The sequence below is a fragment of the Python bivittatus genome, unplaced genomic scaffold, assembly GCF_059951505.1.
Source record: "Python bivittatus isolate LINGU-HERP-01145 unplaced genomic scaffold, Pbiv_v1 ctg000220_np1212, whole genome shotgun sequence".
Taxonomy (NCBI): domain Eukaryota; kingdom Metazoa; phylum Chordata; class Lepidosauria; order Squamata; family Pythonidae; genus Python; species Python bivittatus.
The window spans coordinates 39,733,672-39,984,618 of NW_028277048.1; the positions used below are offsets into that span (position 1 = coordinate 39,733,672).

Genomic DNA, 250,947 nt, shown 5'->3' on the forward strand with positions numbered 1-250,947 from the left:
AAGTCAACTGATTAAACAAATAGATAACACAGGAAATAAATAAATAACTTACTATCTTTTTGTCACACCCATGTGTCTTTCAAAAGGCTAGTACACTTAAACAAACCAATATCTTGAACTGGGATAACTGGGATATCAGACCTTGCAACATGCCTGTAAGATGCAATTTATGCCCCCTAGGAGTAGGCCTCACCGATATATCTCTGAATCGACATGTACACAATTCAGAATATATTTCCAGTGTATCAAGGGAAAAGAAAGATTAAAAAAAAATGATGCTCACCAGACGTTGGACATCAAGTACAGTCAGCTCCAGGTAGTGGCAAGGAACTGTGAAGATGGTGTTGCAAATGTGAAGGAACTGTGAAGATGAAGTTGCAACAGCAACAGCTTGCTTATCTCTGTGTATAATGTAGCAGATATAGCTGTATCTGACAAGTTCTCTCTTAACTTGAGTAAAATGAACAAAGTTACCTTAGGGTTCTGTCTCTGGATTTACACATTGCATTAAGCCATAATGCACTTGTTTTTTTCCTTCGTATATGTGTGAATCTACCCATTATGATTTAGGATTAAGTGTAAAGATGCCATTATGGTCTGTTCAACAATCCATGGTTTAAATTACATGTGAATGCAAATATTAGTCTTAAAGAAGCAGTATGGAATATTTTTTTTGGCCTGAGGACAGGATTATCTCCAATGAAATTTCCCAGAGATCATCTGCAAGCAGGGGCACATCATCATGCACACCTAATTTATAGTGAGCTTGTTCTCAGCTGATCCCTGCAGTTCAGCTGAGAATGGGAGAATTTTCATCCACATTCTCCCCACCTCCAAATGCCATGAGGGATGAACATCCTTGCCCAGTAAAGAAATCCCCTGTTAACCGCTAGTTGGAAATTTTACTTCATGTGGTGTTGAGAAAGTGAGCTTTTCTGAGATGAGCTCTTTTCTCTTGTCAACTGCTGATCAGAGGAGCTTTCTTAGCATTGTCTCGGAAGCAAGGGCTGAGGAAAGGAGGAAAACATTGGGGAGAAGGGTCAAACGGAGAAACTCTGCAGTCACATTTCACCAGTAATTTTCTCTGATAGAACCTGAATGTTCTTCAGAAGATTCACCTTCTGAAAATAACTGCAACATTCCTTCCAACAATTAAGAATTGAAAATTAGCTGAATTCCTAGATTAACAGAGAGCCTTTTATCTTTGTAAGCCAGAAAGCAAGCAATCCAACTGGTCTTTTTATTTAGGACAGAAGAACAGTACAATGGAAAAAGCAAAATTTGAATATAAAATTGACTCACTTCTTTTTAACCCCACAGCTACCCTGTCCATCTCTCATCTTTCTCTTTCCAGTTTATTATACACTGACCTACTGTCAGGAAATAACATTCCAGTTATTTTCACATCTATATTTTGAAAATGTTCAGCTTTACTTTTCTTCAGCCTGATTCTGTGCAGTTAGTTTTTCCAGTTTCTGAGTGATTACCTGGGTAACCCTGTGCAACGTCTTGAGATAATGAGGATACTCCTGCTCAATCTGATGGAGAATGGTGTTAACAGCATGCAGTCTCTCCTCCACTTTATGATGTTCAACACGGGCCATTATCTCAGAACGACATACTAGGCTGTACTTCCCTTCCTTCACAGCCTGCATGTGCTTCACACGTTTCTGACTGGACACAATATCTGAAAAGTTCTTACAAAAGCAACATTGAATTTGTTATTAGAGACAAAAGGCTGCAGGCCAGGCAACAACGACTAATCCCCTCTGCTGCATCTTGAGACTGAAGCAATTGACGAGCAAAAATCTAGGTGATCTGATACTCATACAAGACTAAACATTTTATTTTACTAGACAGGATCCCAGAAAAAAAAACTGCATTATGGGAACTGCCAGTGGAATCCAAAAATAAAATTAAACACTAGTGTACTTGCAGATTTGTACGGACCAGTAGATTACTATCATTTTAATCCCTGTCTGTTCAGACACATAGCCCACCAAGATAGCTCAGAGAAGTTGCGGTCAATTAAGTAACCCATTCTGCAAGTTGCTGCAAGGATAAGAATTATCAAAATATATTGTATGTTGCTAAATGGTAAGTAAAAAGTTTAGCTGTGTTTTCTGCCATAGCAAAAATTCACCTCTAGCACTGTACTGATGTTCTGAGGTTTCAGGGCACTAAAGACAATGGAAGCTCAGCAGGTCTATATTCTATATTTTGAGTTTTAACACACTGCCTCCAAGAGGTAAAAGTGATCAGATGAATACTGGAAGCAGCATTTTGCTCTGACACACGTGAACCACAGAAATATATGTAACTTAACTGAAAGAAAGAAACCTTTGGAATGTAACAAACAAAAGCATAAAATAAGAAAAATGTGATGGAAGAATAGTAATATGGAGATGCATAGTACTAAGGGCCAATTTCATTATTTACAATACCACTGACAAAAAATGTCAAATCTTATTTGGCCTCACACTGTTTGCAAGTCTAAATCTAATTCAGATATCTAGGAAAACACAGGAGGAGGATTATGATCCTGACCCCATCTGCATCTTATACTTAGCAGTCTGCCTGATTTTAATGCTTTATCAAAACAGATAATGGAAGAAATGCAAATAGGTTAGGCTTCTTGTTTCACTTCTATGTAAATTGTTCTTTCCTTCAGGTTGTTTTATAGATGTTATTTTTATGTAATTGTTGTCCTTTTAACTTTGTGAAGCCTCCCAGATTGATTTGCAGTTGGTCAGCCAAACAAACAAACAAACAAATAAATATTACTTACAATAAACTTAAATGGAAATGGATAGTGAAATTAACAAAATCTAATCTCCCCCCATGCTTTCCTAGGAACAGTTTTATTTGTGTGTGAACCTGATTTAAAATTGACAGTATGAAGAGAAGCACAAAGCCTTGCTGATTTTAAATAACGCCTGTTATTTATTCTAATAATTAAATTCTAATTTTCATCATAATGCCCTAAAGGCAGTGAATAAGATAAGTATGAAAAAATAACAAGGAATAAAAATAGCACAACAATATTTCTAAAACTAGCTCTCAACTGCTTATTAAAAACTATCAGCACTTAACAGGAGAGGAGTGTCTTTACCATTTACTGTTTGGCTCAAACTTAGATGTGAAGTAGATAATCCAGGAAGGAGAACTCGTAGCATTCCAGAAGTTGCTGAACTACAATTCCCAGAAGCTTCAAGCAGGACAGCCAATAGAAAAAGATGCTAAAGTTCAGTATCTTCTGGAGTGTCACAGGTTTCTTATCCCTAGTATCTCCATGTATAATCAACATGGGATTAAAAAACAAATCTCCAAATATTTGCAACACTGATGTTGCATGTCTAAACAAGAAGAGACTATAAAACTGAGCAAGATGCTTCAGTCACTACCTGAGTCTTCTGTTATTAGGAGTCCATCTAAGAATGGGTACATTTTTCTCAGCATTAAGCAACAACCCCAAAGTTGGGTTTAAAATGTTACCGCCATACAAATTAGAGAGATGGAACATGCACCACACAGGTGATCACTCTTGTTACCTGCCGTTTCTTTGCTTGTAACTGATCGATGTTTTGGTCAAGTTCTTCTGCTTCAAAATTCATAACAGAAAGTATTCTCTGCTTCTCCAGAATAGTTAAGTTGATGTTCTGCTGTGATTCTTCAAGCTGAGTTATGGTTTTGCTGCATTCTTCAGCATTCTAGAGAATATAAGTAGTGGAAAAAAATCAGTCCTCAGGACCAATAACTTGCCTGATGGTCCCGTGAGGGAGCTGCATAATTTCTCAGGGCAGCTTCATACATGATAATATCCTTAACAAGTGATTTCCTCCCTCCCTCCCCCCAAAATCCCAGCGATGTTCATGATGTAAGAAAATGCATAGACGTGGTCAACAGAAACATTTATTTTCTGCTTAGTATACAACTAATAGTAGTTGTGAATCCATGTTCCCTGCAGTAAGCTCACGGTATACTTCCTCAGTAATGGTTCAATAGTGCCTATGTTTCAGTCCAGCTCTGTTTTGAGGCTGGGCAGAAAAGTATCATCAGTCAAATGAGGGCTGGAAAATCTATCACAGTTTTCAACATCATGACATTAAAAAACACCCTATAGAAGTCTGAGTCATTCTTGCTTCTTTGTTTCTGCCTAGATGTGAGGGGCTTGACACCCCCCACCCCCCAATTTTATGCAAAGCAATAAAATACCTTTGGAGGTATTTCAAAAACAGGCCTCACCAGCATTGTCCAGAGGGCATTTGGCCGAACAAGATAGAGCAAGGTATAATAAAGGAAGCACAAAGTAAAACAAAGGCACCACAACTCAAATCATTTTCCATAAAACAAAATCCAAAATTCTAATCTGCATTTAGCTTCTTAATTTCCAGACTGCTGTATCTGTCCTGAATCTCCAGTCTCAATTCCTGGAAATTTGCTGTTCCCCTGGCCTGGAGTCAGCCTGTGAAGAAATGCTCTGTACCTCCCATGAGAGAAAAAAGGCAGAACAAAGACCAAAAAAAGCCCCCCCCCCTTTCTAAAAGATCATAGGAGAGGGGGAAATCTTCTCACTCCTGAATGATTGCTCACAGTTTAACTTTTCTAAGCAGAGATGGTCCCTGCTAGCAGTGTCTTCAGGGTGTGTTTGTCAAAATCTGCAAGATGGTGGGTGCAATTTCTTGATGCAAGCTGGGGCCCTTTTGTATGTGTGTCACATACAAAAGGGGCAGGTCTTGTACTGCAATGTTGCATCTACCATCTTGCAAATTTTGATTGCTGTCTGTGGATGCTGCTAGTCTTTGCCTACTATCCAAATTGATAAATTAAATTTAGTTGACTGACTGAGTTTAAACTTTCCTTTCATATCTGACGCTCTAGAGATGGGCTTTCTACACATTCACTACATCTGACTAGGAATGAATGTATGCATCCAAGTTTTTCAAGATGCTGCTGCGATCCTGAGGAAGTTGGCTGTTCCTGCTTACCAAAGACTCTTTTGGCTTTAGAAGATTCCTTATTACTGTTTTGACTTATAGCAGTATAAGACTGACATTTGCAGTTTTTACTGAATCTTGATAATTAAGATAAGCAGGAGCCAAAATATTATGTCCAGGGTGGCACAAGCAGCCCCACTAGAGATACAGTAGATACATAGGCCATAGTATTGGCCATGAATTAGGAATTTCTGCTAACTTTATTAGAAAGCTGGAAGTAGAGCATTCATTTACAAGAGAGAACAGCAGAAAGAGTTACCTACTCAGCTCTTCACACTATTTCAGGAAATGCTCTACAAAAAACAAGTTGGTCAGACACAGTCTTTGTGTGTGTCTGTGTGTGTGTGTGTAATTCTCTAATGTTCTGTACAGTAAAAATGATAAGAATATGAATTTTTACTTGCTGACCTTCTGACTCTCTTTGATCTTTTTTTTTAGCTCCAACTTCTTGTAGTGGAAATCACCCTTTGTCAACATTTGCTTATTCATTTTGCTCTGGCCTTCAGCACGAATCACAATTGTTTCCCGGCGGGAAACTGCTGCCTCCATATCTCTCATTAACTTCTCCTGCTGCTTCATCAGCTGTTGGTACCTTACCTATATTGTAGAAAGGAAGGAAACCAACTGAATATACTTGGCATCACACATGAGTTAGATGTTATTTTTCTACATCCTTGTAGCCATGGACACATAACCATCTATAGCCCAAAGCTTTGCATAGCTTGGTTCACCAAATCTGAAAACTAAGGTACCACACTGATCAGCAGAATCTACAAATCTTTGGAGCTGTTAGTGAACTCAACATATCTCACAGAATAGTTGAAACACCTTGCTGATGGCTGCAAAATATCATGTTATAGGGCCTAGTAAACAACATCTCTGAAATGATAATCCACATTTCTGATAAATAGCTGGTCTGCTGAGTTTCTCAGCAGTTCTTAGTGCCTCTGCTATCCCAATATTATCTATTGTCTAGATCAGCATGACTATTTTTTTTTAAATAGTAAATCAAAGTCAGAATTATAGTCACTTAATATATCTATATATATAGATTAATTTACATTTCATATTCTAGTTCATCTTCACAGCAGGTGGCAGCACCTAGCCACTCTTGGCTGAGACTGATAAAGGTGAGCAAAGAGCAGCTGACAGAGAAAGGCAAAAGAAATAATTACTTACAAGGTAATGGACTCTCACCCACTAAATATTTTCCAGCAGAATCTGGGCAGTTGCCTTTTAAGGACACTGCAGTCTGGATTCCCTGCATCTAGCAGGATTTGGACTGCATACTCTGCAAGGATTACTGGAATTTAGAAATCTCTTCCATGTAACATTCTGTATTACAAATTTCTCAGTGAGTGGCAGAAGCTAGTCATCTCGTCTGGGCTTATAAACTAAGCAGGATTGGGCCCGGTGAGTACTATATGTTTTATACTTGGCCATTAAAGTATTCTGTATCTGTATCTGTACTAGGATGGGAGATAACCAGAAAATCAGAGTTGCAGACTAGATTGGCACATTGAAAAAATATTCTGGAAAAAACAATGACAAACATTTCTGTGTTGCTGACAATAAACCTAGGTGGGCATGTCTATGAAGTCACTAAAAGTTGAGTTTGAGTCAAGAGAGGCTCTACCTTTTACAGTATCTAAAATACCTCTATTCTTACTACAAATTTTGGAACGAAATCTGCCAAAAATATTTCCCAGGCCCACTTGTTTATATATGCAAACTTCTCTTCAACATATAGGTACACCAAGAAAGGAAGAACAGCAAATTGGGTAGGTACAAATCACATATTGTTTGGGTTAAATGTATTTCTAATACAATACCTTAGACTAGTTCGATTGAAATCAGTGGTGCTTTTACCAATCTGAGTAACCAGCAGATTTGTCTACCCAGTACTTCCTATCTTACCTGCATCCTGTGAATCTCTGACTTCATGGCTCTGATCTCACCCTGCCCAGTTTCTGAGTCCACTGCAGCACGCATTTCTTTGGCCATTTGTATCTTCTTCTCCCATTGCATCATCTGACATCTGAAATACCAGAGGAGAGAAAAACAAGAAAGAAGCTTGCAGAAACCCTAGCAATAATAATGTATGGGAATAGGAGGTGCGTCATTTATCATAATTGATGTCACTATCTAATTGCACCTCAAGACACTCATGCAATTCACATTCTATTAAAAACAAAAGAATACAATCATGATTACTATCAACTTTTACGTACAAAGAATGCCAGGAATGTATTGCTAGAAAGGATTGTATTTTCCCACATTATGTCATGAAAATATTTTCACCTGTAGATTTCATTACAAAAACCAAGAAAACAATAAATTATGGCATTAAAATGTAATCTGGAAAGGTATTCACCTTGTGGAAAAGTCAGAAGTACAGAGCACAACAATGAGAAGGAACCATGTTTATTGCAATGATCTTGGGTGCCTACTTTACAAGAAAGAAGGACCCCAAATCATGGAAAAGCAAAGATTTTTTATAGAAGTTGAGGGCTACAAGGCAGGAAATCCTGGGCATCTGATTTGCTGGCAACCTTTGAGAAAACAAAGTAGGTCCTTACCAGTGTAACTGGATTATTTCTATTGTTGGGCAAAGAGGCCCTTTCAGGAGGGCAGGAGAGCTGGGGAAGTCCATTGTTAAGGAGGTGGAATGTTGTGATAACCAGGTTGATTAAAGATGGAAGTTGGGGTTTCTTACCTTGTTACTGTGTTGCAATTCCCTATTAGGGCTGCCCTTGGGCTATACTGCGAGTGGGTGAGGGAGGCTTCTACTCTTTGGTTTAGATGGGCTTTGTCTGGAAGCAGGGAGGGTCAGTCTGGGTCTGGTAGGATTAGGCAAAGAGAGGAGCTGGGTTTGACTCAGAGAAGACAGAGAAGAAAAGAGTGCAGCCTCCATTTTATGTGCTACATTTATTTTCTCCACCTGTGTTGTGATAATGGATGAATTACCTTTGATTATTTTGGGTGCAGAGGCTGCTCTCTGCTTATCTCTCAAACTGCAACAAGAAGGAAATCTGATTTACATTCCATCTGTCTATGCTCTGATATGTTGATGCCCCAGCCTAGAAAATGGACTCTCAAAAAATCATGCATATTTGCCAGCTGCACTATTTAAGCATTCAGACATGATATTATAAATCAGAACTCACTCTGCCTCAACCAGACTGTTGACGAGCCTCTCTTTTTCCTCATGGAGCTGGTCCAGTTTCTCTTGCATCTCAATTGATTCTCTCTCTGATATCTAGAGCAAGGAATATGTGCATTGTATCTTTTATTGACTTGAAATAAACAAATGATCCAGAACAAGGATAATACTGGGCAAGAGAACATAAGAAAAGTCCTGCTACATTTGCCAAAGGCCCACCTAGTTCAAGCTTCTATGTTGCACAACGGCCAGTTAGATGCTTCCAAGAAGCTCCCAGGTAGGACAGGATTGCAATGACCTTCTTTCAATATCTCTCTTTGCAAATATGATTGAAGTTGTGCTGCTTTTGATTCAGGAGGCAGGATACAGCCAATTCAATTCAGCTCTATCCCTGAATTAGCTCAGTTCTCTTTTAGAAAACATTTAAATTGATAGCCACTACTACATCTAATAGTGTAAAGAAGCATTTCCTTTTATTGGTCTTTAATTTCCTCACATATCATATAATTGCATGACAAGAAGATGTAATATTGTACGACAGGGAGAACAACTTCCCTTCTCTCTCTGTATTTCCATCCATTGCATGGTTTTGTCTTCCAGTACTTTTCTTAGTTTTTCCTTGAAAGTGAGTCATTTGAGTCCCCTAATCATTTGATTGCCTTTGTTTTACCTTTTTCAATTTTACAGTATTTATTTAAGGTGCAATGACTAACAGTGTGCACAGAATTTAATGCATGGCATCACATTGTAGATTTATATGTGGGCATTATATGTTGGCAATTTTATTTTGAATCCCTTTTTAAATGTTTCTCCACATAAACTTGAATTTATTTATTTATTTATTTATTTATTTATTTATTTATACCTTACATTTTCATAGTACTATCTGCTGCATCTCCAAAATCCTTTTCCTGATCAGTCATTGCCAGCGCCGGCCCCCTCCCCCCATCCCCCAGGCTAGCTGTGAAAGCCAGTTATCAGAAGATCACAAGCAAACAGCCTGAAACCAAAGTAGTCAGTCGTGGAATTAAGGGACAGGTGGAAACTGTCCCCAACAGAGAGTGCTTTCAAGACTGTTATACCACAGAGGTGGAATAAGAGGAATAAGAATTTGAACATTGATTTCACTATAATTAGAGCTCACATTTGATAAATAGCAGTCACTAGAATTTTTTCATAATGGCTTCATTAGATTCTTCACATAAATCCACTTATCAGAGCTTGTGTTAATGGAAGGCTACTCCTGATGTTTCTTCTAATCTAGCCTGTCAAAAGAAGCCTGACAGTAGCTTTGTGAAGTTTGGCTATTTTGCTTCAATATGTTTATCCTAATATTTATTTCCACTGAAGTGATGATTTGATGTCATCAGAAAACCAGTCCAGGTTATTGAGAAATAAGTTAAAAAAAATTTTTCTGAGTGTCTCCTTCCTGCATCCTTCTCAACAAAGTGAATGACCTAGACTATTGTCTATGTTATATAGTCTCTTCCAGTTAACAATTGTCCCCATTGCTTCCCTCTTCACAAAGGGATTGCATGCTGGTTAGCAAAAGTCATCTTTTTTTTAGCTTTAGCAATACTGAACAACAGGGTCAAACCCTGACTTTATGAGAAATAAATCTAGGCCAAGGGATACCTTAAGGGAGCGCACAAATTCATTTTCCATGATGGTGTTTCCTTGCTGTAACTCACTAGAATTCTCACTATTCTTGTTGATCAATAAATGTAGCTTCACCAGATCATTAGACATGTTCTTCATGTGTCGCTCAATGTCCTTAAGTTCATTTTTCTCCTGCTGAATATCATCTAAAAGAATAGGATGAACAGGTAACAATGCTCTAATGGTTACAATATAAAATGGTGCAAATAACATGGGAGATGGAAGGGTGGGACTAAAATGTGCAGTATATATGGGGAAGCCTATACTATCAGCAGGAATGGGGGGAATTCAGTCTGCAAACTCAAAACCTGCATAATGTACAGAAATAAATGTGCTTTTTAAAGTCACAGATTAAGAACTGGACAAAAATTGGACTGAATATATGTGAAAATAAGATGGCATTGAAATAGATTGATTTGTCCACACCTAAGTAACTGCATTGGATAGAAATATCCTCTCCATGAGTGAAGTACCCTTATATCCCTTATTTAAAATAACCAATGACCCTTTTATTTACTGTGACCAGCAAAATATGGGTTTTTTTGCCAAATGTTATTAAGCAAAGTAAAAGTTATTGATCAATGTTTGCAGCCAAGAATTTCAATTTCTTTCAGAATGCAAATCCAAATTTGGTAAATAGAAAACCAAACTTCTACATTTAGAAAGTTCAGGTGCATAACTTTGCTGTGATATGTGGCTACAGGAATTCAGCAAATAGTAGGCAATCATATATACAATCTGATGTGGCAACATTTATCTGAGAGTTTAACAAAAGATTGCTTAAGGAGATTTGTGTATATACCCAGTATTTCATTCATCATACATGACCTTTATAGAGAAGCATACAATTATTACAGTCTACTGAAATTACTTCAGATGTTTGCAAAGATCTTTGATAGATTTCATCACTAAGACACTGGCAAGTCTCTTTCTGTAATAAAATTCTTATTCAGCAGTCACTGATTCAATTACACTTCTTGTTTAGCATAAGCACTTTCAAACAGACTGCAAAATCACCCTAGCAATGTAATTACCTAATCATTCAATCAGATTTCAAGAGGGTTGCACTTACTCTCAATGCGTAGTTTCTTTTGCTCCTTGATTGTGATCTCTTTCTTTAGCATATCTAGGAAAGCCAGCTGCTTTTCTCGTTCTTGAGTAAGCTTCACTAACTCCCTCTGTTGCTTCATCCAGTGTCTTTGGAGCTTCACTACCTCCAAGTCCGCTTCATCTATTTGTTTGGTGAGTTTTTTAATTTCAATTTCCAAAGGCCCCAATTCCTGTCCCTTGAATCAGGAGTATATAAATTATTTAGATTTAGTTACCTGCATTCAGTACAGTTTGAAAAGCATGCTTTGGTGACTTATATATGTCCAGAATCTTTTTCTGTAACCTGAGACTTAATAAACATTATGTTCATTTAATACAAACATGGTGCATTCCAAACACCCCTGGCATATTTAGTTTACTTATGCCAGTGGTGATTTTAATAATCATTTGATGTTGAATATCAATTAATTGGCGGCAAAAAATATGAGGACAGGTCTGAAATCACCAGGAGTGTAGGAGTGATGATATATCTAATACCCCAGACCTCATTTGACTTTCCCATCTCTATAACACTTAAAAAGCAGTTAACAATACCTAAACTTCTACCTGTGAACATTTTTTTAAAATTTAGTATAAAGTATTTTGTCCTAGCGTGGGGAATCCTTCCTAAAAATAGAAAGGTGTCCTGAGTGCATTGGATATACTGTACATTTACCCAGGAACCTAGAATTAAAAACAAAGTAGGGAAGGGGAAAATTGCAAAGTCTTTTGGCTTCCAAAGTCACATGACTGGGAAGAGGCGGAAGGGGCTTAGAATGAAGTAGTCAGGAGCATTCTAAGTTGCTGCCCTATAGGGATTCACTGGGAGATTTTTTTTTTCTGAAATATTGCTCTCCACAGCCCAAGCTGAATCCATCCCATTTCTAACTTCTTTCTTTTGCCGGCAACATTTGGTCCAGTTCTCAGCTCTGTTTAGTTTTTGGAAAGTTATCCTGGTGATGGAAAGATAGATTCCCAACCCCTCTCATATAATTTATTTCCAACATTCCATTGGACCGGAAAGAATAATAAGGAAAATATGTTTACATAGTGCTCCACTTATATATTTTTTTAAATCAGGTTGCTGTATGTCCTGAATGCTACTTAAAAATAGAGAACAAATAACTATCTATATCTCATCACCGTTTCATCTATATTACCGTATTTTTCCGACAATAAGATGCCCCCATGTACAAGACGCCCCCCACTTTTCCAGCCCCAAATGAAAAAATAAATATTTTAAAGATAGTGCAGAACACATTTTTATTTAGTAATTAGTTAACATTGACCTGATACACTCGGTGGGAGGAGGTCCAAACCGTCTCTCTGCAGCTCTATTTCCAGGCTCTTTTGCTTAACTGATTACATTCAAGCACGAGTGAAACTGCAGATAGCTTGTCTCTGCAATCAGCCTTCCTCTAATTGGTTTGTTCAGCATCAGCTGACGTCAGTTACATCAGGCTCATGATTGGAGGAAGTCTGTTTGGGAGACAAGCTATTTCACTCATGATTGGAGGCTAGCAATAGGAGGAAGCCTCTCTGCAGAAACAAAGTATGGGCAGTTTGGAACCGCGCGATTCTCGGCTGACTTCCTTGAATAAGACGCCCTTCAGTTTTTAGGTTAAGGATTTTAGAAAAAAGTATCGTCTTATAGTCGGAAAAATACGGGTATCATCTGTGCAATTCATTATCCATCCTTAATACTATATGCACATTACTCATTCTAGAATATTAAAGCATAGAAATACATGTTGAGAGTCAGGCAGCATACAAGTTTATATCATCATCATCATCATCATCATCATCATCATATTATTATTATTATTATTATTATTATTATTATTATTATTATTATTATTTATATGACTATATGAAAAAGGTGGTTTGGATCTTAAATAATTGAGGCTACTTATGTATTTTTACATTTCTTATTGTCTTTATTTTATGATTAAGATTCTTCAGATAAAAGTCAGAATATGCTTAGTAGCTGGGTAGAATAAATGAATAGTTATGAATGAAAAGTTAATGTGTGATAGAGTGCAAGACTAAATGGGGTAATACCTTTAAAAATCCTTACTAATTCATGAATTTACTGGATGATATGGGCTAGATGCTATCTTTACGCTCAACAGAATTGTTGTGAAGATAAATGAGAGAGCAAGCCATGTATATTGCCTTGAGCTCCCAGAGAAAAAAGAGACATAAATAACAACACTGAATGTCTATACACTTCTAAAGTTTAAGATCTCAAGAGCAATAGAGCTAGCTCTATAAACTGTGTTTGTTTCTGAATTTGTTTCCCAGTCAGCAGCCTGTTACTCCCATGGTAAACCAAGTCTGAATCTTAAAAACTTCCTGAATGTAGCTCATCTTATGGAGACCAATTTTTAAAAAGTTAAAAATACTTAGGACAATCATGAGCGCTTGATCTCTTATAGCAGAACTCTCTGGATCTGACTCACTGAGGCACCACGGAAAAAAAAAAAATTGCCTCATGAGTATTTGTACACTACAGCTTAGTTTAGTGTTGGCCAAGCTATGGATTGGCTCAGACAAATGCTGGGATCGTTCACCTGGTGTTAAGAGCCAAAATCACACACAGGTCGGAAAAATTACAGCCTGTTTATTCTGTACAGCAATAAAGAAGCATCTTGGGACTCAAGTCACAAATCGAGAGCCCCAATACATAAATTAGCATAGCTTTTATATATTTGTGAAAACAAAAGCACATGATCATTTGTAAGCAATAGGCAATAAACAGTAAATTATTCACACCCTGGTTGGGCAGAGCTTCCCCAAGAGGTGGGCTCCTTGCTAAAATATTGCAGCCTCTTCCCTTCTATCTGTCCCTAGCTGATAAGGCTGGTAAATTTAGCTAATTTATCTACAACAAAAAAGGGAGTTGGCCTTGAGTCAATCCTAGGTCAGGATGGTACCAGTTCTTCGGTAATGGTAACCACATGTTCGTTCCAGGAATTTGCAGTAAAGGGGCCTGAAGGGGAGCAACCATGAACAAAGATGAACAAAATGGGATTTCTCTGACTCAAGCCAGCAGATGAATGCTATAGATCTAAAATTACAGCATTTGCTAAGCTAAACTAACTTTCTCACTTAGTGCTTAATGTATGTTTGATTGTTTTCTGAGAGCGTCTTGGAAACTAGAACATTTGCATCTCCTGACCAGCAGTTGGGACTGATAAAATATCAAATTGTTCACAATTTGCTTATCTGGTACAATTTGTTTATCGGGTACAGTTTCCGATGTAGAGATACCTCTATCAATAGAAGAGAATATGTGTAGCTCAGGGTTGAACTGTGGAGTCCTTGGGGTTCTCTGAGCTTGGTTGTTTTCTTGCAAACATTTCGTTACCTGGCTAGGTAATGTAGCTGGGTAATGAAATGTTTGCAAGAAAACAACCAAGCTCAGAGAACCCCAAGGACTCCACAGAGATACCTTCTGGTACATAAAAGAAGATGCAGGGACAATATGTTTATGGAAGCACTAGGATTTCTTTATAAGATCATTTTCTCCTCAGGAGCTCCCACTAAATCATGAAACCACTTTTAAACTTCCCCACTATTTAACAAAACAAAACAAAAATAAAACAAGTTTGTGATTCGGCACAAAGAACGCCTGACATAGTTAAAAGCCAATAAATTTGACTAAATGGGAGTCTACATTTTCAAGTTTCAGTGGCACAAATAAAATGGCAGATTCCAATGAGGCTTTGAGCCAGTGGGCTCAGATTTCAAATGATCATAAGGAACATACCCCAAGCTGAGAAATAATCATTTCCAATTTCTTGTTGTACAAATTGATGGCCCCCTGTTTGCGTCCAATCAGGAGATTACGCTTAGCAATCTCAGTCTCACTATGACTGATCTCGCTGTTTAGGTCATCCAGTTCCTTCTCCAGTTCCGAAAGATTCTTCTGAAGCATGTTCAGCTTATTATTTGTATTTGTTATGTCCAATGAGGTTTGAGCTATTTCATTTTCAAGTCTGGTAAGCTGTGTATCCTAGGGATAACAAGAAAAGGGAGATCAGAAAAGGACATTTCTGTAAGGATAGCTAAGCAAGTATTTCAGTACTGTTAACAAGTATCCATTACCAATGGGAGGCCTGGCTGTAGTCACAATATTACTCTTGACCATGGTTTGATCGTGGCAAGACCAACTCAAAAGGGGGGGGACACACAAAGCTAAAATAGTGAGATATAAACAACACCCTCTTCCTCTTTCCAATATATAACTGCACACACACTGGTTTCACTGGATACATTTTAACAATTGTTATGTGAGAGCCAATGATAAATAATAAATCATAATAATGTAATAATATTCATGTAAATAAATTTGTCACTAAATTAGGTTCACTTGTAGTTCAAAAATGCCAGGAGGGCCTGGAGTCCAACTTGGAAATGGCTGAGCTCATATCATAGCGGATGCTATCCACTTCCTCAAACTCCACAGACTCAAAAGAATCCCAGATGATATTGCAAGACACTATTATGTACATTATAAATCCAATTCAGAGCGAATCTGATCAATTTTACCTTCAAAGTGTCTCACAAATAAGTCATGGTGGCCTTGGGGAAGATCTTTTCAACCCACATTCCCCAAAAAAGTCTGGGTTACCTTAAACAAAGACTCTGGATGGCACTCTGCAGATGCAATAAGGGTGGAGAAGTAATTACACTTCACTATCTTATTGCCATAATGTGGGCCAAAACCTAGACTCATACCCCTGTCTGGTCATGTTCACACTTCTGGTGTGTCTTCTGCCACTTTATCTTCCAGAGTTCACCTATGAACCACAGGGCACATTTAGATTTACACACAGGGAGAGGATACTCAGGAGTGACTTCATCCAATGCCCTTGCCAATTCCCTTTTTCAGAGCTTGGTAAGAGGAATGGCAAAACTGGTTGCCTGATCATTCAAAAACTCCCCACACACCAGCTGGAAACTGATGGAGTCCATAAAATGTCAGGGAGAGACCAAATTAATTTGTCTTCCCTCCCTGCAAAGGTTGGTTATGGAGCAAGCTTCAGGATGACCAAAAAATGACAAAGGACTGTCCATGACAAAGGACTCAAAGAAATGACCCCGTATACAAATGATAAATCAACTGCTCCAAAATGAAAACTAGATCAAAGATATAACAACCTGTATGGGTTGGGCTAGATATTACCAGAGTTAAGCCCATGATTGTTATGGTTGCCATGAAATCCTGAGTCAGTTCCCCCTCATGGGGACTGAAATCCCCAAGGAACATAAGCACTGGGGACTCAACCACTAGCTCAGAGACCAGTTTGAGGAACTCAGGAAGGGATATTTCTTTTATTGATTATCTCCAATAATGGTGCTAGAGGTGAGGTTCAAGCTGTTTCTAGAACTTTTACCCACAGAAGATAGTATTATGTGAATCAGAAAGATCAGGGTCTTGATATTTATCTCAGAACTGATCAATCAAGAATCTTCATATTACTTGCAGAAATTGCATACACTTCTTCCTAAGTTGGAAAAGGGCCCTGAGATCACACATGCCCAGTAAATGTTAGAGTTGGGTTCCAGTCTCAAATCATAGGGTTTCTGACACAGGTGTCTAAATCCCCAAATGTAGATCTGTTTTCTTCATCAATACAGGTAGTCCTCACTTACTGACCACTCATTCAGAGACTGTTCAAAATTACATTGGTACTGAAAAAGACATGACAGGTCCTTGAAGTCGCGGCCATCGCAGCGTCTCCACAGTCACATGATTGTGATTTGGACGCTTGACAACTGGTGCACATTTATAATGGTCGCAGCATCCCACAGTCACATGATTGCCATTTGCAACCTTCACAGCCAGCTTCTGACAAGCAAAGTCAGTGGGGAAGCTGGCAGGAAGTTGCAAGTCAAGGTCACATGATGCTGTACTTAATGACCCGTGGTGATTCACTTAATGACCACAGCCAGAACTGACATTGTAAGTCAGCATGGTCACATGACATTTCACTTAACAACCTCACCGCTCAGTGACGGAGTTGCCAGTCTTAATTGCGGTCAGTAAGTGAGGACTACCTATAATTCTTTGTTAGTGGGAGAGTCTTAAGAAGAAGCAATTCTTATGGACCCTATGTCCAAGCACCTTCATCTGTATGTCCAAGAAGACAATAATTTAAACAGAGAAATAATTCAAGTAGGCAAAAATGTTATTCCGGCAATATTTTCTTTGCATCAATCACTTTCTATTCTACTAAACCTAAACTGCTTTGAAAGTCAGCTAAATGGGGAATTCCTGCTAAATATATTATTACTTATAGGTAAATGCAAATACTTTTCTTTGTATAATGAATAAATCTATATTTGTGCACAACAGGAAAAATAGGATCATAATCTATTATCGTTGTAGTCACTGCAACTTCCACTAAAGATACTTTTCCACCTTGTACAATTTTTTTTTTTGGTGAAAAAGGATGATGTTTTGAGGTGAATCAAACTTTGTTTTAATGTGTCAACTGAAGCTTTGTGTTCTTGAGCTTGAAAACCATCAGAGAGTAAATGTGAAACTAGAATGAACAGGAAAAATTTTTTTAATTGATTTAACAGGACTTCCAGTAGCAAAACAGGAAGTATTATGTTAAGAATATATCTTTATCTTTATTTGGTGGTAGGTGGAACCATACTTCAGTCTGAAAATACTATGAATTATGAATATAAGAAGAGAGAGAGAGAGAAGAGAATGTCACATACTTTAATAAAAATCTGGTTCCTGTCAGCCCCAAATATGGAGGTGCTATACGTACCAAAATCAATAGTGTATTCTGAAGTTTAGCTCCAAGTTGTAAAAAATATTTTGCTGCTTTATTTGATATCATCTGATCTTGCAACTTGGCCATGATCTCATTTTCCATATCCTGCTTGGTTTGTGATCCTTTCTCTATTTCTCTACGAAGAACTACCAATTCATTCGTGCGAGCTGCTCGATCCTGGTATGGGAAATAGGAACCTCTTAGAAAACACATGACTGTAAACAGAGCAGAGGGGAAGATGAATTATTAGGGCAAGGATGAGCCATATTTGGTGACCAGAGACCACACTTAATTATTATGGGTGGCTAGGAGACTACAGTAGGAGAAGCAATTATATAAAATGACCAGAAACATAGCATACAAATGTTCAGGGCCAAAATTTCAGCTTTCTCTCTTTGTTTATCTATTTTTAGGGGGTTTTATGAAAATACGTTGAGCCTGCTTGGAAGCTTATGTTAACATTTTCATGCACTTCTTGTTTAAAATGTCAGGAAACTGATGACCTAATTTTCAGCAATGATGTTTTGAAAGATCTTTGGGAGAAACATTTAGGTCCTGGTTTTCCAATCAAATACTACAAGTAAACAAGTAGCAAACTTTGATCTGAAAATCTCACCGCATTGGCCCTATTGAGGGCCTGCTCCGTCTCCTGAAGGGTACGGGTGTAGGTGCCAAATTCGACTTTCATGGCATCTTGTTTAGACAAGCTCTGTGCTATCAGTTTTCTGCTTGTGTTGGCATCATTCTCTGAACGGTTCAGGATAGAAGCCAACAATTCATTCCTTTCTTCCTCCTTGATGATAGACTTCTTATAGACTTCAATTTCAACCTCTAAAGACTTGAGTTTATGCCTGGAATCTCTGCAGGAGCAGAAAAAGAATAATTTGGAGCAAGATAATTACCATAAATGTCTCTGCTTTCAAATAAATTATTTTGGAAGTAATTAGAAGGACCACAGTGGTTCATTCAACACCAAGAGCAACCTGCCTTCTGTACTGTTAGAATTATAAGAACCTTCCTAGACCATGGCTTCTTTGAAGTTAGGCACACAGAGGCATTATTCCTTCTTTGACTTGTAATACATACAGTAATATAATAAAGTACAAAATAAAATCTAAATATTAAACTCTGGTGACTTCATAGACACATCCATACAGGGCTTTTTGGTAGAAAAATAATTTGCTGTTGCTTTCTTCTGGGATATTATTTTGACTCCCCAGTTTAGTCTACAACTCAGGTATTCTCTGATGGTCTTCATTCCAAATATTAATCAGACCCAACCTGCTTAGCTTCCAAGTCCAGACAAAGTCAGTCAGGTGCTGTCACATGCTGAGACTCTTACACTACAAGCATCTAATAGTGTATGCATTTCTAGATTCCAATAATTCTTGTGACCACATAGAACACATTCTGCTATATGCAGGAAATCAAAACTAGAATATCCCCATATAGCAACTGTCCAGACTTGGCTTCAAGATTTCCAATGAGGGAGAATCCATTCAATTTCCTTTGAGGAACTGCTTTCCCAGCCAGCCAAATCTATGCACACTGAACTGAAATCTACTTTTAAAATGTATAATGGATAATTTAAAGCCTTTATATCTAGTCCTACCTTATGGAATAATTTTTTTAAAGTCTGTGCCTTCTTTTAAGAAATATTTGAATAATACCATTCCAGTCTCATCAGCCTTGCTTTGTTCAGGTTAGAAATATCCATCTTGACTTGGTTGCCACAACTTTGGTGAATGTATTGGTTCTCTTCTGATTTTTTTTAAAATATAACATCCGGAGCTAGATACTGTAAGTATTCCAAATAAGGTCTGACTGGAGTTGAATAATATAAAACTACTAATTATCAGAACTTGGAAAGGGAGAAGGAAGCTTGGAAAGAAATCATCATCATCACAACAAAGCAACAACATTTCTGCTGGGTTTCCAACGAGCAACATTTTACTTACAAGGCAAGATTTATACTGATTGTGCTATTGCAATAGGCAGTGTTAAGATGGGTCAAAAAGCCCTTATAAACAAAGTACAGTAATAAAAAAAGGATTTTTATTCAACTTTCTATAAATAATATTTCAATTTAACTTTGTAGGTATAAATGCAACTGTGTGTGCATATGTATTTGTGTGTGTATATAACCTTGCCCTGAAGTTAGCCTCATGCTAAATTGAAGCACAGATGTCAAGGAAGCCTAACTCTAAACTTACCTTCTCCTTACTGGCAGTTGAAATTTTCTACCCTAAAAGTTACCATGACAAACAATCCCCATGTAGAATAAACTAAGACTACTACTAAATTTATCCTAAAGCTAACCTTCACAGCAAATTTAGCTACAGACCTCAAGGAAGCTGAATCCTAACCCTTCTTTTACCCTACTGCCAGTAGAAATTGTACACCATAAAAGCTACCCTGGAAGGCCATCCTCACGTAAAATAAATCTAAGACTAACACTCAACACAAAACTTTGCCCTAAAGCTAACCTTCAAAATCAATGTAACCACAGACCTCAAGGAACCCTAACCCTTCACTCTTCTGCCAATAGGTGTTGTTTACCCTAAAAATTAGTTTGATAATCTCCATATTGTGTCTCCCTCAAAGAGGCAGACATGAGAAACTAAAATCTAGCTTAAAAACATTTCCCACCCCTGCTTTGTGGAAAACAGTCCTTCTCCAATAACACATCATAGAAGAAAACCGTGTGAAAAGAACAGTTCTGTCAGTCCAGTTCATACTTTGAAGTGAAGTATATAACATGAATTCATTTAAAGGATGTAATAATGATGTGGCACCCAAATAACAGACTTCCTAAAAGAAAAAACAGAGCAGTTAATTTACTAAATAAAGCCATACGTTTGATGAATAGAGTCTGAAGGAACATCTCTTTTCTCATACTGTACTTTGTTCCCAGCAGTGCTTCTGATCTGCTGAGGATCTGCTTATTTGCTTTCCTCACGTACATTTCTCCAGCTGAGAAAAAGAGATGGCCAACAGCGATGCCTCTGTAGCTGTCCTGAGACTATTCTAAGTGCTTTTTAAAACTATGACGATTTCAATTTACAGATTCTAGTTCGATAGCAAAAATGACTTTAAGAGTTTTTTTCCTCTCTGGAAGGTAACTAACACCCCAAGAAACCGCTTATTAACATAACTACCTTAATGCTTCTTGCATGGCAGCATATGCCTCATCACGGCGCTTCATCCCAGTCAAACTGACAGTCCATTGGTGCAAGAGCTGCTTTTTCTCCAAGTTAATAGCTTGTATCTCTATACTTGCCTGCAAAGACAGTGTAATGAAACACTACAGTGCTGTATGGGAAAGTGCAATCACATTCTCTTTTTGCCGACCTCTGCCTCTTCTTTTTCTATATAGCTCAATGCCAGAGTTGTAAATTCTCATTCTTTGCATTTTTATATTTTAGATAAGATGAAATTAAACCAAAGCAGCAACAAGTACCAATTTATTTCTAAAAATTGGAGGAATTAAAAATGCCTGTTATCTTGCACAGTGCTGACTACTGCTACAAGTAGGAGGCTGGGGGCAATCATACGATGGGGAGGATTTAGCACCTCTGCCCGGTTTCTCTACTAATCAATCCACAGACTCTCAAACAGCCATCCATCAGGGCTCCTTATCTGCATAGCAAGATGTAGTTTACCGCAGAGGATTGTACACATACTTTCAACTTTTAATGGAAAGACAGATTATGAATGCAGTAGATTTTTAAAATATACTATATGTAGTTTGACAAATAGGTACCACTTGATGTTTCATTTGGACAGTTGCTAAAATGGAGGTCTCTACCTCACTCAATCCCTGACAGGGCAATCCTACTCAATATTACTGTAATCTCTACTGGGGCTAATGGGACTTACTCCCAGGTAAATGAACACAGGACTAGACGTATGCAGCTTATGTTTCTCTCAGAAACAAAGGATCTTAATGCACACAAGGTTAACGCATATCCTATTAAATGTTTAAATTTCAGAATAGGATTGTTAATGTTATAAATGTGATGTTTGCATATCCTTTATAGGCAGGTGGGTGGAAATTGGCCATTTCATTAAAAAAATTCTAGCCATATGAAAAAATGAGATCACTTCTTACCTCTCCCACTTCTTGCCGTGTCATCCTGGTATCTTCTGCCTGAGCCATGTGCTGTGCTTCATAAAGAGCAATCTGTTCCTCTAGTTCGTTAACTCTCCTTGTTAAACGGTCTACATGAAGGTCCTAGGAAATTAGACCATCTCATGATAATAGCATGAGCTTCCTTCCTGTGCGCTTAGTCTAGATTATGGGCAGGATAAGAGAAGCGGCTGCAGTCATGCTCTATATATGCACTATGGACTTCAGTGCATTTGGATAACTATCATGGTCTCAGTGGACTTTCTCAGTCTTCTTTATAGTTCTTTTGCTCAGTATTCGTTTTCATGAAGGAAGCTTTACAGACAAAAGGCTTTTTCAGTCTCATGCTCAATTATTTGCTGTCTGTGAACTGAGGGCCTAACACATCAGCCAGGGGCTAATGGAAAGAGGAGAGCTTAGAGAGATTCACAACTTTAAATCATGAGAAAAAGTCACATCAAAATAAGTAATCAAGGTCATAGGAGTTTCTAATAATGGGTATCACACTTTACATCTAGTTTGGCTAGTAGATCTTATAATTCCATGTGAACTAAGAGATGGAGAGAAAAGATTAAGTTCAAAAGTGAACTAAATACACACAGTCTTTTAGCAGCTTAGAAAGTCGCACTCTCTCAACTTTAGTTGCTCTGTAAAACAGGATTTTTCCCTGTTTCATATTTTTTTTATTGTAAACCACGCAGAGTCACTTCCTTATGAGATGGGTGGTGTCCAGATTTGAAAATAACTATCTATCTATCTATCTATCTATCTATCTATCTATCTATCTATCTATCTATCTATCTATCTATCTATCTATCTATCTAAAAATAGGTAAAATAAAGTCAGTAAACTACACAGGCCCATTAAAAGTGGTATGTAGATAATTAAAACTATAAAATGTATTAATTTCTGTTTAACAGCATGGGAGGCATAAAGCACCTACTGTAGATCTGCTAATACATGAAGTAGAGTCTTATCAGTACGGATGTTATCACTTCAAAAGAGAGATGTGTTGGAGAGCAGGATATCAGTCATAATTCTGAATGTAGCTTACATTTAAAATGCCCGCCTAACATGCTGTACTTCTTTGCAGGGGATACACCTGCAACTTGAAACAGTAGTATTTATTCTATCACCTCTGAACTCTAGTAATTCCTTCTGCACCATATGCAGGTTAATTTTGACTGAAGAAATACTATATAAATATATTTATATAAATAAATACTATAAATACAGTAGATGTTTCTCCTGTTCTTCCATATTATAAAAAAAAATAGTATAGATTGTGATAGCTCTCAGTAATGATCCTACAAAGACTACAGTTAAAGTGCAGCAAAGTGCAGCTTATGCAGGGGTACAAGGAGGGCAAATGACAGCATGTGCCTCATGTCGTTATCGTACAAACATACTTGTGTGAATCATTATAATGCAACTGATACAAATTATGTCATTACACAGTGATGTCATTTGCACAATGGCATCATTTGTACAATGATGTCATGATGTATATGTTAATATTCTGAAATTCTCATGGCTTGCAATAGATGCCAATTAAGTGAAGATGGCACAAAACCTGAATGGCACAAAACCTGAATGGTTCATTAAAGCTCACCAAAGAAAGTCCTGAGGTTAATTTCTATGGAACAGTAATGACAAACAAAACCAACCCTTAAGAACAGGGAGCACGAAAGCAAATGGACATGAGAAGTGGCCAGCAGGTTAAAGGGAGCAAAAAAGTAAGGTGCATAGAAAGAAGAGAGAGTTCTAAAACTGGACTACTGCTAAACACCTGCTTTTGCTTTTCCACTTCTGCACGCATCCTCTCCACTTCAGCCTTTTTTACAGTTCTCTTCATTACAGCAATATCATCACGAACATCTTGGTCCATATTCTGCATGTAGAAAAGGCGCAGGGAGAGATTTTCTATCTCCGATTGAACTGATGAAACTAAAGAAGCAAGTAAGAAATTATACACACACACATACACACACTTTTGCAGCTTGTATCAAACCACACCTAACGATGAAAGAACTGAGGAAAGCAGCATGCCATGCAAACTGGATAGCTTTTTTGTATAGTAAAAGGACATCGCTCCTACCTTTCAGCTTCAAAATTATATAAAAGACTGAAATACAGACTCAAGTGCATATAGTGTATATAACAAAAACAAAATATTAGATGATCTCCAAACATATAAAAGAGTTTGCATCCCAGATGAAGCAATTTTCTCTTACAAGATGTATACAGCTAACTTTTTAATTATAAGTACACTGCTGTGTTATACCAAATAAATCATATTATGGTTTGCTTTGAGACAGACACCACTGTTTAGGAATTTTATATATTCAGAGTGTGCTTCCATTTCACAGCAGATCATTCATCAATCCCTAAATTATTGAGCTAAAGCTTATTAAGCAATATCTAATGTATAATTAGACAACTTGGCAGCGGTGGAATTTATCACCTCTTTTGCGTTCATCCTGCGTGCCCTGGAATGTCTTCTTATATGTGCTCCTAAGGTCATGCAACTCCTCCTCTAGCTGCCGCCGTGCCATAGCAATCTGAGAATGGCAATTGTGGTTCTTTTCCAGTTCCATCTGCAGCTGGGCCAACTGCTGCTGAACACCATACAGGAGCACACCAAGTTCTTCCCTCTGCATTTTTCCATTCTTTACGGCCACTGCCTGCAGTCATGAGAAAGAGGAAATGAGCCAGCAAAAATGCCAAGATATGAGCAGAAATAAGTTCCAAGCAAAGATATTGTACCAACTCATGTAGTTCATCAGTAAGCTTTCCTTTTTGTTTGTTGAGATAGGTCTTCAAAGCAGACTGGAATCTTTTCATTAAGGGCTAAAGAAACAAGGAAGAACATATTAATATATTACCCAAGCAAAAGAATCTGACCAAATTAAAATTTTTTTTGACTCAAATGGAAATATCTATCTAGTAACAAACATTTTCTTCTGGACACTTTCTCAGTCTCAATCTCACGTGTGACAATAGTTTGCTTGCATGATGAAATAAAAACTAGACTGAATAGTTCAGGATCACACTGAACAACCAGCCTTTCCACCTTCAAATTTTCCCTTATGACAAACTGATAATATTTACATTACAGTAAAGAACTGCCCAAGCTAAAAATGTTTATTGCAAAAGATTACGACTGAAAGGAACAAATGATATCTAATGTGCTTTTAGGATAATTTTCCTTGCAAGATACAATGGTCCAAATAGCAGGAAGGGGAGGTTACAATAGAAAGTTGAAGAGGAAGAAGCAAGAATATCTGGTAAAACAGAACTGAAGTCATGGTACAGAGGCCATCATATTTTTACAACAAATTGCAAAATGTATAAATGATAACTTCGGTAAAGTAAATAAATTCGTAATGTAAAAATATGGTGGTCTCTGTACCAGTGATGACTAAGAATATGTTGTGGCAGTAGAAGCTGTCAGCAAGCATCCCTGCAGCCTATCTTGGTCTAGATCAGTGTTTCTCGACCTCAGCCACTTTGATGCGTGGACTTCAACTCCCAGAATTCCCCAGCCAGCATCTTACAGTTGCTTAAACACATCTTAAAGTGGCTGAGGTTGAGAAACACTGGTCTAGATGAAGGAACTTATGTGGTGTGCCACCAAAGACCATGTCATACCTCACTGATAGTCAGTGGTGTCACATGAAGCCCTTTAATTCCACCCCTGCCCCCTTGGGAGGGTAGTGATAGCACTATTCTCTATATGAATACTCTCTATATTAAATTTACTCTAATAAATGTATATGCTCTTTGCTTTCCAATTTGTAGCTGCTAGCACCATAGTAGTCTTAAACTTTAGAGTTTTTCTTACGTGATTTGGATCTAACACAACCAGCTGGACTTCTTCCTCTGCCTCTTCGATGCCTAATTCCTGCCCTTCAAAACGTGCCATAACTTCTGTATCATGCTGTTCTCTGGACCCAGCCCTACTGACTTCAGGAGGCATCCCCTGAACAGTAGAGTCAAAATAGGAAGGGAAAACGGCTGACTGAGTGACATCTGTATTGGAGAAAAGAGGGATGGTATCAGAGATAGCAAGTGCAAGTACTTTAGTTTACAAATGAAAATTCTCCAAAAGTGTTTTACTTCAAATAACACTCGTTTATGCAATGATTATGATATTACGGGGAATACAAAACATAATCAAAGTAGGCCATTAACATAGGGCAAATTAAAACAGATATAATTTATGTGCCACTCTCAGGACAAAACTCCATTTTTCTATGCTTCACTTTTCAGTGGAACCCTGTTGTGATGATCCAAGTTCCCATCTCATGATCCTAAACAGTGGTTAGACTGAACTGCTACAGATTTTTGGAATGCAGGATGACAAAACTAGGAATACTTTTATTTTGTGTAGAGGGTTTTTTGTTTGTTTCGCTGTTTGTTTCATTTTATATTAAACTGTTAGGCATTAACTAAATGTCAGCTGATTAATGGAATATGTAATTTCAGTGTAATACATAATGACATTTAGTGAGACTGCTCTGTTTTAGTTGCTGTGTTTTCAGGTGCTATGCAGAATGCTTCTATTTATTTTTATGATTACCATAATTCACTTTAAGCAAAGTAGATAGAATAGAGAGAAGTAAATTGAATTCAACAAACAAACAAAACAAAACCCTACCTATATCAAACAATCTATTCTTTTCTAATGATTCTTCTATACATGACTAAAGATGTTTCCCATGTTCCATTTTTACTGATTTTTTTCTGTATTCCTGTTTTTCTTATTCCATTTCTATTCACCTATCTTATTTTTATTAAATTATGTTGATTATGGATTATTTTTCAAACTTGATGTATACTGCTTTATGTAGCTGAGTGTGAGTGCTGTAAATACTGTACACACTAACATAAAGTAGTACCAATGCATACAGTATTCAGTTTCAGTTACACAAAATTCCTAGTTAAATTCCTGACCTCCCATATATTCAACATATAGTTAGATAAAAATATAATTGCTATTAATCCCTGTGCTTACTTTCCAAAATTATCAGGATTAATCAAAACACTTTCAAATACCAGATGCTGTCTTTTAATAAAATAAAATAAAATAGAATAAATAAAATTGAGAGTTTGACTTGGTGTTCTTATCAAGCAGAAATGGAGTAAGGATTTTTGAACTGTTTCTCAATGGCAAGGATTCAGTTGGATCTAAAAAATGCATTATGGGAAGTCATTCTGGCAAAGGTAGTGGCTAACCTGACGTCACACGGAGGTCCACATGCACTGGAAAATCAGATTTTTCACTGCTGAGTCCAGAAGATGGCAAAGAGATTGTTACATCACTGGAAAGAACGCTCTCCATACCTTTCTCTACAGAAACATCAGTAAGCTTTTCCAAAACAGAAAAAAACTGTTATCAGACGAGAACTGCCAAAAAGAGTGTTCATGCTAAGAAGGATTGATGCTATACAATTCTGTTTGAATCTGTCATAGAAGATGAGAATGAAGGTTACTTATGATTTCCCGAAGGCATGGGGGAATGGTTCAGAAAATGTAATTAATGTGGACAATAGAAGGCTTCTGATGCACTTTTTATTTTATTTTACACACTTGTATGCCATCTATGTACTTCCAAATGCTTCTGGGCAGCTCACAAAAATATTTATTTAATTAACAAATTTATAAACTGTTTTAGTTAACCGATTCTAAGTGATTTACAAAAGCAATAGCATATCTCAGCTACACCCACTGAACTAAAGAAAGCATTAAGATCCGTAGCCACCCACTGTACGGATAAAGACCTAGTCTTCAATTATCGAAAAAACTAAAATTATGGTCTTCTTCAAGGGACCACTTAGACACAAACATGGGTGGCAAGTGAATGGTAACATCATTGGACAAGTCCAGGCATTTAAGTACAGTACCTTGGAATTGTTTTCCATGCTACCGGTTTGCAGAGGGCCCAAATTCAATCCTTAAAAGGAAAGTCAAACCGAGTGTTGCTGCCATCCTAAGGCTTTTCCACACTAAAGGAGGTGATCATATATAGGATAGACTAAAGGTGTTTGAGGCCAAAGTAATAGTTTGGCTATCCTATGGCTTCCAAGTATGCCTGTATAAGGATATAGAATTGCTAGAAGCAGTCCAGTAAGTTTTTTAAAAGGACTTATTTCTGGTCCCACAATAACATATACAATAAATCAAATATAATAAATAATTAGTTAAGTTTACAATTAATTGTTTAAAAAATAATTATAACATTCCTGCTCTACAACACTCAAGTTTTTACAAGCTTCCAGGAGGCCATAAGAGTGAAAGCCCTCACAGAGAATGCTTTATAGACAATAACTAGCATCTTGTATTCCACTTGGAAACATTGGTAGCCAATGTAGTTCCCACAGCAATGTTGTTACATAGCATTAAATAGTGTCCAGTAAGCATCTAAGCCACAGAAGTGTATCAACTGAAGATTCTTGGTGGTCTTCAAGAGCAACCACATGCAAATTATAGTAATCCATATGGGAAATAAGGGCATGGGTGACCATCTTCTGTACCCCCTGCTCCAGGCCAAAATCTTCTGGCCATGGCCTCTACCTGCTGTTCCAGCAGGAGCCATAAGCTCACGAAGATCCCCAAACTGTGGGCCTGCACTCCACTGTGCAACCCATGGGAAAGCATAAACCTGTTGAGAGTTAAAAATAGTATAATTCCCAAATCAGTAGGATTCTGAATAAGTAGCCATTTGTTCTCGCTTGGGTTGAGTCTGAGTCTATTGCTCTGCATCCAGACCTTCACAACCTCCAAACACTGGGTCAGGGTTTTCATCACATGTGCGTGCACGCGCGCACGCGCACACTCCCCCCCCCCCCATTTGACCCCGGGTAGAGATATACAACTGTGTATCATTTGCATTATGATATCTCACGTCAAATTGGCAGATGACCAGATTCACATATATGTTAACAGGATAGGACAAAGAACTGAGCCTTGAGGCATCTCATAATGGAGCACCTTAGGGCCTGACTTCTCTCCTCTTGCAAAAATCAGCTGGACTGTTTCATTAAAGAAGGAGTGGAACTCCCTCTTAACTTTGTGTTTCCATTTTCCAATCCTCATAAGTGATCCAGAATGAAACTACAATTGTCAGTATCAAAAACTGCTGAGAGGTCTTAGCAAGATGAAGATGGTTACAATCTCTCCACCCAAATCCCACCACAAGTCATCCACGAGGGCAGTCAAAGCAGTTTCAGTCCCATATCCATGTTTGAATCCTGATTGCTATTGATCTAGATAATTTGTTTCTTCCAGGGCTCTCTGTAGCTACTGCCCCGCTACCTTTTCCACACAGAAGAGGTTGGATGTAGGAAAATAGCTGTCCAATATAAGCAGACCCAAGCCAAGCCTCCTGAGGATGGGTCAGACCAGAGTTGCTTTCAAGGCTGCCAGTATCATAACCTCCTGCAAAGAGGCATTGACCATTGATTCACCTCTCTCCCCATTCCCTGGCTGCTTTAACCAGAAAGACAGGGGTAAAATCCACAAGTGGCAGAGAAAGGGCTACAGAGAACTGTCCATTTCCTCACAATTCACAAGTTCAAAAATTTCCCAGGTAACATTGCAAAGTACAGTCTTTGCCATCTCATTGGATCCTGTCCACCCAGCTTCCAACATACAGCAGATATGAGTAGTTTTATCCACAAAATATCAGCCAGATCATCACAGCTTCACTGATTGGCTCTAAGGGATAATTTCTCCCAGAAAGGGAGTAGGTCATCTTAAACAGAAATTATAAGCTTGAGTTTCAGCTTGTATGTGTGTCTAGACATATTCATTTCCCAGCTACTGTCAACATTGCTCTAGATATTTCTTCATCTGTTTCATTTCTTAGAGCTCCCTCAGTGAATCAAGGACTTTCTGGAGCTGAATGATACAGAGGGGACCTCAAGAGCAGTCCACCTAACTTTTTGCTGGTCTCTGTATTCCAGAAGCCAACTGGATGTTCAACAGAAATGCCTTCCAGATAATACAGTATTTACTATAAATTTTAAAAGCTACACAGCAGCATTAAAAAAAAACTCTCTAAACTTGTAAAAGGCCCTATTAAAAAGATACAAGTGAAGTCATTCTTAGACAAATAAGAAGGGGCAAGCCTTCAGCTTTAATGCCAGATGCAATTCAGGAGTGGGAAAACTCACCCACATGGTCTGGAGTTGTCTTACATTTGCCATATTTTGGAAGGGAATTCATAAGACTGTCCACATGATCTAGAGTGATTTCTGCTCATCAAAAGTTGTTCTTTGCTATAGACCTAATATTTGGAATTTATCAAGGCATCAAAAGTATGGACTTTTGACATATAGGGATTATTATACACCACTGGAAAGATACAGGAACATGTAATTGTGAACAGCTATGTGTTTTCTGTTGATGCTTGAATTAAATTTTTCTTCAGCAGAGAGGCAAGGGACAGAATCTTCAAACAATCTAGTCAAATTTCCTTGAAAATTTTTCTTTGTTCATGATATACACAGAGAAGTGTTATTGTATATATTGTGTACACAGTTTATACTGTTAATCATTTATTCAGGTTATGTTGTTTGTACATATTGATGTAAGGTGGAAAAATGAATTTAATTTGTGTATCTTTTCCTTTACTGTTTGTATAATTAAAAAAGATTTGTTCCTTTTTGGAATATAATTTTAATATTATATACTCTACACAAGAGCTGTACAACTAGAAGAAAATATATCCAGGGTTGAATTGTGGAGTCCTTGGTGCTCTCTGAGTTTGGTTGTTTGCAGATGTTTCATTACCCGACTAGGTAACATCATCAGTTCTAGTGAATGTGGAGTTTACTCCCTGTTTATATACAGTAGCTTGCCCTGCCAGTGTTGGTGGGGGTGTGGTTTTCTCCTTGGTAATTCCTTGATTAGGATATTGTTTTCTGCTTGATTCTTTGTCTGGAATTAATCCCTGCTTATCTGGGTGTAGACTGCTGGAGAAGATCTGTTCTGGTCTTTTTGTTTCCTCTTAGCTTTCTTATTGTCTCTTTTGAATGGTGTGTAAATGTGGTTTATCTCTATGTGCCTATTGATGGCTGATATCTCTGAGTCCCAAGTTTCCAAGAATTCCCTAGCATTTTTGGATTTGGCTTGGTCTAGGATGGTCACAGTTTTGCAGTTGAAACTAAGGTTGAGTCTGTCCATGTGTTGTGAGATTAAGGAGTTTTCATCATGCCTTCTGACTGCTAATTGAAGTTCATGGATGCACTCTATTAGTCTTCTGCCTGTCTGTCCTACATAGTGGCTATCACAGTCCTTACATTGTATGTTGTAGATGACTCCTGTTTTTTCTTCTTGGGCTACTGGGTCTTTTGGTTTACTTAAGATGCTTTGGAGGGCCTTCGTTAGTTTGTGTGCTATAGTGATGCTGTGTGGTTGTAATAACCTGTTGGTTGTTTCTGAGATGTTTCTGATATATGGCAGTGTTATTCTTTTCATAGGTTGTGTTGGTTGTGCTGTAGTGGGTTGAGTGGTCAGGCACTTTTTGATAAAGTTGTGTGGGTATCCATTTTGTTGGGAGATGTTGTATAAACAATCTGTTTCCTTTTTCTGGTGTTCTGGGTTGCTGCAGTGTGTTTGGCCTCATCTGAATAATGTTCTTACACAACTTACATTCCTTTGAAGATGTTGTTGACTGTTTCATGTGTCTTCTCTAATTGTTCCTTTTTTATTATGATGAAGGTATCTACATACTGGATTCATACTTTTGGTTGTATGTGTGGGAGTGCTATAGTTTGTAGACGCTGCATTAAAGTCTGCTATGAGTCCTGAGACTGGGGTTCCCATGGGTGTTCCTCTGATTTGTTGGTATATTTGTCCATCAAACTGAAAGTAGGTGGTGGGGCAGAGGTTGATGAGGTCCATGATTCTGGGTATTTCGATCTTAGTTTATTTGGTTAAGTCGGGTGTATTCTATAGTAATGCTTCCATGGATTAGAAGGGCTTGGCAAATGGTATTTAAGTACCCATACTTCTCTAAAGCTTGAAGGGGTAAACTTTAGATTCACTATATCAGGGTAGAAAGACAGAGGAACCTGTCATTCCACCAGGAGAGGGTGACAACCAACAATGGACTATTGAATCTATAGAGAACTTAAGGTTTCTTTTTAAGAAGCAATAAATAGGAAGAGGCCCCCAATCTTCTTGCTTCACCCAACAAGATCCTTTTGGGCTGTACTAAAAATACAATTGGACAATATAGACAGGGCCTTGGTTTATATTAAAAAATGTTTTTTTCTGTGGCGTTTATTGTGTGTGAGCAAAGTCACCCTACAGGAGTGCTTAAACTTTGTATACAAGATTGAGAAATCAATAGGAAGTGCAGCAAAGCCAAAGTTCCTCACCAGAAGTGTAATCCGGCAATTACCAACTCTTTTGGGACTCCCCAGAGAGCCATTTAATTGTGTACCAAAACAGGACCTCAACTTTGAATCAGCCCTGGTAGTATCACAACATAGTTTATAAATTGGCAAAAGCATTGTTGGAGCCCTTGACAAATCAAACCAAAAACAAGGAGAAATTTAAACAGTAGTTTTGTAAAATAGACAAGCTTTAGATATGTTATTAGCTTTGGAGAATAGGGTGTGTGCTATGATTCATGCACATTGTTGTGTATATATTGGTGATTTTTAAATAGATATTAATGCAATTATCCACAAAATAGAAGTTTTGATAACTAAGAATCCAGCACATGGATTAGACAACCCATGGGACCCGTGGGGTTGGTTCGTTTCATAGTTACCAAATTTGGGGTGGTTGAAATCGCTGTTTGTTTTGTTTTATTAATAATGGGGATTTTAGTTTGTTGTTGCTTGAACTGTATGCCTTTGTATATATCAGCATTTAAGGGGGTCCTGCCTAAAAGGATGAGTACTAAGCTCATGGTCCTCGACTTATACATGGCCCAACATGATCCAAATTACTGCCTGTGTTTACATCAATTTCAAGGTGACACGTCAGTACCTCCATTTTACTGAGGTACAGAGTGTCAAAAGGGGGAAATGATGGGCTGATACAGCTGGCTTGAGCCAGAGAAACACCATTTTCTCTACCTTTGTTCTTGGTTGCTCCCCTTTGGACCCCTTTACCCTGTACTGCAAATTCCTGAAACGATCATGTGGTTGCTGTTTTCAAAGAGCTTGTACTATCTCAACCCAGAGCAACAGTAGATTCAAGGCCAACTCCCTTTTCTTCTTGTAGATAAATTAGCTAGATGTTTTACATATCAGTCTTATTAGCTGGAAAGGAAAGTTTGAAGGGAAGAGGCTGCAATATTTAGCAAGGAGCCCACCTCTTGAGCTCTGCCCAACTAGGGGTGTAAATAATTTACTGTTTATTGCCTATTGCTTAGTAATGATCACGTGCTTTTGTTTTCACAAATGTATAAAGGCTGTGCTAATTTATGTACTGGGGCTCTTGATTTGTGACTTTGGTCTTGAGAATGCCTCTTTATTGCTGTACAGAATAAACAGGTTGCAATTTCCCCACTTGTGTGTGATTTTTGGCTCTTCGCACCAGGTGAAACGATCCCAGCATTTGACTGGGCCAATCCATAGGTTGGCCAACAGATTCTTTCACTAGTTCTGAGCCTGTGGATATAAAGAGTGCTGCAACATTGAATGAAGCCATAAGTGCATCTTCTTCTATTTTTAGGTCTTTGATTTTCTGGAGGCACTGTAGTGGGGAGTTAATAGAATATTTGCTCCCCTTTGTGAGATGTCCAAGGTTTTTTGTAAGTTCTTTGGCTATGTTGTACGTTGGGATCCGTGGTAATGCTACAATTAGACGAAGAGGTATGTCAGACTTTTGTATTTTGGGGCACCCATAGAAGCCTGGGAGGGTAGGTCCATTGCTTTTCATCTGCCACTGTTCTTCTTTTGTGATTTGACCTTTCTTGGTTAGGTTGTTAAGAGTTTTCTTGATCAGGTTGCCTAGTTTCTGTACTGGGTTTGTGTTTAGTGGGATGTAGGTTTCTTTGTCCTCCAGTAAGTCTTTGGCTTTTTGTATGTATTGTGATCTGTCCATGATAACCGTGGTTTGGCCTTTATCTGCTGGGAGGATGATGATGGTTTGGTCCTTCTTTAAGTTTTTGAGGGCTGCTCTGTCCTCTGCTTTGAGTTGGTTCTGATTCTGTGTTGTTCTGATCTGTGGTATGATTGTTTGCCTTATGTTTTCTTGGGTCTTTGTGGTAAGTCCTGTGGTTTTAAATGCTGCTTCTAAGATTGCAAAGAATTATAACTGATTAGCATCGTCTACGTTATAGTTGGATACTGTGGAGAATACTCTGTTCTGCAGTGGATAGTGGAGGGCTGGACAAGTTGACTACCCATTTGGGTTCAAGTACCTCTTTGCTTCTGGGGTTTAGCTTGATTGAAATCAGCAGAGGAAATGACGGCAAATTAGAAACACAAGTCTATTGAAAAACAACCCACACTAACCAAATGCTCTATTACCAAAGTAACAACCCAACCTCCCACAAGAGGAGGTGTATAAGAACGTTATTCAGATGAGCCCAAACACACTGCGGCAATCCAGAACACCAGAAAAAGGAAACAGATTGCCTACACAACATCTTCCAACAAAATGGATACCCACACAACTTTATCAAAAAGTGCCGGACCACTCAACCCACTACAGCACAACGAACACAACCTATGAAAAGAATAACACTGCCATATATCAGAAACATCTCAGAAACAACCAGCAGGCTATTACAACCACACAGCATCACCATAGCACACAAACTAACTAAAGCCCTCCAAAACATCTTAAGTAAACCAAAAGACCTAGTGCCCAAGAAAAAAAACTAGGAGTTATCTACAACATACAATGTAAGTGACAGCCGCTGTGTAGGGCAGACAGGCAGAAGACTAGCAGAGCGCATTCATGAACTTCAACTAGCAGTTGAAGACATGATGAAAACTCCTTAATATCACAACACATGGACAGACTCAACCATAGTTTCAACTGGGAAACTGAGTATCCTAGACCCAGCCAAATCCAAAAATGCTAGGGAATTCTTGGAAACTTGGCACTCAGAAACATCAGCCATCAACAGGCACATAGAGATAAACCACATTTACACACCATTCAAAAGGGGCAATAAGAAAGCTAAGAAGAAACAAAAAGACCAGAACAGATCTTCTCCAGCAGTCTACACCCAGATAAGCAGGGACTAAAACCAGACAAACAATCAAGCAGAAAACAATACCCTAATCAAGGAATTACCAAGGAGAAAACCACACCCCCACCAATACTGGCAGGCCAAGCTACTGTATATAAACAAGGAGCAAACCCCATATTCACTACAACTGATAATACCAGGTAATTAAATGTCTACAATCAAACAACCAAGCTCAAACAGCACCAAGGAGTCCAGCTGTATAACTATTTTGTCTTGGCCAAAGGCTCCCAATGAGCAAAGTGGGCCAGGACAAAAACTAAAATGGATTCTATCACATTTAGTTTCATCTATAATTAAAATGTAAAAGAAATGTTTTTATGATTACTCTTCATTTATAATTAATAATTTCCCTCTTTTGTCATATGAAAAGTAACAAACTTTAGAGGTCTCTGGGGGCTGCTCAGTAGGCTGACAGAGTCTATACAGGGTGTAGCAAAAGTCAGATCCCATAGACAATTTATCATATAAATTGCATTAAATGTTCAAATTAGTTCCCATTTTCTTCTAAATACTTCCTGACTCATTTGACGTATGACTTTTGAACATTCCTAAATACAGTAACATTTTCTCTGAAAAATAAATAAATTAAAAAAAAATAAATTAAAAAACATATTGTGATTGGCCTATGGTGCCTGACCTTTGCTATACACTATATAAGTCTCTGGGATCTCAAGCTGTGCACCTTTATTATCAACTCACTGTAGTTGGCTACCATGTCTGGATTATCAATATGCATTTTGACATAGTTATATATTTCAGTCATCTAAATAGCTTTAAACATTATTTCTCTTAATGTTTATTTGTATTTTATTTTCTCCCTTGATTAAGCTGAGATCAAGATCCCTTTTTATTGTTTCAGGCAGGTTTCCTGACATACAGTAATGCTAAATTGTGAACCTAGTGAAACCTTAGGCTTTCTCATTGACTGCTTTAGTGTAGCTGCTTTGAGAAGACTGGACCAATCAAACTGGACCAATATACATGGAAATATTAAATCCCTACATTCCACAAGGAGCATCACTCACCTGGACAAGACATGCTCCTCTATGCTCTGAAATGCTTACCGTTGACATACTTGGCATATCCATTTGTCCTGACAGTCTCTCCTCCAAGGCTGCTGTAGGAGCACCCTCTGCCCCTTCTTCCATGGACAGCATAGAAGCGCCTCCTATCATTTCTTCTATGGTCACCATGGAAGCACCTTTTGCTCCTTCTTCCTTGGACACCATGGGAGCACTACCTGTCATTTCTTCTGTGATTACCACAGGAGCATCTTTTACTGCTTCCTCTTTGGTTGTCATGGAAGCACTTCCCTCTCCTTCCTCTGCAGCCTCCATGTCACTTCTTGTTCTTTCGTCCATAGCCACTGTTGGAGCAACTCCTCCTGCTTCTTCTGTGGTTATCAAGGGAGTACCAACTGCTCCTTCCTCTGTTGCATTTTTATCTTCTGGCTACAATACATGAAACAAATGAAAAGCTAGTTTTGTATTTTGTTCTGCTGACCTGTAACATCTTATTTCCCTTCATCTAAAATTGGGATCCCCCTCAAGTGCTGTTATGCTTTTTCACTGTGGCAGAGCAATGTTCCTGGGAGGGAACGGTGAAGAATGTTGGAAGTGAATACCAAGAGTATATATTTCCAGCAGAGTACGGTGTGAAGGTGTGAAGGTCATTCCAGCTGCCTAGCTAAAGCAAGCAGGCACCTATATTGGGCAGCAGCAATATAGGAACATGCTGGAGGTGGATTATCACTTTAGGGACAATGGAAAAGGCATAGTTTCATATTACATGGAAAAAGGTAATGATAAATCACTCCTGTATTTTTCCAAGAAAATGGCATGGATGGATTTTTCGAAGAAAACTGACAAAGTAATGCTAGATGATGGGCCCCTCAGGATGGATGGCACTCAGTATGCTACTGAGGAAGAGCTAAGGATCCTTCAGAGTACTAATGGTGTTTATAACATGGCTAAATAAAAGCCTTTGGGATATATAGTTGCTGATATTGCTAAGTAGGAAAAGAACATTCAAAACTGCAAAGACAGAATTACAGAGTGAACATGGAACATAAGAATCATGAACTGAGAAAGCTCAATGCAGTGAAAGATTAAATGAATCAACAACATATTGGCATCCTAGGCATCAGCATACTGAAATGGACTGGAATTGGACACTTTCAGTCAGAAGATTGTACTGTTTACTACTCAGGACATGAAAAACCAAGAAAGAATGGTGCTGCTTTCATAGTCAGGAAGGATAAGATAGTAAATGGGTACAATGCAGTCAATGACCCACCAAATAGTATCAATTAAGAGTTCGCGGACAACCTTTTAATATGTCGGTTATCCAAGTTTGTGCTGCAGCCACTGATGCAGAAGAAAAGAAAGTTAGCAAATTTTATGATCAAGTGGAAGCTTTTATGCTTTTTACTATATACAGCGATGTTATTTACCGCAGGTATTTACAACAGGTATATAGAACACCATACTGGTGTTCACCTGGTATCAAGTTTCCTCCGAAGTCTCCCTTCCAGAGACTATCCCCCTCTATCTTTCCTGCTTCCTCCCCCGCCCTCTGTTTCTGGGCTTGGCAAGAGAGAAAGTGAAAAGAAAGGAATGTGCTGGAATTTAGTGTAGTGTGCTCAGTGTGGCTTGACCTCCTCTTGGAACTGCTCAGCCGAACACCTACTGATTCTCCATTGGAGGAAGAACCTTCTCAGGGTCTTCTGCCTAATCCTTCCCCAGAGACCAGAAGATATTAGAATGTTAGAAGATATTCATGATTTACAAGAACTTTTAGTACTAAAAGAGAAAGTTAGATCATCATTCTGGTCATTATCAAATCAAAAGACTACAGGAATTAATAGAATATTTACAGAAATATGGCAAGCAAGAGAAGAATCTATAAAGGTTCTAGCCAAACCATGGAAGCAAATCTAGAGGACGACCAAGTGATCACACATATTGGAAGAAGCCAGTCTACATACTGATACCAAAGAAAGGATACTTAACAGAGTGTGCAGACTATAGTACTGTACAATATCCTTAATTTAATCATCCAATGCAGATCAGTGCCCTACTTGGAAAGAGAGATGACAGATGCTCAACCTGGCTTTAGAAAAGGTTGAGGTGCAAGAGACATTACTGTTGATGCCCACTGGATAATTGAGAATGCAAAAAAAAAAAAAAGTCACTGATTATAGAAAGGCCTTCAGTTGTGTTGACCATGTCAAGCTGTGGAATACCCTTAGGAAAATGGGAATCCCAGAACCATCTCATTGTCCTTACACAAAACCTATAGCCAGGACAGGAGATATACTGAGGGAGGCTGGATTGGATCAAGATGAGCATGGTTTTAAAATTAAAGGAAAAAACTCCAATAACCTGCACTATGCTGATGGCACTACTCTGATAGATGAACATGGAAATGATTTGCAAGGTCTAGTAATGAATGTCAAGGAGCACAGTGAAAAAAAATGGGACTAAGATTAATTATAAACAGACCAAACTAATAACTGGTGCTGCAGCCAGCCTTAGAAATGTGAATGAAGATACTGAAGTGGCGGATACTGTAGAGAATAAGAAAGACGACCTTGACCGAAATATGCCCGAATTGTTACCTAGGCAAAAGGGGATGAAACACGTTTTAAATCCAGAACAACGAGATAATAATTGGAAGTGACTCAGGCAGCTGCCTCCTTAATTCACTGAAGGATAAAAAGGAGGAGGAGGTACCACAGATTTGCAAGATTCTGCTGTTATAGCCAATCTCAATAAAAGTAGTTTTAGCATCCCTGTGGAACTGATTTTTGGTCTGGTCTACCTATAGGGCTGACAAATACCTTCTGCTTTTTAGGACTGACTATCAACTATCAGCAGTCAAGAAAAATGCCACAGATTAGCACTTGGTAAAGTAGCAATGAAGGCCTTAGAAAAGGTATACCTGCAAAGATCAGAACCATGCAGGCAATGACTTTCCTTGTGATGTATATGGAAGTACAAGTTCAATTTTGAAGAAGCAAGACAGAAAAGAAAGAGTGTTGATGCTTTTGAACTTTGGCGTTGAGGAGAAGACTCTTGACAATACCATGGATAGCTAAGAAAACAAACAAATGGATCATAGAACAAACCAATCAAGTTCTCATTTGAGGCAAAAATGACCAGGTTCAAACTATCATATTTTAGACACATTATATGGAAAACTAGCTCCCTTCAGAAGTGTATAACGCTGGGAATGGTGGAAGGAAAGAGAAGAGAATAACCAGCAGCAAGGTAGATGAACTTAATTATAGTGGTGATGAGTGTACAGTTGGAAAAGCTTAAGGGCCAGATTGGGGACAGAACACCCTGGGGAAAGTCTATCTAAATGGTCACCAAGAGTCAACAATGCCTCGACTCTTACAATCAATCAATAAAAAAGTGGGATGGAGATCCTATAGCCCACCATATGTTACTAAACTATAACCATTATGGTTTCCACAACTGGAAACTACAGTTCAGCAATGTCTGCTCTTAATCTAAAAAAGAGAGAGAGAAAGAGAAAATAAGCATTACATAGCGAAAAGATGCTGTGTTAGAAACAAAACATACAGGAAAATATTGACATGTGAGAATAAAATCAAAGTTATTTATTTATTAGTTGCTGTGAACTGGAAATTATTCTGTCAAACTTCTAAAAAGGCAGTGTATGAAGTGATGGAAGCAAGGATAGCTTGCAAGGAAGAAAAGCTATAGAAAAATACATTAAATAGAGTTGATACAAATATTCACTATATCCTTTTGTTTTGTTTTCTGGGAACAACAGCAGGGACAGCATCCAAACTTGGAGCAGCATTACTAGGAATAGCATGATGGGAATGTATGCCTGTATGCATGCATTAAATAAACATCTTTATTAATACAATTATTTGCAGATGTATCACATCACTAAGGGGTCAAAAACTGCCATTATAGTATCATTTTGATTAGTCGACTTCGTTTCTTCTGCTGCTGTTCCTTTACTAGTACACATCATTTTCCCCCACCTTCCAGGTATTGGACTACAGCTCCTAGAATCATGCTGTCTTGTAATTATGGGAACTGAAGTCCAACACATCTAGAAGTTACCTTTAAGGAAATCTGATGTTCATAGAAGAAACAAGTAACACACACTGAAGAAAATTCTGTAACTGAATACACACAATCCAGTAATTTCTTAAAGCTTTATGGGGTCATATTCCCATTACTTCAATATAATGCATAAGTAATATATAACTCTATTTGATTCTGGGGAATTACTGCTGAAAAGATTAAAAATCTTTTTGCTTTCAGGATGTAATATGCTAATAGAAAGGCTTATATTCTGTGATTCCATAATCTTCATTAGATTTTTTTCTTTGGAAAAAGGATTCTACCTTTGGAGAAGAACATTCCAAAGCAAAAACACCCTTTGCCTCACCAGCCTTCCGAGTCAGCCCTTTACAACAATCAGAAGATTAACAAGGAGATGTGTTAAAGTTCATAAGAGAGATGTCAGTACTGTTCACATCTATGTAGAATCAGCCTTGAAGTTGTCATAGATTCATATCTTCTTATTGTTTATGGTAGGAGGGAATTTGTTTGTTGGGAAGAGGAGGGAACAGCCAGGAAGAGGACAAATAGAACAAGAAAAAATGTTCCTTCCCAAATTGCATCCTGCTGACAGTGCTCAGCAGGGCCTGTATAACATTGCGCAGCAACATAGAAGCACTCTATAAGAACGTTATACTTGTAGCTTGAAAATGGAGGGTTGAGTTAAGAATAGAATGCCTCATTTGAAGTCTTGCTGGCTCACAAATGCCAAGGTGAAAGATCCAACTGAGTCTCTTTTTAACTCAGATTTTTAAAAATACCTTCCTACTTACCCTACCCTACCTCATGGCCCTTGAAATGCCAATCCTGTCTCATGTTATGAAGAGGGCATCCCCAAATTCTGTGATTCAATCTGTGAGGAAGCTTCAGTGAGGTCTAAACTCCTCAGTCAGTCCTCCTAGAGTGAGCACAAGAGTATCTCTTCTACCCAAAACAAGGCGAGGGTGATTCTTAGAAGGTATGTGACAAGCAGCGCACCTTGCTTTCCTCAATTCATTCTACCCATATAGTCTGCTTGCATGTTCCCCAGTTTAAATGTATGCAGTTTAAACATGTATGTGTTGAAAACATCTGGTTCAATCTGTATATGATATTCATTTTCTCAAAATTTTCACATTGATAACATTACCCCTTTATCTTCTGCAACTTCTTTATTATCTTCTTTATTTTCTTCTTCTGGAATTTGTCTACTCTCTGATTCAGCACTTAATTTAAATGTAAAGAAAAGAAATTATTTAATACCAATACAAGCATACATTTAGACTGCTTACATAGGAAAGAAAGATCATGTAAATGCCAATGTACAAAACATAAAATTAATATTATGAGCATAATTTCAAACTAAGAAGTGCAAAGAAGTGACTGATATAAATAACATACCTAACAAATGTGAAAGTTAGTTGATCAGAACAAACTGAAGGAATAAGGGAATGGAAAATGGGAATTGTAATAAAGTTATGGGATAAAACAATATAACTCCCTGAGATTTGAGAAGAGAGAATAATGGAGCATGTAGCAAGTTAAGAGAGAAAGTCTTGGGGTTTTAAGGAATAGGATAAAAGTTTTGTTTAAATAATCGAAGAGCCACAAATTAAAATAGGGTTAAAGCTGTTGGAAGAAAACTGGGGTGCCAAAAACACCCAAGGAAATATAGTACCAGGACAAATGATTTAAATAAATGGATTAAAATAAAAAGAGGGCATCTACATTTCTGTAGAAGGCAGCAGACATGATCATAGTCCTTTCTTAACCAAGACATTTTTGAGATTAGAGGAAGAACAGCTTGTCATGCTGAAAATGTTTTCATCTTGAATGAGTGCATGAAAGTTGACTGCTATGCACTGCAATCTTAAGCATTATTTAGTTTAATAAAACTCAATTTCTTTGCTACTTCTTTCCAAAATAGTGGATATAAATGCGCACTCCCCTAAATTTCAGATTTCCTGTATATAACAAGCCTTGTTCGCAGCAATCTGTCTAGCTAGAGGTTTAAAAATGCATGTGAAAAATGCTGCTCAGTACACCGGCATACGTTGCCAGATTTTCCTCTGCGTTGTACAATTTAAAACCCTGAGATTTGAAACCTTTATTTCAGAATGACAGCTGCTTCTTCCGGCCAACTATATTAACATATTTGAGTTAATGCCATTCCTCGATGGATAACCATATCGTTTTCTTTAGTTTATTCAACTTTTCCAGAAGAACCCTCTATCCCCAGTTTAAGGCCTTTTATTCGCATCCTCTTTAAAAAGAGCTTTTGGTTCCCTTTCTTTCTTTGCTCACCCGGCACTTGGCTCCATACTTTCTTCCGTTGCTAGGCGACGCTATCAACATTCCCCGGTCTTCCTCTCTCTCCTTGCCCCGCCCTGAGTTCTCGGATGATTCCAACTGCGGGAAGGGGTAGGTGCAAATCTTGGACAGAACCATTTCTCAACATTGCCTTTAATGCCGAAGTCGTGGCGTTCCAGCGTTTCCCAACCTTGGCCATTGCCAGGTGTGTGGACTTCAAATCCCAGAATTCCGCAGTCAGCATGGCTAGCGATGAGTGTTCTGGGAGCTGAAGTCCACGTACCTGGAAATCACCAAGGTGGGGAACACTGCTAACAAAGCGTAGAAGGGGAGGACTGAGGTTTCGTGAAACAAACATAGCGATAGGAAAAGTTAGACTGATTCACGGTCAGAAGAAGCAAAAGCTGTTACAGTACTGGCTTAAAATACTTTTATGTGACTCCGTTCTTTTTTTCCATGTTCAGAGAATAGATCTACTCCAGTCCAACTCTCGCGATATTACAGTAGGTCTCTTCGGAACCATCATTCTCTGCGTACTGTGAAAACTGGCGGGAAGGAGGCTGGCGCAATGATGGAGAAGCCTTGCTTACGGTCGCCGCCGGTGAAGGTCCTGGCTGCGCAGCTGAAGCGGTGTCGCCAGCTCCCCGGCGGTTCGTGGCTGTTGGACCGGGAAGAGTACGGACGTCCGGCGCTAGTTGTCTCTCTGGTATGGATGCAGGGCAAAGTGTTGACTGTAGAGCAGGATGGCTCGACTGTGCGGCTGCTGGACGAGAGCGGCTCTTTCGTGGTTTCCGGCGTGGAGGGAGTCCCTAAGGGAAAACCTTGCCTCAGCCCTGGAAATTATGTGATGGTGATGGGCTTGGTGCAGGGTTGCATCCCAGAACCTGTCCTTCAAGCCGTGAAGATGACGGACCTTTCGGGCAATCCCCTGCACAGGTGTATGTGGGAGTTGGAAGTGGAAGATTTGCAGAGAAGCCTTCTTTCGTAAATGAAGCTGGCATGGCAAAATGGGAGTCATTTGCTGCATGTCTCGCCTGCATGTCTCGCAGTGACAGAACAAGTGGGGTGGAAATGCCTGCACTTTTTAGAAGCCATGGATTATTTCCAACTGGATTAATTTGCACAAAATAATATTTTATAGTTAAGGGCTCATGTTTTGTTGCAGAGATAAAATATCCATATTGAATACTTCATTGCACCTTTGTGGAGTGCTCTTCTTTCTTCAGGCTGGACTTACATTGAAGGAGTGTTGTGCTACAGAGTTTACTACAGACATCTGACTTAAGACATTACTGTTCAACAGATATGCAAAGACTGCTGTTTTAAAATAGTGATTCTGTCCACCCAAGTGATTTACAATTCTAGGATAAAGCTGCTTTGATAGCCATGGATAATATTAATTTGAAGGCCTGTTTTTTAAGGCATAGTTTCATTTAATGTTTCAAGTCAAATTGAGTGGTGGATAGCCTCCCCCCCTCCCCATAATATAGCAATACTTCAGGGAGACAATTGAACGATAAACTACATTATAATAAAATCTGCATATATTACTGGAGTTTTCTGTTTTTAATGTTTTCTGACAGTGAATAATTGAACTCCTAGTGGCACGTTTAATGTAAACAATACTTCATGCTTTAATGCATTATTTTTAAAAAGCTTGCTTGGACTCTTCAATGGTGGAATTGTCCTGGAGTTTGAAAATAGCTACAGTACCTCAAACATTTCATATTCTTGCCTTCTAGGATGTCTCTTGTGATAATCTGAAAAGTGCAAAGAGCACCTGGCACTCCAGTATAGTACAAAAAAATGAAGTGTTCTGCTTTGGCCAAGTATTTGTCTAATACCCTTTTTTGCTAGTTAGAGTTATATTTAATCTTTTATTCCAAGATAATATAGATTTTGTGGAATTTCTTTCAGCTTCACTTGTTCAGAGTAACATAAACTCAGAAAATGTTTGCAGTTGTGTTCTAATCATTTAGGTATAAATGATTCACAAGGTGCCTGTTACATGATGGAACAGGGTTTATCCTCACATCCCACTAAGTGTGGCATGAAAATGCCTTGCTAACCATTTTTAAAGAACATATCTTCATGCTTCACGAAGCTGCCTCCAAGGTTCTCACCGCAGATTTTTAAAATTTGATTTGATTCATCTTAAATTCCAGTTTTAAAATAGTGTTTTCTGTCTTTTCCCAGCACAAGTCTTGCCAAACAATCTACAACATCTGGTTGATGAGGTTCCATTGGCCCTTTAAAGCAGATGCATACACACCCACATCCCTCTGGTCACTGGATACTGCCTTCCATAGCCATTTTGGCTTGGGTTGTAGGAGAGACTGTATGCATCTAAAAGCACCCTGGATGCTTCAGGCATTATGCAAGCTCCTTATATTCTTGGATTAGTGTTCTTTTGAAAAAGTACTAAACCTGTGTTTGAAAAATAGGATTTTAGCTTTCTGACAACGTTGCCAGTACTGTCCTACACAGAAGATCAATTTAAACTGGGGAAAAGCTGGGTTCTGCCAGCTGTTTGTGTTACATGTTATTTGGTCTTCTGCTGACAAGGGTTTTGCATGGCTGGACTTTATATTGTTTTTCTTCAGGCAAGGGGGGAAGTACCATTTTGTAGCTTGAAGTTCATCCATGCCTGTCATTTGAGCCATTTGAAATGTGGCCAAAGTTTTTATCTCAAGTGACCACCCACAGTTGCCAAGACCACCCTTGCTGATGTTAAGGACAGCAGTTGGTGGTTAGGTGGTAGGCAATGATAAGTGGGAGGGGATAACATTATAAAAACTAAGATGCCTTCATTTGTCAGCCTCGCTCCTGAATAGGGCTGTGATGTCGGCAGTGCAATTAATGCCTACATATTTTCCTGCCAAGTCAAGGACTGAAGGAATGCACATTGATGTGGCCTAAGTGAATACTGCCATTGTGGAGTTTAGTGGCAGAATAATATGTGAAGAATTGCAGTCCAATATATTTCAACAGGCTATTCTATTACTTTTGAGAGACTTATCAAAGAGTTAAGTTGAAATATGAACACTTGCACATTAATTGAAAGGGCTGTAGCTCAGTTGTAGACCATTTATTCAGTACTATATGTGTCAGTCCTAGTTCACTTCTTGGCATTTCAAAGTAGGCTTGTGAAAGACTCCTGATTAAAGCTAGCAGACTGAGCTTGATTGATGGATGTCTGAATCTTAATACTGTGTTGACACACGTTTAACTGATTCCTAAATTCATGTTTGGGGTTCATACAATATGTTGAGCCTTAAACTAACCAAACAAGTCGGATTCACACAAGTTATATTCACAAAAAACCCTGCTAAACAAAGTTACAGTATTATTATCCAAGCTTAGCATGTTGCATGAGTGCATCTGCTGAACACAGCCAGTACCGCATTAGGCAAATCCCTATCTTCCCATTTCCAAAGTAGGGATTAGATTCAAGCAAGATTTGCAACACATTAATAATTTATGAGCAATGCAGCTATTAATTCCAAATGTGCATGTTATTTGTTTTAGCAAAAGCTTGGAATGTGAATGACACTGGACAATATTTGAAATATTGTTGTATGCTGTTGGTAGAAAGAGAAAACAATAGCAAGGCTTCCTTATTTATTTCAATTCATGAAGCAGGTTTGCAGACATTTTGCATAAGTTCTTAAATGCTGTGAACTAAAATGAAATCTCATAATGTGAATATCTCTAATGTAATTTAGAGCATGTAATAATTAAGAACAGCCTTTTGTTAACACTTCTTAATCCGTTTTTCAGATCACCTTTAGTGCAATTAGTTAAGATGCATAATGGGTCAGTGCTGGGAATGAAAAAAGGCTCCAACGCCAGGGAATCATTTTGGCAGCGCAATTTTGGAAGGCGCCTGTTCTCCCTCCAAAGGCTGGGGAACAGCTGAGCAGAATGGGGCTTGCGTTGCGCAGTAAAAGCACGTTGTGAACAAGTGCAGTAAGAACGGCTCACGCCCGACTTACGTTCCCGCTTGCTCCACCTCCAAACCCTGAGCGGATCCGGCAAGAGTAGAATAAAGGCAGGGTTAAGCAGATCGAGTTGGGTGTGACCACGTTTGGCCTCGCCTACTCTCCCTGCAAATCCTCTCGCGCGGCACTGATCTAGGGGGAGGCAGTGGCGACTGCGGTGGCCTCTGGGTGAGAACTTGTCCCGCTGGGCGTCGGGGTGGGGTGGGCGAGGCTGCTCTCGGGGTGGGGGCATGGATGTGGGTATCTCCGTCCTTGGTGGCAAAGGCCAGGTGGAAAGTTCTGGCGTTTGGGGAGCAGGGTGGACCTTGGGGTGGGGTCTTCGCTGAGGCCCTGTGGCGCGGGAGAGGGCTGCTTAGCGTGGGCTGCGTGGAACGTGCTGCTGCGCGGGGGAGACGGGGCCCTCTGGGCTGCCTTGGGGGCAGGGCATTCTGGCGGAGTTCACCTGCTCGGGTCATACGGGGCAGTGCTGTGAAGGGGGAATGGATCGGAAGGGGTCTTGCGCTCTCGGTGGCTGTAGGATGTGGTCTGGCCCGGGGCACGGTTGACGATTGTGCGTGCGCGGTGGGGGGAATTGCTGCACCAGGGAATGAGGCAGGGGTAGCGGTGGGCAGGACAGGAGACTAAAGATTAACCCGAGGAACTCTGTTGCCGCGGGAGAACGGCACGGCTGCTCAGGTATTTGAAAGCTGCGGTCCTTTAGTGATTTTGGCTAACGTCTCACCCGGAGAAGAAAAAGATCATTGTTCTGTATATATCTGCATGATGATGGCTATATCGGGGCACGCTTTACTTCACTTCTTATACATACGTCCTTTGGTTCTTGGGTCTCTTTGAGGGGCATTTTGAAGATACCTCCTAACTATTGTAGTCAGCAAAAGGAATGAGTGAGAGTACTACACACTACATTTTCCCAGGTTAGCATCCTGGGCTGCATTCTTATTTGGAAAATGTCCTGAATGGATGAATAAAAATATTCCAGTTTATCAGGCATAATATATAAGACAAGCCATTTGATTAGAGAAAAACTGTTAATTGGAGAGGATTTTCTGCCTGCCCCCTCCCCCTGCTTGGATATAATGGTGAAAATGGAACTGTTCCCAGTTGTTTGGTAGGATATAGCTGATACCAGCTTGTAAAAAAGATGTATGGCTTGAGGCGAATAGCCTGTTTTTTTGTTTTGTTTTTACAACAGATGATTTCTGTGTTTCATGTTCTGCTTATTTTAAAATCTTTAATTGTTGACTCAGTGAAGGAAATGGAAAACCCTGATGAAAATAAAGAATCTGGAAGTGCAGTAGCAGCCCATTAATCTTGTGAGGTGTTGGGCGTGTCAGGGCCTCTTAATTGCATGCACGCTTAACTCTGCATAGGATCAAGTTGTTAAGGAGCAGTGTGCTCTGTTCACTTCTTAATTTATAGAGATGCTGCCAGCAGTGAAAGAGGTTGCATGTTTCCCATCCTCCATCTCCCCCACCCGAAACCAATGAATAATTCATATTGGCTCAGTGGTGGTCATAAAGTATGGATCTCATATCATATATGGTCTGTCCTTTGAATTCCTGCCAAAATGCAGTTCATCCTTAGTCTCAGAATATACCTGTTTATTGTGTTTACATTTTATTAAACTCCCATTCTTTTTGTCTCAATTTTTTTCCTTTCAGTTATTCTACACAGTTTCTTCATACTCCTAAACTATTCTGTTTAAATGGACAAATAACCGAAGCATGTCATTGCATTGTTTCAGACTTCGTTATTCTTGTGCCAGTGATGTGTGTCTGATGGGGAAAAATGGCACTTTCACCATGTGCATTTTCTCTTCAAAGGCATTTCCTTTAGAAAAAGGAATCTCCCAAGGGGATGGATTTAGTACATATCAGGAGGAACATGGCACTTGGAATCATAGTCTGTCTGCATAAAGTAATAGCTTTCTAAGAAGCTATTACTTTAGCGAATTACAAAGCTTGTTAATGTAGAGGGCCAGAGAGACTTTCAGTGGTGGGACTAGAGTAGAACACATTGACTGGATTCAATATGGGGCAGTGTTTTTACTGTTCTAACAATGTCTCAGGTAGCTGGCCAGTCTTGTCTGGATTTGGAAGCTGAGCAGGTTTAGGTCTGGTTATTAGTTAGATGGAAGACCACCCTGGAATTACAGAGTAAAGGCTTTACTTATTTTATTGGTGGGTTATAATGAAAGTATATAATGCACTGCAATATAATATACTGAATTCACATATGGCACTAAGATTCAAACCAAGGAAGCCATGTTATGGCTTAGCACAATATGTGAACCAGCCTATCACAGGTGTCTCACAGAAGCCATTATGACTTAATGTGCACCATGATGATATAGCCCAAATGACATAAATCATGTAATATGTGTCAGTTATTTGATGTGTCTGATGCAAATGACTCTCCCCTCTCCCCAGACACCTATGTAGTTACTAACCCGTCATAAGATTAAGTTGTTAACTAAGTGCTTTGGGACAATTTTAGGAAGCTCTTTAAAACAGGTGATATGTTCTCTAAAGTTACAGAAAAAGAAAGAAGTCCTGGAGCAGAAGGATATTCAAAACAAGTGTGGCAAGTTATACTTGAAGGGAATGTTTGAAATACTGGATCAAATCACTGTGGCTTGTGTGTCAGGAGAAAAAGGCAAACAGCATAGTTTTGGTTTAGGCAGTAATTTAAAAAATGCCTTCCAGTACGGAAATGTGCAAAATCAGGGGAAGTAAATTGTGGCTGCATGTTTGAAGCGGGCCTTTGCAGAGACCATGAATTTGGAACATGGGACAATCTGCCTCTGTTGAAATTTGGCTCTGGGACAGCACCTTCAAGGGCCAAGACTCAGTTAAGGCTGTAGTGCTGATTATTGCATGAGCTCCAGATTAAAGCAGCCTGTCTCAGTTTGCACCCCAGCCAGAGATCAAAGTGAGATGCTGCCTTAATGGATAGGATATAATAATAGCAACAAATCAACAGCAACAGCAGAAGAGAAGAGAAAGAACTGGAGAAAATCACAAAATACAAAGACCTGCAAATAGAAGTAGAACAACTGTGGCAAAAGAAAGCAAAGGTAGTACTGATAGTAATAGGTGCCTTGGGTGCAATCCCAAAACATCTGGAACACCACTTGAACACCATCAGCACTGACAAAATCACCATCAGTCAGTTGCAAAAGGCAGCTTTACTTGGAACAGCTTACATCCTGTGACCATACTTTTAAAAACATCAAACAACAACTTCTGTCTATCCCAGGTCCTTGGGAAAGACTCAATAGGTGATTAAAAATGCCAAATCCAGTCTAAACGTCTGGCTGACTGTGCGACCAACAATAATTTATTAAACTTGTAGCCGCCCAACTCTAAACAACTCTGGGAAGCTCACAACAATCAAATTACAATTAAAAAAATAAAGAAAAAAAGGTGGCAAGCGTGATGAAGTAAGGGGTCTTATTCTCTCTTGCCAAAGATGTGGGTGAAGAGCCGGGTCTTCACAGCTTTTCTAATCAACAGCAGAGGAGGGGGCTATCTTGTTCTCAGGGGAACCTCATTCCAAAGGGCAGGCTCTGCTACAGAGAGGGCATGCTTCCAGGGTCCCGATAGATGACATTTAATCAAAGGAACCCGGACTCGAAGGAACCTGGAGTGCACCAACCTTGCAGGATCAAATCAGCCAGGCAGATGTTATGGGAGACAGGTGGTCTCTCAAATAACAAGGCCCTATGCCTTTTAGTGCTTTATAGGTAACAACCAGCACCTTGAATCACACCCAGAAGCAAATTGACAACCAGTGTACCTTGCAAAGCAGTGGTGTTACTGCTTGCGCTGCTGTGTTCTGAACCAGTTGAAGTTTCTGGGTGGTCTTCAAGGGCATCCCCAGGTAGAAAGCATTGAGTAGTCAAGCCGCGAGGTGACTAGGATATGAGTGAGTGACTGAAGGGCTCCCCGATACAGGAAATGGTGCAACTGATGCACCAGATGGAGTTGTGCAAAGGCCTTCCTAGCCACAGCTGACACCTGCTCTTTGAGCAGGAACTGTGAGTCCAGGAAGACCCCCAGATTGCGTACCAACCTTGGAGGGGGAACTGCAGTCCCATCCAAGGTCAAAGATGGAATATCCATAGATCTGGCTAGTTCAAACAGCCACTTGGTCTTGGTAGGATTGAGTCAGTGATGGTTCCTCCCCATCCAAACGTACAGTTTCCAGGCACTGGGACAGAACCTTGAAAGCCTCATTTGGCTGGCCCAGGGTCAAAAGATACAGTTGGGTATCATCAGCATACTGATGATTCTGAACCCCAGACTGGGGAATGACCTCACCCAGCAGTTTTATGTAGATGTTGAAAAGGAGGGGGAGAGAGTAGAATCCTGCAGCACCCCACACAGGAGGGGGCTAGGGACTGATCTCTCCCCCCCCCCAACTAACACTGATTGGAACCAGCCCTGGAGAAAGGAAAAGAACTACTGTTAAACAGTGCCCCCAATCCCCAACTCACGAAACTGGCTCAGAAGGATACCGTGTTGACAGTATCGAAAGCTGCTGAGAGATCAGGGAACACAAGGAGTGATGTACCATAACCCTCCTGGCTCCTCCACAGGTCATCAACAAGCGTGACCAAGGCTGTCTCAGTACTGAATCATGGCCTGAAACCCCAACTGAAATGGGTCTAAATAATCTGTTTCCTCCAGGGTTCTCCTCAGCTACAGGCTGATCACTTTCTCAACAATCTTCCCCATAAAAGGAAGTTTGGAGACTAGTCGGTAGTTGTCAAAAAAAAATTGGGTCCAAGGACGATCTCTTGAGGAGGGGCACACCACCGCCTTTTGAAGGCATGAGATGAGCAGACTTATCAATTGGAGCTAAAAAAAAAAAGCACACCGGCAGTCCACAGTCTATTTTTAGGTAGAGGTTATGTGTCATTGGGGTCAAGGAGAGAAATTCAGACACTGAGAAACTGTCTAAGCCAAGGTTAGCTGCAGTTCTAGGAAGGGACCCAACAGATGTTTGTTTGTTTATTTGATTTTTCTCCCATCTTTATTTTTGGCCAACTCAAGGCAGCGTACATACCTAATGCTCCCTCCTATTTTTCTGACAGCAACAACCCTGGGAGAGAGTGACTGGCCTAGAGTCACCCATCTGGCTTTCATGCCTAGGGGAGAACTCACAGTCTCCCATTTCCTAGCCCAGCACCTTAGCCACTATACCAAGCTGACTCTTTCAGAGTTTCGAAGTCATGGGCATTTTCGGGGAGGAGGGGGCAAGTAGTATGAAACATGTCTTGATGTCATTGTGCAGATATTCAGATTACATAAGTCACAATACTTGTGCAATGACATCATGATGCACATGACATCATTGTGGCTTGTACTGGACACCTGTGTTCAAATACCTATATTCATATACTGTGCTAAGCTATAATATACGGGTAGTCCTCACTTAACAGTGGTAATTGGGACTGGAATTTCCATTGCTAAGGGATTTATTCTTTAAGTGAGGACCTCACATGACTGTGACTTGTGACTTCCTGCTGGCTTCCATCAAGCAAAGTCAATGGGGAAGCTGGCAGAAGTCACAAGTCCCGGGTAGCTCGCAAGCAGCTCGGCAGGTGGGTGAGTGCTATGGAGTATGGCTGGGTGGGGGAGGGTGCTGTGCATATGTGCATACTTGGGCTATGAACTGCAGGAGGGGGGTTGTTGTGGGCAGGTGTGTACCACAGCGTACGAGATCCCTGGGATCTCATACTCTGTAGCAGGCTCCGTGGGAGAAAAAGTGGGAGCAACTTGCAACCTTCCCTGCCAGCTACCCATTGACTTTGTTTGTAAGAATTCGGCAAGGAAGGTTGCAGATGGCAATCACATGACCACAGGACACTGCAACTGTCATAAGCGCAAGCCGGTTGCCAAGCACCTGAATTGTGATCACATGATTGCAGAGGTGCTGCAACAGCTGCAACTCTGAGGACCGGTCACAAATACCACTCATTCAATGCCATCGCAACTTCAAATGGTCGCTGAACAAGTAGTCATTAAACAAGGACTACCTGTAGTTTGATTTTGGCTTGGTGTGTTTTATGAATTACTGCTACTGTAGTTAGTCACTAGTGTAGGTTTTTCAATAAACTGGTTAAAACAAGTGATTCTTCACCCTGTGTGTAAAGCTAACCATTATATGCATAAGGTTTGGTTGTATATATCTATGATTCAGTAGGCTATCTTCAAACTGAGAATGGGTGGACTCAGAAAGACTCACAAATATTTAGACTGAAAAATAGATTGCATACATTCATACAGCCCTGCAGAAAAATGAAACTCTGGTTTATATCCCTGTGAGTTTTATCCCACCTGAACTCTATAGCTCAAAGAAATCTTTCCAAATCACACATCTTGCTAAGACAATAATTTTAATTATACTTTATTGAACCAGCAGTTGTCTTCTAATTCACATGTAAAGGTGTACAGCTGTAAAGGTGGATTTGCACATCATGCTAAGTTAAACCAAATACTTCTCATTCCACGAGGAGATCCCTGTTAGTTCGTGGTAGCCAAAAATCAAGAGGAGTCTGGTAGCACTTTTTCAGCTAACAAATTTTATGAAAATATATAAGTTTTTGGGAGCTACGGTTCCTTTCTCATTTGCATGCAATGGCTAAACTGATGTAGGATTTAAGCTAGGGTTGGGGGGAAAGGTTGATTATGCAGGTTACTGGTGAGACAGATTACCTTATCAAGTAACAATGGTAATGTGTTAAAAACCTATTAGGTTTGATTCCTGAGATAGGTTAAAACCCTTTGATGTATGTGAGTTCAATATTTTGTTCAATTGTGCCAGTCAAGTTTTTTTTTTCCTAAAACGGCTACTGTACTGTATTTTGAAATCTATAATGGAGCATCCTGGGAGGTTAAGTGCTCTGATATTACTTTGTCCTTGTTTTGAATCCTGTTGTCATCTTGTGTCTATTATTTTTTTGCATGAAATTTGGTCTGACCCTGTTTGCCTTACATGGAATCCAGAGGCACGTTGCTGGCAGATAATGGCATATATTGCATTAGAGGAAGAGCAGATGAAGGCACCTCTAATTCTTGCAGGAGGTTGTTTGGCTTGTGATTGTGCTGTTGACATAGATGTGGGGACCTTTAAGATGGGAACCAGATCCTACAACAACCCTAGATGTTGCTCTGCTCCACAATGGCTTCCTAACACATTACAGTTGTTAATTAATAAGGTACTTGTAATCTTTCTCACACATAACCTGCACCAGCATACCTGTTCTAATTTATTAGTTTAAAAAGTTGCTACCACGCTCCTCCTGATTTCAGCTAAACCAGGTGAACCATAATATGGTTTAGCATTATGTGTGAACCAGGCCATTCTGTCAGTTGGGGAAACCTCCAAGAAAGTCCTGTGTATGAGAGGAGAATATGTCCCATAGGGTACACTTGTGGCCTGTGATAGTAACTAGATGTTTGGGCCATGTTGCTCCCCTGCTCCCCCCAAATATGCGATTCAGAATGTACCCCAGAAGCCTTACAACTGCACATAATAATGGTGGCTTCTCACCTTCTCCTGGAACCGTTTGAAAACCACTGTGTTAAGGAATGCAGTAGGTTTCTCAAGCAGTGCATACATTGTGATGGCATTTTCTGGGCCAAATAACAAAAGCTTAGAGTTGGAGAGAAATGCAGTTCCTGCATAAGAGGAGAAGTCTGCCCATAGCAGGAAGTTTGCTTTGCAGAGCAAATATTGATAAGCTCTTCTTAAGTAACAGCTGCATAGACTTCAGTGAAATTGTTTGCAAGAACTTAGTTTCTTCCTTGAAAGTTTCATTATTATTTTTAATATTATTTGGAGTATAAGATTCTCAGTTATGAAGTGCTCAGGCTTGTCAGAATAATTATCATTCCTTGTATGCCTGGTTGATAGTATACATCTTCTGTAGATCTCTTTCCAAGAAGCAGAATCCTCTTATGGAAGTACTGTTAAACTTATGGTGTACTTGTGTCACATGACAGCTGCTAAATCTGGAGTGTAGTTATCTGGCTTTGGGAAAACTTCAGAGGACTGTCTAGTATCTTCAAAGCACTCATTGATATCTGCTATAAAGAAAGCATCTTCGGATGACAGGTTCAAACTTTTTCCTTTTGTTAGAATTCTGGCAGGTATAATTTGGTTTTCCTTCTGTAATTTTACTTGTTGCCTACTCCATTGTGGCTCATTCTCTATAGCCTTTGTAGAAAATTACATTGACTTCCATGTGGTCACCTCGAGGGAGCCTTTACTTTTTTAGTTGCTGTTTTATATTATACAGTATAGATTTTGTGGCTTAAATGGCAGCTACAAGAAATCTTTAAGGCCTTATTTTGATAAGATGCATTTTAAATAAAGTAAGATTATCGATAGTAGTCCTTGAATGTTTAAGGGTTTTTTTTTTAGTATGGAAGTGCTAAAGTGCTAGTGGTTGGCTGTTTAGGTTGCTGCAATTATACCAGAAGTTGAACAGTTTTTTAATGAATGAAGCCCATTGACTTAAGTTCATAAAGCTTGCTAAGCCTAAACCAAACAAATCCCATTATGACTCAAAGTGATGTGTGAACTCAAAAATCCCACATACTTGCTAGGGCTGGCTGCTTGATCCATATTTATTGCTGAGCATTATCACTGTTACAGTTCTTAGATAGTCAAGCTCAATCAAATCCGTTTCCCTCCTGGGAATATGTTCTTAGGACTTCTGCCCTGCTATGGCAGTTCCCATTGAATAGCTCTAATGATACAGCCTAAACCCCTGCTTTGTCTCTCAGCCCAGTTTAACTCACAAAGTGGTGAAGAAAAATGGAGGAAGAAATGCTGCATTCTCTGCCTTGAGATCCTGGAGATAAGGTGGCCTATAAATCTAACAAATAGAGTTGTTCAAGAAAACTGCAAAATCAGTTTATGTATTAAAATTTGGTATAAGCTGCTATCCAATGTTTTATTCCTCCTACCTTTCTGTTATCCCGTTTTTAACATTTTAATTCCTGCTGTTTCTTTATTTGAGAGTATGGTTCTAGGAAAGAGTTTTGCATATTTTCTCAAGAGCATTTGTAATTCTTTTGCCTCTTGGGCCCCGCATCTTTTATACCTTTCACCAAGTTATGCAAATATTTAGTGCTTTTCTGTAAAGAGCTGGTTTCTGCCTTTCATGGCTATTGTTGGGTCCTCATAGCTGTGCCAAGCCTTCAGTCAGAAATCATGCTTTCAGCCAAGCCATTATCAAAAAGCATTCCTCCATAGTTTCCACTGATAAGGAGAAATGGTGCAATTGGAGCAAGTGAAGATTGGTGGCAGAAAACTTGCCAATAGGATGTTGCCCTGTGGCCTTTTGTTCTAGAGGGAAGGGCTTCTTGAAAATAATGTGCTGTCTAAAGTACTTCTGTATTAATGAGAACGTGATCAGGTCAGCTGGCAACTAACTTCTCTTGGGCTGTGTGCTGAGAAGTCTTGGGTTTGGTCCATGAAATAGCTAATGGCTGGATTAGCTGCTGGCTGTGGTTGAGCTGTTCAGGGACAGCAGTTGCCATGTGGAAGAAAATGAATAAGGTGTGCATAATATTTGTTAAAGTAGCAGCTGGAATGTTTTGAATCAGATATCCTTATATGTAGAAGGAGTGTTGGAAGGACCATGTGGGTTAATGTGCAGGATGAGCTGCTTCTATTTTGGAGGATCTGGATTCCAAATCTAGAACGTTAGAAATATATAATTTAGATTATGAGCTTGAAGTAGGTTTTCCTCAATGTTCCTTAAAGGAATCTTCTGTTTCTACCTTGTAACTATGTTTACTTAAATAATTCCCATGGATTCAGAGAAGTGTGCATACAATTGCACTTATTGCCTGGACTCTATAATATTGGGACTGCTTTACTCATTGCCTAAAGTAGGGTGTTCTTCTACAAGATTCAGGCATAGCACATGTTTTCATTGCTGTCAAGATATATGTCCCCCCAAACTTATGAATGCTGCTGCTATGCTACATACATAAGCAGCACATCTGAACCTTGAGGCTTGAAGGTTCACACATTATTGCCATGAGCACTCCAGTAGCCATAAGAAGAAACGTGCCATGGAAATATGCTGAAGAGACTGCCTAATGCAGAGTCGGACCCCTGGTTTATATCTTTACCTAGGTATTGCTTCTCTACTCTATCGAAGTAACCCTCAAGCTTCCAGATACCAGTCTTTCCCCAAGCCCACTTACAGTTATCAGAAATCAATGACGATATGGCCAGTCTTCTGTAGTTATGGTATATCTATGTCAATATTTTATCTTAAATTATTGTCTGAAGCAATGAGTATTTTTTTCTTTTGATTAAAGCTAAAATTTATTGTATGTTGCAGTACATAATCATACATAAAATCTATTGTATGTACAATATGTTAAAGCTAAAATCTATGTATATTATATGTTGTGTGTATGCTGCACAAATAACAAAAGATTACACAGTTTAACATGAGGACACAGTCCTTTCAGTGACAAATTTTTACATCAAGGTCTGTGAAGGAGCCCCTTGCCAAATCTGTCTGAAATACGCAATAGATGGTGAAGAGGAAAACAGAATTTTCCTTCTTGGACAACTGAAATGGCATGTTTCTATGTTCTTCCTTTAAACTTTTTCTAAGTCATTTGTTTACTTAGTAATTCCTGTCTTATATTCGACTAAAATTGAAGAACAGATAAGCTGAGAGAACATCCTTTTCCCATCTAAAGTGTAAAATATCCTTCTGTCAAGCATCTTCATCCATTTCTGAGATGAGCTACATAGATAACATGATGCCTCCAACTTCTGGAATATCTGTCCATTGCTTTTTACAAGGGACTATCAATTTCCTTCCAGGTCAGGATAGCTAAAGAATGAATAAAGTACGTAGAGGTTTAACATCCTATATTTTATTAGCCTTTCCTGTTTTTATTGATAAAGATGTCAGGCAAAAAATGTGAGGAATGTAGGCTGTTTCCTCCCAAGCTGTCTGGTAGCTTCTTTTTCTCAGAACACTTTTTTGTCTATAGTTTGGCCTGTGTAAAGCAACTGCTTTTTTTTTTTTTTTGCATGTATTATCAATTTAATTCAATAATATTTTCCTCTAACTAAAATTGTAATAGCTCTCTGTACCTTCCTTAGTCCTAGTATAAAACACCCAATTACTGTTAAGTCTTTTGTTGTAAGAGAGCCATTGAGCAATATCTTTTGTAGGTACAGTGACCAGCAAAAATCCCATGTGTGATCATACCATGGATTTATAATATATTGCAGGATTGTTTCAGCTTTGTTCTCTTCCTAATAATTTGTAGCATTTGCTTTACGACAAGAGGAACATTTAACTATCAATGCTCCAAGATCCTTTCCTGATTGCTCAGAACCAGCCCAGGTGTCATTTATTTAAATTCATATGAGAAACCTGAGTTTTATTGTTGATACTGTCCAGTTTGCCCTTATTTACACAACTACATTTGCCATTTTAAGGTTCATTTATCCAGTTTGGAGAGGTTTTTTGCTTTTTTTTTTTTTTTTGCTTTTACTACCTTGAAAAGCTTGGTGTCATTAGCAAACTACCCTTCTGACTTTCAGAAAGTCTGTGAAAACTTGGTTGTTCTATTGAGCCTTGGGGGCAAGGTTGCTTTTTTCCACAGCTGAATTAGAGTACAATGTCACCATCCTTGAGCTGGCAGAAAACTATATTGGTATGAAATTTGTGGTTGATCCTTGTTCTACCTCTATTGCTTCTGTTCATGGTCATCTGACCTTGCCTCTGGTGTAACATGTGGCAAAACATCACACATTTTACACATCTTGAGACTACTTTTGGATGCTGTTGTGATAAGAGGGAAAAACTACTTTAGGAGCAGCTAAGAGTGACTTAAACGTGTCTTACTTGTGTGCTGTGGATGAGATGAAGACAGTGTCATGGGGATCTAACAGAAACAAGATGTCAGGGCAAATTTTTGCAGTGCATGGTTAGTTACTAGTGAGGAATAGCCCATCATATCTCATGGTTTGTGAAGTTTGCTCAGGTGCTTTTGATGAGGATTTTTTCTTGAAAGTTTGAATATACAATGTTTGTTGGAGCCCCCATATTTACATGCTGGTTGACCTCTTAAAAAAAGAATCTAGAAAGACTTCTGCAGAAGTCATATTGAGTTACTTCTAATAAGGCCCCACCTTTTATATGTTCACTTCATTATTTCATTATATTTTCCAGAATGCACCTGTAATGGTTTTTAAGCTAATCAGCCTACAATTTCTTGGTCCTTAAAAAAAATGAATTACATTGTGTATTCCTAGTCCTGACAAACAATTGCGAAACTTAAGAACTAATTGCATACTTTCATTAATAATTTATTGTTGGAGTGACTTTATGAGTAGCAGTGGAACTGGTTTTCTATCTGAATGAATGGGATGTTATTTTCTTAAATGTCCTGGAGAAAAATCTCTTGATTTTCAAAAGCTTTATTTCTGAAGTCAGTAAGAGCTAAAGATACATGGGGAAAAAGAGATAGGTGGTTGCTGCTTTCTGCTCCTTAAAGAAATAGCTAGGAAACATAAATTCATGTCCAACTGTCCATTTTTTCCTCTCCACATCTTTCATCCAGAGTAATGTTTCCATTGCATTTCTTTGTGGATGCCTTAATTGTACTTCATCTTTGTCTGATGAGCCTCTCAGCAGAAGTATGAGTATCTCAGTATTGTCTGCCATGATAAAAACTGTATAGCTTAAAAAAAAATCAATCCTGGTGTGTTGATAATGTTTTAAAAGGTCTCGTGTAATTAGTTCATGTTTACTTGGATCAAACATAAAGAGATGTTCTTTTTTTCTACTATCTGTTCTTATTCTGTTTGATGAAAGTGCTAAACATTCATTCAAAGGAAAATACATTTTTAGATAAATTGTTCTGAGGGGAGTATGATATTCTTTCACTTTTTTTACTTGTGGCCAAGTAAAGGACATCTGAATGTCCTTTCTTTCAATAGACACACTTCAGTCTGCATCCTCTATTACACGTCAATTAAATCCCAGTGGAATAGAACAGGAGAAAACTCCTCTCCTTATACTCTTTTAATACTTGTGCTCCTATCCCAGCTAAAGTTCTGTTCTTCAGAAACTGTTCCACAGAATTAGAAGGGACTTTGGAGGTCTTCTAGTCCAGCGCCCTCCCCCCTGCCCCACGTGTGCCCAGGCAGGTTTCTTCATACCATCCCAGACAAATGGCTGTCCAACCTTTGCTTGGAACCTCCTGTGATGGAGCGCCATGACTCTAGAAGGCAGGCTGTTCCATTGCTTCCATTCAATTTCTTTGCCCATACATTCAATGGAGAATTTTGAAACTCATTTCAAATAACACTCTGGTTCTGACAACCAGAATGGCAAGTACTCTCTCTGTTACCTGAAATTTTAGGCTTGGTTATTAGCATTTTAAAAAGGCGATATTAGCATTTTTAACACAGCAGTCTCGGCCTCTTTTCTAACTTTAGGAAAATATGTTTTTCTTCTGGACCAAGATTATTTCTTTTGGTATAGGAGAACTTGCCTTTTCAGCAACTAAACAATAGAAAGCATATTCTGAAAAGTCCTTGAATATACTTGCAAGTTTTAAGGATACAAACCCGGCTAGGAAAGAGAGTGATGTAACTCATAACTTTGCCACTAGTGAAATGTTATCTGTAATCAGTGTTTTCTATTGTTCAATTCTCATGTGTAATTTATTATTTGATTACTTGCTTTCTGAAGTATCACATATACAGAATGTACGTATCATTTGTTTCTGCACCCTATAAAAAGACTTGACCCCCCCCCTTAATATATGCTTTTTGCTTTGCTTAATGATGCTAATTGGGACTGGAAACTGTCGTTAAGCAACACGTTTGTAACTCGAAAAAACACATGACTGCGCCACTTAGCGATGGCAGTTGCCATCATTAAGCAAGGATCGTGCATGTTGTTAAGCAAGGACTTCATGAGACTGCGACTAGCAACTTCTTTCCAGCTTCCCCACTGACTTTGCTTGCTGGAAGCTGGCAGGGAAGGTCGCAAATCGCAACTGTGGGGAAGCTGCAATGGCTGAAAGTACGAGGACCAGTTATAACTACCACTCATTCAGTCCCTTCATGAGTTCAAATGGTTGCTGAATGAGCGGTTGTTAAACAAGGACCACCACCTGCATTGCTTTGTTGATTTGAGGGGAGGTATTGCTGGCAGTGCCTCTCTCTTTGTCCACATGTACCGCCTTCCTTCACTCCTGCACAAAGTACAGGATATTCCTTGTAGCTGTTAGTCATAGCTCCGTTCTCTCGAGCTTGCTTTCCCATGAATTATTTAGAGGGACAGGCACACAATAAGGCTTAATTAAAGCCAGTATTTTTCTCTCTTTGTCCTTTTCTTGTATCTTCTGGTTGCCATGCTTAAAGCAAAAAACTTGCTGCTCTGGCCCTTACGGGAATGCCTTGACTGGTATGCCCAAATGTTACCATTGCTTTAAAGGCCATGGAAATTAGAAGAGGTTAGGCTGGCTCTTTCTTGAACAAACAAGGAATGCTGTGTGCCTGCAGGAGGCAACTTTTCCTTCCACTTGTTTTTCTGGTAGAGCAGGAGTCAATTCATACCTTCTGCGGGTGATGGCAGGCGTGTGCTATTTCAGCCCTCTGTTCAAGAGGAGTAATGCTTACAAAGCTTTGTTGCTATGCTACAGTAGTGACTGCAGAGTCCCAGGGTTGCATCCTTGTGCTGATCGTTAAAGGTACCCTGTCTATTTGACAGCACTTCCCCAACTTCATTCAATAAAGCACCAAAGCAGATAAATAACAGATGCACATGTGTTTACCGTCAGCATCTTTTTGAGCTAAAATTAACTCTTCATCAGGGCTATTTGTTTCAGACACAGCTCTGTTCCAGCATCTGAAGGCATTTCTTTTGCCTGCTTTTTTCTTTCTTATATGATTAGCTTGTGAGAGGATTTTATATATTTCCCAAATTAGTCTGGGTCTTTGCATCTCAGCTCAACTGCAGGATAAAGTAAGTCTAGTGTCAAAAGTAGCACTAAAAATCTGAGGTTAAAGCCATACATATAGAAGTGAACCAGTATTTTGTTTACCAATGCTTGAATGAGAAAAATGGGTTTTAATAGTGTACAGTCCAGAACAATGGCAGGTCTAATACCTTGTAGGAAGGTAAAACCTGTGGCAAATTCACAAAAGCTAATGAATTCAATGTGTCATAAACTTTGGCGAACATTTGTCAAGTATAAGAGGTCACCTAAAGTTGTAAATAGAAGTTGTATTTGTGTTATGAAGACTTGACTTTAATCTTGAGGGTTTTTTTACCAAGTTTTATTAGTGTTAGTGAGACCATAAAGATGAGACAGCTTCTTAGACCACCCCAACCAGGGTACTTCATTTGGATGAAGAGAGGAGCTATGTGTCTTTCTGTTGTTACCTGTTCATTGTATATGTTCTAATGTGTGTCTGTGTGGTTTTGTTTTTTTTTTCCCCTGGGCAGACCTTACTCTCTGAATTAGGCGCTTGACTGAAGCTGATAGAGAATGGAAACATTTCCTTGGCAATGTCTCTGGGAAGACTCCTCCGTCGTGCCTCTTCCAAAGCATCTGATCTCCTGACCTTAAATGCAAGCAGCAGCTGTGGTGGTTCGTCTTCCATCTTGGATGGAGAGATTATCTATTCCAAGAACAATGTTTGTGTCCACCCCCCTGAGATGCTGCAAGGTGTTGCGGAACATCACCCAGGTGAGGACAGGTGGCAAATGTCAGGAAGACTCTGTAGGATTGTGTGCACAGCAGAATCTCCGAAACCCTCTTCAGGCATCCAGCGCTTGTAAGTGTGGAGGGAACTGGGGACATGCACTTCAGTCTTGTCCTACTCCACCCTGACCTCCCTCTGTGATCAGCGACATTCAAGATGGATGTAACTGCATTAGACTACATACAGTAGCCGTTCTCCTGGGGATTGGAGTATTGTACCCATGTCAAGTTCAATATGGTTGCAACTCCTTTTTCAAGCTTTCCCTGTCAACATGGACTGTCAGGAATGGAGTGTTCACATCTCTCCCTCCATACTTACATTTTTTTTAAATGCTCAAAGACAGCTTCAGCTATTTGCTTACCTTTCCCTTACTACTTATTCCACCTCTCACCCTGTATACCTTCAGCTGGAAACTCCTTTGTTTATGGATCCAGTGGGAGTGACTAAATCTTGCTAGCCAGGTAGTGTAGCTCAGCTGTTACTTTGTCGTGGGCACCTCCTTGCAAACACCTTGTCTAAGTTTCCTAGTAAAATATCTCCTTCCCTTTGTATTTTTGTAACTTGAGTATGTGGTGGCATATGCCGTATTAGAACTTCTAAAACAAAAACCTCATTTTAGGATTAAATTACATTTGATTTGGAGGATCCAGAATTAGATTGTGCAATGTTTGTTTTGCTTTCATAAGCTTTAACACAAAGAAGAATCTTTTCAGGCAGCAAGCACCATTATGTGATTTTGCAAGCATCAGAAAAATATAAAGATAATGAATTTTTTATACATGTATAATACCCATTCTGCTATTCACTTTGCAGCATTATGCAAACTGAACAAAAAAAGCAAGGCTCTATTTTTTAATTAGATTAAAATTAAATTAAAATGGTCAACATCTAATTTGAAAACATTGATCTTATGACTTTAAGTATTTTAAGTTTTTTTTTTTTTTAATTTAAATTTGGAGTGGTCAGTGGGTGCCATTTAGTGGTATCATGGCTACTATGTGTCACTCCCTGTTGTATTTAACTAACAAGTTGTGAATTTTATCATCTTTTTCTGCACTGCCCTTTTAATCTACATGTTTCTTTTAGAAGCTGATTTTCTCTCCCCCCTTCCCTTAAATACATTTGGAACTTAAATTTGTCAATTCATTCTTGATAGTCTTTTCAGGCTGATTCTGAAAGCCAATATCACTGATTAACACTTATGGAGCTCTTGTTGCTAACTTAGATTTAAAAAGGATAAAGACCTTTTGGGGTTGGAAGGGTCAACCTGGATGATTTCTAGTTTTAAGCAATAAGCGCAGTATGTATTATGGCATTCAGTTTTCACCCAATTTGTTTCCAGGTCAGTGGCTGCCTTTTACAGTAGGCAGATAAATTCAAAGCATGATGACTGTTCCTATTGCACATTGTCTGCAGATTTATGCTACAGATCAGCAGCAGTAGAAGCATCTACTGTAATGTCTAATTTCATTCGTCAAAAGGCTTGTATTAGTAAAATGTAAGTTAGTGTTTTATATTGGTTCCCTGGTCACTTGTGTAGCATTTATGTAGCACTTGTGTAGCATTTGTAACAAATTCATATCTTTCATATATTCTTTTGAATATGATGTATTTCTTCTGTTTAGATTTTGATTGCCTTTATAGCATTTGGTTTTGCTATAATTTGGCAAATAGCTTTCTGTGTTCAGAGACCATTCTTTTTTTGTTTTTAAAGTCAGCTTCTGAGTGTTGCAGGGGACATGACAACATCATCAGTAGAAGCCACATTTTGGCCCTCTCAGGCATAGGCAGCTGCAAGGTGGGCAAATGATGAAATTTGGGTTGCAATGCAAACTCTGCCCTTGTCAGCCCAACCAGGAAGGCCAGACTAAGAAACCATTGCCATAAGTCAGGACTACTTTTTTTGTAACAGCTATAGTAATAGAATTGTGCAAGTCTGAATATGCTTCCCCCTCCCTCCCATTGTGTGAACTAGGGAGGGTCTCCTCTGAGATGTTTTCTCAGGTTATTTTCTTGGCCTGGGCTCAAGCCTCGCTTATCTGACCGTTGCCTTAGTAGCAGCTCTTTCTCCTATCCTTCAAGGCCATTTCCTATTCTCTCTACAGCCCTTTACATACTTACAAGTGATATCATGATGTAAGTATGAAATGGCACAGTTTACATTATAACATCAGAATGCACATTCCATTGGAATTCATTGTGGTTAAGTGCCCTATACTGTTGGGGTAGATTGCATTAAAAAAAAAAATTAAAGGTGTATGGAAGCTAAATACATTTATTTTGCTTCTTATTTTCTTTTTTAAAAATCCTGAAAAGAATCTCATAATTGATACATGCTAATTATCAGAAAGAAAGCTTAAAGATATTAGGTATATATCAATAAGAAAACTGGAAACAAGAAGTTGTTTTATATGGGCTAGGTACCTGGTGTGCTGGGGATTTCAAAGGAAAGACTCTTCTCTACCTCTGTGGAGCAAGAGGTCAGTCCTCAGTATGAGGATGAATGAGCCTTCAGAAATGGAACAGTTAGGAAAGGGGGTGAAGCAGCTCCATTGCAGCCACTGCACCAATTAGAACAATTTGGGAAAGCTTGCAGTGTCATCCTTATTCCCAACAATATCATCTACTTTCGTTGATTTTAAGTTTCAACAAGATTGCTGTGATTTTTCATCTTACGGTAGGAATATGCAGCTTGCTTGTTGACAGGGCTAACTTGCAGATAACTAGCAGAAGGGAGAAAATTCAGTAAAAGTTCTAGTGAGCTGTGAAGTAATGCATGGTGTTTGCATCCTTAATATCTAGGTTGCACTTGATCGCAAAGGAGTTGTTCAAAGTAGCCAAGAGTATAAAAAACATCAAGTTCACTAGAATCATGAAAAGATACGTACAACAATTTAAAGCAACAGCAGAGACAACAGTATCAAGTATCAAGACTAATAATTTCATACTGAACTCCAACTGGATTGCTCTGTGTATTATTTGGATAAGAAATACCTCATGAGAAATCTGTCAATTAAAATATTGATGCAGGACATCTTTAGGGATACTATTGTATGAGGAGGGAAAACCTGGAGCATTAAGGAGAGGGATGAAAAGAGCCCAGTCACTTGCTAGAAATTAAAGGAATTGCCATGTTTCCAGAACATGTAAAATCTAGTAAGCTGAGGGTCAGCTGTAAATCTAAGTCACTGTTTTCTTTTGCAGGCTACTTGTGCTTGTACATGGAGAAAGATGAGCTGCTTGGAACCACGCTTATCCTGGCCTGGGTCCCCAATTCCCGTATTCAGAGGCAGGATGAGGAGGCCCTCCGTTACATCACACCTGAGAGCTCCCCTGTCCGCAAGGCTCCCCGCAAGCGTAACCGACATACTCAGGGTTTTGGCATCCCTATGCAGGCTTCTTCTGTGGAGCAGAAGCAAGCTGTGACCCCAAAGGATGAGGAGGACATTTTGACTGTGTCACAGCTGGTGAGGGATGTGGCTCATGTCAGCCCCCCTTCAGAAGAAGGGGACAAATTGTCCCACAGCTGCTCGGCAACATGCAACATCCACAGCTCTGCTCAGCCTGCTCACAGTGACTCAGGAATTTTATCGACAATCAGTTCTCAGGATGAACAGAACCGATTAGAGGAGTCCGTAGAGGAAGGGCTGGAGGGCCATTTGGAGACAGGAGAAGATGAAGGCTCTTTGGAGTTGTCTGCTGATGATGTTAGCAAAGACAGCACCTTTGACTCAGACTCAGATGCCTTCTCTTCTCCATTCTGCCTCTCACCCATAAGTGAAGCTCTTGTAGAAAATGTTAGCTCCATGTTCCTGGTTAATGAAAACAGGTGAGTTGATGTTCCTGTGCTACTTAAACAACAACAAAACAGAATGGGGAAGACCCATAAATATAATCACCTGGTCCTAGAATAATTTGCTCTGAATTATATACAGAGAGGCATCAACATTAGCTTTCATTAGAGCAATCCTGTACATGTTTACTCAGAAGTAAATTCTGTTGCACTCATTGAGATTTACTTCCATGAAGGGATTATAAGATTGCTGTGGAAACTTGTCTTAAGGATTCTAAAGAGAAGTCAAAGGACGGAATCAACTTGCTATTCAATTTAGTGATTCCTTTAATGCAGTAGACAGAAGATCAAATGCTCTCAGCTGTGTTGTAGACCTCCTTGTTTTGAGGTATCTGTTTCAATGAAAATATAATTCCAGACATTAGCCTTCTTGTCTGAAGGTGTTCTGCTCAGTGCAACAATTTATTATTTAAATATGTATCTACATATATTTTCATAGCAAATACACCTCATTGGCAAATATGTTGTTTGGAAGAGCTGCGAAGACCTGACTCTTTGCTCAGGCTTTTGGCAAGGAAGAGTGAGATCTTCTCACTTCATCATGCTTGCCATCTTTTATCTTTTGTTGATTTTATTGTAATTTCTTTGATTGTTGTGATCCACCCAGAGTTGTTGAGAGTTGGGCAGCATACAAATTTAATAAATCATCATCATCATCATCATCATCATCATCACACAGAGAATAATTTCTATCTGGCTGTATGGATTCCTTTATGTTTATAAGCAATTGTTAATTCAGGTTGGAGAAATTTCAGTGTTATGGTACAGCATAACTTTTATTTCTCTGAAAAAATATGTAACCATTATATTTTACTGCCCTGCATATGTTTTTATGATTTAGGTTCACTATGCTGTTACCTGTTTAATTTCAAAGAGTTACACCACTTGGTCCGTGGAGCATTTGGCCTATTCTGAGGGCGTCCTTGTTTCTTCCCTGTTTGTTGCTTTTTGTAACATCTTGTCTAATGAAGTATTCTGAAGATCACTATCACTTGCACACTCTTCTGTACCATCTTGGTTATATAAATACTACCCAACAATGTAGTCTAGACAGCCAGGTTTATAAAAATGACTTAGCTGATTTCTCACTGCTTTCCTCAGTGCTGTGGCTTGGCATGTTATTGTTACAATGCTGTGATCTACATCTAATATAATTTGCCTGGGGTGAACTGAGCATCTGCTGTTCTAGGGTGAAGATGTATATTTTATCGGTAGAATGTGACCAAAACCACAATGCTCCAATTTAGTGCCGGGTCATACATTTGCCTGCTTGTGAGTTTATTCACGTTCAGTGTGAGAGGCGAGTGCCCTCATGCGGCCTCCCAGTTATATTGCAAAACGGCTAATTGGAGATGATTCTTTTGATGCAGGTTGTCGTTTTTCCCCCAAGCAGTTGCTCTAAGACCTTCTTGATATTTGTTTGGCAGCAGACTGCCTTGGTTTATATGCTAATGGCCTTTGAAATGCCAAGACGATCTGTTAGAGTCCAAAGCTTGCTTATTTGGAAAGAATGAAAATCCATATTAAGCCAAGAATATAGTTGATGAACAATCCATGTACTGTAGAGGATTCCCACAATATAAGACTATAACCTAGGCTAGACACAGCTTGGATACTAATTATCTTCTCTCCATCCAATCATCCCTTTTCTCCAAGGTCTTTTGTCACCAAATAAGTACTCTTGGACATCTTAAAAGCCTACATACTATTTTTAAACTTCAGTTGGGTGAATAAAGGAAGGTATTGTTGATATAGTCGTCGTTGTTGGACTGGGACTAGGGATACCCAGATTCTACTCCACATTCAACCCTGGAAGCTCACTTGGTGACTAGCTGATGGGACAGTCACTCTCTCAGCCCATCTTATCCCCCAGGGTTAAATTGTGGGGAAAAACAGAAGGAAGTGCTTTGCTGTATATGTTGCCTTGAGCTTATGAATGAAAGGTAGAATATAAATCTAATGCTATATGGAATTTTTCTCATGGCCAACATGGCTGCTTCTGCTTTCCTAAAAATAATGAAAATCAATTACCGTGCTCCCAAATAGGCAAGTTTTAAGAACAAAATACTTGGAAGTAACACTTGAGTCAGTGAAGTCTTGTTAACTAGGGGATTATTTTTCTAGTGCTTCTCCTAAGCATTCAAACTGCCTGAAGAATATAAAAAGATTTGTGTTGGATCAGACCAAAGGCCTACCAATATTCTTTGTAGTGTAAGGATTTTTTAAAAATCCCTATAAAGATAAATGAATTATTAAATGCATTACATGTATTAAATGATCCCATTCAAGGTTAGATTAATAAAGGCTGCACTGGGCATCACATGTAACCATAAACAGTCTAAGAGGCACACCCACTGCATTAGTGCCCTGAGACTGTCCACATGCTTCTCTGGCTTCGACCAAGAGGTGTGAGGCTTCCAAACCAGGCTTGTACACTGGCAGTGGTTAAGCATATCATCAAAATGCAAGATCCAAAATGCTACTCCTCTCCACAAACTGCAAGAGTGTAACCATGATTTAAGTTAGGGTTTGTTTAAATCAGCTGGAGGCAATAGTGGCCTGTTTCTAGAAGATGCACTTTATGATCACTTGTACATGGACAATTGGTTTTGAAGAGGTGCCTCTCTGTTTGCCAGAGGAGCCACTGGACGTAACACACCAGCTGAACATGTTCACCTTTTTTTCTATACTAGTTCCTATAATTTATTTTTAAATTTGTCATACATATGCTAGTTTGTGTTAGGGTGGGAGAGAGATAGATATTTAGAGAAAGTGTATATATGTGTGTACACTCATGTACCTGCATACTTCTGTCTGATTGCCACTTTTTACCTTTACGATTTTCCTTACACCCATATTTACTGCTTGAGAACATATTAAAAGTTCCCCTGTTGTAGGAATAAGTTATACCTACAAAATAATGCAAGTGTTAAGAAGTGTCATTAAGCCTAAATTTCTATAATTTTAAACTCAATAACTTAGTTTTTGTTTTGATATAGCACTATGTTTATTTTTCCCTCTCCTTAGGAGTTTTCTTTTATTGTAAGTTGTCCAGTTCCATTGGTTACTTATTCTTGTGGTGTTTGTCCAGCACAGCATTTGCATCATACAAGTTTTGGAAATATCTTGTTCAGTTTGTCACTCCCACCATCCCAAACCCACATGGTCTGTTTCATGAAGATGTGTTATATATCTCCCTCATTAATGTTGGTTTGTCTTGGCTCAAAGGGGAGTTGAAGGTGAGAGTTATTGTTTCTCCCAGTTCTCCCCCCACCTCTGTGTTTCTTTTTAGAGTCCCTAGAGTAGGCCAGTGCTCTATGAATAAGTCTTAATTTGAGTTTGTCCCTTTTCCGCCTTTTATTTTACAGCAAAACATGACCATGTTGCTGGCAGATTTCAAAAGCATTTCATGTCTAAAATGGTCATCGTCTCTTTGCTCAGCAGAACTATTATAATTGCACAGATAATAACAAACCATGAACTAGTTATCTCATTCTGATTATGATCTTTTAATTTGATAAGCCAAGATATTTTCTCCATGCATGTAGCTATTTTGCTCCTTTTTTCATGTGAGCCACAATTAAATCAGAACAGTCTAACCAGAGCTTCTGGGTTACAGATCTTAAGACCTGTATCAAATTATGTTTTAAGATAAATTATTCCAAAGCTAATTGTAATAATAGAGAACCAAGTGTATGGAGAAAGTGCTCCTATGTATTTTCATTTAAGTTGATTCATAGAATATTCAAATGTTACATTGAACCCCATTGTTGCCTACTAGTTCAACTGTTTATAAGTATCTAACCTAAGGGAGAAACTTCTTGCCTCTCTTCACATATGGACTGACAATGTGGAGCTAGTGCCAGAACTAGGTGGGGTGCTATTTGGATTTCTGGTTTTGAGGCTGCTCTCCTCAGTGTTGTTGACTTTAGCAATAGATCTCAGAGTTGGGAAAGACAGACTTAATTGGCCCTGTGCTTAGAAGTATAGTGTTTAGTTAAGCTGATGTCCCACAAGCCAGCCATAATGCTGTCTTGAAAGCTCTGTTAAGGTGAAAAGATCAGATTCAACACATCTAAGGAATGTGCCTATGAAAAGGAACAGTAGGAGTTTGCCCATACTGTTTGGCTTGTACTTCTTGGCAATACACTAGGTGAGGCCAAGTAAAGCAAATCTAGGGAAAATGAAAATATTAGCTATAAGAGATGTGTAGCATTTGCTCTGAACTGGAGAGGACTGTATTTCCATTAAGGATTAGATTCATAATCTGCAGATGCTCTTGGATTCATTGCTGTCTCTTGAAGTACAGATAGTCTCAATAGCTCAGACTGTCATAGCTTAGTCTATGATACAGTTTTCAAGTCAACTTGGATATATAATCTTGCAATTGATATCCCTGCTCTGGCAACCCCCTGTTTGGGATATTGCAGTTTATTATACCTGGAGCTGCCTTTGAAAATTGGCTTCCAGGAGCAACTCAGGGTCTGGTTTCACCTATAAAGTCCTGTATGACTTGACTTCTGATTATCTACAAGATCATCTGTTCCAAATGGAATCTGCCTGTCTGGTAAGAATCAATCTGAGAGGGATGTTATGGGTGCTTCCTCCTTGGGGGGGGGGTTGATGGAAGGGGCCCTAGGGCCTTTTCTTTTATGGCTCTCCTTCCCTTACATCAGCTTGCCATCAGAGACAAAGCTGGCTTTGTATCTTGGTATTTCAGAAGTTGGTTAAGACCTGGCTGTTCTCAGTGCCTTTGTGAATGGAACATGAGACATTAGTGGAAACTGTTCCTGTGTAAAGGTTGGACAGCACTAGGTTGAATATGGACAGTACTGAATTGTGGTTTTTCATTTTGGTAAGGTTTTCATTTAATTACTTTATAGAATGTTTTTAGCTGCATAGAATCTGTGGATTGAAGTGGCATATAAGCCCAATTAATTAAGAAGTCTGGAATTTTCAGTTGTTAAAATGGGGAAAGAAACTTAATTGGAAGTGATCAGTATAATTAAGCTTGTGCTTGGCATTCTACTTTGGATGCATCCAAGTTCAGTGCAAAGTATTGTATTTATCCTTCAAAGTAGGAGCAGGTCCCCCTAACACCTATTTACATTCCTGATCCTTGAAGCTCCCAAAGTTATGCTGATAAACTGGGCAGCAAGCTGTCAACTCAGTTGCATGTTTTCCTTTAAAAAAAAAAAAAAATCAAAATAGGTGCATTGAATCTCCACAGGGTTTAATGTATCTATTTTGCATGGGGGAGGAAGCAGGCTTGAAAAAAAATGGGCAGAAATTTCACTGACTTCGCTGTTGCTTCTTCTGTATCTGTCAGAGGCCTTTCCTTAGCAGTTTCCCCTCCCAGCTAGAAAAACGCTGCCTGCCTGTGCTTTAAAGCCACCCACAACTTGGAGTCAGGCTGCCTGAAGGGGTGTCTGCTGGCGTGCCTGCCTACTCAACCCTGAGGTTATGGGATGACCCATTCCAGCTGAAAACTTTTCATGCTAGCTGTGCTTTGTTTTTCTGCAATGCATTTTGTCAATTATCTTTTTTTAAAAATCTTTCTGATTTCTGATTGTTTATTAAGTTGAAGTTACCTGAAGAATCCAGGTTTTGGGCAGTCTAAAACCATGACAAATCAATCAGAATAATCATGGGAATTCTGGGGGGGGGGGAACAGCTCCTGATCCCCATGTACTGTGTACATGTATGTGCTTGCAGATGGCTCATATGGAAGTGGGCGGAGACCCACTATTTGCACCAAAGCTGATTAGTAAAAGGGGATGTAAATATGGGGTACTTTTCTTAGGTAGGGTTGTGACCACATCCTCTAATTTTAAAGTTTCCTTTTGGGGGATATAAAATCAGACAAAAGCAAATAGCAAGCTAAGTAGCTAAAGGGCCTTCTTCTGCAAGTAGGGCTGCTGTATGCAATCAACTTAGAGAAATTAGGCACTACTCAGCAAAAAAAGGGTGTTTTCAAGTAGTTTTTCAGCTGATAATTCTGCAGCTTGTTTCAAAATCACTTTGAAAGGAAATCTGGGTGGCAGGTGATACTTTGCAGTCGGCCAGAACACGTGCGTATGTCACCTAGAAGAAAGGCAGGCAGCTTTTTAAAAAGCATGCTAATGAGCTATTGTATATAGAGTCATAGGTATTCCGTTGATTGAACTGAAGCTTCTGTGACCAGCCAATGGCAACCCCACATTGGCTGTGATCAGCCAATGACAGCCGTACAGTAGTGCTACATGGGTGGTTTCTAGCAGAACCAGTGGCATCAATTCAGAGAGCAGCGCTTTGATGTGTGCCTAGGAAAGTGCTGTCCTCCAGAGGCAGCTCCTCTTGAGCTTGGCTTGATGCAACGCTTGCGTGTTCCTTGCCGTTTCTCTCTGCCGTCTTTCTCCTGGTTATTAAGTTGCATTCTTGTTCAGTGGCTGTATTGGGAAGGGAGTAGACAAGTGTCTGAGGGGTTCCGCTGGCTGCCTTCTTTGTAGCAAGAGGACTTGGGGCGTTGCGTCATGTTGTTGTGCTAATTCACTCGAGAGGCTGGCGTGGCTCAGCTCCCTGCAGAATAAGCAGGAGACAAAATTACTGGCAGAGCAATTGGGAACAAAGTGGCACGGACATCCCAATAATATGGTATTTACTCCACTATGTTTTGTTTAAAATTTGGGGCCTTGCTTTTCTTTATGAATTCCAACTGGCTTGCAGATGACCCAGCTAGACTGTTTTGCAGCCTTACATGTGGAGTTTTTGTGTTCTTACGTTGCATATAACCCAAGAGACATATGAAATGTGTTATCTACTCTGATGGCACCCTTCAGCCAACATATTGATTAAAACAAGTTTTTTTTTTACATATTTATTTATATCCCATTTTTCATTCAGGAACTTAAGGTATATAGCACTCCATCCTCCTGTTTTTGTTCACAGTAACAACCCTGTAAGATAGAATAGGTTGAGAGAGAGTGACTGGCTGAAAGACACCCAGGAAGCTTTCGTGGCGGAGGATGGACAAGAACCTGGGGCTCCCCACTCCTAGTCTAAAACTTTAATTGTTGTATCACGCTGGCTCTCAAACACTTCCAGGAATGTGTAGCAGAAACAGAATCCTGTCATATCTTCAACTTAGGTTTGTTTTCACTTCAAGCATGGGAAGTGTGTGTGTGTGTGTGTGTACGCATGTATAAGTTAGTGATTAGGTTTCAAAGTATCATGAACATTTTTTGTATTTTCACATATGTGATCTCAAACTCTGTGCCTTCCTTTATCCACTGGTCATCAAATGTTTGTTTTAGAATTGGAGTCTGGATTATATCATAGCACCACATGCTGGAAAACCAAAATGCCAAAGATTGGCCTGTTTGATTATAAACTCAGAGGATAATTCCTGCAGTATAATGAACCTGCATAGTTAGAAACATAAGAGAGAAACCAGCATCATGAGTCCTTGCAGAATATGGTGGTATAAAATAAATAGTTAAATAATGTTACGATACCTGCAGGACAAATAATAGATCCAGTAAGGAGAGCAAGCTAAGGGGTCTTTTGCTGAAAGGAATTACGTGCTGCTATCAGTAGTTCAATCAGCAAATGCATCTTCTCTAATCTTTCTATTTTTTATTGTACAAGTGTTATCCATCTCCAGCTCTTTATCCTCTACCCCAGCTCTATAGGTGAATCCATGAATTGCTGAGCCTTTGAGAAACATAACCTTGATTTTAAGCATCTGCCCGTCTTGATCCATGTTTTAAATATTGCCTCTTTTATGTGTTGAGCAGTTGCCTGTGGTGTTGCCAGTGCTGATATTTGTTTACTGGGGCAGAAGCCTATTGAAAAAAAAGTGTAGAAAAGAGTCACTGATGCCCTTAGCAACCATTTCAAGGAACTGGGATCAAAACCAGGAAATGTCAAAGGAATGTGATGCATAGGGTTGTATAAACATTTAAACAACAGGAGGATTAGTTTAGCTGGGCTCTTTTTCATATGAATTCTTCATATGAAGGGGTTTTTTTTTTCATATGAGTTCCCACAACAAGGAAGCAGTGATGGTTTTCAGTGGGTTGCTAGCATAAACTGCAGCATAGATGATAATGGTGAAGTGATTGCTTTCTCTTGTTTTAACCATTAAAAGTGAACCAGTATAAGAAGTGAATTTTAAATCAAGTCATGGAAGGTCACCAATGTGACCAGGATTTCTGGATCTGAATAGGACAGTGGAGGAGCTCTCTATTTTGTTCCATCTCTCCCTTCCCTCTCTGTTACCTTTGCTCTGTTGACTTTGTTCAGTCTTCTCCTATGGGGTCTTTTAACCCTGCTGACTGTAGATCAAGGTAGTTGCCTTCCAGATGTATTTATTTATTAAGTTCTTTAGCCCACTTAACAGCCAAAGCTCTTTCTGTGGTTTATAATAAAGCACACTAAAAAACAATTTGAATATGGATGACACCATTGTTCTTGCTTAACGAACTCCTGTTTGTAAACCCTTCCCATTCCCTGCCTATCCTCCTGCATAACCCAGCATAATTTACAGCCTCTCCTTAATAGACTCAATTTCCTACTAAATAATTAATAATTATGTAATAAGTGTATTTAATAAATAAATAATTTCCTACTAAAGAAAGGAAATGGGGACAAGAAGGAATGGACATCCGTATAGAAGGTACATTAAGCCAAGCCTTGCTTTATAAATCCATTATGGTAATATGTGAAAACTTCAGTCTATCATAAAATAAGGGATACTTATGTCTACTCTCTTTGGTTGCCATTACTTTTGCGCTATGGGTGGCGGGCAAATAATGTGGGACTCTCTGCAGAAATAACCTGAAGGGCTTGGTGGCAGCGTTCTCCTATCAGAATTAGAGAGATTTATCATAGCATCCACTGTCCTAATCTGGTATTCCCATGGTGCATAAATTGTTCGCCGCCCAGAGTCACTTAGACTGAGGTGGCCAGCTGTAGAAATTGCATAATACTTACTCTCTTTCGGGGCCTTGTGTGTGGCCCCCAACAGTCCCTCCAAGAATTGCCCCTGAACACGATAGGAGAATATTTGTCCAAATTGTTCTTAAATTTGGCTTTTTTTCTGGCTGTACCCTCTTTTGCAGTGTAATATTATGTAAACCTTTCATTGTCTAGATACATTACTTTTGCAGTGTATGTTCTGTGGGGTCATCTGAGGGTTGGAGTTTCTATCACAGTATAGATGCAACTTGTGCTGAAGGCACTGGTAGGCAAGCTGTGGCTGATGACAACATGCAGTACCCCATTTGTGGCCCCAGAGTCTCTCTGAATGGGCAAGGTGAATGGTTCCGGGCCTGATTTTGTGCAAGATTTTATTGGTTATATTTATAAACCTGCTGTAGTGGTTGCCTGAAGACTTTCAGAGGCTTAAGACTCTTATTTCACCTTTTAATAGCCTCCACCTACCAAATCAGACTGATTTTCTTATTCTAGAGAGTAACAAGGAGCAAAGTAGGTTCTTTAACAAGTCAAAATCTCCACAGAATAGTTGCCTCACCCACCCCAGTAACACCATGGCATCACTGGCTATGTCTTTTAGCACCCAAATGGGATGTAAAAACCAAGTATAGATGCCAGGTACAAAAAGTTATCTGTCCTTGACTTAGGAAATCCAGAAGACAAGAAAACAAGATAAAAACTACACTCTTTCACTCTTCAAAGCCATAAGAATTGCAGGTTTCCTTTACAGCCATGGTAAGAATAGGGAAATTAATTTGTCTAGGGTAATTACCAGTATCTCAAGAGAAAACAGAAGATAATTTTCAGAAAAAGGTCAAAAATAATATAATCAAAACAAGTTTATTTATATTTTCCTTTCATTGCAATTACTGATTTCAAATTGGATTTACAACTGATATAAATTCGGTGTTCTATGGCAGGCCTAAAGAACCTATAGCCCTCCAGATGTTGTACTTCACAATTGGCTAGGGTGGCTGGGGTTCTTGGGAATTGTGGTTCAGCGACATTTGTTGGGTTGTAAGTTTCCCATCTTGTCCAATGGCTAGCAAGTTTCAAAAAGATTAAATAATAAGCATTAATAATGCAGAACAAATTATTTCAGTTATCAATACACTACAGTACAGTACTTAAAACCCAACAGTTCCTTAGTCTAGAATAACTCCCCAGTCCAGGGGCTCCTTTTGCCATTCTAGCTGGGGATTATGGTAATTGATCCAACACATCTGGAGTGACTTCAAAGACACACCACACTCTTAACAGGATAGCAAGTCATAATTGGCCATATGGTGATCTTACTGGGCCTTCTTGCAGACAAGCATACAACGGTCTTCCCTAAGGTTCTTTATCAGTGTGGAAATTTCTTGAATCTGTTATTTTGGCCCCTGTAGGTTTGATTTGTTCTGAATTTTTCTATGCTCGTGACTTAGATCCATTATGAATTTGCATGATGTATATAATATATTTGAACAACTGTTCTCAGGCTTTATTTAGCCTCAGAATCTCCGCTGTCCTCAAAAGTAGTTCCTCAGAATATCTTTGTGTAGATCTGGAAATCATCCAGTTTTCTCAAAGTCCAAATGAAGGAGGTGACATGTAAAAAAAAAAAATTCTCTGGTGCATTATTGTTATTTTGCCACATAACCGTTTTTAGAGCTGTACATGAACTTATGTTGCTTTCCATGATTTCTCTTGGCCTCTTTATTAAAAGGTTGGTGTTCTTTCCCACCTTCTCACACATCATCTGGTAAGTTGATTTACCAGACTCTTGAAAGAGGTAATTTGCTCATCAATCCAGTAGATGGCATGCTTCTCTTAGCACAGCTATGATTAGCGAAAGAAGCCAGTGAAACGGCAAGAATCTGGGGGTTGTCCTAACCCTCTGCTTTGCTTGAGAAGAATCTAGAAGCTGTGTATCTGATAGACCGACAGACAGACAGACAATATCCTCCAAAGCTCAGTAATGCTCTCATCTGAACTAATGGCTAATCAAGGTATGGCATTCATGGTGCTTTTTCCAGTTTGGAACGTCCAGTTGCTGATGGCCATTCTTGCCCTCTCTGTGCACATCATTGTGTCTCTCATCATAAGTAGCCAGTCTCAATACCTGTACCTTCTATTTTCTGCAGAAAGATTGTGTAGATAAAGCTGGCTTTTGGTGCTTAAACAAATTTGCTGATCCAAGAGCCTTCTGCAGTGCTGTGGTTGGCTAACATATTCTTCTCTCGGGACATGGCCTCTGACCTCCTGTCCTAGGAGAGAGGATGATTGAGAGAGCTGGAGAGTGTCTATGCCTTCAAACAGAGGACAATGCAAAATCCCCTGGTTTCTTTTTCTCCCATAGGATACCATAGAAGCTGGGATAATAGATGGTCTAAACATGAAAGCTTTCAAAGCATGATGTATGTGCATTTTAATGGAGACTCATTGCAGGGGGTCTAGAAATTTGCATGTCATCAATTTGCACAGCACAAAATTGGATAGCTGCATCAGATTCCTATGCTGCTTTCACTGTTCATGCATCTAAAAGATACAAGTTTCTAGCCCTTAGGGTTGAGGCAATTATTTTATTTTAAAGTTAGTATGAAGTATTTGTAATTTCTGTGAGTGGATATGGGTCCTTGTTGGGGTTGCACGGCAGATCGTATGGTAACATTATTTTTGAGCTGGACTATTTTAGACTGGCAGGGTGCTGACCTTTTTAGAATTGTGCAGAAGGGTGTTGATAGCTTGATGTCATACAACTGAGTGGGGCTGATTTCTCCAAAGGGAGATCTATTTGAGATGAATGTTGCATATATGAAGGTTTAATATGCAATTTCCTTGGTTTCCTGAAGAAAATTGGTGGAAACTGTACCTCTGATTTGCAGCCACATTTCAGGAATGTGATTCTGAATGCAAATCACATGTGGCCTACAGGTTGACAACCCTTGATATAGTTGAGTGAGAGATAAGGCAATGTATGTAAGAGCACCCTGAATGCCTCCCTTGGCCAGGAATATCTGTGTGTAGAAAAAGGACATGCAAGCATTTAGCGGATAAAAACCCAGTTCATATAATTACTGATATCATTGGAAGGAAACTAATTCAGTACTTTGGGGATTAGGGACAGGGTGATTAAAGCTCCTTTCTCTGTGTTTGCTGCTGTCAGCAGTGCCATATTGTCTCATAGTCTGCCGTGGCTCTACTGTACAATCTTGTAGGAAAGTTATGGACATTTGCCTGAAGAACAAGAGAACGGTGTAGGCTTGTTCAGAGCAGTACAGTAGGGTCATACAAAATGATTTGAATTATTTAACAGAAGTGCTTGATGGTGCTACGGAAACTTCTTTTTTTGTCATTCAGTTATTTCTTCAGTTTATTACACTTGGCTTTGTAACAAAATCTAAATATGTCAGCTATCTTCCCTCCCTACCTGGCAATTCTGAGCCTCATTATTCTCTCTTTCAGAACAGCCAATTCATTGTTTGCCTATACAGTATTAGCTTTGATTTAGATTCTGTTAAATGCAGGCAACGCAATTGCAATTCTTATTTTAAAGAATATTCAAGGCATTTCTGCATAGGGCTTTTGGGATGATGGAATTAGACATGGTCATTCTGCTCTTTTGCTCCAAGTTATTACCTGCATGTCCCTGCCCCTTAACAATTGGAAACAGGTATTCATTGAGCCCAGTGGGAAACACTATCATCGATCCTGTTTCGCATTTATAGAAATCCACACACATACACATCACAATGAATGTGGGCACGAAGCTATATCCCAGACATTGGCATGCATTCAGCACATCATGTACTGGGTGTTCATTCAAATGGGGAAATAGCTATATTGGAGGACAAAAATTAGCTCAAGATTACAAATATTACACTCTTATTTTATCCCAGAAATTCTACAAAAGAAACAGCTATTTTGAAGGTATCCTTTGGGTTGCCTGGCTGGGTTGATGATTCAGAAGTCATGTTGGCATTGACATGTATCTGGAGTCCAGGCACACACCCTTTAATTTAACTCACAGAACCTATATGGAGTCAATTAGGCAACTGTCTTCCAGATTCTGGTCTGCCATCTGGGACTTTTTTCCTTGTACTCTTTGAACCTCTAGCTCTTAGTGCCTTTCTCAAAACAGGCCCTACCCCTTTGCTAAGTTGACAAGTGATGTCAACTCATTTTTTTTAAAAAATGCAAAGCATAAGCTACAATAGTAGAGAGAGCTGTCATGGCTGACTTGCTCTGGAGCAACAGTGAAGAACCTGTGTTGTTTGCTAATTTCCCAACTGATAGAGATCCTATATCTCGCATCTGCATCTTATCCCAAACTCTGGGAACCCTATGAGGTGTTGCAGTCTCTTCTGTGCCTCAGGGCAGGGCCAGTGGGGGTGGTTAATGGAGACAGCTGGCTTGGTTAGTGGTCATCTACATGTGCTGTGGTAAGAGACCACTTAAGAAACAGTTACCTGTGTATGTTACTGATCAGCCCAAGAAGTTCACTGAAGACTAAATAACCACATAAGTAAATAAGAAGTAGATTTTAAAGAGAAGACATGAGGGAAAAAAGCAAGGAAATGTGCTTGTTGACGTAATGAAATCATGTGTTAGATATTTGTGCCAGAGGCACGGATGCATGAGTGTATCTTTCCACAAGTTGCCCCTCTGTTTTGAGATCTGACACAATTTATGAAGGAGGCCTGTCATTGTGTCCATAGAAAGAATGAAGCTGCATGGTGACTCCCAGGGTGGCTTCAGTGACAGTGTTAGCAACTCTAGAATATCAGCCTGATTTTAGTACAACTGTCGTGATTGATGCACAACCTTTTAGGGGCTTGGCCTTTGAGTGACATACAGGGGAACAGGACAGAAACAAAATAAATTGCTATTAAAATTTAACAGTATCTTAAACCTTTAAGAATTACTGCTTAGCAGCAGGATTTGGAGCGGGTTAGGGGACAGGAAGTTTATTTATTTATCTATTAGATTTCTATTCCACCTTTCCTTCAGGAACTCAAGGCAGTGTATCTGCTCAGGGATCAAGTAACTCGATGTGTACTTCTGCTATGCTAGCACTAGCCCTGTTTACATCTGAACATCCCTTTTCCTTTCTACTCCTTGGTGAAGGCAGGAAGGTTCTTTTCCTTCTTTTCAAAAAGGTGTGTAGTTATTTTATATACACCAGACTGGAATCAGGAACACCACAATATATTATATTATTTTCTTTTAGATTAACTTTTAGAATAAAGGGGTGTGAAAAAGAGGTGGACAAGTCCTCTGGCTCCTGCAGCATCCCTGCCTTCTTCCTGGTGGGGTTTTTGGACTTGGTGGGACAACAGAGAAATTAAAGGTATTTCCTATTCCTTTCCCTGCTGGGCTGCAATTGACAGAGGAAATCAGTAAGAAGTCTATATAGAAGCAGCAGAGGATTCCACCTTAAGGATGGATGAAAGGGCAAATATAAACAGAAGTCTAGATTATGTACACATCAAGAAAGTCAGCTCCATGCCAGGTAAGGCAACAGCTTTAGAACAACTTACTATTGAAAAGACTGTGTGTGGTGGAAAATGTAAAATTGCTCTAAAGCTGCCATTTGTAAATTGGAATAACATTTAAAACAGGAATGTGGTGAAAATATCATCTGGGTTGTCATCAGGAATCTGCCGGGTGAAGAAACAGTCTCCATACTGGTTTAAACATCTAGTGTGGATGGAAGCATCTCTTCCTTGTCTCAGCTGCATGGCTTCCCAAACTCATTCAGTCAGTCTGCTCTCTCTGGATGATGTGATTCCCTCAAAATCTTGGAATTCCCCTTGTGTCCTTTCAGTGGCATATTTTGTTCTCCTTCTTCACCTTTGCTTCTGCTCATGAAAGTAATTACTGCAACTTTGTAATGGCTGAACTACCAACAACAGATTGTTGCCTCTTTTGGTTCCTTTGGTCTTCAGATTACTCTTCAGATTATTCCAGTGTTTCTCAACCTCAGCAATCTTAAAATGGGTGGACTTCAACTCCCAGAATTCCACACAGCTTAAAGTTGCCAAGGTTGAGAAACACTGGATTAATCTGACCTCGCAGAACAAAAAAGTTACTGGCCAACAGCAGTATTTATCAATGAGCTTGTCTTGTGTATCCCTGTAAATCATTTTGGCCCTTTCAGTTTACAAGTGTCCTGGCCGATCATCTGGAGTCAATTCTTATTTTCAGGAGGAATGGCTGTTTTGTGAACATTCAGTTGGATCATGTTCTCCTGTGCTATTTTAATTCCTTTTTTTTTTTTTTTAGTGCTTTCACAATGTAAAATCTACCTAATTATTTATTTCCTTCAATTTACATGCTGCCTTATTCCCAAAGGGATATGTGACTCAAAATCTCCATTCTTGCCCTATTGCCACAATATCTTTAGACAGAGTAAGCCATCCTCCAGATGTGATTAAGGATGATGGGAAATATAATCAGTACATATGGGGGACACTGCTCTAGGCAAGGCTGACCTAATCTGGGGTATTTGGAAAGCATCAGGCAGAGAATTACTGGTATTGTAGGAAGTATAATCCACATTCAGAGGTTAAGAAGAGAACCCCAGTCTTGTGGTGCTTGTAGTGAAAACTGGCTTGTTCCCTGAATCCAGCTTTTGAAATACCATCAGCATCCTGCATTCCTCATTTTTATCCCTCTTTCTAGTTGGGAAATACTGTGTGTCTTATTCTAATGGGCTTGAACAGGAATTCCAGTCTCTGGATGGCATTGGCTGAATAAGTGATGGAAGTCTCAGCAGAATTGGCCTTAGTGGGGTTGCTTTAATTTGCCAGGCAAAAGACCTTTTGAGAGACTCGCTGCTAAATGCCAAGCATCTCCAAACAAAATGGATCTTCAGGGATTTCCAGTGACTTGGGTTTTTGATGGCTTGATTGTAATTAGCATAATGAGCGTTGACTTTTAGTTTTGCATGGAGGGATGGGGAGAAGGGCAGCAGGGAAAGCATAGCAAAATGACCCATTGATTATTTTTAAAAAATAAAAATAAACACTGCTAAGAAAGTTCTCCTTTTCCAGACTGGTCCAGCTGGAAGGTAAACATTTGTCTTCATGCTGTGCTAAGAAATCACATTTTCCATCTCTAGGATTGGGGGGTGGGTTACATTTAAACTGATTGATTAGCAAACGTAAAGGACCACTTTTCTCTCCTGAACATAAAGACGTATCATTGGGCTTTTGCAAGACTTGCCTTGTTTTAAAAGGAAAGCCAGGTTCATGCCCATGCTCTTCTCTCAATGGTTAGCTGTGTTAAGCTGCTTAGGGCTGTGTGAGTGTGTTTATTCATAAGTATCAAACGACTGAACCTGTCACCATGAAGTAACTGTAACAACAAAAATGTTCAGAAAAATTCTTTCTGTGGATTTACCAAAACATGCCTTATATCAGGTAGTATTTTTATTTTAAATCAGAGAGATTGATTGTGTGTGTGTGTGTACGCACCCCTCCACTTACACAGAGGGGCACCTATATTTGTATATAGAGATGGGAATTGCATTTGACTGAGTAAAGCAGATTAAATGATTATTTGTCAACAGATTACTACTTCCTTGCATTCCCAAGTCTTAGCTTCTATCTTTGTAGCAAGCAGATGCTTTTAGTTGAGCAGATTACTGAATCTGTATATCAGGTTTAATGTGATTAAGGTTTAAGGTTTCTATATAGAAGACTTCTAAGCTGTTAAGAGTGACTAAAATATACGTCATATAGGATAAATTAAGCAAAGTAACTGCATTTCTGTCCATTTGAGTGAATGTTTCTGCTGGACCAGAAGAAGGCATCTTGAGGAAGTAGGGAAGGAAAATGTACAATGTCGCCCCAGGTTTTTGTTGTATTAGCAGAAGTTGCCCATGTTTTAAAAAGCACTACACTTTGTTTAGCAGTAAGATGATATATATTCCCATAGAAGCAGAGGCTGCATTCCATTTGCTTCCATATTGCAAATGAAGTGTCCTTAATTTGGTGATATCCAAATGTGTTGGGACTAGAGTGTCTTTCATATCAAACCAGCATCAGTAGGCTTTTTGACTGAGGATGATAGTCCAAAATCTTGGGAAGGGAGTAGTCAGGACAGAGAAGGTTCCTATATAGACTAACCATTGGAATGGCCCAATAGATGCAAAAAAAGTCAACCTTCACCCTAGTTGAGTGGGTCCCTGTAAAATTGCTCTCTCAAATCGTTTCACTCTCTCCTCTCATTTTTAATCTATTGAGAAATTAGGATTCCACAACAGCTGCTGCTGCTGCTGCTGCTGCTTCTCCCTCCCTCCCTTTCCTTTTTTTGCACAACTGTGTCATTATGCTTGACCAGAGCTGGAGAGGAGCTCTCCTTTAATGAAGTAAGAGAGAGATTCTAGACTCTCTGGTCTTTTTTTTTTTTTTCTGTCTGCATTATACAAAATGTAGAGCTGCAGTTATTGTGTGCATATGTGTGCTTGAAGAGAGAATCTTGAAAGGCTTAAACTTGGATCAGAATACCAACCATTATGCCACTTGTGTCTTTCCCAAAAGAAGAGCCTGCTTGTTCCATGTCTCTGTGTGTATGCATGCAGTTTTGGATTCTTGGACAGAGAGATTAAGGTTAGATGCAAAGTGCTTAATGTAGCACCTGGGAACCAAAAATGATTGCCCTTGCTTGAAGTATCAAAGTACTTTTATTTTCTATGTCCCTCCCTCCTCAATTTGATGAGGAGCAGATGCCAGCGCAGACAAAATATAAACAGTCTAGGCTTTGAACATCTTCGTCATCCATTTTAAAAAGAAAAATAAGTAAACGACTGAGAAATCCTTAGCTCTGATGGGCTATTGAAGCCACGTTGCAACATAATGTAGAAATTACTTGTAAGCATATTTTCTTTTTGCACTTTCTTTGTGCATAGCTAGGCAGATTTGTCCATCGCAAGCGTCTTCCTAATTTAGTCCCCAGCGACCTTTGTGGCCCATGATTGGCAGGCTGCTGTCAAGGTAGAAGTTGTGCCTGAGTGGTGGGAAGGAGCAGAACAAATGCCAGAGGACAGCTCCGGCTCCCTTGAGGGAGGGGGCTATAAAGGTGAAAGAAACGCAATTACAGAAGCTTTTCTAGCCCAGAAAGTTAATTAGCTACTTAAATAGTGTTTAGTGCCACTGGCTAGGGGGAAATGGACACTTTGTGTGTGCATGTGTGTATTTGTGCGTGAGGGAGGGGGCTAATCTGTTCTGGCCTTCTTGAGCTACAGTGCTTCTTCAGAAGAAAGGCATATATTTGGTTAGCATATATGAGAAGAGATGGGAATAGGCCATGCCTCTGTTCTCCTCTTGAGAGCAGATGCATCTGGGTTCATTTCTGAAAAGATGAGGACACCCTGAGTCATCTCTGGCTCCTGGAGACTACCTAGGCACAACCATATATTTTTCTTTCCAATCATATGGAAGTGGTTTTCCATTGCTCTCTTCTGGGATGTTTTTTTTCAACCTCCCAGTCCAGCCAAGTGCCCTGGGAAGCAAAATGCCCCTTACTGCATACAACCCAAATCACTCTTCTTCCTTACTTCCTGATCACTGCTTAAATTTCAGGTTATAAACCCTTCTGAGCAAAGACTTGAGTCTATTTTTCTCTTGGAAAGCAATATATACACATTTATTCAGCGGTGGTATTCTAAAAGTATGCCTTTTCTCTCTGAAGTTGAAATATTTGGTCAGCGACACCTAAATCAGAATAGATCTCTGGTACAATGGGCTGAAGTTACTAAGGTATACAGTTCCATTCAGTGATTTATATTGTTGTGAACCATGGACTTTATGACTCATTTTTAGCTTAAGTTCAGTAATGATTCTTAGTCCCTTAATGTGTGGGTGTGGGTGTGTGTATCTTCATAACTAATGTTATTTTAAAAAGCTATAACTTCCATGACATTTTAAAATTCCTGGTTTATTTATCTCTATTATATTATTTTACTCTTGTTTCATGTTTGGTCTTGTTTATATATTTTCTTCAAATTGTTCAATAATAAACCCCACCCCAAAAAAGAAATAGTTGGTCCGTGAACCACACATATTTGCATGTGGTTATATTTGTGTATCACTTTAAACCAGAATGTTTAGCATTAACCAGGAAAGATCACCATTCCTGGTCCTGTTTGCTTGATTGCAGGCAGGGGAGGATATGCCAACCACAGAAGCTCTCTCTGTTTGTTGTTTTTTGGCCTTATAAGCCAGAGTTGTAAGCTATGATTGGTTCATCCACTCCTCCTTGCAGGAAGAGACTGATTACGTTTTTAGGATTAGAGTGGTATGAGTTTGCAGCCTCGATATGCCTGGTTCACTTCTTTTTTCAGAGCTATCTGACTTCCCATTTCTAGATGATAACAAACTAACATGACAATCTGGATCTTCTTGAACCATATATAAACGTGGGGCATTAAAATTCAGGCATGTTTTCTCACATAGCTGCTCAGCTGATTGTCACAGAGAAGAAGGATGCACCAAAGATGTGGATGCTTTGATGAACTTACCATTTGATGTGACTGCTGATAGAAGGGGCCCTGAGGCAAGAGAGCACAAAAGGAGCCTTCTGGAATTGGTATAGTGTTACAAAGGGACACTGATACACCACACCCAATTACGCGTGATTCCACAGGGAGGTGTGCCATTGGCTGTATTTCAAGGAGGATTCCAGCCAATTCTGTTTTTAAATTAATATTTTTAATTACTGTATTTAAACTTGGAAATTGAAAGGAGGAGGGAAAAAAAACTTGTAATGAAATGATAACAAGAATTTGGCCCTGTACTGATATTGCTTCTTATAATTTTAACAGAGAGAAAAATAACACAGCATCTTGATCTTAGGAGCAACATCACAAATCTTTTTCTCCTGCTTCAGAAGCTAGTGAGATAGTAAGGAGGAGGAATGGTTCCTGCCTCCGGAAGCTGCCAAGACCTCTGCCTTTCCCTGTAATATTTTCAGCAGCTGTGATCCATAGAAAGTAGAAGAGGGCAAACAGTGATGTATGGATTTCTATCAGGGTGGCAGGGGTAGTATTTTTAGCTTCTTTTTTTCCTACTTTGGGAGGAGTTGGAATTTTTAAAACCCCCAAGACATGCATTAATTCTTTCAGATGCTAGGAGCATTTCTTTCCTTAAATTTCTTGGTGGAGGATGGCAGGAAACTATACAGTTTTTCAGAGACTGCAATCAAGTTTCAGGAGCCTGGTTTTAAGGAATTCCGGGTATAGGTCCAAAAAAGGGCCCAAGGGCTGAGATTGGCCCAGCTTGCCTCTAAAACATCACCTAGAAAGTTAGGGTGGTCTTCCTCAAATTTATGAAGTCTAAAGAATAATAATTCATGAGCAGGGTTAATTAGGGTAGCTTACTGAATTTTGTTTATTTGAGTGGTTCAAGTGAATAATGTTTGGAATCATTAAAATTCTAATTGCATTGGTGGTCTGGATAGGCATGCTGGCTCCTTTTACTAGAACAACTTAGGGACAGAACTTAACTGTTTTGGCTGAAGAATTACACTAAAACATCTCTGTTTAGTAGCCTCCCCTGGATATTATAATTGCTGATTTTTCCTCCTTTTTCATCTTCTTCCTTCCTCATTTCTTTGTTTGTGGCACTTTCAAAATCCCGGAAAGGGCAGCCCAACTGCATAGGATTTGCAGCCAATCATACTGTTTATTCTGGCTGAACAAATAGGCGGACTATATGAAAGTTGTGTACTCTTCTTTTAATGAGTTAGCAGCAGTAGGAGCATCATGACCTGGATTACAGTAGTAAATCCTTTTCATTGTCAAAAAGAGGGTTGTATAGGAATGTCCTCCATGGACACCAGGTAGAATATAAATGCAGCACTTTATAGTGGAGTGTACTTAAAATTGGCTTCTGCTATCGTTTTCTGAATGTGTACCACAATATTAACAAGTTCTTGATTTTGTGATGGTATAAACAGTGCATTTGGTATCAATAAATGGGTCACGATGAGCTCTGCTGCTATTGATGGTGAGCGGGGGCGTGGGGGGACACGGTTATGTTTGGTGAGTTTGTCTGTTTTAATCTTATAAGATGCCCAGAGTCACTCATGTAAGATTTATTTATTTGTTTGTTTGAAATGTATTGGCTGCCAAACTCCAGTGGACTATAAGATGGGAAGCTGTAGTAATCAAATAAACAGATGCCTCCAGAGGGTCCTTAGCCAGTATGCAAGCTTCTGAATGACTCAAGACCCATTTTGAATATGAATTCTTTGTAAACTCTCTGAGAGAATTAACTTAATTGGGCTAGCAAGGTGAACAGTATATATTACGTTACTGTACTGTTCTTTTTCACATTTCCTGTACACCATAGGTCAGCAAGTTTTGCAGACAGAAGGCACCACATTTGATGTTGTTGCTGCTATTCAGTCATTCAGATGCTTCCAGCTCTTTGTGGCCCTAAGGTCATCCGTTTGCCAGGACTGTCTGCCAGTAATTGCTTTTTTGAGGTCTTGTAAGCTGGTTCTTGTGTCATCACTGATATTATCTAGCCCCCAGAAGGAACAGTAATGCAGTGCAAGTGAGCCTGTATTATTATAGGTGCCTACAAATTCAAAAAGTAATTTTAATTAATTTAAAATTAAGATTAATTAAATTAAAGTTAATTTAAAATTAATTTAAAATTAAAATGAATTTTACAATTTAATTTAAAAAGTAATATTAAGTAATTTAATTAAGTAATTTTAAATGTTTTTTTTTTAATTAATGATTGAAATTTTGCAAATCTCATACAAGAACACAAATCAGAGTTCATTCTTTTTTTGGAAAAGGTTTTCAAAGTAGTCCCCCCTTTAATCATATTTGGAAATTTTCCTTTTAATAGCACTTTCCTTGTGGATGAGGACTGTCAGAGATTGGTGACTGAGCCCTAAGCTTTTAAAAAAACTCTTGGAAATATAATATGTAGTTTTTTCTCTCCCACATGCTTACCCCTTTCCTGTACCATTTTGTCTTATGAAGACCCCTGATAGATCTCTCTCTCGTGGCTCACTGAAAGAACAGAGAGGTAGATTTTGACTTGCCCAGCCCGTGATTCCTACCCCGTACCTTCTTTCAGCCATTCTGCTGGACTTTTGGCAATGCCTTCTTTGCCCCTGACTTTGAAACACTTGCATGTCTCTGGCAAAGATAGCTCACCAGTTCTTCCGTGATTACCTAACCAAATTGGATGTAAAGGACATTTTGCTTTCTTGTTTTCCATTTCTGTTTATTCTAGTATTTGGCGTGGTCACCTTATAGCTCCTCCAGGGGGATAATGTTGCTTTACCAATGTTTAACACATTGATAAATGTTAACAGTGTAGTAGTGATGGTAAGCTGACATGCTAGAAGTGATTTAACTAAAACAATATGAGGATTTGCACCACATGCTTAATCTATTCACCAAATGTATTCATTTCCAGGTTCAGTACTCGAACCTTAAACCATCCAAATAGCCTGGGTTTATCTAGACACTGAACCACAAAAACTAGGCAAGGTTAAAACTAACCAAGATTTGCACATTTGCAGTTTTTAACTGATCTGCTTAAGAGTAACGAGGGAATGCAGACAGGGCGTTTGTTATCCCAGTGGGGTCCTTGATACGAAGACAACCTTTTTCCACAGCTTGGTCCGTAATAGCACTAAGTTGCTTCTTCCTCTTTGGACCACAGGGGATGAATATGCTGGCCTGCTTTTATGTAATACTGTCATTTTAAAGATTGTGCCAGCTACGGCAAAGAAGTGTTATGTCTCTTCCAAGTTCTAATTCTTGGCCATTTATTCCAGACTGGTTTGAGGAATATAAGGAGGGAATCAAATGCCGTACAACAATGTTTCTCACAAAACTTGAGCACAGAGTGATTTCATTCCTCCATAGCTCAAGAGGCAGAGCAAAAGTACTATTTAGACTAAACATAAATAGTAGAATTTAGCTATAGTGCAGTCATAATGCAGCACTATATGAACTTGAATTATGATGCTGGATTTATCTGTCATTTCTGCCTCTGTTCACTCAGTCATGTTGGTGTGAGGTACAGGTAGGTTTAGGATTAGAAGAAGCTCCTTATGTAGAAGAGAAGGACGTGAGTTCTGTCCTAGTTGTGGGAAAGGGGCAGCAACATCAGAGGCCCCTAAAACCAAGAGCCCGAAGTCTTCCAGAAATAAGAGCATTTCACGTAAGGTCCAAATTAGCTTGGTTTTAGCTTAAAGAGCTAGCATGTATTTAACATTTTGGGACATTGGGCTGTCAGTTTACTTTATAGTGGGACTGTCCTGTGGAGCTGTGTATTCAGAGTCTGGTTTCAGGGTGCAGTGGTAAACTTGGTCTTCTCCCAAGGGCCCTATGGACAATGCAGCCTTCCAGCTGACTCTCTGGGGAATGCCAGGACCCCATCCGCTGCGGAATGCTAAAAATAAGGCTCTTCCAGTGGCCTCAGGTGGCCCCAGCTCACGGAGCATTGTTGTCAGGTTAGGAAAGCCGATTGGGGGAGGGAGGTCCACACTGGCATGCTGAGTGTGTGATTTCTTCAGCATTCAGCATCTGCATTGTTCAATAAGCGGATTAGAAAACATTGCATAAAGTGGCCTTTCAGGGGGCTGCTTTTATATTTTCTCCTTCCCTTGTTTTGCAAACCATGATTTCACAGGAGAGCCCATTCAGATTGCTCAAATAGATTGGCCTTTTCCAGATCCTGGAGGTCACAGTTTCAGATTCACTTATTTCCCAGCACACTGCTGGTTTTCCTGCTTTTCTTCAAGAAGGGGATTGGCATTTTGCAGGGGAGGGGATGGACAGATTTCTGAAATCTGACCTCTTGAAGTAACAACAGCAGAATCTCCTGAGTTCATTTTCTTGATATTTCTCTTTGTTCATTCCCAGTCTCTTCTGTTTAGTCAACTGTAGCACCATTTCTTCTACCCCAAATATGATACAGGAGTCCCAAGAGAAAATGGCTGTCTGATATTTTAAATTGCTAGGACAAGGAATAGCCAAAATATTCCCTGGATTGCATTTGTCAGGGATATGGCGCATCCCAACTAACTAGAAGCTTTTCAGATTTTTAAAATGGCTTCTCCAAAAGACTTACATGTCCCAGATTTTCATAGTTCTTTGAGAGACGTTGAGAAGTAAATTGTTTTCATCTTCTTTTCTAAAACGCATAGAGGCACAGTGGAACATTTGCGAGTTGTAGTTGCTGTTCTTTCAGAAACCTTACAAAAATCAGTAGAGGCCACACATAAAGAAGGTTTCTATTCCTTGGTAAAAGCGAATGCAAATTCTCTGGCAGCTTAGCATCTGCTGACATAATTAAGACAATTGAACAATAATAGCTGTTTAGGGACTCTTTGTGTGCATCGCAAAGCTTTTGATAGGGAGACTATGTGCTAAGAAATGCTTAAATAAGCAAGTATACCATCCCTCAGCTCGGCTGTATTTTCCAAATACCTTACCTGACACTAAAATAGGAGAAAACACGATGTGACAAACTGGTGTGCGCATGTGTGTGGGAAAGTAACACAAGGACTGTTCAGCATAAATGAGTGAGAGATAGGAGGGGAGTCCCTTCGTAGGTTACCTCATAAAAGGCAGCTCAGTCCAGGTGACAAGAAACCTGGGAAGAAACGATTCAGAACATTCTGAGAGGCTCTACCTTAACTAAATGAGGATTGGAGATTCCAATTGCAATTCTAAGATGCTGTATCTGCCTCTAATACTGGCATTAAAGGTGCCTTCCTTCCTTATTCTTGCTTCCTTGATCTTGTCCAGCTCTGTGGGACTTGACTCTTTGGTCTAGAAAAGAAAAGTCTACAGTAACGTTCTACATGCTTTGTAGAAGTTTAGTTCCTGGTATCTTGGGTTACAAAATCTCTTGGTGAAGTGCTTAGGAGGGACCTCTGAGGGTTTGAAATACAGTATTGGGTTAAATAGGTCAGTGGTCTGATTTGGGTGACTTCCCACATTCACATCTTTCCTGCTATAGCAAGAACATGAGAAATTAACACTAGATAATAGCCTGTCTTATGTGTGAAGTACGTAGCAATATTCTTTGCACTCAGGAAAATCTTTTTTGAGAAGTCGCCACTTTTACAAAATGGGGCTGTGGCTATAACTGAGAAGCTTACCCAAGGCTGCCCAGTAACTCCTGGGCAGAAATGGAATAACCTGAGCTTCTCCCTGTCCATTCACAATTAGGAAATCACACTCTTTTTCACATCACTCACCTCCATCTTTGCAAAAGTTCTTGGCACATCCATTTTTTTCCCCATTTTGTCCTTGTAACATTGTGGCCCCTGGAGATAACTCTTATCTCAGTCTGAACTAGATTCTCATCTATTTGAAAAGATCTTTACCAAGCAGGGTGGTTGACTGATTTGAAATTGGAAAGAGAGTGGTGAGAAATAGATAAGAAAAGTTCATTTGTGGAATTAGGAGTGCTGGTGTGCAATACCAATTAACTAAGCTCTATAGCTTCTGTATGTACGCTTACTTTACAACTTGGAAGCTTTTACCTACTCACGTAAAATTTAATGATTCAGGTGTGGTTAGTTAATTATGCTTTCAAATTTCTAAGACCATTTATTCATGTATGTATGTATGTGTATGTGTATGTGTATGCATGTGCAGGAATGAGTTTAGGTTGAGGTTTCTTGCCAGGATAATAGAATCGACTTTGTAGTAAAATGGAGTCCAACCTGGATTTCCCCCATCAACCCTTCAGCAACTGTACCACTGCTTCTTGCAGTTAGTAATGTTCTGCCTCATACCACCTCCTTTCTTTATTTGTCCATTTCTACCTTTGGTGTAGAGATCCATGTGAAAGCCACATGACTCGCTCAACCAGTTCCAGTTCAAGCCTTGATCCCAGTTCCCAGTTCCAGGAGAATAATGGGCAGGTGCAGACCTCCAGATGGGATGAGCAACAGAAGGTGTTTGCCTTGGAACAGATCTGTGGGGTCTTCAGAGTTGACCTGGGACAGATGAGGTCTCTTCGCCTTTTTTTCAGGTAAGATTTGACAGTATTCGGACATGGCTGGCATTGCCCTGTTACCTAGATGTGTTTCATCACAGCAAAACCAGAATGAATTTTCATCCTTGACTTTCCTTTTGGAAAAGCTTGCCAAAAGATTTCATGCCGCCACATAGTTCCTCGGAATGATGATATCATCCATCTTCATCTGCTGGCTTTCAGACCACATTTACCCTGCGTACCTGTGTGTTTTGAATAAGTCACCAAGGAACACTCGTCTGGGTGGCAAAAGAATTTCACTGAGCTGACAAAAAAAGTGACTTGGAAGCAGGCCAGCTTCTGCGTATCCATATGTAAAGTGGCTCTTCTTACCTACATAAAAGTCAGCTTCTGGAGGTTGGGATTACACATGACCTCAGCAAATATGACGTTTCCAAGGTAGTACATAAAATGGTCCTGAGAATTTCTGCTGGTGCTTTCTTTTCCCCATCTAGGTCCTAATTATATTTATATTATGTCTAGGTCCTAATTATTATTATTTTTTAAGTTGAAAAGTGAAGGTTGCCTCAGTACTTGTCAGTACAGAATGGTATTACAGACGCTTACTAATTGAGAGAACAAGTTCCTGAGAATAATTTCCCTAAATAATATTTAGTCTGTGCTATTTTAAACATAGGATGTTTTTTGTCATGTTTTCATAACCTGCCCTCCCATTTGTCCTGAACAAAAGTTCCCAAAATTCTTCCAGGTACCAAGAGATAATTTTTGAAATTGTAGTTCAGTGCATCCAGAGGGTGCCAAATTGGGGCGACTGTTTTATATGGGCTAAGCGATAGTCCACATACGTAGCTGTTGTTTAATGAGTGCTCCTGAGAATTGGGATCAATACAATCCATTCTGTTTCCCAGCTGTGGGATTAGTTCCTTGCCTATCTCTCTATGACAGTGTTTCTCAACCTCCACATGCTTTAAGATGGGTGGACTTCAATTCCCAGACTTCCCCAGCCAGTATGCTGGCTGGGGAATTCTGGGAGTTGAAATCTACCCATCTTAAAGTTGCCCAGGTTGAGAAACACTGCTCTATGAGTTTTGGTGGTCTCTTTCCCCATGAACATTTCATATATATTTATAACTTTGTCCCTCATCCTTTCCCATCATCCTCTTTCCCTTTTGCTTTGATCTCTAGTGACTATGCAGTTGAGTAGGTAAGTTTGACATGGTCCAGTCAGGCCACATAAACAAAAAGGCAGATTATTATTTTCAGGTAATTAACAGAATTTGCTTGTATGTTTTATAAAACCAATATGAAGATGTTACATTTTCATTGCTGTTCTTAACCACATATCCACATAAAGTTCAGATTTGGAAAAATATAATTATGCAATTTGGAACTATCAAGCAAGCTAATTTTTGTCCCTCTCTTCCACTCCCTTGAACTCTGGCTTTTATTATTTAGTTGTGTTGTCACCAGCCCAAGTGATGACTTGTTAAAAGCTGGGATTCCTAAGAGTCACAGGAACCAGCGGTCCCACTGAACTGCCACAAGTCTTTCTTATCCACCATTAATGTTAGAAAGTTTAAGGTTAAAGGAGTAATTTTCTATCTAATCATCCTTCGGATCCACCTGTTATCTCGCTTGTAGGTCTGTCTAGCATGATAATTATTTACGCCTTGCCACAAGGAGTTTAAGGGAGAAGCAAACTGACCTTGGCAACTGGTTCCTCAATTCTTTTGCTCAAATCCATATTCTTAGGATTTGCCAAGCATACCAAGGCTCAGGTTGATTACCATAAACAATCTGGTAAGTACTACCAGATGGAGGCCAGGCACTTCACCGGGTACCAAGAAGTGTGTGGCGTGCCCTGATTCTTCAGGACCTCACAAGCTACAATTTGGCTATGCTGGTTCATAATTAGAGCCGTGTGTGCTCTGCAGGGGAGAAAATGAAAAGCAACATCTACCCCCAGGGGAGAAAATCAAAGTATGTGCTCAGAATATATTATGCAAAGTAAGGTCAGATTATTTCCATAATTCATTTTGATTGCGGTTTGGAGTTCTCAAGGAAATTTGCCATTTCAGTCCTCGCTGGCACATTCTACAGGGAAGTGATGGTAAAACAAGTGGGCAAGTGAGGAGAGGCCTTGGAAGAGATGTGGGGCAATAATGGGAATCACATCGGACACAGGCTTCTGACTGTGCTGGAAGGCTAGTAGTATCCATTTTCTTTCTCAAGCATTAGCTTGTGACAGCGGTTAACACAGTAAAGTCCTCTTAGTACAGTTGGCACACTGCAGAAATGGTAACATGCATGCAGTATTCCCAACGCAGCTTTACCATCCATCTCAGAGGCTCCCAGCATAAGGCATTCTAGCTAATAAATGTTGGTGACTCTGTATTCCTGCATCTCTGCACCTTTTCCTTCAGTGATGAGGCCTGCACCAGCGGGCAGCTGGTGGTCGCTAGCCGGGAGAGTCAGTATAAGATTTTTCACTTTCACCATGGTGGCCTGGATAAACTTTCCGAAGTGTTTCAGCAATGGAAGTATTGCACAGAGACCCATCTCAAAGACCAGGTAAGTTAGACTAGACAAGGGCAGGGGAGGGGGAGGAGGGAACCCATGTGTGCATGAAAACCACCAGTTCACCTGATGATGAAACACAGGGATTCAACTTCAGTAGCTTCCCTCCTTCTTCCCGACAGCCTCTGGACTTGCAAACTCAGAAAGGTGAGCTGGTTCTTTCTTATCCTGGAGAAGCAGGAGCGGCAGTACTTCCTGGCTTCATTTTAGATGTAGTGGAGGCATCCAAAATATTCATTTCTTCTAAAACTGGGATAAATAGCACATTACATAACCAGAAGTAGCTGGCAGGAATGTAGATATGTTCAAGAATAATGTCGGTGGTGGTGGGTGGCATAGAATGCTTTATTGGGCATTGAAGATTTGGGCCTAGTTTTGTTTTTTTCTGTTATTGATGCTTTCAGTGATTGTGCATGACAGGTTGGCTGTATATAAACATGGACACAGCAGTGGAAGCAGTCACTTGTCTTTTCCATTTTGCTTAGTGTGAGGAGAGATGAACATCATGCATCCTTGGAAGGGGAGGGATTTGAATTTCTGTCTAGGATGTATCAGCATCTTCACTGGCCACACCGTCTTTTTTTTTTTTTATAGTAAGTTTATTAAAGATTACCATTTATAAATCAATACAAAGAAAATAAAAGAATAAAAAGAAAAAATAGAAGGTGCAGAAGAGAGAAAAATAGAAAAATATAAGAATATAGTAAAGAAAAAGAAAAGAAATATATAAAAATGCCTTCCCCCTTCATCACAACAAGTATAAACAATTTTAATAATCACCTTCTCTTAAAATACAACCAATGGCCTCTTTTTCCCATATCCCATCTCTTATCTATTTTTTTTTTTTTTTAATCTGCGCTCAGTTGTTACCGACTCTGCAGTGACTGCTTGGACGAGTCCTTGAGGTTTTCAAGGCAATTGTTTCGGAAGTGGTTTGCCAGAGCCTCCTTCCTGAAGCAGAGCCCAGCTGGCGAGCGCAGGAGGCGGGGTTTCCGTTGCTTCGCGCCCTTTTCGGGCACACACGGTTTTTCGCGCTTACCGGCAACTGCTCCCGACTCCTTTTTTGCAAGGCGCCGCCAGCATTTTTCCTCCCACCGGAGTGAGAGTACCCATTTATCTACTCACGTGAGTTTTCAAACTGTTGGGTTTACAGGAACTGGGGAGGAAACAGGAGCTCACCCTGCTAACACGAAGGCTGGACTCGAACCACTGAAGCGTCGACCATTTCTGGCCGGCAACTTTCAGCGTCATTCCATAAAACCTTGTCATTTCAGTCCTGATGTCAGCAAAAGTCCATTAAGGGGTACCAGAGATAACAACATATCTGTTTTGTTTGAATCTTGATCAACAAAGGTACCAGAGATAACAACATATCTGTTTTATTTGAACCTTGATCAAATAAACCAACTTTATATTCCTTTTTACTTCTAACCATTTGATCTTTAGTTCCTTCAAATAATGTGGTAGAACTTAATTTCTTTTCATTTTTTCTTTGTCCCTTCTCACAAAATTATTCAGAGCTTTAACAAGTCTCTCTTGTAAATCCGATATAGGAAAATTATCCAGGTCACTCTTTTGGTTTCTTATTTGTATATCCTTTTTAATTATTAAGACATCAGCCAGTTTCTTTTGTATGTCCAGTGTAACATCTTTTTCCATGTCATTCTTCAAATCAGTCTCAATCATGTCAGGTAAAACTTGTTCCTCTTCCATAACATCTTTAAAACACAGTCTGTCTGTAGAGGCAGACACTCTTAAAATTAACTTCTGGGTCCGTTGTTCAAAAATATCCTTCAATATGTCTAATGTTAAAATGTTTTGCTTCATTCTGTAATTATAAGTCAAGTTTGAGTGTTCTTCTCCTTTAATTGTAATTTTAGTTCCCTCTAATGTCCAATTTTTAAAGTCATATCTTATTTTTCTTTTTTTAAAAATCAAAACAAAAGCATTTTCCCACAGGAAGGATTCTTTATAGTTAATTCCAAAGACTTATTTCAAATTTATCTGGACCCTTAGTCCATTTGTAACTTTATAAAATCAAAGTTTTAATCACCCTTTTGCTGTTTATTCCTTAACTTGTATTTAAAACTTCTTTCGCTAAGGATTGAAGGAAACTCACCCAGCACTGTAAAACTTGTCAATCCAAACATTCCTAATAGTTGAAAAGCAGTTAACAAGCAATTTCTGAAAGTGATTAGAAAAGCAAATATGCAAAATTAGTGTCTTTTTAAAGGTGCCAACTGCAGTTTGACAAAATGGCTATTCCCTCATCTCCCAGAGTTCTAAACCTGCTGGAGACTGTGTCTTGCAGTCTCCTCGTGAGAAGTAGCTGTCTGGAGTACTTGTGGGCGATCACAAGTCCTCTTCATTCGGCTACGGTCGTCAGCTCTGTTTTTCATGGAGCCAACTTCAGTCCACCATTTCTTTCCTGGAAGTCCCTCCACTCCCGCTGCCTACAGGATCTGGAACATTAGGTGTATGCTGATGCCAGTGGATGTACTCCATGAAAGCTTATGCTATAATAAATTAGTCATTAATGTGCTACAAAACCTGGTGGTGTTTTGTTGTTGAGGCAGAATGGCACAGCTGCCCCTTCGGGAAATTATTCCTTCCGTGGCATTTTACAGTCCATTCCAATCCTGTTTTGATAAGACCTGTTGCCAAATCTTCCTTTAATCGGCACAAAGACTTTGCAAAGGTCTTAATTACGTGTTTAAAGGTACTGGAGATGCTTGTTAGAAACAGTGGTTTCTAAACTCCCTTCCTCCCCCCACAATTCCTCCCCCCCACACACACACACATTTCTCCTGCTGCTTTCCTCTCATTACAATGCCACAGGGGCTTGCATTTGTGTGGAGCAACCTTTTGATTTTTAAATTAAATGTCAGCTGCAGTTTTTGCCCTGGAATGGCAAGCGTCCTCAGAGAGCCTGGCGCTGCTGCTTCTCTCTTCCCTAACACCAGTGCTTTTGTATGTGGCCAATCAGATGTAATTTATTACATGCATTCCTGGGCAGACTCGAGATATGGCTGCAAGCTGGGTGAACTGTGATATTGGACAGGGAGGGGTGGGAAAGGAAGCAAACAACAAAGCTGTTTTAGGGGATTCAGCACCTTAATTCCTCCACTTACATTCTCTGGCCCAGGCCAGCAGCTTTCCCCAATTTCCGGGTGGAGGGGACAGTCATTCTCCCATGATGGTGTCAAGGTGAGCTGGAGACCTGAGGCAGAGGCAGCCATGACAGGAGCCTTCTCTCGCCTCTTTTGTTTCCCATTAGCAGCTCACCGACATGAAGACCTGCATGCAGTTCTCCATTCGCCGGCCCAAGCTCCCCTCATCCGAGACCCACCCGGAGGAGAACACGTATAAGCGCTTGGATGTCTCTGCGTGGCTTCGTCATTTAAACAAGGCTGGACAAGTAGAAGAAGAGTACAAGCTGAGGAAGGTGAGAAGGAACTCACCGGTGGCATGTTTTGCTCTGCGGGTTTTAACAGGAGAGCCTCACTCTGGCAGACTCTGGCATTTGAGGATCTGGGTTCATTTTGTCAGGAATCTGTCCATTGTCCCTGAGGGCCTAATCCTTGCAAGAAGGGAAAAACTGAATTGCTCCCTCCTTCCCAAGTTTGATTGCTGCTAATGCATTGTATGCCACTGCTCTTTGAGAGGAGGATCTGCAGCTGTTGCCGGGGTGCTGGTGCTGCCCCTCAAGCCCCAAGAAAGTGCTCAAAACAGTCTGGCTTCGAGTAAATAAGGGGTGGAATATCTGTGCACGGCTGGGTCCAAGTGTACCATTTCCAAGATTGGGGATTAAGCTGTGACGTGAGAATGATGCGTTAATTGTATAGGCCCTCCAGGGGACTTATTGACATTGAAATTAGTTGATTTGTATCTCCCCTGGGAAATGGGAGGGCTCTGCTTTCCCTCCCAGCATATGCAGATTGTAGGCTCCTGAATCAAGGGAGCTCTTGTCAAGGAGAGTAAAAAGAGTTCCGTTTCAGAAACTATGACATTTTCTCTGAACTAGGTTCTCATTCTTCTTCCCTCCTTAGGCTATTTTCTTTGGTGGGATCGATGTCTCAATTCGTGGTGAAGTTTGGCCGTTCTTGTTACGCTACTATAGCTATGAATCCACTTCAGAAGAGAGAGAGTCTCTCCGTATTGCAAAGAAAGAGGAATATTTTGAGATCCAACAGAAAAGGTGGCTGGGAAGAGATGGCTAATGTGTCAAGATATTGTTGTAAAATTACCTTGCCCTGCCCTTACTCCATCCCCTTATCTCTATACCCAGTTCATCTTCTGGTAAACTTCCCAGGCAGCAGTGATCATCATCATCATCATCATCTTTTTAGATAGATAGATAGATAGATAGATAGATAGATAGATAGATAGATAGATAGATAGATAGATAGATATCAAGGTGGCGAACGTACCTAATACTCCTGCCTCCTATTTTCCCCACAATAACAACCCTGTGAGGTGGGTTGGGCTGAGAGAAGGTGATTGGCCCAAAGTCGCCCAGCCAGCTTTCATGCCTAAGGCAGGCCTAGAACTCACCGTCTCCTGGTTTCTAGGCCAGGACCTCAACCACCACATCAAAGTAACTCTCTCCTAACTAAGGACCAGTCCCTTGCTCAAAGCATCCATGTTGTTATAAACAGGAGTAGGGAGTACCCATTACCATTGTGGTAGATAGAGGGAGATTTGACTGGGAAAGAGTTCCAAGTGAAAGAAGTACATCAGAGACCTGATTCACGTGTCACATTAAGCCATGATTTCTTTAAATATGATTTGTTGAATAAATCACAGCTGGTTTCACACATATCAAATCATAAAATATAGTTTGCAAACATAATGGTTGGGTCTGTAGGGCTGACTGTGTTGACATATACCAACACCTGCTGGGAGAGGTCATCCAGAGTTTAGGGCTTGGTACCACCAATAATCTGATGACAGCCAGCCCTGTCCCTACTTTTTATCGAGTTCCAAGGAATCTGCACGCGTTTTTCAAGCGTGGTCGAAGAACCTGAAGCGTTCTGGTCAATCAGAAGGAAGAGCAGGAAATCAGGTTTCAAACTGTTAGTTGAGATCACACTCACCGTGAAAACTCAAGCTTTTCCATTTACGTATGGTGCATTCACCTCTGAACCTGACCAGGAATGTATTTGCACAATGAAAGCTAGTACTACGACTTGTACCCTTGACCTATTTGGGCTATAGTAGCCCACTATTCCTGGGTCTGCCTTTGAAAAGGGTTTGGAAATTTCAGCAAGCGCAGACCCCTACATTCAGGCTGTCGATGAGGGTGAGTTGTAGGAAGCACTTGCCTCCCTTGTTACATGCTCTGTATTTCAGGCTACTGGGACTTGGTTAGGTGAAAGGCTGCATTCTTCCGTTTAGAACTGCCTTCTAAATTTCAACATCTTCGACATCTTCAGGCAAGGTTCTTCCCTCAGTCCCACCATCATCAGAAGCACATTTAGTTGTGGAAAAGGCGGCTGTATTGGGTGCTTTTGATTTTTGTGACCTCCTGCCAAGGGGAGCTAGGTTAGTGCACATTCTACTGCCAACAATCAGATGAGTCTAATTTTTGGGGTGGTCTTTGAGGATTTTAAGTTGATGCAGAACTAAGCTTTATAACTGCTTTTTTAAAAAAAAGCAGTATTCTACTTGTCATTTTGTGTGTTGTGTATAGTTTACTCCTGTGTGCCCTATCTGGAGTGCAAAAGTAGTTCATGTTAGGGCTGTGCGGTGCTTTGCACTGGGAAGAGAGGCTTCAGAATGCCTTGGAATCCAAACAGAGCACCTGTCTGCAGCTCGTTCAAGAAGTTTCTAGGATCACGCAACTGCATTGGAAGCCCTTTGCAGCAGCCAAAAAAAAAGACACAGTTGCTTTAATGAGTAGCAGCAGGTGCGGGATATGCACTCCCACGCATTCCAGAGCATCTCTTTCCAACTGAATCTGACACACTGCAAAGCTCTAGCATATGTGTGCAATAACTAATGTGTTCCTCAGGCTCTCCCTAGCACCAGATGAGCAGAAGGCATTCTGGAGGAACGTGCAGTTCACTGTTGATAAAGACGTGGTGAGGACTGACCGCAGTAACCAGTTTTTCCGAGGAGAGAACAACCCCAATGTGGAGACTATGAGGTGATAATTTTGCCCAGTTGGTACCAAACAGTACACTGAGTGCACCTAATTGGAAAATCCAAATTCATTCCCACTTGGACAAAATCTTCCAGAGGACTTCCAGGCAATCCTGAGAAAGTCACAGGCCCTTTCACCTGAAGTGGCTAATAATACAAGTGCAAAGCAGTTTCAAAGGCTTCCCATGCCTTGTCTCTTTAAGCAGCCTTTCCCGTTCTGGGGCCCTGGATGTGGCCTGCGTGTCTCAGAATTCCTAGCCAGGAGGTTCCAAACATATCTTGGCTGGGAATTGAGAGAGCTGTAGGCCAATTAACTGAAGGGCACTAGGGTAGGAAAGGCTGCTGGACCACAACCCAGGAAGATGTGAGTTTTATGCCCAATATTGCAGGTGGGAGATTAAAGCAGAGAGAAAATGCTTTGCCTCAGGCCTCTAAGGAGCACGGGTGGTCCCTGTTCTCCTGCAAGTCATGTATTTTCTGTGTCGTGGTTGTCCTTTTCTCCCCATTTTCCTTTACTTTAAAAGAAGCTTCTGGCCAGTGATTCCTTGGCAGGGGAAGCACAGAGGTCTTTCTGACTTCCATCATCCTAACCTCACTTTCTGTGTGTGTTTGTTTGTTTTACTGTCCCCTTAGGCGGATCTTGCTAAACTATGCAGTGTACAACCCAGCCATTGGCTATTCCCAGGGCATGTCTGATCTCGTGGCCCCCATCCTCGCTGAGGTTCTGGATGAATCGGATACTTTCTGGTGCTTTGTTGGTTTGATGCAGAACACGATCTTTATCAGTTCCCCCCGGGATGAGGACATGGAGAAGCAACTGGTGAGGCTTGGAGCTGAGGGCCTTCTTCTTTTCCTCTCTGGTCCCCTCCCCATCGTTGCCAAAGAAATCCAAAACGTGGTATCTGCATGTGGGGCTGCTAGCGACCCCGTGTATCCCATGGGAGAAGTGGAAGTGTGTGAGCAATCAGAGTTCTGTCAGAGAAGCAGATACGGGAAAGTTGTGCTCACAGGAGGCCCTGGCAATGCAGAAATGCCCACTTCCCGGCAGCTCCCAGTGCTTCTTGCCCAGACCCAGCATTCTTGTTTGCATGTTATTTTTTGAATTGGTTGGTAGATCAACCAATGCAGCCAGCTTCGGGAGGCGTGCGAGCTTCTACTGATCCAGGAGGGTATCAGGAGGGAATATAGGAAAACGAAAAGGAGTAATTGTGGCTGTCACTTTCTGCTCATCCCCTTCCCCTGCTGAGTAGGCTGTGGCGGCGCTGAGTGCCATTTTCTCCTTGCAGATGTACCTTCGAGAACTGCTGAGGCTGATGCACGTACGCTTTTACCAGCACCTGGCCTCCCTTGGGGAGGACGGCCTTCAGATGCTTTTTTGTCACCGCTGGATCCTCCTCTGCTTTAAGCGAGAGTTTCCGGACGCTGAAGCTCTGCGCATGTGGGAAGCCTGCTGGGCTCACTACCAGGTGAGGCCTGAGGGCACCTTCGTCCGGGCCCTGTGCTGCCCTGGCAGGAACTGCCGCCCATTGTGGCCCCTGCTTTCCAGCTCCCTGTGCTAGCCTGGATGGGGGTGAGCTGAACACGCACCCTGCTCTCATCTGAGCGACCAGCTGGCCTTCTCCTCAGTGTCCCCCGCCCCGTTGGTTTCCTCTGACAGTACACAAACCGATGTAAATTTCGCTCTGACGGTTCATTGCGGAGCTTCTGGGCCGCTCTTGTTGCCGTCGCCACCCATCAGCCTGAAATGCCTTCCGCCCGCCGTGCGGTTGCGTCTGCAGTCCGGCCACCTTGCTCTCTCCTGAGCTGTAAAGGTTGATGCCTGCTCTGTGCAAGCTCTCTCCAGAGAGAGATGGACACGCACAGACTGACTTCCCCAGCTTCTCTGTGAGGCTAGCCCCAGGTCCCAGCAGCAGGAACAAGCGTATGGTTTGTGTCGGACCTGTAAGCGGAGGCTGCCACCAGACCATGCGAGCCATATGCTGCTGACTCTCACGTCTCTCTGCCAAAGAGTTGCTCTCTGGTGGTGGTCCAGGGAGGAGGTGCAGGGGGGAGAAAATGCCTGGGCAAGCTTGCCTCAAATTAGCACGAAGTGGCCGCCAGGAGGGTTGCTCGTCTTCGCTCCCACTTTGGCTTCGCTGCCTCTTAGCTGGATGATCCAGGCTTCTGTGGGAATAACATCTGAGGCGTTACAGAAGGCGAACTGAATTCTGCAGCCAAACTTAACTCAGAAGGGAAAGCATTGGTTCCCTGATTATACATTAATAAGGCATATCAAGTTAAATGCCAAAGTGCTAAATTTGAAATATGGGGGAAGCATTAAGACTCCATTTAAAAATAAAGCTGGCAGTTACGTGGACAGAATCCTGCATGGATTTCATGGGCTTCAGCTGTAAATATTTTAACTTGTGCACACACATGCGTTCTGTTCAGGTACATCAATATGTATTTTTTATCCTGTTTTGGGCACCTGGATTTATAGCTTGACCTACCAGTTCTGGCTTCCTTTTTTCTTAGCCCTCCCTCAAGTAAGATTTGTGACACTTTTGATAGTGCTCTCTAAAAATCTGTGTGGAAGCTCTTTCCAGTTGCTTTGCTATTGTGAAATGGTTGTGTTGCCTCTGGAAGTAACTGGCTTTGACTCCTTCAGCTGACAGCAGGGGGCAGCATCACAACCTCCATGTTTCCTACTAACTGTGGCTGAAGAAATATTTCAGAGAAGCCGCAGTCAGGGCAGGATGGACACGTATAACGTCTAGTCGTTGTTAGCAGTGTGACAAAATGGCAGTCTTCAGTTTCTCTTGGTCATTGCTGACTGTCTTTCAGGTGCTCCTCTGATCTTTCCTAATGCAATCTCCAGCACAACTGGATGCATGCCTTCTCAGTTGAAGATGCCACTGAATTCAGTGGGGCTCAGGTTAGTGCATGAGCAGCCTTGCTCCACCTGGTGTCCTTCACCTGGTCGGACACTGTCTCCCTTGATCCCCAGGCAGCTGGAGGGCAGCAGCTCCAGGAAAGCCAGTGTGCAAGATTGTGGCCTTGCTTCACACTGTCCCAAGATCTCAGCTAAGGCTTTACTCATCCCTTTGCCTCTGGGTGTCCTAGAAGTTAAAAGCTCTTGGACTATATAGCAGCCAGTCACTGCTGCATATCCCTGGTGGAAGCAGTGCCAATCTGCCAATGGTGCCTGTGCTGGAGATTGCAGACTCCAAAACCAGTTTTCCAAAACTTTTCTTTTCCTGTGTTTTTTTCCTGTGTTTTCCTGCATTTCCTTCAAGAAGATAGTCTGCTGTCTGCATTGGACAGGATAACATATCTGAAATGCAAATGAGAGCTCTGCATTAATCTGTTCCTGGTCTGAAACTCAAGCCATAACATCCCACAAGTTTTGCATTACATGGAGTGCTTTCTTTTGTCTTAAAGTTGCTGCTTTACCATTTTGAATGGTGGGAGAGGAATAATTTTGCCCTTCCAACTTGTCATATAATTCATGATCACCATCAATTGCCTCTTCTTCTGTTGCCATTTCTTGGCACTTTCTCTTAGCCCAAGAAAACTCTTCAAAGCATTGTTGCTACTAACTGCTGTCTTCTTGGTTACTTTTGCTGCAGACAGACTATTTCCATCTCTTCATCTGTGTGGCTATTGTGGTGATCTATGGGGATGATGTCATTGAACAGCAACTGGCTACTGACCAGATGCTGCTACACTTTGGGAACCTCGCCATGCACATGAATGGGGAGCTCATACTCAGGAAGGTAAATCAGTACCGGGGTCCAAGACAAAACTGCTGGGAAGAAATCTATTGACTGTAGCGCACATAACGTGCCCAATGAGGGAGGGTTTTTTGGGGTCCGTGGGTGGTGAGCCTTTATTCTGACTTACAATAGGCATGTTTTAGACAAGCCTGGCTGTTCCAGATGCCCACTGTCCCCTCTCTTCAGCACACCTAAACATCTCACGCTCTCTCTCTTTCAGGCTAGAAGTTTGCTCTATCAGTTCCGCCTGCTGCCCCGGATCCCCTGCAGCCTGCATGACCTGTGCAAACTCTGCGGAACAGGCATGTGGGACAGTGGCTACATCCCCGCCGTGGAGTGTACTGGAAATCACCCTGACTCTGAGAGCTGCCCATACGGGGGCATGGTGGATGAGCCTTCTCCCAAGTCAGGAAATGAATGCAGAAGGGGGCTTAAAACACGAGAGGTCTTTGCTTTCCGGAAATGACCGCTCAGGATTGTATCCCAGCTACGTGGGGACTGCAAAACGGCGGGCACAGAAAACTCGGCAGATGGCAAGCAAAAGATGAAAGAACAAGGGTGGTTTTCTTCTGATCCCCAAAACAGAGGTGGTCATGGGAGGAGAATACACATGATGCAGAATAGAAGAGTCTCCTGCTTTGTGGTCAGAGCTGGATTTTGATGTGCTTCGTACCGGGAAGAGGGTCAGTCAGACTATGGTGATGCTTTGTAGTTTGGAGCAAATGGAGAGAGAGAGGTTGAGCCTGGCAAATCAGGGTCAAAAGTGACCCAGGATTCCCCGCTTCCCTTGCCGTGTAGGGAATAGTGACTGCTTTAGAAAATGAACCCACAACCAGCAACCCTGATGGTAGGTGAAGGGGCAGGGCCGACCTTGCTCCTTTGCCCAGGTGTACCCACGCACCTATGCATGCACCTATTGCTTTAACCAAAATGCACCACTCCCTGGCTTTATTGTAAAGCCATGATGATCACCTGGAGTACAGTCTGCCAAAAACAATAATAAAATTGCAAACTTTGGGGTTCCCAAAGGAAACATTTCAGCGTGCGTGTAAACGGTCACTGTATTTAAAAAGCCTTCAGTTTTTCTCCATATGCACATCAAATGTTTGCCATTTGGAAAGTCAGAATCAACAGCTTCACTGTGAGTGTAAATTATGCAAAATTACACATCATGCAATATGGACTATTCGATTTAAACTTCTTAAATAAAACATACTGGCAAAAGTTCTTCTCAGTATCCCAAGTAGAGGAAACACTTTGAGGCATTTAGCTTCATTAAGAACTTCTCTGATGAGGACTATAGTGGCCAGAGAAGGAGGGCTATGAACCATTATGTTCTCCTTTCAAACCAGCAGCCTCTTCCCTTTCCATCTGTCGATCCCATGTCCTTCTCTTCTCCAGTTTTACTACTGTTGATTTAACTGTTTCCTGGTTAAAATAGCAAAAAGCACCACACTGTAAATGGTGGGATCACCCTGAAATATTGAGGTGATGAAATGTATGCCTACCTGAATAAGATGAGGATTCATTCAGCCACTTAGTTCAGTTCAAAAGTTATTTAGGTCAAAGGCCAGTATACAACAAAACAATCAACAAACTGTTTAAAAGTAAAAGAGGAACAAAGGGCAAGCTGAAAGGATAGGACCACTATTACTACCAGTATAAACTTTCAACTGCTTATAATTTGGCTCTTCACCAAATAGGGCAGTGGAACTCTTCTTGCTACATCTGTCCAAAAGAGGACCCTTGGATCTAGTCCTGGGGGAAATCTGCAAGCCGGAGTGGTGAGCAAAAGCAGCAACTCAGTTTTTAGCAATTCTTGCTTGATTTAAATCCATTAAAATGGTTATAGTGCACCTGTAAGAGAGAAGCTCCACCCAGCTCTCAGGACAGGTTGCTTTAAAACGTAGGCCATGGACTGAATGAGCTTCCAGGCTCCCACAGGTTGCAAAGTGTCAGGTGTTTTCAGAGATATTAAGTGATGCCTTTGTTAAAAGCCACAGCTGGCCCCTTCACACCCTAGCAAGACCTGCATAACTTGCAACACCTCCCCACTTAGCCAAAGGCAGTCTGTTGCTTTATATGGAAAGGGGAGTTGCCAAGTGCTCCATAATTTCACCTCACTTTAAAAGAAAGAAAAAAAAAAGGTGACAAAGATTTTTTGAACTTCCAGGTGGGTTGGATTGTCTGTCCTTTGGAAGAAGAGGAATCTTTCCAAATATAGCTGAAGGGAACCCAGTGGCTGGGCTATAAAATGTTATCTGATGCTTAGTCCCAATTTTTTTTAAAAAAATGGCCTGGAAATTTCAGAATAAATGCCATTTATTCTCATCAAATTGTGGCAGTGGGTGGGCTGTGTTGTGAGAGCAGTTTCTAATAGAGTGAAGCACTAAGAGGGTGCTTTGCCTGATTTCTGTCGGTTTTTCAAGATTGAAATCCCAGTGGCAGACTGATAGGGCCATACTTGTAGGCTAATCTGACAGATCCATCCCTGCGTTGCAGGGGGGAGAGCAGCCCACAGCAGACCAAGAAGTTACCTTCAATGGGAAACAAAAACCAGATTTTTTTTTTCTGAACCACAGCAGAACCTGGAACATTATTGAAATTCTCTGATCAACTTGGACTGGAACAGAAGAATTCCCAGTTGCCACTTTAGAAGGAAATGAAAAACTTGCAGGGGTACACTTACTGTCTCTACAGGAATTAGAAGGAGCATGTGAAATAAACTCTGCATATGGGAGGCTCTGTTATTTGGGATTTGTATAGCACAGCTTTCCCTCTGTAATGAGCTCAGTTTCAACTTGGGATGTACAGTATTTGGTTGGAATCAAACTGAAGGCCAGCTTCTGCTTTGTGATGGGGTTTGGTCAATACACAAATTGCAACTTTTAAATCTGTTGAAAGCTGGTAATTTTTATTCCTCTAGTTTTATTAAATCAATTAAAATTAATCACAGTGGCTATACTGTAATTCTTCATTAAGCCTTTTTTTTCCTCTTTAACATTGGTTTAGTGGCATCTTCATCTGGACACATTTCTGACTGTATAAATAAATCACTTTGAATAAAATCTTTTATTTATTAAGAACACAGAATTTTTTTTTTTTTGGTCTTGTTTCATATAGGCTATGGAGTGGCAATTGCTGCAATGAGTTTAGAGCCCTTTGCTTGCTTTGCCCCATTTTGCAAATGAATTTGCATCCTAATTCTCTTGGGTGAACCAGTATGTTATGCATCCCAGATCAATCACTGCAGATTTATTGAACCGAAGCAGAACTAAGCTAAAATAGCTTAAATTGCAGCTGAACTGGAGCAGTGACAAAACAAGAGTCTGTCAACAACCCTGCAGTGAAGTTCAGTATCTATCTAAGTGAAGGCAGAAAATTGGGTAGGCAGGAATGCAGCTTTTGGCAGTCTAGCCTTTCCCTATTACTCCTGCACGCAAGAAGTGTTGCTTCTTAAACTCTCTCCTAGGCTAAATACAGTGGGGCAAAAAAGTATTTAGTCAGCCACCAATTGTGCAAGTTCCCCCACTTAAAAAGATGAGAGAGGCCTGTAATTTTCATCATAGGTATACCTCAACTATGAGAGACAAAATGGGGGAAAAAATCCAGAAAATCACATTGTCTGATTTTTAAAGAATTTATTTGCAAATCATGGTGGAAAATAAGTATTTGGTCAATATCCAAAGTTCATCTCAATACTTTGTTATATATCCTTTGTTGGCAATGACAGAGGTCAAACATTTTCTGTAAGTCTTCACAAGGTTTTCACACACTGTTGCTGGTATTTTGGCCCATTCCTCCATGCAGATCTCCTCTAGAGCAGTGATGTTTTGGGGCTGTCGCTGGGCAACACGGACTTTCAACTCCCTCCAAAGGTTTTCCATGGGGTTGAGATCTGGAGACTGGCTAGGCCACTCCAGGACCTTGAAATGCTTCTTAGGAAGCCACTCCTTCGTTGCCCGGGCAGTGTGTTTGGGATCATTGTCATGCTGAAAGACCCAGCCACATTTCATCTTCAATGCCCTTGCTGATGGAAGGAGGTGTTCACTCAAAATCTCACGATACATGGCCCCATTCATTCTTTCCTTTACACGGATCAGTCGTCCTGGTCCCTTTGCAGAAAAACAGCCCCAAAGCATGATGTTTCCACCCCCATGCTTCACAGTAGGTATGGTGTTCTTTGGATGCAACTCAGCATTCTCTCTCCTCCAAACATGACGAGTTGAGTTTAGACCAAAACGTTCTACTTTGGTTTCATCTGACCATATGACATTCTCCCAATCCTCTTCTGGATCATCCAAATCTCTCTAGCAAACTTCAGACAGGCCCAGACATGTACTGGCTTAAGCAGGGGGACACGTCTGGCACTGCAGGATTTGAGTCCCTGGCGGCGTAGTGTGTTACTGATAGTAGCCTTTGTTACTTTGGTCCCAGCTCTCTACAGGTCATTCACTAGGTCCCCCTGTGTGGTTCTGGGATTTTTGCTCACCGTTCTTGTGATCATTTTGACCCCACGGGGTGAGATCTTGCGTGGAGCTCCAGATCGAGGGAGATTATCAGTGGTCTTGTATGTCTTCCATTTTCTAATTCTTGCTCCCACAGTTGATTTCTTCACACCAAGCTGCTTGCCTATTGCAGATTCAGTCTTCCCAGCCTGGTGCAGGTCTACAATTTTGTTTCTGGTGTCCTTCAACAGCTCTTTGGTCTTGACCATAGTGGAGTTTGGAGTGTGACTGTTTGATGTTGTGGACAGGTGTCTTTTATACCCATAACAAGGTCAAACAGGTGCCATTACTACAGGTAACGAGTGGAGGACAGAGGAGCCTCTTAAAAAAGTAGTTACAGGTCTGTGAGAGCCAGACATCTTGCTTGTTTGTAGGTGACCAAATACTTATTTTCCACCATGATTTGCAAATAAATTCTTTAAAAATCAGACAATGTGATTTTCTGAGTTTTTCCCCCCATTTTGTCTCTCATAGTTGAGGTATACCTATGATGAAAATTACAGGCCTCTCTCATCTTTTTAAGTGGGAGAACTTGCACAATTGGTGGCTGACTAAATACTTTTTTGCCCCACTGTAGTGTGGAAAACTGAATTCGGTGCACTTTGCACTTGTAACAGGAGTGAAGTTGGAGCCGAGGTAGCCTGTCTTTGATGCTATCATTATTTTCAACTCCTTCAGCTGCTGCTTGGGTAAATTCCCTCTTGAGGACCCTTCCACACAGCACCCCCCCATGTGGATCAGCTGGTAACGTGGGGAACAGATAACCAATGGTGCTTTAACACCCTGCCCTCTCGTCCACACCCAAGTATCTTGTCTGACGCTTTTATAAATCTCAACACTTGCTCTGCAGGGAAGTGAACCAGGTGGGGTGCTCTCCCTCTGAAAAATTTAAAAGCTACAAGAAATCATAGATGCCAGCATGTAGCCAACATTGGCTGATCTTGAAAAGGCTCAGCTGGCTAAGACCTGGTTAGCACTTGGATGGGAGACTACTGGGAAATCCCAGAGTTGTAGGCTAGGGGGAAGGAAGTTGAAAAAGGAATGATAAACCACTTATCATTGTCAAGAAACAACATCAACATGCTCTTTGTGCAATCACTAGAGTTGTGTTTTATAAAGTGTTCCTGGAAAATTGGGGTCTCCTGTGAGAGGAGGTGGGAGCCCAGGAGTGGAGGTTTCCTGCATGGAGGTGTCCTTCCTTTGCAACCATTTGTTACAGGACCTGTTTATCAATTCCTGAATTTGCAACTTAAGCCATTCCTTGTCACCAGGGACAAGCAAGTGGAGTCCTGGATCCCTTATGTATCTGAAAGCAATTTGCTTGTACGCGTCTCCTTCCTTTACAGAAACTCAAGTCTGTCTTTGTCATCCGTGTGAGGGGTTGTGTTTGCATATATAAACAGAATTGGGGAGGGGGGCTGAGGGGGAGGGGAGGGAGCAGCTCTTCAGATTTCAAGGTCGCAAGAGAAAGAGCTATTTTAATGTCTGTTCAGAGATGGCTGTGAGATACATGTCTGAAGGAGGAGCATCCCTCGCTTTGGGTAGGGAATATATTACCGGTTTGGCTCTGTCCCTTCTAGAGGTCACAGGAATAGAGTGCCACCTGCTGTCTGCAAGCTCTACTGCTCGGTGGTGATTACGCTGCGGTGTAAGTCCCGCACAAGCTTCCTTCTGGCCAGTGGTAACCTGTGAGCTGGCCCCATGTCACAGTACGTGTTTACATTTTTTTTAAGGCAGCGGCTGCCATGGCCAATGTCTGAATAATCACCTGCCAATAACAGGAAATGTCGGGATTATTTTATAAATGTGTTACTCCAGAGAGAGACTACTGCTAACAGTCTTGGAGAAATCTTTTCCACAAAAGAGAGACCTGTTCTGTTCTAGGAATAAGAGGTCCGGGTAAAAAGCCTCTCAATTTTTGTGCTTAAGACACTGTACAATAGATTGTTCGGGAGCTGAAAGGGAGTTTTTTCCCCTAGTTTCTCTGTTTGGTAGATGCTTGTATATTGTTAGTGCTTTTGCCTATGATAGTACTTAACTATTACTCCACAATCCAAGTTTATTTCTATAGGGTTAGGGAAGGACTGCGTTCAACCATCCCTCCCATTTATTGTATCAGTAAAAAAGGCCAGAGGGATAGGAACAGTGTGTCCCATTAGTGCGCCAACAGAGATGATGAGAGGTACTGCTGTGTACATCACAGGCCATGTTGTTATGCCAACAACTGCCTAATTGTCCCTTGGTATGTGATTATGCACATACCAGAGCAGAGCGCCTCCCAAATATGTGCTAATGGTATGGAACTTACGGAAGAGCTGAACCAGCACAGTTCTGCACATCTGTATATGCCGAAATCCCATTGAGCTAAGTGGGGTGTACATACTAAGAATAAGGTATATTTAGGAATGTACTCTTATTGACATAATTGATGCTTTAAACTGTAGCAGACTTAAATAAGTTGAGCTCCAAGATGATACCCGTCTTTTGCCCTTGCCTTGCTTTTTTTTATTTATTTTTTTATTATTCGAAAGGGGGAAAAAAAAACATAGAAAGTGCTTTAACAAAAAAGTGGAAGAAATACAAAAAAATGTTAATACGTCATAACAGTAAACAATTACGACTCTATATATACTTATACAAATATTATTCCAGTACATATATATTTCTAATACGTTTATATCGCTATCATGTTTTCTTGTCTTTTTTCTTTTTTGCCTTGGTTAGTGTTTCTGGAACTGGAAACTATCCAGCTTATCAGTTTACAAGGAATGGGTTTTCCCTTCTGTTTCCAAACAGTTGTCCATTTAGGTGTGTTTTTTTTTATTTTACTAAACCCAGCTGACCACTGCTGTTATATGACCCTATTAAGAGGCAGGATCCCTCCCTATCATGCTTACCTTCTATCCCAGGGCACGCTGTCTTTGCATTTCCTATACTAATCTTACATATGAAAAATGAAGTACAGTATATACTTTTCAGAGTTAGTCTACGAGAACCCTTCCTTCCGCAGCATCTCGCCCGTGACCTCGGTGGCAATTGTGGACGGTGAGGTCATCAGCTGCCTGCCTCACTGCTTCTCCAGGGGTCCTCTTTCGCTCCAGCCCCTGTTTTTTCCAGCCTCAGGTAGAACCGCAAGAACGGCCACCTCTGCTGGAGAGTGAGTGGGTGCAGTCTCCCCCCTCCATGAGGCTATGAATTGTCAGTATAACGTCCTCGCATTTTCTGGGACGTATCTTTGTGAACGAGAGTCAGAGGAAGAGTTGAAAGCCGTGGCAAATGTATGGCTGAGTTATTCAAACAGTATGAGAAGTATGGCCTTAATCATAAAGCCGGAGGGCTATAAAGGATAAAGATTGACCCAATTAAGTGCAATTGCACGTTGTTATAGATGTGTCCAAATCCGTCTCCACATTTTGTGTTCCTGATGGGCCATCTGGGAAGCAGCCAAGCTGCTGAGACAAGGCATTTTTTAGTCCCAGATTGCTGCTTGCCTGCCAGTCTTCCTCTGGGGATGGGGTGGAGCAGGCTTTTCTTTCTACCTCCTAGAAATAGGCTCATCTGTATGTGCGGACACAGCCACACACCCAAACTCACCTCTCTTTTGGCCGTGAGCAGTCATCTATGCCTGCTTTTAAATTCTTGGCCCCAGAAAATGCTATGTGATTTATTTACCCTGTTGCCAATCTTCCCTCCCTTTTGGCATGCGGCAATTTTATTACGTGCATTGATAGTTAAGAACAGGCTATTGTTTTTATTGCAGAAAGAAGCACATGTCAGGGAAGAATAGCTGAAACTTTGGCTTTGTACTGATCCATCCTTTAACCTCTGCTTAGAAAGGACGCAGGTGGGTGGTTACCTCACCAAATCCAAAATCATTTACCAAAAGCCTTGTAGGAGCAGCTGAGAAGATGAATTTCTTGTGCTGGAAAGGTAACACAGTGAAGCAGAATGTTCCTGGCAGATGTTTAACTCGCAGCTCCCCAAATGAGCATACTGTCTTAGCCTGGGTCCAGCATGCTGTTAAATGACTGCTTTCATTACAGGAAAAGGCAAATCCGGTGATGCCCACGGGCTGAAGAAAAGACTCTTCAATCACCACAATTTGAAGGGTCACCACAACATCACCCCTCGCTTTTAGGTAGTTTTTTTTTTTTTCAATCCGTTCAATCTGGTCCAATTCTCGGAGACTGCCTGGACCAGCCCCTGCAGTTTTCTTGGCAAGACTTTTCCGAAGTGGTTTGCCCTTGCCTCCTTCCTAGGGCTGAGAGATAGTGGCTGGCCCAAGGTCACCCAGCTGGCTTTGTGCCTAGGTGGGACTACAGGTCACGGTCTCCCGGTTTCTAGCCTGATGCCTTAACCACTACACCAAACTGGCTCTTTTAGGTTGGTTATGTTTGCTTTAATAACCGCAGGACCATTTATGAGAATAGGAGCATACACCAAATGGCCCCTGACTCATTAGCTTTTGCTTCTTATATGAGCCTATAAGGGTTCTTTGCTGAAACTAACCGAGGCCCTTTTTGCCCAACTTTTGGCTTCTGACAAGGCTTTTCTGGGAAGGTGAAGGCTTGCATCTCCACAAAGCAACATTCAGAGACTTGCTTCCTTAAGTCAGAGAGTGGTCCTTTAGCTTGTCCTGCATCTCTTGGAAGTTCTGCCCTAACTTCCCATCTAGCATACATAATTTGCACTACCTCTATTTCAGCTATTTATCAAGAAGACTTTAATCTCAATACCGGTGTGTTTCACCCAGTCAGCTATTCATCAAGGGACTAAAAGAAACCAACCTCTATTTTAAGCAAACAAACAGCTGAAGGCAACTAATTTGGAGGCACCACGCGCCAAGTGTCTTCCTCCTTAAAGAAAGCGTGCCAAACTCCCTCCAATGGTTTTAACAAGGGGGAAAAATGCTTTTGTCACTAAGCCATCTATTGCTGCTGGCTACAAACACAAGTTCAGACAAAGCATGCTGTTGCTATATTTTATGTGCAACTCTTTTTCTTGGGGTCACATGACAGTCTATCTTCACGGTAAGCTGATGCAATGGATGGAGTGGGGGATTCAGGGCAAGAGAGGGAGTGCTGCTCAGTCACACCCGGTCTTTTAAAACGTGGAAAGATGCATGTGCCAGAGCAAAACACCGTCACTGAAAATGTGTCTATTTAAAAAATGAAATTTGGGGAAGGCTACATGGAGAGAAGTTGGGTTGCTCACCACTCTTGTAGTGTCACGGATAATGTCATATCTATTGTCAAAGGCTTTCACACAAGTGGATTCTATATAGCTTCTATTACCTAGGGGGGAAATGTGCCATTTTTAATGTATAAATTTTGCCCTTTAGCAGTTGGAAATTATGAAATAGAAGTATATCTTCTGTGGGAGAAAAGGAAGATTGTGTTCAACAAATAGGTAACAAATACATTTTCACTACACACAAACACATACATATACTGTATAAGCAGAACGTGGTTCTTCTGAACTCCTGGATCAGAATCTAGAATTTTCCATCAACTTCTCAAACAGGTATCATATTTAACAGTAGAGGATATCACAGCCCAAGTAAGCCCTTGAATTCTCCAAGAAAAAAGGTCTATTGCTTTAACCAGTAAAGAGATTCCACATACTGTACTTATCCTAAGCAGAAGTCTTCTACTTCCAGAGTTTAACATGTGGCTCAATTTAAGCTGTACACAGTTTTGCAGATTTCTAGGATAAACACATTCAAAGAAAGACAACAAAATTCCTACCATGAGAAAAAGACGAAGAAGAGGAGGAGGAGGAGGAGGGAGTTTCCAGCAGATACAGCTTGCTGTGAAAAGCTTGGAATTTTAGAATCATAAGATTAGAAAGAATTGTCATAGGTCATTTCATTCCATTCTTTGCCACTAAAGGATTTCATTTTGGAAATCAGTGCCACCTCACAGGTATTAGAAGCCTAGATTACCTTAGCTGATCTTGAAAAAGTTGAGCAGGGTCAGATCTAGTTAGTACTTGGATGGGAGGCCACCAGGAAATCTTAGGATTGTTGACTAGATAGGAAAGTTGAAAAAACATGCAGGAAGAAAGTAATAGCAAACTATTTCCATACTGTTGTCAAGAAAGCAACATGGATGTGTCTAAGTATGCATCAGGAGTCAAACTGGATGTACAGGAAATTTACTTTATTTCCACTTAGATGCCATCATTCTCTAGTTGTTTTTAAGCTAACTAACAGCAAGAAAAAGAAGCAGCATGTGGGCACCTCACCTAATTCGTTGTGACACTGACAGATACAGCCACCTAAAGGTCAGATCAAAACCCACTTATTCCTGGCTTACCTGGTAAAAGCCAATGGCCTAGAGCTGTGGTTGGCAATCTGCATTTATTTTCGTATGTGCTTTGAAGAAGGTCTATTCAAGGAGAGCTATTTGTCTCTGCCTAACAGTTAGCACCTTGGGAAGGAAGGAAGGAAGGAAGGAAGGAAGGAAGGAAGGAAGGAAGGAAGGAAGGAAGGAAGGAAGGAGGGAGGGAGGGAGGGAGAGAGAGAGAGAGAGAGAGAAAAAGAAAGAAAGAAAGAAAGAAAGAAAGAAAGAAAGAAAGAAAGAAAGAAAGAAAGAAAGAAAGAAAGAAAGTCAAATAAAGGATGAAAGAAATAAAGGGACATCCCAACCTTCTAGTCCTGCCAATCAGGGGATGCAGCCTCAACAGGAAAAAAGAATCACACACTCTTGATCAGGAAAGCTTTACAAAATTTCTCTAACACTCTTCAAAAATATCCCTGAACCTTTCAGAAAATGGTGAAAAAACTGACACATAAATATTATTCACATAAATGAGCACAATAAACCTTCAATACTAAATTTCTAGATTATTTTTCTTTAATTTTATTGAAGGTGGCAATTACAACAATACAAAATAATACAAACTAAAAATGAATAAAAAGAAAAAGGTGCAGGAAAGAAAGAAGGAAAAAAGAAAGAGAAAAAATAGAAAGAGAAATAGAAAAGAAAAAAATATATAGTAAAGAAAAAGAACAGAAATATATAAAGAAGTATCTTCCCCAATCACAAGTATAAACAATTTTAGTAACTTATCACCTTCTCTTAAAATACAAACAATGATCTCCTCTTCCCATATCCATCTCTTATCCGTAAACAAGTCCTTAAAGCCTCATCATTTTGTAATTTGTATATTGTAAATCCAATATAGGAAAATTATTCAGGTAATTCTCTTGGTTTGTTATTTGTATATCCCATTTAATTATTAAGACATCAGCTGGTTTCTTTTGTATATCCAGTATAGCATCTTTTTCCATATCATTCCTGTAGCGTGTCATTTTTAAATCCACTTTCAGATCAGTCTCAGTCTTGTCCGGTAAAACTTGTTCCTCTTCCATAACATCTTTTAAACATGGTCTATCTATAGAGGCAGACACTCTTAAAATTAACTTCTGAGTCCATTGTTCAAAAATATCCTTCCATATGTCCAATGTCTAATATTTTTTCTTCATTCTGTATTAGTAAGTCAAATTTAAGTGTTCTTCTCCTTTAATTACAATCTTTAATTTCCTCTAGTTCCCTCTAGCGTCCAGTTCTTAAGTCTTATCTTACTATGGTTTTTTTTTATTGAAAACAAAATCATTTTCCCATGGGAAGAATTCTTTATAATTAATTCAAAGACTTATTTCAAATTTATCTGGACCCTTAGTCCATTTGTAACTTTCTAAAACCAAAGTTTTAATCACCCTTTCGCTGTGGATTCCCAAAATAATTTTTTAAAGTTCTTAAACTTGTAGTTAAGACTTTTTTCACTAAGGATTGAAGGAAACTCACCCGGTGCTATAAAACCTGTCAATCCAAAGGTTCCTAATAGCTGAAAAGCTGTTAACAAGCAATTTCCAAAAGTGATTAGAAAAGGAAGTACGTGAACTTAGTGTCCTTTTAAAGGTTGCGACTGCGGTTTGAGCACGGTGGCTATTTCCTCATCTCCCAGAGCTCTAAACATGCTGGAGACTGCTGTCTTGTGGTCTCCTCACAAGGAGCAGCTGTCTGGAGCACTTGTGGGTGATCTCAAGTCCTCTCCTTGTCCAGAGGAATTATCGAAGAACTGGTCTACTTGCTGACTCTTCACTCCACTGCTGTCATCAGCTCTGCTTTTCACGGAGCCATCTTCAGCCCGCCATTTCTTCTCCAGAACCCCCTAAATTTCTAAATGATCCATAACAATAATTATTTCACAACAGCATAACATAAAAATAGTTCCAGTGTTTATAACAAATTTGCTCTCATTTTTAAAGAGAACTAATCTTAAACAAATATTTGCAAGAATAAAAACATCTTAAGTTGCTACCTAAACAATAAGATAGACATATTTTTTGAAGTATGAGAATTCCATGCTTGTGCCTTAGAGTTCAAAATATTGTTCTTCTTGTAACCTGCTTAATGTGACAGTGCTTGTGTTCACACAACACACTGAACTTGATTACTGATTTAGTCCATTTACTGGCTTTACACTCTACACTAAATCTTAACTAATTAGAAGGGCTGAGTTTGCACATCTGTCTAAGGCCCCCTCCAACCAGGATTAAAACTAATCAAGGTTAAGGTGTGATATAAACGTAGCTGCTAGAACTTTTACATGTAATTTACAAACCCTTGTCTCTGATAATGATCTTAGCAGAAAATTTTAATTTAAAAAAGCAGATTGTTACTGAGAAAGAAGTTGCTACAGCATTGGATTTCCACACTGTGACACTTTGAATTGTACTAATTAACAAATTAGTAACCAGTGTAGCTTTCTGAAATGTGGCAAGACACATATGTAGTGCACTAATCTCACTAGCACTATATTTTGCACTAAACCTAGGTAGATGGTAGAATCCTCAAGCTGTGTATACCAGCAATTTTGATAGATGAGGACAGACAAACTGATGATTCATACAAGGTGGAAAGGAGATTCAACCAGTTTGAAGGATGACTTACAACTGTTTGCAAGGGGGTTCAAGTACCTGGTTTGTGAGTTCTCCTGGATGCAACATTGACTGCAAAAAATCAAGCAACTCAGATGGCTAGGAGTGATTTTTGCTAGTATAAGTTAATACATTAACTGCGACCTTATCTGAAGAGGAGAGACGTGGATATAGTTATCCATGCTATAAAGACAACCAAGCTGGATTATATAATGCACTTGTATGCATTTGTTTTAGGGATGGTTGGAATAAAATGTGTCTGCTCATATGACATCTCTGTTGTACTAGCTATTCTGGTTTCTACCATGTAGGGATAGGCAATGTGGCCCTTTGGGGCAGTGTTGATCTCCAGTTGCTATCATCCTTAGCAAAGTAAATGTTTAGAGGTCATGGGAGCTGCTGTCCAACATCTGGAATGTCAGACTTTTCTCACCCCTGGCCCAACTGACCTAAGTTGTTTGATTTCAGGTTGTTTGAAAGTTAGTCTTGATCAATGTCAGCTTGACAGCACTTTAGGATCAGCGTCAGAGGCCTGAAGGAACAATTAGGAAGGCAGGTACACAAAATAAAGCCTTCTTAGCCAGTTGTGGATTGTGCTTCTAACTGATGCCTACCAATCCCATCGTTATAGGCCTTCAAACTGGCCCCATGACTCCGCTGTTCAGCTTGCTATGTACAGTAACTGCATATCTGGTACTATTTGGTTTTAATTATTAATTATTTCTCATAGCTTTATCCTGTCCTGTGCTTTTAAAGCTTGTTAGATGTCACCTTGTTGAATCTCCTCTAGAAGCTGGCTTATAAATATTTTAAATAAATGTGCATCCTGTAACCAGGATGAAAGGAAACTTGCTTAAGCAAGTTCAGTCTGTAACTGATCTGATCAAGAGCCTGCAGCTCCCTAAGGCTTGATTCTTGGGCTCCGAGAAGTGTTCATCCCTTACTGGAGACCAGCCGAGGAATCCGAGCTGGCAGCTCATTTGTTGTCCACTAGTGAGTGAGGATGCTTGATCCGGTTGCAGAGGAGCAGAGTTCAATCATGTCAAAGTGCAGAAGCAAAAAGTCTGACTTGCACTTCTGTGGTGCAACCTGTTGAAGTTTTGAAGGCCTTTCTATACACTGCTTTTACTGATGGCTGGCAGATCTGTAGGAAATTATGCTCCAGCAACTGGTGCTCCTAATAAAGAGCAGAGGAAATTTGCCCAAATTGTAATGATAAGGAACCTGTTTTTTCCCACCCTCCACCCCTCCAAAGATACCACTGAACTCACCAGGCCTAAGGCAAAGAATCCACATACCCTGAAATATTGGGCCTCTGTTCACTTCTATTGATATCGGACTAGCTCTGTTCATACATTATGATGCCATCACGCAGCATAAAGAGACGAGTCCTGCTACTGTTTTTTTTTCCCCCTAAGAAAAGTTGTTTCTTTGACCTTTTCTGTATCAGTACGAAATAAAAACTTAATTGGGACTGCAGATAGGAAACATAATGCCAGAGTTAGCTCCAGAAATAGAGAACTGGGATTCAGTAGTTTGCACTGGGATAAGAACAGCCCACTGCCCCCAACTCTTAACTACTGAAGCAAAGGTATTTGGGATACTTAATCTTCCCCATCCCTTGTTTCTTTCTGTTCAATGGGGATCTGATGATGTCTTGCTTAAGTCCCTCTGAAACTTCCAGAGAAGCACTTGGAAGAAAGATTGCAACCACTAAGATTAGCTGAAGTGGTTTGTGGGTAGTAGGATAGTATCTACTTTCCATGTTGTCTGCATTTAATAACCATGTTATTAGCAGACGGCCAAATACCAGCTGGATGTTGGGACTGGTGTCATCAGATTTTTCTAGAACTCTGAAGCAATTAATCAACATTATCTAGTCTCTGCCATATGTTTTGACAAGTTTGTCATGTGAGTGTAGCAGTGTGGGTGTATATAAGAGGATCTTTGTTGAATCAAAACAGTACCTGAACATTGCGTGTAATTGCTTGCTGTTGTAATCAGTGTGAATTCAGAAAAGAAGACTGAGATCTGCCATTCTTACATTTGATTTGATTATGTGCCATCAAGTCGGTGTCAACTTGTAGCAACCACACAGATAGCACAATCCATCGTTGCTGTAACTGAGTCCATCCAGCTTGCTGCTGGTTGTTATCTTCCCTTTTCTTCCATCTTTCCCCACATTATGGACTTCTCAAGGGAGCTAGGTCTTTCCATAATGTATCCAAAATGTAATAATTTTAACCAGGTCATTTGTATCTCAAGTGATAACTCTAGATTGATTTCTTCTATGATCCATTTTGTTTGTTTTTCTGTCTTTCCGTGGTATTCTCAGGAGTCTTCTTCAACACCAACATTCAAAGTTGTTGCTACTCTTTTTATCTTGCTTCTTCAAAGCCCAATTTTCACTTCCATAGAGTGTCACAGGAAAAATTATTTCCTACACAATTCTGACCTCTGTTGATATAGACATATCATACTATATGAATATCTTTTCTAAGGCCTTCATTGTTACCCTACCCAATGCTAGTCTCTTTCTTGATTGCTAGTTCCTTTACTGTTGATAGTCCCTCCTAAAAGGCAGAAGCTATCTACTGCTTCAATGTCTTCAATGTTAATTCTAAGGCTGGTTGGTGTACCAGTTGTTACTAGTTTGGTCTTCTTTATATTGAATCAGAGTCCCATTTTTTTCATGTGCTCCTTGGCTTTTGTTACTAGAGCTTGCAGATCATCTGCATTTTCAGCTATCAGAGTAGTGTCATCAGGATAGCACAGGTTATTAATGTTTCTTCTTCCAGGCTTAAAACCATACTAATTTTGTTCCAATCAAGCCTCCTTCAATATATATTCAACATATAGGTTAAATAAATAAGAAGGGAGTATAGAGTGATGTTTCACTCCTTAGCCAATCCAAATCTAGTCTGTTTCGCCATGTTCCATCCAGACTGTACCTTCCTATTCTCTGTATAGGTTTTGCATGAGGACAGTGAGAAGTTCTGGGATTCCCATTTTCCTAAGGCATTCCACAACTTGACATTTGACACACCAAAGACCATTTTACAAGTAGTCCTCAGGTTACAACAGCAATTGGGACCAGGATTGCCATTGCTAAGCAATGCGGTCATAAAGAGTGATGTCATGTGACTGCATTGCATAGCAACAACAATCCCAGCAGTTCTGGTTGCTGTCGTAACCCCAAGACATGTGGGTTGTAAAGCAGGAAGCAGTGGGAATCCCAGATAAGGAGTGGCGGGGGTGCTGTGGGGGGGGTGCCGGGGGGATGGGGGAGGCCTTCAAAAGGCTGACGCAGGCTGCGCGTGAGTTGGGGGAGGCTGGAGGAGGGCTTGGGGAACCCAGTGCAGGCTGCACATGAGCACAGAAAGGCCAGGGGATGGATGATGTGGCAGGATGTGAGTGCAGGAAGGCCAGAGGGACTTACCAGAGTGACTTGCAACCTTCCCTGCTGGCTTCCCCATTGACTTTGCTTGTGGGAAGCCAGCAGGGAAGGTCGCAAATGGTGATCACATGACCATGGGACACTGCAACCGTCGTAAGTGCAAGCTGGTTGCCAAGTGCCCAAATCGTGATCATATGACCATGGGGGTGCTGTGACAGCTGAAACTCTGAGGACCAATCATAAGTCCCACTCATTTAGACCTGTCGCAACTTCAGACAGTTGCTGAACAAGTGGTTGTTAACGAAGAATATCTGTATAATCCGTGAAGCACATACAGGTAGTCCTCAGGTTACAACAGTGATGGAGAACCTTTTGGGCTTGACATGACAAAAATTCAGAAAATGTCTAACTTGACTCTGCTGGTGTGTCACACCCGCCCCCCGAACAAAAGAGAAACAATTCTTTACATATTCATTTATTTAAAGAAATACAGTCCAATCATGTGCTATGGATTGGTGCTATGTACTATATAAAGAAACATCAAATAATTATAAAAACAAGTAAAACTAAACTCAATTTCTTTGGTAACTCAAACAGGGAGAGTTGTTGGGTGTTGGTGAATGCTGGTGTGTCACCCAAAACGTCGTGGTGTGTCACCTTTGACACGCATATCATAGGTTCGCCATCACTGGGTTATGTTCATTTGTTCAGAGACTGTTCAAAGTTACGATGTTGCTGAATAAGGGGGACTTAAAATGATTTCTCAGAGTTCTGGCCATCATAGCATCCCTGTGATCATGTGATCGCAATCTGGGTGCTTGGTACCCAACTTGCAATTATGACACAGTGACTTGCACTCATGTGAATGCAATTTCCGATGTTCCCTGTCAGCTTCCCACAGGCAAAGTCAATGGAGAGGCTGGCAGGAAGTCAAAAGTTGCAATCATGTGAGGTCCTCAGTTAACGACCCACACGGTCCTCATTTAACAATGGCAACCGGGACTTGCCAGAATTGCCTTTGCTAAGGAATGCAGTCATGTGCCATTGAGCTTTACAACTGCTTTGCTTAGCAATGGAGTTCCCGGTCCTAATTGCTGTTGTAACCTAAGGACTACCTGTACTGACATCTTTTTGGTATTTGGCTTTTTCAATTCTAGTATACATCAGCAGTAATGCTTCATGTTCCTTGGCCTTTTTAAAAACCAGCTTGAACATCTGGCATTTCCCCTTCCATGTAGGGGTCTAATCTATAATGGATGACCCTAAACATTATTCTGCTAGTATGTAAAATTAGAGATATTGTGTGATAGTTTGTACACTCTGTCAGTCTTTTTCTTCAGTATTGGTTTCTAGACTGATGTCTTCTTATCTGTTGACCACTGTGTCATTCTCCAGATCTGATGATATAATTTGGTTAGAAACTTTATTGATTCTTCTTCTGTTGCTTGCCATATTTTTATAGATACTAATTTCATCAATTCCTGTACCTTTCTGACTTAGTAATGACCGTGCTATTCTAACTTCCTCTTTGAGTACTTGAGGTTTTTATAAACAGGGAATACCTTCTGAGGTATCTTCAATGTTGACATCTCTATTGTACAGAATTTCAATATACTCCTTCCATCTGTGAATCAGTTACTATCTATCCACTGGAGTCCTTTAGTATACCAGTTGGAGGCTGGAAACTCCTGAGTTTGGAGACCTTTTAGATAACTTTTCTTATTTTCAATGCCTGTTTCTATTTACAGTGTCTTTACAGATGTTGTAATACTGATTCTTGTCTCTTGTAACAGCTTTTGAAATTCTTAGTTAAGTTGCTTCCTGAGATCTTTTTCTTTCTTGGCTTTGGCTTCTCTTCCTGGCAATTTCCACCATCTTCTGACATTCAGTTTGGTTTCCTCTATTTCTTGGTCTTTGGCAGTCTCTTTTCACATTCATCCTTAACAATTTATTTGATTTTACTCCATTGTTCCTCTGATTCTCTACTGATGAAGTTTAGGATTTTAAAGTGATTCCTGATAATTTCCTTAAAATGGTGGGGATAAGCTCAGCATCATATTTGTTCTTCTGCTTTAGCTTGACTTGCAGCCTGCTAAAGCAGGTTGAGCAGTTAATGATTTGTTCCACAGTTAGCTCCTGGCCATGTCTTCGCTGTTAAAACTGAGCTCTTCCATCTCCTCGTACCAAGAATATAGTCCATTTGATTTCTATCTGCTCTGTCTGGTGATGTCCATATATATAGATGTCATTTTGGTTATTTGAAGAATGTGATAACAATGAAGCAATTGTTATTCACTGTAATTCTGTCTTTGCAACTTCAGATTTTCTTTTCCTGCATGGCAATCTCAAGAACTAGATGTCTGGAAGGCTTTAATCCAGCCTTGTCATAAACACTATTAGTATTCCAAAAGATTGTCAGCTCTTCCTCAATAGCATGCTGAATGCCATCAGGCCTGAGGGGTCCATAATCCAGCACTATGCCACCAATCACTTTATCTTGTCTATCCATGTGGTTTTCTTGACAAACTACAGGAATGGTTTACTGTTGTCTTCCCCCACATAATATGAACTGATGCCTTTTCCATTGTCCCTAATGTGATCACCCACCTCCAGCATCTTCTTATATAATTGCTGCCCAATATAGGTGGCTGCTTGCTTTAGCTGGGCAGCTGGGATGACCTTCATGCCTTGGGGATGATTCTCCTGGGAGTACATACACTTGGTGTACTGCACACCCCTGGCCTTCTTTGCTCACCCCTCCCAGGAACAACCACCTGCTACAATGAGGCAGCGTAATAGGACTGGGCAGTGGGACATTCCTATGAACGATGCAGAAATTTTAAAATGTTGATTTTGTTCTGACCTTGGATAACTTGAGCAATATATTCCTATACATTTAAATTAAACCAAAGATGCTGGAGCATTACTTAGATTCATTTTTAATTTTAATTTAAGAGGTTCAGCTAAATTGAAGATTGGCTGCATAAAACCTATGAAACAGTATACACTTCTCTCCAATTACGAATGCCCATAGCAGTGAAGACTTCAAGCTAGAAGGAATCCTTAGGCGGGTTTGTTTATTTTTTAAATTATTATTATTATTATTTAGTATACTTGTCAACTATGCTGATACAGGCTTTCTTTATGGAGTCCAACTTAATCATAAATCTCATTATTCTTTGTGAGAGAAACTGCAGCCCAAAGGGCTGTCACTCAAACCAGTAGGTTTGGTTTTTATACCATCTGAACATGGAACTAAAACGATGCTAGAAGATGCCCAATCTCAGTTGTTCCAGATGTCTTCACCTACAACTTCTACTGTCCCTGATAATTAGCCCAAACAATTTGAGGCTGCATTTAAAATATCAGTAGGGCCGCAGCTGGGGGAAAATGGACTCAGTGGCCAACCCTATGCCTGTGTAACAGCCCAGAGTTTTTCCTCAGTAAGTCTTTAGCTCAGTGCTGTCCAGACTTGGCCACTTTAAGATGAGTGGACTTCAACTCCCAGAATTCCCCAGCCAGCCATGCCAAGTTTGGACAACACTGCTTTAGCTGAACCCAGCTTTTGTCAAGGGATAAAAAGAGCTGCTGGCACATAATTAATTGTCCTGATTTTGGTGGGTATTCTGTGATTTGCTGCTGTCTAATGCTTTGTGGTATAGAAACCATGAAAATAAGATTGTATAAATCATGGCCTGGGGGTGAGACAAAACCAGTGTCGTGGAAGAGAGGGTGAAATTGTGCCTGCCAGGTCATCCCATCCATTCTGTAAATAACTAAAACAGAGTTGCTATCTTCAGCTAAAGCAGGGGACCTCCAGTTTCTGTTCAACTCCAGCTCCCATCAGCTCTAGACAGCATGGCCAATGGTGAAGGTGATAAAAGTGGTCGTGAAGGATTTCTGAAGGGCAACATGTTGCCTAGCTAGGAAAAACCTTTGCCCAAGAAATTTGACCAGCCAACATAGAGTGCATTGCAAAGGACAAACCAATGCTTTGACTCAGTAAAAGGTGACTTGATACGTCCAACGAATAAGAAGTCAACACAGGCTTTGCTACCAAATATTTGTGTATCTACAAGGCATCTATTCATGATTTGATATATCATTGGGATGACAGATTTCATAGGAACATGAAAAGCTACTTTATATACCAAGTCAGACCACATGTCTCCATATAACTCAATATTGTCTGAAATAGGCTGCCTATATTTGACATCCAGTGATATTTAGTTGCAATATTTGAACGGTGTTTAGTACTTGCCAGTTTTTGTAGTCAATATGTGATGGCATGAATAGGGGCTTTCAAACATTCTGCCTTCAGTAACTTGTTCTGCTTGAATCTCTGACAAAGAATTTATGTATTTAAAATCAGCATCTTCTGAAGTCCCTCTAAAGACAATTCTAGCTTTGGAGGTGCTAGGACCTAATGGAGTTGGAACTATAAGAACATGGTGACCTCCAGATGTTCTTAAATGGGAACCAGGTGCTCATCTGATATGTTGAAAATCCTAGAAGCTTAAGTCTAACATATCTGGAGAGCACTATTGGAGAAAGCTGCTTTAGATAATTCAGCTGTGATTGAGCGCTATAGAAGAACAACTGTGGGAGCGAAAGTATTTTACAGTTCTTTTCACTGAGAGTATTTATTTGCCCAAAATGTTTCTCAAAAAGCAGTTATAACATACCATTTGATAAGTGACAAGGAATTTTTGTTTGTATTAAAAATACTTTACAGTATTCTGTGATATTCAGTACTGGAATTGACAGCTTTCTCAGATTTGAGGTTTGATTTGGACGGACAAGATTAAAGTGGCCAAGCTTTGAAATCTGAAGTACAAACTTCAAGTTGAAGATGCAAAAATGGTAAAATTGGAATGGTTGCTTTATTTCATCTGTCCTGCATTTTTTCTGTCTCCACAACAGTGTTAGTGTTGCAAAGTGGAAGGGCCAGAAAATGTATGAAGATGCACTGTAAAAAAAAAAAAGTTTAATATTAGGGATATAATATATTTATGTCTAGATTTCTACCCTATCCTTTTAATGCTGGCAGATTCCTCCAGGTAGTCATTACCATTGATGGTACGTGAGCTTATGCAATGAAAGTTCATTTCAGTGTATTACATTTAATTAAATAGTTATTAGTAAGAGCTCTTCTAATCTTTGATCACGTAAATGGTTCATCCTGTCAAATATGTTGCCCTAACTATGGTGAAGAAATGGCCTTGCGTGTGATAACAGAGTAAGTTAGATGTTCTAATAAAATATAGTCTGTGACCAGGGATTTACAAAATACTGAATTATGAACAATCAATCATCTTTTAGCCTATTGTGTTATATGAATCAAGCATATGAAGATACTTTATAGGGATATGCAATATGGCCACAATTCACCTTGGTGAGGGATGCATGAGGCCAATGCTCTTAGCCTCAATCGGGGAAATGCGATTCTACTAATTGAGATGTTTCATGTTGCCCAGAAACTTTGTGGGCAGTTTCAATAGCTGGAGGAGGCTTCTGTATCAGGTAGATACTTCACTGCTATTAGAAGTGGAAGAACAAGGAACTGCTTCATGAAACACCTCTTTAGAATTTTGCCTAGACCTATAAGTTTATGGTTCCATGTGCTGTCAGAAACCTAAAGATTCAAAGAGTAATCCATGGTCAAGTGACTCCCAGGTGTGTTGGGTGAATACAACATGTGGAGAAAAAGCTGTGATTTCTTTTAAGCGTTTCCTTTGCTTTTACTGCTGACTCCCAAGGCAGCTGGACACTTATCTAGTATGTTTTTAAGAGAGTTTCTGTTTCAAGAGGAACTTGCCCAAAATACTGCAGTTCTACTTCCCCTATTCTAATACTGCAACATGCTTTCTGACCTCCACATGGCAGCTGTTCTCACTTGGTTGCTTATTGCTTTTGAATAGAGAAATATTTTACAAGGGCTGTCATGAAACAAGTTTTACAGCTCCAACATGCAGGCAGCTTTGTATTTTGTTTTGATATGAAATCCCTTGATGTGCCAGGAATTTACCTTGGTCGCTTGAGAAGCAGAGCCTGTCCTGCTAAAGCAGAGGCAAAAGGTGCTGAACTCCAATCCCATGCAGGTTTACTAGAAGTTCAGAAGGGCTTATGCTCTACTACGTGTGCTTTTAGGAATGCATAGATTTAGCAGCTTCCCAATGTTCAATCAGGTTGCCGTTGGTTCGTTTACGGAGGGAAGCCTGTTTTTGCTAGCCTGACTTTACCACCTCATCTTGTAGGACTCATGACTTGTGATTTATGAACAAGTTGCTTATCAATGTAAGATTATGGATGGATGATTTTTTTTCCTTCCTGTTATTAATTAAAGAGCAATAAAAAGCTATATAAAATGGATGGTTATAATTAAACATGGTCATCCAACTTTAGTGTGAAACTTCATATAGATACGTTCATGTATGAGCATTGTGTCTGTCTATCATTGGCTTCTCATGAATATAGGTTTAAAAAGGATAAAAAAGCAGAATAACAAAATTATGCAAATCACATGAATCCAATATGTCAAATTTCTGTAGCTATTTTTTTTTAATTCTGTTTTCCCTATTGTTTCAAAATGTTTCAACTATTTTTTCTTTAATTAAAAAAAGAAATCCAATTCCCTTGACTTGAACATGAACATACTTACGTGTACATGCAATATATTTACACGTTTTGGACCCGTGGGGATTCAGGTATGGAGGATCCCTACTAAGAGTACTCTTAATTCTAAAATCTGTTTTGAGATGGACCCCTTAGTTGTCTTTCAGCCTTATGCAGTTTTCCATACAACCTTTTCTTAGCTGTATTTATTCAAAATTGGTCCCATTGAGGCCAATGAGAATTCAGCACAGAGTTGCAGAACTGTGTGCAACAAAAGCCAGATAGAGTCAAATATAGCTTATTTAGGCTGTGTTCCTTAAAGATGTATGAACAAAGATTAAAAACTGGAAAGTGACTCAAAAATTCAAACCGTATATGAAACACACCTACCCAGTTCTTAGGTTTAAATGTTGCAGCTGAAGAGAAGAGCTATTTTAGAAATGCTTTGTATTTCCTCTGTGTATATGTGTGTGTGCTAGAAAAGCTCTATTGGAATCTGAGTGTAACCCATGGACTTCTTAATGCCAGGATCTGGAACTTAAAAAGTAAGATTGCAAACCTATACAGTCTATCTTCTCTTTACCCCTGATAAAATTATAGCTGTCTGACATATGTCTGGGCTAGGAGACTGTCCTCCAGGTCAGAGGAACTTGAGTTCCAGGCATGTTTGCACCTTAGGACCTCTCTTTTAGAAATAAATCCTTCTTTGAAGCAGAAGATGAATAGGATTAGGCAAAGACAAATTCCTCTCTGTTTTTTTCTCTCTCACAATCTGCTGTATTTTGTTCCTCACCAGATGCCTCTGTAGGGTGCATCCCTACTAATAAGTTTTAATAAAATAATTATCTTCTTACTGAAGTGATCACCACTGTCTTGGTTGGAATATGCAAGCAGCAAACACACACCATCCGACTGCATTCTTGCTTGCTGAATTGGGTGGTTGCTATGTCCACTTGCTTGACAACTGTATTAAACTGAAAAGGTGCAGTTGTTTCTTCTAAAATTGTTGTCAGTCATTCCTTTGAAATTTATTGCTTTGAGCACAATCCTACACATGTTTACCCAGTCATGAATCCTATTATGTCAGTTAGGACTTGCTTCCAGCCCAGATAAGTGGGTAAAGAATTACAGCCTTGTAGCTGCTAGTAAAATATGGCAATATATTTAGAAAATAGGTAAAAATTAACAGTGGCCATAAGGCTAAGAAGAGAATGTGAGAGCAGGCCCATAAAAATATGCTTTGGGTGACCCTGAACAGCATCTTGGTGATCTTTTACTGCAAAGAATTAACTTAGTTTTCCTATACCCTGCCATTTTAGCCTTATTAGTACTAATATTAGATCTCCTTTAAGTATTAATAATCTCAGGAGGGGGAAAAAATCAATTTAATGTAAATGACACAGGTCAGGCTGGAACATTCATGAGCAATTTATCTTTTCCAGTTGAAAGACTAAGCAATCTTTGGCCAGCAGGGTTTTTTTGGGAGTATGCATAATGTGAGGGTGGAGGGGGAAAGTCCTGGGTCCTTTAGATTTGCTACGCTGGCCACCTGCAACGTCAGCCCGCACAGCCAATGATGAAGCATGCTTGACACTGTAGTTTAGCAACCGTGGATCCCCATCCCTGCTTTGGCAAGATTTTGTTCAGCCTAAACAGACTGAGAACATACCACAGAACAATGTATCTTATTATCACCTGATCATCTGATCATCATTACTATTATTAAGGAGGTTATTATCATTTGTAAATGGCCTTGTCAATTTAAAGGCATTCCCAATGTTTAAAAGCCTCCTCTGAAGCGACTGTGAGGATTTAGAAATGAAGGTAAAAGTGAACCTGATTGGAATGGACATAATACACTTCTTAATATTCCTATTTTTCCAAGCTAGCCTTGAACTTGGGAAAACTTTTCTGGGAATAATGAACCCAGGTATTTCTCTACCCACTGATAATCACTCTTGCATGACTTCCAAGGGAACCATGACTAAGTTGTGGACATATTTCTAGAGGAATGTAAACTCCTCCCACGACAATTTGTTTTATTAAAAGCTATTAATAACTCGCTTAAGCAATTCACTGTCACGAGCCAACAGCTTGGAATTCAGGTGCTACCTGTTCCTGGGTGGAGACCTGGAAAAGAAAATGGCATTTGGGACTTTTTAGCTGCCCCCTCCCTCAACACAACATTTTGGGTTATTACTAAATCAAAGTACTTTAGTCTTTACCGGAGTCTATTCATTTATTGTTAACAATATGCTTTCATTATGCGTGTCTTTTTGTTGATGCTATAAGGGAAGTGTTTTGCTTAAACAAATGTGAGCAACTCAAAACTTTTTATATGAAATCACCTTGATAAAACAGTTTTGATACATTGCTTTCTAAAATGAGTCTCTGTGATATTCTCCCTGTGCTTTTAAGGACAATTTTAATAAAATGGCCTTAGACTTTCCTGTGTGCTGCCTTTAGAGCCCAGCAGCTGGAGGCACTGCTAGTATTTTGAATAAATAATACTTTTATGTATTGCCCAGAGGCCAGTTATTTAACAGCAGACTAGAAATACTTACAGAAGGAAGCCTTTCAGGACTTCTGATCAAAACATGCAATGATCTGTGTGTACTTTATTCTGCAATGTCGGTGGGAAAACATAAGCAGCTCACCAATGGAAGATGACAATGTTTGCCCCCCCCCCCCCCAATACAATTACATGAATGAATGAAAGACTCTTTTGGAAGCATTTGAGGGCTTTTTTTTTTTGTTTTTGCCATTGAATTCTGTTGAGTTGCCTTTACCTGTCACTGCAGCACTTCAAAAAACACAGCAACTATAGCTTTTCTCTGTCACCAAGATGAAGAAACTTTGCCTGATGAACTTACGCCTGTCACACCCTTGGTAAAAGCATACGAGTTCTGCAAGGAAACAAAATGGCCAGTTTTAGCTGGCTGAAATTTAGCTGGGTTATGATGAAAAGCCAGGATGTAAAGGAGGGGCTGGACGGGAGGCAGCAGGCTGCTGTTTCTGAGCACACATCCATGCCCCGTTTTGAGTGAGAGAGAAGAGAAGTCTACATGGAATGAAAGGCCGAGTCAGTGGCACTTCCTTCTTGCTGTATGTTCAGAATATCCCAAGAGGTTCAGAGGCTAGCAGCCAGAGGGCAACTCTATGTACACTTGTCTGGGAACAAACCCTACTGAATATATTGGGCTTGTTCCTGAATAAACATGCATAGGATTACACTAGCAGTTGTTTACTCTTCTACCTTGGTGATCAAAGTCTTATTCCAAATCCTGGATATGAGAAAGGTATGAGCAGGATTCCCAAATCAGCAAATGTAGTTGTATATACAGAACAAGTTAGAAGGTAGAGAGCCTTTTAGGAGAAAGTTTTGCTAGAAGCCATGTGGAAGCAGATAAGGTGCATAACAATGTGCTGGAGGGGAGGAGAATCACCGATAAGATGCACAGAGCTGTCTTTCTGTGATTCCTAGGAACTGTGCCTGTTTCAAGGGCAAAGTTGGGTTTTTGGGCTAATCAGCAGTTACTGCTTGACAACTTCTGCTTGTTCCAAATAAGGTAGACAAAAAAGGATGCAGATGATGTATGTAACCAACTTTATAAAAAGCACTTGCTTGCCCTTTTGTCTTCTTCTGAGAAAGAACACCCTGTGGCCACAGATTAATAAAACTTCAAAGCACTTTTCCATTTTTTGGTTTCATTGCAGTTAACTGGGATTAAGGGGAAATTCCCCTATGTATGTGTGTGAAGGGGAAGGAACAAGCATTCCATTTCTTAGTTTCCTGAACTCCATGAGAGGTACATAGATCTTTTAATATAGGCCATGAACTCTTATCCAAGTTGGTACCTTCATGTTCTCTTTGTTGTATTCTGTAAACCCATCAGGAAGGGGCAGAAGTCTAGGCTGAACAGTTATAAACATGGCTTCCCATGTTCTGGCTATGACTGGGCCATCACAATATTAAAAACATCTGCGTTTCTCTAAAACGCTTCCAATTTCCCCATACACAATGAGAAATGTGGGGAGCTACTAAAGGGGAAACTATCTTAGTTTTAATTTGATTTTCAGTAAAATGGGAATAAAGGAACTGCTTAACTAAAATAAAACTTGAGTTGTCAACAATGTAATAATAGATTCTAATTAAGCAGTACTTTATTCCTGGCAACAAACTTAATGATATTCAGAGGTGGTATATGATATTATATGTTGGCCATATATATACTAAATAAATAGGATAAGTCATTCTCAGTTGATGATATACAAAGCTGGGCTCAAGCATTATGGAAAGCAACAGTTTGTTTAGCCATGGTTTATTTCACAAGCCACAATTAAATAGCTTTGCATGTCATGTTAAGCAATACAACAGGAGTAGTTTATGGCATGGTTTGGGGGGATTTTATGAAATGAAACATACAGTATGCCTTAAGCTTTATATCTTAAATATCCCCAAGGGAAAATCTTTAATTAAATTAAGGTATTCATTTTGTCCCTTGAAGAGTCACAACCCCCCCCCCCCCCACACACACACACACAGACACAAAAACAGGCCAAATTTTTCTCTGGCCATTTCCAGAGAATACTTCAAGACAGCAAAAATATTCTTGCAAGGCAAACCAAATTTGTAGCCACAGTGATTGAGCCCAAACACACATGAAGCAAAAACTCAGTGTGACAGAATCAGGGGTGTCTATGGTGGGTGGGTCAAAAAAGTCAGGATGACAGTTGTGATGATGCAATTGAAACCATGCTCCTTTTTACCTGCATCACATATCAAAAGGGGCAGCTTTGACTGTGTGGCCACAGCTGCCATGCTGACTTTCTTGATCCTTTCCCATGGATTCCTCTGGATAGGATTATAGAATTACTGAGTTGAAAAAGGTCCTGGATATTACAGAACAGATCTTGACTTCTTCCCTCCATCTCACCCCTGATGAATGATGTTAGAGCCCATTATATATTTCTTTTGGTATAACAGTAAATAACCTGGTATAGGCCAACGTTCACAAAAGGTGAAGCATGAGATTCAGTGGCAACAGGTTAGTGGCCAAGTCTAGAATTTAGACATGAGGTTTTACCACCATGGTGGCTAAGACCAGCCATGGAAGTGGTAGAATTGAAGGGGCACCCACCAAGCAGAAGGAAACTCTGGGTCTAGGTTTTTGCACATAAGTGCACATGATTTCCATGCAAAGCAAGAAAGGAGACAATAGCCTTTGTAATACTGCAAATGATGGTGGAAGGGAATCACATTTCATTTCATTTCATTTCATTTCATTTCATTTATTTCATTTCATTTTTTATGTTTCATCCTGGGTCACCAAAGTGTTGGAGTAGCTCTGGTTGTGAAATGTGAACCAGACACTGAGCTTGCCTTTGGTGATTATGATGCAAGGTAGCAAGGCATAAGTAGATGATGATTAGAGAGGGGTTAAATATAGATATTTATTTTTGTGCTATTGGAAGCTCTGATCAATAGATTACAAAGAAGCAAGAACTCAAACCACATAGCAGAAATGCTTTTGTGCTCTGAGGGTAAATGTATATCCCCTAAGGCTGTTTGTAATAAGAAATGTTTCTGTATATTCGACAAATCAAAGCAAACAATTAGCTTCTGCTTTTGTCCATGACCAGTGCTATTGCACATACTGTGCATACATTTAACATTTTTATGTTGTGTTTCCTCCAGAATTTTACACTGTGGTAACATCTAAAGGCAGAAGTTAATGTTACTAAGTGGAAGGAGTTGGTTGATTGTTTTGAAATCCTATTTAACAAAAAGTAGAGTCGTTCCATTTTATCTTGATCTTATTCTTTCCTCCTATAATTTAGCCAAATGTGTTCATTCCGTAGGGAAACATATTGCATCAGTAAGTGATTTCATGGCTAATAATAGTTACCCAAGTGTTTTGTCTCAAAGAACAAAGCTGGGTGAAGCCACTTATGAAGTCATTCATTGTTCCTCATTTTTCTATGCATCTTTCAATAAGCATGTTTTGTTAGGTGGATCACAGAGATGTGAAGGCCTTTTGGGTATTTTCTTCAACCTTTTTAAAACTCCCCAGACAATATTCACACTACTAAACTGAAAGGTGTTTGCTCACTTCCCCATACTTAATACAGGTATTTGTTCTGAATTTGGGGGACCCTTTTCACAACGCTTTTCACATGCCCCTTAGATGTTCTGAACCTGATCTCAGTGGATAATGTACCAAAGTCTGCAGATGTATTCATGCAATCTAAATCATCTGTAAGAAAGTATTGGTGGTATCATCTAAGTGTAAATATACTTTATGAGACAGGATACAAAACTATGTAAATAGATACACAACTCTTAAGTTTATAAATAGTCTCATACCTGGAAGCCCTTCAGAAGTGAACCTTTATTCCAGGCACTGGAATTAAGTTAAGTGTGCATTCTCACCCCCCCTTTTAAAAAAAAATCAGCTCACCAATATGGCACAAATATTTCATATACTGTATATGTATGTATGTATTTTAAAAGAGACGTTTGTGTACAGGCAACTTTTCTTGGGTTTCCACCTTTCAATGCAACCCACGTTTAGAGACTAATGAGTCTTGCACCATGTCCTCTTCCTGTGGGTTCCCCCAAATTCTTAAGAGCCTTAAAAGGGGGGGAGGGTTATACAACCCTGGGACACTCTTCCAAAATCCCAATTGACCCTCTAGACGAGTTTCAATCTAACTTGAATATGATTCTTTGGCTTCCTGGGCCGAATGAAGGCCAAGAAATGTTACTGTTCGAAATTGCACACCTTCTCAGGAAATCCTGATGGCCATGAAACTTTCAGGACATATCCCCACTGCTATGAAGAAGTGCTATCTACCCATCCTCGAGTCAGCAGAAAACTATTTTGACATGAAAATTGCTGTTCCCAATGCCCATCCCTATCCTGCCACTGTTGTAAGTCATTGCAATTATCTGATTTCCCTCCAAGCTAATCAAGCTAATCAAGCAAGCAAAAAAACATAATAGATTTTCTTCATGAGGCTGCCTTATGGACAGCACTGAATATAGGAGGAAAAACTGCTTTAATACCAGAACAGCTAAGGATAAACTTAAATCAGTTTCTCTCATGGGCTGAGGACCAGATGAAAACATTATCATGGGAACATGTCTGAAAAAAAGATGCCAGACCATGTTTGCAACATGGTTAGGTGCAAAACAGATCTAATTTCAATACTGTCAAATCAGTAACTTTCTTTTTTGAATACAGAATGAAATGGACATGAATCCTTTCCATATTGTTCCTCTTTAACCGTGCAATCTTCCATTTTTTATTACATTGGTTAAGGTTAGCACCAGCACCAGACATAATTGGGCAATTATCAATGCTTAGTAGGGCCTATTGCTAAGACCCGCCCTAGTAGGTCTTAATTCTTTGCTTCCTGTTGGGAATTTTGAGCATCAATAAGTGGCTTTTAAATTCCCAGACACTGTTATGGAACACTGTGGGATATTCAAAGGGTAGCAGATCCAGCTGCACCATGCTACTACTTGGAGAACAGTAAATACAGGCAGTTATGGTCACCAGAGTCAAGTGATGAAGAATGGAATTCACTAAAAACACTCCACCCAGGATTGCATCAAACCCACAACTGGTTAAAATAGCAGGAGTTTGAAAAACGGTTGCCAAACCAGCCTACTGACATGTCCTACCCTCTCTAGCAAAGCAGAGCAAGCATTCCATCCTGTTTATGACAGTCCCTCAAATATGTGAAGGCTGTCATCACATTTTTTTTTCTTCCTAGCGTTTTTCCCGCAGGTGCAGGGTCCGCTTTTTTCGGATCAACCGAAAACTGTCATCACATCCCTACCCTTAATTGTCTTGGCTCTAAGCTGAGCATAACCAGTTTTCGATCTTTTCTGGTTTGTCAGAGGGTCATGATTTGTGACCCCTTTATCCCCATTTGAAGCAAAAGCCTTCCATTTTATGGAAGAGGACTTTGAGGGAGCCTCCTGAACTGCCATTGGCAATGGCTCAATGGCTGCAAGGTTCCTCGGGAATGCTGATTTAATTCCCTTTACAATTGCTGTTGCAATATCTTTCAGGTCTTTCTAGTGACATGGGGAGCAGAGGAGCCATGTTTTGACGTTAATAGAGAAACATCTCTGTTCTTGTGGAGAGGTAACTAATGGCTCCCACTGGGACTTCATGATCATTGCATACTAATCACAGTAAGCGAGGGCAGCCTTGGAGAGTCTGGGCTGTCAGCAGGTGACATAAACACTCACAATACATCCCAGACTTCTAGTCTGAATGCTGATAGCATTAGCACTTCTGCAGCAGTACACAGAGCTATTTCAGCTGATGCAAGATCAACGATTCATTGCACAGATCTTGCCGTTACCTTGGTTCTCTTTAATAAGGTTTCTGCATTCCATGAATCGGTGATTCTACCATGATAGTAGAAAGACTGAATTAGGAAACAAACAGAAATCTGAGAATCTCTTTTTAAAAATGATTTCTGTTGTGAGTGTTGCTTTATTCTGTTCTTGACCATGTGAACAACAAAAATGCTTGGGAAATGCTTTGTGATGAAATCTTGAAACAGAGAGAAAATATTTTAATAGCTCTCATATATTAATAACTAGCTTTTTTGTGACTCATAACTTAGACAAAGCATCCAACATTCCAAGTTCAGTTTTACTTGTTAATTTTGACAAGACTTTGTCTTGGTTTTGTAAGCTACGGAATAAAGACAAACCAGCTTTTAATTGTGTACTGAATGTTTCTGATAAATTCAGCTCTGGTGAAAGCAAATTTTCTAAGTATTAAAATGAAAGCTCCAACTTAATAATTGACCTAGGAAATGTGGGATTTAGATCTGATTGAGTTCATACACTGTTCTATGCCAGGATTGTTTTAACCATGGTGGCTTATTTAATAAGTCATAATTGATTGAGTTCATACCATACAAACTATGGATTATAAACCACAATGACTGGTTTACAAAAATAGTCTGATGTGAGCAACCAGCCCTATTATTTATTTATTTTGGGACTGATATACATTTTAAAGATTATTTTCTCCCACCAAGGCTATTAATATATTTTGTGTATTTTTTTCAGCACAATCCATCAGAGATTCAGATTCAGTATTCACCCCTTCTCCTTATTCTTACATGCCCTTTAGTAGTTTATTTTAAAAGAGCTGCTTTGCTTAGAATCAACATTAAGCCACTAGTCTGGGGAACCAAAAGTGCATAAAAAAGCAAGGATGCTCTTGAAAGCATTCATAAAGTGACTATATACTTAACACTAGTACTATATGGGGTGCTGCAGACACGTCTTTTAAAAGAAATCATGGTTCCCTGGGCTTATGGTTGCCTTATTAATTTATCAAAACAAATGCATATATTTGAAAAAAACACAAAGGGCAATGGATGGTCAAGACTTTTAGTTCAGCCCATACGTTCCTCATAGTGTACTGCTTTAAAACCTCATATACTGCATTCTACCCATCAATTATCATTTCATATGACACACCACAATATTTCAACTACAGACAGAAGACCAGGTCTATACTCTTTTGATGTCTTTTTAATGCTCATCTACAAGCCTGTAGGGAGATGGAAACTGAGCAAAAATTAGGGTTTTCGCCTGAAATTAGTGCTTGGAGATGTCATTGTTCCCCTGCCCTACTTTCCACTTTCTCCCTAGTTTGAGCACCGCTGCCCCCTTGGCCACACAGAATCCTTAATCTCTCCAGTCTATTCAGGATCCTCCCCTCCTCCTTTTTCTTTCGCTAAAAAGGCATGGGAAATTCATGTCCTTATATATTTCCTATTAACAAACCATGCATTTCCTATTAATCAGCCGTGCATTTATGGTACGTAACCAAAAGAATATGAGTTCGGATGGGGTTCGGAAGGAATGGCTCGCTGACGGGCGCCTGCCTTTCCCACCGAGGGCTCCGACCCCTTCCAGCGCACTCTGCCAGACCGAGCGGATGAGGCAATTACAACCCTCCGCTGGCTTCCTAAGGGAGCCGCGCCAAAAGCTCTTCCTCCCCTCCCCGCCCCGCCCCGCCCCGCCCGACACATGTTGTGCCAAACTGAGCTGCGCTCCGAGGGGCGGCCAAGAGCCCCGGGAGACATTTGGTTGCTATGGGAGTTCCGAGGCAGCAGTTAGCTGGCTGTGGCAAGAAGGGAGCTGCGTGTTCCGAGCAAGCTCTCCAGCCTGCTCTTCCCACTAATTGCCAGGCCTGGGAACGGAGTGAGGAAGGGATTGCTGGCAGCAAGCCGGCGGGGGCGGGGGCGGCTCTCGGGGCTCCCGGGTCCCTGGCCCAGTGACGCAACAGGCAGAGCGGCCTTACAGGTGTTGCGTGAGTCGGCCGGTCCCACGCCAGGAGCTGCTGAAGCGCGCGGGGGTGGGCGGTTGGGGGGAGGGGGCGCCGGGTTTATGCTGCCCTAGGAAGACGCCCCTCATCCCTGATGGAGCTAGAGTGGCGGAAGGGGGTATGTGGAGCGAGGCACCCGTAAGGCAAGGTGGCAACGCCTGAGCCTTTTTAGATCCGCTTAGCTGATAAGCAGAGTCAGAGGGGACACGGCATGAGAGAAGTGCGTGGAATTATGGGGGCTGAAGCGCTGCTCCTTATGCCTCAGTCTCATCGCCTGGAAACGCAGGGCAGTGGTGCTGCCAAGAAAGGGGAGTTGGGGACCGAGGTCCATGGCCTCATTCAGCAGAAGGAGAAAAGCAGGAGTCGCTTACTTCATTTTGCAAGGCAGGGATAATAGGCGTTACTACCTAAAGAGGAGGCTACTGTTAGATGGTTCAGTTCAGAATCTGAAGTTACTTGTCTGCTCTGCTGGCCCCCAGGTTAACCAGCCCGGCTAAACTTTTTAAGGTTCAGGCTAAGAAAGAATTAAGTATTTATTCACCTAACCCAAAGTTTGAACTGTGGGATTCGCTACCCCAAGGTGTGGCCAGAAAAAAAGAATGAAGGTCACAACTGAGTGTGGATTAAAAAAAAAAAAAGAATAAGAATATCAGTGGGTACGAGCTGTGATGCCTCTGTTGAGGCAGCAGAATGTGTCGGAACCAGTTGCTGAGCAACAGCAGAGGAAGGAAGGATGAGATGTTTCCCCTGCTAGGCAGCTTGCAGGCCTGCTCTGCGCAGAAAGGGAGACGTGCTCCTGGATGAGCCTTTAGATGCTCCAACTGGGATCTCTTCTTGTGCTTTTATCAATCAATACACTTATACACAGTACACCTCCCCTCCCTAGCCAAGAGGTATTTCCCACCTTTTTTCACTCTAATACTTGCTTTAATGTACATATTGGACATCATGTGTCCTGGCTGCCAGGTGACCCAAGGAGGAGATGCAATTACAATTCTTATCCCTCCTTTGAACAGCCACTATAGCTAGCCCACTATATCTGGACAGCACCAGGCAGGGAGGGGGTGCCCTCTGTGTGTGTGGGTGGGTGGGTGGGTGTGGATGTGTACACGCAACCTATAGTCTTTAATAGATGAATCTTGCTGTGATAATTGCAACAATATTGCTGTGTCCACACAACATATTTAACTGGGTCATGAGGGGAGTTAGGTCGCAAGGCAAATAGCTAAACCAAATCCTTTGTAGGGTTAGAGAGGTGCAGCTTAAAAAATCCTACAGCTTAACTGTAGGATTTTTTCAAGGATAAAAAGCCCATCCCTGTGTGAATATCGTAATCCAGTCAAAACAAGGCATTTGCTCAGCCCCACACTCAAGTTCTCCAAGAAACAGAACCAGGGATTTAGAGGTGCTGAAAACTCAGACTATCCATCCCAGAATTTGTGCCAGGGTTCTGGAAGCCAGGGAACATCCCTCCCTAAGACGTGCTGCAAGGGCCAATTACACCTGGCACTCACCTCGCCCCAGTCAAGCTGCTTGCAGACGTCCCTCCAATAAGCACATAGAATTAGCAGTTAATTCAAAGGGGGGGGGCAGGGGGAAGACAGTAGAGCCTCTCTGCTAAGCAACCTCATCTTGGGTGCCAAAATCTGAATGACCAGCAGATGGCAGCCAAGCAATAAGGGAAACAACTCTTTGCCTCCATCCAGTGGCCAAACAAATTTTGCAGCCCAGATATGGTAGCCCTAACAAATTACAAATAGTCCTTGAGTTACAACCATCAGCGATGACAGTGCTGAAAAAATGGACTTACAACTGGTCCCTGAAGTTACAGCTGTAGCAGTGCCCGTGTGGTCATGTGATTGCAATCTGGGCACTTGGCAACCCATCCGCACTTAAAACCAGTTGCCAAGCACCCCGCAATCCATGTGATCATCATTTGCAACCTTCCCTGCCTGCTTCCCAAAAGCAAACTCAATTGGGAAGCCAGCAGGGGAGGTTGCAAGTTGCTTGTGTAAGTCTCCCCCACCCAATCCAGCCTTTGCTCACATGCACTGCACCCTCCTTTCCCCCTTTGCTTGCTCACACACATCACGCCCTCCTTCCCTCCTTCGCTCGCTCACATGCACACACTGTGCCCCCTTCTCCCTTTGCTCGCTCATACGCACCAGTGCCCTCCTTCCCCCTTTGCTTGCTCATTTGCACGCACCACACCCTTATTCCCTCCTTTGCTTGCTTTGCATGCACACACTGCAGGTCCTTCCCTCCTTCACTCACTTGCATGCATCAGCGCCCTCCTTCCCCTTCACTCACTCGCAAGCACCAGCACCTTCCTTCCCTCCTTCACTCACATGCACACACTGCGCTCTCCTTCCTTCCTTCGCTCACTTGCATGTACTGCGCCCTCCTTCCCCCTTCACTCGCTTGCATGTGCTGCACCCCCTTTGCACTGCACTGCAGCTCTGGGGTTTTGCAGGAAGAAGGCTTTGCAGGAGGAAGGAGAAAGCCTCACAAACAGCCAGCAGCTTCCAATGTGTGCTGCAGAGCATGTGCTGGAAGCACCCCAAGAGTGTCCTTCAGCCCCAGAAGCACCCCTGGAGTGTCCTTGAGCGAGTGAAGGAGGGTGCGGCGCAGTGTGTGTGGGTGAGTGAGAGAAGGAAGGTGCAGTGTGTGCAAGCAAGCAAAGGGGGAAGGAGTGCCAAGAAGCCCCTGAGCTATAGCGTGGCAAGCAGTCCCAGAGCCGCACTGTTCTGGGGCTGCTTGCCACCCCGTAAGGCAGGGTGCAGGGCAGCCAAAAGGGCAGAAATGGGGGAGGGAGATAGGCAGGTGGGGGTAGTTGGAGGCAGTCCTTTACCTTACTGAGGCTCAGGGCTGGGAGGGGCCAAGTCTGGAATGGCTTGGATTGGAGTGGGTCCTTGGCTAACAATTGGTGGAATTAGCTTAATGAAAGCAATAGGGAGTGCCAGGATTGCTGTTACTAAGCAATGTGATCACATGACCAAAATTCTGGTCCCAATTGTGGTCGTAAGATGAGGACTACCTGTTCACATAAATTATGTGGGAGAGTTCACATAAATTATGTCACCCTATTTCTCAGGGCATGCTATGCCAGCTTTGTGTCCTGGATTCTAGAGGTGTGCCCTCAATTACTAGAATATGTTCCAATCATCCTGCTTTTTTCTCTAGACTGCCTTATGTCTCCTGTGGGGCTTGTGGCTGAGGATGGCTGTCTCTTTTGCTGTTAGTTTTCTCCCTCACTAGACTTTTTTTTCTTTGCAAGGAATGTGAGGGACTAATTATGTCATGAAGTGCTTGCCAATATTCTCCTTGTGCAGGGGCTCATGGGATAACATGTGGACTATGTTGTCCCAAATGAAGACTTTTGACTTCGTTAGTTTGACCCTGATCTTCCAGAACCGTTGGTAAAGCCATTTGGTGGCTGGTTTGGTTAGGTGTGTTGGGGAAAATTATGTGGCACAATTGATTTTCTTCCTGATAAACAATGGTAGTCACACACCTTTCAAACGGTAGGAATTTACTCCCTTGTTAGTTGAACAATGCAGTATTGATTTAACTAGTATCAAACTTAAGTTTACAGTTTCAATTTTGCCCTTTAATCAAACTTCACTGCATAACAGTTGTATCACAGTAGGATTTAAATTGTTGTACTCATACAGCCAATGCACACCCTGTATCAGGCCAACTCCTAAGAATGGCAGACTCTGTAGTGCTCTGAGTGTGTAATTCTACCATTACCCCTTCTTCCTTTGCACAGCCCAAATCCCCTGCCCACTTAAACAAGCCATACATCCAAATAAAGAGAGAGCTCTCATTAACCTCCTGCATGCTGCTTTATACAAAAAGAAATGGATCACCTTTTTCCAACTTTCCCCAGCTCTCTCTTCCCTCCTGTTTTGTCAGGTAGGCAGTCAGTAGTTGCAAGTGAAGTTGGCAGAAGCAACCTTCCTTCCTTCCTTCCTTCCTTCCTTCCTTCCTTCCTTCCTTCCTTCCTTCCTTCCTTCCTTCCTTCCTTCCTTCCTTCCACCTCAATCGCATTATGAAATGAAGTTGGCTCTATGCAAGTGCAGTGCATACATTTTTTGGAGAAGTTTAAAGAGAACGAGAACTTTTCATAGAGCCGTGGGCTGTGGAGGCACTGGCCCCTGGGCCCAATGGTCTAGCTTTGAGGGTACTCCCATGGAGGCTCAGTTATTTTCCATGAGCCTCAAGATTGGCAGTGGACCCATTGAGTCAGTAAAAACGTTAATGCTCACTTTCGCAGAACAGTCAAAGGCACTGCTGGAGAATTCTAGACTAGGCTCATTCTCCTAAACTTGACAGCCATGTTTTATGCCATGTCCTTATGCTATGGCTTTCATGTCATCCCCAGCACATACCTAAGGCAGCTTAATGTTGTCTTTACTTTTCTAGTTTTAAAGGAATGTTTTCCCTCTTCTCCTGAGACATTTTTTGCCATGGATGCAATCTAGCACACTTCATTCATGATGTGGTTGCTGATGCAATCAGAGTGACGTCTGTCTAGCTTTAGTCTTCTGCAGGTGAACCAACCCCTCTTTGGTCACTAGGAACTATCATTCATGACAATTTTGGCTTGGCTGCGATGGACACTTAGTGGACACTTAGCATCCCCAGACACATCTATCTCCATAATGGTTGGCCAGCATTTTCTGAAGCATTTGTCAAGTCTAGGGCCAAATTTAGACATGGTGAGCCCCTCAGTTATGGGAAGCTATAGAGGCTGTATTTGGCAAGTGCTAACAGAGAATAAGGTTGTGTAACAACTGAACTTGGCAGGGATGCCACCAAGATGCATAACAAACTTCTAATGGGGTGGGGAAAGGCCCTCTTTAACCAGAGGATGTAAATGCATGCAGAAACAAAGCATATCTTAATCAGTTCATGAAAGCATATCTTCATCAGTTCAAATGAAAAAAAAAAATCTGAAATTTTGAAAGTCTTTTTCAGACTGTGAAGCCCTAAATTGTAGCTTGCTTAACTTATGCCTAAATCCAGCTCTGGTCAGGTCAGACATGGGCTCCTTGTAATCACGGGGTTAGTGTTCTTTTGAAAAAGTACTAGACCTGTTTTTTAAAACTGGGTTTGATGCTCTTTTGTGCTGCAAAGAACATCAGTTAAAACTGGGGAAAAGAGGTGGGTTCTACCAGCTGCATGTTGTTGATTCTATTAAAATTGGGTACACCACAGGTTTTCTACAGCTGCTGCCCACAAAGGGGTTTGTGTGGCCATCCTTTTTACTGTTTTTATTTGTGGGGGAGAGTAGTGCCATTTTGCCAACTCTGTTCCAACTCTGTGACCATCGACTGAGGAGAGAAGTGTATGTGGTGATAGCCTGCCGTTCAGCTGCAGCATTACCTGAAGAGGAAACTCATTCACTACTGATCACACTCTCTTGCTTCCTCCATGGCTTTGATCTGTCAGGTGGGCTATGTCCGAACAGAAGTTTAGTGCTTTTCCAGAAAAGGGCTGGGCCTGTGTTCAGAAACATCCCAAGTAAGAGATACAGGTGGGGAACACCTCTATCCTTGAGATCTGTTACTGGTCCAGCCTGAAAAATGGCTCACTAAACATGCCATTCCAAGCGCTTTTCCCCTTTTGCCCAATCCTGTTCTGCTGGACATTAGGGAGAAGGATTGATAGTTGCTTTCCTGAAAACAAGCAGCATTTGGTGGAAGCAAAAATGCAGCTGAGGAAATCCAGTGATCACTTTCCTTGTTTAGTATTAAAAGAATGAAAGAGAGCCAGTTTGGTGTAGTGGTTAAGGTATCAGGCTAGAAATTTGGAGGCTGTGAGTTCTAGGCCCGCCTACGCACAAAGCCAGCTGGGTGACCTTGAGCCAGTCACTCTCTCTCAGCCCTAGGAAGGAGACAAGGGCAAACCACTTCTGAAAAACTTTGCCAAGAAAACTGCAGGGATTTGTCCAGGTGGTCTCTGAGAATTGGACACGATTAAACAGAAAAAAAAAAAAAAAAGAATGGAATGTGTGAGGAAAATTCCTTGCTTCTGCTGTTAAGAAGCAACAGGACTTTTCTCAGTATGATTCTGTTGGCCATATATAGCCTAAGCTTCTGGAGCCAGAATTCCCATGGTCTGGTCTGGTCTGGTCCGGTCCTCTCCTTCCTTCCTTCCTTCCTTCCTTCCTTCCTTCCTTCCTTCCTTCCTTCCTTCCTTCCTTCCTTCCTTCCTTCCTTCCTTCCTTCCTTCCTTCCTTCCCCCACCCCCCTTAGCATCTGGAAACCTTGGCAACCGCCTAAGACTTCCTTGGACTCTGGGACCTATGCCAAAGTTAATAAATCTGCTTCATTTCTACTTTCCTTGTGCTATTGAAGCCTACACTATTCTGTGAAGCATGGCCTGATTCATAGGTTCAGGCTGCCATTACTATGTTATAATAAGGTCCCAAATTCTTAATATTTATTTGAAAATTGTGTGAGACTTATTCTATCATTGTTAGTCCAATGTTTAATCTGCATGACCCTTTAGGGTCTAAACTCATCTAAAGCCCATTAGGCGTCCTGAAAATCTGCAGTCTTCCCAAGATTGCACAATGTAACCTTGAAAAAAGGACTGATGACAGAACCTTTCTGAGAGCCTTAACCTAAAAACAAAATCCTGAGTTGTCTGGACCAGAAGTCTAGAATTTCAGGTGACCCAAATAAAACTTGTAACTTTCAAATAGCTCTGACGTAACTGTTGTAACACATGGGCAAGACAAGGCCACCATGAGTTCAAATATTGTACCAAAATTACCATGATAATTTTGACTTTATCTCCATCCCAGGATGAGAGTTTAGAGCATTAGTAGTTACATGTCTGGCTGGTGCAGGGCTCTCCACCCACTGCTTAATTCTATTCAGTAGCTTTCTACTGTACTATTTCAGTCTGGAAAACAAATGGTATAATTTACCATCCAAATAATACAGAGTATAAAAGAAAATAAGTGCCAAGGCACATGCATATTTATTTTAATGTAGGTACATCCAGTTTCCTGTGTGGGAATACTATTCATACTGAAAATGAAACCAGTCAGCAGGATGTGTCTAGATTAAGCTACTGTTTCAAGCAGAAAAAGACATAATGACCTTGAGTGAAAAGCCATTACTGTGTGATGAATTAAGTATGGTGATACCACAAATCTACATGAATTATGGGACTGCCTGACTCATTCTTTAAAAAAGTTTTTTAGTTTAGCAATAAATGAAGACAGTTCAATGCATTACGTTGGGGGTGGGCAATATTAGTTTCGAGGGCCACAGTGGTCAGGTTAATAACACAAAAGGTATGGAACAAATAGACAAGAGTCATGATTTTCTAGCATTAGGATGTCTGTTTTTTAAAAATAGGTTAAGCCCATTTTAGGTCCTATTGTACAGTTGTACAATTGTAGCAATTCTGAACTTTTTTTGTGTGTTTATCATCTTCAAAAGCTTCGGAAGTTCACTTCCAAGGATCAGTGATGTGGCACCTCTGGGTACCGTGCCATAGGTGATCTCCCTTAGATGGCATTGGCAAGACTGTAAAATCAAATAAAATTTGATTAAAAATTAAATTACTGAAACCTGTCATGGAGTGGTAAAGTAGCCCGAGTATCTTCTGACACATGGGCTACTTTAATTTTTTAAACTTTTTTATCTATGCCAGTAACCATCTGCAATACCCTCAGAGTCTCCAGAGCACATGTTGGGAAACATTGCACTATTGCCTTTGTATTTTCTCAAATTTCACAATGACATAAAATTGTACCTCTGACTTTTGGCAATAACCCTGCAGAATGTTGGTGTCCTGGAGTTCCTACGGGGCACAGAATAAAGGGTTCAGAGGCTACATTTGCACTTGGGCCTTACGTTAGGCACCCCAGTTGAGGATGTTAGATTTAATTTGGTCATAGCATATAAACTCTACCCTGAATTGTTGTCATACTTTTTAGAAATCATATTAGGATAGTCAACCAGTGTCACTCATCTAAAAGAACTGTTATTATATTAAAAGGGGAAAATAACAAACTTATGAAAATGTCTTAATAGAACATACCAGAAAAGGCCAATAAACACTGCATAACTTAATGCTTTATCTTTCTATTCAAGACAAAGTATTTCATTCTAGCAAGTTCAATGATTTTTTTCAAAAACATTTATTTCTCTCCTTTCTAATTGTTTAAAAAACCTGTAATGACTTTGCATAATACATCTACAAACTGGTCAGAAATAAAAGGCTTCAATAAAGACAGTTATGTACTTAAGAAAACATTCTGGGGCTGACATCAGAACCTTTCGTGCTAACAGATATTACGGAGGTTTCTTTAGTTATTCAGCAACGGAACGACAAAACCGAACATGCTCAAAGTCTTGGAACTCCATTTTTATAACATTCACAATAGAATCTGGGTCTGATCTTCAGCTCAATTAAACATAGTCTTTTAAAGAGTAAGTTTTAAGTGACTGCATTTTCTGCATTCCTGTTTGACTTCCCAGCAGCTTGTGCATAATTTGGGGGTTCTCCTGGACTCACGACTCCTGCTTGAAGAGCAGGTGGCAGTTGTGGCCAGGAGGGCCTTTGCACGACTTCGTGTTGTGCGGCAGTTACGCCCCTTCCTGAATCAGGAGGGCCTCCGCACGGTCACTCATGCCCTGGTCACCTCCGGGTTGGACTACTGTAATGCGCTCTACATGGGGCTACCCTTGAAGAGTATCCGGAAGCTACAGCTGGTGCAGAATGCGGCGGCGCGGACAGTTCTTAATGCCCCTAGGAGGGCACATATAACACCGCTGTTGCGCGAGCTGCATTGGTTACCAGTTTGTTTCCGGGTCCAATTCAAGGTGTTGGTCATCACCTTTAAAGCCCTTCATGGCACGGGACCAGGTTATCTGAGGAACCGCCTCGCCCTGGTCACTTCAGCCTGTCCCACTCGGTCCAGCAGAAGGGGCAGGTTGCAGACCCCACCAGTCAGGGAATTTCGATTGGTGGGGTCTAGGCAGAGAGCCTTTTCTGCTGTAGCGCCCGCCCTATGGAACATCCTGCCTCCTGAGGTCCGGTGTGCCCCCTCCCTCATGGCCTTCAGGAAAGGTATTAAATCCTGGCTTTGCCAGAAGGCCTGGGGGCCAGAGGGGGGCCCGCACCTGTGGAGATGGCTGGTGGGATGATGGGTTGCCCCCCCCCAGCATCTTACAGATTTTTATAGGGCCAAAATTAGAGGAGGTTTTTTAGGGTATTTTAATATGTTTTTAAATTATTTATAGTTTTTAGCCATCTTGGAGAGAATTGTATTTCTTCTTTTTTATTGTGAGCCACCCAGAGTCACCGGTGGGGGAGATGGGCGGCATACAAGCCGAATAAATAAATAAATTTGTGAAAGGAAGTCAGAGTACTACAGGCCTAGAATTTTGAAATGGAGAAAATTAATAATTTTCATAATTTATTCATGTTAGGTTTTGCAGTTACAGAGTTTGGAATTTTTTACTGACAGAATTCAGGCCATGACTGATTGATTGATTGAGTGATTGCTTGATTTGCATTTATAGTGGTAACAATTACAGCACTCTAAAATTCAGTACTGACTAGGTGGTGAGTTCGATCACTTTTCTCTTCAATATGGAGCCAAGACAGCATTGTGTTATATAGTTTTTGAGTTAGGTAAGGGATAATATGCACTATTGCAGGAAGGGGTTGTCATGTATGATGAGCACAGCAATCAGCTGGATGAGGCCTAACAGTCCAAATTGTACCCAGGGAAGACAGAATACCTTCAACTGTTGATACAGTGATGAGGTTTCAGCCTGTTTCGAACAAAGCTGCATTCCCCTCTACAGTTGGGGAATGCTACTTCGATTTCCAGATGGCAGGTGTCTTCAGGCCTGCTTCTTGCCCAGCTTCAAGTGATGGATCAAATACTGTGCTTCTAGGGAAAGACTAGACTTAACTAGGGCTACTAGAGCCGGACTGCGAAAACCCAGATGATCAGTGGATGGCAGGAAAGAGTGAGGATTTTCTGTGCTTGTTTACTGCTACTAGAGTTTGCCTGGACTTTGGCAGCCCAGATCTGATAGTCCTAGCTGAATCATGCTTGCAGTTGCCTCCATCAGGGTTTCAAGATGACTGCCATATCTGAGTTGCAAAATTCTGGGCAACCACTAGCTAGATGACAATAAAAAGATACAGAAAAATGTAACTCTTGTGGTTATCTTGATATTTTTGCAGCCCCAATACAGTAGCCCTGACCTTAATTATATTGAAACTAGACTGTGAGATTAAATTTCAGCTAGAGGTTAGTGAAAATAATTGTTCATGGACCCCTTAAAATCTATCCTTTGACCCCCAAAGGATCCCAGGTTAAAAATCTTACCTGTTCCAGTTTTTTGAAGGATTTGACTGCTCTTTGACTTCAGTTGTAATGGTTGCTGCACTATTTCTGAAGCTTCAGTTCTGAAAGCTAATTGCCATCTGGTTGTTTCCAGGTGTGAACAATCAAATCTGAAACAACTGCACTGCTTGCTGGTGCATTTTCAGACTCTGTTTCAAATGTTGCCAGTTAGCCATAAACTTTAAAGGCTTGGGACGGAGTTATTTGAAGGACTCCCTGTCTCTGCAGGAAACCACCTGAATCCAAAAATCAGGCACGGAAGCTCTGTTCCTGCGCCTGTTGATAAGCTCTATCAGGTTGGATTCAGAACAAGCAACAGCCCTTTCTCTGCAGGGCACTCATGTTTATGGAATACAGTCCACCAAGAAGTGCACTCCCTTCCTATTATTTTCAAACAAGCCTTAAAGCTCTGGATATTTCAGCCCACTTTTAATTTATGCTACTCTGTTTTATTTTTATATGTCATGGTTTAACTGATTGTGTGTTTGAGGAGAGAAATTATTTCATGTTGCTTTGTAAACTTCAAAGTAGTTATATATTTTATAGTATATAAAATAAAGTGTATACATATATAATATATATAATATATAATTTAATATATTTAGATATATATTTATATATTATTTAGAGAGAGAGAGAGAGATATTTTAAATTTATAAAATAAAATATATAAACAGATATATTTTTTTCATATATATTTTATAGTTATATATGAGATAGTTATGATGGAATATTTTATTTTAAAAGCAACACAAAAATATATTAAACAATACAGTACACTTTTGGAGATCGGGGCCTAAGTACAAGAAGATCTGGGGGGAGTCAGCCCTAGCTGCAATTCTATTCCCAATATGATTGATTGATTATGTCCTATCAAGTTGTTTTCAACTCCTAGTGACCACATAGATATATTTTCTCCATGACAATCTGTCCCTAACCTGATCTTTCAAGTCTCCCAATGGTGTACACATCACCTCTGCAACTGAGTCAGTCCACCTTGCTGCTGATCATCCTCTTCTCTTCCCTTTCACCTCTCCCAGCTTTACAGCCTTTTCCGGAGAGCTGGGTCTTCACATAATGTGTCCAAATTCCCAATATACCTGATTGCAGTTCATGTATTGAGAGTTCCTGGGGCCAAATAGAAGTCATATTACAGCAGAATAACCAATACACTGAATAGTTTGCCTGGACTTACTCTAGAACAAAGAATACAGGTTTGCATAAAGTTGGAGTTGTTAATTGAGATGTGCTTCCATGGGTACTGTGGTTTCTTAGGAACTACCAGTCCCAGAATTCCTTGTGCGTGAGAGAGAGACAGTTAGAGGAGAGAGCAAAGCCCCCTATGGATCCTCAAAACAAAAGAAGCTGGCCCAATTGATTTATTGGCCCAAAGCATTTCTGAATTAATATTTATCTGATTCTATTCTACATCCAAGCAGCAAAAATATATGGAGATTAAACAGAGTATTAAAAACAGCAAAAAGACACCCATAAGTCATGCAGTTTTTTTAAAAACAGGCAACGGCATCCTTCTGCTTGGTGTCTTTCACCAAGAGACTTTCTCACTTGCATCCAACTGGAAAACAGGTATGTCCCAGCAATCTCTTTTATCTGCTGTGCTCCCATGAAGCTACACAGCTCATAAATGGGACAGCTTTAAGTGGTTCTTAAGTGTACCAGCACTGATGTAGGGTTTGCTCCCATATCCTGTGGTAGGTTTTGCCCTGGATACCTCTGCAATGGTTCACTGACCATTTTGGTTTGACCATTTTGGAGGAGAATCCACCAATCATCCTGTCTTTAACATGCCTTGTATACTGTGACTCAATAGCGGCATTTGCCAGCATCATGCCTGTGGCAGAATAAGGGTCATCAGTGGAAGCTGCAAATTTTATGTTCCTGGCTCAAACACTGGCAAACAGCAACTTAATTCATCTGTGAGGAAGAGCTCTAAGAGTATCAGAGAACAAGTTTTGTGGCATTCTTCTTTATGCTGTTATTTTAAATAAAAAGAACAATTTGAAGCAGGATAGGAAATTCAGTGTGGGCTCATTCAGAAATGTTGAAAACAGATTTTCAGTATGAAAATAGACTTTTGCCTGGATGTGTATTCATGGTATGCGTGAAATGGGATAGTTGTGCATGTGCTAGAAGGCCCAGTTTGCCAACTGAAAATCCATCTTTTGGGTCCAGCAACCCCATTTGAGGCACAGTTAGTTGAAACCTTCAGAGGAAGGTGGTTCAGTTAAAACATTAACGCCACAGGGAGAGCTCTGTTTGGGTCTCATTTTGACTATACTTGTTCATTATCTGAAATCTGCTTGTTTTAGTCGTCTAAGTTGGTTGAGTTTGATGGTTCGTTTTAAAAATGTGTATGTTAGCTTCCACTTAATTGATTTGTACTTTTTATTATGTCTTTGCAATAGTGTTTTTAATTTTCTTAGGATAACAGTCTTAACTAGAAAAATGAGATTCTGGATTTAATTGTTTTCCATTTCTCTTCCTTAGATGATAATGTATATAACTTCTTTCTTTCCAAATGCAGTAAGCCCAGTTTGCTGCATTTAGGTAAAGAATAATTCTATACATCTGTTTTCAGGATGGTTTAATTTCTTTTGGAATGGATTAAACCAGTCCTACTGTTTTTGAGACCCCCTTCTGTTCATCCTATTAAATGATTCCTGGGCTTCTACAGAAAGTCTTGCCCTAACAGCATCTCTAGAAATACTCTTGATTTAAAAAAAAAAAAAAAAGCATGAATGGGTTGTATTGTATCCCTTTCTTTCTGTGAAAATTTCATATTAGCGTTAAGCTGCAGGAAACAATGTATGGAACCTCTGAGACTCAGTCTGGTACTCATGGAAACAATATTTTGCTGAGCTTTAATTCTTCTAAAGGTAAATTATCAGAAATTGTATAGATATAAATTATTCTTGCAAAGAAAAGGAAACCTTGGGTTATTAGTTTCTTTTTTTTCCTGGAAGCATTCTGTTTCTCTTTTCCTTGGAGAAGTAAGGAATGAAGGCATGTTGATAATCTTCTTGCCAATCTTTAAATTTCTAGAGCAACAGTGCTAATGTTGTTGGGTTATGTACCTGGTTGCTGACGGATGAATGTCACATTACAGGTCAAAGATTACGTCATCCCACCAAGGCAAGATGACCTATTGTTCACACAACATGTTTGCTGTGCAATCCAGAAATATTCTATTCATCTCATTTAAATTTTTTCATAGAAGATATGCTAGTAGACACACTACTATTTCATCACTTAGTACACACTATTTCATCACTTAGGAGATTACTAATCAGAATATCAATCAGGAAAATTTAATTCTACCAATTCAGTTTTTAAAATAGAGGTATTTTCACACCTTCATTTCCAGGTAAAACTTTTAGAAATTGAATGACTGCAATCTGGTGATATAGATCTAGGGTTCCTTATGTCAATCTCAGCCCCATCCTGTTTTATCCCTAATTCTCCTGCTCCCCATTTATACATTTAACCTCCCCAGGAGGTATTCACAATCTTGATTATTTCTGCCATTTAATTGGCCATTTCCTCAGCTGGAGCTCTGGTATTGTAATCAACCCTGTCCTTAGTAACTCTCAATGTCTTTAGATCAGCCATCTTACTACACATCCGCCTATGTTTTCTGTCATGAGGACACTCTGAGGTATACCATACATGCTCCTAATGACAGGTATCATTTAGGTAATAAAAGTGTGGTGAGAGTATGTGTCATCCCAACCTCCTGCCGTGGGGGAAGAAAATTGATTAGACCTGGATGTGCTTGCCGAACTTTTTGTATTTGAAAAATTGCTCTTGAGTGATTTGGGCAATAAAAATAAATTGATTTGGAACATAACAGGGAGGAAATTTGTGTCTCACTAACCAAGAAAGAGGAGGAAACAAGAGAAATGGGGGTGATTCTGTGAAGTGTAAAACTGTGTTGTTGCTGTGTGTCTCAGCATCTGTGCTGTCCCCACATCTATTAGTCTATACAGTTTCCATCAACCTAACAGTCATAATTTGTTGGGGATTCTGGAGGACACTAGATTGGGAAAGGCTGCTTCAGGCAAAGTAATTTATGGGAAAGCTGTGGCTATTGGAAAGATGGCATAAAATAGAAAATGAAAAATCTTAAAGCACAAAGAGTCAGTAATCCACCATAATTCACTGCACTGGATCATCAAAAAATAGCTTGATGAGTGAAAGAATATGCCCAAGGATTAATTCCTTAACTGGGATACTACAGTATGGTGGTAATCATTTGGGATTTAGGTTTCTCATGGAATTATCATACATGCTAATTCTGGAGACCTTTGCTTCTGGGTCTTCTTATAACACTCCATAGAAGATGGACCAGGGATGGAATTCAATACCCACTTTTACATGAGCTGACTGTCCTATCCATGATCCAAACTATGGCAAGTAACCCCATGATCTAATGCTGAATGTTCTAGGGAGCTGATGGTTGGGTTATGTCAGGAACAGCCATCTTAAACAGCATCCAGGCATTTTTCAGCTGGCTGACTGAATATCAGTTCCTAGATTGATTGTTTATTTATTAGAGTCAGGTCTTGATAGACTTTCTGAAGTTCGGCATGGTTGTGACCTACTATATGCAGGAGGAGGGGGGAAGAGATCTTTCAAAAAAGGCAGGAGCCACCACCAGAAGGCATGCTTCCTAGGCCTATAAGATGACATTGTTTCAGTGAGTGGTCCTGGAATGTACCCTCTGTTGGAGCATGTGGGTGGGCAGAAACCCTTAGGAGGTGTTCCCACAAATAACCTGGTCCTATGCCGTGTATGTCATTTATAGGTGATAACCAGCACCTTGAATTGTACCTGGAAGCCTATAGGGAGTCAGTGCAGCTCAGGTGTCATGTCACTGTAGCAAGAGAAACCATAATTATCCCCACTGCTGTGTTCTGTACTAGTTGAAGCTTCTGGATGGTCTTCAAGGGCAGCCTTATATAGAGTGCATTGCAATAATCCAATCGGGAGGTGACTAAAATGTGAGTGATCTTGATGAGGGCCCCTGATCCAGCAACATGTTCAATTGGCATATATGACAAAGTTATGCAAAGTGGCCCCAAGCCCCAACTGTCACATGCTCTTCCAGCACAAGCTGTGAGTCCAGGAGGACACCCAAATTCAGCACTGAATCTGAATATGGCAGTGCAACCTGCTCAGAGTCAAGGACGAAATCTCTCTAGTTCCAGGATCCATGGGGCCCCAAACCCACAGTCACTCGGTCTTTGTAGGGTTGAGCTGAAGCCTGTTCTCCCCCCCCCCCCCCCCGCAGACCTCCACAGCCTCCAGACAATGGGACAGAACCTTGACAACTTCACTTGGGTGGCCAGGGGCAGATATGTACAATTGGGTATCATCAGCAAACTGATAATACTGCATCCTGTGCTGATGGATTACCTTCCCCAACAGCTTCATGTTTCTATTAAAGAGGAAATGGGAGAGGGGAGAGCCCTGAGGCACCCCACAAAGCAGGGTCTATGACTAGACCACTCCCCTCCCCAATACTGACTGGCTGTCAAGAGATCAAGCGGGGCCAGGATGGATGCACTTCCCCCATCCTCAGCCCACCCTAAATCATCCATAAGCACAACCCAAGCTGTCTCAGTACTGTATCCCAGCCTGAAACCTGACTGAAAGAGGTCCAGATAATCTGCTTCCTCTGGGATCCATGGGAGTTATAGACCAACCACCTACTCAAAAACCCTTCCTAAGAAGGGAAAGTTGGAGAGTGGACAGAAGTCATCCCAATCTGTAGATCCAGCAAAGGTTTCTTGAGGGCAAACTGCTGCCTTTTTCAGAGCCAGCAGGACACTCCCCCCACCTTCAAGGAAGCATTCACTACCTCATAGATTCACCCACATGCCCCCCTCCCTGGAAGCCTTGACCAACCAGGAAGGGCGAGGATTTAAAACACAGATGGCTCTACCCACAGCACCAAGAACCCTGTCTACTTCCTCAGGACTAACTAGACTGTTTTTTATAACATTTCAAGGAAAAATATTTAAAATGTGCTATGGCTTGAGTATGGTTACAGCAATTATAGATAGTCTGGGGAAAACATAGTTTTCCCTCATCCCTTTTTTATTTTGTCCTCCTGACACACACACACCCACACACAGAACATACAAAGAGAGTGTGATGACACAGTTGCATTTTGCACCCACACTAGGACCACTTGTGTCTGAGTCCCTCTCTGTGCAGAAGTTGGTGGGGTGTTGTTCCTTCCTAGTACAAAAAATTGGAGCTTAAGTGAATAAGGTCCTGGGATTAGCTTAACTAGGCTACAGGATTCACATGATACACTGACTTGGTTTGCACAACATACTTAACTCAGTTAACTCAGAATCAACCTGTTTCAGGATTTGCACAGTAGATCAAATCATGACCTAACCAGACAACTTGAAGTTGTACGGCAGTAAATAACAATTAACAAAGGTAAGAGCCAGTCTGGTGTAATGGTGAAGGTGCTGGCCTAGAAACCAGGAGATCATGTTCTCCCTCAGGCATGGAGACTGGCTGGGTGACTTTGAGACAGTCACTCTCTCTCAGCCCAACCCACCTCACAGGGTTGTTGTTGTGGGGAAAACAGGAGGCAGAAGCATCATGTACACTGCCTTGAGTTGTACAAAATAAAGGTGGGATATTATTACAACCACCACCACCAAGCCCAGCATGTGATGCAGAACCTTCCTCTAGATCTGTACCTGGGCCTATTAAGTGTATCTTGCAAAGTTGCCCCCAAATGGTCCAGGACAGGTTGAGCCTCCCATTTTATTTCTAGGAGGATGTATCCTTCTTCTTTGTTCTTAATATTTAACATTTTTCTGGGGTTGCCCTGAGAGAGTTGTAGAGAGTTGTTTACAGTCCTTCAGTACTACTTACTGTTCTTATTTATCCACAGATGTGAGACACATAGAAACTCATGTGAGTTTAAAACTATTATTGTTCACTTTCTGAACTAAAAGCTTCACTCCCTCAGACATTTCCACTCCCATTTATACTCAGATCAAACTCTAGCTGGCCCACTAGACTGAACTTTTCAGAAGAATCAAGGAGGGGGATCCCTTGTACCCTGTCCTTGTTCTATGTGATGGCTTCAAAGTACTACTGTTCCCATCCACTTTTAAAATTCCAGCAAGGTTTGGCCAGTTCCATCATGATAATCCTCTGATATCTCTTGATACTTTGCTTCATTCAGTTCACGTGGGAACCATCTCTTGTTTGTCTTTTGTTATGAGAACCATGTCTCATTTTCAGAACTATCTCTTGTTGTGTCTTCTTACAAATCTTCATTCCAGTATTTTTCCACAGGCTGCAGAAACTGCCATTGACTAGAACAATCCTGACTCTATACCCTGCTCTGAGAGGACCTTCACATAAATGCACAGCAGAAAATTACACATTAACATTGTGCTAATATAATTAAAACATGGCATCATATCATAGTAACAATACTCTAATGTACCAGCATTACATGTAGGTGACAACTTCTTGGAATTACAATATGCTGCTATTGCAACAGAATATATGGTAGCAGTTAGCTGAGTAGAAAACAATAGAAATACATTTAATTTTTCAAAAGGCATATGCTATATAGTAGCATGGCCCTTGGGGCTCATTTGGCAGCACACAGTCACAGAGGAATATCCCACTGTTTCCATTTGCCTCCAGAGCTCAGCCAGAAGATCCTCTCAAGCGCTATCTGACAGAGGGACTTCTCCTTAGCCATGGACCTGGTGAATACCTGATCATGCCAACATCTGATATTACTGCCTCTGGATTCAGAATGAAGAAATCAACTGTAACTTTTTGTACCATGATACCTTCACCAAAAACAATTAAGGCCTCAGCTGCCCCCTTCCTTCCCTCTCCCCCTTTATGCAAGCACAAACAGCCATGAAGACATCAGCAGAACTTCATGGTTCTCCATGTCTTTCGTGGGTGACTCAGGACTCAGAATAGCTATGGCCCTCTTCCTTGCTGAATCACCATGGACAGCAATTGTTCTTGCCCTTTAACGCAATCCTTTTGTGAAGTCAGAGCCTATGGAAATGTAATGGGAGAATCAACAACCCATTGTAGAAGAGCTTAATTTAGCAGGCAGGCTATTCAGGCAGGCAGTAAACAATGCCCCATGGTGCGTAAGCAGAAGCCCAGGAACTAGATGAATCAGCCATATTAATCCTCAACAGAATCTGTAGAGGCTGAGCTGGCAGAGAAGACAGGTAGGCCAGCCTGTAATTTGTTCCTATATGAGCAAATGGGTTGGAAAATGACAGCTCTTTATTAGATGCCAGAAGACAGCAATTATCCAGGAACTGGCTTAGTCAAACCATCATTTGTATTTGGGTTAGAGCTATCAGTTTTTATTTTTATTTTTAAAGACACCATCTTTTGCTTCAAGTATTTAAATGCAGCCTTTTTCAAAAGTTGACAAAATCAAATGAAGCACTTCTTACACAACTTCTCTGTTTAAAGAAGCTTTTTAAAATCATATTCAGCATCCTTGGTACAAGCTGAGAAACATTTACTTAGAATTCATATACTCATAGGAAAGCTCCATTGAGCTCAATGAGCATTGTATCTAAGTAGATTTTGGCAGGGTTGGGCTACCAAGTCATACAAAACTCAGTGGGACTCATTTCTAAATAAGGTTAACTAGATTTGAATAGTAGGTTGTATCTGATGCCAGTTAGTCACCAAGTATTCAGTTGGCACTTAGGTAGGATTCATTCAGTAGGATGGGGAAGTCATTACACTGTTGATTAGAAAACATGTACCTCCTTCTTCTGATTTCTGCCTCATGAGGTTGGTAGCAGCTTTAAGAAAAGTCTCCAGCCCTCTTTAAATTCTATAGAAGTTTAACAAGACATTTTTATTTTATTTTTCTACACATTCATTTCTTTATTCTATTTGTTTTCCTTAGATTACATGGACCTTAGAAGCCAGTTAGGCCTTTTGAATAGTTTTAGGGTGACTTTAATATGTATTTATTTAAGTATTTTAATTATGTCTTACTGTTTTATTTAGTTTTATAACTTTTTGTGTGATTGTCAGCCTTCTTGATTGTGCTGGTTAGATGGAGAGATGAGAATAAATACATACACATTTCCTATGTTATCCTTATAAGAGCTCTGTTCCACAGTAAGCATCATGGCTGAGTCAGAATGAGGTTAAGCTTAGTTCACCTAACATTTTATCTTCAGGTCACTTATAGAGCTAGTGATTGTATTTGCATATGCTAAATTTGGTCAGTGTCAACCTTGGTTAAGCTTTTTGTGGCTTTCTCAGTATGTTGGAAGAATCCAGCCAGTGTGGTTAATTTAAGATTTAGTATATTGTGTGAATCCTGACAATGGATTCATTCATTCAGTAACCAATTAAATGTGCTATGTGAAAGCAGCCTTTTTAAAAAAAAAAATACTATTCTGGTTCTTTCTCAACTATCAGGGATGATGAATGGCTTCTAGTATAGACTGGCAGCAACATGACTGTTCTTCCATGAAACATCCATTTCCCGGCTTTGGGAATTGTTTTGTACATTTCCGTATTTCTTTTATTAACGAAACAACATGTAGGTTTTGCAGCGTGTAAGGGAGGATTGCTTCTTGCACTGTTTTCTTGGAATAAATCAGGAACAGGGAAAGAAAAAGAAAGAAAGAAAGGGGGGGGGGAAGGAAGGAAGGAAGGAAGGAAGGAAGGAAGGAAGGAAGGAAGGAAGGAAGGAAGGACGGACCAGTGGCATCAAAGCTTCCTTGGCTCAGTGGCACTGTTGTAGGTTTTTTTAGCACAATTTATGCCTTTCATACATGCTGGGGTTACACTTTAAAGAATCCTCAGCTAGCACAATTATCGGGCGAGCCCCACATTGAGGAAAGCTGCTATCGAGTTTACAGGCAGGGGATAAGTACCACAACATGTTGGTTGCAGGAACTCCAGGTGCTGAAAGATTGCATCCAGTCTTCTATTGCTACCGCCATACAAAATGCAGCACTGTACAGATGTACTTTTCGTTACACTACTTTCAAAAGCACAATGAGAACCAGATGTGCCTCTAAACCTCATTCATGGGTGGTCAATTTTCATTCTCAGTTTGAGCTCACTTTTAAAGAGTTAGCAAAGCAAATGTCTGCATTCATGGGAACAGACATGCTTGGTATTAAAAATTTGTCATTATGATTTGGGGACATTTCTTCCGTCCAGGAACCTTAATGGTTCGACCTCTTTTCGGCTGATTCCAACCACACAGAATCCAGATCTGTCCAGTCCAGCTGTCAGACAGGTGTAGTTACTACTGAAGGACACTAGATGTCCTCAGCCTGTGTTTGGTCATAGATACACCAGGTTATTCAATAAGTATAATTGTCCCTTTAATCCTCCTGAAACCTGTGTCACAATTCAGCCTTAGTAGCATAAAACATAGAACTGGAAGGGCAGACTCAAAGCGCTGAGTCCAGACCCTGCTCCTTACAGGAATCCTGCTTAAAAGGCATCCTTGGCAGGCAGCTGCCCAGCCTCTGCTTGGGTGCGTCCAGTGGCAGAGAGCTTCCCCCGTCCCTATACAACTGGTCCAGGAGAATTAATCCCAATCCTAATTAATCCCAGTATTAGGATATTACTTCATATTGATATTTGTTAATAATAATTAGGATGAGTGTTATTCCTGATTTTTCATGATGGCCTAATCCCATGCAATTAATGGAAGAAGCCTTGCTGAAGGGTAAGGGTATGAAGGTTGCATATTACTGAAGAGCCCCAGGTGGAGACAGGCTGGAGCCTAGGCTTTCAGTCTTGGGGGGAAATCAAGATATCTCTCAGGCAAGAGGTTTGCCAGGAAAAAACAACACTACTGTGGCTGGACAAGTGTTCCAAACGAGTAGTTTCAACCAGTGGCCATATGGCCCCCTGGAGGCCCTAGGATATTTCAAGGGGACCATGGGTGAAAAACAGGTGACAGGGGGCCATGGCATGTGCCAAGTGGGGCACAGAAAACAAAGCACATTGTATGCAAATCCTGTCTTGTTGATGCCAGAAAATCCACCAGTTACTGTCCCATGCCTGTATCCAGTAATGGGACCTGGACAGGGTGGGGTGGGGGCACAGGAGAAAAACCAGGTTGGAAGGGGCCACAGGCAAAAAAGGTTGAGAAACACTGTTCTAGATAATGATGGGCTACATAACTGCTTCATCTCTGTGATATGCAATGGCCTCAAACACAGGTTGACTGAAGCCTTTTTTGCACAAGTCTTTCAAATTTAAAGAGTCCTGAGACCAATTTTGGAAGCAGATTGTTAGATGTTTATTTAGCTTGTTATTATAGATACTGATTTCTGTATTTCCATGACTCACGTGGAAGATGGATAACAATCATCCATAAAAGAAGTTGAACAACTAAAATAATGGAGTAAGTCTCAGTTATTAAAACATTAATAATGAACTCAGTGGAACTTATTTTTAGGAAACATGCTCAGGAACAAAGTATATGTCTCTTATTGAGTGAAGCATTTTTGGTAATGCAGTAGAAATCTGTTCCCACCCTCAGTTAATACACATGCATAGCAACATATGTCAGCCTATAGCATTTTTGGACATCACAAATCAACTCTATTTGGAGAAAAAAAAAGTTGGCAGATCAGTAGTTGCTTGGTAACACTTTTGGAGATAGATAGATAGATAGATAGATAGATAGATAGATAGATAGATAGATAGATAGATAGATAATTGCCATTCTAGTAAGTCTGTAGAAACTGCCTGGTCTTGCTTCCACCACCTGAATCGGTATGTTAACTGAACACTTGGGTGCAGAGCCTAGCAGAGATGTGCAATCTCCTCCACAGGACATATAGATTGCGCCTCAGCTGCCCATAAATACACTCACCCACTAAATTAAAGGAAGCTGATATCAAGGCTGTGGATAATCATGATTAGGCTGACATGCTCTAGATTAACTTCTTTGGAATGCTAGGGCTGTAAAAAACTGAGCAACCATTTGATGGAAGCAAAGAGTTAGTTTTATCTGTAGCTTTGTTGCCATCTAGTGGTCATCTGGACTTTCACAGCCCAGAAGTGATAGCCTTATGCACAACCCAAGCAGTGGCACTAGGAAGTTCAAATGCAGTCTAGACACAAGGAAAGGGTTAATGCTTTACAGCATGGTGGTCATAGGACAAATGGGAGACTTTGCTGCAAATTTCAGGACAAGTTTCTAACCAGTGATGGAAAGCTATACAAGCACAGCTCTTCAGATCTGTGGAGACAGAAAAGCTGCATCACCTTTGTCTGGTTTCTCTTCCATCATGTTAATCTATTACATCATATCTTTATTCAAAAATAAGTAAAAAGAAGTATACTAGATTTGTTCCCAAGTAAGTACATAGAGTCAGATTTAGAGTAAGCCACATTGACTCAATTGCACTTGCTTTGGAGGAGGCAAGTATAAGATTTTATTGTCCATTTGTTAAAATCGATGGCAGTTGTGAACTGGCAGCTTATGAATTGTTACACCACATGCCAAAATTATTCTTAATCAGTTGGATTTTGCAAGAATACCTACATATCTAAATGGCTCTTTTCAGTAAATACTCATTGCCAGGGCAACCTAGTTCCTCCATGTCTTTCAGTTTGCCCTTTGGTCGTAACAGAATGGTGCAAGCAGTTCCCCCCTGAAGGAAAAGAAACACTGAGCATTCTGTGCGCCTTCCTTTGGGCCTGAATGTACATTGGCCAAGGATGATGGATGGATTGATTCCTCCAGGCTGATTGCCCATAGATTCCATAGAACTGTGCACAATGGATCATACCATACCCATCCAGAAAAGTTATCCAGGCACAAGTAAGGTCAGGAGACAGAAGCAGATCTTATGGTTCATATGGCTGCTGTGGTGTAGTGGTTAAGATGTGGGATGACTTTGGGTCAGTCACTGTCTCTTAGCTCAATCTACCCCACAGGGTCACTGGAGAGGAGAAGTTGGAAAAGGGGGTGCGATGTATGCCACCTTTAGTTCCTGGAGAAAAAGTAGGATATAAATCTAATCAACCAATAAATGTGATGGAAGGTGAATTAGTAATAACAGTAATAATTGGATTGGGATCATGCATTAAAATGTCCTTATCCCAAGCCTAATCATTCATTCATTTCAGTTGTTATGACTCAGAGTGGGCAAAAATATTATTAAAAAAATAACAATAAAACACATAAAAACAAAAAAGCAGTAAATCATAGCAAAACAAGCACACCATAGATCAATGTCAGGCTATGAGAGTCAAAAACAGGATTTTAAACTGTATGCAATTTTTAAAAAACAACGAAATAGATTCCGACTGGCATCTTACAGTTAGTAATTTCACTGCCATATCCTGAACTAGTTGCAATTTCCAAACAAGAAGAGCATCCCACATGGAACACATTGCAGTAATGTAAATTGGGTACTACAAGAGCTTGGCTATTGATAGCAAAGCTGTCTCTGTCTGAGGAATGAGATGAGAATGCTTTAGAAGGCTAGATAGTTCTAAGCCAAGAGAAATTCCAGGTTCTTGTGATGATGACGGGCAGGATAGAAGGTAATGTACAATCACATTCCATCAAGCCATTTTAACTCCAATAAATGGCCATGGTTTTTTCGTTTTTGTTTTTGTTTTGTTTTGGTCTCCTATGTTATTCAGAAGTCTTCGTTCCATTTACATGCACATGCGCGCACAGATGAAGCATGAGCCTAACTTTTTAAAAGCTCCATTGAACTCAGCAGGATATTTTGCACATGCTTCTGCCTTTCTGACTGATGTCAAGGGAATTAAAAGTGCTTTGCATTGGTTGAGTCATTCAGCTGAGTACTTTTTGAATGGAAATAAGCGGATTGGTTCCATCAGCATCTTCCTGCTGGCTGTTGAAACATTTCTGCTTTGTTATTATTTTTAAAGCAATGGAGACTGAATTTGTTGTTAGGTGTCCCCTTCTGTTTTAATAATCATGCTGCAGTTTTGAAACATGGATTTCTTTAAAATGTTGAATTCTTGTTTTATAGTTGTTGGAAGTTACTTTGGAGAAGGGGAATGTGAAGGCAGATAATAAATTAACAAAATTGTCTGTGTAAAGGCTGCTTCAAAAATGCTGTTCTGATGACACATGTTGTTGAAATGTTGTAGTTATAGATAGTCCCTGTCATAGCAATCAGTGACAGCAATGTGGATTGATTAATACTCATGGTATTTCTGGGAGAGAGAAATAATGCTTTTGGGGTGCAGGATATTCTATAATCTGGCATTTTGACAAATATTAATTTAACATGTACCATTATTTCTGAGCTAAATATAGCGAATGGCATAGTATTTAATGAAAAGCTACTGTTTAGCCATTACAACACCTGGGTATAAAAAAAAAGTGATGTACTTTGAAGAGCTAGCTAAAAAAAAGAAATTTCAGGAGAAGTTTGTTGAAATACACAATTATTTAAGGAGTAAGAGGAAGTTGATCCTCTTGTTTGTTTTTTTAACCTGGTAACTCATTCAGTGACAGTGCAGAAATTTTGTATGCAGAAGATTGTTTGCAGGTTCAGCAAAAAATTATGAAAGCAGAAGAGGAAAGATCTTTCTCTGGTTAAGCTCTAGAAAAACTGCTCTTATTAAAAGCATAATAGCCCAGAGTTGTCTGGGGCGAAATAAGGGCTGAAATACATACCTACCTACCTACCTACCTACCTACCTACCTACCTACCTACCAGAACTGGGTAGAAGGGATAGGTAGTTTGGATCAGTATGATTGAAATCCTACAAGAAGTTAGTCTAAAAATACACCCCTGAATAGACATTATAGACCAATAAAACAAACACCTGATGAAATTCATGATACTGAATCAGTACACCAAGAATAAAATGAAAGTTTAACAAGCTGAGCTGTTCAGTGTAATTTTGGAGAAATGCCCTCCCCCAGCCAGCTGTGCAGTCAGTGCTCCTACAAGACAGAAAGGCAACCTCTGGCAAGAGAGGGCTCTTCTCAGTGGTGCTGGAGGCCCTGGTTGCAATTTCCCTCCCCACCCAAAGACCTTGCACAGTGACATGAAACCAGAGGCAACCAGAAAGGCAGTCTACAAAATTAGCCAGAGGAAGACCTCCCAGGAAATGGCACCCCTCCCTGTCTGCCTGGCCTGTGACAGCTGGAGTTCTCAGAATTTACTCAAGGAAAACAGCAGTGCCCCAACTTAGCTGGTTGGGAGCAGGTCCATCTTCCCACAGCACCAAAGGAATGATCGAACCAGGGGCCCTTGTGGTTGTCCAGAGAACAATCTTGACAGCTGGGAAAAATGTACAGTAATCTGAATTGTTTTGTGTGATTTTCAGAATTGAAAGAGGATGGTGGGGGGGGGAGATATGTGGTTTGCTTTCTTCTTAGTCCTTTTTTCTGCACTGCTGCAGCGGGTCTAATGTAAATGTACAGGAAATCTGTAACATATTTATAAAGGGTGAGAACCTTCCCCGGAACTGGAGAACCCCCCCCCCCCCCCGCACTCCAGCTTGCCTGCTTTTAGCTGTAAGCCTATGCCTGCTTGGTCTTGCAATACTGATAAGAAGATTTATTCAGCAAGAATCCTGCAGCTTATCCCCCACCTTTGTTTCTGACATCATTCCTGTCTCCATAGCAACCAGATGTGATGTAACTCCAAAAGGTTTCTTGATCCTGGAGGGCAGGATCTGGGATGCAGAAGAAAAGTCAGCTGGCTTCTGAGTAGGGAGGATCCCGTTTCAATTTCTAAAGGGGGGTCAGAAAGAGAAAGCCAAGGGGGCCTGCTTGGCATGAGTAGGGGATATTGCAAGAGAGCCCTCGCCCATCTGCCTGCGGGGGAGAAGACACAGTGCATCAGCACAGAACTGGGATCTGGTCAGAGAACTCCCAGCCCCCCATCCTTGCCTGTATTTTGCAGAAATGCTATTCATATAGGGTAATGTGTCCATATGGGAAACATCTTGTGTAATGAATGATGTCTTAGCTGATGGTTAAATAGGGCAGAAGAATCATTGCACACACTTGCTCCGTTTAATCAACAAATGGACAGCCTTGTGCTCCATTGTGAACAGGTGTGCCAAAGACTGACAAGCAAATGGGCTATTACTCAGTTAAAATTCTTTGCTTGGTGATCTTTATCCAAGCGTTTAGTTGCCCTTCTTCCAGATGTGCTGGCTGGGTCTGTGCTTTATGTCTCTTCCAACATTTTCTTTCTGCCTCTTTTCAGTCACTGCGAGCAAATAGATTTAATTGGTTGAGGTACAGTATGCATGATGGTGATTAACTCACTCATTGCTGGATTTCCCTTCACAGAGGCCTATCCAGCCTGGACAGTCATCCCTGTGACACAGGAATGTGAACAATGAAGCATCCAGCTTGTGGAGCAGGTGGGTGAGGCTGTGTTGCACATTTGCGCCCTCACTTTTTCCCCTTCCTTTGCACGCCGTTGTGTTATCACCACTGCATGACAAGAAGCTGTCTAATTAGGGCAAGGAGAGAAGGAGTTAAGCCACACAATCATGGGGTTGCCTTGCCGGTGGAAGGGAGCCCCTACCCTCCACACAAATCATCTGCTAATAGGTTTACTGGAGTGGCCAGGAGGTTGAGCTAAGCAGCTTTATGGTGGAGAACACCCAAGCAACGAGGACGTGCATATCGCACACGGAGGAAGCCTCCCCAGCTTGTCCACTAAATCTTTCTCAAACATAAAGGCCTCTGTGTAATCTGCTGAGAGGATAAAAGCTGCAGGGTGGCCGCTGGGCTGGTGACATCGTTTCATAAACGGCCGTGTGCTGGCATTTCTTTGAGCCTGCTAGTGCAGTGCTGGTGAACTGCACTAGCAGGGGGAGCAGAATCCGCAGGGGCAGCAGGGTGGGTGGGCCGAAGCTGCTGGAAAGGCTGTGCACTTGTGTGGCTGCCCTGGCATCTCCCTTCCAGGGCAGGGAGGACAGCCTGGCCTCCCCTGAGACTACTGAAAAAAATTATTGCAAGGTGGTATTTTCATAGGATGCCAGATATCTGGGCAATTCATAGGAGGAGTTAGTGCCCTGTGTTCTCGCTGACAGCCAACCCTGTTGAGAAAACTCCATGGAAAGAATGACGCCATGCTGTGACTCCCACAAGAAGCTGCCACTGCCCCAAAGGATCCCCTCATAGCTTCTGGGGAGCGGCCATGACATACGGAACAACCTTTTATGCTAGTGTGGTCAAAGTGGCCCTTCCAGTGCTATTATAGTATGAAACCTGGTCTCTCTACTTTTCATTGGGCCTGTATATCAACTATGGAGACCACACAGTCACCAGGCTTTGAGGTGTTCCTTGACATAATGATCCAGTAGACAAGGAGATTGCTCTCTTTGATCGCATCATCTTGGGGGAACAAGTAGTGGGAAAGTTGCTTATCCCTGGGATAAGATGTTAACCTGGACCTGGAAGCTCCAAGTTCAACTTCCCATTTGACCAGAGATCACTAATGACACTAGTCTATTTCCCAGCAAAAGGTTGCTGGGGGGATAAAATTAGGAATCCGCTTTGAGCTTGGTTGAAAAGGTGGAATATTAATGCAATAAATAGATCGTAACAATGTAGTACAATGCAATTTTCTCTAACTTGACTACTACAAGTCTATCCCAGCCAGTATACAGTAAACTAATGTTCTTCAGATGTCCTAGGTGTGTAGCTCAACACATCTAAAAGCATTAGTTTGTAGAAACAGGATATGATAACACAAGACACGTTTGGGCATCTAATTTCTTTATTTGGTCTTTGTCTCTGGCATAGCATGGAGATGAATCATTATAATCAGGTTCCAGAAAATCTTCAAAGGACACCAAGTAGCTAGACTCCATTTCAAAGAGGCAAGCTGCTCATACTGACAGTGGGGCTTTGGAAGGTCTGGAGGGACAGTAATTGGTGTGGAGATAAAATGTAAGGGCCAACTAAAATCATGATCGGAAGAAACCCATATCAGAGTGTTTTGCTTTATTGTGACCCTCAACTGAAGAAAGCACAGCCTATGGAGCTATAGATTGCCCCACCCCTCTTCTCCTACTTTTTCTTTTTTGCTTTTTGGGGGAAGACCCAAATGTATTTGAATGCAGACTCCCACAGATGAAATTCGTAGTTGTGAATGGGTAACTTGCTGCAACTGTTGAAAAACTGCCTACCACAGCTTTATTAATTATTGCTGTTGACCTATGTCAGTATTAACTGGATGCCCTTTTGGGGAGAGATGCATAAGACTGTGCCACCTGAAGATGGGGATCTTTCTGGGATTCACCATTATATATATTCACAAAACATATAATTTTTGCAAAGCCTTCGCATGTTTGAAAGCTAAAGGATGGAGAGAGAGTGAGAAGGGAGTAGGAAGCACAGCTGTAAAAACTGTGCCAAATATCCACACTGTCTCACAATTCACTGAGCAGCTGATGGGCTCCTTGTTGCTGTTGTCATCAGCCCCTCTTCCCTCTGTTGCAATCGACAGCGTGTGTGCTGACCTGTTCTTCTAGGAGAAAATCCTTCAGTTACACTCTCCCGTTAGCAAATGGCATGCTCTTAAGTGGCACGTAACATGTGATGCTCAGGACCTAATTTTCTCTTGGCCTCCTTACCTTGGCCTCAGCGCTTTGCTTGCACCAAAATAAAATGAAACAGCCCAAATGATCTCTTTGAAGTAGTACAAATACCCCTGCATCTTTTGGTACAAAATAACATGTACTCCATATATTCCTTACGCTTGGCTACAAGTCAGATTTAGGATGTAGGATGACTGTGTGAAAATGAGACCAGAGTGGCTGCTCCTTTCATAATTGTACAGCAGGCAGAATTTCAGCTTAACTTCTCATGCTGAAATTCTGTCTCCCAGCACAAACATTAAAGGTGAGGAGACTTTAGTGACTTTTGCATCTGACTAACCATATCAACAGCAGCAGCCAGGCGTTTTATGGAATCTAGAGGCTAGTGCAGGTGAATTAGGAAGTTGACAATCAGGATATTCTTCAATCCTAAGAGCAAAATCATCAGGTTACGGGTGAGACAAACCAAAGCCCTCCCCCACCCCCCTTTTGTGAGCTTTTATCTGCTTGTTTTGGGGAAGGGAGTGCAAGAACATTGTTTCACTTTCATTTTTCAGAAATACAAAAGAAACTCCCAGATAGCTTTCATGCACTTATTTATCTAAGAAATACACTAAACATTCCTATCCTGCCCCCTCCAGCACTGTCACTGTTACACCTCTTCACACCCAGAGGCCAAACAATAGGTAGAAAGAAAAGATGCAGCTCTTAGCCTCAAGAAAGATTACCCATCGTGGTATGGAGAAATGGAATCCCTTGGGTCCGTTGTTTGTTTACTTTATTCCAAATGCCTACATTTAATTACAATTCATATTAAGTGCTTGGATTTCTCTGGAAATATGGGAGGAGTGTCATATCTGAAAAAAGAATGAATGAATGAATGAATGAATGAATGAATGAATGAATGAATGAATGAATGATCGATCGATCACAGGGACCACATTCTGGACATTCCATTTTCTCAGTAGCCAAAAGGTTAGATTGTCTTTCCAGCCTTCTTAAGCAACTTTCTTTGAAAAAACACTCTACCATCTCTAGCTGCAGTTCCAGAATAATTTCTCTCGCCAGGCTCCCATGCATCAATGTGAAGCTCTCCCCTCCCCCACAATCATGTGACAATACTCTGCAGTGTGGATTGTTTGCCTCAGTGAAAGTATGCTATGAGAGTGACCAACAATCGTTTTAAATACTATTTTGACAGGTAGGATGAGCAAATCAATTTCTAGGTTGTCCCTGGATGGGCATAGGGGTTATGCAGGAAGCGTAGGAGGGCTCTTTCTGTTAACTCAAACAGGAATGCAAGAAAAATTCTATCTTAGTTGATCTCTTAATTCTTAATGCCATATTTAAAGTCCTAGGAAATTTAAGCACCCAGTTTCCCCTATATGGGGACAAATTTATTTTGAAGATAAAGGGCATTACATCTGTGTTGACTTTGGCTCTAAAGTTACTGCAATTCCAACCCTGGAGGCATCCAAGCATCACTTAGTACTTCAGGACTGAGATGTGGTCACAGTTCTTGGTATGTTTGATGGACTAATTGTATGGTCAACTCTTACACCTCCTGTCTTGTTGTTTTTAATAGAGAAGGATAAACAACTGGCTTCAAAATCCTCTTAGAGCAGGGGGCAGATCAACTTTTTAAAAAGGCTGCTCCTAAAAAACATCCCCCTAGAATAAGAAAAGGAAAATAACTACTGGTTACAAGACCATGTCCCTTTCCTGGGCAAGATGCTCAAGCAAGTTGTTGCTGATCAGTTCCAGACACTCTTTGATGGAACTAATTTTCTGGATCCATTTCAATTTAGTTTCAGGCATTGGTCATCCCATGGAATGACCTATTCTTGGAGTGTGACAAAGACAGTGCAGTCCTGTCCATTCTTTGGGCCAATGCATATTTCTAAATAAGCTAAGCTGGGATGTGAGAAATAGTGTATTGCAGTGGCTCCACTTACATCTAGATAGCCAGTTCCATCAGGTGGTGTTGGGGGATTACCATTTCACCCTGCAATAATTTTTAAATTCCTAAGGAATATTATCTGGAGATGTGGACTAAGTGGGCTTCAATATGGGGGTGATACCAAGCTGCATTTTTAATCTAATATGGCAAGGCAGTTGATGTTCTAAGTCTTTGTGTGAGTAAGGCAATAAATAGGCCCAAGCTAGATCAGTGTTTCTCAACCTTAGTGACTTTAAGCTGTGTGGACTTCAACTCCCAGAATTCTACAGCCAGCATGAAGTCCACACAGCTTAAGGTTGCTGAGGTTGAGAAACACTCATCTAGAGAAATGGAAGTACTGTTTGTGGCTGGATTACCTGTCCAGTTCATGTAAGGGTAAACAATGAATGACTTTCATGATGTCATGCTGAATTACAGTATCTCCATAGGTGAGGGACACTGAGTTTTGTAGTTCTGCAACATCTGGAGTTCTTCACCACTACCCTAAAGGATTAGGATCATGATTGGGGGATTCTCTTGAATCTATCACTGACACATAAGCACAGGTATTGGTTGGACTGCCTTGTATCAGCTTAGGCTAAGAAGGTTAAGAACAGACAGGACTGCACTCTCTTTGTCACACTCCAAGAATAGGTCGTTCCATGGGATGACCAATGCCTGAAACTAAATTGATCCAAGGTTCTTCTCCAGGATATTTAACAAATGAGTTGAAGCAAATAGACACAAGACACAGGGTCTTTTCTGTAGTGGCACATAGCCTTTGTAATGCCCTCTTGAGAAAGTTTTGCTTGGTACCAGCACTTTAGACTTTTCAGCACCACTTATTTGTTATTCCCTGCTACTGACGTGACTTTGAATTTATAATCTTTGCTACTAGTTTTACAACTCTCATTTATCCATCATGTTTTAAAGTTATCTGTAGGATACCTAGAACTCTTTGGCTATGGAGTAGTCTAAAAGTGTCATAAATAAAATGTAAAAAAATTTAAAACATACATGGCTAAGTGGAATTTAGATATTGTCCTGAACTACTTGTTGCATAGTCCATTCTAAGCTTTTACCATCCTTGTTACTGAAAAAAATATACCTATCACTAAAAACAAGATTCAAGCTATGAAAACCCACAATCAGGAATCCAAAATTCTCTTTGGTGTCCTAAGATTTCAGGGGTTAGGAGAAGCCCAAAGTCTTACCAGATGCAGGCCTGCTTTTCTAGGGGTGGGAGGTGGGGAGGTGTCCTGCCATGTTTAGAGGCATGGCAGAAGGCTGAGAGGGATTTGCTTGGATCCAGTGCTGCTTCTGCTCTTCCACACCCACCCCCTTCTTCACAGTCGAGACTTTCTGACATCAGAAAGCACCAGGTGTGCAGGCTGATCAGACAGGGGCAAGGAGAATCTGTTGTTAGATGCTGTCTTGTGAGAACAGAGGCTCATCTCCAATCTTGGAATGCGGAGCTAAATAATGCTATGGAAGGGCTACCAGATCTGGTCTGCTAAAAATCCAGATGGCCACTAGAGGCAAGCAAAGAGATATAGAAAAAAATTTATTTGCTGCCAGCTCATGGCTGTCTGGATTTTTGCAGCCCAGATCTGGTAGCACTAGTGATGAATTCTGGGTTGCTGGGCTGCAACCAAAATGTATTGTTGTCCTGTTGGTAAGATCCTTGGGAGAAAGTTGCATATCTGTAACTAATCTGAGAAACGATTAAGGGAAAAAAGAGCTGCAGCATGTTCACTGAATGGTCACAAGAAAGAAGTCTGCAACATTTAACGCAATGGGTCTCTTCTTATATTGCAGAAAAGCCAGTTAAATCCATATCAGTACAATACATGCTGCTAGATCTAATATTGTAAATGGTTGGATACATAAAGAAATATAGAAAGAAATATATATGTTCACCCACAGGCTCAGTGACTGGTTTAGCAAAATTCAGCCTCAATTTGTCATTTCTAACATTGGATCAGTAGTGCCTTGCCTCTAAGAGATATTTCAGAAATAAACAAAGATTATGTGGTAACTTTCCCTAGGCTAGCCTTTTCCCACTTCGTACCTTTCAGATGTGTTAGAGTACAGTTTCCATAATTTCCAGCCAGCATGGCCATTGACCATTCTAATTATGTATGGTTGTAGAAATTGTTGTCCAGTACAACTGAAAAACACCAGGTTAGGGAAAGCTGGCTTAAGCTAAGTCAATTAACTTGTAGACTTGGACCATGGAGATCTAGGGGTAAGTACTTGCTTGATCATAGTTGTTGCTGTGAGGATCTTCCCCACATGTATCACCTTGTGCTCTTAGGAAAAAGGATAGGATATAAGTGCAATAAAAATAATATATTAGCTAACTGAAAAAAAATCTGTCACTGCACATTGAATGGACCACATGGAGGTGTTCAGTTCAATTTCAGTTTCTGAAACCAAGCAAGCTTGGACTTGCATCTAATCAGTATTTGGTAACAAATGTCCTAGGAACTTCAGCTATGCCATTCTGAAATTCTGGCAAAGGAACAGAATAGAAACATAACAAATAATTAGAAGCTAAAATGGAGTGTAGACCTTCAGTAGCAGCTCCTGAAACTATGAGCTGAGTTCACTCTCATGCTACATCTCAGTTTGGTTAATCTGTTTCTTAATTAAACCACATGTGCCTATTTTTATTATTTTTATGTGATTATACATATGATTGCAAGTTATATATAAAAAACTAGAATAAGTTGATGAATTTGTGTATCATGCTGCAGTGTTTACTAATGACTGGAAAATAGATGGAGAAATGTTCAGATACGCAGATGCTGTTAGAAAGATAGTGGATGGGTGTGATTTGTTGCAAGGGTGTGAGTAGTAAAACAGGAAGAGATTGGGTGGGTCAAGAATGAATGGGCACTGAATGAATATGAACAGAAGTACAGTGAAATAACTTAGTCATACAGAAAGAATGAATGAAAATCAAATCCCAAAACAAATATATGAAAGAAGATGAATAGGTTGGGAAGAAAGGGAAAACCAAGAAAGTCTGGTTAGATGGAGTTGATGAGATCCTCCAAAAGAGAGAGGTTAGCAATAAATTTAAAGAACAACAGGCAGAGTCTAAAGCCATGATGGGGAATTCTGGGAGATGAAGTCCACAGATCTTAAAGTTGCCAAGTCTGAGAAACACTAATCTAAAGCAGAGATGGAGGTAGTGGAAGCAAGGATGGTTTGCAGAGACAGAAAGATATGCAGGGATATGGTGTATGGTGTTAGCTGTAATTCCTTTTCTGTTAGCTCTTGGCTTTATTTCTTTAGCTTACTATAGCTTGTTTCTTTTCTGAAAGACAGTAGCATGATGCACCTATGTATGTATGCTTGTATGCCAACGTTAGACATACACGTTACACATTAGAGTAAGCCATAAGCCATGATTTACAAATGACAGTGCTGGGTTTGGACAACATGACAACCCAAAAGCTATTTAAAAATAGAGGTGATAAACCCTTTTTGGAGCTGGGAGGCAGGGTGGCTGCGTGCCACATGCAGGGCAGAGAGGAAAGAGAACAATGAGCAGGTGGAATGTTTTTTAAAGAAAGGCGAAAAAGCTTGGAAATGAAAATCAATGGGATGCCAGAAAGTAAGAGCCACACAAAGAATCCCTGCTCTGTGTTGCCAAGGCAAACCTGTCAATAGAGTATTGAACAAGCACTTCAGACTTGCAATTATTGTTTCCTTCGAAACACAACTTGCTCCTTCACCTCCCAGATCAAACTCAGCACTTGATGGCTGCAAAGATTTCAGGTGAAAGGACGTTGCTTCAAAGGGAGGCGAAACCAGATCCCTGCAAGAAAAACTGAAATGGTGCCTTTGTGAAGGAGCTGACCAGCCGCTGATGGATGGAGACCAACTTGTACGAGGGAGTTGTGGAATACCTGAAAGGCTGGCATATTTGCTATAGCATATCTCTTCTTGTCGACTAGGATGATCCAGCAGAACCCAGCCCGTGCAAGAATGTGTCTAAATAGATACAGAGGAAATACATGTAAACTGTGAGGCCAAATAGCTATGAAATACAAAACGTGCAATTTGTGACAATTCAGTATAGAGCTTAAGGTAGGTAACTCCTATATTTAAATATTTAATGATTGTTTGGTCCCACTGTGGATCCCCTCCTGCTATCTTATCAACTAATTTATCAAGTTATTAATCATCCCACAAGGAAACCTCTTATCCCCCAAAGCTTATGCCACAATAAATCTCTTTAGTGTTAAGGTGCCACAGGTCTCGGGGCTGCATAGGAAGACAAATGGAATACTCTGGCAGAACAGCCATCTGCGGTTATTGTTGGCAATTGTTCAACCGTCTGAGGAGACAACTACAAAAGCAAAGCGACAGCATTTGAAGACATGTCTGTACCTGGTCTTCCGGAATGAGCAATCCAAATGAGGTGCCCACTTCAGACAGAACATGCGTAATAAGCTCAAAACTCGAAAAGCTGCCGTGCTGTTGTGTAACATTGCAAAGATGCTATCAGAGAAAACCACCTCACCTCACCTCACCTCACCTGCTCCTGATCTGGATGAGGGTTGGGGAACCCATGAATAATACTGGGTCACCCCACAAGCCCTGCAGCCCTGGGACACATCCCACCTTGTTTAATTGCCTGTCCACAGTCAGGAGGAGGGAGGTACAGTACTTGTGGGCTAGGTGTAAGCCATTCGGTCCATGTGGACTGAAGAAGCAAGGCTGAGAGTTTGCAGTTACTGCCCTTGTTTCTTTAGAGATGATTTCCCACAATGTCTAGACAGAATAGCAAGCCAGACATGTGGGAAGTTCACCTGCAGACCTGCCCTAACGATTGTATTGATTAAGACTTGAGCTTTTGCAAGCCTCTTCCCCTGGATACAGAAAACAGATGGAGAAATACATGGCCAAGGAGGGTTGAGGAAGACAAGCACACAAAGCAAAGTGGGAGCCAAAGGTATGGAAAACAAAGGTCATCTTTTGATATCTGGAGTGTAAAAGGTCAGATGATTTCCCTTAGCCATCAATATCCACAGGATCTTGCCAGCAGCCAGCAAGATAATCCAACCCATTACAATCCTTGCTGTTTCAGGTTTTCTCCATACATTTCGATAGCCATCATTTCTATGCATGACAACCAATTAATAACATTGGTGAAGTAAAGGTAGAGTTACTGCCAGGAGAGAAGACCCCCCTCTGGCGATGGTGGTGTCAGGATTACCAAGAACTCAACGGCTCCTGCATTTGTTAGACTTGTGCAAAAAGAGAATGCTGGCAATGGCCTCTTGCAAGAGAAGCTGCAACGGTCTTCCACACGTTGATGTCCTCCAGCAGAGTTACTACAATTCCCAGTAACTGATCAAGAAGCCGTAGTGATGGGAACTGTAGTCTAGCCCTCAGAGGCCACTAGGTGAGGAAATGCTCAACCACATCTTCATTTTGTTTTTCATGAGGTGCAGTAGTTTTATCTCTTTTGCTCTAGCCCCTGTTCCAAAGACAGTGGGAGTGACATACACAAATGCCATGCTTACCGTTCAAGAAGACAAATAAGGAAAATAAACCAGTGGCTCCTCAGCTATAAGGAAAGAACTTGAGCCACTAGCTCATAATCTCATCCTTGTTTCCAATTTTGCTGAAAACACTACTCAGAAGTGCAATGAAATTTTATTCTCTGAAAAAGCAAAATCTAAGGAGGTCACAGCCTCTTCATGGGCCAGAAGACAGTCCAGACATACATTGCAGAGCACTAGTGTGGTGCTTTTAGAAGAAGGGCTTGAGGGTGGGAAACTGGAGTTCAGATCTCTAAATCCATCGAACAGATTTATTAACACTGGAAAGATGCATACAGTGAGAGCTATTAAGATCTCTTTTGTCTATGGGTAGAGGGTAATTGAATAACTAAGAGTTCTTTATAAAAGTGTTGTATAAAGAAACATGTTTGCATGTATATGCTGCAAACATGAGTGAAATAATAAACATTAATAGCATTTGTTGGCTGCTTGCCAAAATTTCTAATGAACAATGAAATAATGCCAATAGGTAAGATGATAGAATAGAAGGGCTATAAGGAACTTCTGAAATCATCTAGTCCAAATTCCTGCCTCATGCAGGAATCTGCTATATCACAGCATCTGACAGATGGCCACCCAGCATCAGGCAGCAAAGGAGGGTCCCCTAGCTCTTGAGGTAGTCTGTTCGATTGTTGAATACTTCTTACCATTAGGAGTTTTTTCTTCATGTCTAACCATAACCTACTTCCTTGTAGTTAAAACTCATTGTTTCTGGTTCTGTCTTCTGGAACAACTCTGAACAGTTGTCCTTTCCACTTGATGGTTCTTCAGGTACTCGAAGGTAGCTATTATGTCTCTCCACAGTTGTTGTTTTTTTCTCAACACCTTCCATCATTCCTCACATGAGCTTTTCCTTCCAACACTGACCCTTAACCTCTTGGTTAGTCTCCTCTGGACACACTCCAATTTCTTAGTGTCCTTCCTAAAATATAGTGCCTCGAATTGGATGTGGTATTTTAGGTCCAGCTTGACCAATGCAGAATAGAGAGGAACAATGATTTATCTGGCACTATATTAAATGGAGCCTAGGAATGCATTTGCTTTTTTGCAGCTGAATACACTGTTGGCTCATGTTCATGTGATCCACTAAGAGGGCCAGATCTGTGGTGCAAGTACAATGCCCTATATGGTGTCCCCATCCCCATTCAATACTCAAGCCTTTGAATTTTCCTACCAGAGTATAGGACTCTGTGTTTGTCTCAGTCGAAATTCTTCTTACTGGCTTCTGCCAGTTGTTCCAGGTTGTCCATTGGAGCTGGACCGCTCATAAATTCAAACTAATGATAATAATAGTCAAGACCCTCCTGAATCCAGATACTGTGCTCTAAGTTGTTTGCTATTCCCCCCATCTTTGTGTCATCTACCCCTTATTCAAGCCATTTATATGTTGAACAGTGTAGGTTCTAGAACAGACCCGGCAGTGCATCGCTCAACGCTTCCTTCCAGCCTGATGTGCAGCCATTGATGTATGCTTGTTGGGTGTTTTTATTGATTGATTGCTTCCTTGCTTGCTTGCTTGTTGGGTATGATGATTCAAACAACTCAGTGTTCATCTAATGGTAGCATAATCCAGCCCACGTTTTGCTATTTTCTCAACTAAAATCTCTTGAGAGATTTTGATGAAAGCTTTGCTGAAGCCAAGGTTCATATGTTGACTGCATTCCTGTGGTCAGCTGAAGTGGTTACACTATCAAAAAAGAAGAACTGGTTAGTTTGACATGATTTGTTCTGTATGCAGCTAGAAAACCATTACTGTACTCTGATCTCAGTCAGCACTGTGGACCACTACAGGTCTTAAGGAAATGGGTAAAAAGCTCTTCTCTCCTATATAAATGTATGGCATTGTCAATCAATGTGAGCCCCTCCCCCCCCTTCTTTTTTGATGAGGGGAAAAAGTGAAATCCTATGCATACTTCCCTGAGGGAAAATTTCATTGAATTTAAGCTCTACTGAATTCAAAGAAATTTTCACTCCGCGAAGTTTGTTTAGGGTTTCACTTTTTCCCCTTATCAAAAAAAAAAGAAAAAGAAATAAAAAACAAAAACAAACTCACACTGATTGACAATGCCGCCTCAGAATAGAGATATACTGGATTGCATGTAACTGTGCTATTTGCAAGTAACAAAAAACATGAAAACACAAAGAATACATGTTGTTCTCTGAAAAAAACACACCCTGGACTGCCCAGCATTGTTTTCTGATTATATAATTCTACACATGCTTACTCAAAAATAGGTTCTAGCGTATCTGTGAGGACCTACTCCTTTGTAAGCACACGTAGGATTGTAGCTGATTTATGAGGCAATAGTCAGGTGTCTGCCCATGAATCTTAAAGCAAGAAAGATTTAGAAGGCTCTTGCTTAAAACAACATAATATTTATGCATTAAATACTTTTATATGATGGGTTGCATTGTGTTCTGCTTTATTTATAATTCCTCTGTATCATGCCTTTCTTATTTACATAAAGGTATTTGTGTTAACTCTTAATTAGGAAGAGTAATAAAAACATTGTCTAGTGAATGTGGCTTTCCTGTGGTTTCTTGTAGAATGACATATTTTTGAGGGGGAGGTACCACAAAGCAAAAGTTCACGAAACTCTCAGGTACAAGGAAGCCAACGACCCTTTGTAAGCCTGATTATAATCATTACAGTCCTGTCAAATCAAATGCAATCAGTCTGGGGAAAGAAGCCCGATGAAATTCCTGCCAAAATCCATATGTCATATTGGCTTTTTAGCAATTTGGACTCTGTATGGAATGGAATGATTCTAATACTGAATGCTGGGTTCAGAGATGTACCATCTGCTTTTAGACCTGACTAGTGGTCTCCTGTATTTTTACCTGAGAAGGGATTATTTTCTCCTGAAGCACAAAGAACCCAAGTATATTAATTTGTGCATGTAAAATAATATAAAGACAACTCAGTGACTAACTGGCCACTTTCATGCGCATTCCCACCCTAGAGGAAATACTGAGTTTTGTGAGATGCAGTCATTAATTTAAAGTTCAGAGGACTAAGATGGATCCTGCAGAAAGGCCCTAATGTGCAATCCCTCCCCGCCTGTACATGCACGCACACACATGCAAATATACCATTGTCTGTGCACCTAGATCCAATGGTTTTAGGGTGTATGCTAAATGTATGTGCATGTATATTTTCCTAGTTTCTAAACCCATGTGTCATATAGAAACTTAAGAAATTCTCTTGTGTTGGAAGGAGTTTAACAAATTCTTAGAGCAAACATATTGGTACAAAAATTAGCATTGCTTAAAGAGAGCACGGATCCTTTTATTTTAAGAAACCAGCCCTGCCATATCCTGTGTGTCCTCTATATCAGCCACTGTTCACAATGGATAATAATTCTTACATTAAGCCCCTTCAGGTCCTCTGGGAAATCAAAATTCTAATATCAGTTTGGTTTTTATTGGTTCAGCTCTGTGACAGTGCAGAGGCAGGGTCTTTGTTCTGCTTAAAGTATGAGATGTCTACAAATGATGATCTCCAGCAAGTCCTTCCAACTGCAAGCTAAGCTAAGATCACTGTTCTTGTTTCACTCTCATTCAAAAGGGTTGCCCCGTCTAATACAGAAAAACCATTCAGTGGCAGTTCTTTCTTTTCTACTCAAGTCTTTTTCATCCACTTCACTTGGTGATTTATTAACAGCTGCACACACACACACACACACACACATTTCAATTAGATTTTTTTGTCTGACAGCATCAAGGTTGTTGGGTGGGGGTGATTTTTTTTTTAAATATTATTTTACAACATATCACCTTCCACAGAACCTAATGAATTTCCCTGCATTACCTTGAATGGGATCTGACCCACCCCAAGATATCTTGTGCCTCGGGCAAAGAATCCAAATGATGCTTTGCGACCATGCCCATCTGATCCAACACAAACCCAGGAGCACACACATATCTGTAGGTTGCTCATGCTATGACAAAGTAGACCATGAAATTAATATATAATGCTTTCCTCCTCCATTGCCTTAATTCATTAAACATCAGTTTTATGACATTAAGCCACTGCGTTATAGAATGGTTTCTATATGTAGGTGTATGTGAAAGAATGTTCTGTCCTTCAAGTCAGTCTTGACTCCTAGTGACTACACGGCCATTGTAGTCCACACAGTTTTCTTGGCAGCATTTTCAGAAGTGGTTTGCCATGGCCTTCTTCCTAGGACCAAGAAGAATTGACTGGTCCAGAGTTACCCAGTTGGCTTCAATATCTACAATAGAACTCACAGGCCCCTAGCTTCTAATCCAGTACCTTATTCAAACACACATATATGGCTTTTCCTCTCTGCTGAAATGAAGTGTTATCTGCCCATTCTTGAGTTAGCAAAAACTATGCCAATATAAAATTTGCTGTCTCCATTCTCAATTCCTATCCTACCTTTGTTTCCTCTGTTTCTCTAATAAAGTTCTTTATACAAGGCTACCCTTGAAGATGGCCTAGAAGCTTCATAGAATATAGTATTTTTCTAAGCACAGGTCAAATTACTGCTATTGGGCTTTAGCATACATAAATTGTCTAGACCCAAAATACTTAAGGGAGCATCCATATAAATACTCTGAAATATTCAGGTCTTTTTACCAGGCTCTGCTCTATCAGTTGAGATTGACAAAAGCTTTTCTATTGTGTTCCTCACCACAGGATTTTATTGCATTAAGAATATTATTTGTGATAGTCAAGATATTGCAATTTTCTAAGGATTCTAAAAGTGATTGTTGAAGAAAGAACATAGCCTAAGAGACCAGGGATCCATTTAGTTCAATCTGTCAATGCAAATTTACAGTCTCTCTCCAGGGTTTCAGGTAATTGTTGGTTTGGGAGTTTTGTTTTATTTTTCCCAAGTCTTCCTGGAGGTGCTGGGTTTAAACCTGGGATCTTCTGCAGTTGTCCTGCCACTAAGTTATCTCACCACTACAGTCTTAGTTCTTGTTGCTGTCATCTACTGTAATTCATGCTAATGATTTTGTTCTTAAACACACTGCTTTAACTCATGTTCATTTGTCCTTGAATTTTCATTCTTTTGATTCCTATTTTAATGTATTAATTTAAATTGAAAACATGCCTCCACTTAGATACATGCACACACATAACTTGGCAATGTTTTATTCCGTTCCCCTTCTCCCTTTTCAAAAGCATACCACAATTACATGTAGGGCTAAGCAACTCTACTCTTCAGTCAATGAAAAATGGGGGAGTGAGGATGAAGAGATGGCTTGTTGCAATGCCTGCCCATTTCCTTTAGTTGTTTCACCAGTGTCTTCCACTGATAGGATTGCATTTTTAATGGCCAAAGGAAACATAGGCTTTTTTTTTTTTAATGGATACTAATAGCCTTCAGTCTTCTCCAACCATTTGGAGAACCCATTGCTTTGTGCGATGATGTATCTGCTAATTGACTCAAGGCAGGACATGGTAGATGAAGCACAACTCTGCTGCTCTTATCTTTTCATCATTTCTCTGTTTCCGCAAGTTTCATGCAATGCCTTCACGCTTGTCAGTATCAATGGATAGCTTCTTCCATATATCCCTCCCCTGGTAATTCTAGGCCTGCCACTATCATTGTCTTTGTTGCAGGAAGAAGATATTTAAAAGATGCCAACTAGTGAAAGATGGTATATCTTCAACACTCATTAACATTTGATTGTAATAAATGTAACTAAGAGGGTAAGAAGGTCCAAAATATATATTTTTAAAAATAATATGAATTGCAAACATTTATATACATATTGTAGTCTTATCTTATTACTGGTCATGGATACATCATCTAGAGAAACTTATGCAATAATACATTTGCCACAAGACTCACTGTAGTTGTTGCTGCCACAACAGAGTAACAAGGGGTACCTCTTTGGAACTTTTAAAAATAACGCAACTAGTTGCAAGTTTATTGTATTTGCTCCAGTTAATTGTTCTAGGGTTTTTTCTGTGGGAGGGGGAAAATTGTTTGCTTCGCTTGTTTTGATGCGGCACAAAACACAGACAAAAGCCAACCTAGCAATTGCTCTGTATAATTACAAGTGCTTTCTAGTATCAGCAAGTAATCATCATTCCAGAGCCCAAGTTTAGAGAAGCAGCAGCACATTTCTGTGACCATCTGATCCATCCGTACTACTTCTTGTAAGCTTATGGGATTTTTGCCACAAGGTGTAGGAATGGACCTCAGCTTCCCAATGGCTTTAAAAGAAAATGGAGAAAGCAAATCATAACTACTAAGTATGATACACATACCAGACCTCCAGCATTGAAGGTAATGTGTCTTTGAGTATCAGTTGCTGGGAAACATGACCTGGAGTGAGCTATTGTTTGTGGGCTTCCCCAAGGCAGCTGGTTGGCTACAACGCTGGCCTTATTTTCTCCACGCCCAGCACTTTATGCCAGTCCCTCCCATTCTGGAAAATAACTTTTTTCTGCTTAAGCAGACAAGATCCTCCCACATAACACCTCATCACTCTTTTTGAGGTGCTAAGTCAGGTGACCTGTTATAGGGAGTGACTAGAGGGATATCTGAGGAGATAGCCTCCCTTTCTTTAGGTAATTAGCTAGCATGGGCAACCACGAGCAGGGGCAGGGTGACAATATATGGATGATGACATCACACAAATGCTACAATTTATGTACTTGTATCAAACATGACACAAATCATTATGGCATTTGATGACATCATCACACACCTGTAGCCATTCTGACATCACTGGGATTTGTTACAGACACTGTGGGTGGCCAGTGGGATTTAGCTGCCATATCACTAACCAGACATTAAGAAAACTCTGGGTTGAATATATTGATATCCAAGCCATGAGGAAGATAGGTTTGGGAGGTGAGGCTCTATGAACACTGGATAGAGGCTGCAGTCCAGGAAACCCAATGTATGGGGTCAGTACTTATTGAATCAGCAGGTGTTGGATGACCCATTAAACCACTAAACAAAGAGCCTTAGAGCTGGTTCAGCCCTGCATCTGTACGTCTAATCATCATACAAACATTCCTGAATGCGTGAATGGCCTCCACAGAAGCCCCTTGCATTTGAGATGAAGGAGCCAGGAGGCTGGAAAAACCCAACTACACTTTTGAACAAGCGTGCCTTTTCGCCAATGCACACGTCATCCCTTAACCCTGCAGTCAGAGAGCGACCTTGCAAACGTGAACTTCCCCATTCCAGTCCTCCCCATTCCAATCCCCTGAATTAGATGGCGGGGAAATGCCCTCCTATCTCCATAGCGGCCTTATCTGTTCTAGCAGAAGTCACCAAGGCTGCTTTCGGCTAGCGAGGCCCGGCGGCTTCTCGCGTGTTTCCTCAAGAACTACCCGCGGCCTTTTCTCCCGTCTACAGTCCTGCCTTGGGCTCCGGGCCGGGGAAAGGATTGGCAGCATTTCCTCGCCGCTCAGCCAGCCCGCTGTTCGGCCACTCGCTGGCCCAGTGGGCGGCTGCCGAGACCGGGACTGCAGGGAGCGATCAGCGCTGGCTTCCCTCCTCTCACGAGCGACACACGTGGCAGCCGACTCCGGCCCTATTTGCATGCGGGAAGCTTAACCCGTTCGGCTCCCGCAGACCGGGGAGCCCGCGGCGGGAGAAGAGCGAGCGCGAGCGCCGTTTCGTGCCTCTCTGGGAACTGTTGGCGGGGATCCTGGGATTCTGGGGCCGAAGGGAAAGCCTGGGAAGCTTCGAGACCGGGGACTCAGCCTTGCGTCCTACGCTGAGTCTGAGGAATTCTTCCAAAAGCAAACGCCCGCCCAGTTCAGGTACAGTAGTCCCGTTGGAGGGGGCGAACTTTTTGCGGATTACATTAAATCCAACTGTCGTTTTAAGCATTGTTTTTATCTTTCCTCTCCAGGCTGTTGTAGATCAGCTGTCCGAGCCGGTCCTGGTGGAAAGGGGGTTCAGACGAATTGTTGTGACGATGGTTCATCGCCATTAATTCCTCACCAGCTGGCCAATTCCGTTTGACCTGCGAGCGACCAGCGACGTATTCCGAAGAAATGTTGGACTGGAGCATTCAGCGAAACTACAGTTCAACAAGCGGCCGAACCCCAGAAGTCTGTCACGCCGCTTCTCTGCTGCTTCCCTAAGACAAAAATGAGGTTCCCTGGATACCCCAGATCCAGAGGCGATCGCCATGTCAGTCTAATGAGGACTTCTGCCGAATTATTGTTTCTTTCAGTCGTGCAAAAGTTCTCTGCAGCAGTACTGGAATGTGCACCCAAGTAAACGCAGCAGTTCAGTTTCGGGTGTGAACAGCTTCCTTTTAAACAGGGCAGCTGATCGATATTTTTTGACTCGGAACCTTGGCTTAATTGTCAATTATGCAAGAGAACAAGCTCCAATAAATAGAAGTTTCGCTTAGAAAGGGTTGGGACGAGTTTGGGGGGGGGGTGCATGTGTGTCCATTTATGGCCGCAATCTTAAGGATTCTTCCTTGGAAAGAAGTTCCATTAAACTTAGCGGAGCTTATTTCTGGATAGAGAGAAGATGCCTGTTTGTTGATGAGCACAAAACATGCAACACACAACTCGGTGTGTAAGTCCGATTGAGGCAGTCGGAACTAGCAGCTGTAATCATTGCACTTCTCTAGGCTGAGAATTATTATCAATACACTCTGCCCAATTTAACCCATAATTACCGGCTACTTTCTTTCTTTGGCGTCTAGTTGAGATTCTCCTATTTCCTTAACTGCCGATTTCCAAAAAGAAAGACTCTGCTCCAGGCGTAGTTGAGGCAGAGCCCCACAAGCAGAGCAGAGATCCACCGTGGAAGCCGATTTAACGCAGTGGTGAGAATAATATGGATCCTAAAGCCTAAGTTTCTCAGCAAGAATGCAACCGAAACTAGGAGGAAAGATCGGGACCAACAGCCTATTTTGCCGGGATCCTGGAGCAAGGATGCCTCCTTGACACAAGCTGACGAGAATAAGCGGCTGACGTGAATTCAGGAAGTTATCGATCGGTCCCTCGCTAAAGTTCTTATTGCTAGGCGATCCTGATTGCAGATGAGACGGGCAGAGAAGAAGAATGAAGTTAAGCATGTGGGAGAAGCCGGCTGAAACTGGCTCAGCTCCTAAAAGATACAGGAATCCTTTGGCGCCTGCCCCCGGCAGCTTCAAGATTTTTTGGGGGGCGGTTGTATTTTTCCAACACAGGCAGTCATTTTTCCTTCGGTACCATTCAATCATTGCAGACTCTTCAGCTGTCGTCCTCAGTCGCTTCCTATCAGCTCGAAACTTCTGGTCTCCGCGGGCTTGATCGGCTCCAGTTTCTGGGGGATTGCGCGGGATTAAGATGTCGGATGTTAGTGACGGAACAGCGAGTCCACCTCAGCATGCCGGTAGAAGGTGGGGCTTCTACTGGACACCGGGAAGAAAATCGGGGGACGTCTCGGGCTCCTGACTTCTAAAGTATTTAGACTTTTATCCTACCTAAATTACTCCACTTGGGATGAGTCAATTAAAGAAAGATTTGGGGGAAGAGACGAATGAAGGACGCGAGCCGTAGGGACTCCTGGGGCCAAAGCAGTTTTAAAGTTGTGCAATCTGGCAGTCCAGTCAGTCTCCTATTTCACCTTGTTCGGGCTACTTGGGAGGGCTTTTCTGCGCCTCCTTTCTCTAGCTTGCGATCATCTGCTCGAAGCCATTGTATTATGCTGGCAAACCCTCTCTCTGATTTCAAGCTGCGCCAAGGATGTTCCAGGTCTACCTTTCCCTTTTTTGCCGACAGCTGAAGAACTCAGCCCGTGCCTCAAGAAAGAAGAGATGTATGATTTTCGGCTTCAGACATACTTGCAAACGGTATCTGAACAGGGGGAGAAATCTTCATGCTCTGACAACGGGTCCTGAGGAACGCAATGCAAGAGCAACTCACACGCAAGCCTCCTTGGGCTCAGATGGGCGGACTCCCAGGGGCTGGCTCGCAGGCTTCAGCTGGTTCCCACCTGAAGCATCCTCACCGCTAGGTAGCACTCAGGGGTCAGAATCTTAAAATGTGGCAAGGCCTCTCAGACTTTTAAGGCTTCTATATGGAAGGTATTGTGGACGAACGCTGGAGAGAGAAAGGCGCAGCCCACATAAACCTTGAGAGAGAGACTGTGGAGGGAGAAACCCACTGATTTGCGGAGATTCATTATTGCGATCTCGGGCAGCCCAAGTTCATATTTTATACATGTTTGCAAGGGGTAACGAAGATACCCTATGAGTCCTCTACCCACTCTGTCCCTACTCCACTTTCCGATCCTTGGGGTTTCTGACATTTCCCCCCTTAAATTAAGTTTTCAGATAGCGGAGCGGTGTTGAATTACGCTAGACGACAGTAGGGGGAGCACTGTCGAAGTACTAGGAGCAGAAAGAGCATGCTTTAAAAAAAATCCAGCTATTCGCACGCGGAAATATATATGTATAGAAAAGAAAAGAAAAATTAGGAGTGAATTCACCATTTTAAACGCACCATCTTTTTGTGCTTTTGAAGCTAAAGACGGTTAATAGCTAACGAGGAATGATCGAAACCCAGCCATTTTTCTGGATGTGTTGGAAAAAGCAGCGGGCGTCTCCGCCCTCCACTCCAGCCGCCTCCTTCCTGGCGACTCCTTTTCCTAACGCAGATGCAGATTTGGGGTCCCTTGGAGCGAGATCAGCCCAGATACAAGTAGTTTAGTGCTTGAGTATCAGCCGGGTTCTGTTTTTCAGAAACACTGACAGTATGGAAAGGATCATTCTTTTACTATTGAAAATCCGCCCCTTTATTTAGATTAATGCGCTTTCTGGACGCTGTGTGGACAGAGGATTCCACCTGACCGCAGCCCCGAAGGTCTTCTGCAACTCCTCTTGGCACATCGCAATCCGATTTTTGAAAAAAAGTGTTCTGCACTCTTTCCAGAATCAGCGCAGTCTGGAGTGTGTGTGCGTTTCGTGGTGTGTTGGGGGGGGGGGGCGTGTGAAATAAATATCTAAAGATTCCTGTTCGCATTGCCCACAGGGCTGACTTCGTCTTTCATCAAATTAAATGAATCTCTACCATAAAACCTAAACAACACCCCATTAGGCTACATTAATCCCTGAAGTTACTCCGGACAGAAAAAGGCACTTCTGGGCCAGTGTGACCCTCCTTTTTTCCACTGCTGGTCTAGACCTGGAGCTTTTCCCTGACATCTCTGCGCAGCTGCTGGTTGTCCCGTCGATTGTAGCAGGATCGCTCCGGAGTAACCCTAAAGGTTCCTCCCCCATTCTTTGCCTAACTCCGGGACGAGAATTTCGGCTCTTCACCGCCGAAAAAAATATTTTGGTCGCTCCTAAAATCTATTCCGATTTATGGAAAAATAGGTAGGATGCCCCTCCACTCGTAATCCCGGATTGCCGTTTTCCGTTTCTCATAGCCTCTCTCCCCCCACCCCAACCGATCAACAGCTGACTGGCTTCCATTGTCTCTCTTGACCCAACTCAGGCAGTTCTCTTTCTCCTGTCTAGGCGGTCGGAGTGAAATTATGCATTGCATTCCCGCGTCTTCCGCGGGATCAGGACCCGAGGACTATTGCAATCCTGACATCAACACAGGCGCTCATCTCCGCCTTTCCAGCTTCTCCCGCTCACCTTCCACTCTACTTCCTAGCTCGTCATTCCCCTCTCTTTCGACTTCATTTTTTCCTCGCCCGCCCCTGTGCGCGCGGCGTCAGTTAAAGTGGCCGAGCTCCACTAATCAGGTGAGATAATCGAAGAGGTACTCCTGATGTTCGGGGAAATGAAAGCACTGGGGACTCTTTTGAAGGAGATCGCAGCTATACTTATTTATTTATGTGTGCATCAGAAATTAATCCGGATTTCAAGATCAGAGCTGAAATCCCGTCGCGAACTCGAAGAAACTGTTGACTCTTGAAAGGGAAGGTAAAGTGTCAAAAAGCCTACACAAAGGAGTTCGCATTTTGCCCGCTAACCCCGGAAAGGCCGCAGTCTGCTCCCGTGGCCAGCCTCCCCCAACTAAAGTTGCCAGACCTTTCAGTCCAAAGACCCATCAACATCCCTCACCTAAAAAACTCTTCCCTTATGGCAGAAGGATTCCGCAAGGGAAAGTAAACGTGGGAATAAGAACATCGGATGCTCTTTTGGGCTTCCGTAGCTTCTGCGAATGGTCTTCTTTTCTGACGGCGCCGCACCAAAGCACCCCCGAAGTAGACGTTCGTCCTTCAGTTAACTTTTTCGTCATCCTGGTTGGTCCCCGGAGTCGAAAATCAGGGGTCCTGGGCTGCATCTCGGGGTAGGGCCAGACAGAGGGCTGGAGGGTGGTCTTCGTGGCCCTGCCGCTGCTATTTCATCGGGACTGTATTCGATCCTGGCACTGTCTGCATGGATGCACTTCGAAACATTACGGGCGGGGGAGGGAACTGAGGGTAGTTTGCTGAGCAACGGAGCAGCCAAATCTTTGCTAGCACGCATACACACCAGCGCCTGCAAAGGAGAAGGGGGGTAAAGCCACCCCTCAGCCCCTCCTCCCTCACGTCCTCTCCCTCTCCCCCTTTCCCAGCCCTCGACAACGCCGAGCCAATAGTCTAGCCGCGCTCCCCTTTGACAGGCAGCGAGGTCCCCGCCTCCTCTGACGTCCCCAACGGGATTTGCATGAGTTGCGCTGCTGCGAAAGGCTGCAGCTCAGTCGTCTGGAAAGGCGAAGCGAGCGGCGAGGAAGACTCGTCTGTCTGCCGGACGCGAGCCCGGGCTCCCCTCCTCCCGATCGCATCCCCCGTGAAAAATTCAGCAAAAATGGAGCTGCCGGCGGTAGTGGGGGAGCATGTCTTCGCGGTGGAAAGCATCGAAAAGCAGCGGATCCGGAAGGTGAGCGAGCCGCGAGTCTCGAAGCTCACGGGTGGAAGCTGGAGAACAGCCGAAGGGAGGTCGAGGGCAGCCTTCTGGCGATCTCTCCGGACCCTGACGCCTTTTATCCTTCTCTTGCAGGGCCGAGCGGAGTATCTTGTCAAATGGAGGGGCTGGTCCTCCAAGTAAGTCCCGGGAGGAGAATCGGGCGCTGTAAGGACCCGGTGTCCTTAACGCGGGCTCCAATGTCTGACCCAGCCCCCGCGAATATTCTGCCACGCTCTAGGAACCCGAAAAATGCCTCCGTTTTCATGCATGGATTAAATAGGGAGAGCTCATTAACTGGGGAGGCGGCAGAATAGGAGGAGGAGGCCGGGGGGGTGCAGAACCGGCAGCTTCAGGGGAGGAAGGCAAGGCGGACTGATGTGCAGCAGTTGCAGAAAATGGCTCCTTTTCCTTGGAAAGCAGGCTCCATATTGCAGAACCGAGCAGCTCCGGAGATCGGGGGGAGGGGGAGGGGAAAGCCCATTTTTTTAAAAACACCCATGCTTGAAATCCTTGAATCTAGTTCGGGATGAAGAGGGCGGGGAAGGCGATCACGGTCACCAGGTTGCTGTCCTGCTGGCAGTGAAACTGCATTTAACCTGACCGACCCTCCACTCTGCTACTTCTGCCGGATCGAGGGAGCTGTAGATGAACTAGGGGTTATGGAGCGGGGGGGAGGGGGGTCGATGTCTAAAATGACGAAGCCTGTCGAGGGGGGTAAAGAGGCCGGCAGGCTTAGAAATAGCGCGCGGGGGGGGGCGGTTAAGCCTAGGAGTCCTTTTGGCTGGCTCCCTGAGGGGATCGGCGGGGCTTTGAACCCCGTTCTCTGTAATATGCGTGGAATTCCTCTGGAATAATAACTGCGCTAAATAAACAGATCGGCATATCCTCTCTCCCTTCACCCAACCCATCCCCCTTCTCGGGTTAGCGGCAGTCCTGAATGCGCACTTTGAAACAGGTCCTAGAAAACGGGAGGGGGGCAGTGGCTAATGCAGCCAACCTCTAAAATGGCCCCACCGCGCAGAGGTGCCTGCAAATAAGGGCTCCTTTCCCAAATGTAGTATTGCTGTATACATAGCTAAGCTATTGTTAATGTTTAAAATATATCAGTAATGCCTTTTTTTTTAAATCTTTTGCAAGATATAACACGTGGGAGCCGGAGGAAAATATCCTGGATCCCAGGCTGCTAATCGCTTTTCAAAACAGGTGAGTGCTTGCCTAGCCAAGGGAGCGTGGGGTTGCTGGCGCGGGGAAGTCTGCCCCGATCTGTCTCCTTCGGAGGAGAGGGAAGCCTCCAAACAGCTCCTGCAGCGGGGATGAAGGAGCCTGCGACCACGGAAGAAACTGCCCCCTTTTTCGGCTGCGGGGCAGGTCGGCGGGAGCGTGGCAGCCTTGTGCAAGTCGCGCTGCATGCTACGGAACTTCACTTTAACCCCTTCTTCGCTGCGTGGCGGGACTTCCTTTGCAGCGCGAAGTTGCCTGGCTGAGCTCGCTGCTGGCTTGTGGCGCCTGCACGTGACGGAAGGGAGCGGCGGCGGGTGTGCGCCGCCCGCGCCCTGCTGCTTCTGCGCTTGGCAGTTTTTGCCAAGCCTCCCGGGGAGGAATCGCGGCTACAAAACTGCCCGCGAAAGAGGCCCCTCACCCCGTCTCGACGGCAGCTCGCAAAATGCGTGCCGGGCGGAGCCTGGGGAGGCCTAGGAGGAGCGTAGAGTAGGTCGAAGGGTTGGGCTGGGCTGGGCTGGGCTGGGGTGCCCCCGCTCCTGCTGTCCCTGGTAGCGGGCGCCTCATTTCCTGCAGGATCTTGACCCCGAGGCAAGTGTCGTCTTCAGGCCTGGCGGCGGCGGCGGCGATCCTCTTACTCTTCTTTTTCCCGGGCTCCTAAAATGCTGCCTGCTGCCAGAGCCCCTTCTGGACGTTCCGCATGCCCTATCCTGCTCGGAGGCTGCGGCACAACCTTGTTCCTCTTGGACTTGCAAAGGATGCAAACGGGAGAGCCGGGAGCCGTAGGTCCCCCGAGCTCAGACGCGCCGAGAATCTGCGCCTCATTTCTGCGGCTCCGGCCAGCCCTGGTGAGCGAAGGCCGCACCGGGCCGGGGGGCGACCTCCCTTCCCTGCATTAGGTCGATAATTTGGTTAATTTGCCGTTAAGCAAACCGGGAGGGGGAGCAGAATCCCCTCCCTTCCTGCTGTCAGCGAATGAGCAGCCTCTGAGGCCGCGGTGTGGAGAAGCGCCTTATCATGTGAATCCTAATGAGGTGATTAGCATCCAGTGCAGCGCCTGCCTGCCTCCTACTGCAGCGGTCCTGGCTCCTTGGCAGTGCCTGGGTGGGCAGTTGGATGCTTGCTGCTGATAGTTCCTACACTGCTGCAGCCCGTTCTTGTTCTGGGCCAAAGTTTGTATGGTTTGCTGTTTCATGCAAATACAGTGCTGTTGTGCAAGATCTTGATCCATCTTTTGGAGCTGACCTGCTTTTTTTATATGGCATTCTTGGGTATTGTTACTCTTAATGTGACCCAACTAAGTGACAGTACTTCGCTGACCTCAAAAGTAAGTACTGGCTAGTTCTTGGATGGGAGACCACCAGGAAATACCAGGGTTTGGGGTTAGACTGGGAAAATGAAAATCATCCCAGAAGGCACTGGAAAACCACTAGTATATTGATACTATGACAAAGGCAGGGATATGTGCATGAGGTCACCAAGAGTCAAGTTTAACCTGGGGAGACTTTAGTTTTTATTATTAGTGTGTCTTTTAAAAAACAAAAAAATACAGATTTGGAATTAAAGAGGAATGCCTCCTATGGCAAAGAGTGAGTGGGCCAAAGCAATAGAAGTAAGGAATAGTTTTTCATATTCTAAATGATTTTATTTGGGTGTAAGCAGCTGTGTTTTCCAGTAGGTCGGAAGGACCGCCTTGCACACTTTAAGCTTCTTTGCTTCCAAGTAAAGCTGGTTGTTCGGTTGAGAACAAAACTGAAGCTGATGGAGGCTTTGTGGAACAAGTTGGGACTTACTTTTGAGGATATGTGTAAAGCAGCAGTTATCAGTGAGCTTAGAATGGCAGGCTCAGAGTGTGTTTTGATGTTTCGGATTCAGGTGGTTCACAAAACAGTAGCTGGTTTATAAATCAAGGTGCAGCTCCCTTCAGAAGAGGTTCTTGTTTCAGCTCAAGTGAAAGTGGGGAACCTGAGGACCTGAGCAGATTAGATGAATGGTTTGCAGAAAATAAAATTAGTTGAAATCTAAAATGGTTCTTTTGAATGTCTCTGAGCAGCACTGGAGACATTCTGGGCTCTGTGGGGAATATAAACTTCTTTTCAGATTTGCCCACGTCTTTGTAGATCTTCAGAAGACATTGATGCTTTCTTGGCGATTTATATTTGGAGTGTGCATGCCTGTTATCGTAGCTCACTCCTGTGTCTTGAAGTCTGACATAACCCCCATCTTGGCTTTTCTACCTTCTGATCTGCCCGTTTAGATATGCGCTGTGTGAAAGGACTCATGTAATTCCCCCTCCCTTCCTGCTTATTTCTGGATGTCATTGGTCTCTATAGCGCAGGCCCTTGAGGGAGCCATGCTTACTGACTGGTATTAATTCCTGTGACCTTTCGGTGTTTCATTGTGTTTCCTGTAGATTCTTCCTGCTGCTCTGCTATAAACACACAGCCCCGTCCTGTGTGTCTTTCCTTAGAAGACACACTGTTATTCACTGAGGCTTACTCCCGGGAAGTCTGCCTACAATAGTCATTTTCATCTTGTGCCTGTGTTAAACTAGCACGATAAAGGCTACCCTTTCCTTACTCTCCGATGTGATTTTGAGGTCGAGCTTTTCTAATTGTATCTTTGCTGATTTTTTAAATCTTTCTTTAGGGAGAGGCAAGAGCAACTTATGGGATACCGCAAGCGAGGACCAAAACCAAAGCCACTGGTAGTTCAGGTAAATTCAGTCAGTTGTGCTGCTTTTCTTTCATCAGGATGAAATGAAACAATCTATACTAAAACTGAAAGTTATTGACTTCTGAAGGTGGAATCTTGCTGAATAGGCTGACTTTTTTTTTTTAAAGAGGCTTTGTTGGTGTCTAGTTTGTTTTTCTTCAATTAATTAATATTCCCTTCCTTTTCTAGTGCATATCCCAGGGGGAGAATTTCATCTTGGTTTCATCATGTTCTGGGAGACCCATATGCACACTTGGCTTGTTAATTGTAAATGCCTTAGGAAGCCCTGTTCTACCCACCCTTTCTCTTTTACAGCCAGCACACTTCCTAACAGTGGCTTCACAAGGCCTCTTGGCTAGTGTCAACTCTGATATGGCACAGTGTTCATCAGGCTCAGGCTGGATCCCGAAAGTCCATAACTACGTCTTCCAGATTTAAAAGATTTCTTGGAAGTTTGCAGCAGAAGGAATCCTGTTGCCCACAACTCACTGCCTTGCCTTCTCTAGAGCAAACCCTTCTGGATAGGAAGGATGGCGCCTAGTTCAGCGGTAGGGATTAGCAAAGCACAGGGCCAAGAAACAACTAGCCAGAGAGGAGGTATGCAGCTGCAACCGGTAGCATGTTTTGTTCATCTGCGTTCCTGGCTACTTCCTTTCTTTGGCTTTCCACATATGCCGCTTACATAGCGTTTTGCCCTTGTGCTCAAAAAGGGGATTGAGTGAAAGAATATCTTATTTCTTCTACTTTCCGATATAGCTCTGTTAGGGAAAGGCTACAAGAGCACCTCTTTATCATGACTGCAGAGACTCTTCTGTGTTGCTAGGCCAGATGCTTGTTCTGATCAATTCCTGAAGCTTTTCTGAAATTTCTAATGTATTTTTTCCCCCGTGCAGCTGCCGTCTTTTGCACGCCGCTCTAATATCCTCAGTGGCCTGCAGGACCCAGCCGTGGAGAACAGGCCCAAGCTGGATCTCAGCAGCTCAGGCAAAAGTCAGCAGCATCAATATGAACTCAACAGCAAGAAGCACCATCAATATCAGCCCAACAGCAAGGGGAGCAGCATCAAACACCCGTCGCACAGCAAAGGGAAGTACTACTATCAGCTGAACAGCAAAAAGCACCACCACTATCAGCCGGACCCCAAGATGTATGAACCCCACTACCAGCCCAACAGCAAGGAGCCACAACAAGGACAGGCCTGTTTGGATCATAGCAAAAGCCCGTTAATGTCCCAGTCAGACAAGTGGTCCCATGGCTCCACAAAGAATTTGCTGAACCCTGTCAAGAGTTTGAGTGGGATTGAAGGAAAGAGTGGGGCAGAGAAGAACCTCTCCAGTGGCACAGGGCCACCACCACCATCTTCCCGGGAGGGCGTGACCAGCAATGGCATTGGTGGCAAAATGAAGATTGTGAAGAATAAAAATAAGAATGGACGCATTGTGATTGTCATGAGCAAGTACATGGAGAATGGCATGCAGGCAGTAAAGATTAAATCTGGGGAGCCACCGAAGAAGCGGGTGGCCGAGGAAAGGACTACTAAGAGAGGATCTGAGGAGAGGCAGGAGTCCTGGAAAAAGCCTGTGGAGGACAGATGGCTGGGTGGCGGTCTCAAAGGGAAATCCGGCACAGAGGCCAGTCAGCTTCCTTCTGAGTTAGGAGGCAGCCCCTCCAAGACTGTGGCCCCCAGCAAAGAGCTGCCCCTTCCCGAGCAGCAGCCTCTGCAGCTTACCACCAAGCCCAACCTGGTTCCCTGGTCCCTGGATTCCAGCCAGCAGGAGCAGACCTCACCTGCCCCAGGACTGAGCCTTTCACCCAGCTATGGTGGGTCCCGGAAACGCTGCCTTTCTGAGCCCCACGGAGACAAGGAGAGTGGCAAGAAGCGCCTCACTTCCCGGAGCATCAGTGCCCCCACCTGCCTAAGCTCTCCTGCCCCAGAGAAACTGGAGCCCCCTGCCTTTCCCACCTCTCAGCCAGAGGTCATCCTGTTGGACTCCGACTTAGATGAGCCCATAGACTTACGGTGCGTCAAGGCTCGGGGGGACCGAGAGCCGGGCCTGGTGCAGGTCAAGCCAGAGATTGTGCCAGTGCCAGCAGAACAGTTGGGGCCAGAGCCTCAGAAGCAGGGGGAGCACTTTGAAGCGGAGGGGGAAGAGGAGGAAGAGGAGCCTGTGCAGGAGTTCAAGCCTTTCTTTGGGAATATAATAATTACTGATGTGACGGCAAACTGCCTGACGGTGACCTTTAAGGAATATGTGACCGTGTGAGGAGCTGAGGCGCAGGGTCCTGGCGCTCTCCCTTGGCAGCCTGACTCCTCCCCTAAGATATTGCTCTGTCCAGACAACCTCTTTGGCACTGCGCCAAGAGCAGGTCCTCTTGAGATCAAACACACGTTGCTGCCTGGAAGAAGGGAGGGTAGGGAGCAAGGCTTCTGCTTCGCCTTCAGGACTGAGGGTTTCCTGCAAGGCTGTTCTGGCCTGTCAAAATCTCGGGCCTCAGGATGCGGTGAGGGGCGCCGGCTCCCCAGTTAACTCACGGGAGAGGAGTTCTATAGTATTATATTTTAACAGTGCTAACTTGTTCAGTGGTTCATGCTCCCGTTTGTATGTGGTGTTGCTAAAAATGTATTGTTTGAACTGAAGGCAGGCCTCCCCAGGTGGGTCATGCAATTATATTTATTTGTAGGTATTTATATAATGAAATATAAAAAGCCTAGATTTATGGAGTTCCCTAGATTGCCCTATATATATATATATAATTATATTAAATACATATATATTATATATATATAAAAAAGCTATATCAGAATATTTTCTTTTCTTCCCTTTTTAAAGGCCACTTCTGTTTTTGATTTCCTTGCTCCTTTTTTCATAAAACTGCAGGTCCATCCCTTCCTTGCATATATAAGGTGTGTGTGTGTGTGTGTGTGTGTGTATACACACACACACACACACACACATACTGTTAACACGTTGCTATCTCAATGTGCAACCCCCCCAATAATCTAAAGCTAAACAAGCTATTATAGAAATTGCTGCTACTAGAAATGTCTAAACTATAAGCTTCCAATTATTATGAATTGCTTGAATGTAAATATTAAATGGAAATATGTGGAAAGTGCATTTGATGTTCTGCAGCTGGCCTAGGTCTGGATTGCAAAGCCTAGCTGTGAAGCAGGAGGGCCTTGGCCCCTGACAGGCACCTTTGTGCCTTCAGAAACAAGAGAGAGGAGGAAGGCAAACTCTGTGTCATACAGTCGTTGCAAAGGTCTATAAACCTTTCCAAAAATGACAGGTGGTTTGGAGTCCTTTTATTGAAGATTTGGTGCTCCTGAGGTCTGGCTGCTACACGTGCGGTCTGAGTTGTCAGCCTGGTTGCTTGCTTTTTGGATGCGGGCAAGATAGCCTCATGTGGTAATAACCTTGTGGTGTCTCAAACTGTACTTCATGACCTCTGAAATTCTCTGGGAGCCCTCAAAAGCTGTACTTGCAGATGATAGGCAAGCTGTTTTGCTCCGAAACGATTTCTGAAACAGTGCAGGAAAGAGGGAGGGGCTGCACACATTCATTATCACCAACCTGGTTAATACATAATGGGCTGGAACACGATATTTTGCTTCAGAATCTTGATCACAGTGTTCCATATGTAGTATGAAACATTGCTATTTCCTTAAAAAGTCAGGTTTAACTTCTTAAGGAATCTTAAATATAACGAATCATTGTGATGAAATAGTAGTAAAAGGCTTCCTTCTCCACTGCCTGTGACATCTAAGCCTTAAAAGTTGTTTCTATGAATGCGGTGGGTGCTCTGCACTTTCATTTGGGGCTTGTGCCAGAATGTGAACTTTACATAGGTGAGCATTTCTCAAATCGTTCCAACTAGTTTTCCAACAATAGTCACCAGGGTGCTGCTTACCATTAAACAAACAAAGCAACCTTTTGCCTACCCCTGCATGTCATGCAGCGATAAAGAACATGGCACAGTTAGTGGGCAGTGGCAGCTCCTTTGCTGGAAAGGTTATGAAGAAAGCCATGTGACAGATCAGTCTTCCCCAAAGAATGCGGTCGAGCTGTGGTAACTGAAACCACCGGTTCAGAGGACGTTTCATAATCCTAAAGTAATATATGTTTCTGAGAAACAAAGTTATCTAGAAAAGAAACTCACCCTTCCACCAGATGTCTCAAGGATAAGGCCTGATCAGCAGATTGTAAGGTGCTTGCCTGTACCTCAGCAAGCGTTGGTTTCTCTAACTCAGCGTTGTCGGTACCGGCAGTTTCTCCAAGAAGGCTGCTTGGGACTTCCTGCTTGCTAAGCATGGGTTTGATCCCTGAGCTAGGGAGCATGGAGGGGAATTCATTGAGAGCCCCAACCAGCAAAGTTGGGCCTGAGCTCTAGACGTGTGGAGGCTGCATTAGGTCTGAATTACAACCAAGGTTGAAGTACGCTCTAGGGACTACTGGGTCCTGTTGCGGGGAAGGGGAGACATTCTTATGAGAACCTGGTGCCAAGGAGATTACAGTTCCCTGTTTTGGGATGGTTTCATCTTGCCCTGCGGTAGATAATACATGCTTAAGGCAGCCTTCCCATTGCTGCAAAGCAAATGAGAACATGAAGGAATTAATGCTAATTCCCATTTGTGCAATCAAAGATGCCAGCTAGGGGAAAAAATCCTTTCTTGAAGAAAAATGAGTTGAAGACAGGACATGCTTTCCAAGAAGCACACCTTGGATTGGACTGTGGGTGTTTGACTCGTGCCTGCACCTCTCAGAAAGAGTGGAGGACTTTAATCGTGTTACAACATTGAACAACAGTTCATGGAAACTGAACAAAGTCTGTTTCAAAAAAATGTTGAAGGATAAAAATCAACACAGTGGCAGTAATCTGTCTGATTAATGGCTTGATTTGACTTAACAGAGCTGCTCAAAAGCAACCCCCAAACACTGTTTTTTTTTCCTCTCCTACATGTAAATATACTTCATTTTTTAAAAATCAAGCTTGCTTTCTTCCTCAGCCAAATTTCTTGTTAAATATAAACCAGTGGTAGGCTATTGCAATAATATGGCAACATATATCTATACAGAAACAAGTGCCATTTAACTAAATCAGATTTCCTTCAGGTAAGTGTGTTGAGTTATGGTTTGTAAGAACAGATTTTGTTTTCCCAGTGGAAATTTAAGCAATTGGGGGAAACTCAAGGGAAAAACTTTTATTTTTTTTAAAATAAAAATATGTTCCCATCCCCTGCCTCATCTGTTTCTCGTGAGTTGGATTATTACATTTATTCCTAATTTAAAGGTAGAGAGAAATGGGGAAAATTGAGGGGGGGAAACCCTTTTATTTTTCAAAATAAAGATGCTGTGTTCCCATCCCCTGCTTCATCTGTTTCTCATGAGTTGGTTTATTACATTTATTCCCAACTTAAGAGAGAAAATTCTGGATTTCTGAATCTCAGATTAAGGTTTGAGATAGAAAAAGAAACCAAACAGGTTCTTGTCTACCGATCTTCTGCTCAAAACAAAAAAAAACAAAAACAGCAAGAGAAAAGACACTCTAGAGTCAAATGGACTTAGGTTAGCGAATTGTGGACAAGACTTGAGGTTGTTTGGATATAATTGTTCTGTAATCTTTTGTCAATTGCAACAGATTTTTCAAAACTGAAAAAAGTACCAAACCATAAAATGGAATATGGCTCTCGCAGCTCCTGCACTATGCCACACTTCCTGTATCATAAATATGTCAGTGGTTATGAGATGAATCTTCCTGTTTCTCTGGCAACCCTAATTATATTTAATACGTTTAATCATTGGTGGTTAGCAGTTTGTGCAAAGTGCATTATTGCTAGTATATTAAAAACAACTTAATTGCAACTTGTTTTGAGCTCATCCAAGCTTGCAGGTTCCCCCTCCCTTCTCCAGATCATCTAACCCCTGACTGATCTGAACAGAGAACCCTAAAAAGCTCTTGAGTGTTTTGGCAGAGCATGTGGGGTGTTTTGATGAACACCGTTTCCTGTAAGCCACATCTTGCGCTGAAGCTATGCAAGTAACTGACAGGCAGCTTCAGGTGCAGCTAATATAGGAAGCAGGCAAAACGGATGGGGTTCATCCGCTGGTCAAATAATGAGGAAAGAAACTGTATTTTTAGTGTGTGATGTTTGCTATTCAGATTTGCTTGCTGGCAGCTGGAGACCAGTGACTGAACAGAAGTAGTGCTCATACCCCTGTAGCTGGCAACCTCTTGTGAGCTGGATGCAGCAAATTGGGAGGTGCAGTGGGTACTGGGCTTTAAACTGGGTTATAGTTTGGTCACTGGATGCATCAGAGTTAGACAACATGGTAGATCTGTGTTGGGCTTAGAGTAAACTCATTAAAACCAACTGAGCTTAGCTTACCCATCTGATTTTAATGTCAGCCTAGATCCAACCGATGGTCTGTTAGAGACTTTGAACTGATTAACTCATCTAGTCTCAGAAAGTGAAACAGGCTCAGATTTCATTAGTATTTGAATGAGAGGCCATCAAAAAAATCCCAGGGCTCCAAACTAGACTGAGAAGTTGAAATAACATCCCCTGAGAAGACAGTGTCCTATTACCTCTGCAACATTCTCAAGAAATCTACCTAGGCCTGTCCATGAAGTCATCAGAAGTCAAGTTCAGCTCGAAGGGGTCTCTGATGGGACCAGTGTAGTACAGTGGTCAAATGGTTAGAAAGACTGAGGAGACTGGTTTGAGACCATCCTCAGTCATGGAAATTTTCTAGTTGACTTTCGGCCAGTCGCTTTCTCACAACCCAGCCAGCCTGACAAGGATGTTATGGCGAAAAATTAGGAGAGGGTGTGATGTATGGGGTTAAATATAAATCTAACAAGTACTTTTACTTACAGTATTTATTTCTGGGGAATTCAGAGTAGCACAAACCAAGCAGTTCCATCCCAACACTAACTAGTCTACAATCTGCTTAGTTTTAACATAGTCTGGGCCCAAATGTGCAGTGTTTGCAGCCAGACTTGTGACAATACTGTAAGATTAGATGTGAGGGTATACTAGCACAACCTTGTAATAAAGAGATAAATGGTTACAGTCTTAAATGCATTTTCTTAAGTGTTGGTTGCCTGATGTTGACTCTGCAGTATAGAAAGGGCTTGTGGAAAATCCTAAAGAAATGGAATCAGGCATTCTAACTCTGGTATCTGAGGAGTGTTACTTGTTTTACATTTGAACTCTGTATGCTAGAGTAGTCAGACACAGATGGCAACATGAGTGTGCAGAATAGGAAAATTCTGTAAAGGAAGCTACCCCTGTTGAAATTCCATCTTCTGCATACATGCTAAACATGCAGAAAGACATCTTTCCTCCTGTAAGTTGCTATAAATCATTTAGATAATAAATTGAATGAATGATTGGATTGACTTACTGTGCTAAACCATAATGTGACTTGTTTGATTTTCATTGAGCTCGTAGCATGAATGCACCTGCGGTGGTTTGGTAGCTATGATTTATGATTAATACATTGCAGCCAGATATTCATAGCTTATTCTGCAAACTATGGTCGAACAAGCCACCATGTAGCCCAGTGCATGAATCCAGCCTACATAAAGGCAAGTTAGCCCATCCGTCTACACATGGAAATGTCCTGGGGGTGCACATTGCACTAAGACCTGGTACGGCTTGTTTGGTTTTGGCTCAGGATCTTGTACAAACCCATCCAGTTGTGGCTTATTCAGCAAGTCATAGGTAAGTAAATTGTGACTTAGAATCACATCGGAGGTTGGAATGCTCCATTGCCACAGAGTTGAGGGACCGATCGGTGCAATGTGTACAGGGGAGATCAGCTCTGGGGCAACGGCCTGTGCAGTTTGTTGGACTAAGTGGTCTGGGCGGGGCAATTTCTCCCTTCTCCCAGCTGTGTGATGTAAATGGAAGGAGATGCCAAGGGCATTCCTCTGGCTCGCATTTCTGGCACATGCTCTCTGCTTCCCAAGTGAAAATAGGGGATTATCTGTCCAAACATATTTTCTCTTACAAATATTTGTGAAACACGTTTTGACAGAATCTTGGAATTCTTTTTTCAGTATCGGCATTTTAGCATCCAAAACCTAATGTCTGGGATTTTTTTTAACAGTTGCAAATGTGTTTCAATTATTAACCTTGCTTATGTTTTTATCAAATTGTCAGCTATCATTTAGAGTTGTCACTTTTAAAAAAATTGCTCCTGCATAAACAAAAAGCTGGAAAGAAACATTTTTTTACAATGGAACTAAAGTGCACAGCAGTCATTCATCTTACTTTAGTTTCAGGGCTTTTGGATGGCATGTTTATCCATCATTGCCTTACCCATGGTTTTTCAACATGTTTTTCTAGGCTTATACAGCACACTAAGCCATAATCTAATGGCACTGGCTGAGTTCTTACAACATGCTAGGTTAAACTGTGGTTGCCTCACTTATGGTTCAGCATATCATATGAGGGTACCCAAGAAAAAACTACATTATTTCATGTCAGGTCATAGTTAAAAATTATGTAAGTGGGACTAGTGTAACTCCTACTAGTGTTGTTTTACCTCTTTAATTTAACACTTTTCCCAGGGTTAGCAGGACAGTAAACGCTTTTCAATGTGGCAGTTTGGAATTGCAATAGTCTGAAGTTGGCAGGAAGAACTTGTGAATGTAACCTTGAGGTGATAAAACTAAAGCCTATTAACTAGAGTTCTCAGATCTGGGCTGCAAAAACAAAAGGGAGGAGGGCAACCAAAAACATTAATTCTTTGCTGCCTTCTCCTGGTCATCCAGAATTTTGCAGCCCTGTAGCCCTCCCGTACGTACCTCTTTTTAATCTTAATGGCTCTACTCTCAGAAAGGTGTTATTTTCAGTGGAATTGCATTAAGGCAACTCAACATGAAATGCACAAATTGAAAGACAGAACTTCATTCATCTTTCTAAAATCTTGTTGGAATGATATGATCTGCTTGCTAGGCTCATTGGTCAGGACTCGGCCAATAACTCTGCAAATGTTTTCCATGAAATGGATAAACTAGGCTTTGGTTTCATTTTGGATATTCACACATTTATGTAGATACAGATATACCCATTGATTACCTGCTCTTTTGCGATGAGCAATATTATGCAAACAATAAGAAATTAAAAGCCAAATCGATTAAGTCATAAGATAAGAAAAGGAAATACACATAAATCAAGTTTACGGCAAAACCATTCACCAACATACCTTTCGAACCTTGCTAACTATAATTGCTTCCACCACATGAATCTGTTGCTTTATATGATGCTTTTCATTCTTTAAGCTTCAGACCTTTCTCTTTTGGAGCATCTCATTAACTCCATCCAGCCACAATTCTTGGACTTCCCCTTCTCTTGATTCATTTATTCTTCCTTCATCTATTAGCTTTGTGATTCAGTTCTCATGCATTTTTTCTCCATAAATGAACTTACCTTACATTTTTCATACAGATTGTATACATTTATGTTCAATCAACATTCATTAAGCACTCATTCATTCTTGACCCCATGTTTTCTTGTTTTACCACATACATTTTTAAAGTATAACAATCCTGCTGCATTAAACTTTTATGATGTTTCTCTGGACTTACCAAACGATAAGTTTCAGGTAAGAAATTGGGCAGAAAGATGCTCATAATCGTATAAACAGGAATTTTCACTTCTTTCAAAACAATTCATTCCTCACAACAGACCACACACTACACCCTGCTTTTCTAATTAGCATTTACACATCTTAAATTTCTCCAACCATCTCCCCATTTTTAGTAAACATAGCACCAAGGGGCATAAATCCATTGACTTGCTCTAGTTTCTACCATGTGTGTATAACCCATTTTTCCTTTTAAACAAAAGTATCTTGGCCTCATGTATTAATTTTTAGGCCCATTCTTTTTGTTGCATCATTCAGGCTGTCAGCACTACCTGCACACAAGGTTACATATTCATTCATTCATTCATTCATTCATTCATTCATTCATTCATTCATTCATTCATTCATTTATATTTCAAATTTAGATACCGCCCATCTCACAAAAAAGTGACTCTGGGTGGTTCACAATAAAACAGCAATAAATATTAAAATACAACAAAACAATATAAAATACAGTAAAAATAGAATAAAACCAAACACATACACAAGTAATATCTTCAACCAACACCTCTAACATGATCACATGCATTCCCTATACAGTTATCCATAAATACATGAAACAATCGGGGAACTGCTTGTCAGCGTTGAGAGCCAGTGTGGTATCTATTTGTCTTATTTATTTATTTACACCATTTATTAGCAGCCCATCTCACTTTTCCAAGCGACTCTGGGCAGCGAACAACAGGGTTAAAAACGGTCAGTAAATGCATTAAAAATATAAAAAATATAAAAAACCAAAGTAAAACAAATATTTATTTGGTATAGTGGTTATGGTGCTGGAGTAGGAGCAGGGAGACCCAGGTTCTCGTTCTCCTTGGTCATGGAAGCCAGCTTGGGCCATTCCCTCCCTCTCAAACTTAATCAGGGTCAGGCTCCATGACTCTAGGCAAGCACAGTAGGAAAACAGGCACCTCTACAACCCAGCAGAACAAACACTCAGGACAACTCCCTGCTCATTGTTGAACAATTTGCTAAGCATTCCCTTTATCCTCATGCATACTGTACTTCTGTTGCATATTGCTCTTACTGCATTCAGCCACCAACCTACAACTCCATATTTGTGCAAAACATTCCATAATTCAAGCCTATCTGCTTTATCATACATTTTTTCTAAATCAAAAGACATGCAATGCTTTTCTCAATGATGGGCTAACATACCCTTTCCTCAGCATAAAGCCACAATGCACCTCCTCTATCGTTTCAGTCATAATTCTGCCCAACACCTTCCCAAGTACACTTAAGAAACTCATTCGCTTGCCATCTTTGCATTCGTTCTTGCTGCCTTCCCTTTGTATAGGGAAATAGCAATCATAAGTCATAATTCCAGTTGTGAAATGTGGATGTACTGTTCACACACATTCCATAAGTAAACCATACCCCTATTTCAACATTTCTCCAGTTATTCTATTTGCAGCTGTATAATTTTTCAATATTCTCAGCATCTATGGACTTCCTTGCCATCAGGTTTTTCTTGGGCATCAACATTTATAGCCTTAATTTGAAGTCTGCTCCTCAACATATCACTATTATTTGCATACAGATCTCCCATTCTTCAGCATTCCCTCATTTTGGTGTCATATGAATAATTTCATCACTTTTAGCTTGATTCCATTCACTCTGCTACAGGCTCTTTGGTTAACTCTCTTCATCTACTTCCACAACCATTTTTTAATTTCCATTGAATCACTTTACATTTTTTCTGGCTCTTAAGAGTCAATAATTCCTTGCCCTATTTGACTATATTCTTTGAAACAGTTTTTTCTCTATATAGATGTTAAAAAAAAGTATTGCTGTAACTATAGAGAGAGAGCCAGTTTGGTGTAGTGGTTAAGGCATCAGGCTAGAAACCAGGAAACCGTGAGTTCTAGTCCCACCTTAGGCATGAAAGCCGCTTGGGTGATTTTGAGCCAGTCACTTTCTCTCTCTCAGCCCTAGGAAGCAGGCAATGGCAAACCACTCCTGAAATGTTGCCAAGAAAACTGCAGGGACTAGTCCAGGCAATCACCAGGAGTCAAGACTGACTCAAAGGCACTAAGAAAAAAAAATATTTACAGAAAACAATAAAGCAGAAATAAGTAATTAAAACATGACAAAAATACAGGAAAAGAAAAAAGCGATACATCACAGAATACATAGATATAAGAAAACAATTCACTTTTTAAACAACAAATCAAACTTTGACCACATGAAAAGATATTGGCTTACTTTTCCTGTATGTTGATATAAACAAATTCATAGGTAGAAAATGAACATATATTAACAATCCAAGATTTTAAATCTGGTATAGTAGAATCTTTCCATCAAAATAAAGCAACATTTTCTGTTACAATCCATAAATGATAGATTCAGTGTTCATCTTATATCAGTGTTACACATTTTTGGTATTTAGTCCAACATCTTTAAACTTTATTCTTCTTCTGACTACCATATTAACAAATGTATAAATGTTAATACTTGTGGGGCAAGCCTCAAATCTATGAACCTATGTCCCTTCCATCACCTTACCACAAATTGAAATTGCCATCCAACCTTATACATCCTCTGCGGTGTCCAATAAACTTGAAAAAGAATATTTTGTTGAATTAAATGCATCTAAACATCAAAAGTTGCATATTTCACTTAAAATCTTGAGCAATTTATTTTTTAAGCAAGATATTTCAATTCTTTATTCCTAATTCTTAGTATACTACCAAAATCTATTTTAATTATATCTTTCAGTTGTTTATAGAACTGAACTATAGGTTTGAAAACTTCCCAAACTGTTTTACAATAAAAATCATTTAGGAGTTTCAGACACTGCTAATACATTCAGTCCAAACTGTATGACCAAAATATGTTTTAATTGTATGTATTGCCATTTCACAGAGTTGGACAATCCAAATTCTATCTGCACTGGAAATGCTTTGAAATGAACTGATGTAATGTACAAAAACCATTATTTGCCTATTAACTCAAAAACAAGAACAGTTTATTAGCGGTTTTCAAGCTAAGTTTATTATTGCTGAGTATTAATTTCTCATGCCAAGAGGAATTAAACTTGAATTTCCTTCCCAACAGCATCCAAATATATCTCACAGATTTTAATGTAGAAAATGCAATAGTTTTTAGACCAGAACAAAACTTTTGTCCAGATATCAAAATGGTCAAATAGTAACTTTCCAACTGTGCTCATAGAGCTTTTTAAGAAAAACCACATACCTTCCATAAAGAGATTAAGGCCAAAGTATACATCCAGTGATAAAGCTGAAAATGTGAAAGTTAAAATGTGATGTATGGGGGGTGGGGGATGTTCGGCCATCCCATACAATCTTCTCAATATCTTATCAATCTGCTTTTAAAAACTGGCAGGTATGAACATGGGAATCCCTCTAACAATATACAGGACATCAATCTTGGAGTAATATTCATTTTAGTAGTATTTCTTCTTCACTATAGGCTCATAACCATTTTAATCTTCTATTAATATCAATATTAAACTGAAATAAACCATTAAAATATTTACTGTACACACATGAATAATTATTCCAAGGTATTTAAAGGAAATAAGGCAATATATAAAATTCCAGTCTTTACACATGTTCATGTATAATGTTTTGTCTAATATACTTTCCATAGTATGTTCTGTGGGATTGTATGGGAAGTATATTAGACTTTGATTCTGTGTCCTTCACTAATTCCCTCAATCTTTCATCAAAAGAGATTGATATCATGCTTTTGATTAATTCATTTTCTCTGTGTATGTATGAATAGACTTATGCTTGAATCAGACATTTGCAACAAACAAAAAGCTTTTTCTAAACAGGTACTCATCAAACTGAGACCATTCTCATTCATTCTTGGGTCTTTGAATAACCCAATTTCTATTTCTATACTCCTGTTGTCTTGTTCCCACTTATCCATTCATGTCACCTAACAAAATATTTTTTCCTTCAATCACATTAATTCAGAATGTTGCACAAGTCCTTCCAAAACTGATCTTGCTTTTTACATTTTCACCTTTTCCTAGAGGATAACCTGCAGTGTTACCAGCCTCTGGATTCCCACTTTAATCTGGGCCCACAACCACCTAAATGACATCAGTTCATTTTACCCTTTCATTCATAATTAAGCTTATACCTTCACTTCTCTTGTGTATTCATCAACTCTGCACTACAAGATCAGATCATCTTCATTTTTAAAAAATTGTTAGTAAAATTAGCAGACAAAAATAAAGACAACACAACAATGATAGTACCAATACTAACACTAAGCTGGAAAGTAACAGAGTCCTATAGCACATTATGATAGCCCTTTAAACGGAGCCATTTTCTTTGCTACAAATGACAGTGGTCTCCTCTGGCTCCATAAAGTCCATATCTAAAACATCAGATTTTCTTTTCATAAAACAAACCAAAAGCATGGCTTCTGGAACACTTTTCTACTCCTTTATCAACAGAAGGCATCCATATTGAATGAAGTAACCAGCTGAGTGAATATGTGTATATGTATGTCTGCTTCGGTGCATGTGCACTTTCTCCCTAGGGACTGATCAGGATGTATGTACATGTTGCTTGTGCGTGTGCATGCCCATCTGAGAGGGTCTAATCACATGTGTTACCCCTGGGTGTAGTATATAAATGTATATCCATGAGGGCCTGAAAAGAGTGGGGCATATACACTGTGTCTCTGTGTGTTTGCATGCACGTGGACATGGGCATTGGGAAGCACAGGCCAGGCTGCATATGCTCTGCTCTGGATGACGTGTCCAGGAGGAATGCGGGGCGGGGCTTAGCATAGAGCGGTCAGCAGCATTCTGAGCCGCTGCCCAACTGCCTCTTCTTCACTGCCTTTTTGAAGGCCTGCAGGGTCAGACCCAGCCGTATATGGTTGGGGAGACTGCTCCAGAGGGCAGGTTCCACCGTGGAAAAGGCCCCATAGATAGCATGGATTCAAAGAAGTGGCCCAGAACATGCCCTCCCTATTGGAACATATGGGATGGGCAGATACCATGGGGAAAAAACGGCCCTGCAAATAATCTGCTCCTGTGCCAGGTTGGGCTTTATGGACAATAACAAGCCTCTTCAATTGCACCCAGAAATCTCCTGGAAGCCGGTGCAGCTTGCAGAGTCATGGTGTTATATGGATGTACGTACTAAGGCACGCCTGTAGTACCGTCACTGCTGTGTCCTGGGCCAAGTGTAACTTTGGATGTCTTCAAGTGCAGCCCCACATAGAGTTATCCTGCTGATGGACTGAGTCCTTTTCTATAATTTCTTCCCAACATTCCTCTGGACTGGAAAGAAGAGCAAGGCAGAGAAAGGTGGGGAATGCTGGCTGGGGAATTCTGGGAATTGAAGTCCACACATCTTAACGTTCCCAAGCTTGAAAAGCACTGCTGTACCGCATGGCTTATGGACATTTTCCAATGCCTTAATAATAGATTTGCTCTGGATCACATGACTGGGAGGGAGGGGGCTTAAGAATGGAGCAGTCAGCAGCATTCTAAGCCACTCAGTCCCATAGAGAAGCACTGGGGGAATTTTAGAGGCTTTTTTCCCCAACAGCCTTTGGTTGGATCCACACTATTTCCAGATCAGTTCTTTCTTTTACTGGCTCTTTCCCTCTCATTGGATTTCATCCCATTCTGTTCCGTTTTCAGAGTATTTTCCAGCTGACAGACAAGCAGGCAGATGACAGGCACCTGGGTCCCATTACAAAATTTCTTTCCAACGTTTTGTTGGATTGGAAAAAAAAAATTGAAAAGGTTATATTCGCACACTGCTTTAAATCTTAATGTGGTTTCTGGCTTAGCATGCTGTCCATACGCAGCCTTTATGGTATGTAAAACATAGTTTATGGTTTAGGATTATGTGTGAAACAGGGCACAATACATTGAACCATTAACAAGCCACATGCCACGGTTTGCACAACATACTAAACTAGAAGCTAGTCATGTTTTAGGTTAGTCTATTCTGTGAAACTAACTACTGGTTTGTTGAAGAAATGATAGTTTAAAGAAACTCTGGTTCAGCATGATCTGTGAATCTAGGCAATAAGGACAAAAGGAAATTTTAGTGAAGAAAGATTTTACTCCATTGTGAAGTAAGTTATTGATGGCCATTTTTATGCCACCTATTCCCAGGATTCTAGGCAGTTCAGCCTACTTCATGGGCCAAAAGTTTGACAAGTCAATGTAACCACAAACTTGGCTACCAAAATCCCGACAATCACTAAGTGGCAACAAAGAGAAAGAGAACTTTCTCTCTGCTGCCATATTGTGGATATCTGGATTTTTGCAGCCCAGATCTGAGAGTCCAACCAAGAGCTTTGCCTGTTGAAGCAAATACTTGTGTGTCAGTGAGACATTTTTGGTTTATTTTAAGTGGATCTAACTTTTTTCCCTGGTAGAGTAGCAGTGAAAACATTGGAAAAGATATTCAAACATCATGATGTGTATATTTTATTTATTTATTTATTTATTTATTTATTTATTTATTTATTTATTATTAAATTTATATGCTGCTCATCTCCCCCAGAGGGTGTATATATCTACAAAGATCAGAACAGTGAAAGCAATAGTATTCCCTGTGACACTCTATGGAAGTGAAAGCTGAAGAAGCAGAATTGAAAAAGTATTGATGCTTTTCAACTTCAGTGTTGGAGAAGGCTCCTGAGGATACCATGAATAGTCAGGAAAGCAAACAAGTGGATCATAGAACAAATCAATCCAAGGTTCTCATTCGAGGCAGAAATTTCCCGGCTTAAAAGATCATATTTTGGGCACATTATGTGAAGAATCAGCTCCCTTGAACAGTCTGTAATGCTGAGGAAGATGGAAGGAAAGAGAAGAGGACAACCAGCACCAAGATGGATGGACTCGATTACAGTGACAATGGGTGCACTGTTAGAAGACCTGAAAGGCCAGCTTGGGTACAGATCATCTTGGAGAGGGTCTATCTATGTGGTCACTAAAAGTACCTGATCAGAACCAACTTTTTCCCCCAACTCCATAAATAATCATCTGCAAATGTACAAATCAAGCTTCATATAAGGTACAGGAGCCATATTATTAGAGGTTAGTTGTAATGCAGCCCTGAATAGGGAAGGGTAAAAATACAGCAGCCCTTCTTTCCATGTTTTGTGAAAAATAATGAAGTAAGCTAAATCTTCTCTGCTGACCTTCCTGGTGGAAGCTTTAACCTCAAAATGTTCTATGATGCCCCAGGGAGAAAATCTACTTGCAAACTTGGGGATAAGTTACAGATTTGTACCATCATTTCTGGAAGGGACAGTAGTTTCTTTACTAAAAGAGAAAAGAAAGAATAAAACAGAGCTAGATGAGTACTGCATTCTTTTTATTATCTTGCCCATTACGATAACTTAGGTTATTTTAAAATGAGAATTATAACACAGTGTTTTTTCACTTTTAAAAAAGAAAATCAGTGAGCTTTTAGCCTAAGTGATTTTGAAAATATATCAGAAAAGCTATTGCCCCTCAACATTTATTCTCTTCTACACTGTCCCTAGAAACAAAGCTGATGGGGGAAACTTGAATTGGTTGAACAAAGGGAATGCTTACCTTTGTCATTGCCTGCCTGTCCCATTGTATACTTACAATGGAAGAATCACAATTGTAAGTTTGTTCATTTTTAGTTCTGTCCTCATTCATTATTAGAATGCAAGCCTTTTCAACTTGACTAGGAAAAGCTTCTCCAACCTTGGATTTGCCCATTGATTTAAATGGAATCTTGACATACTTAAATTTTTCAGCATTTTGTGGTATAAACATTCTTCAAGATGATTCATAGTTAAGAATGCAGTCAGCTCCTAAATTTCCTTTAAAGAGAGAGAGAGAGAAACAGAGACAGAGATCTGTAATAGATTTTTTCTGCCCTACTCCAACCTTTCCTGGTAGTGAGAGATCTGTGTCTTATACAGGATTAGAGCATGAAAATATTTTTTGCAGTCTCTTAAATATAATAATAGCACAGTATGCAGGTGGATGAATTAACTGAGAGATTAGGAACTCTGTCAGACTTCTCCTGTAGCAATGCAAACTGGACAGAGTTTGAAAAACTCGCTCAGAGCCTTGACTAATAATAATTATTAGAAAGAAGATTAATGTTACAGCATAAGAATCCCAGCAAGTACTCTACTTTCAAATGAGCACCCTCTACATAGGCCAGTGTTTCTCAGCCTTGGCAGCTTGAAGATGTGTGGACTTCAACTCCCAGAATTCCCCAGCCGGCATGAATTCTGGGAGTTGAAGTCCACACATCTTCAAGCTGCCAAGGTTCATAAATGCTGATATAGGCAATTTAAGATAGCAAACTCCTGCTCTGTTTTCTTGTACTTTCTTGATGGAAAGGAAAGAAAATGTGTCTCTTTTATGAAGGCAGGGCAATCTACACCACTTGTTCATTTTGGAAATGGTTACTAGAACTTTTACCTATGGGAGAACCTGATCACACCAATTAGACCAAATTGGACCTTTCAAATATCCCTAGACATTGAGCCATGGCTGAGATGGGATGGTGGAGTTATCCATATTCATAATTATCAATAAGCCCAAAATTATCTTATTCTTGTAGTCAGTCTGTCTCCAAAGTTATATAATTTTCTGACACGACTTAACGACTAAACAACAACAACAACAATAATTTGATTTATTTTTCAAAACTAATTTAAGGATGAAATAAACACTAATTCTATTTGAGCACATGGTTAACCCAATATGTGGCCTGGAAAATACTATGCAAATTCAGACAGCCAGATAAATTGTGGCAGAAAAGAAAACAGTCCCCCATTTCTGGAATGTTCCTTCAAAAGAAGATAATTCAAACCTAAGTTCTCATAACATTATTCCACTAACAAATCATATTGTGCTCAGTCCTGTAAAAGGGAGTAAAAGAGATTTTTTAAAAAACGATTTACATGATAAAAACAGGGATAGGGCCAGAGTAGATCACAGTTACATCTTGTGCACTAATTACACCTTTTCTAACTTGAGATGTCCTGCTCACAGTCGCTCATGTTCTAGCCACCTCCCATTTGGACTACTGTAACGTGCTCTTCAGGGAACTGCCCTTAAAAAATATCCTGAAGCTACAGCTGGTGCAGAATGTAGCAGCACAGGCAGCGATGGGTATATCTCAATAGACTCGGGTGACCCTGCTGCTTTGGGTTATCAGGAGGCTTTTGGGTATGATTCAAGGTGCCAGCTGTCACGTTTAAGTCTTGGAAATGGGCATTCTCAGTGGTCACCTCCACTCTTCGGAAATGCCTCCCAGTGGGAATTGGATCAGCCTAATACCTCCTAGGCTTTAAGAAATCTTTGAAGACCTACCAGTTCTGTCTTACAGAGGAGGAAGAAGCTATTTGGGATGTAGGGTTGCTGTAACATCGTATATGTATTTGTTGTGGTCATTTTTTATTCTTTTAATTTTATTGTTTATATGAAGATGGGGTTCCTTGGGGTATTAAATAGATAACTATCCAAATATTGCTGGATTGTAGCTTCCAGCAGTGGCCAGTGATGGGAGACAGCACCATTTGTAAGGTCACAAACTCAAGACTTTTGCTGTCAAATAAGAGGAAAAATAAGATGTCTATTTTTATAAATAGGATAGACGTAACATGTGGAGAGCAGTCTTTTCAGCTTCTATTATAAGCAAGAGACTCATCTAGGAAAAGTCCAAGTGGATGGGGAAGAGCCCTCATTTTGGACATTTCCTGCCTAATAATTTATGACATCATCCAACCATTGCCGTGCAACTGAAACAGTAATGAGGACAGGTTTTATATCACAGCAGCAATGTCCCAGTGATTCTTGGAGTGAGATAAATGACTGACGAGGCAGGTGAGTGAATAGACATGAAAAAAGAAAGTGCAGCTCCAAATAAGTGTCAACAATTGCATGCATCTTAAAATATTCAAAATTCTTAACTTCATAAATACTATATAATGGGGATAGCACTGGCACAATAGTAGCACTGTCACCACACTTGGACTATTTTGGAAAGTTTGGGTTGCCTGTAAAAAATAGCATGTGGGGATAAGTTGCAGAAACGATTGTTCAGAATTATCGAGATGCAGGAGCACTTCCTTTTGAGGAAAAGTGACAGCATTGGACTTCTTCCTTTGGGGGAAGAAAAATAAGGTGGCTGAGAATTATAGGAATTGTATCTAACCCATATGGGAAGCTGTGATTGAAATTAACAAAATGGTGCATGGTATAGTCACAAGAAAAAATATATATCTTCCCCATAATTTTAGATTTTGGAATCATTCAATTCAAACTGAAAAATCAAAGAAGCTCCTTCTTCATGTAATTCAGAATTAATTCATAGGCTTTGCAGTCACCAGATGTGATGAAGACCAATATCTTGGATATACTTAAATGAGAGTTCAGTGAATTCACAGATGATGTCTCTATTGCCGAGCCATTAAAGACCTCAGTGCACAATTTGAATGTTATCACCAGACATGCAAGGATTCCTGTGGTTTGCTTCAACTGTCCTGTGCTCAGATTGTGTTGACAAATGTCTTCAGTACTACATTCAAAGTGAATGTTGAATAACTTGTCCTTAACTATTAGACCAGTGATTGATTGATTGATTGATTGATTGACTGATTGATTATGTGCCATCAAGTGGTTGTCGACTCTTAGTGACCACATAGGTAGATTTTCTCCATGATGATCTGTTCCTAACCTGGTCCTTCAGGTCCTCCAACGGTGCCCCTGTCACCATTGTAACTAACTGTCTTGCTGTTGATTGTCTTCTTCTTCTCTTTCCTTCTACCTTTCCCAGCATTAGAGTCAGAGAGGTAGGTCTTTGCATTATGTGTTCGAAGTAGGATAATTTGAGCTGGTCATTTGTGCCTCGACTATAACAGCCTTCATGCAAATGATATGTAATTTAAAAAACCCAATACATGACTCATGGAGAGAAGATGGAATTGAAATTCTGAGGAACTGGCCAGCAAGAAGGAAGAGGAACAACTGACCTGTAGGAAGAATTTGCTACAGTTCTGGTGGTTCAGACATTTCCACAAACAATTCCAAATACATGCGCATATATGTTAAGAAGTTATCTTTGGAGTAAAGGGTCTCTTCTGCTCTTCTACCTTAAAAGGAACATTTCAGTATCTTCAAAAAGTACAGTAGTATGGACCTAAAGGTATTGAAGAGCTTTGGAGGAAAAAATCCACTGAAGATTTTTTTAAGAAAAATCTTTAAATCCTTAATTATTAACAATGATCTGGGCAACAGTGATGGACCTGAGTCTCCCTCAGGCTCCCTCAACCCTTCTAGGAATAAAAATAATCTATTTGTGAGTTTGGAAAGATGGCTGAAATTTGTTCCTAATGTTTGTCATAGTATTATAAGATACTTGTGATCAGAATAGGTACTGAAACATATCTGAAAGTTCTCTGTATGATCATAAAAAAGAGATGGCAGCTAGCAAATTAAGTAGGTTTAATCAGATGGGTGAATTTTCATTTTGAATAAAAAGTACCCCCATTTTTATTGCTCTGCTTTCAGGTAGACCTTCCATGTAGATGGTGTCTAGGTGGCAATTGTTTATGCAACAAAATATTTGAGCTAGCTCTGTGAAGGAGCAACTAAACAATATTCAAGGATTTGAGATATAGAGAGTATTTTGCCTGACTGAAAAGTGGTTCTTTCTTAAACAGCGAACTCATTTTTAATGCAGACTTTATATAAAACATGTATGTATAACTTGAGGCAAGTTTCAGAAGAACAGACATGTTGATCTCCTACTGCAAAAGATAGAGAGTTAAAGAAAAAGGGGTACTATAACTATACTGCACAATTAAAGTTAAAATATCACTACCCAGTGCCCAAGAAAGTGACATGAAATACAGTCAGTTGCCGTTCATTATTTTGAATGTTTTGGCTGCTTGCACTGATCTAGGAGGAAGTCACAATGTTCTTCTGCTTTTTTATCATGTGCCTTGATATTAGACATAGAGGGCAGCTTTTAGACACAAACAACATTCTCCTATATTCATACCAGTTGCTGATCCATAACACTTTGTATCTTGTTTCTTATGGTGGGGGACTGTATTACATTTTTGTAATGCTTGTTGTTTTTGTACGATTGGAAGGAGCTAAAACTACTCAGTCAGCAGAAAATGTGTGTGTGTGTGTTTCTGTGTGTTTGCGCAGGCAAGTAGATGCACATAATACTTTGGGGATTTTCTTTGTGCATAGTTTCACACAGTGTGAAAACTGATTATAGAAAAGTCCATTTATCCTATCCTCCTTTTTTGTTGTTGTTTTTGTATACCCATAACAGAATCTGGCTTTCACCAACTATTATGTAGCCAAGTACACAGACTATCCTTAATTCCACTGGGAGCATTGTGGTAATGAAAAGCAGGTAACACATTTTACCAATAAATGCATAAGGAATTTAAAAAACAACAACACTGTACCACATTTATTGTGCAGAATTGTTGCCATTTCGGGTGCACAGAATGAGAGCTGTCAGATCAAAAAGGGGATAGATATCCCCCCAAACAACTGGACCATACGCACGGGAGAATGGGAAAGCATTCTCTGATCAGAAACCAAGAGATGATATTGAGTATCCAATGCAGAAGTGAGACAAGGTTTTGCAGTGGGGCTGTTGAGGCTCAGGTTCAAGTGGCCCAGCCCAATGTATCTTCACAGGGTTGTTGCTGTGGGTGGAAATTAGAGGAGGGGCTGCTATCTTGAGCCCCTCTTGAGATCCTCAGGGGAAGGTGGGCTCTAAAGCTAACAGAGGATTTTGAGCTAATAAGCAGCACTGGATCAATTTTTTACATTAAAAAATCTTCCCTACCTTACTTAGAAAACATTTTTAAAAAAGCAGGGTGTGGATGTCATTTTATGAATGAATGTGCATTGTGTGGACATGAAAAGAAAGGCGGCAATGCCCAGGGGGCAAGTTCTTTTAATTAAAACCTAATGGCAGCCATTAGAAAGCTGCTTAGGCGTTATGATGCTGGAGATAGATGAGAAAGCAAGCAGAGGTGTAAAATGAGGGCAATTTATCACCTGGTCAAGCTGTTTCCCCAAGGCTGTAGAAAGCACAAATGTGGGGTGGGGGTGGGGGGGAGGACACTAGGCAGACACATCTGCCCCAGTACTAAAGTAAACAGCGCACAGGGCATTGCATTTTGGCTGCTGCAGTTTGGAAATATGTTTGCTCAGCTCCATCATCCCAAGGATGCCGTGGCACATTATGCTCCCTTTGGCCCATCAGACTGACTGGTCACTGGCTGCTCCTTAGTGCTGAAGGTTCCCAGGAACTCCCTAAGTTTGAAGAGCTGGAGCGACCTGGGGAAGTCAAAGCCTCTGGGTAACCTTGGCTCTCTGTCTGCTCCCCATGCCAAGTGCCCGGGGCCCTCCCTCCCTGTAACTCCAGTTGCTAAGAATCGCCAGGAGCTCTCCCCTCCTTCCATCATTCCTCCTTCAAGGGGAGCTTGAGTGATGGCAGCAAAATTAGACCATTCTCAGGTTCTGCCTCTCCTCCTCTTCCTCTTTATGTGTGTATCTGAAAGACAACTCCAGCACCTTTCTTACCTTTCAGAACTCAGACCCTTTCAGTTGCACCAGCAAGCACTGAGGCCCAAGTCCATTAAAGAAATTTATAGGCACTTGGCTCTTTCCCCTCATGCTCTAAAGTGCTTTAATATGAATTGCTCAAAGTGCTCAGAGATGCTTAAAGCCTGGTCAGTAGATCTTCAAGAGTCTGTGAGCAACGCAAACAAAAGTAACAAATGAACAAAAACTATCTGATCCTAAGTTTGTGTTTATGTAAACCTCCAGGAGTCAGATGGAGCAAGCAGGCAGGCAGGCAGGCAGGCAGGCAGGTAGGTAGGTAGGTAGGTAAATAGGTAGACTCACTGACAGAATTGCCATGGCTTTAATAATTATACAACAAGCAGAAGGCCAGAAGGTGCAGCCTCTATACATTTCTTCTGCAACAGAGCACTATACCTGTTGAGTTTTTTGCTTACACCCCTACTTAACTCTGCAGGTTTTGTGCTAGCAAACAGGGACCACTATCGACTTTCCTGAGGGCATCAGCCCCTTAGAAAACCATCTTCCCTCTCTTCAACGATAAAGTAACATTCTGAAAATCACATCAATTTCAATTATTTAAAAGGGTCCTTTGAATGTGTGCTTTTTAAAAAACAGACACACACACACACACGCACACACACACACACACTGCCCAATAAAGTCTACAAACCCCAGTGCAGCTGTGCTGGAGTCTCCTGGAACAGAAGCTGAGGGAAGTGGATGAGAATACTTGGAGAGCCGGGCATCAGTGTTAAAGAATAAAATAATGGAGCTGTTCCCAATGATTCATTAGGGCACATAGCACAGTCTGGGGTGATCGGTGAATAGAAGCTTGTGTTCAAAGAACAACTGTAGTCTGTCTAAAAATAATGCAAGCTCTCCTTCAACAGCACAGCCCTTACAAGCTCCTTACGGTCTAGTCTTTCTCATTACTAATTTACTTAGCAACCAGGTCTGGGTAGCATGTTGACGTTGTTTTCCTTCCTCAATGTCAGGAGCGGCCTCGAACTGGCACCTCGGCCTCTTCCAATCATGGTCTTATCTGGGGCAGCTGATCTGATGGTCTGGGAGGGAAGATCTCAGGCTGGCCTTGGGGCCCTTAATGAGCTGTCCTTAAGCAGGTTATAATGGCAGAAGCAGCCAGTCGATGGGGCTTGCTCTCTTGCTTCTTTTTCTTTATACTGGTTCGGGGAAAAATCTGGATCATCTTTACCAGGAAGGGGAAGGAAAGGAAAGAAACAGCCCCATCCAAATGGGAGGGAAATATAATTTCCTACTAAAGAAAGCATTTTGAGAGCATGCTAGGTAGGGGTTCTATCACAAAATGGCTGCCACAAAATGGCTGCCATGATAGGGGTAAACACTAAATAAAAATAGTTTACCTAAAGGCAACTAAATAAAATTGCACCCTGCCACACCCTCTAGCTTCTCAGGTGGCTGATATCCCAGCTTACCCTTTTTTGATAGTGGAGAGGGGGATTACCAGGTTGTTTTCAATCAAAACCTTGGGCTCTAGCCACTCACCATTTTTATTTTCTAAAAATGTCTAATGGGGCCTACATGTGGCCTATGAGGCCTATTATTGTAAATTAAGTTAATACTAGAGGCTGGTATATCCTGTTGTATTGTGAACACTTTGCATTGGTTAATTGGTTGGTTGGTTTATAATTTTTAAACCAAAAATTACACTAGAGGTATACCATTTATGTTAACCTGATTCTCATGAAGGAAGGGACAGTATACAAATATAATTAATATTTTTAATTATTAACATCTTTCTTTTGTGCCATGGCATATAATCTTATATCCACTTTTGTTCCATGGAAGCCACTAGTGCTTACTTTAGCATTATACGATGATTATTATTCTATACAAACTTCTTAGGATTAAAGCTCCACAGGAAACCAAGAAGCTTGCTTTGTGTAGACATGGATAAAGACTGCTTTATCATGGCCTTGCTTACTGCTTTCTTCTTCTTAATATAGGAATCAGCTTCTCTGATACTGCCATACATGAGGCCTGAAGCTGAAACATGATCAAGTCATCAGACTAAGAAAGCATGACTTGATATAGATCTGTTGATTTATACCACATCCTTTGGATAATATATGCATTGGATATGTCTTCAAACAAACAATCCAGTATTATTCAGTAATTTATCCAATCTCCATCTCTTCCTGGGAATCTGCTCATCATTTTGGCTATATGGGTCAATCCATACGCATTAAAGACTGTTTTGTAGATAATTTTACAGAATCCCACATCAGATATCTCTAATTAAAACTTTCAACACAGAAAAATAAAATTGTTCATGTAAACACACACACATACACAGTAGAACTATCATGTATCTTCATGAATGAGACTAAATCTACAACACATGGATGCCACTGATGCAAAAAAAGACTTGCTTTTAATAGGCACGGCCTGTATCTTGTCCCACTTTGAAGGAAAGTTACAGCTGGGTTGGGCATGTTAGCCAGAAGTGACTCAATGTGTTTTAAAAGAGAAAAGGAAAGTTTAGCCTCTTCATGTGGCTTGAATTCTCCATTCATGTGGGGCCAGGAAGGGATTCTACATGTAGAAGAAGCACTTTTTCTCAATATGCTGCACTACTGGCAATGAGATTAATCCAAATTTATAACAAAGTCCAGTACTTTGAAAAAAACAAGTAAGTTATAAGAAGGGCACTGGAAATAAATCTGAGTTATATGGAGGATCCTCTATTCACTCATGAATCTCATGAATCTCCCTAAATGACACTGGCACGAGCATGACCGCCCAGTCAAAGCTAGCTTTACTGAGCTTTGTAGGGCTGGCTCTCATTAGGGACCATCTTCTGTATGTGTAGCTGAATGAAAGACCAAATGCAATTGGGACAGCAAGATATCATTCACTCCTGCATTATGTATCATGTATTTTATTATCGTTGGTTGCACAATCAGCCAGTTGTTTAGACTGGATTTGGTATTTTATCCACCTATCAAGTCCTTCCCAAGAATCTGGGATAGGCAGATCTTTACTAATATTAAAGATATTGTCGCAGGATGTAAACTGTTCCAAATAAAGCTGCCTTTTGCAATGCCAGTGGTGTTCAAGTGGTGCTCAGGTGTTTTGGGATTGCACCCAAGGCGCCTATTATTATTGGTCTATCTTTGCTTTCTTTTGCCACAATTGTTCTACTTCTACTTGCAGGTCTTTGTATTTCTCCAGTCCTTTCTCTTCTGTGCTGCTGTCTCCAGGTATTGCAATGTCCACTATCCAGACTTTTTTGCCTTTCTTATCAACAATTAAGTCTGGGGCATTGTGTGGCAGGTGCTTGTCTGTTTGAATTCTAAAGTCCCAGAGCACTTTAGCTTCTTCATTTTCTATTACTTTGTCTATTTTGTGGTCCCACCAGTTCTTGCTTGCAGGCAAATGGTATTTCTTGCAGATATTCCAATGCACCATTGTTGCTACATTGTCATGCTGTTGTTTGTAGTCGGTCTGTGTGATCTTCTTGCAGCAGCTAACTAGGTGGTCCACTGTTTCTTCAGCTTCTTTGCAGAGGCAGCGTCTGTCTGTTGCTGTCTTCTCAATTCTGTCTTTGTATGCATTTGTTCTTAAGGCTTGGTCTTGTGCAGCCAGAATTAGCCCCTCTGTCTCTTTCTTCAACTTTCCTGCTCTTAGCCATTGCCAGGTCTTGTTGTTATCTGCTTTGCCTGCTAGTTTTGTGTGTGCCCTTGTGTCTGTGTGTAGTGGCCATGTAATACTTTGCCTTGCCATGTCTCTTTTCTAGTCTTCATTTGGTCTTTCTTATAGGCCAGTTTGATCTCTTTATTATTCAGTAAGTCTTCATGGTGTACTAGTTTCAGTGCATCTTCTTCACTGTCCTTCAGATATTCTTCCAATGCCCTTTTTTCTTCTTCAACTGTCTGGTGTACTTGCAACATTGCACACCCACCTATGCTCCTTGATAAGTAGAATCTGTCAACATCGCTGCATAGATAAAGGACTAGATTCATTTTCATTATTTTTCTGGTCTTCCTATCCAGGGCTTTTAGTTCAGCTTGAGTCCAGTCCACTATTCCAGCTGTGTATCTAATGACTGGAATTGCCCAGGTGTTAATTGCCTTGATGGTTTTTCCTCCACTGAGTTTGGACTTTAAGATCTTCACTCTCATGATGTATTCACTACTAAATTTCTTGACTTCAATGTGCTCAATGTTGTCAGCTTGAAGGATGCCCAGGTATTTGTAGTGATCTTCTTCATCCAGACTCCTGATGTTATTTCCATAGGGCATCTTAATTACTTCAGTTTTCATTATTTTTCCCCTGTTGATGGTAAGGGTGGCACATTTGTCCAGTCCAAACTCCAATGCAATATCTTGGCTGTATATTCAGACAGTGTTGAGCAGTGATTCTATTTCAGATGGTGTTTTTCCATACAGCCTCAGACTGTCCATGTAAAGGAGGTTTTTGATGTTTGGTAGCTATGGCCTGACTTGTTCAGTATTGCTGAGAGAGGAATCAATGCAATGACAAATGGTAGTGGTGATAGTGAGTCTTCTTGAACAGTTTCTCTCTTGATATTAACCTCTCCCAGTCTATCACCACTGACCAGCAACTGTGTCCTCCATTGTGCCATTGATCTTTGCACAAAGGTTTTGATGTTTCTACTGACTCCTGTTATTTCTAGGCACTTGATTATCCAATCATGTGGCAGGGAGTCGAATGCCTTCTTGTAATCAATCCAAGGTACATTCAAGTTGATCTTCCTTCTCTTGCAGTTTTCCAAAATCATCTTGTTACTTAAAAGTTGATCTTTTGTTCCTCTGCTGTTTGGGCAGTTTCCTTTCTGCTCAGATGGAAGGAGCTTGTTTTCAACTAGATGTTGCTGGACTGCATCAGCTACAATACCAGTTAGCAATTTGAAAGTTGTTGATAAGCAGGTAATTGGCCTGTAGTTGCCTGGTGCTGCCCCTCTTGCTGGATCTTTCATAATCGGGTAGGTTTTGCCAGATGTTAACCAATCTTCAGTTTCATATCTTTGCAGTATGTTGTTAAACTGCTTGGCAATGAGTGGGTGCAGATCAGTCAGATGTTTTAACCAAAAACCATGCAGTTCATCTTCACCTGGTGCTGACCAATTCTTGATCTTCCTTGCCCTTTTCTCCACCATTTCTGCTGTTATTACAAGTTCTTTCATTCCAGCTTCTTTTTTATTCTTATCCACCTCCTTTATCCAAGTTGCATTCTTCTTGTATTTCTTTGGGTTGTCCCATAGCCGCCCCCAGAACTGCACCGTTTCTTCTTTGTTAGGTATTGACTGGGTCATTGCAGTCTCTCCATTGATGGATTGGTAGAAACATTTCTGATTCGACTGAAATTGGAGATTCTGCCTATAGTGTGCAATTCGAGTGTTGTATCTGCTGATCTTCTTGGCTATGGCTGTTATTTGCTGCTTTAATATTTCCAGTGCTTCTTTGATCTTCCTTGTTTCTAGGTGATATTTCTTGATCGGGTATTCTTTGGTCTTCTTGTTCTTCAGCTTCTTTTCTTTCATCTGTTCTAACTTGTTTGCACCTGATCTTAGCATGCTGATCTTATTTTCCAACCTGACCTTCCATTTTGGTGGTGTACTGTTTGGCTTTTTTTCTTGTTTGTTGATTTTGCATCCAAGGTATTCAGTTATAACTGCAGTCATGCTGTACATTAGTTGGTTTGTTTCTTGCAGTGAGCTGATGCTTATATTTGATATTACAGTATTGGCATCTTTTAATACTTATTTCTTTGTAGCAAGCTTCAACGCTGGCAACCTTATTCTGTTATTTTTGTGCTGTTCCAGATGCTCAGTTATTCTTTGTTTCAATTCCTCTTGTTTTTTAGTTAGAGGGCTTTGTTCTTTCTGAGGAGAAGGCAGAGGACACGGTGCCAGGTTTGGGAATGAAAACAATTCAGTAGCTACGCTGGCTTCATTTACTGCTGACTCCCCCTGGTTTGCCTCTACAGTCTGATCTACTTCTGACAAGGCTTCGGTTTCTTTGCCCTGGGTAGACCTTTGTAGTTCTTCCAATTCTACTTCTGTGGAGTAGAAAAATTAGCGTTGATCTGCTAGCCTCTGTTCTGTTATTTCTGATTCTGGATGTTATTCTTTCCAGAACTGGTGCATTTTTTCAATATCCTCTTCTTGATGGACTTGATTTGTAATAGCAGGTCATTATTTCTTTTTTTTCAGTCTTTGTATATTTGTGACAGGTAAACATCTTTTCTTCCAATAGTCCTGCAGCTGCAGACCCTGGTTGCTCAGTCAACAGTCCTGAATTCTGTAGCCCACTTGTCACCAGATGTCCAGGAACTAGAACACCTAGCACAGTCCTTGTTGACCTGGGTGACAACCAATCCAGTATAGGTTTCTGTAAATTATGTCTCACCATATCGTTTATGGGAGAGGCACTCTTCGTCTGGCTCCTCTGATAAGACCTGTCCAGTATGGTTGAACCTCTGACATAGCTCTCATCCTCTTTGGAGCACTCAAACCCCACAACTATGTCAAGGTAGTGCCTCACTGGGGGAGGTAGTGCATCATCAACATCAACATCATCATCATCGCTGTGCTTGCAACACACAATATTGTACCCTCCATTTTACAGATGAGGAACTGAGATCAAGAGTCAGCCAGTTGCCCAAGATGGCCATTGGGTGAGTTGTTATTAACTGACCAACTATAAACCAATAATATCATGTCTCAAATACTTTTTAATTTTTTTTAATTTTTATTTTTTTTACTTTACTAGCCATTTGCTTCACACCTAGAACCTTGCTCCAGGCCAAGGGTGAACAGAAAATAGATCAGGATCACTTGAGAGCTATCTGGCTGATCTGCAGTAATTCAACAAGAATGTCTGACTCCTGGTTGTTGAAGATGAGTAACTACCAAATGATTTCTCTCCTTTCATTCTGCTCAAATTAGGCTGGGTAAGAGGGAGGCCAGGAGTGGATGTTTGGCTGGAAGAATTTCTGCTCTGGTATTCAAAACAAATGCCTTGTACATGTCTTTTGCCCTAGGTCTCAAATACTGGATCTCTAGGTTCTAGTTTAAAAAAAAGTAGACCCACATTCTTAATGTCTGCTTGAATATTTTTAATTAGATATACCGTTAAAGATTTGCTTAATGGCAAAGTATAGTTTTGGGGGGGGGGAACTATTACATGGCTGACCATATAAAGATATTTGTCAAAAATGTGTTACTTTGGGAAACATCTCTGGATGCTATATAAGATGAGAATATATTTTTGTTTGTGACTAAAATAGTTATTCCAATATAACTCAAAATGGATTTAATGGAGACTTGCTTTAAGCATTTACAAAGAATGTGTGTATGTGTGTGTGTGTGTGTGTACTACTTCACAACCCCCTCAAAGGAATATTGAAGAAATACTTCCAAATTAATAGAACACCTAGTTATTTTTAGACTCTAGAGTTAATGATCTAAGATGAATTCTGCAGTGCAAAGTGTTGGACTTTTGCCCCCAAATCCTGCCTTGAGTGAATCTCTCTTGCAAACAATAAGGCAAGGTCTAAAGAAGTATACTATGGATATCGAAGTTTAAATGTATTAACTGTACACTACAGTTTTTGAAATGTGTATGTTGATATTTAGATGTAAGTTAAAATGGAGTTTGTGGGGACAAAATCCAGAACCACTTTGGGAATATCTCACCTTGATTCTGATGTCTTAGTAACTGTCGGATTCCACAAAACAAGTAATGCCAATGATGGTCATTTCACACATTACAGGTTAAGAATTTACAGTAGCTAGAAGCATTTCACTGTGGGTATACCTGTTGCACAGATATCTAATTGGATAATGGATGATGATGACTTTTTTTTTTTTTGGTCTAAAATAGAAATATATTGGAAGTGTTTAGATGAAAGTCAGTGACCTATGAGAGTGAATTTAATCAGCTTGATCCCTGAATATATTCAGAACAACTCAAGGATCTCTGACAGGGTTTCTTTCCAGAAGATGCCTCATTCCTGAACAACTATCCAGGCCTGCAGGCATAGCTGATGAAAAGTGAATTTGTTCAGCTATTCCTTTCCTTTATTAGCTGATCAGCCTAGAAAGAGGGAGAGAGAAAATTAGTAGGAGAGCAAGATTCATTAGGTGGGTATCACTAGAAATCTTTCAGAAACCTTGACCCATCTTTTCTGTAAGAACCCAATTCCCTCTTACATACTTTGATTCTTCAACTTTGAAACTATCAGATATGTATATGAGAGCTCCCCTTATCCCTAGGCAGTATTAAAAATGCAGTGAGGAGGCACCCTAATTCATAGTGTATTTATATTTATTGCTAAATTTACATTCTCCACAATCCTCACTTTGATACAGAGCTATAAGGGGATCTCAATAATTCAAAAATGGATTCATGTGGATCAAATTCTCCAGTTCTAGGAAACTTAGCTAGAGAACTAGCTATAGGTGTTTAGCTAAATTCAAAGCACTGCTGTTCATTAAAATCTCATACAATATTTTCTACCTTTACTAGAAAAGACAAACAACTTGCCTTCTCTGGTAAGGGAATTGTTATGGAATTCTCTTAAGAGAGAACTGAGCCAAGAGATAGAAGCCAGGAATTGTAAGTTCGAAGGGTGCTGAGACCGGAGTCACACCGTTCAGAAGCCTTTTTAAAAAAGCAGTTATAATCAGTAATTCCAACTCAAATTTCATCTCATGCAAGAACCTGAGCTGTAATTAGGAGGGAGCATATCTGTGCATGTCTGCTCTTCAAGCACCTTTTATTTCAACTGGGTCTGGGTGTAAAAAAGCCTTCTCTGACTCCAGGTCGCACTCCCACAGTCCTGTTGCCTTTCACCTTGGAGTCCCGGTTACTCCTGTTGGTAAGGATTATGGGAATTGGCCCCTACATCTGGAGGCCTCGGGTTGAAAGACTCTGTATAAGATTGCGGCCCAACTCGAGGGATCGAGTCTAATCCAAATATTGGGACGTGGCGGGGCTGACAAACAGGCGCCGGGAAAGCGACCAGGGAGAGATCAGTCCGGCGCCGGACTAGCCATAAACCAACCCGGCGCTTGGGCAGGCGTTCTCAGTCCCAGGCCAGGCAAGGGGTGTTAGGAGGCAGCCGCTGCAAATGGGACCACCACGCTTTCGGGGGCCACACAAGTCTCCCAGAGGGCAGGGTCGGGACGAGAAAAAAATAGTGTGGCAAAGTGGGAGATTTCTCGAGAGCCGCTCTGTCAAATCCACCGCCGGCTGCTGCCGCCTCAGGAGCCTCGTTTCGCCGCCCTACTAACATGAAGTGCACCGGGGCGAGAATAGGCCGACGCAGCTCACTTTGGATCAGGAAGTGCGCTCTGTGCATGCTCAGAGGGCGCGCGGAGCCATCATTCAGAATATCCCGAAGCGGGGACCAGGCGGCAATCGTCAGTCGTCGAGCTTCCAGCGCGGCCAACTTAGGATCCCCATGACCCCCGTGGGCCTGGCCTTGTGCGAAAAAACCCAGGCTACTTTTCAACACTGGCTTTTAGGAACTTTTCTTGCGGGAAAGCTCCCCAAAAGCTTTACAGATTTAACTCTGACAAATTGAAATTCAGTTTAGGTGTGCACCACACACGGAACGATAAGCAAACCACCCATAAGTCTCCCCCAGAGCAACTTTGTGGCTCAGTGCTGTGGAAACAGTCGTAGAAGTGCGGTTTCTGACAGCTTGGGGACTAATCCCAAGCAAGTCACGTGGGCGACTGGCTCTCCCTCTCGTTAGCTTAGTGGGAGATCCGGCGCTGCTGAGCTTTTCCTTGCCTGGGGAGAGGAAAAAAACGCCCCCGAATTAGTGGCCAGGCGAAAGCAGGATCTTCCCAAGCGCCCCTTCTCCTCCTGGCTACCCGCTCCGTTTCTCGTGCTCTTTTTAGGTAGGGCTTGTTATCTGGAGGACAGTGCGCGCGCGCGTGGGGCGGGGGGGGAATCCAACCAACCGGTTGTAGCACGTTGGCTGCAGTCGGTTGTAACACAGCTTTTCAAGATTTCGTCGCTGACAGAGTGACACCGATGTCGACGGACGTACAGACTTGGGGCCGCCACGCTTGATTTCAGAACCGTGTAGCGCGTGCATTGCACGACCCGTAAGGATTTACTTCAGAGGAAGTGGCATAATGTTGTCGAGTTTACCTCGCAGCCTCAGTTCCTTCAAAACTAAGCCTTTCAAAGTTCAGTGAGAAGTTCCTAGTCCGTTGTGTTTACTTAGATATATTTGATAACACGAGTCTGCGTGAAGACCGGGAAGGGCCAGGATCAGTTCTTGGCTAATTCCGGAAGATCACTAAGTGGCTTTAGGTCCAATCAGGATTTCCTGCCTTACTAGGTTTGGAAAACAGAAGGGGGGGGGGAGGTCTAGCTATGCATGATTCCCTGGAGAAAAGGGAGCATATAAATACACCGGATGAGTGCAACTAATGGGGCTAAGGAGAAGATGGGCTAAGTCCTCATCACGGATACCTCGGACGCCCGTTGAAATCCATTAAACCGGGATGGGAGAAAGGGGCAGCTCCCTCCCAGCGCCAAACGACCGTCTCGCTTTCTGTTTCCTGAGTGGGAGGCCCGGGTGGTGGGGAATCGTCCCGGGAGGTTGCATCGCAGCGCAGTCCCTCTCCGAAGTTGGAAGATTCAAGAGCCCTACCTTTGAAACAAAGACAAGGGGAGTGTGGCAGCCGAGAGCTTCCTGGCAACAGCCTCCGCCAGTCGAAGCCCTTTTCGCTCCAGTAAGGGGTGGACCATGGTGGCTGAGTGACCACAGCTCCTAACAACCGCGGGGGACAGGTAGAGGGTGGTGCCATGGTTTCAGGCTGGCTTAGGAAGAAATGGCAGACTCTGCAGAATCTATTCAGAACGGCTTCTTTTCGACCGGCTCAAACCCTGAGTCCTTTCCTCCTCCCTGGGTATTTGGGCGCATAAAACCCCGTTTGCGGACTCCGTTTCTAGCCTGAAAGCCAGAACCTCCCCGGTGACCCGGAAAATCTGGGACTAAAGCAGGACCGCCCCCACCCCCGCATTCCAGGAATGGTTGAGAGATGTTCCTGCCTTGAGAACCGGGGTGGAAAGAGCCCCCCTTGCCTGCCCAACAGCCTTGGACTGAGGCTTCGTCTCCGTGTTGAGTGGACCCCTCTTGTCTCGCCCCTGGGGCTGACCGCGTATGGACGTTCCTAATGGCTTTGACTAAAGGACACAGACTGGAGAAAGGACTGACTGGAGGGCAGCCTGGTGGGAAACTGGGGGCCCGAAGAGCCGGGCTGGTCCAGCTCCAATCGCAGGCCATCTATACAAAGGCTCCCGCACCTGCATTGCAACAGCAAGTCTCTCCTTGCGGTTTTCCTCTAGGCTGGCAATAACCTGCAATGCAGCAATGCAAACGCCCCTCTCCCTTCTTAGTATTATTTCTCACTAAACTATGAACGCCCTATGCCCACCCCCCAAAATCAGGTACGTCAATCCACTGTAGAGGCTTCCGATTTAATTTTGCGAATCCTGTCTCCGAAAACCATGTCTCCTTCAAGAGCCTTGCTTTTTACAGAGGAATGCTTGGCTTGGTTGTGCATCCCCTCACCCTGGAGGCGAAGAGCCCCTCCTCAAAAAATAGCTATATGTGGCCTTTTCAGAACCAGCAGGGCAGGACGAATCAGCCTCAGTTGGTCATGGTGAAATGCAGGGGGTTGTTTCCTAGTTGCCTTATAACGTGTTGGAGGGCAGGCAGACCTCTGGGTCAGAGGAAAGTTCTGCCAAGAGCTGGTGGCCCTAATAACATAGCCAGTCAGTACAAATAACGTGTGCTGTGCATGTGGGATGACACGGGGTGCTTGCATGGCCCTGCTAGAAAGCCGTTGGACTGGTTTGGAGATGCAAGAACAGGATAAACCTGGGAGGAGTTCACCTGCAAGGCCATTTCTGTCCTAGTGATTTATGGCTTCACCCAACTCTTGCCTTGCCAATACCCCAGTTATGAAGCCAGGCTTTAATCCCCATAAGGATGGCTGGGTGATGCTAGAAGAAGGTTTCTTTCTTGGAAGCAGTACTCTTACTCTGCCTTTGAATCATGAGATGCTCTCCAAACGGTCCCTTTCATCCTTCCTTCCTCCTCTCACACCCCCATTTTCCATAACGGTTATGGGGCTGTGTGTGTCTAACTGGAGACATAACTGGGAATCATGGAGGAAAGGCTTGAGCTAATATCCACCACCATCCTGGCTAAAAATAAAATAGACTGCCATTGTTTTAGGTCTCTAATGCACAAAGGGTTTCATTGGAGACAATTTTAGATCTGGATTTAAAGGCCTTCCAAAAGCCTTTATTGAGAGAACAGGTCTTACTTGGAAATGGGCAATATTTTGTTGCAGAAAATAAATGGAATGAGCATCTGTAATTATGTACAGGCCTGGCCAGCTGTTCTGTGCCTATAAAATGTGAGGAGGAGGAGGAGGAGGAGGAGATGATGATGATGATGATGATGATGATGATGAGTGGTGAGCCACTATAGTCCTGTCAGGCTGCTGCTAGTTTCCCTCTGAAAGCCAGACTGTCACACTCAATTGCAGTTCTACTGAGATTAAACTGACACCCAGCCTGTGCAGATCTCAGGGTTTGGAAGAGAAGGATGGGACTCCATTGGAGGGGTCTGGGCAGCCCGAAGGTTTGCCCTCCCAAGCTGAATCATTTCTTGATGGTTCTAAGGGTAGTCAGAAGCGAGCTGGGGAGGGGGGAGGGATCTCGGTCCTGGAGCTTGAAAGGGATCTTATGAGGAGATCTAGGAGCTCAGGAAACACGCCGGCGGTCGTGGCCAGCCCCTCCCCCCCGGGCAAAGGTGGTTAACAGGTGGCCTCTCCAGACCCATTTCAGGCTGGGCTGACAGTTTTGGGAGTGGCAGCGCCACAGTAATTCCAGGCTTAAATACTCCGAAATAAAGGTCTGTGCATTTATGTGGGGCGCAAGAAGTCGGGTTTGGAAGCTCAGAGGCCAAGAGGCTGAGCTGACACTGGCTGCTTGTCTCCATTTCCTTCGCTGAGCAGAACCTCTGACTGAAGCCCTGGATCTGAACCTAAACCTGAGCTTAAGCCTGAGCGGGAGAGGTTCGACTTTGTGCCTTATTCTCTCAGGCCCCGTCCCCCGGTTCGGGGGGCAAGATGCCTTCCTTCTCCGGCAGCGCAAACGGCAATGCATCTGGTGGCACCTTCCGCCTTCTCCCTCTCTTTGAGAGAAAAACTGCGAAGGACAAAATGGCGGGACAAGGGTGGGCTAGCAGCCAAGCAGAAGGAGTCCTTTCGGCGCCGCCCCAGCCCCAGGCGGGCACGCGGTCCTCGGCGGCGACAGGAGCCTCCCGCCTTCCCGCCGCAGCTTTGCCGGATCCCCGCTGCCTTTGCCTCGTCTGTCTCGATTCCCGAGGCGATCCCATCCTAAAGGCAGCTCACCAATGGAAAATGGCTGCCTTAGCAGCTCCAGCCGGGTTGGTTTCTTCCAGAAGAGCGATCGTGGCAGGAGAGCGCTTTCACCCCTTCCTTCTCCCAGATCCCGTCAGATTCCCAGCCGGGCCCAACCGGTTCTGGAGCTGGGGGCTGGCAAGGGCTTTCCCTGCAGGCTCGGGACTTCAGAGGATTCAAGAACCGTGAGGCAACTAGGTTGAAACTTTAGTCGTACCGACTTGCCTCCTTGTTTATCATGTCTGGTGGGATCTCCCCATTCCAGGACAATCGTCCCGGACTGCTTTGACCGGCAGGGAACCCTCAAGTCACCTGGGTCCTACAGATAAGATTTCCTTTTCAGTGTAATTATGGAGGAGCCTCGGATGGCATGGAAGGGGGCGCCTTGGCTCAGTGCTGGTTCTGCTCAGGCTAGAATCGAGCTGGGAGGAATCGGGGCCAGTTAGTCATCCTTCTCATTAACTCATATATTAATGTATGGATGCTGGGCCAGTACGCTCTTGCTTCTACTAATAGCGACGGTCAGTGAAACGCCCCCCGCCCCCCATATGAGGGGCTCTGAGTTCGATTATGGGCATCGCGACACCATCATCCGCGGCGCCAACTTGGGGAAGGTTGCTCTAGCGGGTGCTTTTGGTGTTGCAGCCGTCGCTGCGTCCCGAGCCCTCTCGCGTCTTGACTTTTGCAAAGCCCTTGTTCGGGGGAGGTCCTCAGGGTACGAGGCAAGTAACTGGATTAAAGAAAGTCGGAACCACAGCTATCAAATCTGGCTCGGATCTCCCCTCCCCCCAATACACCATCCCTAAAAACATTGCAAAGATGATTCCCCCAAGTCGCCGAAGCCAAGCTCAAGCCAAGCTCATCCAGATCCGAAGATCCGGATCCAAACTTTCAATTCTGCGAGATGAAGTTTGGATGAAGACCTGAACTGAAATATATCTCAATAATTATGGGAACAACCTTAGCTTCAGGTCGCTCTCAGCTGTAACATGGGGCTTGATGATGAAGTATAGATTTGACCATTCAGTAATCCTAGGATTGGACCGGAAAGGATACGACAATATCAGGCTGCATTTCTGCTCACACCGATATCTGAGGAATTCTAACGCTCTACAAAAGCCGCCAGAGCCCCTCTTTGCCCGGCCTGAGGTGTGCGTGGGTGTGCGTGCGTTTTCTATATATCTACATAGAAATCAAAGCCGTTTTAGGGGCTGTATTTCACCCGGAATTAAACAGGTCAAGAGGAGGAGAGTGTCATGGGGGGGAGGGGCGGACTTTGAGAGACGCGCGTCCAGCCCCGGCTAAAAACGCTGATGTCAAGGGTATATAAAAAAAAGGCGAGCGCTGGCTTGCCAACCGTATAAGGAAGCGCTGGGAGGACAGGACGGGTAGGGGGATCCTGCGCCTCATTGGCGGGGGTGAATTTACGGACAGGGCAGCTGCGGGAAATCAAAACGGCTTGCCTCTGCTGGAGCACTTTGGGATTGGAGGACCGAACCAGCTTATAAAGGGCTGCCAAGTGAAATCACAGGGGGCGTATGTGTGCTGAAGTTGGAGGCCAGTGCTTCAGCCAATGCGCTAATTCTGGAGTCGTTTAGATTATCCAGCCGACAGATGTTTCTTCCATCTCAGACGCTTTCAAACAGATCGGCTGGGTACGCGCAACACGTCCCCTCCAGGGAAAATGAATCCTATTGGAATCCCTTCACTTAATAATCGAAGTTGATCTGGCACACGGAACCATGAATTAAGGTCGCGCAACCCACAAGGCTGCGGTGTGCTTTGCCTGTTTGTGGCTCAGCCTTGTGTGAGAACGCGCCTACGCCAAATCCTTCGGCGGCGCGCCTGTGAGGTGCAGAAGCAGAAGAAAGCCCCGCTTTGCTACCGGGCGGCACAGTCCGAGCAACAGCGGCATTCCGGAGGCAGTATGGCCGCGTCCAGCTAAGTACGTTCCCTTTCATCAGGGGCGTGTGTAGGATGGCAGCCTTGCTTTGGCGCCGGCGCATAATCAGGAAACACGGTGCCCCTTTGCTGTCCAGAATTAGCTCAATGGATCTCAGTGGAACGCTCAAAGTATCACTGTTCTGATCGGTTCCGAGCATTCCAAAAGGGACTTTTGAAGGGAAGACCGAAAGACAGGAGTATTTTTGCCTGTTGGGGGGAGGGGGGAGGATGAGGCTAGATCCAGTGCTTATTTTGCCACATCAGACATAGCTATGTCCCGCCTCTTTGCCCTGTGAGATGCCTTAGCCTGGACTGCTGGGGTTGAACAGGAGCATTATATTGGATCTGACCTTCAGACTGACCTTTCTGTTGTTATAGCCCATTACTTCTAGTTTCTGAGGTCCCAGAAAGACCAGATTCTCTCCTTCTGTAACTACCTATTTACCTGCCCTTCCAACCTCCAAGTATTTAAGAAAATGGAGTAGATCTGTGCCTGAGATGGATGGCTTTGGCTTTTGATGGGCGTCAGCAAACTACTCAAAAATGTCAGGATTTTCTTCTTCTAATTCCCTGGACCCTTCTGCAGCAGTGCACGCTTTCCTGCACCCTGCACTTTGAAGATAGGACTGGGAATGCTGCAATGCTCAAAAGCTTTTTTCATCCAGGCGGCAAGAAATGTTCTCCAGCCAGGACCTTCCCCAAGGTGTTAGAACTCTAACTCTCTGCATTTTTGCCACACCTCTGAGATTGCATTGCACAGAGATGCTCATAACCCACAAAAGGCGATCACAGGGTGGAAAGCCTTGGGGCTGGGGCATGGACAGCCAGGCAAGGGGACTGATCCGGTGGTTTTAAGCTTGCCTTCCTGGCACCAGCCCTACTGTGGCTGCATGCCTACAAAGGAATACTGTACGGCTTTCTCACCAAAAGAGCAACCCTAATCAGAGGGTAGCTGTCGCTGCCCATTTTTGCAGGTGTTTTGTGGTGATCCAGAGGGAAAATGCTTTTGAGAAGATCCCCTGTCTCACTCCTGGACATTGTTCCTATTTCATCACAGGCTCAGAAGGATCCAGACTTCTCAGGCCACCTCTTCTGCTCCCTATTGGAAACCAGTGAAATGGGCTGCTGCACCTGCCTTCCAGGGCCAAGGCCTCCACGGTGATCAACTTCCAAGGGAACCTTGAGTATGAGTGGAAGGCCGAGCAATTGGCACAGGCTGAGGAGCTCCAGCTTGCAGCATCCCGGGGCTTCAAGGCCTTGGAACACTGGGAAGGTCTTCCAGCTTCTTTGGAGCTGCAGTAGCCCCTAAGGCAAGCATTAGACAGGGTGCTGAGCTGCCTGAGCAAAGACAGACTGCTGCAGCAGGTCTCCAGCCGCGACCTACATTGTGAGCTGAAGAAGAGGAAGTGAGCAGGCTGGGCCATGCTTGGGAGAGCTGGCGCAGTAAGGAGCCCACTGCAGTGGGCATTACAGCCTTTCCGCCCTTGTCAGCCTACCTCTCATTTGGTAGGATGGCTGCCCCCAGCTAGAGAGGAGAGAGGGCTAAGGCCAGTAGAGCGTAAATCCATGGATTTAAGGAATAGGGGTCTCTAAGCCATTAAAGCCTCAATGTCCTTGAATGGAAGAGGACGGTGGATTAATTGCCACACTTGACCAGCAATTCAGCAACCAGGAGCCCCCAGCATTCCCACCACCATCACCACCACAGCCCTTACAGCAGCCATTTCTCGATCTTTTCTTCCCATATGGGATACCAGAGAAGGACTCCCTTCGTCCATTGCTGCCTTTACAAAGAGGTCCCTTAGATTAAATCCAGAGTGTTTATTGTATCAGGACATATCCTCTTGCCTGTTGGCTTCACCTTGTAAAACTGGTTTTCCCTCCACTGCACCTCCGCCCACACAGAATCTCTTTCCTAACTACTTTTCGGACCACAACAAGCAGCCAGAGAAGTAAGAGCTAGAGCCCAAATAAATGAGCCTTCTCCAGCCCAGGGTTGGGATGCCTTACAATACAATGCTTATAATTTCAACTATTTGAGAGTTATGGGAGGTGTAGTCCCACACTTCTGGGAGGTTGACAGGTGGAGGGAGACTGTTAGTTTTATTGAATTGGGATTAGATATTGCTGAAGGTGTATTTCTTCAGTCATAGCTTTGCACTGTTGGTGTTTAAACCCAGGTTTTTTTAAAAAAAATATTTTAAGAGTGTTGCTTTTCCTCACACTTCTCCCAGCCTATCTCGTTTTCCTATACATTGGTGACAGTGCAGTCCCACAGAAAAAATGACACGAAAATAAGATCCACTTAGTCCAATTGGGCTTACTTTCAAGAAAACGTTTGAGGATGTAGCCTTAATACCATGTCTATCCGCTTACAGCCCCCTTTCATGGTTCTCTATGGTGCTGTTGCCATTTGTTCCTTCTCAGAAAAGGTGACTCAGGGCCTTCGTGATCTTCTCCTCCTTACTGTCTGTCTTCCGCATCCTACTGGATCGAATTGTTTCCCGGTTTGTCTCAAGGCTGGTAGAGAACAGCCTTTGCATTTCTCATGTCCCCAACTTTTTCTCAGGAAAGAGTGTTAAATGTTCCAGTTTCATGGCTTTCCACTGGGCCGATATCCCGACCTCCTGAGATTCCATGGAACAGAATCTAAGACGGGCGAATGCTCGCCTGCCTGCGGCTACCGCGAGCAGGTTGCATTCAGTTGGGCTGTGGGGAAGTACGGGCCCAGTCTGATCCCGTGGAAATCAGCGGGTTCTGCGAAATCTCGCCTTTTCGGATCCGGTGACCACAACTCTTCTGTGAGGTTGACCTTTTCTGGACCCGGTGCAACTTCCCTAAGGTGGTGACCCCATTAAGCTTGGGATATGAAAATGCCCAAGAGGTGCTTAAGCATTCCCGCAACGAGCCTGGAATGGTCTGCAGATGTCGGTGCTGTGCTGAGGATACATCGGTGAGGATGTTTCTACATAATATGTTAAATGGTACTTATCGTCCCTAACGAGGAGATTTTTCTCTTCTCTCTTATGGCCGGCTGCCCTCTACCCGCTTTCCATCAGCCTCTCCACATGCCCTTTCCACTATGTGCATTCCGATCTTTCTCAAATCAATGCAGGCATCTGTCTATCTCGGCATTTTTCTAGGCCCCCATCGATCAATTCATACTATCCATACAGCCGCCCATCACTCTGAGATACACATCCATCAATCACGCACACCTATAGGTCTATCACTCCATCTCAGGGGCCTTTCCCCTCCCACCTTTCTTTCACATAGATACAGACATACAGACACACACACAAGCACACACTTGCATCTACCCAGCCAGTCCAGCAGAACCTCCACTTTGCACAGCTAAATCTAATTATTATTGCTCTCTTCCCGATTTCCAGGCCGGAGATCTACCAGGACAAAAAAGCAGAGCGGGGAGACTGAGCTGGGGGGAGAAAAACCATTGTCCCCCTCGGGGCCAGATTGGCCCCTGGTGAGACCCTTCCAACAGCACGCGCTGTTTTAGGCGCGAGGGTCTACCAGGAACCCCCGTTCCCCTCCCGTTTTTTCATGTTCGCCTTTACAGTCGGGGGGGGGCGAGGGTGGAAAGCGAGCGAGGGACAAATGAGCAGGGGAGGGGAAGAGCAGGCCCGTTTCCACCACTGAAGTCTGGTTGCCGAGATACGCGCGTACCAATCAGCACTCAACAGCTCACCCGAGTCTCTCGCGCCGCTTCCTTATATGGTGCAGCTAGTCTGCAGGGCGCCGTGCTCATCACCATATAAGGGCATGAACCGAAATACAGTATCTACCTTGTTCTCTCTGCGCTCTAGCCTTCCTCCCCGCCCCCTCCTTCCCTCCCTTCCCTTCCCTTCCCTTCCCTTCCCCAACCCTAGATGAGTTAAAGGCGATCGATGCCAGAGCGAAGAACAGCGGCCGCCAGAGTCCGGGTGCAGCTCCGTGCCCAGGCAGAAAGAGGGAGGGAGGGAGGGAGGGAGGGAGGGGGAGGGCTGCAGTTTCTGCTGCCCCTATGAGTCTGAGAAGACATGGTCAGACACAGATGTTGCCCCCGCCCCCGCCCCCGCCCCCGCCTTTTCAGGCTGCTGCAAATTTTCTTCTTGCTTATTAGGCGGCGATGCAAATGAACTGGACTGGATATTCTCTTGCATTCAGTAATGGCTTTTGTTAAGGTTCTGGGCTTTACTGGCAAAGCAGGAGAGCAGAAGCAGGAGAAAAGGGGAGGAGACTATGGCTGCGGGTTCCTTCCTGCCGCAGTCACCTGGGTGTCCTTGGGAACCCCAGGGGAGCTAGGAGTCCCCGCATTTTAAAGGATGGGGCGATGGTTTCTTCCCATTTTTCTCCTGGAGTTCTTCCCCAGACGGGGGTCAGAGGAGCAGATATAGCCACACCACAGGATGACACTCAGCAAGGAAGGAGAGCAGCGCCTCTGCTCCGTTTAAGGGGTATGAGGAGCGGCTGTTCCTCAAAGGAGGCGTGCCAAGGCGCATGCTTGCTTTAGAGTTCTTCGTCAGAATGGCAGGTGGCTGGGCTTTTGCAACGACTCCCCAGTAGTGCGAAATAAAGATGCTCTGCACATGCTCCGGGGTATGTTGATTCTCTGCTTGGTTTTGTTTTAGTTCCAGGTTTCAGCTGCGCCAGCTTTAGGAGCAAAGCTCGCGGTCTGCTGCCTGGCTTCAATTATGCCACAAATGACACGAAGGGAGGGGGCGGCCGAGCTACTCCAGAGCAGTGCGTGGCGCGCGCTCGTCTCAGAGCCGCGGGGGAGGTGTTGCCGTCACACCTCTTTGCAGCTGTCAGATTCCAATTTATTCTTCCCTGCCTCCTCCCCAGGAGTTGACGTCAGCGAGCTGATGTGCCATGGATGGAGGGGGGAGGCTCATTCAAATACGCTGCAGCTCCCCTCCCCCGTGGCTTCACAGCAGGGCTTTTTCACCCTAGCCAGGGAACGGGAGGCAGGTGGGGGGGGGGGCGCGTGCGCGCGCTCGTACATTCATTCGGGTCCATTTCAAGCGCTCTTTCCCTCCCCCTTTCTTATGCACAACTGGATTTTGCTGGCTCTTTCCAGAAGCCAGCGAGGAAGACAATTCCCGAACGAATATGGCTCCGTAACTCAGACAAAATGGATCCAGACTGGGGAGATGGGAGGGAATGCGATCGCCAGCATTGGACCCCTGTCATTGGCTGTCGCGGAGACTGGAAAGTAGACCCTGCTTTGCGGAGAACACACATGTTTACAGTATATTTCTCAGCAGGCCTAATCAGCGAATTGGGTGGGGGTGGCCCTCGTCACCAGGAACAAAAGGCGTTTTGTGAGAAGCGTCCTTGCACTGCTGGCTAAGAGCGTCAGATAAATCGGCCTCCTCCTCGGAATCGGGCGTTTCATTTGACAGCGCGGACTCTGCTGCCCGGCTCGCGGGTTCACCGCGGCTGAAAGAGCAGCGTCCCTTTCTCGGTCGCTGAGAACCGGGGGGGGGGGGAGTCTAATCAGCAAGAGTAACACGCACAGACAGGAGGGGTAATTTTAGGGTGGTTGGAGGGGGAAAGCTCGGTCCCTCCCTTTACTTCGGAAGAATAGCCCATCTCGGAGGATCTGCTCTAGTGTAAATGGTCCTAAGCATTTCTGCAGCCTCTAGGCTTCTGTTGCGCTATTTCCTTGCACTGTACAGTGCCTGGTACGCTACAGGGCGCTAAAATTGTAATATATCTTGCCTGATTCCGTGTATTAATGTCATGGCAGCTAAAAATGGGCGACTGATTGCAGAGTGCCAATGACACTGCGGCAGAAGTAGGAGCACAAGCATCGGACCCAGAATGAACAGATGCGGATCTCACCCCCCTTCCCGCTATTACTCTGGGTACATCACCCATAATATGAGTGCACAGATACAACCATTCATTCCCATCCCATCCCATCCGCCCCACCCCCCACCCCCCACACAGCTAAGAATACGCCCAAACCTCTCCCGACCAGTTTCCTTAATCCCCACTGCGTTTCTGCCCAGGGAGTGACAGCTTTAAGAAGAAGCCTCTTGGAACCTGCAGCCGCACAACCTGTTCTGCCAAAACTCTTGACGCAGTTTGCTGTTGTGGCTGATTAATTAATTAATTAATTAAGCAAGCAAGCAGTTTCGGAGCCCTGGCCAGTTCTTCCTGTCCAGAACGCAGTTATTGATTCTAGGCAGCGTGTGTGTGTGTGTGCGCGCGCCCGAAAGAGACTAACCGCGGGAAAAATCGATTAAAACTGACGCGGTTCTTTTTAGTACCAGATTCTTTGTATATGTCATCCCAGAGTGGATCCTGACCACTTGGTATCTTTGAATCTCCTCTCTCTCTCGAAGTGGCACAGTATGTGTACCTATCTGTAAGTGTATATATAAACATGTATTCTCACATTTAATTCTAATCCAAGGGAAGCTCCCAGCGGAAACAAACGGCAGACACGGTCCAACAGGCTAATCAAACCGAAGTCACTGGGTATTGGAGTGTATAGCTGTAATGCATTATGGACCACATGAAATTTTTATTGTATTATATCATTCACAAAGACAAAGAGAATGTGTGTTTGGTGTAAAAATGCCCAGAGGCAGTCTGCCATCTTATGCCTACTTAAGATGCAAAGAAGTCCCATTTAATAGATTGGGATTTCTTCAGGCACTGGGTTAGGCAGAGATAGGCACAATCTTAGACTTTCTGGCTATTGTGGAAGAGAATTCCATTGTATAAAAATGATTTACTTCTGAATAAAAGTGCATTCTGATGCATTTCTACTCAGGTGTAGATATAATTAAGGTAATAGAGGTTTACTTTCAGGTAATGAAAATCAGAACTGCACCTTCAGTCTCTGATCTCATGAAATCAGGGTAATTCAGACCTTATTGATTTAGGTTGCAAAGAAAAGATAACAGAATGTTGGCACATAAGTTGGTTAGTAAGAGGTTGGATTAGACAGTCTCTTGGCATGTGTACACCAGATTCAATGTACACCAGGTGCAGGACAATCCAGTGGTTTCCAAGCAAAAGCAGGGGCCACACATTGGCTCCTGAAACCATGCAGAGTTTTTGCAGAAAGGAGGCACATCTTTGTGACTTACTCTCACAGATACCATTTCTAGTAGCACGGTGCCACCTATGGAATGCACCTGGAATTATTCCTTGCTGCACAGCACATACAGATCCTGCTTTCCCACTTTGGAAATCCTAAGGTAGGGTAGGTGATGAACTAATGTTTGTTATTAAAAATCCAAGGAAAAATGGAATAAAAAATCAGAGCCATTTGCCAAGTGTGACAGCAAATACAATAAAAAAAACCTGTCATGTTTTTATACCAGCATTAATCCATACAGTAACTTCTCAAACAATCAGTAAGTACAGGACATTGAAGTTTGTGCAACGTTTTAGGTCTATCTTCCCCCAACCTCCTGCCTTCCCTATGTGGTGGGCTTCATTTCCCAGTCCTCCTGGCCTCAAACTATGTTTTTTGAGAATGCTAGGCATTGTAGCAAGCACCCTGGAGGAGCACCAGGTTGATGAAGGTGGTTTTTCGACGTCTGCTTCAGAGGGAGGGGGAGAGGGAAAGAGAGAGGAGTTAAACTAGCTTAAATTAGCCTTCTCCATCCCTCCAGATGTTTTGGACTACAAATCCTATCCTCTCTATCTGGCAAGGATGGTGGCACCAAACTGGGAGGAAATGTTTGAACTATAGTAATGCTTCAACCATTGCGATGATTTCAACTTCAGAAGTAATCCAGACATCAACACTCTCTCATGAATATGTGGACTAAAGAAATTAGCTTTTGAGCATGCCCAGGGGGCTACGTTTCACAATTCAAGGATCATCGCTTCAAAAACTTATTCTTATTCCCTTGGTAATCATGCAGATTTTCAAGGTGGAAAGTCTGGTCTCCAGAAAGGCTTTTTTGGCCAGCACATCTTCATTTTATAAAATAATTTTGGCACTAGGGGAGGAGAGGACTCAACCAGTTCGTGCTAGTGTATGAGTTGCATCAATTCAAACAGGAGCTGGCTTCCAAAACAACCTTGTGAAAATCCACTGGAGCAGGGGTGGGAACCTGGCGTTTGCTCTTTCCAGTAGGTTGCAACTGCTCTCAATTATTAAACACCTCAGCTGCAGAGTTTCCATGCATTTTGATTCCTTCCTTCCTTGCAGCAACTAATTTAAAGAGGGGCGATTTGTGATGCCCAAATGAATGAATCGTATCTGAATCTTTTACCTAGGATGAAGCCTCCCTAAACTTAATGGGACGTCTTTCATACACAGGCAGATGGGAGGAAGACAGCTTGACTCTTGTAAAATCAAGCGGCGCTAAAGTCTCCACCTGGAAGGTTGGGTTATCAGTGCTTCCTTTCCACCCACTCACACTCACCTCTGTGGTTCCTGAAAGAGAGATCCCCTATTTCTCAAACTACCCCCCAACGATTACTCTGGGAAATTGTCTGGGATCCCCGCTGACCCCCTCCCCATTTATATTGTGCTCCATTCAAGTTTGCTGACTGGAAAATTACAGGAAGTCCAATGGGATTCAATTCTAGGGATTCACAGGACTGCAGCTTAAAATCTGTGGGGAAGCTACTTCCTAATATTTGTCCCTTTCCTCCTGTTATCCATACATGCGCTCCTGCACTCTCTCACACACATGGGACAAAGTTTTTTCCTACTGGTCCAATCAGGATTTTCTGAAGGGTTTATGAATATTAAAGTTCAACAGGATGGACTTTTCTGTTTCTTTTCCCCTGCAACACAGTGCAAGGCACAAATCTCCAGGCTTGGCTTTGTTGTGGCGCGGGCGATTTCCGAAGCACCCAAGCAAAAAGAGACCAAAGTCCAAAACAGCTGCGGAAGTTCGAAAAAGTCCAGGAAACGCCCTCTTTGGTCGACGTCACAAAAGCAGTTTCAGGGCTGCGGAAGAACTCTTTTTTTGACGGAGCGCGTGCGGCACACAAGACCCGACCGCAAGAACTGAGACTTACTTCGGAGGAGGCCCGCCGAGGATGAAATGGGAAGCTCTCCGCCGTCTGCCGCCTTCTTGGTTCTGTAGACCTAAACAGCGCAATGCTCTGCAAGTTTTCTCAAAACTGACTTGATGAGGCTTGTTTCGGGAAGCATCTGTGCGGGACTTTAAAATTCGAATTTTAAAGGAAGAAAAAAAAATCTTGGAACAGAACTTCACGACAGTTCCCCAACCTAGTGCCCTCCGTGTTTAGAGGACTACACACCCATAATCCCCAGCCAGCTTGGTCCTACGACAGGCTATCTAGGAATTATGGGAATTGCAGTCTGATTAAACTAGGAAGCATCAGGTTGAAGACTGCTCCATAAACATATCACCCCAACGTTATTTTTGAAGGTGAAGCAGGGCTTTTGCACTGGGGAGAAGACCTCCTGCCTAAATCCTTTAAGTTTCACCATCTGCACAAATGGCTCTTCATATCTGGGTGCAGCATTAGCCTTGCCAGCTTGGGGGAAGGTGGAACAATTCTGGACAGCACCAGAGTTTGGCAGGACTGTTCATGGGAATGCCAAGACCTTGAGGGCCACTTTAGAAGTGCATCCCCAAGCAAGAAGACAGTTCTTTCTGGAAGAAGCCTATGCTTCTGTCCTCCACTGGCAGGGAAGGACTTCCATCTCAATCGGATTGCCCAGCAAAAAGCAGGCATGGCTATGGCATCTCGTGGCTATGTGTGCGTGTCATCAGTGAAAAGTCAAATATCATTCTTGATCTTTTCAGAAAGAAAGTGTATGTGTGCGCATGCATGCATGTGTCTGTGTACGGGGAAGTTGTGTGTGTATGTTCTTTGTGTAGGGACAGGATGCAGAGTCTTTCCTAGAATGAAACCCATATTATGTTCTATGGTGCAAGGTTTTAAGAGGAAAAAATTAGGACCATAATGTAGGGGTAAGATAACTATACTGTATCATCCAAATTACCACTGTCAGCATCTTGCAAAGGCTGAGTTCTTATTCATTCTTTCAGAGAAATAAGTTGAACTGGAGGCAGTGCTTTAGGCAAGCTACTGACCTTGAAGCCTCTTCTCCCCCACTTTCCACAATATAGGCACAGTCATAGGGTAGGAATTATTGAGAGGATAATAAATTAACTTATGAGGGGTGCCTAAATAAAGCTAATAAAGCAGCTTACAAGCCTTACAGCACTGGACAATACTTACTGTATGGCTAGTGCAATCTTAAAACATGGAGGAGAACTCTAGTTCTCCGAGTGTTGTCAGCCTCTAGCTCTCACCAATAGCCTCTGGGACTGAAAATGGAAGCTCTAGCTGGATAACATTTGGAGCTGGCTGCAAGCTCAGAAAGCTGAGTTTTGCATGGCACAAGAGGATCTTGGATTGCTTTCAGAGGAAATAAATAGGACATGATCAGCTGCCTTATGATGAATCTGACTATTGGTCCATCTAGTTCCATAGAATCTGGACTGGTAGCCAGAATCCAAGGTTTTAAACAGGAGATGCCAAGACTTGGAGATACTTCATTTGCAAAATTTGTGCTCTGCCATGAAATTAGGGATTGTTCTATGAAATTCAATGGCTCTTTGTTTTTTAAAAAAAGCTGCAATCCTAAATGCACTGGCTAGAAAGTGAAAAACAAGGGGCTTTCCAGATTAAGGCCATTTCCTCACAACATCTTATAGTTTTCCGCAACTCTCCTTGTGGTGATATAATGCTTGTCTTCTTAAGTAGCTGTGGAGATGGCCTAAGAATGCCTCCATGGTAGAACTGCACCACCTCTAGTTCAGCAAGACCACCAGCCTGGCCCAGAGCAGATATAAATGCATAAGATTCTTCATTAGACCTTTCTGTCAGCATAGTCAAAAGCATTTCTCTTTGACCCTTTTCCCAGTCCATTTTTTTCTTGTGGAAGGTCAGCCCACCCATCCCCCACTGTCATATTTTCCTTTCACTAATTTAAAAAGTATCACTTAAAGTGGCAACAGGTGACTGAAAAGTAAGATAAAAAGGTAATGAAACATTTAAGAATATATTGCGGTTTGATAATATTATCCTGGAGCAATTACACAGTCCTGTTGAGTCAAGTGTAATTGGAATCTGGTAGATTATATGTTTATTCCAGTTGCATAAACTACTGGAATGAAGAAGGAAAAACAGCAGGTACCTAAGAGATAATAAATCTCCCACTTTAACCCTGTATGTACCACAGAATGAATACTGTAGAAGTGGAAGTGGAGATTCTATTAATATCTTTAGTGTCTGGATTTTAAATTAAGCAAAGGGACTGCTGAGATGGAACCGTGAGATTTGGCACTGAACAAGGGTGATCTTGATGTCCTCTTTGACACTTTTCAGTTCCAAAGTTCTAGGATTCTATGATTTTAGAAAGGAGAGCCACTTTATACACCTCCTCAAGTGGTAAGTTATTACCCGGACTGCTTCTCTGCAGAGCAGGATGGTATGATGCATGTTAATTAACATTCCCCAACAACAAAATACATGGCTCTGGAGAAGGCACTGATGCTAGGATAGTGGAAGGAAAGAGAAGAAGAGGACGGCCGACAGCAAGGTGGACCGACTCAGCGGCTATGGAAGATCTGAAGGACCCGGTTAGCAACAGAACATCACGGAGAAAATCTGTGTGGTCGCTCTGAGTCGACACCGACTTGACCATACATAATCAACATCAGTGAGAAGACTGCCTTCAATATTCCTACTGGTTCAACAGTGCAGGAACCTGCCCAAATAAGATTGGGGTTTTCTAAGTCAGGTTTGCACCCCCACTAGGATCCCGAAAGGATGCCTCTGCCAGTCGGTTCTCTGGATCGCTGCTCGCCCCGCGACTTCATTACGCAACGGAAAAGGCCGGGAGAAAGTTCATCGCTCCTAGTTTTCCTAGCGCTTGAATCGTCGTGTAAGTTAGTGGTTGATCCAGGAAATATCTGCCCGTTTGTTCTTGAAAGCATTGTTCAGCTGTGGAGTTCGGGCGGATGTTGAGTTTATTTATACAATGCCCAACTCGCTGGTTGCAGACATGTTTGCGCGTCTCTTTCCTTCTCGCAGCTCTTCAGCTCTGAGCCCTTTCTGCTCCTCTGACTTGCAGCCGACGAAGAAAGGGACAAGACAGGAAGCCGGTTCCTTGAGCCAAAGCTTCGGGAATGAACAAAATGAAGAGAAGCCGCTTGAACCCTGAACTGCTCTAAAGGATTCCGGCCAGGGAAGGAGAGGAGGACTGCAGCCTTTCTTCTCACTGCTAACCCGAAATAGGGACACCAAGCTAACTGACCCTGAGATCATCTCGGCCGCGAATATCTGCACCGTCTCTCCCCGCCCCGCCCATTATTTGGCCCCTCGGACTGCCTTATTCTGTCTCTTCGGAGAGTTTTGAATGGAAGGTGAGATCTGTTCTAGAAGAGTTCTCCGTTCGGGGCTTCCGGCGCCTCAGTTCTAGAATCCCTTCCTGAGCCCGCCACTCCTTTGTCCAGGAATTCCTTGCGGGGCTCAGAGGAAGGAGGGAAGGAAGGAAGGAAGTGCAGGTGCCTGGGGAGGTAGGTGGGCCAGAATTTTTACAGCTTCGAGATCACAAGGAACACTCCCCACCCTTGTCACAGGACACGGGGGGGGGGCATCAAGAACCCTCGGTATCACTTCCCCTCCTTGCTCCTTCTGAGATGTCACAGATACTTTCCCCTAAGCATAACAGGATGTGGCTTTGTCCGGTATCTTGCCAAAAGAAAAGGGGTGAATGGGGCCCAACCTGCTGCAGAGCTAGGAGAAACTGCTCCTGGACTCTCAGATTGAGTTAAATAGATTTTTGGGGTGCTTGAAGAGAAAGACAGATATTTGTGGGACCTGATACTGTGATCAGAGCCAGCCCAACCAGGAACCAATGGAGCAAACAAGCCAAATCTAGAAGTGGGTAGCTTGCTTACCCTGAATCGCCTTGTCTCAGAATCAGGTGCAAGTAATGTTTTTTCAGAGCAGCTAAGGAATATCTAGCTCCTGATCATACATATGCTGTGTTCACACAATACAGTTACCTGTAGTTGAGTGAACCAAATTTTACTCAAGTTTCCTGGGTTTGCAGGAAACACAAGCTTTTCCTTGGTCACTGATAAACCAAAAGAAGCTTTCACACATGAGGGTATGTGGGGATACATAATGGGCTTTCCATGCCAATTAAAATCTTCATGAGAAGCAGATATTCAACAGGTAAAGATTCTAGATTTCCAGGGCAGTGATGGGATACCTTAAAATTTCTGAATTATGGCTCGTCAGACAGTTGTCTGTGGTTCAGCAGGAGCCTTGGTGCTGCAGTGGAATAACTGCCATAGTTAAAGCAGTGGGGAGACATCCAGGCCTACTTATGCTTCTGCACTTTTGTTTTGTAGGAATTAAATACCACAGCCATTTCTGATATATTATACCCCTTCTTGATTAATTTGGAATTACCACCATATCCTTAATTCTCACAGTTACATACCAACCTTCTTAAAAAATCTAGCTCCATACTCCAGTATGCACTGTAGACATTAGAAGTCGGCTTAAGTGTTCTTTCATACTCCCCATCCTTATGTGCAGGATAATTCCTTGATGTGGATGAGTATCTAGTCCCCATGAAACATGGATGCTTTTTTGGGGTTAAAAGACAGGATCATCCCTCCATCTTTGCTGCCTTGTTTAACCTACCCCCACCTTCCTCTTTCAAAGTAAATTTGGGACTCTAGCCACACAGCTGTTGGTGGTTTCCTCTTCATCAGAAAACCAGGCAGCAGATGTGATGGTATGAAGAAGGGGTACCTCTCAGGCAATAGACGGGTGAATTCTCACTCAGGCATGAAGATGGGATGAAGGAATAAGCTGTGCTCATTGATAAGCAGATAACTGAAAAATAGGAAGGAGAATCCTGTGCCAGCTGGAAGCTGTGGACTACAATGCCAATAAATCTCACTCAACCTAGTAAATGGCCAAGGATTATAAGGACAGTACATTGAAAACAACTGGAAGGCATCTAGTTGCCTTCCTCTGACTCACATACACACACAGGAACCATGTGGCAAGTTAAAAACAAGCAATTCAGAGAGATCAAACAAGGCTGGAATCCACAAACTAGTTTGGATTTCAGTACATTGAAGCCAGTGGAATACCCTGGTGTAGATGAAGGTGGATTCACCAACTAGGTTCATTGTGTATTTTTGTATGTGTATGGGGGGGGGGAGGCTGTATATGTAGTATGTGTAGTATATGTATAGTGAAGTTATACTTGATGGAGTGTAAGTATATATATAGATGAGTGTGTGTGCATATGTGATTCCCACAACCAACTCTCAACCTGTCCAGAACATTTTGCATTAAATGTTATAGAGTTCATAATATGCATGTACAGTATTTCTCTGTATATCCATATCTGTAACAAAATGGAGGAATTTCTAATTAGAATATTGGTATCCCAAGGCCAAGAGAAAGGAAGGAAGGAAATCTGTGGCTTAAAATAACCAGTGTCTAGCTTTCTTTTCTTTTTTCTTCTTTCTTTTTGTTAACTGCTCATGATAGCTGCTGGATGGCTTTCTTTTAAAACCCCATTGAATTCACTTGCTCCCCTTTCACCCTTGGCTTATGGCATGCTAAAGAAGCCTCATGAACTTGAGTAGTCTCCTTCAACAACTGCAATTGACTGGATTTAAACTGGAGAACTGCAGAGGCCATTTATGCAAAACTGAAGGCAGAGTACTGGTGTGTTTAGGATAAGTCAATCTCTCAAGATCTGAAACGGATCCGATCCTGACACTCACCTGCTCCCCCAACCCATTCTCTAGACTTGCTGAGCTACAACTTCCATCATTTACTAAGCTGGATAAGGCTGGTTATTTAATGTTGGGAAGAGACCTGATTAAATATGTGCTGGTGGCTAGAAATCATCCAACAATATTGGAAGGCATCAACAATTGCTTTGTCCTGGGGTGTGTCTGTGCTCCATTTCTGTGAAATTTTCAATATGAGGGTTGGAGGTGGGAATAGGAAAGTGATGCTCAGTTACTAGATTCTTCTATGTTCTTTCAAATGCTGGGTCTTTTCCCCAGTCCTGCCTGAGACAGGGCCTTTCCTGACTTTCTCATTGCAATAAATGTAGGCTACAGGAAAGACTCTGTGCTTCCTTATCCAAGCCAGGGAACAGAAGATTAGATGGCATCAATCTGACAATCTCTGTCATCCTGAGTTGCAGTTGTTGGCTCCTTTAGGTCTGTCTGAAAGGAATGGCCCGACTTCAGGAGTAGGTTATAGGGTAGAGAGTTTGCATGCAGAAGATCCTCAGTTCCCTCCCTGATATCTTTAGCAGGCTGGGAGAGACTTTGACTAGCACCCCACAGAGTGCTGCTCCAGTTTTAGAGAGAAGGCTTTCCCAGATCTACTTGGAGGCACCAGAGATCAAACCCAGAGCCTTTGCCACTCAGAGCATGTGCTGTAATGCCATACCAGCCATCTCCTTCCTTAGCAAAAGAGTTTTTACAAAATAAATCTTCATAAACCTCCGCACTGCCTTACACACGCCGGATTAACAGCTGAAATAGAGATTCTAATTCACATTAATATCTGCAAACACAGCAGTTATATATATATATCTATAGAGAAAAGCCACGAGCTAACCAAAGTTGTTATCACGTTGGCAAGTGCCTTTTTATCACCATACATTTACTGTATTAAACAACAGGTCTGAAGTGGCTTCTGGTTCCCGCTCCTTTCAGATGGTTCGGTGAGGTAAGGGGAAAGACACATCGTTATCGTGTTCCATTATAGGGACTGTAACCAGTTACCTAATAGGGAATGAAAGATCACGTTCCTTAGCCACATTCCGCGGGGGCGGGGGAGGGGGAAGAGCAGTAGCAACAGCCAGTCGACAGTCCTCCGCCAGCCAATAAACAACCAGCTCCGAGCCTATTGGTCCAGCGCCTGCGAGGCGCAGAATCAGTGGTGACTCCGTTTCCTCCTCCTTTTCTCTGTCGAGCTCCCGAGAATCTTTTACGCGCGTTGTCTGCTTGCTGTAAAAACCTAGAGCCGGAGGGTAACGGTGGCTAAACAGAGAAAGCCGCAGCAAGAGCGTTCGGTTATAACTGCCTGCTTTGGAAGAATGCAAGCTGGAAGGAAAGAAATGCTTATCTCCATTTTTACTTGAACGTCAATCATCCCCTTCCTGGGAAAAACAAACAGTTAAGGATGTGGCTTCCGCACATGCGGGGGAATCATTCGTCCTCTTTCCGCAGAGAAAAGTTGGGAAAAGGAGAAAGGCCGGGCGGCGACCGCGATGCGAACGCCTGCTGTCCTGCGTTTCTGGCGTGCCTGGCTGGCGGGCTTTGGGAAACTGCTTGGCTAGAGACTTATGGCGCCTCAAGTCATCACGCAGTTGTCAGTATGACTGACATGAAGACCGACTTGGCATGGAGAGCCTGCTAGTACAGTAATGAAAGCCGTGTCAGAAGCCCAGTTGGATCCCGATTGGCCCCGTGAGCGGAGAAGGAACAACGGTTCATTTCTCAGCCGCTGTCTGGCACCGCAAGGCTGTTCGGATACTCACATAAATGGGATGGGGTGGGGTGTGTGCGTGGTGCAGGGCTCGTGCTTCCTGGAGGAACCGTAAAACACACGCACACATGCCAGTTTCTTTTTTTAAAACAACCCCTCCCAATGTTAGCTTCTACTGAAATGTTTATTAGATCTGAAACCAGAGGAGTTAAAATATAAGTCTTAATTAAAGTTAAAGCTCTTCACACATGTTTAGGTTACAGATCTGTGGCCATTTATCTGAAAGGAAGTTACACTGAACTGAATGGGGCTTACTTCTGAATAGAGGTGTATAGCTTTTCACTTTTAGGGTCACAAATGGATTATTTGGCACTGAGATCTGAGCAACTTGCTGGTAAATTAGTCCAGAGGAAGCATATTTAGAAATGAGGTGTGGTCTAGATTAATAAAGTATCTGGGTAGGGCCTGCAAGCCAGTTACTCTCTCTCAGCCCAACTCACCTCACAGGGTTGTTGTTGTGGGGAAAATAGGAAGTAGTAGTATTAGGTATGTTCGCCGCCTTGTGTTATAAAAATAGTAAAGGCGGGATAAAAATTAAAAAACAAACGATAATTTGATGATTTAGAGTCACTACCCCGATTGCTTTTGGCCACCAGTTCAGTTCTAATGGAGGCTATTCACACCTTTAGCCAGTGAACAGAGAGTGATGGGAGTCCCATTCCTGAGGCTCTTTTCCGTTCAATTCTCTTACCAAGCGGAGCACTAGTGACAGTACGTTGGATAGTGGGGCATTTTGTAACCTTGACTCGTTCTGATGCCTGAACAGAGTAAAACTTGAATGGTAAAGCAGGTGAACAGTAATCTCAGGGGTGCAATGCTCGATAGCCCAAACAAGGCCAAATCCATTGTTGATTCATTCAAGGGAAGCTCAAACCTGGGTTGTCAAATGGGCAGAGAGGGAAGGAGGACTTCCCTGTCGGTGAACTGCACTGTAGGCATCCTCTGAAATAGTGTCAAGTCCTGCTACATCAGAAGAATCCCAGCTGAAGCCAGCCTTGAGACCCACAAACAGCAGGAAGAATTCTTCTTGGGATTTCCTTAAACCAGTACTCTGCAGCAGTGTGGGATGGGGGTGGAGAATGATATCTAGCCCTTTGGAGGGCAGCAAGTTGGGAAGGTGGGTGAAGTGATCATAATGCCCCAGGGATCGCCACACCAGACCTTCCGGTAGGCTAATTCCCCACCCCTAGACAACGATGTTGTGCTGTGGGTCCCCCACCCTCCCGCTGACATGTGTCTTCCAAGTCCTCTGCTCAGTCCAACAGGAGGACTCAGTCCAAGAAAGGTCAGCACCATCAGGGAACAGTTCTGTCACTTCCAGCAGACAGAGAGGTTCTGGTTGGCTGCAGCCATCCCACAACTCAGCCCTCTTCCTCTCTCACCTGTTCTGGAGGCTCTCCCTCTCTGATCCCGGCTCCCCCCCCCCCCCCGTTTTCCTCTTTTCTGCTTTATTTTTCCCTTCTGGAGCAGTCAAGCGCATTGATGGGATTGGACAGACACCACCCACTGGATTGGCTGCCAGGCAAAGGATGCCCCCATTCCCAAACAGCGGTGGTCTATGCACAACTTAGGCAGAGCTTCACAGCCCCCAAGGCTATCACCCGCTAAAGAGTGAATGGGCACTGCTGCTGCTGGCAGACTTGCTAAAGCTATGACCACCAGCCTCCCCTAATTGCAGAGCTCCCTCTGTCTCTTAGGTTGGAATTCCCATCACTCCTGCAAGGGGCATACTGAGTGGGAAGTATGGGACATGTACTCCAATGGCTTTGCAGTGAATCTGGTGGAAAAGAGTACTCAGCCAGGATGAATGAGAAGAGAAGGAACAGCCTTAGAGTCATCTGAAGACAGTCAAAATATTTGGTCCATGTTGGCTGTGTTCACAAGACACACTTTCCATAGTTAACCAGAGTCAAGTCAGTTAACTCAGCATGGCACACAGGCTATAATAGAGTCAGCACGTTTGTGGTCCACACGGCATGCTTAGACTGATTCCTGAAACAACTAACCAAACAGGCTAGGTTCCCTTTGCACAATGCACTGAACTTCTCATAAACATCAAGATTAAGACTAACCAAGTTTAGCACACTGGGAACAATAGGATTAAGCAAGCTGCGTGAATGCAACCACTGCTAACCAGCTTCCTTGCCATCTGCAGACCACACAGCAACACGTGTTTAGATTCAATTTCTTTTCAAATTGAAGAGCTAACGTTCAGGAGGGGGAACACAGTTATGATTACTACAGTCACCCTAACAAAAGGAATTGATGGTCTTGGTCTTTTCTTGGAACAGGCTGGGCCATGGGATTGTGAACCTAGACCCTGAATCCCAAACATCTTTGCTTGGAATGGGCTGGACTCAATCTGACACTTAGGACAAGCCAGCAGTTTTAGGGTTGCCTTGGCAGAATGGTGCTTCCACCTAAGGACTTGGGATTGACTTACTACAGGAAGGCCTGAGGTTGTATGAGGAGCTCCAGGAAAAACACCAGTAGTAAGTTGCCCACTTCAGTCAGTTACTTATCTATTTATTCCTTACCAACCAGGAAATCTGGAAATCAACAGCTGATTTGTATTAGCAGTTTTGAGATGTTTAAATGGAATATTTAACCTACCTTTTGGGGTGAGATATTGTGTCTAACACAATATCACTGCTGAGATATATTGGCAACTGTTCAAAAGAATGAAAACTGCAAACAAAAAAAAGAAAAAAATGTTGAAAGAAAATATCATGACTAACTGTGGCAAAAACTAAAGCAGGATTAAGAACAAGTTAAATATACTTCAGGGAGATTAGGGAGAAACTTACTGGCTCCTCCATCCTTCTATTGGGTTAACTCTTCAACAGAAGCTTCACCCACACTTTGGTTGATATTTTTTCTTACACCCCACTCTGAATGGGAAGTTCCAGATTTCTTCTGTTCTAGCCCAAATCTTGGCTGATCTCAAGACAGCTAAATGTGGTTGGACTTGATTAGTACTTGACCAGGAGACTACCAGGACATCCCAGATTTGTAGGACAGATCATGAAGATAAAAAAGACTCCCAAAGTCAATGGCCAACGATTCCTTACTGTAAGCCAAGAAAACTGCCTGGGTGTGTCTATGTAGTTACCAAGACACTAGCTCCCCTGGAACTGCCTTTTTAGCCTACATGGGTGTGGCTAAGCTGGAGATGATGTTAATTGCAACCCAACACATCTGGAGGGCAGCAAGTTGGGGAGAAGCTGCTTTGACATCTAGCCCTGGTAAGAAGTAGGCAGAGACAATTAGATCGCAGCTTTCTTCGATGCCCAGGATGTTTGGCAGAAGCAGGCAGGATGAGAAACCTGCCAGCACTTCCCTTCACTAGAGGGAAGAGTCAGGTGGGGGAACCTTATATTCCTCTTATTGTCTGCGGTTTGTCCTATTTATAGAAGGGTCCTTGGTACCCATTAACTCTTCTTATCCCCGTAGTCTGAGGCTCCCTAACTCCAGGTCCTTCATTAAAACTAAATGCAAGGAGATTTAGGCCTTCAAGTCAAGCTGGACTGGTGGGGACTTGAGGGTCCATGCAGTCTTCTTGTCAAAAGGAGGGAATTTACCATGCCTTCTTTTATGCTTAAGCTATGAAACTCCTGTCATCAAAGGTGGTGGCAATTACTTATTCAGATAGTTTTAAAGGGAACTAGAAAATTTGAGAGTGCTGGGTTCTCATCCACTGCTAGACTGGACAACTCTTTGCTGCCTCTAAATCACAGGCAGCAGACCTTAATTACCAGCTGCTATGGGGGGGGGGGTGTGAGAGAGAGAAAGAGAGAGAGAGCGAGAGAAAGAGAGAGAGCAATCATCCTCCTGTTCATGTTCGGGAGCTTCCAGAATGTCTTTGGTTGGCCACTGTGGAATACAGACAACTGGACTAGATGGCCCTTGACTCCTTAGGTTTTCTCTTCTTATAAATACATATCAAATCATGTTGTTCTGGTAATTAGTTATGATGTCTGCCATAAACCATGGACTATGTTTATAAACAAGAAAAGCTGAATCACATAACATATTTAGTTAGAACTAATAAACCAC

General features: G+C 41.8%; 4 protein-coding genes across 13 annotated transcripts; 3 read left to right on the top strand and 1 right to left on the bottom strand.

Annotated features, from left to right (window-relative positions):
* Nucleotides 1-1,224: 1,224 nt before the first annotated feature.
* CCDC40 (coiled-coil domain 40 molecular ruler complex subunit) lies at nt 1,225-42,726 on the bottom strand. The gene is made up of 20 exons (XM_088138388.1): nt 42,454-42,726; nt 41,300-41,375; nt 36,127-36,513; nt 27,073-27,205; nt 25,679-25,866; nt 24,601-24,684; nt 24,299-24,518; nt 23,624-23,781; nt 21,817-21,939; nt 20,864-20,985; nt 18,322-18,565; nt 17,700-17,882; nt 14,681-14,926; nt 10,892-11,105; nt 9,796-9,965; nt 8,165-8,256; nt 6,915-7,035; nt 5,406-5,594; nt 3,552-3,710; nt 1,225-1,697 (listed from the first exon to the last, which is right to left on the bottom strand). The coding sequence occupies exons 1-20, from the start codon at nt 42,468-42,470 to the stop codon at nt 1,431-1,433; spliced, it is 3,393 nt and encodes a 1,130-aa protein (XP_087994514.1). The 5' UTR covers nt 42,471-42,726; the 3' UTR covers nt 1,225-1,430.
* Nucleotides 42,727-43,002: 276 nt separating this feature from the next.
* Nucleotides 43,003-43,998, top strand: RMI2 (RecQ mediated genome instability 2). The gene has a single exon (XM_007423361.4). The coding sequence runs from the start codon at nt 43,028-43,030 to the stop codon at nt 43,445-43,447; it is 420 nt and encodes a 139-aa protein (XP_007423423.2). The 5' UTR covers nt 43,003-43,027; the 3' UTR covers nt 43,448-43,998.
* A 2,496-nt stretch (nt 43,999-46,494) lies between these two features.
* On the top strand, nt 46,495-107,586 carry TBC1D16 (TBC1 domain family member 16). 9 transcript variants are annotated; one of them, XR_015795748.1, is made up of 12 exons: nt 46,495-46,628; nt 61,984-62,227; nt 65,448-66,072; nt 91,884-92,081; nt 94,469-94,616; nt 97,900-98,067; nt 98,672-98,820; nt 100,636-100,770; nt 101,400-101,586; nt 102,053-102,232; nt 103,590-103,680; nt 104,375-104,511. XR_015795748.1 is itself a non-coding variant. In XM_088138389.1 (12 exons), exons 2-12 carry the CDS (start codon nt 62,047-62,049, stop codon nt 104,985-104,987), a joined length of 2,364 nt encoding a protein of 787 aa, XP_087994515.1. In that variant the 5' UTR covers nt 46,495-46,628; nt 61,984-62,046; the 3' UTR covers nt 104,988-107,586. The 9 variants fall into 9 exon arrangements, 8 of the variants coding, with proteins under 8 accessions (XP_087994515.1, XP_087994517.1, XP_087994518.1 ...); XM_088138389.1 differs by lacking the exon at nt 103,590-103,680 and adding an exon at nt 104,742-107,586 and having other exon boundaries at nt 104,375-104,521; XM_088138391.1 differs by lacking the exon at nt 103,590-103,680 and adding an exon at nt 104,742-107,586 and having other exon boundaries at nt 97,903-98,067; nt 104,375-104,521.
* Nucleotides 107,587-187,491: 79,905 nt separating this feature from the next.
* Nucleotides 187,492-194,622, top strand: CBX4 (chromobox 4). Of its 2 annotated transcripts, XM_007423357.4 has the most exons (5): nt 187,492-187,712; nt 187,833-187,876; nt 188,877-188,942; nt 191,607-191,673; nt 192,566-194,622. In XM_007423357.4, exons 1-5 carry the CDS (start codon nt 187,500-187,502, stop codon nt 193,934-193,936), a joined length of 1,761 nt encoding a protein of 586 aa, XP_007423419.2. In that variant the 5' UTR covers nt 187,492-187,499; the 3' UTR covers nt 193,937-194,622. The 2 variants fall into 2 exon arrangements, with proteins under 2 accessions (XP_007423419.2, XP_087994522.1); XM_088138396.1 differs by lacking the exons at nt 187,492-187,712; nt 187,833-187,876; nt 188,877-188,942 and adding an exon at nt 188,955-189,805.
* The last annotated feature ends 56,325 nt before the right edge of the window (nt 194,623-250,947 follow it).

Bases quoted from the DNA above. Each gene is read 5' to 3' on its own strand.
- CBX4 (XM_007423357.4), top strand. From the start codon at position 187,500: ATGAGTTGCGCTGCTGCGAAAGGCTGCAGCTCAGTCGTCTGGAAAGGC. The intron at 187,713-187,832 runs GTGAGCGAGCCG...CTTCTCTTGCAG, and splicing joins AAAAGCAGCGGATCCGGAAG to GGCCGAGCGGAGTATCTTGT. The intron at 188,943-191,606 runs GTGAGTGCTTGC...ATCTTTCTTTAG, and splicing joins CTAATCGCTTTTCAAAACAG to GGAGAGGCAAGAGCAACTTA.
- CCDC40 (XM_088138388.1), bottom strand. The intron at 24,519-24,600 runs GTACAATATCTT...TCATGACTGCAG, and splicing joins CTGATGAACTACATGAGTTG to GCAGTGGCCGTAAAGAATGG. The intron at 5,595-6,914 runs GTAAGATAGGAA...TCTACAATATAG, and splicing joins CAGAGATTCACAGGATGCAG to GTAAGGTACCAACAGCTGAT.
- TBC1D16 (XM_088138389.1), top strand. From the start codon at position 62,047: ATGTCTCTGGGAAGACTCCTCCGTCGTGCCTCTTCCAAAGCATCTGAT. The intron at 100,771-101,399 runs GTGATAATTTTG...CTGTCCCCTTAG, and splicing joins CCCAATGTGGAGACTATGAG to GCGGATCTTGCTAAACTATG. The intron at 101,587-102,052 runs GTGAGGCTTGGA...TTCTCCTTGCAG, and splicing joins AGGACATGGAGAAGCAACTG to ATGTACCTTCGAGAACTGCT.
- RMI2 (XM_007423361.4), top strand. From the start codon at position 43,028: ATGATGGAGAAGCCTTGCTTACGGTCGCCGCCGGTGAAGGTCCTGGCT.